Source organism: Perognathus longimembris, chromosome 20 (genome assembly GCF_023159225.1).
Source record: "Perognathus longimembris pacificus isolate PPM17 chromosome 20, ASM2315922v1, whole genome shotgun sequence".
Classification (NCBI taxonomy): domain Eukaryota; kingdom Metazoa; phylum Chordata; class Mammalia; order Rodentia; family Heteromyidae; genus Perognathus; species Perognathus longimembris.
The window spans coordinates 19,107,153-19,327,652 of record NC_063180.1 but is presented as its reverse complement, the minus strand read 5'-3'; the positions used below and the strand labels follow the sequence as shown (position 1 = coordinate 19,327,652).

General features: G+C 51.8%; 15 protein-coding genes and 1 pseudogene across 25 annotated transcripts in view; 6 read left to right on the top strand and 10 right to left on the bottom strand.

Moving 5' to 3' along the window:
• Positions 1–8,331: 8,331 nt before the first annotated feature.
• On the top strand, positions 8,332–28,944 carry Ltbp4 (latent transforming growth factor beta binding protein 4). Its single transcript, XM_048368658.1, has 30 exons — positions 8,332–8,598; positions 11,607–11,798; positions 11,951–12,198; positions 12,285–12,387; positions 13,329–13,397; positions 13,485–13,607; positions 13,824–13,988; positions 14,597–14,746; positions 14,827–15,000; positions 15,462–15,593; positions 15,704–15,829; positions 16,555–16,680; positions 17,028–17,270; positions 17,817–17,942; positions 18,029–18,148; positions 18,902–19,030; positions 19,287–19,412; positions 19,736–19,858; positions 20,134–20,265; positions 21,583–21,714; positions 21,796–21,921; positions 23,049–23,195; positions 24,053–24,319; positions 24,819–24,890; positions 25,167–25,295; positions 25,482–25,628; positions 26,177–26,329; positions 27,116–27,496; positions 27,895–28,047; positions 28,705–28,944. The coding sequence occupies exons 1-30, from the start codon at positions 8,358–8,360 to the stop codon at positions 28,857–28,859; spliced, it is 4,710 nt and encodes a 1,569-aa protein (XP_048224615.1). The 5' UTR covers positions 8,332–8,357; the 3' UTR covers positions 28,860–28,944.
• A 7,617-nt stretch (positions 28,945–36,561) lies between these two features.
• On the bottom strand, positions 36,562–54,313 carry Numbl (NUMB like endocytic adaptor protein). Of its 2 annotated transcripts, none has more exons than XM_048369131.1 (10): positions 54,144–54,313; positions 50,090–50,174; positions 48,566–48,705; positions 47,292–47,366; positions 47,117–47,191; positions 46,285–46,425; positions 41,287–41,476; positions 39,574–39,879; positions 38,896–39,021; positions 36,562–37,981 (listed from the first exon to the last, which is right to left on the bottom strand). In XM_048369131.1, the coding sequence occupies exons 1-10, from the start codon at positions 54,165–54,167 to the stop codon at positions 37,338–37,340; spliced, it is 1,806 nt and encodes a 601-aa protein (XP_048225088.1). In that variant the 5' UTR covers positions 54,168–54,313; the 3' UTR covers positions 36,562–37,337. The 2 variants fall into 2 exon arrangements, with proteins under 2 accessions (XP_048225088.1, XP_048225089.1); XM_048369132.1 differs by having other exon boundaries at positions 39,574–39,876.
• Positions 54,314–55,258: 945 nt separating this feature from the next.
• On the bottom strand, positions 55,259–71,460 carry Coq8b (coenzyme Q8B). 3 transcript variants are annotated; one of them, XM_048369134.1, is made up of 15 exons: positions 71,116–71,460; positions 69,072–69,176; positions 68,819–68,938; positions 68,597–68,663; positions 64,990–65,067; positions 63,905–64,027; positions 63,702–63,787; positions 61,983–62,123; positions 61,824–61,905; positions 61,172–61,265; positions 60,379–60,520; positions 60,160–60,267; positions 59,218–59,283; positions 56,646–56,732; positions 55,259–55,951 (listed from the first exon to the last, which is right to left on the bottom strand). In XM_048369134.1, the coding sequence occupies exons 2-15, from the start codon at positions 69,171–69,173 to the stop codon at positions 55,649–55,651; spliced, it is 1,599 nt and encodes a 532-aa protein (XP_048225091.1). In that variant the 5' UTR covers positions 69,174–69,176; positions 71,116–71,460; the 3' UTR covers positions 55,259–55,648. The 3 variants fall into 3 exon arrangements, with proteins under 3 accessions (XP_048225091.1, XP_048225090.1, XP_048225093.1); XM_048369133.1 differs by lacking the exon at positions 71,116–71,460 and adding an exon at positions 69,441–70,848; XM_048369136.1 differs by having other exon boundaries at positions 55,260–55,951; positions 71,194–71,460.
• Positions 71,461–71,590: 130 nt separating this feature from the next.
• Positions 71,591–88,035, top strand: Itpkc (inositol-trisphosphate 3-kinase C). The gene is made up of 7 exons (XM_048369130.1): positions 71,591–72,870; positions 78,917–79,016; positions 80,269–80,482; positions 81,464–81,668; positions 83,742–83,843; positions 84,896–84,967; positions 86,575–88,035. Exons 1-7 carry the CDS (start codon positions 71,725–71,727, stop codon positions 86,776–86,778), a joined length of 2,043 nt encoding a protein of 680 aa, XP_048225087.1. The 5' UTR covers positions 71,591–71,724; the 3' UTR covers positions 86,779–88,035.
• Positions 88,036–88,487: 452 nt separating this feature from the next.
• C20H19orf54 (chromosome 20 C19orf54 homolog) lies at positions 88,488–92,741 on the bottom strand. Its single transcript, XM_048329730.1, has 7 exons — positions 92,496–92,741; positions 91,659–92,122; positions 90,950–91,018; positions 90,708–90,832; positions 90,225–90,354; positions 90,046–90,116; positions 88,488–89,230 (listed from the first exon to the last, which is right to left on the bottom strand). Exons 2-7 carry the CDS (start codon positions 91,955–91,957, stop codon positions 88,908–88,910), a joined length of 1,017 nt encoding a protein of 338 aa, XP_048185687.1. The 5' UTR covers positions 91,958–92,122; positions 92,496–92,741; the 3' UTR covers positions 88,488–88,907.
• A 272-nt stretch (positions 92,742–93,013) lies between these two features.
• Positions 93,014–101,233, top strand: Snrpa (small nuclear ribonucleoprotein polypeptide A). Of its 3 annotated transcripts, none has more exons than XM_048329687.1 (7): positions 93,014–93,131; positions 93,625–93,719; positions 96,306–96,478; positions 97,853–98,032; positions 99,498–99,677; positions 100,027–100,115; positions 100,673–101,233. In XM_048329687.1, exons 2-7 carry the CDS (start codon positions 93,647–93,649, stop codon positions 100,830–100,832), a joined length of 855 nt encoding a protein of 284 aa, XP_048185644.1. In that variant the 5' UTR covers positions 93,014–93,131; positions 93,625–93,646; the 3' UTR covers positions 100,833–101,233. The 3 variants fall into 3 exon arrangements, with proteins under 3 accessions (XP_048185644.1, XP_048185645.1, XP_048185646.1); XM_048329688.1 differs by lacking the exon at positions 93,014–93,131 and adding an exon at positions 93,150–93,475; XM_048329689.1 differs by lacking the exon at positions 93,014–93,131 and adding an exon at positions 93,447–93,553.
• A 1,065-nt stretch (positions 101,234–102,298) lies between these two features.
• Positions 102,299–107,156, top strand: Mia (MIA SH3 domain containing). Its single transcript, XM_048330067.1, has 5 exons — positions 102,299–102,821; positions 104,337–104,848; positions 104,945–105,078; positions 105,772–105,882; positions 107,076–107,156. The coding sequence occupies exons 2-5, from the start codon at positions 104,722–104,724 to the stop codon at positions 107,097–107,099; spliced, it is 396 nt and encodes a 131-aa protein (XP_048186024.1). The 5' UTR covers positions 102,299–102,821; positions 104,337–104,721; the 3' UTR covers positions 107,100–107,156.
• Positions 107,157–108,225: 1,069 nt separating this feature from the next.
• On the top strand, positions 108,226–117,015 carry Rab4b (RAB4B, member RAS oncogene family). The gene is made up of 8 exons (XM_048330064.1): positions 108,226–108,393; positions 110,364–110,444; positions 110,675–110,789; positions 111,185–111,247; positions 111,336–111,490; positions 112,603–112,698; positions 112,778–112,908; positions 116,601–117,015. Exons 1-7 carry the CDS (start codon positions 108,378–108,380, stop codon positions 112,891–112,893), a joined length of 642 nt encoding a protein of 213 aa, XP_048186021.1. The 5' UTR covers positions 108,226–108,377; the 3' UTR covers positions 112,894–112,908; positions 116,601–117,015.
• Positions 117,016–118,290: 1,275 nt separating this feature from the next.
• Positions 118,291–126,142, top strand: Egln2 (egl-9 family hypoxia inducible factor 2). The gene is made up of 6 exons (XM_048330063.1): positions 118,291–118,401; positions 119,377–120,474; positions 124,147–124,266; positions 124,633–124,769; positions 124,919–124,986; positions 125,555–126,142. Exons 2-6 carry the CDS (start codon positions 119,611–119,613, stop codon positions 125,608–125,610), a joined length of 1,245 nt encoding a protein of 414 aa, XP_048186020.1. The 5' UTR covers positions 118,291–118,401; positions 119,377–119,610; the 3' UTR covers positions 125,611–126,142.
• An 82-nt stretch (positions 126,143–126,224) lies between these two features.
• Positions 126,225–146,077, bottom strand: LOC125338948 (cytochrome P450 2F2-like). The gene is given in 6 exon segments (XM_048329979.1): positions 126,225–126,250; positions 128,549–128,836; positions 128,839–128,862; positions 130,264–130,405; positions 144,870–145,057; positions 145,825–146,077. Coding segments are annotated over 6 exon segments (906 nt in total). The 5' UTR covers positions 146,063–146,077.
• LOC125339010 (cytochrome P450 2F1-like) lies at positions 131,229–133,178 on the bottom strand. Of its 2 annotated transcripts, none has more exons than XM_048330066.1 (3): positions 132,863–132,949; positions 131,566–131,755; positions 131,229–131,493 (listed from the first exon to the last, which is right to left on the bottom strand). In XM_048330066.1, the coding sequence occupies exons 2-3, from the start codon at positions 131,734–131,736 to the stop codon at positions 131,266–131,268; spliced, it is 399 nt and encodes a 132-aa protein (XP_048186023.1). In that variant the 5' UTR covers positions 131,737–131,755; positions 132,863–132,949; the 3' UTR covers positions 131,229–131,265. The 2 variants fall into 2 exon arrangements, with proteins under 2 accessions (XP_048186023.1, XP_048186022.1); XM_048330065.1 differs by lacking the exon at positions 132,863–132,949 and adding an exon at positions 133,026–133,178 and having other exon boundaries at positions 131,231–131,493.
• Positions 146,078–146,657: 580 nt separating the features above from the next.
• On the bottom strand, positions 146,658–164,577 carry LOC125338947 (annotated as a pseudogene).
• On the bottom strand, positions 148,456–164,192 carry LOC125339006 (cytochrome P450 2F2-like). 2 transcript variants are annotated; one of them, XM_048330062.1, is made up of 11 exons: positions 164,175–164,192; positions 163,128–163,317; positions 162,893–163,055; positions 162,251–162,400; positions 161,428–161,588; positions 160,372–160,551; positions 159,855–159,996; positions 158,961–159,148; positions 158,259–158,452; positions 153,797–153,799; positions 148,456–148,466 (listed from the first exon to the last, which is right to left on the bottom strand). In XM_048330062.1, exons 2-9 carry the CDS (start codon positions 163,296–163,298, stop codon positions 158,279–158,281), a joined length of 1,329 nt encoding a protein of 442 aa, XP_048186019.1. In that variant the 5' UTR covers positions 163,299–163,317; positions 164,175–164,192; the 3' UTR covers positions 148,456–148,466; positions 153,797–153,799; positions 158,259–158,278. The 2 variants fall into 2 exon arrangements, with proteins under 2 accessions (XP_048186019.1, XP_048186018.1); XM_048330061.1 differs by lacking the exons at positions 148,456–148,466; positions 153,797–153,799 and adding an exon at positions 156,634–157,112 and having other exon boundaries at positions 158,311–158,452.
• Positions 164,578–180,698: 16,121 nt separating the features above from the next.
• On the bottom strand, positions 180,699–189,808 carry LOC125338613 (cytochrome P450 2A4-like). Of its 3 annotated transcripts, none has more exons than XM_048329521.1 (9): positions 189,638–189,808; positions 188,814–188,976; positions 187,125–187,274; positions 186,476–186,636; positions 185,990–186,166; positions 183,888–184,029; positions 183,290–183,477; positions 182,322–182,463; positions 180,699–180,945 (listed from the first exon to the last, which is right to left on the bottom strand). In XM_048329521.1, the coding sequence occupies exons 1-9, from the start codon at positions 189,806–189,808 to the stop codon at positions 180,764–180,766; spliced, it is 1,476 nt and encodes a 491-aa protein (XP_048185478.1). In that variant the 3' UTR covers positions 180,699–180,763. The 3 variants fall into 3 exon arrangements, with proteins under 3 accessions (XP_048185478.1, XP_048185479.1, XP_048185480.1); XM_048329522.1 differs by having other exon boundaries at positions 183,888–184,026; XM_048329523.1 differs by lacking the exon at positions 188,814–188,976 and having other exon boundaries at positions 180,703–180,945; positions 189,628–189,808.
• Positions 189,809–194,012: 4,204 nt separating this feature from the next.
• LOC125338612 (cytochrome P450 2A5) lies at positions 194,013–206,416 on the bottom strand. 2 transcript variants are annotated; one of them, XM_048329520.1, is made up of 9 exons: positions 206,193–206,416; positions 205,474–205,636; positions 204,830–204,979; positions 204,105–204,265; positions 202,979–203,125; positions 201,222–201,363; positions 199,871–200,058; positions 198,938–199,079; positions 194,013–194,209 (listed from the first exon to the last, which is right to left on the bottom strand). In XM_048329520.1, the coding sequence occupies exons 1-9, from the start codon at positions 206,370–206,372 to the stop codon at positions 194,028–194,030; spliced, it is 1,455 nt and encodes a 484-aa protein (XP_048185477.1). In that variant the 5' UTR covers positions 206,373–206,416; the 3' UTR covers positions 194,013–194,027. The 2 variants fall into 2 exon arrangements, with proteins under 2 accessions (XP_048185477.1, XP_048185476.1); XM_048329519.1 differs by having other exon boundaries at positions 202,979–203,155; positions 206,193–206,415.
• A 12,008-nt stretch (positions 206,417–218,424) lies between these two features.
• LOC125339000 (cytochrome P450 2A5-like) overlaps positions 218,425–220,500 on the bottom strand; it is a 9,249-nt gene continuing 7,173 nt past the window's right edge. The window contains exons 7-9 of the mRNA XM_048330059.1: positions 220,482–220,500; positions 219,223–219,364; positions 218,425–218,606 (exon numbers count right to left, since the gene is read on the bottom strand). The exon at positions 220,482–220,500 is cut by the window's right edge and continues 169 nt beyond it. Coding sequence (XP_048186016.1) covers positions 218,425–218,606; positions 219,223–219,364; positions 220,482–220,500 — 343 coding nt within the window. The remainder of the gene's footprint in view (positions 218,607–219,222; positions 219,365–220,481) is intronic.

Genomic DNA, 220,500 nt, shown 5'->3' with positions numbered 1-220,500 from the left:
AATCATGTGAATGTTAGCAATTCTAGAGAGAGTTGGGGAGGCATGTCGAATGGCAGCATATCTAGAATACAGAGATGTTATATAATGTTCCCGGTTCTAAAACACCGACATTGCCCCATGCAGAGAACTTTTGTGAATCTGGCATCTTATGTTCCTAAAGTAATAGAAAAAGATGGAATGTTGTTAAATCTAGAACGCTGAAGGGTTGGTGGGGTTTTTTGTTTGTTTTGGGGGTTGTGGGGCTTGGACAGGGCCTGGGTACTGTCCCTGAGCTCCCCCCACTCCCCACTCAAGGCTAGCACCCTACCACTTTGAGCCACAGTACCACTCCAGTTTTCTGGTGGTTAATTGGCATTAAGAGTCTCACAGACTTTATGGCTTGGGCTGGCTTTGAACCACCATCCTCAGATCTCAGCCTCCTGACTAGCTGGGATTACAGGCATGAGGTACCGACACCTGGCTTTTATTGTTCTTTTTCTCCAAATAAAACTAGGGATAAGGGGCTGGGGATATGGCCTAGTGGCAAGAATGCCTGCCTCATATACATGAGGCCCTGGGTTCTATTCCCCAGCACCACATATACAGAAAATGGCCAGAAGTGGCGCTGTGGCTTAAGTGGCAGAGTGCTAGCCTTGAGCAAAAAGAAGCCAGGGACAGTGCTCAGGCCCAGAGTCCAAGCCCCAGGACTGGCAAAAACAAAACAAACAAAAAAAAAACTAGGGATAAAAGTCTGTGGGGGGAGAAGGAGAAGGAGAAGCTTCCGGAATGCCATAGGACTAGACCTCTGAGAGGTTCTGAAGGGTTAGGAATCAGGTTCCAGGGATAATAACATCGACAAGGTTCTGGAAGATAGGAAAAGACTGGGAGCTGATTACTTCAAATTCTGGGGAGGGGAGGAAGGGAGGCCAGTACCATCCCCGGAAGTTACAGTGGTGAGCCAGAGGCTGTTGCCTAGCAACGAGCATTGAAGATGCCCTGAATCCCAGGCAGAAGGGAGAAATTCCGGCAGCGCCCCCAGCAAATGCTCCAGCCACAGGGTAGGATGTGGGAAGGGGGATGGAAATGGGCAAGGGACCATGGTGGCGTGTAGGTCCATGTGAATGGGGATTTTGAGGCCACATAAAGGCAGAGGCAGAGCATATGCAGTGGGCATAACTGGGCACTCCAGCCTCAAGCTGGGTCAGTCCTTGAATGGCTGTGACGAGACAGTTTTGCCATTGCTACCTGCTCCAGGGGGAATGTGTGTCCATGAATGATGGTAGGCCCAGATTTCTAGGTGTTTGTATGAGATGGGGATTGCTGTGGGTGGTGATAACAGTGGAAGTGTAGCTGTATGAGTCAGCCCGTGTGTCTCACTGCAAGGGAGGGATGAAGGCTTCACCCTACACACCACCCGTTGGCAGGAGTAGGTATAAGGAACCCAGTGAGGCCCAATAGTTCTTAGTCGGAGGTGGGCTCTGCAGTTAGGACCAGGGGCCTAGTACCCTGGGTGGACCTAGCCCAGGTGTACTGAGGATGGCCTAATGCTATATAGAACTATGGAAACCTCAACAATTGGACCACTGGGAGTGAACCCAGAAGCTGAGCAAACAGGGAAAGAGTGGGGCCTAGGATCTTAAGGGGGACTGTAGCCCACTGCTCTGGAAGAAGGGTGGTCTGACCAGTCAGGAAAATGGATGTGGTCAGGGGGCAGGGGCTGAAGCCCTAGAGGCAGGGTCTTGGGGGGGAAGAAAAACAGGCTGTGTGAAGAGGGCAGAACTTTGTATTTACTCCTCACTCAAGTATGCACAAGAAAACTGACTGGGCTGGGAATGTGGCTTAGCAGTAGAGTGTTTGCCTAGCATGCGTGGAGCCCTGGATTCGATTCCTCAGCCACACATATATAGAAAATGGCCAGAAGTGGCGCTGTGGTTCAAGTGGTAGAGTGTTAGTCTTAAACAAAAAGAAGCCACGGACAGTGCTCAGGCCCTGAGTCCAAGCCAAGGACTGGCCAAAAAAAAAAAAGGAAGCTGACCCTGAGTTCAAGCCCCAGTTCCAACACTCATGCACATGCACATGCACACACAAACACACTATAATGAGCTGGGCACTGGTGGCTCATGCCTATAATCCTAACTACTCAGGAGGCTGCGATCTAAGGATTGCAGACTGAAAGGCTTTTTTTTTTTTTTTTTTCATGGTCATGGAGCTTGAACTCTGGGCCTGGGCTCTGTCCCTGAGCTCTTCAGCTCAAGGCTAGCACTCTACCACTTGAGCCACACTTCTGGTTTTCTGGTAGTTAATTGGAGATAAGAGTCACAGGGGCTGGGAATATGGCTTGGTGGTAGAGTGCTCGCCTCCTATACATGAAGCCCTGGGTTTGATTCCTCAGCACCACATATATAGAAAAAGCTGGAAGTGGTGCTGTGGCTCAAATGGTAGAGTGCTAGTCTTGAGCAAAAAGAAGCCAGGGACAGTGCTCAGGCCCTGAGTTCAAGCCCCCGGACTGGCAAAAAAAAAAAAAAGTCACAGACTTTCCTAACTGAGCTGGCTTTGAACCATGATCCTCAGTTCTCAGCCTCCTTGAGTAGCTAGGATTATAGGCCTGAGCCACCTGTGCCTGGCTTTAAAGTCTGTAAGCCTTGTCTCCAATTAACTACCCCAAAAGATTGGAAGTTGAGCTGTGGTTCCAGTTGTAGAATGCTAGCCTTGAGCAAGAAAGTTCAAGGACAGTGCCCAGGGCTGGACTTCAAGCCCCAGGACTAACATGAAGAGAAGATTCAGGCAGGGAATCTGGTACCAGCTAGGAGCGGGGTGGTGCTGGACGGGGCATAGCTGGAGCCCTCTGGGAACAGAATCTGTCAGTGAAGGAGACAAGGCTATACTCCCACCCAGGGCAAGCTCTTGCAGATGTTGATCCTGGAATAGAGGGATAGGGCCTTGTGAAGGGACAAATCTTTTTGGAAGGGTTAATGTGGCTGTGGGACCCTCAGAAGAAAAGACCTGAGCCTGACACAGGATTAGCATCCCATCCCCATATTTCTTTGTGGGAGGCAGGGATAGAGGGGGTGGGTATCTCTAGACCTGGACCAGGTTAGCTAGCCTTGAACTAGAAGCTCCTTCTACTTCAGCCTCTCCAAGTACTGGGAGTATAGGTGTGAGCCACCAAGATTTTCACTACCAAACCAGGTGTTTTGGTGAGTGAGAAGAATCAAGAGGCTAGTATCTGAGGATTGTAGGTCCAAGCCAGCCCTGGCAGAAAAGTTAATGAGACTCATCTCCAGGTAACCAGCAATATGCCCCAAGTTCAAGCTCCAATACTGGCACGCGCACACATACACACGCACCCCAAAAGGTTTTCATCTTTAGTACCCCTGGCATGAGAAATGGGCATTGTGGGGCTGTCACTTGTACACCTGCCAGAAATGTGAGGGAGGGATGTGGCCTGCCAGCAGAAATCTAATTTAGGGGACTCTGCGCCTCCCTGTGCAAAGCTCTGGGCTTTAAGCACCCCCTCATCCGGGACCTTTACTGTATAAGAGGGTTTAAGGACCAGGTGCCTGACTCCAGGATTGCTCCTAACGCCTTGAAAACTTCAGATTCGCCCCCCCCCCCCCACCGCCCCCGCCCCGCACCTGTCCGTTTGGCCCTGCCCCTGCCGTCACCTGATTGGCTCTGCGCAGAGCGCTGGCAAACGCCGGGAAATGATTGGCGGGAAGTTTGCAGCGCGCAGGCCGGGGCAGTGGAGAAAGTGAGTCGTCCCGGGGCGCCGGGGCGGAGGCAGGGGCGGGGCGGGGCTGGGGTCCCGCAGAGCTGGACAGACTGGACAGACCGCCCGCCGGGAGGGAGCCCGACACGATGTGGCAGCTGGGCCCCAGCAGCCGCCGTCCCCTCCTGATGCTGGCGTTGCTGATGCTTGCGGCCGCTGCCCACCCCAGCCCCGACCCCAGCCCTGACCCCAGCCCGGGCCCCAGCCCGGCCGCGGAGGTCGCGGAGGACCTGGGCCGCCCGGCCGGGTAAGCCTCCCTCTGCAGCCCCTTCCTCCTGGTGCACCCTCCACCCAGTAAGGCTGGTAGTCCGGGAGAAACCGGGACTTTCGGATTTAGGGGCATACACACACACCGCTTCAGAGAAAGGATGGAAAGAGGACAAGGCCCTGGGTTCCGTTAGGGGTCCCTATTGTGTAGGGGGTCAGAATCCTAGAAGTACTGAGATCGTAAGAGGAAAGAGCCCTTTCCCCTTCCCCAGTATGGTGAAGATAGATGGATAAGGTCCTGCGAATTCAGGGACTTGTTTTTTTTGGGGGGGTGGGGGGGGGGGAAGAAAGGGAAGGGAAGTATCCCCAGTTGATGTAGGAGAAGGAGCTTTGAATTCTATTAAGAATGATAGAGATGGGTAGGGACCCTGAGCGAGGGCGGAGTTCCCCAAATTTGGGGGAGTTCTCAAGGAAGAAAAGTGTTGGGCGCCTCGGGGGAAAGTTGAGATTTCTAGGGGCTCTGGATTCATTGAAAAGGACCTTCTGATTTTTCTAATAGATTAGGAAGACGTGGATTCTGGGGGTGCTGGCATGGGTATTTGAGGGGGAATCCTGGAAGGGAGGGGCTCTTCAGGTTTGGACATGCTCTAGGACTCTAAGATTGAATGAGTTACCATTTATTTCCTGGCGGGAGATGCAGAATGTCCTATAGATTTGGGGGTTATAGTCACCCCTCCTGTCCAGGGGTGACACGATCCAAAGAAACATTCTGCCCAGCACCCCACCCCCTTGCCCAGCGGCCCAACACTCCGTTACAAAGGCCCCGGGCTCCACTCCCGCCTCAGTCTCTGTGAATGCATTTAGTAACCCGAGCCGTGCTGGGGGGCGGAGCCGGGAAGGGGTTAACCCGGAGAAAAGGCAGGAGGGATCTTGACAGAATTGAGGGAGGGGGGTGTCGCAGAAGTCCCTGGGGGCGGGTAAGGCTCCTTCTCCTCTGGGCCCCACGTGTCTGGAACATGTCCAATAAGCTGATAACCCCTTTCTCAGCATCCTCCATTGTTCTGCTCTGGAGGTCTGGGCCCCAGTCCTAGTCCTTGGCTCCCCCCTTAGGCCTGGGGATAATGGACTTGTCGGGGGGGGGGGGGTGCTGGATTGCGATGTACTTGGCCACTAAGACTTTTCTGGGTGTAGAGATGTCTTCAGGAAGAAGTCCTTCCCCCTGTCTAGGCAGGAAGCTGAGACCCACAGATCAAGAGATGCTGGCCCCAGGATGCTCAACATGGCAGGCAGGCCCGGGGTCAGAACTCAGGCCTGGAGGCTGCCTATCCTGGACATCAGTAACCCCTTCCACACCTCAGCACCCTGCTGGACCTACAGTCCAAGGGGGCAGATACCAACGGTGCCCAGCTGCAGAGGCCTGAGGTTGTAGCACCACCTATCGACCAGGCCTCAGGGTGGCGGCTGAAACTCAATTTGGGGTGGAGGGTTTGAACAGGAGGGCGGAGTCCTAGATCCTAAACAGTTGGGGTTTGAGAATGTTCTTAGAAATCTTCATTAATTGTTTTTTAAAATAACAATTTAAAACATAACCTGTAACAAAGCCTTAACTGCCAAATCAACTTCATAAGACAACATAAAAAGTAAATTTGCAAGCCAGATGCCAGTGGCTCATGCCTGTAATCCTAGCTATGCAGGATGCTGAGATTGTGGGTTTGAAGCCAGCCTGGGCAGGAAAGTCTATGAGACTCTTATCTCCAGTGAACTACTCAGAAAAATCAGGAAGTGGCAGGGTGGCTCTAATGGTAGAGCACCAGCCTTGAGTAAAAAAAGCTCAGGGACAGCATCCAGGCCAGGCTTTAAGTTCGAGCTCCAGAACTAGGGGGGGGGGGGAGTAACTTTGCTTTGGCCTTTATTCTAATATGATCTAAGCCTCCTATGGCACTGATGGGGAAACTGAGGCATTCAGAGATTTTTTTTTAATTCAAGTTTGTCACATGCTTATTTCCAGACTCTTAAAGCCTTCTCTTGAGTTCTCCTCCTTCCCTGGCTTCCTTTGGAAGTTCTCAGTTTAGGGGGGGCCTATTCTTATCCCCTATTTATTTATTTATTTATTTAGGCCAGTCCTGGGCCTTGGACTCAGGGCCTGAGCACTGTCCCTGGCTTCTTCCTGCTCAAGGCTAGCACTCTGCCACCTGAGCCACAGCGCCCCTTCTGGTCGTTTTCCATATATGTGGTGCTGGGGAATCGAACTGAGAGCTTCATGTGTTGGAGGCAAGCACTCTTGCCACTAGGCCATATTCCCAGCCCGCCCTATTTTTTTTTTTTTTTTATAGCATTGCTTCTTGCCGCTGCTGCTTAGACCAGACATCTAGGAGAAGCCGTTGTACTCGAGGTGAGTTCTTCCTGGTGGGGTATGGGTAGGGATGAAAGAGTGAGGTGCTGGGGGCTCAATTCCCCAGCTTCCGTCTAGTGGGGGAATGAGATGCACTAGACAGGCTGGTCCTTCTTCACTTAGTCCCTGGCTGTCTCTGAAGCCTCCTGCAGGGCCCAAAGCTGCCCACCTGAAGAGTGCACAGGCCTCCGGCAGTGCCGCACCCCAACACCCCCATTGCCAAGCCCTAGCCCCAGCACAAGCAAGAAACAGGTGTCCCTCAACTGGCAGCCACTGACGTAAGTGTGTGGTCATCTCCCTGTCAGATATTTTGGGGATCCCCCCATTTTCCTCTCACTATCAGTCTGTATCAGTATTTCTATTTCCTTTTCCAGCCTAGCTGAGATTCTTCAGTGTCTGTTTCTGTCTCCCTGTTTCTCCGTCTGCGTTTGTTCTGTTTCTTTCCAAGTTGTCTGAAGAACACTGAGGCCTGTTCAACTACAAAAGAGCCAGGGAGTGGGGTGAGGTGGGGGGGATCCCTGCGCCGAGGAGAAGCCTTCTGGTGTGGGAGGCCCTTTCCTTGGAGGGGTGGGGTGTCAAGCCTAAGTGCCACCCAGCCCTTTCCCTACCCCTTCCCACTCAGGCTACAGGAGGCCAGAGCCTTGCTGAAGCGAAGGAAGCCCGGAAGGCCAGGGGGCCGGGCACTACTGAAAAAGAGGCCCCCACAGCGCGCCCCTGCAGGCCAGGCTCAGGGTAAGAACATCCGCTTTTCCTCTGCCTGGTGGGGGGGGGGGGTTCCGGGTCTGATAAACCCGTCTGGTTCCCACGGTCCAGCTGCCGCCTACAGGCCACCCTTCTGCATTGTAGCTCTCCCCCCCCCCCCCCCCCCCCGCCCAGGACTCCTCCACCTCTAGGAACCCCTGCCTCCAGTTGTGTGAGGTGAGCCCAGGACAGGACTAGATGCAGGCCAGAGGCTCTGACCCGTCGGGGTGGGGCCGGGAAGCCAGGCGTCCGGACTCTCACAGCAGAAAGGGGGGTGGGGAGGTGGCCCACTGGCCCAGCAGAGAACAAGGCTGAAACCAGCCCAGACAACAAAAGCGATTGTGCGGGTTGGTGCCTGCCCTCAACCAAATGCCCAGGATCGCGGGGGACCACCGGAGGCCAAAGGCACTTTTTTCCCCAGCTAGACCCTCCCCTGCCCTGGGTACCCTACCCTGCCCTGTCCTGGCTCTCTCTGGACTAGAACACCATCTAGACAAAACCATCCCCAAAAGTACCCCCATTCTGCTGTGTGGTCTTCAGCCCAGATGTGTCCCCCTTCCTACCTAAAGTCTTCCAGATGTGGGCCCAGCGCCAGATGTGAGGACCCCCGCCCACAACCTCAATCCATCCTTTCCCTGTATCCATTCTGACTTTCTCTAACCAGGTGTGTGTGGGGGGGGGGGTCCTTGGCTCGAGGCAGCTACATCTTCAAGTGTGCCCCCTTTCCAGCCTCCTCCCCCATCTAATCCCTCCCCCCAGATCCTTCAGGTGCCCTTGTGCCACGACCCTTCTTGCCCCCCAGGTGTCACCTGGCTGGTCAAATGTGGCCCAATAGCTACCTATCTCCATGATCAACTCCAGGCAGATCAGCCTTCTGCTGGCTTCCCAAGTGCGAGCCCCCCCCCCCTCACTACTTTTTATAAGAATATCCTCTTAAATGGATTTAACTCTATAGGGGAGGGGGAGTCCTTCCACCCCCACCTGTTCGCTTCCCGGATGAACTCCTGGCAGCTCCTTCCACTTGTTGGAGCGCGAGGTGGGGGTGCGGAGGGGGAGACCCCCCCTTCCCCTGCATGTCTAGCGCCCAGCCTTCGCGCCTCTGGCTAAGCGCCCAGCCCCACGCGCCCCTGCGCGGCCGCCGGGGAGGGAGTGGTGGGGAGGGGGGGGCCTGGGCGGGGGCGCGGCCGCCCTCCCCCGCGGGCGGGCAGGCGGGCGGGCGGGCGCGGCCGGGCCCCTCGGGCGGGCTGGGGCGGCGGAGCTGCTGCAGCCATGGCGGGCGGCGCGCGGCTGCTCTGGGTGTCACTCCTGGTGCTGCTCGGGCCCCAACCCGGGCAGGGCCGGCCCCGAGAGCGGCTCCGCGTGCGCTTCACCCCGGCCGTGTGCGGCCTGCGCTGCATCCATGGGCCCAGCGGCTCCCACTGCACCCCGATCTGCGCGCCCCGCAACGCCACCAGTGTGGACAGCGGCGCGCCCGGCGGGGCGGCCCCGGGGGGACCCGGCTTCCGCGCCTGTGAGTGCGGGGAGAGGGGCTGAGATGCTGCCGGAGGAGGGGGGTGCCTCTAGGGAGGAGACCCCAGGAGATGGGCGGGGGGCAGAGAGACAGAATCTTGCTGGGAGGGGTCCAGATTTCATGTGCATTAGCGCTGAGGGATGGGGAGAGTAAATGCTTAGGGTACTGAAGGCAAAAAGGGGTTCACGCTCCTAGTTTGGGGTGTGGGTCTTCAGGTCTGACTTTTGCAGTGTGAGGTCTCGGGGACCAGTGTTGTCCCACGTGAGGAGGCTGGGGCCGGCATTCGTGCCTTTGAGTCCAAAGTGGGAGCGTCAGAACTTTGGAAAGGGAATTAACTTGGAGTCTCTGTGTAATGGGTCCCCCGGGGAACCAAGGGAACACTTTTTTTTTAAGGGCTGTGTGGGGGCGGGGGCCTCCCACTTTCTGTGGCTTTGGCCGGGAGGGATTAAGAAAAGTTCGACCTGGGGGAGTGGGGTTCGGATGAGGAGAGCCAAGAGGGAGGGGGGTCCTAGAGAGAGGTGGGGGTGGGCAAGATGTCCCTGCAGGATTAGAGTTACTGGGGGTCCCACGTGCTTCAGAAATCCAGATAGGAGGCCTGGGGAAGGGGCGCCCCCTGGGGGGCGGAGGAGACTGGTAAAGAGTATGCACCAATCATGGGAAGCCTTGGAGGGGTGGGGGTTCAGGTGAAGTGGAAAAGACTGTGGCCACCTGTTGTTTCAGAGTGTGGAGGTGGGCAGACTATAGGGAGGGTCGAGTTCTCCCTGCCTCTCAACCCTCAGGTCTGCTGGAGAGGGGAGTGGGGGCCCCTGGCGCCGAGAACTGGCCCAGCCTGGCCTCTAGCCAGCCTAACCCGGCCCGGCGTGAGCTCATCTCCCGCCTGAGCCCCCGCCCGCTGCCACTCCCTCTCTCCTCCCCTTCCTCCCTCCTTCCTGCCTTCACTCCCTCCCGGCCCAGCCCCTACGTGCCCGTGCCAGGCGCCGTGCCCAGGCGGGTGCCAAGCCCCTGGAGGCACAAGGAGGGGCATGTGGAAGGAAGGCTGACCTCAACAGGACCCCGATGTCCTCATCTCATCTAACAGAACGCTCCAGCCTGGGTACCTTTCAGGGAACTGAGGCTGGCAGTCTGCAACCAGGCCCAAGATAAGGCAGAGAAGCACCTTCTGAAGCTAGGAAGTGCCTCTGGTGCTGGCTGGCTTCCCAGGATTTCTATCTGAGACCCTTCCCATCTTGGAATCTGGCTTCTCAGTGAGGCACGATTAGTGAAGCTTCTTAAAGGCCTTGCCACTCAAGGTCCCCTCACCACCACTACAATATTTAGAATCCAGATCTGCTTCTCCTCACCAGGAGACCCCAGAGTTTCTGCCTCTAGATCCAGAGCTCCCTCCACACCCCTGCTAAGAGTCTTGGAGAAGAACTCCTCCGGCCAAGTTCCCTCCCAGTCTTTTAAAGTAATCCCCCCAAACCGTGGCCCTCTCCGGAGAATGCTAGTATTGTCCCTGGACCACTTTTTCCATTTCCAGGAGAAATTTGAGACTTCAAGCTCTATGCAATGATAACTCCCCTCCCCAGTTGAGGAGCCCACAGAGGAGTCACATTTCCTTAGATTTTCAAGGGAATACCCCAATTCCATTAGAGATCCCTAATTCCTGCCTCTCCTAGTCCATCTGACTGTCCTGATCGGTGGATTTTCCCAAGACTCTAGACTCATGTCCCCCCTCCCCAGACAGCCATTTGCCAAATCAAAAGATTGGGGGGAGGGGTGGCACCTAATCTCTTGATTTAGAGAAGGAGTTTCCACAGTATCATAGGGTCCCAGGCCAGTGAAGGTTCTTAGGTGCTGGAAACTTCCACTTACCCATCCAAACTTGCTCTGATTGTCCTGGTTTCTAGGTAACTCTCCCCTAAAGGACTTGAAAGAGATCCTCAGTTTCTTGTGAGCTCGCCCTCTCCGTTCTAGAAAACTGTGAGCTGTCTTTGGACCCCAGAATACAGGGAATCTAGCCAGTTCCCTCCCAGGACTCCTGTCCCCTGACCCTTCTAAATTGAGGTGGCTGGTCCTGTGCTTTTCTTCTCTACAATTGGCGGCTCAAAATCCCGTTCTCTCTGGGCCGCCCTGGCTGTTGGCCCACTCTTTTTCCCCTCGGCACAGCTGTCTCCAGCTGTTTTCTGGGGAGGGAAAAAGGGAGGGGTGCCCTCAATAGACACATCCAATCCCTTTGGCTCTGTGGTCCCGGGGCTCCCCAAGGGTCGGGAATGCGGGGACACCGCCCTGCCCCCGCGGCACCCCTTCTCTTTTGTTTACCTCGCCGCACAGCTGGCAATGCCCCTCCCAGAGGTGGCCAGGGGCCTGGCGAGGGCGCGCAAAGGGGAGAGGAGGCGCGTTCCCGCCGTGTCCCGCCCGTGTGGCACTGGAAGGGGGGACTAGATGGCGACTGTGAGGGTGGGCAGGGCATAAAAGGCGGGCAAACCCGAGTGAGGACGAGGGGTAGACTGGACTGAAGGTAACAGGTTAGACGACAGGATGAGGCCGGGAGACTCGCTGTGAAAGGCTTTGAGGAAGGAGCACGGGCCAGTGGGCGGGGCTAAGACGGTGGGCAAGGCCCACGATCTATGGCCTGGCCGGGCGGGTGGGCGAGGGCTCACGATCAATGGGCGGGGCCGAGCAGGTGGGCGGGCTCACGATCCGGGGCGGGGCCGAGCAATGTGGGCGGGGCTGGAATGCCTGTTCTCGCAGAAGGCGGGTTTTGCTGTAATTCGGGAGAAAGCAGGTAGCCCAAAGGCAAGCCGGAAGGCGTGGTAAGCCCTCCTAAGTAGGTGATGCTGTATCATAACGGGCTGAGCCACAACGGGCTTTAGGGCTGATTGCCAGGCTGCAAAGGCAGGCGATTGCCTCGCTCTAGATACCTTGACGGCCTACTTGCAACGCTGGAGACTGACTTAGCATGGGGTGCGTGGGCCTGAGGGGAACCTGCCGTGCCACGCCCGTCCTCGATTCTTCTCCATCCACAGTCCTGTGTCCTTTGATCTGTCACAACGGCGGGGTGTGCGTGAAGCCTGACCGTTGTCTCTGTCCTCCGGACTTCGCTGGCAAGTTCTGCCAGTTGCATGCCTCAGGAGCCCGGCCCCCCGCCCCTGCCATGCCAGGCATCACCCGCTCCGTGTACACCATGCCCCTGGCCAACCACCGCGACGACGAGCACGGTGAGGAGCTCAGGGCCCGGTCTCTGCTATCTGACCCCCAACTTGGTGCCATCCTCCAGTACCTTTCCCCCCAGTTCTAGTACTCCTCACCCCCCCACCCCATAAGACCCCCTTTGTGGACATCCCTTTGCCAGCCCGGCCCTCTCTGCCAGGCGTGGCGTCCATGGTGAGCGTGCACGTGGAGCACCCGCAGGAGGCGTCGGTGGTCGTCCACCAGGTCGAGCGAGTGTCAGGCCCTTGGGAAGAGGCGGATCCCGAGGCCGTGGCCAGGGCGGAGGCGGCGGCCCGGGCAGAGGCAGCTGCGCCCTACACGGTGTTGGCCCAGAGCGCCCCCCGCGAGGATGGTTACTCCGACGCCTCGGGCTTCGGTTACTGCTTTCGGGAACTGCGCCGAGGCGAAGTGAGAATATGCCCGTGGCGAGGGGCCCGGAGAGGGCCACCGGGTGGGGACGCGCTCATCCAGCTCATCCCGCGCTTCCCCAACAGTGTGCATCACCGCTGCCCGGGCTCCGAACTCAGGACGTCTGCTGCCGAGGGGACGGCGTGGCCTGGGGTGTTCACGACTGTCAGCCATGCTCAGAGCACCTGGGTAAGCCTCAGGGTCGTCCTCCTTCCTCCCTCCCCCCTTCCCAGGTGCTGGGAGGCCCAGTAACTTTTCTTACTGGGCCCAAGGGTAAACCTCCTTCACAATTCTTGCTAGGCAAAAATTTTTACCATTTTTAGTCTATATCTACAATTTTCTTTTTCTTTTGGGTCAATTGTGGGGCTTGAACTCAGGGCCTGGGTGCTCTACCATTTGAACCACAGTGCCACTTCTGTTTTTTGAGTGGTTAATTGGAGAAAATTGGAGATAAAAATCTCACAGGAACTTTTCTGCTTGGGCTGGCTTTGAACTGTGATTCTCAGATCTCAGCCTCCTGAGTAGCTAAGATTACAGGTGGGAGCCACCAGCCCCTGGCTTCAGTTTTCTTTTTGTGACTGTATTAGGGCTTGAACTCAGGTCCTGAGTGCAATCCCTTAGCTTTTCCAATCAGTGCCAGCACCCTACCGCTTTGGGCTTTATGTCCACTTCTGGCTTTTTGGTGGTTGATTGGGTTTAAGAGTCTCACAGACCGGCTGGGAATATGGCTCAGTGGTAGAGTGCAGGCATAGCATGCTTGAGGCCCTGCGTTTGATTCCTCAGCACCACATAAACAATAACAACAAAAAGATACAAACATTAGAAGAAAAAAAAGTCTCACAGACTTTCCTGCCCAAAGTTGGCTTTGAACTGTGATCTTAAGATCTCAGCTTCCTGAGTAGCCCAGATGACCGAGAGGTGTGAGCCACTAGCCTTGGGTTCTACATAAGCCATTTTCTGACTTTGGGCACTGGGTTCCCAACTCGCTTTTGTACCTCGTTACCATTCATGAACTTCAAGGGCCGCCCAAGTGAGGGTTCACAGACCCCACACCTCTTAGGCCTTACCACCCCTTCTTTGTTCTGCACTCATTAATTTCCTCCCTGCCCACCCGTCTCTCCTCTTCGTAGGGAACAGAGTGGGTGGCTCGGATGGACCTTGCCCCACTGGCTTTGAGAGGGTTAATGGATCCTGTGTAGGTGAGGTGGAGCTTGGTTCTCGGGTGGGAGCTGGTGGTAGAAATCAAGTAGCCCATTCTACGTTGACTGTTTGCACTACTCACGCAGATGTGGACGAGTGTGCAACAGGAGGGCGCTGCCTGCACGGGGAATGTGCCAACACACGCGGCGGGTACACGTGCGTGTGTCCCGACGGCTTCCTGCTGGATTCATCCCGCAGCAGCTGCATCTGTGAGCTGCCCGGAGAGGGGCTGGGTCCCAAGTCGGCTCTGACCTCAGACCACATCCCAAACCACTCCTGGGTCTTTAACTGTTTTAAGACTTTTCCCCAAATTCCGCCCTCGACCCCACCAAACTTTCCCTGGGGTGATTCCCAAACCTCCCCAATCTCCCCATCCTACCCCACTCTCCACCCCGCCCTAAGCGAATGCTCTCCCCGTCCCCCAGCCCAGCACGTGATTTCAGAGGCCAAGGGGCCCTGCTTCCGCGTACTGAGAGATGGCGGCTGCTCCCTGCCCATTCTGCGCAACATCACCAAACAGATCTGTTGCTGTAGCCGTGTGGGCAAAGCCTGGGGTCGTGGCTGCCAGCTTTGCCCACCTTTCGGCTCCGGTAAGTGCCTCCATACTTGCCATTCGTCTGTTGCCAGGATCCACACTGGCCCAGTCCAAGGCTTAGACCACTCTCACTCCCAATGGCCCTCGCTTTGTCCACGCCCCTAATACTTTGAGACTGCTTGATTGGCTGGAGGCTTCACCTTCATCCTTAGCCACACCCACCCCTGGAACACTCCATCTTCCAGGTAGTCTGTCTCCAGAGCATTCTTCTTCCCAAGCTCCTGAGAGAGGCAACTTGGTCCTGGAGCTTTAGTTAGAGCCCCAATTCTGGAGACACCGCCTTCAGTTTAGGCATCCTGGCCCCAGGTAGAGCCCTCCCTAAGTAGCCCTACCACAGAACTGGGGGCTCTGGTCCCCCAACTCACCCCTTTAGCTCTCAAAGCAGATTCTATGCTTAGCCCCAGTTCCTGCCATCATCCCAAACGGGTAAAAACTTTTTTAGCTTTCTCTTTAGTTTCAAAGACTTTCAGGACACCACCCCATCCCAGCACCCAAGCAAAACTCCTGGCAGACTCTCAAGTGAAGCCCTGTCCCCCAGCCAAGGCCTGTCTGTCCACTCTTCTTCTCCACTTCCTTCCTCTTCCTCTCCTGTCTTGTTCCCAGAGGGTTTTCGCGAGATCTGCCCTGCTGGCCCTGGCTACCACTACTCAGCCTCTGACCTCAGATACAACACCAGACCCCTGGCTCAGGAACCACCTCGAGTTTCTCTCAGTCAGCCACGTGTCCCTCCAGCCACTATTCGGCCACCTACAGGTGAGCTGCCTCTGGGAAGGGGGGGGGGGGACAAATTATTTTCAAATTCAGCCCACTCCCTAATACCTTTTCTTTACCAGGCTTTCTGCCCACTCATCGCCCAGAACCTCGGCCTCAGCCTCAGCCTCGGCCTGAGTCCCGGCCTGAGTCCCGGCCCGAGTCCCGGCCTGAGTCCCGGCCTGAGTCCCGACCTGGCCCTGAGTTTCCTCTGCCCAGCATCCCTGCCTGGACTGGCCCTGAGATTCCTGAACCAGGTGAGGTAGAGAATGGAGGGTGTTGGTGGCAGGGTAGATTATGGAGGGAGGAAGATGCCAGGGAAGATCAAATACAGACAAGGAGCAGGTAGGAAGAGATAAGAATGTGTGGAGGCTTGCATGGTAGTTAGATTGGGTGCTGGCACTGGGACTGGGCTCAATTCTCCGTTAGTTGAAGGGGACCTTTAAGTCCTTTGAGACTGAATTTCTCTGGCTGTAAAATGAGGATGGTCATGAGCTTTCAATGAGATGCCTCCAAAGTATTCACCAGAGAGCCGTGGTGGGCAGATTCTGGCAGATCAAATGCAAGTATTTCAAGATAAAGAAGAATAAGATTCTCCTCTACGATTGGACTTGGGGAAGAAAGTTCCATAAAGGTGTTTTAGGTGGAGAACTGGAGGCAATTGAGATCAGAATGGGGGGAGCTTCGCTGACTAGACCCCCTCCCTTTCTTTCCTCAGGCCCTTCTTCTGGCGTGTGTCAGCGCAACCCTCAGGTGTGTGGCCCAGGCCGATGCATATCTCGGCCTGGTGGCCACACTTGCGCCTGCGACTCGGGTTTCCGGTTGAGCCCCCAGGGTACCCGCTGTGTAGGTGAGCTAGCTGGCCGGAGGAGATGGGCGGGGGCGGGGGTGCTGGGGGGAGGGTGCTGGGGATGCGGTGGGGCTCTGCCCATCACTTGGTGACCCTCCCCTTGCACTCAGACTTGGACGAATGTCGTCGGGTACCCCCTCCTTGTGCTCCGGGTCGCTGCGAGAACACACCGGGCAGCTTCCGCTGTGTGTGCGGCCCGGGTTTCCGAGCCAGCCCGCGGGCTACCGAGTGCCTGGGTGAGAAATTTATCAGCCAGGCTCCAGGCCCTACCATTGCCCGGCTTTGGCCCCAGCCCTCCTTCCCTTCCCCACTCTGGCCCTGCCCTAGTACTGCTCAGTCTCACTCTTGGCCAGCCCCAGCTCCTCCCTTAGATCAGCTCCCCGCCTCTTTTGGGCTCTACCTCTGCTCTGCTCCCTCTCCCCAATCTGGCCCTTCTTCTTCTGGCGGTTGGCCTCTACTGTTGCCTAGCTTTCTTCCAAACCAGGCCCTGGTTCCGCTCTTCGGTTGTCCCCTCCCCTTCCCCAGCTCTGACTAGCTCCGTCTCCAGGCCCCGCCTCCGTCCTGCAAACCGATCACGATGCCCCTGATCGTCACAGATCCCCATCTCAAACTGCCCCTTCATTCTCTATCCTTGTTCCTGCTTTCCCTTTCTTTTGCTCAAAGCCTCCCTTCTGCCCCTCCTCCCCAAGTTGCCCCCTCTCACGGTCTTCCTCTCGATCCTAGCCGGGACAGCCACCCTCCTCTGGCCTCCTGGCTCAATCCCTGTCTTTAGGCCTTCCCCCTCGTCGAGCCCCACCCAAGGCTCCGCCCCCAGCCTGGCTCCACCCATTGGGTTCACCCCGCCCACAGACACGCCCCACCCCGACCTCACGCACCTTGTCCGCGCCCACCCTGGCCGCGCCCCCTCTGCCTGCGCTGGGACTGTTTGCCCCACTTCCCAGCCACCCTGTTGTGCCCACAGACGTGGACGAGTGCCACCGCGTGCCGCCGCCGTGCAACCGGGGCCGCTGCGAGAACACACCCGGCAGCTTCCTGTGTGTGTGTCCCGCCGGGTACCAGGCTGCGCCTCATGGAGCCAGCTGCCAGGGTGAGAGGGGCCGAGGGAAGGGGGTAAAAGAGGAAGGGGAGCCTCTTGCCGGGATGAGGGTTGGAGAGTGGATAATGGGGAAAAGTGAGGCTGGCTTGATGAGAACTGCAGGCCAGGGAACCAGACCTAAGGTCCCTGAAGAGTGACCAGAGACAGAAGAGGCCAAGTAATGGGATACAGAGAGGCTGAATGCCAGGGTGGAGAATTAGAATGCCAGGGACGGCCAGGGAGCGGGTATGATGGAGGGTGGAAGCCAAGCTGATGGTCAGGAAAGCCAAGTGGAGCCTCAGGGAACAGAGGAGCAAGTGATCCCCTGCTCCACTTGCCCCCATCTCTCCACCCCACAGATGTGGATGAATGCACCCAGAGCCCGGGCCTCTGTGGCCGAGGGGTCTGTGAGAACCTGCCCGGCTCTTTCCGCTGTGTTTGCCCGGTTGGCTTCCGGGGCTCGACATGTGAAGAGGATGTGGATGAGTGTGCACAGGAGCCACCACCCTGCGGGCCCGGCCGCTGTGACAACACAGCTGGCTCCTTCCACTGTGCCTGCCCTGCTGGCTTCCGCTCCCGGGGACCAGGGGCTCCCTGCCAAGGTGAGGGTGCTGGGTCCTGCAGCATCCTTGGTTGCAGTGAGAGCCATATTGGAGGCGGGGGGTGTGCAGAGGGACCTAATTGAGGAGCACAAAGACCAAGGCCAGGGTCAGAGGGATGGGGTACTGAGAAGATGGGGAGGGTCTCACTAACAAAGAGGCAAAGGAAGGAGGAGATAGGGTAGGCCCAGAGGCTATTACATGGGCAAAGAATGGTTCATCTTCAGGCATGGGAGACTCAAGCTAGCTACTCAAGAGGCTGAAATAGGAAGCCAGCCCAGCCCAGACAGGAAAGTCCCTGAGACTTTTATTTCCAATTAACCAGCAAAAAGCCAAAACTGGAGGTGTAGTTCAAGTGGTAAAATGCTAGCATTGAGTGAAAAAGGCCCTGAGTTCAAGTTCTAGCACACACACACACACACACACACACACACACACACACGGTTTCATCTTCCTGGGAGGCTGACAAGGCTGGAAAGGTAGATGGAGCTGACAATGGGTGGGTGTCTAGATCCCTTTCACAGCTTGCTTGGTTCCTCTCTGCCCCAGATGTGGACGAATGTGCCCGTAGCCCTTCACCCTGTGCCTATGGGCGGTGTGAGAACACAGAAGGCAGTTTCCAGTGCATCTGCCCCACAGGCTTCCAACCTAACTCTGCTGGCTCGGAGTGCGAGGGTGAGGCCGGGGAGGGAGGGAGGAGTGTGGATGGGGGAGGGGTTGTCAGGTTGCTCCTTCAAGGCACCCTCTTCCCTGCTCCTCAGATGTGGATGAGTGCGAGAACCACCTGGCCTGCCCTGGGCAGGAGTGTGTGAACTCACCTGGCTCCTTCCAGTGCAGGGCCTGCCCTGCTGGCCATCATCTGCATCGTGGCAGATGCACTGGTAAGACCATGACCCCTGACCTGAGATCATGACCCCCCAGACTGACCACAAGCTTGACCTGACCCCTAACCTCCTCACCTGGACCTTAGTCCTTTTACCTGGACAACAACTCCTGAGACTCTTTACCTGACTAAGCCACAATCCCTGAACCTGTCCTTGAATCTGTCTATCCATCCATCCATCCAACTATCTATCTTTTTAAAAAAATTTTATTGACAAGGTGTTGTGCAAAGGGGGTTCAGTTACATAATAAGGCAGCATACATTTCTTGTGATATCTTATTATCTATCTATCTTGAATCAATCTTGAGTCTATTTATCTTGAGTATATATATATATCTTGCATCTATTGAATCTATCATCTATCTATCCTCTATCATCTATTCTCTTAAGTCTATCATCTATCTATCTTGAATCTATTTTGAATTTATCCATCTACCTACCTACCTGCCTATCTACCTCTATCTTTGTGCCTATATTGAGATGTATACTCGGGGCTTTGGTTTTGTCCCTTAGCTTTTTCTGCTCAAGGCTGGCACTCTACCACTTGAACCACACACACTCGCTTTTTGCTGGTTACTTAAAGATAAGAGTCTTCACAGACTGCTGGGCTGGGTTTGGACCATGATCCTCAGATCACAGCCTCCTGAGTAGTTAGGATTATAGGCCCGAACCCACTGGTGCCCAGCTGGTCCATGAATGTAAAGGTGACTCCTGACTCCCTGAAACTTGACTGTGACATTTGACCCCATAGATGTGGATGAGTGCAGTTCAGGAGCCCCCTGCGGTCTCCACGGCCATTGTACTAACACCGAAGGCTCCTTCCGCTGCAGTTGTGCACCGGGTTACCGGGCACCCTCAGGTCGACCTGGACCCTGTGCTGGTGAGCAGGGGGGGTGACCCCAGGCTTGAGTTAGGGCCAGGACTCTGGAATGAGCAAAGCCCATTGGAGAAGTGGAAACTGGGCAGAGAGGCAGTGAGAAGGACTGGCATTTAGGTGGAACTAGTGGGCAGGGCTACAGCTCTATGGGCGGAGCCACATGGTGCGGTGGGCGTGGCTACGTAATTGCATGTGTGTGGGTCTTTGTTGAGGGCGGGGCTTAGGTCAAGTGGGCGAGCCTCTCTCTGGCGTTCCCTAGACATAAACGAGTGTCTGGAGGGTGACTTCTGCTTCCCCCACGGCGAGTGCCTCAACACCGACGGCTCCTTCGCCTGCACCTGTGCCCCTGGTTACCGGCCCGGACCCCGCGGAGCGTCTTGCCTTGGTGGGTACCCCGGAAAGGTGGAAGAGGGCGGAACAGGGACTCTGTGTAATACTTTGGGGGTGTGAGGGGTGTCTTCTTGCAACACAGGAGGTGAGACGTCCGGGTGTGTCCGGGTGAAGAAGAGGGAGGATCCGGACTGGGGCAGTGGGAAGAGTCTGGGTCGCCCCAAAACAGGGGGGCGTGGCTTGCGGGCGGGAGGGGGCGGGGACGACGCAGGCAAGGCCGGGCTGGGACCCACCCCCCACGCCCGAGCTGTGGAGGGCTGAGGCTCAGGATGTCAGCGGAGGAAGGAGGTGAGCTGGGGTTGGGACGCTGCCCTGCAGATGTGGACGAGTGCAGCGAGGAGGACCTGTGCCAGAGCGGCGTTTGCACCAACACCGATGGCTCCTTCGAATGCATCTGCCCTCCGGGACACCGCACAGGCCCCGACCAGGCCTCCTGCCTGGGTGAGGGGGCCCCTGATCGGATCGCTCCTGCCCATGCCGGCCCACCCAGTACCCCCACCCCCCCGCCTGCGTCTCTGTGGGAGGGGCTTGCGAGTGGGCCTACAGCTCAGTGGGTGGGATCACAGATATGTGGGTGGAGCCATACCAAGGGGCGTGGCTTATGTCCGTGGGCTGGCCAGACGACGCTCTAACTAACCTTCTGTCTGTCCCTTCCAACACTCTGCTCCCGACCCTCCCCTGCCTCCCCCATCTGACCTCCATGCCTCCCTCGTCAGATATCGACGAGTGTCGCGAACAGGGCCCAGCCCTCTGCGGGTCCCAGCGCTGTGAGAACTCGCCCGGCTCTTACCGCTGCGTGCGGGACTGCGATCCTGGCTACCACACTGGCCCGGAGGGCACCTGTGATGGTGAGAGAAACCCACCGCTCCGGTCTGCTTCTTTGGTGACCAAAAGGGACACCCTGTCACGTGGTCCCAGAGAAAGGCACCGTCCCTTGAACTCCACCCTTCCCCTCCCCTCTGTATTCTTGCATTCTGTTATGGAGGCACAGGGTTGGGGAGGACATTACCAGGTACTTGGACAAGCCAAGAATCACCTAGCAGAGAAATAACCAAGGGAAGGCAGGAGACTGGGCGAGAGGATGGATAGGATGGTATGTGGGTTAACATTTTCTGGAATTTAGCAAACGAAATGCACGTGGACTGCCTTGAATTAGTGTTACTAGATCTCATGCACTAATTCCAAAAGAATTTATTAAGCTCCTAATATGTGCGAGATACTGGGACCACAAACAGAAAAAAAGTCAGGTGAAAATCTCTGTTATGGAACTAACGTTTGGGGCAGGGGAGATAAGCAATATGTAAATAAGTTCAGGGTTCATAATGAATATTATGGGGTCCATACTATAAGGTCTGGCATTGTTCTGTGTTCTGTATTCTCTCCCTTTCTCTTCTTTCTTTCTCTCTGTCTGCCTGTCTGTCTTTCTGTCTTTCTTTTTTTGGCCAGGTCTGGGGCTTGAACTCAAGGCCTCTCTGTGCTCAAGGCTAGCACTCTACCACTTGAGCCACAGCCCCACTTCCAGCTTTTGCTGTTTATGTGGTGCTGAGGAATCAAACCCAGGGCTTCATGCATGCTAGGCAAGCACTCTACCACTAAGCCTCATTCCAGCCTTGTCTTTTTCTTTTTCTTTTTCTAATGATGGTACTGGGCTTGAACTCAGGACCTGGGTATTGTTCTTTTTTTTTTCTTTTTTAAAATTTATTTATTGTCAAAGTTATGTACAGTTTCATATGTAAGTCAGTGAGCACATTTCTTATCAAACTTGTTGCCTCCTCCCTCATTTTTCTCTCTCTTACCCTCCTCCCCATTTCCCTCTCCCCCATGAGTTGTACAGTAGGATTACAACATATAGTTTGTCTGGGTATTGTTCTTTAGCTTTCTCCCTGGGTGGAAAAGGGGCAATAGGAGAGCTTCCATGAAATGAAAGAGGGAGCAATGCAGATTGCTGAAGGGAGGGTATACCTGTCAGAATAGCAAATGCAAAGACCCTGAGGTAGATCATGATTGAGCCCTTTTGAGAAATCACAGTGTTCTGGGCACTTGTTCATCTCTGAAAGTCCAGATTACTAGAATACTTCTCAGTTGTGGGAAGTGGAAGTGGCATTAGGAGCCCATAAATCCAGGCCCTGAGCTCAATCCCTCTTCTTTTCCTCTTTCTCTTGAAGATGTGGACGAATGCCAGGAATATGGCTCTGCGATTTGTGGAGCTCAGCGTTGTGAGAACACCCCTGGCTCCTACCGCTGTGTCCCAGCCTGTGACCCTGGCTATCAGCCTACGCCAGGCGGCGGCTGCCAGGGTGGGTATTTGTCATGCAGGGAGTAAGATGGGGGTGGGGGTGGAAGCCCCAGCAGCATCCTGACTTCTCTGGTGGTTGCAGATGTGGATGAATGCCGGAACCGGTCCTTCTGCGGTGCTCATGCCATGTGCCAGAACCTACCTGGCTCCTTCCAGTGCCTCTGTGACCAGGGATACGAGGGGGCGAGGGACGGGCGTCACTGCGTGGGTATGGGGCTCCTGGGGGTGGCTGGGGCCACAGGGCAGGGAACAGCTGGTTTGTCAGTGTGTGTGTGTGTGCTGTGTGCTGGTCCTAAAGCTTGAACTCAGGGCCTGGACACTGTCACTGAGCTTTTGCACTCAAGGCTGGCGCTCTACCACTTGAGTCACACCTCCACTTCTGGCTTTTTAATGCTTGGTTGGAGGTAAGAGTCTCACAGACTTTCCTGTCCAGGTTGGCTTTGAACTGTGATCCTCAGATCTCAGCCTCCTGAGTAGCTAGGATGACAGGTGTGAGCCACCTGGCTGTTTCTATATTCTTTATTATGCCTGCTTTCTTTCATGTCTGCTCATGAATCCATATAAGTTTTTGACAGGTCTATAATTAGACTGCAGGCCTTGGTACATGAACCCCTTGAATTCTTTAGTATTTATGCATATCATTAACAAAAATTCAGTATGTGGTGCAGATATTTTCATTCGAGGTCCAATTTATATACTACAAAGTGCATGGTTCTTTTTAGTGATACTGGGATTTGAACTCTAGGCCTTTGGTGTTTGCTAGGCAGATACTACTATTGTGCTACTATTTTTTACTGGCTATTGTGAGTGTGTATGTGTGTATTGGTCCTGGGGTTTGAACTCAGATCTGAGTGCTGTCCCTGAGCTCTTTTTGTTTGTTTGTTTTGTTTTTTGCCAGTCCTGGGACTTGAACTCAGGGCCTGAGCACTGACCCTGGCTTCTTTTTGCTCAAGGCTAGCACTCTACCACTTGAGCCATGGCATCACTTCTGGTGGTGCTGAGGAATCGAACCCAGGGCTTCATGTATATGAGACAAGCACTTTACCACTAGGCCATATTCCCAGCCCCCACCTGAGCTTTCTTTTTGCTCAAGGTTAGTGCTCTACCACTTGACCCACACTTCCATTTGCTGGTTAAGCGTACTGGAGGCCTGGCCCAAGTGTGAAGCACCTGCCTAGCAAGTATGGGGTGCTGAGTGTTCAATCAGTCTCAAGTATGCGGTCCTGCGTGTTCAATCTCAAGTATCAGGAGAAAAAATTTTTTCATTACAGGAGAAAGCTCAGATGTTCAGACTTTGGGGAATTATAGATGTGTGTTCCTATCTCCTGCTTACAGATGTGAACGAGTGTGAAACACTGCAGGGTGTGTGTGGAGCTGCCTTGTGTGAAAATGTCGAAGGCTCTTTCCTGTGTGTCTGCCCTAGCAGCCCTGAGGAGTTTGACCCCATGACTGGGCGCTGTGTCCCTCCCCGGACTTCTGCTGGTGAGAACCGTTTGTTTATTTGGTTAGCTGGTGGCGGCTGGCCCTGGAGGAAAGCGATGTGGCCTGACCAGCCCTGATATGGACAGCTGCCACCAGTGAAGTGCTGTTGTTTTCAACAGCAACAACAACAAAAAAAATTCAGATTGTGTGGGTTGCCAAGGGCATTAGAACTCTCTCAGGAGAGCTACATCCTGGCCCAGATTCTGCCAAATTCCTGCAAGAGGTGTTCACAGGGTATTTAATGTGTTCAGACTTTATTGTGGCCACTGGGGACTCAGTAATGTCCCCAATCTCTGTCCTTAAGGCCTCAAAATCCAACAGAAAGCTTGGCACGGTGGGTCACACTTGTAATCCCAACACTAGAGAAACTGAGGCAGGAAGATGGAAAGTGCCAGGCCATACTGGGCTCCGTAGTGAGGCCTTGTCTCAACCACAAAAGGGATGTAGAGCAATCATCTTAGCTAGTCAGGAGGCAGAGGTCTGAGAATCGAGTTCTCTAGCCAACTCAGACAAATCTAAGTGACTCGTATCCCCAGTTAACCAGCAAACAGCCGGGAGTGGAAGTGTGGCTTAAGTGGTAGATCACCAACCTTGAGGGAAATAACTAAGAGTGTGAGGTTTGGATTTCAAGCCCTAGTACACACACACACACACACACACACACACACACACACACACATACACACACACTGTATAAATTACAGGAGGCAAATGGCAGAAAGATCATGATAGATAAAGAAGTGTGAGGTATACTTGTACCAATTATGGCTGATGCCACAGTTTCCCCATCTATGACTTGGAGGGTTGTTCAACCCACAATGACCTTACTCCTTCCCCTCCCCATTTTTCCCTTCTAGGCACATTTCCAGGCTCACAGCCCCAGGCACCTGCCAGTCCCAGTCTACCAGCCAGGCCGCCCCCACCCTCTGCACCCCGCCGGCCCGGCCCACCTAGACAGGGTCCTGTGGGCAGCGAACGACGGGAGTGCTACTTTGACACGGCAGCCCCGGATGCCTGTGACAACATCCTGGCACGGAATGTGACGTGGCAGGAGTGCTGCTGTACCGTGGGCGAGGGCTGGGGCGGCGGATGCCGCATTCAGCAATGCCCGGGCACTGAGACAGGTGGGCCCAAGGGGAGGGTTTGGGTGGAACTAGAGGATCATGGGAATTGGGGAAGAGGTCACAGGTGGATGCGAGGCTGAGCTACCAGCACCAGGGGGGTGGGTGGACATGGAGTTGAGAGGTTGGCACTGGCAGGCATGAGCCTGAGGACTCGGACAAAAGCAAGCAGAAAAGCGAGGCTCTGCTGCTCACCATTATAATCCTAGCTACTCAGGAGGCTGAGTGAGATCTGAGGATCAAAGCTCAAAGCCAGCCCAGGCAGAAAAGTCTGTGAGACTCTTACCTTTAATGAACCAGCAAAAAAACAAAACAAAAAGAGCCAGAAGTTAAAGTGTGGCTCAAGAGGTAGATGGGAAAAAGCCAAGCAAGGTCCTGAGTTCAAGCCCCAGTCAGCACACACACACACACACACACACACACACACACACACACACACCAAGCAGAAGTAAGCCCAGGGCCCACGCCAGGGGTCTGGGCTTAGCCTTGTCTCTTTGTGTAGCTGAGTACCAGTCCCTGTGTCCCCACGGCCGTGGCTACCTGGCGTCCAGTGGAGACCCGAGCATTTGGCGAGGTGAGACCAGACTTCAGCCCCCACCTGCCCTCCATGCCCTGACCCGCCCTTGGCTCTGTCTCACCCTGTCTCTGTCTCTTCCTGTTTTATTCCTCTCTCTCTGGATTTCCTGATCTCTGGCTTCACTTTTTTTTTTAATTTTAATTTTATTTTTTGCCCCTGTCTCCTGAGACTCTCCATCCTCCCCCTTCATTCCAGTGGTCACACCCTCCCTTCACTCAGCCCACCTCCCCCCCTACCCTGGCCGGGCTCCATTTCTCTCCACCCTTCCTGCAGATGTGGACGAATGCCAGCTCTTCCGGGACCAGGTGTGCAAGAGTGGTGTGTGTGTGAACACCGCCCCAGGCTACTCGTGTTACTGCAGCAATGGTTACTACTACCATGCACAGCGGCTGGAGTGTGTTGGTGAGGGTCTCCATCCTACAGCCTCCCCCTAACCCTAATCCCCCCCTGCTGTGTCCAGTCACAGCGGGAAGGCCTTCTTAGCGTCTAGACTCCATCCATCACACTGTCAGGGGCCTAGGGGAGAGAACTGGGAAGAAGTGGAGGGCGGCCACTTAGCAACCCCTCCTCCATCGCTTCCTCCTGCAGACAATGACGAGTGCGCGGATGAGGAGCCGGCTTGTGAGGGCGGCCGCTGCGTCAACACGGTGGGCTCCTACCACTGCACCTGCGAGCCCCCGCTGGTGCTGGACGGCTCCCGGCGCCGCTGCGTGTCCAATGAGAGCCAGAGCCTCGGTAACCCCGCCCCGGCCCCGCCCTGACGACCACGCCCCACCCACCACCCCCACCTTTGCTCTGCCTTAAGCCCACATCCCGGCCACGCCTTCCCAGTGGACACGCCCCCAGGTGCCACGCCCACTCCATCTGAGGGTCTCCTTATTGAGCCGCCTGCTCCCCTGGTGGTTTTAGAGATTTCAGAGGCAATCTTCCACGCACTAGTTGTGTACACATGCACATTACATGTCCTCTCGTGGGCTCCGTTGTTTTGAGGCACCCCCCACCCCACATACACATCTAGTTGAGACTAGCATCAAATTCCTGATTCCTGATGAAATTCTTGATCTCACGGTGCTGGGATTACAGGTGTGTGCCCTTTTCTCATTTGCTGTTCCTTAACATCTTCACATCTCTGAGACTTCATTCAAACATTTCCCATAGCATATCCGGGCATGGTGGTGCATGCCCCTAAGCCTGGCACTCAGGGCTCCTGCAAGGGAGGGGACTCAGCCTTTGGGAGGACACAAATCCCAGTCCCTCCTGATGCATGCTGTCACTGCCCACAGATGACAACCTGGGAGTGTGTTGGCAGGAAGTGGGGCCTGACCTCGTGTGCAGTCGGCCGCGGCTGGACCGGCAGGCCACCTACACGGAGTGCTGCTGTCTGTATGGGGAGGCCTGGGGCATGGACTGTGCCCTCTGCCCTGCCCAGGACTCAGGTACGGCCCCTCCAGGTCTTCAGACTGCCCAGTACTGCAACCCCAGCTTCCCCCAACCTTGGCACCTTAACCCATGTCATAGTCTGGTTCCATATCTTGGTCCCCAAATAACATTTTAATTTTATTTTTTGGCAGTACTGGGTTTTGAACTCAGGTCATTGTCCTTACTAGGCAAGTGCTCTGCCACTGAGCCACACCCCCAGCCTTAAGTCACATTCCAAAGACTTCCTGTTGCAAGGAGAGAAATCCCAGGGCTGTTTCAGTGGATCCCCTACGCCAGCACCATAAACTCCCCGAGTCCCCTCTCCTGCCCTCTCAGCTCCTGAGCTCTTAGGCCTCAAATGCCAGTGGTCCAGACCCCACATCCTGGTCACCCTAATCCTCCAAGACCCAGTCCCCCAAAACCCCAGTCCTGAGTCCTCGGATGTCCCCTTCCCAGGAGCTCAGCACCCTGATTCTCCAGGACCTGGAGAACGCCCTGAGATACCCTGGCCAGGGCCCATAAAACATTCACATTTTGTTCATACTCCTTGGTTCTTAGCTGTGGTCCAAAGGACCTCTGAACCCCAAGGATCTGTTCTCTGACCCTCAATTGTAGCCTCAGAGACCTCTGCCCCCACCCTCCAGCCCCTCAGGCCCCTCCCATTGCAGGCTTCTCCCAAGCCCTTCCCCCATCCTCTCTGGTCTCTCTTCCCAGCAGGGCTGGGGTGCACCGGGTGGGGGTGGGGGTTACCCTGCAAGTAGCGGCACCCAAATGCCAACTGTGTGATGGCTTGCTCTTCACAGATGACTTTGAGGCCCTGTGCAATGTGCTTCGACCCCCTGCATACGGCCCCCCACGGCCAGGTGGCTTTGGACTCCCCTATGAGTATGGACCAGACATAGGCCCACCCTACCAGGGCCTCCCCTATGGGCCGGAGTTGTACCCGCCCCCTGTGCTGCCCTACGACCCCTACCCACCCCCGCCCGGGCCCTTTGCACGTCGCGAGGCCCCCTATGGAGCTCCCCCCTTTGACATGCCCGACTTTGAGGATGATGGTGGCCCTTATGGCGATTCTGAGGCGCCTGAGCCACCCGGGCGAGGCACCGGCTGGTCCTATCGGTCCCGGGACACACGTGGTTCCTTCCCAGAGCCTGAGGAGTCTTCGGAAGCAGGAGGCTATGCCGGTGAGTGATGGACTAGTTCAAGCCAGGCCGGACAGAGAGCAGAGAGGAAGGAGGACAGCAGGTCAGGGCTGCCTTGGGAGAACACAATCAGAAAGTTGGAGGCTTTTGGCTCACACCCATCCATAAACCTAGCTGCTCAGAAAGCTGAGATCTGAGGTCTGTGGTTCAAAGCCAGCCTGCAGGAAGGAAAGACCATGAATGAGTCTCTTAACTCCAATTAACCACCAAAAAGTTGGAAGTGGAGCTGTGGCTCGAGCAGCAGAGTGCCAGCCTTGAACACAAAACCTAAGGGGGCAGCACCAAGTATTTGAATTCAAGCCCCAGGACCAGCACTAACTAAATGAAGGAATGACTAAATTAAGACATAAAACAGAAGTGCCCGGTGCTTGTTCCCCCAGGCGCCCTGTCTGAGCGATATGAGGGGCTGGAGGCCGAGGACTGCGGGATTCTGGATGGCTGTGCCCATGGCCGCTGTGTGCGGGTCCCAGAGGGCTTCACTTGTGACTGCTTTGATGGCTACCGCCTGGACATAACGCGCATGGCTTGCCTGGGTAAGGAGCAGGGAAGGGCGAGGCCCGGCCAGAGAGGAAGGAAGCTGGGGCCAGAGGGTGGGAGGAGGTCAGGGACTCTGGGAAAACGGGGTGAGGCCAGTCTGGAGGTAGGGGCTTGGAGGAAGGGGGGAGGGGGATGTCCGGATGTGAGGAAGGCCGGGCTGGACCTCAGGGCCTGGACACCAGCCTGGTTTCTTAGGATGGTTTCTTAGTGCTGCCTTGGACAGTCACATGACAAAACGTCAGTCTTCCCCATCTGTAAACCAGGAATATTAACGATGCCTGCCAAGTCTAGATGGGTCAGGCCAAGTGGTTACCAAAACTATAAACAAAAGAGCTGGGGGAAGCTGGGCGCAGGCGGCTCATGCTAGAATCCTAGCTACTTAAGAGGCCGTGATCTGAGGATCGTGGTTCGAAGCCAGCCCGGGCAGGCAGGCAAGCCGACGAGACGCTCTTGTGGAGCTTGAGTCCCAGCCCCGGACCGCCATATGCAGAGGGTGGCGGGGAACAAAACCGGACCCTTGGCCGGTCGCGGGGCTGGGGCCACCGGCCTGGGCTCCGGGCGGGCGGCGCCCCCGGGTGGTGAGGGGCCCGCCAGGCAGGCCGCACTACCCCGGCCCCAGCGGCCCTTACGTAGCCTTCCCGCCCGCTCCGCAGACGTCAACGAGTGCGACGAGAGGGAGGCGGCCTCCCCGCTCTGCGTCAATGCGCGCTGCGTCAACACCGACGGCTCCTTCCGCTGCGTCTGCCGTCCGGGGTTCGCGCCCACGCACCAGCCGCACCACTGCGCGCCTGCGCGGCCCAGGGCCTGAGCGCACGCAGGCCGTCCTCCCGAATCCCCCCACCCAGTGCGCATGCGCAGCCCGGGGCCTGCGCGCGCACGCCCTATTCCTTCCCCCCCCCCCCCCCCCCCCCCCCCGTGCGCCTAGCCCAGGGCCTGAGCTCGCACCATTGACCACCCACCCAGTGCGCTTGCGCGCCCACAGGGCTTGCGGGCGCCTCACTTCCTGGCTGGCTGCCTGGGGCTTGAACATGCACCTACTGCGGGCTGGAATTCAGGATGCACAGATAATGTATGGACACCAGTCGGCTCCTGTCTTCCTGCCCTCCCACATCTCCCCCGACAAGGCCATCCCTTGGCCCCCTTTTATAAAATCTTCAATTAAAATCACCTATTTTGTACCTTTTGTTCCTGCTTGCCTTTATATTTTATTTTATTTTGCCAGTCCTGGGGCTTGAACTCAAGGCCTGGGCACTGTCTCTGTGGCTTTTGCTCAAGGCTAGCACTCTACAGCTTGAACCACAGAGTCACTTCTGGCTTTTTCTGTGTATGTGGTACTGGAATCAAACCCAGGGCTTCATGCATGGTAGGCAAGCACTCTACCACTAAGTCATATTCCCAGCCCTGCTTGCCTTTATTTCTCCTCCTGCTGCGCCTTTCCTCTCCCTCTTCTTCCTGCTTATCTTTCATCTCCCTTCCCTTCCTCCCTCATGCAAGCATGAGGTCCTGAGTTCAAGTTCTTAATACTGCTGGGGGCTGGTGGTTCACCCCTGTAATCCTTAGCCACTCAGGAGGCTAAGAGCTGAGGATCAAAGCCAGCCCAGGCAGGAAAGTCCCTGAGACTTTTATCTCCATTAACCACCAAAAAGCTAGAAGTGGAGGTGTGACTCAAGTGATAAGAGTGCCAGGCTTGAGGAAAAAAGGCCCTAGCTAGGAATGTGGCTTAGTGGTAGTGCCAAGCATGCATAAAGCACTGGCTCAAGTGGTAGAGTGCTAGCCTTGAGCAAAAGAAGCTCAGGGACAGAGCCCAGGCCTTGAGTTCAAGCCACAGGACTGGCAAAAAAAAAAATGCTGCTCAGGCCCTGAGTTCAAGTCCCAGGGCTGATGTGTGCATACATGTGCACAGCCCAATACTGTATTACCCAAGAAAGAGATAAAGAAATCCCAGGTCCCTGCCTTTGCAGAACTCCATGGTGTGTGTGTGTGTGTGTGTGTGTGTGTGTGTGTGTGTGTGTGTGTGTGTGTAAGGGGATTGAGGACACACATTGCCACCTGTGTCAATCTGTGCTGCTACGACACCCATAGAAGAAAAAGAACACAAACGTGGCGGGCAATTTCTAAATAATTCCACTCTTCCTGCGAGTTCCTGGGGGCATCTCACTCCCGGACCTCCTTCCCCATCACCTGGCTGTACAGATATCACAGAAACAAGGGACAGGCCGGGGTGGCACACGGGGTTGGAAAACTCTGAGGTCAGATTTCAGTCTCTGGGGTGGGGTGGGCAGCCAGCTGTCTGCTGAGATCCCTCACCTCCTGTGGGGCCTGGAAGTTGCACAGAGCATCTAAATTTCCTTCTGCCTCTGTCCTCTGCCTTAGGCCCCTGCCCTGGCCCTGGGCTTTTTGGCAGCACAGTCTAGGATCCACTAGTTCCCTTCTGGAATGTCCAAAGAGAAATAGTCCAGCGGGTCACTGAGCCAGCCCGCGGGATGAGCGTCGCAGCGGCCTCTGGTGGTCATCATGCGCTAGCGCAGACCAGGACAGGCTCGCCCTCTAGTGGCCAATAAGCGTATGGTCCTCACTGTCATCGCTGGGTGTTGGTGGCTCAGGCCTGTCATCCTAGCTAGTCAGGAAGCTGAGATTTGAGGATCCTGGTTCGAAGCCAGCCAGAGCAGGAAAGTCCTTGAGACTCTTTATCTTCAGTCAGCCAGTGAAAAAACCAGAAGTGGAAGTATGGCTCAAGTGATACAGCACCAGCCTTGGGTACAAAAGTTTACAGGCCCTTAGTTTAAGCCTCAGTACTGGCACATACATATATATTTTTAAATCCAGAATATTGTGGTTTGGTGTGGCTTGTCCCTGAAGATTTATTTGTTGGGCACTTGGGGATGGAAGAAGGAACAGATCCCAGCAGGAGGTGATTGGAACATGCAGACACCGCCCTTGGAGGACATTAATACAGTGCTAGTGGGATTGGATTATTTCTCCCAAGAGAGCAGTTAGAAAAGAGTGAGGCTGGCGCCTCCCTAGGCCCTGGCCTCTTGCCTGCCCATGGGATCTCTCCCTTTCCAGCAAGTTCCTGCCATAAGGTCCTCAAGGAGCCAAGCATGGGGCCAATGCCAGGCCCTGAACCTCTTAAACCATGACCTAAACAAGCCTTCCTTCTCCACATATGACCTCACGGGCTGAAGATGGAACTCAGTGCCTTGCTGTTTGTCGAGAGCTCCACCACTGTGTTACACAGCAGCCGCAGGCTGAGTACTTTGTTATAGCAGTGGGGAAAAGTCTGATTCTCCCCTCTTCTCCCTTCCTCTCCTTCCCTGGCCCTCCCCTCCTCGCCTTTCCTCTTCTTTCTTCCCACCGGGTCTCACAATGTAGCCCAAATTGGCCTAGAACTCTCCATCTTCCTGACTCAACTTTCCAAGTGCTGGGATTACAGGCATTCACCACCACACCAGACTTCAGTGTTCATGTCTCCGATTTTCTTTGGAAAATGATCTGGAGGAGGAGGCACAGGAAAGGACTAAAAGGAACCAGGAGGGAACTTCAGGAGATGCAAGTGGGTTCCACTGGTGACTACCCATCCAGTTCTTACACTCATCGTTCATGCCATTACTCATGTGTGGCTCTACTTTAATGAAGAAACAGTTATGAGCCGCATACCACGCACGCGTCATGCCTGCAATCCTAGCTACTCGGTTTGAAGCCAGCCCAGGCAGGAAAGTCTGTGAGATTCTTATCTCCAGGGGACAAGCAGGAAGTGGATCTGTGGCACAAGTGGAAAAGCATTAGCTTTGAGCACAAAAGCTCAGGGACAGTGCCTAAGCTCTGAGTTCAAGAGCCCAGGACTGCACAAAACAATAAATAATATTTGGTTTGGAAGGACCTGCTGGCCTCTCCCCAGGTCAGCAGAGCCTTCAAGGCAAATTGTAGACCAGAGACTGTGGGAGGCTACTGGGTCAGCCCAAGTACTTGTCTGGCGGCTTCTACGACAGGGTGGGGGCTGGGGTTCCCTATGGGGCTGGAGCCAAGTGTGGGGGGCACACTCCCATGACTCCCATATTCAGTGGTAAGGTCTGACTAGGGGAGAGGCACTTTACAGGCCCCTCCCTAAGGGCTCTGGGGGTGGTCTCTCTTTTGATTATTTCCTTGTCTTCTTTCTTCCTTCCCATTTTTCTCCTTCACAAGGAACAACAACAATTTTTAAAAGCCTCAAGATTACTTATATAAAGTGTCATTATAGTGTAGCTAACCGTAAGGATCCGAGTTCAAATTTTGAGTTTTCAATAAATCTTGAAGAAATACTAACGCTTCACCCCACCCTCCTTTGGTATTGTAATGTTTATTTTCAAATTCTCTTTTTCCTGGCGTGACTTTGTGTATAGAAGATTCAAGGGAAGATGTTCAGGGTTTGAATTTCTATCCTGAGTGTTGTGTCTCACTTTTCCTGGTTCTGCCTGGAAAGAATTTTGTCCTACAGGAAGGGAGGTGCAGGTGGAGATCCCAGGTTATCCTAGGGGATGGGTGGATGCCTGGGAATGAGGTCTGAGGGGAGATGGGGGGAGGGCAGGAGCTCAGAGAGGGAGCAGAAGAGGTTTACAGCTGGGCAGCAGAGGGGCAGGACTGTGGGAAGACCAGGAGTGGGACAGACCTGAGGATCGGGGGCTGTGGTGACAGTGAGTTTGAGCACTACTGAAAGTGGAAAACAGAATTACATATACAGCAGGCTAGAGTGACACATGCCTATAATCCTAGCATGGGGGAGGCTGAGATAGGAAGATCATGAGCTCCAAGACCAGCCTGAGAGGGCACAGTGATATCCTCCCTCTGAAAAAAACAAAGTGCAGCGAGGGAAAAGACAGAACTGATGGCTCCGTCAGCTATGGAGGAGGGGGAGAGAGAGAGAAAAGACTGCAGTGCAGGCCTGGAAATTGGCCCTGAGATGATGTAGCTTCAGGGACTGTAAATAAAAAAGATAGTTAGGAATTAAGCAATGGTGGTTCACAGCTGTAATCCTAGTTCCCTAGGAGGCTGTGACCTGGTTCGAGGCCAGCCTGGGCAGGAAAGTCCACAAGATGTTTATCTCCAATTAACCATCCAAAAGCCAGGAGTGGACCTGTGGCTCAAGGTGTAGTAGTGGAATTTGAACTCAAGGCTTCAGGCTAGCTAGACAGGCGCTCCACCATGGGGCCACACTCTAACCTTGGAGTGGAGCTGTGGCTCCAGGTGGGAGAGCTCTATCTTGGAGTGAAAAAGCTCAGGGAGAGCGCCCAGGCCCAGCGTTCAAGCCCCATGACCAACCAAAAAAAAAAAAAAAAAAGAAAGAAGAAGAAGAGGAGGAAGGAGGGAGGGAGGGAGGAAAGAAGGCGGGAAGGAAGGAAGGAAGAAAGGAAGGAAGGGGCTGGGAATATGGCCTAGTGGCAAGAGCGCTTGCCTCCTACACATGAAGCTCTCAGTTCGATTCCCCAGCACCACATATATGGAAAACAGCCAGAAGGGGTGCTGTGGCTCAGGTGGCAGAGTGCTAGCCTTGAGCAAAAAGAAGCCAGGGACAGTGCTCAGGCCCTGAGTCCAAGGCCCAGGACTGGCCAAAAAAAAAAAAAAAAAAAAAAAAAAAAAAGAAAGGAAGGAAGTAGGAGAGGCACAAATACAAATATTAAAAGTCTTCATAGTTTCTGAAGCTGGGCAAAGGGTGTGTGTAAAGTTTGCTTAAGACTTCGTATTGTATTGCAGCTTCTTCTTCTTTTTTTTTGGCCAGTCCTGAGGCTCGTCTAGACTCAGGGCCTGAGCACTGTCCCTGGCTTCTTTTTGCTCAAGGCTAGCACTCTGCCACTTGAGCCACAGCGCCACTTCTGGCCATTTTCTGTATATGTGGTGCTGGGGAATTGAACCCAGGGCCTCATGTATACGAGGCAAGCACTCTTGCCACTAGGCCATATCCCCAGCCCTGCAGCTTCTTCTATGTGGGCTTTTGCTCTGTGTGTGTGTGTGTGTGTGTGTGTGTGTGTATTTTACATAACTGGGTGAGCGAATTGTTTACACAGCCCTGTGTTTTCCCCTTCTTAAAATCTAACTAGTTCCTGAGTTAAAATGTCTCCGTGTAAACACGGTCTCTAATGTTTCTATTCTGTTTATTCAAAACGCCTCATCACCAGGCACTGAAGTGGCTAAATTTCCTCCCATGATAAATAATGTCCCAGCAGGCGCCCCTGGGAGTCCTGGGTTGGGGACCCGGGGGTGGCTTCCCGGGGGGTGGGGACCCGGGGGTGGCGTCCCAGGGCCAAAGGTGGGTAGGATGTGGCCGAGCCCGCAGTGAGAGTCACCTCAGGCAGAGAGAAGGTGGCAGTGGCACTGCCTGCCGCAGCCCGGCCTCGGCGTCCCTCTCTGCTCTCCCTCCGCGCTGTCCCCCCTTAGATCTTTCAGCTGCGTGACAGATGTCCAGCCCGCACGCCTGTCATCCCAGCCCCTCGGGGGGGAGGGGGGGAGGGACTGCGATCTGAGGATCACCTTTGAAGCCAGCCCCGAAGGGAAAGTCTACGAGCCTCTCACCTCCACCGAAGCAGCTAAAGCAACCCGGAAGCGGGGCTGTGGCCACGCGGGAGGGCGGCCGCCCGGAGGGAAGAACGAAGGGAGCCCCTCCCCGCAAACCGCAGGCCTGCCCCCCACACACGCAAAGGAGGCCACTGGGGACAAACTGCGGGAGTTGGGGAGGACTTCCTACGGTAGGGAGGGGCTGAACCAGGCCCTGAAGGGCAACTGTTTTTTTTTTTTTTTTGGCCAGTCCTGGGCCTTGGACTCAGGGCCTGAGCACTGTCCCTGGCTTCCCTTTTGCTCAAGGCTAGCACTCTGCCACTTGAGCCACAGCGCCACTTCTGGCCGTTTTCTGTATATGTGGTGCTGGGGAATCGAACACAGGGCCTCATGTATACGAGGCAAGCTCTCTCGCCACTAGGCCATATCCCCAGCTCCATGGGCAACTGTTTTTAAAATGGAGCTACCCCTATTCCCAGGCTGTTTTCTGCCTTCCTTGCCTCCCTATGGCAGGGCCCCAGGGGGACCCGCGGGCGCTGCGCGGCCGCCAGCAGGTGGCGCTGTGCCACCGCGCTTCTGCGTCGTGGACTGCGTGACCCCTGCCGGCGTGTGGCGCTGTCCCACCGTACTTCAGCGACTCAGACTACGTGATCGTGACCAGCAGGCGGCGCTGCGCCACCGCGCTTCCGCGTCCGGAACACGTGACCTCGCCAGCCTTCGCTCAGGCTGGTCTTCACCTCCCAGCCCCGGGGGACTGGTGCGCGCGTGTATGGCGCTGGGGCGGCAACAGGCTGGGCATCAGGGGCCCTGTACTGGGCGGAGCTTCCCGGAAATAACCGGAGGAAGCAGGAAGACAAGGCCAAGAAGGGAATTAGGGAGCACAGAGGCGCGGTCGAGCGGGTCGGGGGAGATGGCTTCGGAGGGGCCAGGGTTTCCGGTGCAGCCAGCAAGCGAGTGCGGGCTGCTTCATCCAAAATGACCTCCATGTGGGGGGCCGTGGGGCGGCCTTTGCTCCAGGGTTCCTGCGCTGACTGGGAGCATGGGGGCGGGGGTCATGGGGAACCCAAGAGCCACCTCCCTACAGGAGCTCGCAGGAGATGGCCCCCTTCCCCACCCGCTCCTGCAGGAGCTGGGCCCAGGGGAGGAGCGGCTCTGCTATCTAGGCCAGCAGAGGCCTGGCCTGGCCCGGACTCTGTCCCGATGGCCTGGCCGCGCCCAGTCTGTCTCTTCTGCTCCACTCAGGGCTGGGGTGAACAGAGGGAAGACACGAAGGCCGCCTCCTCCGTGCCCGGCCCGCTGCAGGCATACGCCCTCCCGCCTCACAGACCTCCGCCTAAGATGGGCCAGGCTGGGGCTGGCAGAGGCTCTAGGGCTCAAGGAGGGGAGGGGGTGCCTGTGACCCAGCCTCAAGCGTCAAAGAGTGGTTCAGCTGAGACAGGAAGGGGCGGGGACTTTGCAAGATGGCTGAACTCAGAGCTGGCCATGCTGGGAGAGGCTTGGAGAAGGGCCAGCGGTGCTCACTGCTGGAAGAGCCCTCTGCTTCCTCCCCAGAGCAGAGGACCTCCATAGAGGAGCGGGTCACGGAACCACGATCCTCATATTTCAGCCTCCTGAGTAGGATTACAGGCATGAGGATTACAGGAACTTGTGGCCACATCAGGCAGAGTGTGGGTGGCCTGAGGTGTGGAACTGGCAGCTGTGGCCAGGGGCATTTGTTAGTCTGGCCCCAGCTACCAGGAAGCTAATTGTTCCAAAAGTTGAACGGATCAGAGGTGTTTTAGAACCCGCCCTTCTTTTCTTCATTCCAAGTCGGCTAATAATAGAAGTGGGATGATTATTGCTGGCTCCCTGCAGTTTCCCACAAGGCAGGAGCTGAGCCCAGCATGACTCACAGGTAGGGCTCTGGGAGACCCTGCTCCTCCCACCTGTCTTCTGTGACTCAGGAAAGGTGTCCCCTCCACATGCCCTGCCGGGGTCCCCAGGGCCACCATTATAGTCTTCCTTTATTGGCTGTCCTTGTATAGTACAAATCTGCAAGTTTAGATACAAAAAAAAAATCTGGAAATAAAAGATAAAAGAAAGATAAAAGAAAAGTACCCGCCAGGCACCCCATCCCCTTGTTCTGGGACCCTCCCCTCCCCAGCGGGCACCCACATGAGGTAACTGAGCAGCTCCTCTCCCCCCTCCCCACCTCCTGGGCCAATCCAGCTCCTGCCCCATGAGACCTGGGTCCCCCAGATGATAAGGGCCCCGAGTGGTGGGGGAAGGCAGTGGGGTGGGCACAGCATTGGCAGTGAACGCAGCGTGGGCAGAGGGGAGCCCTTAGCTTGTGCTGTGTTTGGGGGGGAAGGAGATAACTAGACTTGGGGTGGGCCCCTAGGTGGGTACCCGTTCCTCTATCGTGCCCAACACTGGCAAGTTGGAAGGGCGACAAGAGAAACTGGGAAATGTAGCTTGAACAGAAGGTATCCAGGGTGTGGGGTGAGGATGGGGGCCTGCGGTCATCCCCGGGGCTGGGGCAGGGCGCTGCCAGCTTCAGTCCAGCAGTGAAATGGTTCCCTTAGCCAGGCTGAGTCTGTCCCTGAATTCCATCCTGTTGCAACCTGGGCAGCATGATACTGGTTCTGTAGTGGTTTGTGAGGGGTGATGGAGAGAAGGGCTTAGAGGGGGGCGCTGAGGGGTGCAGTCCTAGGGGAGTGAGGTTGTCTCCACTCCTGGGCATGGCACACCTGGAGCGATGGGGTGGGCAGGGCAGCTGGGGCTACAGTTCAATCTCGAAGGTCTTCTGCAGGTCTCCAGAAAAGGGATTGGGGGGCCTCTCGGTGGAAGGTTTGCCTTCTAATGCTGCCCACTGGGCCTCGAAGGGGTCCAACTCTGGGGCTGGGGCAGGGGCTGGCTCTGGGGGCCAGGGGGCTCCATTGGGGCGTGGCCGGGCCTGGCCCCCAGGTGCACTGGGGGCAGCAGAAGGTGGGAAGGCCCCAGCTTTGCCAAGCAAGGTGGCAGGCTGAGGCTGGAGCTGGGCAGCTGAGCAGAAAGCATTAGCCACCATCTGTGAGGGGGTAATGCCCACCACGGGCACCCGGGGCATGGGGGGATACCCCAGGCCTGGGTAGGCGGGCACAAATGGGGGAGGCTGCATGTGGGGGGGTGGCAGGAACACAGCCACATGGGCGGGTGTGGTGTCAAAGGGCCCCACAGGGGCAGGGAAGGGCTGTAGGGCAGGGGGCACGGTGGGCACTGGGGGCACTGAGGCAGCTTGTTGCTGTTGCTGCTGCTGCTGCTGCTGGGCTTTCGCCACCTGAGACACTTCCTCCAGCCATCGTTCGGCCTCTGAAGGTGTCCGTTTGTGTCCAGGCTGGAAGGTAGCTGCAGGGGGCACAGAAGGCTCACCCCATGCAGATGATCCTGGGGAGAGCAGAGAAGGCAGATGAAAGGGCACCGGCAACCCCAAGCTGGCAGTGTGCATAGCTGGGCATCAGGGTGCAGGCTCTGGCGCCTCATCGCCTCTGATTCTAGTATTTGGGGAGCAGGACTGCTGGGCGCCAGTGGCTCATGCCTGTAATCCTAGCTACCCAGGAGGCTTGGGAACTGAGGATCGAGGTTCAAAGCCAGCCCAGGCAGAAAAGTCCCTGTGAGACTCTTATCTCCAATGAACCACTCAAAAACGGGAAGTGGCACTGGCTCAAGTGGTAGAGTGCTAGCCTTGAGCACAAAAAGGCTCAGGGACAGTGCCCAGGCCCCACAACTGACAAAAAAACAAAACAAACCCCCCAAAAAACAAGACCCTAGGACTGCAGGGATCTGTCTGCAGCTGGATTCTTCTTACAGTGCGTAAGCACCATCATGTAGATGGCTGGGTTTCCTAACATGCACAACTTCACAAAAGACCTCTTGGACTATGGTTCTAGATAGGCTCAGGTCTCTGAAGTCATGGTTATTAGCAAGCAGAGGTCTAAGATGACCCTGCAGCGTGAGCGTGACCCATACTCCCACTTGGATTCCCAACGCTGTAAGCTGATCCCAGTCTTAGATGTTCCCACCATCCCAAGATGAACCCATGACTCTATGATCATCCCATGGTTCTAGGTGATCTCATGACTCTAATATGATCCACACTTCTAAGATAGTCCATGCTTCCAACATGATCTCCTGGCTCTGGATAATTCTACGGCTCTAAGATGATCCCCTGGCTCTAAGATGATCAATGGCTCCAACTCTAAGCCACCCAAGATTCCTAGGTTGTCCAAGGAGGCCATGAGTGGGGGAGGGGCTGCAGGAGGGGCCTGGAGGGGGTGTGCCCAGTGGGAGGGCCACCTTACCTGCCGTGGCAGCAGATGGTGGTCCCGATGTGGGGGCAGCAGCACTGGCAAAAGAAGAGCTGATCTGTGTGCACAGAGCATTGATGCTGTCACTGTCGCTGGCACCCGGAGGCTCCATCTCAGGCACTGGGGAGAAGGGAAGGGCAGAGATCAGCCAACAGGCCCTCTGAGACCTGGGCTCTTTTCCCTCCCAAGGGCATCTGTGCTGCTTTTCTTCTTTTCCTTGCAGATTTATTTCCTAGAGCACTTTGCTAATCAATCATGACATATGTCACCCAGCTCTTTCTCTTGAACACAGCAGACATTGCTAATTGATCATGACCTTTCTGCCATCCCTTACCCCTAGCAGACATGACTAATCAATCATGATTTGTGCTTATCCCTCTTTCCCCTTCTCTCCTCCTTCCTTCTAGAGGGTCTCACTATGCAACCCAGGTTGTTCTCAAACTCATGATCCTCCTGCTTCAGCCTCCTGAGTGATGGGATTACAGGCTCCACTCCCAGCTCTTGCTACCCTTCCTCCAATTCCTTATGTTGGGCAGACGTTATCTACTGATCATGATATGTTTCACCCATCTAGCCTTTGCTCCTGACAGACAGTGCTCATCAATCACAGAGTGTGACTCACCTTTCCTCTTCCCTTGCCCACATCAGGGCTCCCCCTGTGCCCAGGCTCACCTGTGCCCTTCACCTGGAAGTCCGTCCGGCGCTGCAGAGTGGATGGCAGCTCGTTCAGCCGGAGGCTCAGCTGCCGTTTGAACGGCGAGTTCTTCTGGCTGAGCGCTGGAAACCCTCGAAAGGAGCCTTGGCGGACCAGCTGCTCCAGTGGGGCATGGCGCCGGGGGATGGCGGCCGCCGTGGTGCCTGCAGCCACTGGGGTGCCAGCCTCTCCTTTCTCACCAGGGGATGTGGTCGCTGGGGTCGGGGACACATGTCCAGGCTGGGCGGGGCCAGGAGCCACAGCAGGGGCAGCCACTGCCTCTGCTAAAGACATGAGAGACGGTCAGGTGACTTCTCACTTTCGCACCTCAGACCCCCACCTAAGCCTCCCAATCTCAGCCTCCTGCTGGCTGAGATGACAGGTGGCAGGTGTGCACTACTGTGCCCGGCTACTGGTTGAGAAAAGGGTATCCTGTGTACGCTAGGCTGACCTCACACCACCATCCTCCCAATCTCAGCCTCCCAAGTAGCTAGGGTTACAGGTGTGTCAGTGGGGCCCAGCTTCCTCTCTCGTTTTCCATCATCCTTCCCACTGCAAGCACACCCCCGCTCTTCCTCCACTGTATACCTGGCTTGGCACAGCTATGTCCTGATAGCTTTCTAGATGGTTGCGAAGCCTCAGCCTGGACTCTTGCATCCTGAGCCTGCCCTCTGACTGCTGGGAAAGCCAGTTCTCCACACTCAGGCTTAAGAAGCAAGGGAAAGGTGTCTCACATCTGTAACCCCAGCTACCCTAGAAGCTGAGATTTGAGGAACCAGGCTGAGATCTGAGGATCTTGGTTCAAAACCAGTCTGGGCAGAAAAGTCCATGAGACCACCAGCAAACCAGAAGTGGCCCCATGGCTCAAAATGGTAGAGCACTAGCCTTGAGCTGAGTAGCTCAGGGACACCGCCCAGACCCATGACTGACCAAAAAAAAAAAAGGAAAAGAAAAAAGCAGGAAGGACCTACTCCCCCGCCAGCCCACTTACAGACCAGCACCTGGAGGGGCCTGCACCCTGAGCTCCAGGGAGACCCCAGAGAGATGTCTCCCACCTTCCAGAAAGAGGTGGCAAAGGAGCTCTCAGAGATGTGGCCCAGGGCCAGCCGGAAGCAGGCCCCCCTCTGCCTCCACAGCCCTGTGTGGCCACAGGAAGTCCCTTGTCTCTGGACTCCTTCCCCAACTAGAAACCCAGCCGTGCCAATCCGCAGGGCCTCTGAGAAGTTCCACTGCAAACCCAGTGAGTGGGCCAGCAGGAGCTCTGTGGTGCTGGTGGCTCATGCCTGTCATCCTAGCTACTCAGGAGGCCGAGATCTGAGGATAATGGTTCAAAGCCAGCCCCGGGGCAGAAAAACTCTGTGAGACTCATTTCTAATGAACCATCACAAAGCTGAGAGCAGAGTTGTGGCTCAAGTGGTAGAGTGCTAGCCTTGAGTAAGCAAAAGCTCAGGGACAACGCCCAGGCCCTGAGTTCAAGTCCTAGGACACACACACACACACATACACACACACACACACACACACACACACACACACACACACACACACACCTTTTCTAGCTACTCATGAGGCTGAGATCTGAGGATCTTAGTATGAAGCCAGCCAGGCAGGCAAACTGGAGACTCTATGGCTGTACACAAGTGGGGTCCCCTCTCCAATGGCACCTCCTCCCCTCTCCGGGCAGCACCCACCTTTTTTCTTGTCTGAGGCCTCGCGCTCAGCAGGCCGCCCGCCACCCGACAGGCGGAAGGAGCCCTCGCGGGCAAAGCTGGTGCGGCTGGCGTCAAAGGCAGCTGTCACTCCGCACTCCTTCTCCCTCCGCTGCTTCCGCTCCAGGCAGGCTGCAAACGCGCAGCCCACAGCATGGCTCAGCCGCTCTCCCTGTGCGTGCACAAGGGGGTCTGTCAGTTGGCGATGGCAGGGCCCAGACCCAGCTCTGGGTGTAGGGGCTTCCAAAGGGGCCCCTGCACCCATCGGGCCTGGGTGTTCATCACCAGTACCGTATGCCTGATGTTGCTCAGTTAGGGAGATGACCCAGCATGTGCAAAGGCCCTGGGTTCATCCCCAGCATGGTTATGGTCATGTGTATCACTGTCTCAGCTACTCTGGAGGCAAGGGAAGGCCTATGCCTTGAGTCCAGGAATGCACGACCAGCCTGGGCAGAAAAATCAAGATCCTGGCTCAAAATCAAAACCCAACTAATTGAACAACAAAATCTCCACCATAAATCAAGTCGCAGCTGGAATGAGACACGCCAGGCACAAATTCTAGAAGAAGCCAGACAAGTGGCTCACACCTGTAATTCTAGCTACTCGAGAGGCTGAGATCTGAGGATCAAAGCTTCAGGCTAGCCCAGGCAGGAAAGTCTGTGAGACTCCAATTAACCACCAAAAAGCTGGAAGTGGAGCTGTGGCTCAAGTGGTAGAGTGCTAGCCTTGAGTAAAAAAAATAAAAAGGAAAAAAGAAAATCAAGCTCAGGGATAGAGCTCAGGCCCTGATTTCAAGCCCCAGAACCAGCACACACACACACACACACACACACACACACACACACACACACACACACCTTGCCCCAAAGTGATTTAAAGATTTAACAAAATATTAGAACTCTCAATTGTACTCTTGATGAAATGAGCCAACCCTAAAATTCATCTGGAATTCCAAAGAAATCCAGAATAGCCAAAACAACTCTGAAAGAAAAAAAGAGCAGAAGCATCATCATATTTGCTGATTCAAAACTTAAGTACGCAGTGACGCTAATCAAAACAGCATGGCGCTGGCTCAGGGTCCTAGTCACAGAGCCGCGGGCAGAGCCAAGAGCACAGGAATCCGCTCACCGCCCCCGCTGTCCCCAACACAGGGGTCCCCATGGCTCCTCTGCATGCTCAGATAGCTGGACTTCCCCCTCATGCCCCACACGCGGAACATAACCCAAAGCCCAGCACGGCGACACACACCTGGAACCCCAGCACTCTGGAAGCTGAGGCAGGAGGATTTCGAGTTCAAGGCCAACCTGGACTATATTGAAAGTTCCAGCCCAGCCTGGGACACATATTGAAATCTTATCTTAAAAAAAAATAATAAAGTCAGGCTAGGGTGGGTCAGACCTATAATCCTAGCTATTCAGGAGGCTGAGATCTGAGGATTGTGGTTCAAAGCCAGCCCAGGCAGGAGAGTCTGTGGGATTCTTATCGCCAACTAACCAGCAAAAAGCTAGAACTGGAAGTATGGCTCAAGTGGTAGAGCTCAGCCATGATAAGGAAGGAAGGAAAGAAGGAAGGAAGAAAGGAAGGGCTAAGCAAGAGACTGAAGCGCTGAATTTGGGCTGGGGATATATGGCTTAGTGGCAAGAGTACTTGCCTTGAAGCCCTGGGTTCGATTCCCCAACACCACATATACAGAAAACGGCCAGAAGTGGCACTGTGGCTCAAGTTGCAGAGTGCTAGCCTTGAACAAAAAGAAGCCTGGCCAAAAAAATAAAAATAAAAAGTGAAGCTCGGGCTGGGGATATGGCCCAGTGGCAAGAGTGCCTGCCTCATATACATGAGGCCCTGGGTTCGATTCCCCAGCACCACATATACAGAAAAATGGCCAGAAGTGGCACTGTGGCTCAAGTGGCAGAGTGCTAGCCTTGAGCAAAAAGAAGCCAGGGACAGTGCTCAGGCCCTGAGTCCAAGCCCCAGGACTGGCAAAAAAAAAAAAAAAGTGAAGCTCTGAATTCAAGCCCCAGCACAAACAAAACTAGACTAACTAAACACAGGTATTCAAGCAAATATACCTCCCTAACAGCATTGTTCACAGTAAACCCACAGATCAAAATAACCCAAATAGGGGCTGGGGATATAGCCTAGTGGCAAGAGTGCCTGCCTCGGATACACGAGGCCCTGGGTTCGATTCCCCAGCACCACATATATAGAAAACGGCCAGAAGCGGCGCTGTGGCTCAAGTGGCAGAGTGCTAGCCTTGAGCGGGAAGAAGCCAGGGACAGTGCTCAGGCCCTGAGTCCAAGGCCCAGGACTGGCCAAAAAAAAAACAAAACCAAATAACTACCAGTGGAAGAACAGATAAATAAAATTCATAAATTAACGAATTCACACACTTGAATATTACTTGGCTATACAAAAGGAGTGCAGCTCTGACACCTTAGGCTAGGAAACATCATGGCCAGTAAAGCAAGGCAGACACATGGTTCTGTCGAGTGCAGTCCCCGCAATAGGCAGATCCATGAAGACGGCAGAGTAGCTGCTGGCCAGGGCTTGGGAGTGGGGAGGGGACAAGGCAGGCAGCTTCCTGGGTGTGGGTGCCTCCCTTAGGGTGATGGGAATGTCTCACAATCACAGTGATGTCATTTTGAACATACCAAATGTCACTTCATTACACATATTTCTTTCTCTCTTTTTCGTTGTGTGTGTGTGTGCTGGTCTTGGATCTTGAACTCAGGGCCTGGTCACTGCCCCTGAGCTTCTTTGGCTTAAGGCTAGCACTCTACCACTTGAGCCACAGCGCCACTTCTGGCTTTTTCTGTGTATGTGGTGCTGAGTAATCAAACCCAGGGCTTCATGTATGCTAGGCAAGCACTCTACCCCTAAGCCACATTCCCAGCCCAAAATTATATAGTTTTTAAAAAAGAGTCTTCTGGCTGGACACTGGTGGCTTACACCTGTCATCCTAGCTACTCAGGAGGCTAAAATCTAAGAATCGCAGTTCAAAGCCATCCTGGGCAAGTAAGTCTGTAAGATTCTTTTTTTTTTTGGTCAGTCCTGGGGCTTAGACTCAGGGCCTGAGCACTGTCCCTGACTTCTTTTTGCTCAAGGCTAGCACTCTGCCACTTGAGCCACAGTGCCACTTCTGGCCATTTTCTGTATATGTGGTGCTGGGGAATTGAACCCAGGGCTTCATGTATATGAAGCAAGCACTCTTGCCACTAGGCCATATCCCCAGCCCGTCTGTGAGATTCTTATCTCCAGTGAACCACCAAAAAATTGGAAGTGGCGCTGTGGCTTAAGGTGGTAGAGCGCTAGCCTTGAGCAAAAAAGAGCTCAGGGACAACACCCAGGCCCAGAGCTCAAGCCCAATATCTGACAAAAAAAACAAAAGTCTTCGTTTGTCATTTCCTTCTGTTGTGGTGGTACCGGGGTTTGAATTCAGGAGCTCGACACTTCCTGGGCAGGCACTCCACTACCTTGGCCAGCCTGGGACTCATGGTCCTTCCATCTCAGCCTCCCAAGCGCTGGGATTACAGGCATGCATCACCCACAACACCAGCTAAAATGACAACTTTTATGTAAAATTCCCCCTAAAATGAAGAAGGTTACATCTGAGGAGTCCTAGGAATCCCACGGATATTTTAAACCTGAAGCTCAGATTTGGGGAAGCAATTATCCACGACCACTCTCCTCCCCAGCCTTCATTCCCTCATAGTTTGGTTTGCTTCTTTTCTCTTCCCTGAATACTTCCATCCACCGAGTCACTCAAGGCCTTGAGAGACCTTGCTGGGTGGGATGATGATGAGCGCTCCCACCGTGACCCACCATGACCCCTGAGGAGCCCCCTTGCCCCAGAGGGGCTCATGACACTGCGCCCACACAGCCAAGTGGCTGGACACCAAGTCCACACCCCCAGCCTTGTGCCAGTCGATCTTCCAGAAATAGCCACAACAAATTGCTGGCCCACATTGCTCTTCTAGAACGTTCCACTCCCCCACCCCAAGGTGGAGTCTCTGTCCTCTCCTGGAACAAACACAGTACCACGGAAGCCATGCAGGGTGATGGGCCAATTCAAATTTGCAAGACAGCTTTCTCTTGGCCCTCCGCACCTTCTTCTCTTTTTCCAGGGAGTGGGGGAGCTACTGGAGTTTGAACTTGGTACCTCTGCGTGCTAGGCAGGTGTGCTATCACTTGAGCCACATCCCCGGCCCCTTTTGCTTTCACTATTTTTCAGATCCGGTCTAGTGCTTTTGCTCAGTCACCCTTGAGCTGTAATCCTCCTATCTCCGGAGGAGCTGGGATTATAGACATGCACCGCCACACTTAGCACTTTCTTCCTTGAGCCTTCCCTTTGGAGCCTAAGTTCTCTAGAAGCTTCCACATAGGGAAGATTCTCCAGGGAGGGCCTGCCACCACAGGAAAACATCTGGTCAGTCTCTTGACGCCATCATCCTAGAGGCTAGGATATCTTGGAGCCAGACTGTGCAGCTGGTGTTCTCCATATCCCTGCTGTGCACAAGCCATGAGGGCTAAGACATGAGTGCAATTTCAAGCTACAAGACCTAAGGGTGCTTTGTGACCCAGCAATAGCAAACTGGCTCCATCCTTGGGTACTTTGCTGTGCTCAGCAATGAGCAGATGTGCTGGGCGCCAGGATTCCTGCATCTCCTTGCCAGCCCTTGCTGACGCCATTTACAAGAGTCTCAATCAATACAAATGTGCTTTCCACTCTGTTTCCCGTTCCTCAAATTATGTGTGTTGAGTGAGAAGACTGGGAGGCTCAGAGCTATTAGGATTGGGTTTTCTCTCTCTCTCTGACACAAGGTCCTGCTACAATAGCCCTGGCTAGCCTCAAACCCAGGATCCTCCTGCCTCAACTTCCTGAGTGCTGAGATTACAGGTGTGCAGTCCCAAGCCCGGCATGGACTGGGAGATTGGGAAATAAGAATGACAGGGGATGGGAAATACTGGAGTGACACTCACGGAGTCCTTGAGCGCCAGGAAGCAATGGCAGATCCAGCGGCGAGTGGTGCCATCCCGGCAGATGTAGGAGAACGCTTTGTCCAGGTTGCGGTCAGGAGCGCAGAAGGAGACTTTCTCTATGGTCTGATCCACTAGCAGGTCCTAGAAGGAAGCCGGTGAGTGCTATGAACCTCTCTCCTGAGTGCTGGGGGTGATTACAGGCCTGTACTCTCATGATCGCCTGACTGCAGTCAGTGTTTCAAACAGCTTTCACATACTTTCTTTTTATTGGGCAGATCTATGATAAACCTCATTCTTTTTTTTTGCCTGTCCTGGGGCTTGAACTCAGGGCCTGGGCACTGTCCCTGGCTTCTTTTGCTCAAGGCTAGCACTCTGCCACTTGAACCACAGTGCCACTTCCTGCTTTTTCTGTATATGTGGTACTGAGGACTTGAATCCAGGGCTTCATGCATGCTAGGCAAGCACTCTACCACTAGACCACATTCTCAACCCCCCCCCCTTTTTTTTAAAGAGGCCACTGAAGCCCAGAAGGGGTGAATCTCCTGGCCAGGGCCCCCCAGCACCCCCGGCTAGTGAGGGGGTGGCTGGGACCAGTGCTGAGGCGGCTGCTCCAGTTCCTGCTCTCACCCACTCGATACCAGCTCACAAATAACTGCAGCCCTCATTTCTGAATTAGGACTGTGCAGCGAGCCCCAGCCTTTATAGGAACACATGGCACAGTCGACAAGAGCCCTGTGGGAGAGAAGGGTCTGGAAGGTCCCGGGGGGGGGCATGGCCAGGTATCCTTGGCCTGATTGGAGCAGGGGGTAGGAGGGGGAGGCAGGCTTCCTACCTTGGTCTTGTCATCCACTACTCGGAGACCATCAGCAGACACCCACAGGACTGACTTGATAGACTTCCGGCCCATCTGGGGGAGGGGGCAGGGGGGAGGGGACAGAGAGTCCTGGTCAGGGCCACCTGTGCCAGGCTGGCCTCGCCTCCTCCCTGGCTCCAGCCCCCTCACTCACTGCTTTCAGCTTCTTCACTGCATCTTCACACACATGCATTCCCCGGGACTCCTCCACCTCCACGTGGCCCAGGTACTTGAGTGGAGACAGGGGCAGAGAGACAGGAAACAGTAAGCCCCTGGGAGGGCGATCAACCCTCCCTGGGCTCACTAACCAGCTGCTGTGCACTCGGCAACATGCCAGGCCCACCACAGACAGGAATGCGTTCATTCTGCACCCCCTCCACGCAGGACAAGGCATGCAGTGCATTTCCCAACTCAGATGTGCAGCTGAGGAAACACAGGTGTGGATTGCAGTGGTCCTTTGTGTTGCTCTGTCCCAGGGCCTTAACTGCTGTTTAACTGTTGTCCTGGATTTGCATCCCTGTGCCTGAGTGGACTGGCTTGAAGGCCACACCAAGCTGCTCTGCCTCCCTCACAGGGAGAAAGAGCTGGGGGCCAGTCCCTCCTAGCGCCCCCTCCCAAGGACTGATGAGAGGTGGAATGGATCTTGGCTGCCCAGAGCTATAATTCATCCGCATATCCTTCACTGGCTTCCTTCCTTTCCTCCCTTCCCTTACACTCAGGGTCTGCTCTGGGGAAGGGAAAATCAGAGAAAGGAGCTTGTGGGTGCCCGCCCCCTCCCAGGCAGGAAGGGGCTGAGCTCCACAGCCAGGCTCTGAATCCTGCGGCCTTCCCTGGGGGAAAGCACAACAAAGTACAGAGTTCTCGCTGTCCTGAAAGCAGAACCGCCTTAACAGTAGAGGGTTTTGCGAGCGCAGTGTGACCTTCCAGTGGGGCTCTTGTGAATCCCCAGGGAATTGGGTGACCTACCCCTCCAACACCAAGCAGGACATCATCCGGGTCATATTTTCCTGGTACTAATGAACTTGTCCTGGGTTTTACGTTAACTTCAGTCAATTCCATAGCTTTTTGAGAACAGAAAACCTCCTGCTCACAGCACCATGCCTGGTATGGAGACTGGCAAGCACCCAGCAGGTGGCTCCGCCCACTGCGGCATGCCCCGCCCACCTCCCTATTCTCTACCACCACTGCCTGCCCCACCTATCAGGGCCCTCTCACGGCCTCGCGCCCCGCCCACCACTTTATGCCACATCCACCACTGCACACCCTATCACATCATGCCACTCCCATGGCTGCATGCCCCTCCCACCACCAACCCTTCCCACTCCACCACGCCCCTCCCACTGCTGCTTATTCCCAATGGCATCAGTCCCCTCCCGCCGCCACGTGTCCCGCCCATCATGCTCCTCCCCTCCGGCCCCGCCCACTCACCCTGACAGGGAAGCTGCACGTGCCCTTGCGCACCGCGTCTTCGTCCGCCTGCCACTGGTGCGGACGCGATGCCTCGGGCACGTAGGCTGGTTTTCTCCGCCTCAGGCTCTGCCTTAACTTGTTCATGGTGCCCACCCCGTCTAGTGACACACAGGTGGAAGTCAGATGAGATGGAAGTGGGGTTGCATGGTCCCAGGGTCACATGGTGAGAGGAAATGGAACCCGCAGCTCCAGGCAAGGGACACAGGAAGGCTGAGGAGCTGGAGGGGCTCAGAAACGAGGGGCTAAGGAGTAGGGAAGTCTGGGGAAGGGATGGGGGTCATGGTTCATGGATTTATGGGTTTGGAGGCTGGGGATGTGAGTACAAGAAGCATGAAGATCCAAAGTATGGGAAGTCAGACACTGGAGGACACCAGGATCAGAGGGCATCTAGAGGTCAGGGGTTATAAAATCAGGGGCTTTAGGAGTATGAGGGCTGAAGGTACAGTGATGAAAAGGCCCAGGAGTTGGGAATGGAATGGGTCAGGGGTAAGGGATTCTGGTGTGGGATTCAGGGGGCTCAGAAGGGCTGTGCTTGTGATGTCAGACGTATGACATGTGTATATATGTGTGACTTTGTACCAGTACTAGGGCTTGAATTTAGAGCCTTGAGCTCTCTCTTGGCTTCTTCTCTCATAGGTGGTGCTCTACTACTTGAATCATGCTCCTAGTCTTCCTTTTTCTAGTTAGAGATAAGAATCTTGCAAAGTTTTCTGCGAGATGGCTTTAAACTAAGATCCTTAGATCTCAGCCTCCTGAGTAGTTAGGATTATAGGTGTGAGACACTGGTGCCCAGGTTTTTTGTTTTTGTTTTTGACAGCGTCTCATATGTAGCCCAGGCTGGCCTGGAATTTACCATCCTCTTGCTTCTGCCTTCTGAGCGCTGGGTTACAAGTGTATGTCACCACATCTAGCTTGTGCATTCTTTTTTTTTTTTTTTTTTTGGCCAGGCCTGGGCCTTGGACTCAGGGCCTGAGCACTGTCCCTGGCTTCTTCCCGCTCAAGGCTAGCACTCTGCCACTTGAGCCACAGCGCCGCTTCTGGCCGTTTTCTGTATATGTGGTGCTGGGGAATTGAACCTAGGGCCTCGTGTATCCGAGGCAGGCACTTTTGCCACTAGGCCATATCCCCAGCCCCGTAGCTTGTGCATTCTTGAGTGTGTATCTTACGAGTGCCTGTGGTTCCTCTGTGAGTCTGGGAAATGTGTGTACAGTCCATCCATGTGAACCCACATGCCTGTTTAGTGATATGAATGAATAGTTGCTTAGCACAACTTCAAGTATGCCTGTCACTGCATTAGTAAGTGTGCATGGATCTGTATGTGTGTAAACCTGTGGCTGTGTAAAGAGTATGTGAATCTGCAATGGTGTGTTTCTGTAACCAACCATTGAGATTGTGAGGACTTTGGTGTGTGTTTGTGAACTCAAGGCCTTTGATGGCCCATGTACCTATCCAGCCTCTGTTGGACCCCAACAGGTCACTCACCTGACTCCGTCCTGAAGGTCTCAGGAGGCCCCGGGGCCCCACAAGGGGCTGGGGGCAAGTGCTGTTCAGGCCTCCTGGGTCCGCCCTGCCCAAAGGAGAGAGGAAAAAGTGAGAAGTTTGTTTGGGATGGGGTTAAGTTCCCCTACCTCATCTCCTTTGGACTTTAGCCAAACCCCTCCATCTCAGGCTCCCTGGTGAGAACCCTGGTTGTCATAGCAACCATTGCCAGGGAGAACAGCCACCTGGTTCTACAGGCCTAGAAACTGGTAGGTGTATTGGAGTAGGGGGGTCATTGTTGGGGATGTGCTGGCCTCAGGAGGCCCTCAGTACCCAAGGGATGATGTGCCTTTGTCATTACACACATGCAAGGATACAGGCTAACATACATTTACACGTATGAAGCCAACTCAGGACTACACTGCACACTGAGTCAACTCTGCATGCTTATTTACACATGGATACCATCACAGGCACACTCACTTCAGGTCACACTTGAGAGCCACAAGAAGCAGTCATGGCTCTATTAGGGGCATTTGCAGAGATTGTCCCAACCTCACTAGACTGGTCACACAAGCAATTGGTCTTTGTTCACTCCCATTTTCTCAGCCACACACACAGAGCAGGGCCCAAGCATAGCCACAAGGACGACACATGTCCAACCACACCCAGCGACAGTTGTGTTTCCTCAGGCACCCGCCCAGGAAACCCATGTCCCAGGCCGCCAGATAGACTTCTATCCAATCAGAGTTTACCCATCCAGTTATCCACTAGGAATGAGACACCCAATGACATGATCACAGCTGTACACACTTGTCCCACATGGCGCCATGGCTGCACAGTAACATCTGGATGCACCAAAAGACAGACACATTTGGTCTTGTGAAACCCACACAGACACATAGCTATCCAACCCAACCCTGAAAGTCACACACACCAGTACTTTTTTATGTCGGCCATAGACTTGAACTCAGGACCTGGGTTCTGTCCCTAAGCTTTTCTGCTCAAGGCTAGCATTCTACCACTTGAGCCACACTGCCACTTCCAGTTTGGAGGTGGTTGATTGGAGATAAGAGTCTAATGGATGGGGATGGGGATGGGAATGTGGCTTAGTGATAGAGTGCTTGCCTAGCATCCATGAAGCCCTGGGTTTGACTCCTTAGCACCACATAGGCAGAAAAAGCCAGAAGAGGCCCTGTGTCTCGTGGCAGAGTGCTAGCCTTGAGCACAAAGAAGCCAGGGACAGTGCTCAGGCCCTGAGTTCAAGCCCCAGCACTGGCAAAAACAAAAACAAAGGGTCTAATTGACTTCCTGCCGGGGCTGGTTTACAACTGCAATCCTCAGATCACAGCCCCCACCCCCACCCGTTAGGATTACAGGCCTGAGCCACCGGCACATCTTTTTATGCATCAGAAAAACCTAATTCTAAGTGTTCATGTTTGGTCTCACTATCATCACATGACAGTCACTCTTACATGACACTTCTCTCTACACATCAACCACGTGCTGTACCAGTGGCCACAGCCTGTCATTACACAGACAGGCAGCTACATGAAAGACACAGCAGGCAACCACCCAAACACAAATATCCCCAAGAACAGCCACTCTTGCACAATCATGCACATTCCAGAAAGGGTCCTGTGTGTGTGTGCACAAAACGGCACCAGTGTCCATGTTACCCAGACTCCTGCCATGGTCAGTGTGCCATATACTGCTGTCCTAGGTCACCCCCTTATACAGAAACACAGTCTCCTCAGGTAATGTATAAGATTGTGTCATTACAGCCTCACATGGAAAGGTGGAAAGTCACAGCCCCACCTATACACTTAATAGGGCCATTAGCATACAGCTCAATTGCCCACATCACAAGCACATAGTTGGGTGTGGGTACAGAAGAAACCAGGTAGAGCCAGGCACTGGTGGCTCACCCCTGTAATCCTTGCTACTCAAGAGGCTGAGATCTGAGCATCATGGTTTCAAAGCCAGCCCAGGCAGGAAAGTCCATGAGACTCTTATCTCCAATTAACCACCAGAAAACCAGAAGTAGCCTTGTAGCTCAAAGGGGTAGAGCAAGTGCCTTTAGCAAATGAGCTCAGGGACAGCTTCCAGGCCCAGAGTTCAACCCCTATAACAGAGAAGAAAGAAGGAGAAGGAGAAACAAGACAGGCTATGCGTGGCATTTGTAACTTGCTTTACACGGTCCTAGACAGAGCTATCTGCAGTGTCATGGGCCAGTCATTGCCTTGCCAAATCACAGAGATTCAAACTCAGGTAATCCAGCACGTGTATGATCATGTACACACACACACACACACACACACACACACACAGAGCCACATTTTCCAGACACTCATATTCTCACAGACAAGGACATACACACAAGCACATACAGTCAGTCAGGATCACAGGCACCAATATTACACCAGGACATAGCAGGTTATGTACCCTAAACATATACCCCAAGTCTCTGAGCCAGCTCACAAACAACATCAGTGCTTGAGCCATACATGATTACGCGAATACATTACCCAAATCACACATAGGAGACTGTAAGTACACATGCAGCTAGAAGCAGAGCCATTTACACACACACAGCCTCCGTCACACACAGCACTATCACACACACAGTCCGAGCCACACAGGCACAATGTGACTTCGGCTATGATGGCAGCCACACACCCAGCCTTGTACAGACAAGAGTGTCACATATACACAAAGACAACATTTTCAAGTCACTGGGAGAGTCACATATGAACAAGAACTCACAGACACAACTCCACTGAACACAATCACCCACATAGTTACAGACGTGTGCAAAGGCCATGTGTGTGATACATCTGCTGTTGCACACCAAGGCACACAGAACACAGGGCCACAAGATATAACCACACAACCACAACCAGGCTCCCACCCAAATACAGTCTCAAAAGTAGAGGGTTCTGTACAGGGAGCAGCTGTCATTTGTAAATGCTGGGGTCACACACAAACACCCCCTGACACTACCACAACACACAGACACACTACACAGGATTCCTCACAGTCACCAGCTCTAGTATACACACATACACAAACGTAGGGTCAGGCTCCTAGCCACCTCCCCATCCCTGTGTCCCCCCTCCCCTTCAGGTACCACACACAAAGCTGCTGGCCACTGGAGCAGATACAGACAGCTCTGTATGGGGTCTCTGGGGAGCCACCCCCAGCCCAGACTGTATCCTGGAGCCCTGGGGGCCAGGTCTGGGAGGAGGGGGGCGGCTGTGTACCATCTGTGGGTGGGGCCTCTCTTGGACAGCTGGGCAGCCCTAGGGACAAAGAGGGTGGCCTAGGAGACCTGTGCCCTGAGACCCTTGACCAAGAGTGGGGGTGGGGTTGTCTGAAATCTTGTGTTTGACTCCAGCAGGGATGAAATGAGGTGGCGTTCCAGGCAGGGGGAGGCATTTTGTTTTGAGGAGGGGATGTGCCTGGGACCCGCCCAAGGACTGGGGCCGGGTGGGAAGACTGTTCTGGATGCCTCTTCTAAGGCCTGTGGGCTGACTGCTTTGAATCTGACGTCTCCCCCCCACCCCAAATCCTTGGCTTGGTGGTGAAGTAGTACCCAGGTCCCCCACCCCAAGACCTTGTCCTCGAGGTTTGTGCTCAAAGACTCCCCCCTCAGGCTAGGAAGGATGGGGATTGCCTGGAATCGTTTCAGGGGCCTTGGTTTGATGGGGGGGGGGGGAGGGGGGAGGAGAAGAGGAGCTGTGTCCCAGACCCTATCACCAAAACCTTGCATAGGGAGTTGTCCCTAGAATGTCTGTACCCCTGTCCTCGATCATGGAGTCTCCTGTGTCCAAGATCCCCATTTCCAGGGTCTTGGCTCGTGTCGAGCCGACTCCCCCCACCCATCTCCCTGTCTTTGGCTGGGGGGGGGAGCCTATTCCCGGACCCCCACCCAGGACCCCACTCTCCAGTGCTGGCATCTCCCCTCCATCCGGGCGCCGCGGCCTCCTCCCACCCTCCGCCACATCAGCAGCGACGCCGCCCCCGACCCGGACCCCCTCCCTCCCGCCCTTCTCACGCTGGCCGCCGCGCTGCGGGACATCCAGGGCCCGGGCGCCCCCGCCTCCCGCGGCCCCGGCTGGGCCCGGCTTCCCGAGTGGCTGCGGCTGCTGTGGCGGCGGCGGCTCGGTGTGACGCGGGCCGGGCCCGGGGCCGGAGGCTGGTGCGGGATGCACGCGCGCGAGCCAGCTCGGCTCCCCGGAGGGTTCCGCTGCGGGGGCGGGGGAGCGTCCCACCCTCCTCGGCGCCCCGCCCCTCCCGCCTCGGCGCGCCGCCCCCCCCACGCCCATTGGCCCGCCGCCGGCTGCACACGCAAAGAGTCCCACCCGCCTCCGCAAACCCCGCCCCGTATGCAAATAAGAGCCCCGCCCCTCCTGGCGGCCACCGCCCCGCCCCCTGGCCTGGTGGGGCTCGGCGGGCCGGGGAGCCCGGTGGGGCTCTTCCCCCACCCCTTGGCCCCCTCCAGGGCTGCTCAGGCGTGGGGTCCCCCTCGCCTCCCGTCACCCCTGACCTCAGATTCCCCCCGACAGCGCCGCGTCCAGAAGAGCCGCTCTGGGAGGCGCCGCGCCGCCGCCTGTCCTCAAATCTTCCCGTCACCCCGGGCTCTCCCAGCCCGGCGGGGGCGGGCAGGAGCGGTGACGAGGCGCTTTTTGCCCCGAAGCGGGGGACGGACCCCGGCGTCCGGGAGGGCGGGGAGGCCCGGGACGGCGAGCGGTCCAGTGGCGCCCCCACTCCCACCTCCGTCCTGCGGGCTTGGCAGAGCAGCTGGCCGGGGCACGCGGGCCCATTGGCACCGGCGAGGCTGCGGGCGCGAGGGACCCGGGCTGGGAGGCTGTGTGTGGGGTGACGGAGGGCGCTCCTCAGCTGCCACGGCCCCTCGAGCAGGTGGTCAGCACGGGGGGGGCGGGGGGAGGAGGCAACAGATGGCCCAGGCAGGGCTGGGGCTTTTAGACTAGGGGGCTGGGGCGGGGGCTGACCATCTGCACCTGGAGGCCTCCCGCGGGCTCCTCCCCTTCAGTGTGGAGAAAGAGAGCCGGGGGAAGGGAGGGGAGGGGCGCTTTTATTCGGAGGGAAGGTGCAGTCCCCCAGCCCACCCCATCCCCCCATACACAAGCTGCTGCCCGGCGAGAGGGCAGCTGGAGTCTGGGTGACTAAGGTGAGGGGTGCCTCCGCCAACCCCCACCTTCCCCTTCCACACCGGATGGTGAGAGCGCTGCCGGCATGCAGGGGACCCAGGGCTCCCTCAGATAGTGGCAGAAATCCATTAACCGGCTCCCAGGATTAGAGTTCCCGGATGCCAATTTTGGAGTGGGAGGAGCTAATTTGGGTGCTCTCTAGCCCCCAAGGTTCCTGAGCTCCAGGGCCAAGAGGGTATGTGTTTGGGGGGGGGGGGGGAGGGCTGTTTGACCAGGACGGGGGGTGGGGGTGAGAAAGGAAGAGCCGTGGGAGGGGGTGATCCCACTGTGGTGCTGTTCCCCAGCATGGAGGCAGGCTGTCATGGATCCAAAGGGAGGTCTCTTGTGGTCAGGAGGCTGGGGGCAGTGGCTGTGCCTGGTGCCTGGCCCAGTAGCAGTGGTAGATGTCATGGAAGAGGTCCCGGCAGGCAACATGGGCTTGGAGGCGGGAGCAGGCCAGGAAGGCCCCTGCCAGCTTGCGGTGGAGGGCGTAGGTCTCCTCCGGTGGTGGGCGCAGCCGGTGCTGCAGGAGCACAGGGATGAGCCCCTGGATCCGGCGTGCAGTGTCACCTGCCCCAAAATTATAGGGGCCTGGGGCAGCAAAGGGCTCTCCCAGGATCATCACTGCCTCCACGTGGGCATCGGAGAATGCCTAGGGGTGGGGACAGATGTGTACAGAGGGACATGAAAGCCCCACACTTACGGGGAGAGCCTTCAACAATCTGGAGTCTCCAGTAGGAACACAAGCCCCCAACTCCCCCAAGAGCTCACCCCAAGTATACAGCAGGGGGTCCCTACTCAAAAAACAAAAAAAACCCAAATAACCCTGGCTTCCTCTGAGAATTTCTTACAAGGAGTCCTCCACTCCTGACCTCCAGAACCAATCCCTGCACCCTGCTTGGAAAGGTAAGTAGTGGTAATTTTCCAAGGAGTGTGTGTGTGTGTGTGCGCGCACACACCCACAGTTCTTAGGGCTCTAACTCAGGGTGTGAGTGCTATTCTTGAGCTTTTTCTGCTGTGCTTTACCACTTGAGCCACACCCTCACTTCTGGCTTTTTGTGGTTAATTGGAGGTAAGAGTTTTAGATTTTCCTGGCTGTGCTGGCTTTGAACACCATCCTCAGCTCTCAGCCTCCTAAGAAGCTAGGATTACAGGTGTGTGGTACCAGTGGCGGGCCCAGTGGTTCTTGAGTAGCCAGATGGCTGTCCTCCATGCCTCCCCAGGCCCACTCCCCCAGGGTAGAAATACACCTTCCATATTCCCTAGTAGACAGACAGCTCCCAACTGCTGCTCCCCAATAGACCCCAGTGTCCCCACCCACCCCCTATTCCCCAGTGTCTCCCAACCTTGGTTTCAAAGCCTGTGAGGAATTTTAGGTCTCGGGATTTCTGCAGGACACGGTCCCTGTCTCCATCGGCTGCAGCCTTCACCACCTGGATAGATGGGTGTTGGGGAGTCAAAGACCAGTGAAGGTGCCAAGGAAGTTTCTAGATCAAAGGAAACACCTGGGCCCTGGCACCATTTGTAACGCAGTATGGGGGAGGCAGAGGCAGAAGAGAATTCCAGACCAATCTGGAAGAGTGGGACTGCCGTTCACAGGAGTCTGGCACGTGTATGGGTCCATACACAATCTAACAAGAACATGGCACAGGGGCCCCAGCTGGGTTCCGCTGCCTAGGGCACAGGGCCCTGGCACTCAGGATGCCCTGGGCACACTTGGCTTTATCAAAGTAGCAGATGTGGAGCTGAGTCCCTCTTCAGCCCAGAGGAGAGGAGGGAGGCTGGCTCAGGGGGAGGGGGGGCAGGCGAGACACCCACATTGCCTGTGAGTCTCTGCTTTCCCGTGGAGAAGCCTAGATTGTGAGGTTTCTGGTCCTGGGGTGGTTGTGGACACACTTGGCATAGGCTTATGTGCAAGGAAGCACCATGGACAGCCTGATCTGCTCCTCTTATTATGGGATGTGAAGAAACGGGCTCCGTGTAGCCCTGGGTCCCCACTGTGTGGTCCTTTGAGGGGTGGGAGAGTGCAGGATGAATCTGGCATTCTATTCCATCTCAGCACTCCTCCCCCCACACCCAAACCTGTGTCTGTCTGGCCATCTGTTAGGCCTTGGTCCCTGGGGCCCATGTGACTGGGCATTTTTTAAACTGGAAAAGACTAAAGAGTCCTGGGGGTTGTTGATGGGTGGCCCTGACTTTGTGTGTGTGGCCTGCAGAGGAGACCCAAGAGACTGTTTTAGGCCAGGAGGGGGGTGTGGCAGGGAAGGAAAGCTATCCTCACCAATTTCCAGCTCATCAGCTCTCATGGACTGGCCACTAGGCATCCCAGTGCCACCAGCAGGCCCCGTGCCCTCCTCCATAGCCTCCAGGCTCCAGACCCCCGTTTTAGAGGCCACTGGGCTATTCAGAGGGAGTTTCTTTTCTTCTTCTCAACCCTTCTTCCTCCCCCCCCCCCAAAAAAATAAACAACAACAACAAACTGTACTGAGGATTGAGTTCAGAGCACCACACTTAAGCACTTTCTAAGCAGGAACTCTACCAGTTCAGCCACATGACCAGCCTTTTTTTTTTTTTTTTTGCTTCAGTTATTGTTCAGATAAGGTCTCTGGCTATTGTCTAGGGATGGCCTTAAATCCCATTTTCCAACCTCAGCCTCTGGCATAGCTGGGATTACAGGCTTGGGTCTCCACACCAGGCCAGGACTATATCTTTCCAGATCAAATCCTGTGTGTAGCTTCCCAGAACTCCAGATGAAGGGCTGGGAATATGGCCTAGTAGCAAGAGTGCTTGCCTTGTATACATGAGGCCCTGGGTTCGATTCCTCAGGACCACATATACAGAAAATGGCCAGAAGTGGCACTGTGGCTCAAGTGGCAGAGTGCTAGCCTTGAGCAAAAAAGAAGCCAGGGACCAGTGCTCAGGCCCTGAGTTCACGGCCTAGGACTGGCCAAAAAAAAAGTGTTTTGGCTCTGTGGGCAGCTGCTTGTCCAGTGAAAACATGGGTCTTCCCTGCTAGCCATGGTAGGATCAACACTGGCTACACTGGGGGGGAGGGGGTGTGTGGGAGGCTCAGCATCTTATGTCTTACTTCAGACTAGAATATCACAGTATCACCAGCATCCATGCATGCAGAAAAGTCTGGAAGCTCTGCTCTCCTATCCCTTTGACCTTTGCACCTGTTGTTTGCTCGGATCCCCTTCTAGCCTCCTCCTGATTGGTCTGCTGCATCCATCCCAGCTCCTCCAGGAAGCCTTCCAGCACTCCCTGGGGCAGGGCAGGCTCCTTTGGACTTTGCAGTTTCCTTTCATCTCCCAAACCCCAGCTTTGATCTCTCTGACCCCCTTCTCTGATCTCTGTCTGTGAGCCCCACTATGGACCAGCTCTGTGAAGGGAGGCTTGAGTGGGCCCTGGGTCACTGGTGTGTCCTCAGTAGCCTCAGTGTCAGCTAGATGATGAGAAGACTCAGGACCAATGTCCAATGTCTTGATACTCACCAGACTGTTTTCTGGGGCCTCTGGGACCAACTGACCCTGACTGGGGAGAGGGACAGGAGATGTAAGGGAGGAAGTAAGTGCTTCCTGAGGCCAGAGCAACCCGTGGGCACAGGCTGGACAAAGGCGCTGGACAGGGTGGCCATCAAAGGCCCTCTGTTAGAAGGGGACGCGACGAGGGCTGGGATGGGGGCTCTGCACCCAGACTCCCTAAGTGCGCCTCCCAGGCCTGCAGGGATGTGGGGCAGCCCCTCTCCCAGCCCTGGAGCCTTGTCTGTAAACGACCCCAGCCTCACAGCAGTACTCTTACATGCATAGTATTTATGAGCTGCTTTTAATATTGCTATCATATCTCCTTTCTCAGTTCCAGCTACTGTATTTCTCCTCTTACCCCCTGCTTTAGAGGCCCGAGGCCAGCAGAACTCACCTCAATGTAATGGTCTGTGAACTCCGTCCCAAATTCCCGGCTTGCACCAAAGTCCACCAGTGTCACCTGGGAACAAGGCTGAATGTTAAGAAGAATGTGGGGGGCCTGCTCACCCTCCTCCACTGTCTACCAGGGCAGTGGGAACCCAGCCCTCCCTCCTCATTCCTTAGCCTCACTCTAGCCTCAATCTCTCCCTGGCTACGCCCCCCCAGGGGCTCCCAACCTCCAGTTTCCACACTGCCCAGTCACCCCAGTATGGCAGCTGAAGGGGTCTGGCTTCCATTTTCTTAGTCCTACTTACTTACTTTCATTCATTCATTCATTCATTCACTCACTCATTCATTGAAATGAGGTCTGGCTATGTATGTAGCTCAGGCTGGCCTTGAACTCACTATGTAGTTGAGACTGGCCTCAAACTCATGATCCTTCTGCCCCAGACTCTGGAGTGTTGGGATTACTGATGTACACCACTATATCCAGCCCTATTCTCTTTTATTATCTGTTTTAGGCCCAGAAAAATCCAGAGAACAAGATATATAGAAAAGTAAGTGAACACAAATCCTACCACCCAGCTGGAAATACAAAATACTATCGAAACACGTAGAATCTCAAGCACAGCCTCTAGGGTCTCACAGCCTCCTGTATGCTCCCCCATCTCAGCGCTGGCTCGAGTTTCTGTATCCGGGTACCAAGCAGATCATTATCAAAGTAATGATAATGGAAATGATATGATGTCACTTCTGGCCAAAACACTTAGGCAAGGGGTCACCCTCTCCAACTTCTTCTCCAACTAGGAAGAAGTATGGGTCCAAGTCACTGCAGGAAGGGCCAGCCAGCCTGACGTTGTGGGTAGTAAGGCACTCCTGTCCTGAGCTACTGAATTACTGGGGACTATTTGTTAGAGCAGCAACTGTACCCTAACCCCCATAACAAGGAACTGACCTTGTGGCTGGAGGCGTCATAGAGGAAATTGGCCCAGTTGGGGTCTGTCTGCATGAATCTGAACTCAAACAGCTCCCGCAGACACAGCCTCAGGAGCTGGAAACAAATCTGGGGTAGGGAGAAGCCGTTTCAGTGCTGTGCCCCCGCAGAGCCCTCTGGCTTGGTGGGGGGAGCCTGGGCCCAGCTTGGCCCTCCTGGTTGTTCCACAGGGTACTGTACCTGGTTCCGGATGTCCTGGCTCAGGCCCTGGCACTGGTCCAGAGGGACGCCTCCGGCCAGTTCCATGGCCAGCACCCGGCGGGTGCATAGCTCCTTCACCACGGCTGGTACCCGGAAGAAGGGGTCATCTGACAACAGCTGCCTGGGGCGGGAGGAAGCAGGAGTGGGACATCACGCGTTAGACCCGAGGCTGGGTCTGAGTTGGCCTTCTCTTCTGACAAGCCCCTCAGGAGGTCCTCTCTCCCTGAGGGATGGCTGACATTGAACCAGTGCTTACGGCACTGCCCACTGTGCTTTGCCCTCCAACTCAGTGTTGCTGGAGAACTAGCTACCACTTCCTACCAGAAGGATTATATATAGGTGTGAGCCACCCACTGGCACCTGGCTTATTTTTTAATTAATTTATTCTTTTGGTTATCCTGGGGATTGAATTCAGGCAGAGTATCTGCTAGGCAGATACTCTACTACTTGAGCCACATCTCCAGTTTCTTCTAGTTTTACTTTTTCTTGTTTCGGTTACTTGGAATCATCCAGTCTGAAAAACATTACAGGGACAACTCCAGAAAGAGATAATTGGGAAGTTTTAAATCTGAGGAGGGTGATAAAATCCTAATTTTGTCACGCCCGTGAAGAGGATGTAGAGTGTAAATGCTACCTGTATGTTAGTCACTCTAGCTAGCTCAGCTTTCAATCTAACTCTGTCTTACAGTATTCCACTACCAGAGTCTGGAGGGGCCACCTAGGTGGGGGGGATACCCCCTATGTCCCCTGGGCCTGTGGGAAGTCAGCTCACCGGAAGTTCTGGGCACAAGCTGCCTCCCGCCGGTAGTCACACTCCCAGGCCAGCTCCTGCTGCATGCTCTGCAGGCTCTGTTCAGCAAACAAGCCTGGGGGTGGCATCCAGGTCAGCGGAGATGGCGGCAGCCTGTCCCCGTGCCCCAGCCTTTGAACGCCACCCTCCCCACACACAGCCCAGTCTAACTCTCTCTCACACCTGTGTTGCCACTGTCCTTGTCTGTCATATGCACCCCGCATCCCAGTTGTCACCGGCACGCAACGTGACTTCCACCCTGCCTCCAGTTCACACACTCATCTTGCTTCTGGGCTTGTCTGTCTGGCCCTGCACTGGCTCCCGTAAGGCATGCCTGCTCCAGCTTCTTCAGGCGTGCATCTCTCCTCCCCCCCAACCACCATTCTGCTTGCTCAGCTGTGTGGCACCTGCATTTCCTCCCTCCGTATTGCGCATACTCAGTGACTGTTTCTGCGTGCTGTCTCATGACCTCTTCCCACTCTGACCAGCGTGTGTCCCGTGTAATGCATGTGCACAAGCATACACACAGGCACACCTAGCTCTCTCCACTGCCCCCCCCCCCAGCCCTGCCCCAAGAGCCCCATTTCCTCTCCTCAGGCACTCCTCCCTGGTGGGGGCAGAGTGGGTGCCTCACCCTCGGGCAGGGCCGTGCTCATCTTCAGCACAGCCAGCAGGTTCTGCACGTCACTCTGGATGCTCTGGGCAACGCCGGGGTACTGCGGGGTAGGGGAGGCTGCTAAGAGTCACAGCTCTGGGACAGCAGGGTGCCCACTCCCCCACCCTTACCACTCACCTGAATCTTCACAGCCACCTCCGTCCCGTCCCTCAGCATGCCCTGGTGCACCTGCCCGATTGAGGCGGCGGCAAAGGGCACCTCCTCCAAGGAGGCCACCTTGGTCTGCCAGTTCCTGCCCAGCTCCTCTTCCAGAACTCTCTGGGGGGAGGAGGGGAGTGGTCACAACAATCTCCATCATGGTAAGGGCCTGTTGAGTTCCTTTCCCATTAGTAACCCTGAGCTAAGCTCTTGACTGCTACCCTACTTCACAGATTGGGAAACTGAGCCTCAGGAAATAGGTACCTTGCCAAGGGGACCAGGGCAGGCACAGGCAGATGGGGAGCCAGACCCAAATCTGTATTTCTTCCTTGCCTGTGCAAGGCTTGTGGAGACTGCTTGATAACTATGTGTTTTTTGGGTGGTGGTGGTGGTGGTATCAGTACTAGGGTTTGAACGCAGGGCCTGTGAGCTGTCCCTTTTTTTGCTAATAGCTAGTGCTCTACCACTTGAGCTATACCCCTAGCGCGCGCGCACGCGTGTGTGTGTGTGTGTGTGTGTGTGTGTGTGAGAGAGAGAGAGAAAAAGAGAAAGAGAGAGAGAGAGAGAGAATGCTGGTTCTGGGACTGTCGTTGAGCTTCTTTTAGCTCAAAGCCAGTGTTCTACCATTTCAGCCACAGCTCCATTTCTGGGTTTTTGGTAGTTTAATAGAGATAAGAGTCTCAAAAAGTGCTGGGAAAGTGGCTTAGTGGTAGAGTGCTTGCCTAGCATGCATGAAGCCCTGGGTTCGATTCCTCAGCACCACATACACAGAAAAAGCCAGAAGGGGTGCTATGGCTCAAGTGGTAGAGTGCTAGCCTTTAGCAAAAGGAAACCAAGGACAGTGCTTAGTCCCTGCATCTAAGCCCTAGGACTGGCCAAAAAAAAGAGAGTCTCAAAGACTTTCTTGCCTGGGCTGGCTTCAAACAGCAATTTTCAGATCTCAGCCTCCTGAGTAGCTAGGATTACAGACATGAGCAACTAACACTCAGCTGTATTTTATTTTTTGAGATAGGTCTCCCTTAGTTTGCCTTAGTTTCCCTTAGTTGGCCTAGATTTCACAATCCTTCCGCTGTCCATTCACGTAGGGTGGCAGGGGCAGTTCTAGATTCCCCGTTATAAATTATCTACTGCCAGGGGCTGGTGGCTCACGCCTGCAATCCTAGCTTCTCAGGAGGCTGAGATCTGAGGATCAGTTCCAGGCCAGCCCAGGCAGAAAAGTCCCTGTGAGGCACTTATCTCCAACGAACCACTCAAAAACTGGAAATGGCATTGTGGCTCAAGAGGTAGAGTGCTAGCCTTGAGCACAAAGAGGCTTAGGGACAGCACCCATGCCTTGAGTTCAAGCCCCACAACCACCACCAACAAATTATATACTGATTTTCTTTACCCTAGGACATAGGCATGGCTACCATTCTCTCCATTTCTCAGATGAGGAGACTGGGGCCCAGAGAGGTCCAGGTAGGTGTGTGGGACAGAGGCATGGACCGGCAGGGGAACCGTGGCTCTTGTGTTTTGCTGCCTGGCCAGAGCACTGAGTGACATCCGCATCTAAGCAAAGCACCCAGCATCATCCCCTCATTTAGCCACAGTGATGCCATGGGGGAGGGGTGATTCCCATTTTACAGCTGGGGAAACTGAGGCTGCCAATCAGGCAATGAAATGGGAAGGTGTCATCAGGTAGGTGTGGAGGAGACTCACCAGCATCTGCCAGCGGGGCATGAAGTCGGCGCTCTGGCGGACCCGCTCGAAGATGCGTTGTAGCTGGGGGCTGATGAGACTGTTGTCTTAGGAGACAGTGGGGCAGGGGAAGGTGAGGAAGTAGGCGAGGTGGGGGCCCCATGGGAGGATCTGAAGCCAGGGTTCATTGGTGGGTAAGATCAAGGGTCAAGGATCATGCATACCCTGGATGCTGAGCATTTGGCCAACCTTGAGGGCGGCCCCCCGAACCGTACACAAGGTCTGCACAATCCGCTCCACATTGGCCTCGGACAGGAACGGGCTGGAGCTGGGCCTAGAGCCACCCTCTACGGGGAGAAACTCACCGTTAGCATTACACCCAGGATGGCTCAAACCACAAGGGCAATCCCAGTGCTGGCACAGGCGGGGATGTGTGTGTGCTGGCACATACCCTCTGGGAAGTTCCCAGAAAGCACATGCCTCATATCTATGCAATTCTCCTCCCCAGTGTGTAGCGAAGAGAACGTGTGACTGTGTGTCCTCTGACTGATATGCAGATATGACCACAGCAGCAGTGCTGTACCCCAGACTGTTAGGTTTTTAAAGTAGCTAGCCGGTAAAGGAGAAAACCACATGGTATTCAGGCAGGAGAGAGTTTATTACCACACTGCTGGCCTGTGGCAAGATGATCCTTGCCTGGAGAGATGGGGCGACCCCCCACCCAGCCCTGCCTTATCTAGGGCAGGGGCAAGGGGTGTGGCCAGGTGGATTAGGATTTGACCTCAGGGAAAGGGGAGGTAACTGCCTCCAGGTCTGTTGGTTACCTAGGTAACTGGGTGGAGACTTAATGAGGTGGGGGGTATCTACATGGAGCTTTCCAGGGATGGACCTTACACAGACAACAACCCAGAAGACTGGACATGTGATTGACTCCTTCCTCCCTTCTTTTCTCTTTCTCCCTCTCTTGTGTATGTCTATGTGTGTACTAATAGTAGGGCTTGAACTCAGGGCCTGGGCACTGTCCCTTAACTTTTTCAAAGCTGGTGCTCTACCACTTGAGCCACCGCTTCTCTTCTGGCGTGCACCATCAGGCACAGCTTTAGATGCTGTTTAGATGATGTTTAATGGCTGTCCTGACAGTGGCTTAGCTCTGGTTCAGACAGCTAAGAGATGGCTTATCTCTTAAATAATTATCATCACACTCATCTTCCAGATGAGGAAACTAGGGTTCAGAGAGATGATGTCACAGACCTCAAGGCACACAACCAGGCCAGTATCTGAAAGAACAAGGGTGATGTAGCGCACTCACCTGATTGAAGGCTTCCTCCAGGCAGGGATTTCTTAGCCACCTCAGCCAGTGCTCCCAGCCCCAAGCCCACAGCCAGTCCTGGGGAGCAAGAGAGAGGCCTGGTAGTTTGGGACCTGCTCTCTCTCTCACCCCTCCCTTCCCCAACTCTGCAAGATGGCCTCATAGCCCTTTGTCTCCATCTCAAGCTCTAGCTTGCTTGAGTTTCCTTCAAGGCGATTCTGCTTCCTTCCTCCTCCACCCCAGGACCTTATCTCCCTCCCAGCACTTCAGCTCTCTGGCTACCCCTTATGGTCATCTGAGGAGCTTCTGTAAATCTTATGCCCAGCTGGGCATGGTAGCCAACACCTGTAATCCCAGCTACTCAGGAGGCAAGAGTTCAGGAGGATCAGATTTCGAGGCTAGCCAAAGCAAAATGTTATCAAGACCACACCTCAGCAGATAAATTGGTGTGGTGATTCATGCAGCATTATGGGAGGTTGTGGGTTGATTGTGGTCCAGACTGGCCCCAGGAAAAAGTTTAGAACTTATCTAAAATTTAATTTTTTTTTAAAAAAAATGGGCAGGAGGAATGGTTCAAGTGGCAGAGTGCTTGCATAGCAAGTGCAAGGTCCTGTATTTACACCCTACGACTGCCGAAAGAAAAATACTGTTGCCTAGCTGTACCGCCCAAGAGGCTGTTTAGATGGGTGTGAGAGAAGAGTTAAGGTGGGCTCCTGTTTTGGGGTCCAGACCTCTTCTTCTTTATGCTCGTCTCTCCTTTTCTTTCTTTTGGTGGTAATGGAGATTGAATGCAGGGCCTCACAGTTGCTAGGCAGGCACTGTACCATTTGAGCCATGCACCAGTCTGTTTTTTTGCTGTTTGCTTTGAAGATGAAGTCTCGAAGATTTTTCTGCCTGGGCCTGGATTTGAACTGTGATCCTCTGGATCTCAGCCATTTAACTAGATGGGATTACAGGTATGAAACACTAGTGTCTGACTGTGAATCCTGATCTTTAAAATGACCCACGGAGCTGGGTGTGGTGGTACATACCAGTAATCCCAGCTATTTAGGAAGCAAAGATAAGGGGATCAATGTTCAAGGTGAAAGCCAATTCAAGAAAAGTTAGTGATTCCTTAGCTCAAGAACACAGCTACTTGAGAGGTGGAAGTAAAAGGATTGTGGCCCAAGCCTGACACAAAGTAAGCATGAAACCCTAGCTGAAAAAAACAAGGAAAAAGAAAAGGACTACAAGTGTGTTTCAAGCGGCAGAACATAAGAGACTCTTGAGTTCAATCCCCAGTGCCATCAAAAAAATAAATCCTAAACTGGGCACCAGTGGGCACCTGTAATCTTAGCTACTCAGGAGACTGAGATCTGAGGATGATGGTTCAAATCCAGCCTGGGCAGGAAAGTCTATGAGACTCTTATCTCCAATAAACCACCAGAAAAACAGCTCAAAGTGGTAGAGCACTAGTCTTGAGCAAAGAAAGCTCAGGGACAGTGCCCAAGCCCTGAGTTCAAACCTCATGACTGACAAAACAACAACAACAAACCTGTCTGATGTTGGTGTTTCTTTTTTTTTTTTTTTTGCCAGTCCTTTTGGTATATTTTAAATTTTTTTTTTTTTTTTTTTTTTTGGCCAGTCCTGGGGCTTGGACTCAGGGCCTGAGCACTGTCCCTGGCTTCTTTTTGCTCAAGGCTAGCACTCTGCCACTTGAGCCACAGCGCCACTTCTGGCCATTTTCTGTATATGTGGTGCTGGGGAATTGAACCAGGGCCTCATGTATACGAGGCAAGCACTCTTGCCACTAGGCCATATCCCCAGCCCCTTGCCAGTCCTTTTGGACTCACTGTCCCTGGCTACCTTTTTGCTCAAGGCTAGTACTCTGCCACTTGAGCCACAGCACCATTTCTGGCTTTTTCTCTTTATGTGATGCTGAGGAATTGAACCCAGGGCTTCATGCATGCAAGGCAAGCACTCTACTACTAAGCCACATTCCCTGCCCCTGGTGTTTCTTATATATAAAATTTCATGATATAATATTTTCCCTCACTCTACAGGTGTACTCATACCCTTCCCCCCACTGCTTTTCTTTTTTCTTTTTTTTTCCTGGGTGTTATTTTTTTTATTGTCAACGTAATGTACAGAGGGGTTACAGTTTCATACATAAGGCAGTGAATATATTTCTTATCAAACTTGTTACCTCTTCCCTCACTTTTCTACCACCTTCCTCCCTCCCCAATTCCCTCCCCCACCAGTTGTACAGTTGGTTTGCAGCATTTTTGTCTTGATTGTGGGGCTTGACGTCAGGGCCCAGGCACTGTCCTTGAGCACTTTTTGAAGGCTAGAACTCTACCACTTTAAGCTACTACTCCACTTCTGGTTTTCTGGTGGTTAATTGAAGATAGGTTCTCCTGGACTTTCCCACCTGGGCTGTCTTTGAACCCTGAGCTTCAATGCTCAGCCTCCTGAGTATTAGGATTATAGATACCAGTGCCTGTCTTGAATTCCTGTCTTTTAGTTAGGACTGGTTGAGATAAGAACTTAGAGAAACCAACAATCATTTCTTTTTTTGTATAGATACTGGAGCCTTGACCTCCTTAGGCTTTTTTTGTAAGGACTAGTAGTCTACCACTTGAACCTTGCCTCTACTTCCAACTTTTTTGCTGGTTAATTAGAGATAAGAGTCTCTTGGGGGCTGGGGATATGGCCTAGTGGCAAGAGTGCTTGCCTTGTATACATGAGGCCCTGGGTTCGATTCCCCAGCACCACATATACAGAAAACGGCCAGAAGTGGCGCTGTGGCTCAAGTGGCAGAGTGCTAGCCTTGAGCAAAAAGAAGCCAGGGACAGTGCTCAGGCCCTGAGTTCAAGGCCCAGGACTGGCCAAAAAAAAAAAAAAAAAAAAAAAAAGTCTTGGTTTTTCTACCAGGGCTGGGTTTGAACTGAGATCCTGAGATCTTGACCTCCTGAGCTTCCAAAATTATTAGCCTGAACCACTGGCTCCTGCCAATGAAAAACTGTATTACAAGTGGCACATGGAAGAATGAAGATAAAATACATCATAATTCTACTACAGTAAATGGGCAGTTAAGAATAATGTTAGCAAGATGCCAGTGTCTCACATCTGTAATGCTAGCCACTCAGGAGGCTGAAATCTGAGGATTGGGGTTGAAAGTCAGCCAGTCACTGCTTTTCTTTTTGAGATAGGGTCTCACTTTATAATCAGAGTTGGCCTCTCAAGTGCTGGGATTACAGCTGTGTATCACTCTGGCTTTCTTTCTTTTGGCTGTAACCCTATACATTATTGCTCACGGGTCTGAACAATTCTGCTGCATGATCCTAGTCCATGACCTCACATATGCTAGCCTTGATTTCCTCATGTACAGACTGCAAAGAAACCCTCATCAATCTGCACGGGGGAGAACACTGTGTGGAGGTTTAGACAACTCAGGCTTTCAGTAAAGGCTGTCATTGGTGCATTCCCATTTCTTTTGGCTTCTCAGCATTTGCCTTTGTCACTCTTTCTGTCTCTCCCTGGTCTCTGATTCATCCCTTCTCTTGCTTCATCCCAATGCTGCCTCCTCTGATTTGAATCACAGGTCAATTTCCCCAAAGTCACCTACCCCCAAAGCTGGCCAGGCGGCTGATGCGGGAGGCAGGCACCTTGCGTTCCCGAGAGCGATCACTCAGCTGGGAAATGGGAGCAGGTCTGAGGACAGGAAGGTGGGCCCAGTACCCAGAGATCCAACCAACCTGCCGCTAGCCCTCTCCTTCTTCAACACTGGGTCCCAGCAGTCTTCATGGAGAGTTGGCTGGGTCAGGGAAGGCGGTGGGGGGAACGATACCTGGGGCCGGGGTGTCTTCTTGGGACAGGCCTCCCGTGCCCTGCGAATATCCTCTTCACTCAGGCCTCTGCCAGGCCCATCCTGATGCAGCTTTTGGGCCCAAGACCCCCAACACGGTCCCTATGAGAGACACGGACTTTGGCAAAAGAGCAGAGGTCACAAGGTCTGCTGCGTGGTTCTTTTGGACCCTTTCTTACCCCTTGAAGGCTTCCCTCCATCTCTTCCCCTAGGGGCCCCCTCCCCAGCCTCTTACCCACCGGTGGGGCCTAGGCCCCAGGGCTGCATACGGAAGCCCAACAGTCCAGCCCAGCTGTTTACAGGTCCCCCGCAGTATGTCCCCTACTTCGGGCCACATTGCCTAAGGAGAAAAGGATTATTCAGATAGGAACTCTAGGACTGGGCCCCCACAGACTCCAGTGCCCAACATCCACCAAAGGCCTCCTTCATAGCTAATGGATTTCCCATCCCCCACCCCCTTGTTGTCAGACATCCACAGACCCTCTAGGGATACTTCTCTACTTCCTTGAGACCCCCGCCCTCCCTTGTCGCTAGGTACCCAACATTCTTCCAGGACTCCTCCTCCCCCCGCCCCCATACACTCCCCCTGTTGCTAAGCACCCACAGCTCTCAGGCGCTGGGTCCAAAAACGTGTGGGGCCTGCCATGCTTCCGGGAACACGTGTAGCCCCGCCCTCTCTGGCCAGCTAGCCAATGGTGGGGAGGCAGCCTGTTGACGGGCACGTTGCGCACGCCACTGGGTGAAAGGGGCGGGACAGGAGGCGGGGCCGTGACGCTGGACGGAGGTTTGGGTGGAGTTTCACAGCCAGCCTGGATTGCCAGGGCACTGTGGGGAGCACACTTGTACCCCTTCATGCCCTCCTGCTAATTTCAGAGTGCCCGGTACGCGGCGGACCTTTGCACCCACACTGTCTTTCTGGAAATCTTCTTTACACATGTCACAACCCTCAGCATCTTGCCAAGCTCCCTTATTCTGATGCCTAGCAGGTTCTCTCGCTTCTGAATTCAATTCTTTCAAGTAAACATTCCCTTTGCACGTGGAACACCTCTCTCTTTTGCACAAACACCCACATCTTGGCACCTAGCCTCCTTCTTCGTGCAGATAAATCCCCTGCCTTGCTGCCCAGCTGTCTTCAACTCACCCTCCACTCTGTGTACATAAACCCCTTCACTTGCACACTGAGCCTCTGTTCCCTTACACACCCTGCTTTCTCTGCTCCCCACCCACCTTCGGGATGGCGTGAGTGGGAGACCTCAGTTTCCTGTAGGCCTGACATTTCCCCGAACAGTCTCAGCCAAGATTCCCAGTGCTGACTCAGGAATCTTGGCATCCCAGAAACATCGGCTCACAGCCTAGCTCTGTGTGTGTGTGTGTGTGTATGTGTGTAAAAGTGCTGTGGGCTTACTCTTCTCACCATCTGGAATAGAAACAGCTGTTTTCTATTCCAGGGAGGAATGTAGATATGTTCCTCACATCACCCAGCAGTCCCTCCACCCTGGCCAGGAATCAGGCCTCTTGGTCTCTATCCCAATGCTGTGTGACCTCGGAAGGGTCCTGATCCCTCTGAACCTCAGCTCCCAACCCATATGGTACCAGGTAGGCCTCTGTCTGTGATTTCTCACTGGTCTATTAAAATATGACTCATTCTAAAGCCTAGGACCTATGACAGGTGTCTCTCTGCCCAGGAAGTCAATTTCAAGACTGAAAGAACCTAACAGTCTCCCTCCAAAGGTGAGGACGTGACTTAAGAGTTGGAGGCATCTTACTTTTGGGGCAGTGTATAAAACGTATATATGATAACACCCTGCAGATCTGATACTGCCAGTACCAAGCCTGGCACCAAATGTTTCACATACAGAACATAGCAACTAGCCCCAGGGCTACAAAGGCTAGAGGCTGGCAGGCCCTTACACCTCAAGTGTCCTTATTTGTACAATGAGACCATGACAGCCCTTACTGGTCAGTACTAGTGGCCACAGTTAAATAGTATTAGGGCCTGGTACAAACGACTGCTCTAGATACGCCTGCCTGCCTGCTTGCCTTGGGATCGAACCCAAAACCTTGTGCATGCAGTCTGTCTATATATATATATATATAAAAATTTATTTATTTATTATTTTCTGTTGGGAGACGGGGATTCAAACTCGGTCCCGGACGCTCTGCTCATTGGCTACGGTGCTACCAACTGAGCCACGCCTCCTACCCCCCCCCCCTTCTTTTTGAGATAGTGTCTCAAACAAAACAAAACAAAACAAAAAACCCTGGTATCCCGGGCTTGCCTTCTCTTAGCCTTCCAGTTCTGGGGGATGGGATTACAGTGATACCCTCTGCACGCAGCCGCACATGAGATTTCTTACGGAAATTCAGTGGAGCATAAAGCATTCGCTCAAGCAAACACGGCTGGGGAAGTGACAGAGACGGGTTTCGACCCCAGGCCTGTGCGATTCCCCAAATCTTTTGAAAAATCTGTTTTGCATCGGCATGGAGAATGGGCTGCGCGGCTGGACTCGTCCTAAGAGGCTGAACCGGTCACTCGAGGCCGTTCGGGAGGCAGGGATTGAAGGCCCCGAAGGTGGGGCCGGGAAGAGGTCGCACCAGCGCCTCCGGAACTACACCTCCACGCTGCGAGGCCCAGCCAGGGACAACATCCGGCGCGCGGAAGCCACGCCCCCGACGCAGATGGAAGGAACACGCGCGTCATTTCCTGTGGGCGGGGCCTAGGGGCTTTCCCTGGGAGGTGGAGTATCGGTTAACCCCTGTGTGGCTGGGCGGGCTGGAGCTCCACGGGCCGGAACCCCGTAAGTCGGGGCTCCCCTGCCACACCCCTCACAGGATTTAAAGCCGGGAGAAAGGAAGGGCCGCCCGAAGCCCGAACTGAGAGAGCGGGCATGAGGCGCTGCCCGTGCCGCGGGAGCCTGAGCGAGGCGGAGGCCGGGGCGCTGCCGGCGGCCACGGCCCGCATGGGCCTGGAGACGCCTCGAGGTGGGCGGCGGCGGCAGCCGGGACAGCAACGGCCTGGGCCGGGTGCTGGGGGCCCGATGGGACGGCCGGAGGGGGGCGGGCCTCCAGCCTGGAGAGAGGGACTCCACTTGCACCCCGAGCCTGAAAGGACCGGCCTGGGACCGGCGGTGAGGACAGACGTTCCACAGACAGAATCCTGGACCGACGGACAAGCCGATGAGCCCGAAGCAGCTGGCTTGGGAAGAGGAGAGACGGAGCAGCTCAGCTCAAGCCCAGAACCAGATATGTCCGGCGTCCAGACACATCGAAAAAGAAGCCACCACAGGCCAGAGCTAGAGATGGCCGGTTCCTGGACGGAGATTGCGACAGATGGCGTTTGGACTGGTCCACACAGATCCGACCTCCAGGCTCAGCCAGACTTTGCCAGTCTCTGCATCCAGCCAAAGGTTGATGAGCCCTGGGCAGAGCTGGAAATACTGGGTTGGCAGACTGAACCAGAGCGGATCAGACCTTGGGCTGATAATCTCCGGACTCACCCAGATGGAGCCTGCCTCTCAACAAAACCAAGTGCTGATGGCTTGGGGAATGAATTGAACACCCATAGCTCCAAGACACCCCAGGATACTGAAGGCTCCTGGACAGACTCTCATACTGATGACTCCCCCAAACACACGAACACTCAGACAGCCTGGAAAGACCCTGGAACTGATGGTTTCCCAACACAAAATATAAGTGGCCCCCAGAGACTGCCTGGCACGGATGGTCGCCAGTGTACAGCCCTCAGAACAAACTGTCTTTTAGGAGAGCCCAGTGGAAATGGTCCATTAGAAGAACCAGAAACCGAGGAGTTGGTGACTCATCCGCATTCTCACCTGGAGTGCAGCTCCCTGTGCTCTGTGCCTCGCCTCATCATAACCCCTGAAACTCCTGAGCCTGATGCCCAACCAGTGGGACCCTCCTCCCGGATTGAGGGGGGCAGCGGTGGCTTCTCCTCTGCTTCATCTTTTGATGAGTCTGAGGATGATCTGGTGGCTGGGAGTGGAGGTACCAGCGATCCCGAGGATCCCTCTGGGGTGAGTGGGACTTAGCCTCTGAGCTACTTTCCTTCTCCCTCCTTGCTTGGGAAGGTATTCTAGGCACTTCCCCCATCCATTGACCTCCTTTGACAGCCAAGTTGTCAGAAAGTTCTCCTGACATCCTCTGCATTCTCTCCTTCCTCCTTCCCCCACTTTCTCCAGTTCTGGGGTCTATAATGAATCTAGTTCACAGAATGATTTGTTTAAAATTTATTTTTGTGCCAGTACTGGGGCTTGAATTCTCAGTGTCTGGGTGCAGTCCCTTAGCTGTTTCCACTGAAGGCTGCTGTGCTACCACTTGAGCCACATCTTTGTTTTTTGGTGGTTAATTGGAGATAAGAATTTCACAGAATTTTCTGTCTAGGTTGGCTTTGAATCTTGATCCTCAGGTCTCAGTCTCAGTCTCCTGAGTAGCTAGGATTCCAGGTGCGGAGCCACAGCACCCAGCTCACTGACTGATTTTTATGGTGCCTAGGGACTACCCCCCCCCCCCTGCAAATTGAACCATTGTTGTGTGTTTGGGTGTATGTGATTCACATAATTTTGCAGCCAGGGTCTGTTGCTTGAGTTGAATCATCTGGACAGGTCTTTGGCCTCTAAATATGAAGAACACATTAGGGAGGCAGAAATAGTGCCCTTTCTTGCCTGGGTGTTTTAGTCTGGCTTCTGCCTTAAGTGGTCATGACCTTTCTTCATACCTTTGCCCATTTTTCTGTGGAATACAATGCCACACACAGAAAGTGGTGACAACCCAAAATGCTTAGCTTAGCCAGGGACCCACCTGATCCTCCTGTTGTCCCCAGCTCCCCCAAGGGACCCCGCAAACTCTTGTTTACATCTTCCACCCTGGTCCGTAGCCTGGGTGTGGCTCTTCCCAGGTGAATCAGAAGGGCTTGCTGGACAGGTTTGGGGAGAGAGGGAAGGTTGGAGCTGCTGCAGGTGTGAAGCCTCACGTGGGTCTGAGAGTGCAGTTCATAGTCCATCTGTCTGCCAGCTAGCCTCTGAGTCCTCCCACTGTGCTGGCGCCCCTGGCTGGAGTCTGTCCTCAGCCCAGCTCAGCCCCCCTTAGAGATGTGTTCATAGACAGACCTACCTGGACATGCCAGTGCCCGCGCGCTAGGCTGAGCCCTCGGGTGCTTTCTATCATCACTCTTCTTGTCTACTCATCTCTTTGGCATCTAGGCCCAGCTGAGCTGGAAGTGGGTGACTGATAATAAGAATGACAGTGGGGCTGGAGGCATGGCTACCTTGATTGGGCTCAACCCCCCTGGTCTGCCAAACAGTAATAACAATGACAGATAGTGATAATAACCACGACAGAGTTCTCAATGACTCGTACTGCTAGCTTCTCTGCTCTGGTTATTTTTTTTTTTTTGGCCAGTCCTGAGGCTTGGACTCAAGGCCTGAGCACTGTCCCTGGCTTCTTTTTGCTCAAGGCTAGCACTCTACCACTTGAGCCACAGTGCCACTTCTGGCCATTTTCTATATATGTGGTGCTGGGGAATCGAACCCAGGGCTTCATGTATACAAGGCAAGCATTCTTGCCGCTAGGCCATATTCCCAGCCCCCTCTGCTCTGGTTAATGTACTCTTCACAGTGGTCCTATAATGTTGTCACTGTGATTAAGATGTAGATCCTATTTTAATACAATTATTTATTTTATTTCATTTTTTTACACATGTCTCCCTATGTATCCTGGGCTGGACTTGAACTTTTGGCCCTCTTACCCTTCTTGGGATCATCAGGCAATATTCTTTTTTTTTTTTTTTTTTTCCAGTCCTGGGCATTGAACTCAGGGCCTGAGCACTCCCCCCTGGCTTCTTTTTGCTCAAGGCTAGCATTCTGCCACTTGAGCCACAGTGCCACTTCTGGCCATTTTCTATATGTATGGTGCTGAGGAATCGAACCCAGGGCCTCGTGTATAAAAGGCAAGCACTCGGGCTGGGGACATAGCCTAGTGGCAAGAGTGCCTGCCTCGGATACACGAGGTCCTAGGTTCGATTCCCCAGCACCACATATACAGAAAATGGCCAGAAGCGGCGCTGTGGCTCAAGTGGCAGAGTGCTAGCCTTGAGCGGGAAGAAGCCAGGGACAGTGCTTAGGCCCTGAGTCCAAGGCCCAGGACTGGCAAAAAAAAAAAAAAGGCAAGCACTCTTGCCATTAGGCCATATTCCCAGCCCCCATCAGGCAATATTGTAAGTGCTTTATATGTGTTACCTCTGAATTCATACAGCAGCCCAGTGGGGAGATGGGGACGGTTATCTCCATCTAACAGATAAGGAAACTGAGGCACAGAAAGGTGATGTCAGGGTTCTCAGTTCTGTTTAAGTTTCACGCCTGTCATTTTTTTTTTTTTTTTTTGGGCCAGTCCTGGGGCTTGGACTCAGGGCCTGAGCACTGTCCCTGGCTTCTTTTTGCTCAAGGCTAGCACTCTGCCACTGAAGCCACAGCGCCACTTCTGGCCGTTTTCTGTATATGTGGTGCTGGGGAATTGAACCCAGGGCCTCATGTATATGAGGCAAGCACTCTTTTGCCACTAGGCCATATCCGCAGCCCACACCTGTCATTTTAACTCCTGCAAGTATGCAGATCCATCCTTCACGTGTCCTCCTCCCAGGCCTCCTGGTCTCCAGCTTGTCCTCCTCTTGTTGAAGCCGCCTCTGTGGCTCCCCTGGTCTCCACACTTCATCTGGTGTCATGTCTTCCTGAGAGCTGACGGTGCTCAGCGCTGCTGTTTTTCTCAGACCTCTTCCCAGTGTCCTCCATCCCTCCCCTGACCCGCCCCTCTGCTGTAACTAACCCGAGGACGCAGTGTCCAAGAACATTCTGCCACTTCCCCTCCTCCCTTCCAGCCATTCATTGCTCAAGCGCTTCCCACTGACCACATGCTTTTCCCTTGCTTCCTTCTCCCATCATTTGGAAATTCCAACTGACCTTGAAACACCTAGCCAGCTCCCTCCCTCCCTTCCTTTTTCCTTTCTTCCCTTCCTTCCTCTCTTCCTTTCCTCCCCACCATTCTGTTCTAATCAGACACTAGTCAGTCTCTGAGCTCCCACTGTGTGTCTGGCTTGCTGCTGGCTTTGCTGAGAGGGAGGGTACAGCAGAACTGTTCTCTCAGGCTGATGGGAAGGGGGAGACACAGCGGATCTCCAGACCTTGGCAGTTCAGTGTAGGCAGGACTGGCTGGCAGAAATCCAGAAAGGTGTGGGAGCCTAGAAGATAGGATTGACCATTGAGAGCTAGCAGTAAAAGCTTCCTGGATGAGGGGGCTTGGGAGCGGACACTATTCTGAAAGTATCTCAGAAATATCCAATTAGCCCTTGTTGGACCTAGGATAAAAGAGAGAGGGCTGGGGACTCTTATGGCAGAGTAGGTTAGAGGGCCTAGATTCTATCTAGAGCTTTGGCGGGGTGGGGAGGGGGAGAAAGGAAGAAAGGAGAGGAAAAGGGGGGAAGAAGAAGGAGAGGGGGAAGGGGAGGAACAGAAGAAGAAGGAAGGAGAGGAGATGTTAACTTTGTTGATCATAAGAAAAGATGACCTGGAACTGATGTGGTGCACACCTGTAATCCCAACCTTTGGAAGGCTGAGGCGGTAGGCACTCAAGGCCAGCCAAGGCTACAGAGCTAGACAGTCTTGGTGAACCTCCTTTCTTCCAAGCACTGTTTCCAGATCACCTACTATGTCTATAGGCCATGTGGCATGGGCCTCTTCCTGCCTTTGTGGGCTCATGGGTCAGACCCCAGTCAGAATGCCAGCACTGTGCTGAGTGGCATTAGGCGAGTGACTTCACTTCTCTGAGCCAGCTTCCTCCTGGGTGACAAGGCCAGCCCAGCTGTCTTCCCAGGGTTGTATTTTTAGGAGTAAATAGGGCATGGCACTCTGGTGTATTTGTCATTGCGCCTGGAATGTTCCAGGTGCTTAGTAAACAGGAACCTTGATTAATCATCAGGGAACAGCCTCTTCTGTCCAGCTCCAGTCCCTGCTTAGCCTCCTGCCCTGTCTGCTAGGCAGCTGGCTGGTAGCTGAGATCTCTGGTGGGAGAGAGTTCACCCTTGACCCTGGGGGTGGGGGCCTTGGAGGGAGAGTAGGAGGAAGAGGACACAGCTTCCTCCAGAGAAGACCCACCTCCCAAGACCTGCTCAGGCGACGGGTCAGATGACTGTGTGCCTATGAGACAGACAGACAAAAGACTGACTGACATGCCTGCCTGCCTGAATCAGGCCCTGGCGCTTGGTTGAGGCAACCCAGGATGATACAACTAAATCTTGTGGCAGGCTGGCTTCCGTCCTTCCTACTTTCCTTCCTTTTTCTCTTTCTTTCCTTTATTTCATTAGGGATCACATGTCAAATGGCTTTTTGCCTGCCTAGCCTGTGCTCCATCACACGCCATTGGTCCTCTCTCTCTCTCTCTCTCTCTCTCTCTCTCTCTCTCTCTCTCTCTCTCTCTCTCTCGTCCTGGGGGTTGAACTCAGGGCCTGGGCACTGTCCCTGGCTTCTTTTTGCTCAAGGCTAGCACTCTCCCTTTAGAGCCACAGTGCCTCTTCGGGCCTTTTCTGTTTATGTGGTGCTCAGGAATCGAATCCAGGGCTTCATGCATGCTAGGCAAGCACTCTACTAAGTCACATTCCCAGCCCCTTCCCCTTTTTTCTTAATTTTTATGCTGGTCCTGGGACTTGAACTCAGAGCCTAGATTCTGTCCCTGAGTCTTTTATCTCAAGGTTAGCACTCTTCCATTTGAGCCACAGCTCCATTTCTGTTTTTTGTTTTTGTTTTTTTCTTTTTCTGGTTAATTGGTAATATGAGTCTCACAGACTTTCCTTCCTGGGCTGGCTTCAAACTACAGTCATCAGGTCTCAGCTTCCTGAGTAGCCAGGATTACAGGCATGAGCCACTAGCACCTGGCCTTCTCTCTGCTTTTTCATAATTCCTTCTTCCCCTTGTAGCCTCTCTATACCTATCAAGATTTTCTGTAGTAACAGGCAGCCTCAAATCTGCCCAATTTAGAACAACAAAGGATTCTCTTTTGATGGAGGGAGATCCCATCTCTCTTTTTACCTCCCCACCCCTCACCACTTATCAGGGAACACAAACATGGAGAGACATAAACTTGCTTAAACACTTCTCTCCAAAAGCCACACTTATGCTCACATTTCACTGGTGAAAGCAAAGCAGTAACCTCAGTTCAGGAGGGCAAGGCTGGGAGCCGCCTGTAATCCCTGTAGGTACTCGGTAGGCTAAGATCTGGAGGATCACAGTTCAGATCTGCCTGGGCAAGGGAAGTTTGCTAGTCCAAGTTTGCTAGTTTCCAAGTCCAAATTAACTAGGGGCTGGTGGCTCACACCTGTAATCCTAGCTACCCAGGAGGCCGAGATCTGAGGATCTCAGTTCAAAAGCTAGCTTAGGCAGGAAAGTCCATGAAGCTCTTCTCTCCAGTGAATCACCAGAAAACCAGAAGTGGTGCTTTGGCTCAAAGTGGAAGAGCTCTAGCCCTGAGCGTAAATGCTCAGAGACAGCACCCAGGCCTTGAGTTCAAGCCTCATGACTGACCAAAAGAAAAGAGGGCAGAGATATTTTGGGAAGAGGGAAGAAGCATTTGGTGAACAGCACTTAGGACCGTCACAGTCTCTGTTCCTCTCTGTCATCCCATGATATCCTCTGTCTCTGTCTGCTATCCATCTATTTATGCTCCTGCCATTTGTTTCAGATCTGGGGTAGAGATACAGCTTTGGTGTTCAGGGAGGGTGAGTATTTTAGGACAGGGTTGAGATAAGGACCTTTATGCTTGTTATTGCAATAATATCTTGTACTTGCTCCTAAGAAAAGTACAGAACCAAGAATGGAAGCAGCAATACTTTGCCTATGTTTGCCCACACCATCAGAGCTCTCATGATGGCTAACCTCCATGGGGTTTCCCTCCCCCAGCAAGCTTGGGAACAGAGGTCACAGGAAGGGGCTCTGGTCCCAGCAAGACCCAGGTCCTCCTTGGCTTCTAGCCCTTCCCCTTGCTAGTCTCTGCTCTCATCCAGCCTCCTCTGCCCCACAGAACAAACCCTGGAAGAAGCTGAAGACGGTGCTGAAGTATTCGCCCTTTGTGGTGTCCTTCCGTAAACACTACCCTTGGGTCCAGCTCTCAGGACACGCTGGTGAGAACTGGGAGGAGGGAGTTAGAGGGTGAGCAGAAGCCTGGACTCCCTCAATTTACTTTCCCTGCCTATAAAATGGCATTGGTGAGGTAACAGTCCCATTTCTTGGAGCTCTTCTGAGGAACACTCAGGCCTGGGCCTGGACATTATTTGTTTTGTTTTGTTTTGTTTTTGCCAGTCCTGGAGTTTGAACTCAGGACCTGGGTGCTCTCCCTGAGCTGCTTTTGCTCAAGGCTAGCACTCTTCCACTTAAGCCACAGTGCCACTTCCAGCTTGTCCTGTGTATGTGGTGCTGAGGAATCGAACCCAAGGCTTCATGCATGCTAGGCAAGCACTCTGCCACTAAGCCACATTCCCAGCCCCATGGGCCTGGGTATTTTTGAATTCAGAACCTCCCACTTGCAAGGCAGGTGCTCTGCCACTTGTACACACCTCCAGTCTTTTGCTTTAGTTTAGAGACAATCTCACTAAATTTTGCTTTTCCTGGTTGGTTTCAAACTAAACCACCCATGATCTTCCTATCTCTGCCTTCTGAGTAGCTGCAATTACAGTTGTAACACTCACCTTATAGCCTTGAACTGGACATTCTTATGTCAGGATGCAGGTTTTTTTTGTTGTTGTTGTTGTTTGTTTGTGCCAGTACAAGGGCTTGAACTCAGGGCCTGGGCACTGTTTCACTCAAGGATAGTGCTCTAATTTTTTTCCTGGAGATGAGTCCCCTAGACTTTTCTGCCTGGGTTGGCTTTGAACTGTACTCCTCAGGCCTCAGCCTCCTGTGTAGCTAGGATAACAGGTGTGAGCCACCTGAACCCAAATCATTCTGCTATTTATTCAGGAGTGGTCCTGAGAAGGCTACTTTTCCTTTTTGTTTTTGTTTTGTTTTGTTTTGGCCAGTCCTGGGGTTTGGACTCAGGGCCAGAGCACTGTCCCTGGCTTCTTTTTTGCTCAAGGCTAGCACTCTGCCACTTGAGCCACAGCGCCACTTCCGGCCGTTTTCTGTATATGTGGTGCTGGGGAATCGAACCCAGGGATTAATGTATACAAGGCAAGCACTCTTGCCTCTAGGCCATATCCCCAGCCCCTACTTTTCCTCTTTGAACCTCAGTTTCTCCCTTCGTTGCCATGATTATCCAAAATGTTTGAGGACTGCTGCACTGATGGAATCAGGCAGGGTGTTGCTTGCAGCAAGATGAGGGTGGGACCTCTCCAAACCAGTTTCTTCTGACCCACTCCTTGGACCTACTGCCCTTAGGGAACTTCCAGGCGGGAGAGGATGGTCGGATTTTGAAACGCTTCTGTCAGTGTGAGCAGCGCAGCCTGGAACAGCTGATGAGTGACCCCCTGCAGCCCTTTGTGCCGGCCTATTATGGGATGGTGCATCGGGATGGCCAGACCTTCAATCAGATGGAGGATCTCCTGGCAGACTTTGAAGGCCCCTCCATCATGGACTGCAAGATGGGCAGCAGGTAGGGCCCTGGCAGCCCTAGATGGGATGGAAGGTGTGTATAGGGGTGAGGTGGTGTGACAGTCCCTTTGTTCCATCTCCCCCCAGTACTTGGTATTGTCTTACTACTTAAATCCCTCTGATGGTCATGCAGAGGGATTCCATTGTGGTCTTGATTGCTATTGGTGTGTGTGTGTGTGTGTGTGTGTGTGTGTGTGTGTGTGTGTGTGTATCTTCCTCCATCTGGGGCTTGAAATCAGCCTGGCACTGTCCTTGAACCTCTCTGTACTCAAGGCTAGTGCTTTACCACTTGAACCACAGCGCCATTTCCAACTTTTTCTTAGTACTTTATTGGAGATAAGAGTCTCACAGACTTCCTGCCCAGGCTGACTTTGAACTGTGATCCTCAGATCTCAGGCTCCTGAATAGCTAGGGTGACAGGTGTAAGCCACAGCTTTAGGTGCAGGTAATGGGGTTTGAACTCTGAGCCTGGGTGATATTCCTGAACTTTTTCACCTAAGGCAAGCATTCTCCCACTTAGCCACATCTCCACTTCTGGCTCTTTGGTAGTTTATTAGAGATTAAGAGTCTCACAAAGTTTCCTGCCTGGTGGGGTTTCAAACTCTGACCCTCAGTTCTCAGCTTCCTGAATAGCTATGATGACAGGTATGAGCCACTGGTGCCTGGCTTTATTTGCATATTCTTTTTTTTTGCCAGTCCTGGGCCTTGGACTCAGGGCCTGAGCACTGTCCCTGGCTTCTTTTTGCTCAAGGCTAGCACTCTGCCACTTGAGCCACAGCGCCACTTCTGGTCGTTTTCTGTATATGTGGTGCTGGGGAATCGAACCCAAGGCCTCATGTATACGAGGCAAGCTCTCTTGCCACTAGGCCATATCCCCAGCCCTATTTGCATATTCTTGTAACCCAGTGTAGCTTGACCTGTGTCTTTAGGTGAGTAAGTATGAACCCTCCTGATTTCCTTTGTCTCGTCCTTGTGTGCTCAGAACCTACCTGGAAGAAGAGCTGGCGAAGGCCCGGGAGCGGCCCCGGCCCCGGAAGGACATGTATGAGAAGATGGTGGCTGTGGACCCTGGAGCCCCCACCCCGGAGGAGCATGCGCAGGGTGCCGTCACCAAGCCCCGCTACATGCAGTGGAGGGAAACGGTGAGCTCCAGCTCTACGCTGGGCTTCCGGATTGAGGGCATCAAGGTGAGAGCCTGCCACTGACTGCAGAGCCAGACCTGGGGCTGTGCTTCCTATGGCGTAGGGGAGGCTGGGACACTGGGAAGATGAAGCAGGAAGTGAGAAGCAGGCCTCAGAGGATGGAGAGGCCAGGTCTGAGGAAGGCTCTACTTCTCTCTTACCCCTGTAGTCTTCAGGGCCCAAGCTTTGTTTATCTGTCTGCCTAACGGTCTCAGCTCACTCTCTTCTTTTGTTGGTGTGTATGCTGGTCTTAGGGCTTGAACTCAGGACCTGGCACTGTCCCTGAACCTTTTTGTGTTTGAGGCTAGTGTTCTACCACTTGAGCCACAGTGCGACTTCTGACCTTTTCTGAGTAGTTTAGTGGACAGTCTCACAGATTTTTCCTGCCTGGCCTGGCCCCACAGTGCCCCACAGACTTACGGTCTTCTCCTCTCCCTCCCCATGGCCATGGTCAAGTCCAACCCCTCCTTTTCTCCTGCTCTAACCTCCTTGGGCTCTGGGGACTTGGCCTCATATCCTCTTGTCTATGGTCTGTGGCCTCTAACCTCTAGGAAGTTCCTTTCCCCTATGAAGAGTTATATTTTTTCTTTGTTTTTTGAAATAGCTGCTTCAAAATGTAATTTGAATAGTCAAGAAACCAAAATAAACCAGGTATGATGGTTCATGGCTTGTAATCCCAGCACTTGGGAAGCTGAGGCCAGGAGGACTGATTTCAAGACCAGCCTGGAGTATATGAGTTCCAGATTACATAGTCAGACCCTGTCTAAACAAAATGGAGGGCTGTGACTGTAGCTCAGTGAAGAGGGCTTTCCTAGTATCTATCTGCAAGATCCTGGGTGCCACTGGGGAGAAATCAATCAATCAGTCAATAAAGCAAGCGAGGCAGTAGTGGCTCACAGCTATAATCTTTGGTACAGAGGAGGCTGAGATCTGAGTATCATGGTTCAAAGCCAGCTATGCAAGAAAAATCCAAGAGACTCATCTCCAATTAACCACAAAAAATTGTAAGTGGAGCTGTGGCTCAAGTTACAGAAAGCTAGCCTTGAGCAACAGAGCTCAGGGACAGTGTCCAGGCCTTCAGCACAAGCCCCAATATTGGCACCAAAAAGAAAAAAGAAAAGAGGAAGGAATAAAAAGGAAAGAAGTAAGAAATGCACAGAAGCTAGGCACCATGCCCCATGCCCTGTGCCCTTCACAGCCAAGTCTCCTCCAGGCCTCACAGCAGCTTTAGGAAGAAGATCCAAATACATCTCCGTTTTTCACACGGGGCACCTGAAGCTGAGGCAGGTGAAGTGACTTCACACTGGCCAGTGAGAGATTGTCATAGTCACAATCAAAAGGTAGATCTCTAGCCCCTAAAAGCCTGGATAGCTAAACCAGCCCAATCAAAGTCAGGCTGAGAGCTGAGTGTGGTGGGTCACACCTCTAATCCCCGCTGCTTGGGAAGCAGAGATGCCATGCAAATACTTCACAAGTTCTCAGTAAAGGGCTGAGCATGGTGGAGTGCATCTAACATCCCAGCTATGCAGGAGGCCTAAATAAAAGAATCACAGTGGGGCTGGGGATATAGCCTAGCGGCAAGAGTGCCTGCCTCGGATACACGAGGCCCTAGGTTCGATTCCCCAGCACCACATATACAGAAAACGGCCAGAAGCGGCGCTGTGGCTCAAGTGGCAGAGTGCTAGCCTTGAGCGGGAAGAAGCCAGGGACAGTGCTCAGGCCCTGAGTCCAAGGCCCAGGACTGGCCAAAAAAAAAAAAAAAAAAGAATCACAGTACAGACCAGCTGGGTATATATGCAGGATGTTATTTGAAAAACACCTGAAGCCCAAAGGCCTAGACCTATGGCTGAAGGAGTCTAGAGCCTGCCTAACAAGCACAAGGCCTTGTGTTCAAACTCTAGTACACCTTCCCCCAAAAGTTAAGACTTGGAAAGAACACTTTGATCTGGAGCTGGGTTGAGTTGGGCCATGCAGGTGGACTTGTTTGCCCTGAAGAGCAGGGCAGGCATCTTGGAGGCTGGTGGGTGTTCTGGGGTGAGGATGGGGGGCATGATGACACCTCTTCATCCTGTTTTGCAGAAAGCTGATGGCCACTGCAACACGAACTTCAAGAAGACGCAGGCACTCGAGCAGGTGACAAAGGTGTTGGAGGACTTTGTGGACAGGGACCGTGGGATTCTGGTGAGTGGGATGTCCTTGTCTCTAAATGCAGCCACTGAAGACAGCCACCATTTATTGTTGCGTCCAGCGTCAAGTCATTTATTTATTTTTTCAAATTTTTGTTATCAAACTTATGTACAGAGAGGTTACAGTTTCATACGTTAGGCATTGGATAAGCTTCAAGTCATTTAGCACTGGGCCTGGGCTGTCCCCAGCCTGCTTTGCTCCGAGCTCATGGTCAGCTGGTGGCTCGGCCCAGCCTGGCTTGGCTGTCTGCCCGCTGGCTCATTGTCTTAGCTCAAAAGGACCATCTGTCTGTCCTGAGCAGACCATCCCAGGCTGCTTCTTACCTTGGGAGCAACAAGCTAAGAGAGCGAATAGACCAGGCCAGCCTTCCTGGTACCCAGGACTGGAATGGCCACATTGTGTTGGGCAGAGCAGGTCATGGCACATGACTAGGCCTAAACAAAAGGAAGGGGAAGACCAGGCACCGGTGGCTCATTCCTGCCATCCTACCTACTCAGGAGACTAAGATCTAAGGATTGTGGTTCAAAGCCAGCCAGGGCAAGAAAGTCCATGAGACTCTTGTCTCCAAATAATCACTAAAAAACTGGAAGTGAAGATGTGGCTCAAAAGTGGTAGAGCACTAACCTTGAGCAAAAAAGAACTCAGGGACAGTGCCCAGGCCAAGTTCAAGCCCCACAACCAAGCAAAAAAAGAAAAGAAAAACAGATCTAATCCTACATGCAGGGGCCTGTGTAACATGCTTCACTCTTGTCTATACCACCCCAACAAGTCCCACTCCCCCTATTCCCCATCCTGACTGCAGTCTGCCCAGTTTGGGGGGCACAAAAACATTGAGGGGAGGGGGGAGGGGGGGACAGTAGAGACCAGGTCTGTGAAACAAAAAACTTCTTGTCAAAGGGTATTTCCCAAAGGTTTGGGTCAGCGACCTTACATTATGTAACTAAAACCAAACAAAATTAAAAAAAAAAAGTTGAGGGCAGGCCTTTAGATGGCTGACAAAGGTCTCACCAAGTCTCTAACCAAGACACCTACCCTTTCCCACTCAGAGAAAGTATGTGGCCCGCCTCGAAGAACTTCGGGAAGCTCTGGAGACTTCCCCCTTCTTCAGAACCCATGAGGTAGGAACCCCTGAACACCATGGGTGGACATGAGGGGGGTGGGCCAGGCGGCATGCGGGGAGCCTGGCGACAGCTGGCTCACACCTGTCGTCATCCTAGCTACTCGGGAGGCTGTTTGAAGCCAGCTTGAGCAGGAAAGTTCACGAAACTTTTATCTCCAGTCAACCACTGGAAAACTGGAAGTGGCGCTGTGGCTAACCTTGAGTGAAAGAGCTCAGGGACAGCTCCCAGTTCAAGCCCCATGACTGACAATAAAAATAAGAGAGGCCTCCACAGGTTGGTGTCCTGCCAAACTGTGAGACTCTGGGCATACAGGACATGGACAGGAACAAACACCTTTCTCTCAGGGCTGCTGAGTTATGGCAGAGCCACTGGAGACTGATTTGGGGGGCATACAAAGCATTTACATTCCTAGCTGACAAGTTTGTAACAATTCTTTTTCCTCATTTTGTGCCAATACTCAGGCTTAAACCCAGGGCCCTATCCTCCTGCTCCACTTTTTGGCTTATGACTGGTACTCTACCACTTGAGCCACACCTCCAGTCTGGCATTTTGCTGGTTAAGTGGAGGTAGAATCTCATGGAGCTTTCTGCCCAGGCTAACTTTGAACCTCAATCCTGTGGATTCAACTTCCTCAGCAGTGAGGAGACAGTCAATATTTATAGTTACTGTGCCATGTCTTTTTTATTTGGTGACAGAGGCCCTTCTCCTGTCACTCCCATTCCCAGACCATCTCTCTTGGGAAACATACTTCTGAGAGGGGCTGGGAAGTTATGAAGAGGTGGCCTTGCTCCTGGAGAGCAAGGGTCCTTCATCTGCCTCTTAGCTTCTTTATTGATGTCCAGATCTCCCCAGAGATCCAGAGAGCATCGACCTGGGAGTCAGATAGACCTGGGTTCAAATCCCAGCTCTGCTCCCTCCCTAGCCTCCTGAGCCTGGCAGCCATTCCAGGCAGCCTCAGAGTCTACACCTGGAGGACAGGTGACAGTGCACCTGCCACATGAGCATGGTGAGGATGAGGAATTCGTGAGGGCCCACCCCACAGCAAACCATCAGTGGGTGCCAGCTGTCACTATCATGTTTCTTTTTAAACAAACGTCACCTTTGTCATCCTTGTCCTGGCGGCCTCGGCTCGGGCTTTAAGTGGAAATCACAAAGGGAAGGCCTGGGGGTTCCCTCTCATATCCTCTGTGCCTGTGTTTGGTTTTGCCTGTTTGGTGACGGCAACTTTTTTTTTCTTCTGGTACTGGGATTTAAACCCAGCCTTGCCCTTGCTAGGCAGGCATTCTAATGCTTGAGCCACAGATCTGCTTCTGGCTTTTTGCTAGTTCATTGGAGATAAGAGTCTCACAGACTTTCTGTCTGAGCTGGCTTTGAACCGCCATCCTCCAATTTCAGTTTCCTGAGTTGCTTGGGTGACAGGCAGGAGCCACTGGCGTCCTGCCGTACCCTCGCTTTGTATAGAAGGAACAGAGAGGTTAAACTATTGAACCCAGGCCAGCTGGGTCCAAGGATCATGCTATCTACCAGCCCCGCTCTCCTGCCAGCCAGGGCATAAACTCTGGCTTGTGCCCACCCTTCCTTTACTGTCTGTCTCTCCCCTGCAGGTGGTGGGCAGCTCCCTCCTCTTTGTGCATGACCACACTGGCCTGGCCAAGGTGTGGATGATCGACTTTGGCAAGACAGTGGCCCTGCCTGACCGCCAGACACTCAGCCACAGGCTACCCTGGGCTGAGGGCAACCGAGAGGATGGCTATCTCTGGGGCCTGGACAACCTGATTGACCTCCTTCAGGGACTGGTCCAGAGTTGACCCACCCAGCAGCGGCCATGCTTATTCATGGGATGGCACTGCTCTGGCTTGGAGAGCCCCAAGATTCTGTGGGAGTCTGAGCCAGTGGCACATGACCTGCGTGGAAGGTCTGAAGGACCCCGGAATACCAGGCAACAGCTGGCTCTGTCGTGACCTTGGGAAAATGACTAGGTCCCTTGACCCCGGGGGGGAAGGCCTCTTCCTAGGTTAGGGGCTGAGCTGTGACCACCCCCATCAGCCCCTCCCGGCAACCAGACCAGGCAGCATTTAGAAACATGTGGCTGGGAGTGACAACCCAATCTCTGGAGGCTGTCCAAGTGCTGAGTGACAGGGCGGGATACTGCAGGACACTGCAGGACACCTGCTGACACTGCCCAGGACTGGGGTTCCTGGGTGGGGCACAGCCACTGTCTGCAGCCTAGCTCTGTGGGATCCTTCCTTTTTCTCTGAGGACTCCCCTGATGTGCCACATACCCAAACCACAGCCACTGCTCATCAGCACTGTGACCAGCACAACCTCATTCCTTGGTGCACCAGATCCAGCCTCTGGACCTCCTCCTCTTCCTGCTGGCCCCCAACCCTGGAGCTTTGGGGGTCCTTCCTCTTAGCACACTGGGACTGCAGGAAGGGGGTTTCTGAGGCCAGGGTAACAGGCTTTTTCCTTGGGCAGCAGTGTTCCCTTGCTCAGGAAGGCCCCCCGCAGTTAAAGGCAAGGTAGCCTAGAAGTACAGGGGGGCGGGGGGGCGAGATGGGAGGGCTGGCTGCTGGCCATGATCTTGGGCGTGCAGTCCAAGGTCTAGACCAAAGATTCCAGAACCCAGGATGTGGCAGATGTGTCCTCTGTCCCACAGCCATGGCATACGTGACTTTTGCTTCCTGGCCAAAGGGAGAACAGACTGCCACTGACCTGTTTGTTCCCCAAGCTGAGGCCCTGGGCTGCAGGGCTGAGAAGATGGCCCCCTCCTTTTCTACTGACCAACTTTCTACGTATTTATAAGCCGGGTAGTTGTCAGATGATGGGGTGTTGGGGCAAATGGCTTCACTGCACCTTCACCCCCAGCATCCCAATAAACCAGGACAAAGTCAATGTTTTTTTCCTTGGTATCTCGGGTGTGTGGGTCCACATTTGTGCTCTGTGTTTTAGTGTTGGGGTGAGGCACCTGGGACAGAAGCAGGCTCAGGGCTCACTCAGCCCACATCTACTTTATTTTTTTAACCAGCCTGGAACTCTGCATTAAAAGAAATTTATTGCCTTTATTTTTTAAAATTATGATTATCAGGGCTGGGAATATGGCCTAGTGGTAGAGTGCACACCTAGCATGCATGAAGCCTTGCATTCAATTCCTCAGCACCACATATACAGAAAAAGCCAGAAGTAGCACTGTGGCTCAAGTGGCAGAGTGCTAGTCTTGAGCAAAAGAATCCAGGGACTGTGCTCAGGCCCTGAGTTCAAGCCCCAGGACTGGGGGGGGGGGGGGGGAAATATCAGCTGGGTGCTGGTAACTCATGCCTGTAAGCTTAGCTTACTGAAGAGGCTGAGATCTGAGGATCATGGTTCAAAGCTAACCCAGGGAAGGAAAGAGTGAGACTCTTATTCCTACTTAATCATAAAAAAGATAGAAGTGCAGGTGTGGCTCATGTGGTAGAGCACCAGCCTTGAGCAGAAAAGCTAAGGCATAGCACATGGGCCCTAAGTTCAAGCCCCAGTAGTGAGGCAAAAAACAAACAAAAAACACCAGTAACTTAACACAGGGCCTGTAGAAAGGCCAGGGTGGCCGGTGGCACAAAGGGTGAGAAGGACCAGGAGAACTCAGTGGGAAGCATTCCATGCAGGCTTCTGAGCAGGCTGGGGTTAGGGCCCAGGCAGGAAGTGCCTGCAGATGTCCAGCTTAGAAGATACCCCCAAGAGGCACGTTGTGTCTCCCTGGAGAGGGGGATCAGTGCTCAACTCCAGAAGGGATGGGCTTGAGACAAGATATTGGGGAGACCTGGGAAAGGTCTCTGAGCAGTAGGTGGTGAGAGACCCATGCTAAACCCACAGCTGTCACATGAGAAGCTGGGACGCTTGTCCAGGGGTGACAGAGATAAGGTGTGATCAGTTGCTGCAGCCACAGCTAGTGGCTTGACTTCTATGGTCTGAGGAGCAGGGCCTGGCCACAGAGGCCTGCACGTACCCCACCAGTGGGCACCACATACACCCGTCCATCGGTGGCCCTTGCAGGTGAAAAGTCTGTCAGCTGCAGATTGCTGTCCCGGACTTGGTCATAGTCCCATAGCTGGTAGTGCCAACTCTTGCCTTGTTTGGAGAGAAGGAAGACGGTGCCTGGAGTGCCTTCCTCTGGCAAGGATGGTGGCTGGCAGGCTGCACCAGGCACAGGATGGAAAAGGCCTGGCATCTCAGGGTCCTCCATGTAGCCAGGGCTCAGTGTACCCTGCACACCCAACAAGACGCCTGGAGGAGAGGAGCAGAGGGGCTGGGTATGGCTCATGCCCGAAGCCAGCTGGTGAAGTCCATGAGACTCCAGTGAACCACCTGAAAACTAGAAGTGGAGCTGTGGCTCAACACTAGAGCACTAGCATTGAACAGAAAAGCTCAAGGACAGGGCCAAGGCCCTGATTCAAGCTCCAGTACCAGCACACAAAAAAAGATGTTCAGCTGCCTGACTGGCTTAGTGGGGGTTTAATGGGCATACATCTGGGCTCGGGCTGAGGCTGGGGCCCAGGCCATCTGATTTGACACTCCAAAGCTTCAGGCACCTGAGGATCTGCCTCCTGTGGTCCAGAGGCAGTGGGAGGGGGTAACATTGGAACAAGCAAACCCCGTCACCTCCAGCTATCCAAGAAGAAGATGTTCAGGAAGAGCCCTCAAGGCCACAAAACCTCCATGGAGAGGCTGAGCAGAGTCTCTGTCCCAGCCTCCTGACATGTACAAACATGGCCTCTTCCAGGTAGGGGGGAATGAAGGTGCCAGTGCTGCTAATGCTTCCTGAGATGGGTCATTTGCTAAGCACTGGTCACATGCTCTACTGCCACCTTCCATTTCCTGATGCTATGCTCATTTGTGGAAATCCCAAACAGTGGAGCCCAGAGGTGCCCACTGCTTGCCCCATCTCATGCGTGGGGACATGGGTGACCCAGCTCTATCGCACCCCAAGTGCACGGCCTGGCAGTAGAGGCATCAAGGCAGGGTTCAAGAATGTGAGGAAGGTTAATGGGGGTTGGGGAGATGCAGAGAATGGGGTACAGGGACAAAGGAGGAGCTCTCACCTGCACACACTGCCCAGTGGGCCTTGTGGCCCTTCCTCAGACATGGCTCATGATTGAAATCCTCATCGTAGCTGATGTGGGTGTTAAGGATAGAATTGGGATGTGGCCTGAGGACCCAGCCTTGGCTCCCCTCCCCCAAGTGCCCCACCCACCCAGCTGCCTCCCAGGCCCTGGGATACGGGATGAGCATGGGCTGTCCAGTGATGAGGTGCTGCAGGACCCGAGTCCGGTTGGAACCACCCAGGCCACCACAGATCAGCTCAGCCTGGCAGCTCAGCATCTCTTCTGCCAGCCTGCCCATGTCAGCCACTGCAGGTGAGAGCAGAGAGAGAGGGGGAAAAGGCTCACTACATGCCTAGCACCATGCCAAGGGCTTGCACAGGATTCACATTTCCAACCTTCACGCACCCACCCCACTTGGGGACAGATGCAGAAAGGAAAGCATGAAAAGCCAACCAGTGGGCAGGGCTGGGCTTGGAACTCAGGCAATCCAGCTCCCCTATTCAACTTGGTGGCCATTCTGGCTGACTAGGATGGGGGAACAGGCCTGGAGAATGGAGTGAGTAGCCTTTCCCCCAGGAGCACCCCAATCTGCCTCTCCAGCTCCTCATAGGGAAGACCAAGGGGAGCACTGGCTGGAAGTCCTTCCCCACCCAACTCACCAGAGAACATCTCTCCCTGGGCCGTGTAGCCTCTCTCCATGGCCACCTGCGTGAGTCTCTCCAGGGGGATGCCACCGGGAGGTGACACAAGAGTGCCTGCCATCCACAAGGCCACCAACCCGCACCTGAGAGAAACAGCCCCAGCTCCTCAAGCCTTTTGTCCTTATCGGACTCCTGTGTACCATAAGGTAGAGATAGGAATGGGTCTGCTCCCTTCTCCTCCCTCTACCCAGGGCACATACTGAGGGCCTTCTTGGATGAGGGATGGTAGGTCAGCACAGAAGAGAATCCACTGCAAGTCACTCCGGAACCTGAAAAAAAAATGCCTGGATTCATAAACTTACAGCACAAAGCACAGTAGCCCATGCCAGTAATTCCTCGCTGCTCAAGAGAGTTCAGGAGATAGGAGGATTAAGGTTAAAGGATACAGGGGCAAAAGAGTGAGACCCTATCTGGAAAACAAACTAAAAGCAAAAGCTAGAGGGCATGGTGCAAGTAGTATACTGAAGCTCTTTTAATTCCTTGTACCATCTAAATAAATTCTCAAATTCTCCTAAATTCTCCAGCCACATTGTGTGTGTGGGCATGTGGGGTGTGTGCCAGTCCTGTGGACTCTGGCCAAGCTGTCTTCTCTCATCACATATCTCTGGCATGACCCGCTTGGCAGCAGGGCTCCTATTTTCCCAGAAACCCTCACTGACTCCCCCAGCTTGGATTAGACACCTTCCTCTGGATTCTATCACCACAGTCTTGGCTACTATGGAGATAAGTGGTGGGCCCAAAGTGCGACTGCCTTTTCTACTGGACCAGACACTGGCACATCATGGCTGAAAGGTCTTAGTAGAGGACTGATTGATTACAAATAAACTCTTGAAAGATGACAAGTGATCTTGGGGACAAGGTCATGGTCACCCGAGTGAGCCCAAGTGGGGTGAGGTGTGGAGACCCTACCGGTCCTTGTGCAGCTTAAGGAGCCTCTTCACATCTTCTCTGCCCTTGGCAACAGGGCAGGACTTCTCCAAGACCTCTTTCAGGAGCCGGCTCTTCTCTAAGCCATAGACATGAGGGGGCCCAGCCCCAATGGCAGTTGGTGGAGGAGGCAGTGGAGGTGGTGGAGGGATGGGGGCCTGGAGAACACAGGGAGGGAGTGCCAAAGAGAAGTCCAAGGGACTTGTGGATAGAGGAGGCTGAAGGATGGGGGCTTTTGGAGGTCCTAGGGGCTCTAGGGGAAGAGGGCATTGAGAAGTCATTTTGGGGTCTTCAGGAGGCAATGGTGGGAGAAGGCAGGATTCTCTGAAAGTGTTGGTCTCAGGGATGTAGATTTCAAAAGCTTTAGCACATCCAGATGTGGTGGCAATCTCCTGTAATCCCAGCACTTGGGGAGATGGGAGGATTGTGTGTTACATAAGAAGACCCTGTCACAAACAAACAAACAAACAAAAAAGGATGTTAGAGCTTAGTTGCAGACTGCAGACCAGTTGTTTGAAAAGAACCAGGATGAGAACCTGAAACCATGAGACATGGACTGGGATTGACTCAAGGGATAAGAGGCCTGAGTGCGGTCCTTAAATCTGGAATATTTGCGCTAGGAGACTGGGGTGAACTGAGTTATATCTATTGAAAGGGAAATTTTTAAGTTATCTCTGTCTCTGGACCTGGATTCGATTTCGTAATGTGAAGGGCCAGATCGGTAAAACTCGGGTGCCTACATCCTGGAAACCTGAGGAAGTTAAACTCTATCCCCAAAGCCACAAATCCCAGACCCAAGTTCAGAACCAGGGAGCTGACCTTTGAGCCAGAGGTCAAAAGGTCAAAAGGTCACCAGGCAGAGAAAATAGCCTAGCAGTCAGAGGAGGTCCCGGAATCAGCAAGAGGAAAAGTCTTGAAAATTGGAGAAAGGTGAGATCTGAGGCCGCGAGATCGCCAGACTAGAGGATGAAGTTTAGGAAGTATAAGGTGCCGCCCTCCCGTGCAAAATGGCAGCTCCGGCGCCCCGTCTTTGCCATGTCACGTGGACGACCGCGCAGCGGGGGCCCGCCCCTTTATCGTGCACGTGATCCAAGCCAGGCGACGTCAGGAAAGAGGTGTTGCTTCCGAAAGACGACTTCCGGAAGATCACAGCGCGAGTGGATTGGCTAGGAACCCGTGACCTCCGCTGATTGGTTCCGTAGAGCAGGGCGCGAGGGAGTGCGGAACGCTCGCAGGGGGTGGGATTTTTCCCACTGAGGCGGGAACCCAAGCGTCCTTTTGGTTGGCAAGTTGCGAGCCGAGGGGCTGAGACTTACTCTGATTGGTCCATCTTCCGAATCTCCGTGCGAGGATTGGCTTTGTAAGAAAGCAGAGGCGGGGCAAAGGGAAGAAGCTTTGTGGTCCGGTCTGAGGGAACGTAGTTGAAGCTATTTGCCGGAGCTGCGGCCTTTGTTGGTAAGTTATCTCGACTACAAAACAGCCATCGGTCACTGGGAGGGTAAGCGGAGTATTTGGCGCTGGGCCCGTTCGTACGTTGTCCGGGGATTTTTTTTTTTTTTCCGGCGTTGTAGGAGTTCAGGTGTGTTTAAGTAGTCGCGCTTTCTTTAACTGGCTCTTACATCCGGGGTTTTTTCTCCCGCACCGCCCTTTTGCCGCGTGAGCCAATGGGTATCACCGGTTGGAACGCTCCGCCTATTAGGTCGCGTGGAGCGTCTTGGGAGTTGTAGTAAACTTTTGGAGGTTGCCCTGAGCACGCTTCTTGGAGGAGCTGGAGTCCCACGCACGCTTTGTTGCCCAAGGTGTGCCCTTAAGTCCCGCAACTCGAGAGCCTGCCTGACTTTCTCCATCCCTGACTTATCCATCCCTGAGCAGACAGGGTAAGGCATCTGAGTCAAAGGATTTGGAAAAACTCAGGCTAAAGTCACTTTTTAATTTTTTTGTTTTAAAGCTCTACCTTAGTATCTCACAGCATGGCAGTTCCTGAGACCCGTCCCAACCACACAATTTATATCAACAACCTCAACGAGAAGATCAAGAAAGATGGTAAGTTCTCGGTGTAGTCTGGATTGTGGATTACCCTGCATGAACTGATGTCTTTCCATTTCCATCATTCACCCTTGCTGTCTCCTCCCACCAAACCATTAAAAAAGCAAAAAAGAGAGAGAAAATCTAGCTCCATTGGCCTTTGTACATAACCCCTCCTCCATCTCCAGCCTGATGCTCTGCCCTTGAACCTGATTGTCTTTGGTAATTCATTTAGGTACTAATTTATAAGGATCTCTCTTCCAAAAAGCTTTACTGGATTTCTCCCACTCCACCCCCCCCAACTCCACATCATTCTACAAGTCATCAGGCTGTCTCCTCACTGACCTCTGACCTCTTGGAGAGCAGAAACAGGTTGTTTGGATTTTAGGGGTGTTCTCAGTGTTTAAATCATCTTTGCCTCCACTCTAAAGTTGAGATTGATTACAAGTTTATGCCACCATGTCTGCCTGGCTGTAAATGCTGAATTTATGTAATCCTCCCAGTAATTCTGCAAGAGACTGGTGTTTTAGTTTTCTCCCCATTTCTTTGTTAGAGTTCTAGGATTTGAGCTCAGCTTTGATCTTGTTGGGCTGGTGCTATATCATTTGAGCCACACCTTCAGCTCTACTTTTTACTGGTTATTTTGGAGATGGAGGCTCACAGACTTTTCTGCCTGGGCTGGACTCAAACTGCAGCCATCCAAATTTTAGTCTCTTGAGCAGCTAGGGTTACAGGAATGAGCTACCAGTGCCTGGTTATTGGTATGAAAATCTAGTTAAGAACAACTTATTCTTGGAAGTGGAGGTTGACTCAAAACAGTAGATGTGCAGCCTTGAGTGGAAAAAGCCAAGCAAAAGCATGAGGCCCTGAGTTCAAGCCCCAGTACTGGCACACAAAATGAAATAAAAGCTTATTCTTGAGTTGGGAATAGTGGTACATTCTGTAGTCCAAGCATTTGGAGGCAGAAAGGTCGGAAGTTTAAGGGTGGCCAGTGTCACATAGCTAGGTCTTATTTCCAAACAAAGCAAGAACAATACAAAAAGAACTCGGCTCCTGTCTGGGATGTAACTAACCGATAAGACACACAACCTGACTTTGTTCCTCAGCACCAAAAAGAAACTCCAGGTACCTCAGTTCTTGTAGTCAACGAAACTCTTACAGGTTTTAGTCATACCCAGCCGACAACGAAGGGGAAAAAGTGCCAACTTTTTTTTTTTTTTTTGGCCATTCCTGGGCCTTGAACTCAGGGCCTGAGCACTGTCCCTGGCTTCCTTTTGCTCAAGGCTAGCACTCTACCACTTGAGCCACAGCACCGCTTCTGGCTTTTCTGTTTATGTGGTGCTGAGGAATCGAACCCAGGGCTTCATGCATGCTAGGCCAGCACTCTACTGCTAGGCCACATTCCTAGCCCAAATGTCAACTCTTACTGCCATCTCTAGATAGTTGGTCAAAAGACCGGGCATAGATAGCATTACACCTCTGTATCCTGGCTCTTCAGAAGCTGGAGCAGCTGAGTTCAGAGGCAAGCCTGAGCAGCATGAAAATCTTAAAAAAAAAAAAAAAAAGAGTAGAAAATTGTCAAAAGAACCATAGGAGCTTGGTGGAATTAATTTAGTTCATTACCAGGCACTGGTAATTTCTTTGTATCATCCTAGCTACTGAGGAGACTGAGAGCTCAGAATCGGGATTCAAAGTCAGCTCAGGGAGAAAAGTCCAGAGGTTTCATATTTCCAATGAACTAGCAAAAAGTCAGAAGTAGAAGTTTTGCTTAAGTGGTAGAGTGTTAGCCTTGAGTGAAAAAGCTCAGGGATAGCCCTTGTATCAATGCACATGGGTGTGTGCACACACACAGATACAAACAGACACACGGTAGAAGATGTCAGGAGGAAGAAAATTACATGAGGGTAAGGAAAAGAGGGCCATGGGGAACAAATGGACCTTGAGGTTAGAGAAGGCCTCCTGGGGGTGGTGGCATTTCTGCAGAGACAGACCTAAGTGACTAGGAGTCAGTCCTGTGAACACTTTATTTTTTATTTTTTGCCAGTCCTGGGGCTTGAACTCAGGGCCTGAGCACTGTCCCTGGCTTCTTTTTGCTCAAGGCTAGCACTCTACCACTTGCGCCACAGGGCCCCTTCTGGCTTTTTCTATATACATAGTGCTGAGGAATCGAACCCAGGGCTTCATGTATATGAGTCAAGCACTATCACTAGGCTATAATCCCAGCCCTCGTGTGAACACTTCTGGAAAGATGTTTCAGGGGGAGGGACAGGACAGAGGTAAGGCAGGATTATTGGGACAGGGCTTGAGACAGGCTTTGGGGCCTCTGTGTGGTTGGCGATAGTGCAGAACACTAGAGTTTTGTTTATCAGTTGCTCTCCATGTGATGTGCCAGGTGCTGTTTTGAGCTTCCCACGATGCACTCTGGCTCTTAGCAGGAACCCAATGGTCTCCAACATGCTTGTCCTCCACTTGCAGCCTTGAGAGATGACTGACATGGGACATTCTGGGTGCTTTGTCCCCTGGTTGGTGGGATTTGAATCCTAGAGTATGGAACACGGGCATTTGGTCACAGTGTGATCTTCTCTTCCTTTTCCCTGCCTGCAGAGCTGAAAAAGTCCCTGTATGCCATCTTCTCCCAGTTTGGCCAGATTCTGGATATCCTGGTGTCACGGAGCCTGAAGATGAGGGGCCAGGCTTTTGTCATCTTCAAGGAAGTCAGCAGTGCCACCAATGCCCTGCGCTCCATGCAGGGCTTCCCCTTCTATGACAAGCCCATGGTAAGGAGAGAGCAAGAGAGAGAGAATTTTGTCAGAAAGTCCTTTCAACTCCGTATCAAAACATAACCACTCGGGCTGGGAATATAGCCTAGTGGTAGAGTGCTTGCCTTGCATACATAAAGCCCTGGGTTCAATTCCTCAGTACCACATATACAGAAAAAGCTAGAGGTGGCGCTGAGGCTCAAGTGGTAGAGTGCTAGCCTTGAGCAAAAAGAAGCTAGGCACAGTGCTCAGGCCCTGAGTTTAAGCTCCAGGACTTGGGGGAAAAATCATAACTACCCCTGCCTACTTCTTTGTTGTTGGTTATGGGGCTTGAACTTAGGGCCTGGGCGCTGTCCCCGAGCTTCTTTTGCTCAAGACTAGCACTCTACCACTTTGAGCCACCATGCCTCTTTTTGTGGTTCATTGGCAGTAACAGTCTCACAGAGGGCTGGGAATGTGGCTTAGTGGTAGAATGAGTGCCTAGCATGCGTGAAGCTCTGGGTTTGAGTCCTCAGTACCACATAAACAGAAAAGGCCGTAAGTGGTGCTGTGGCTCAAGTGGTAGAGTGCTAGCCTTGAGCAAAAGAAGATCAAGGACAGTGCCCAGGCCCTGAGTTCAATCCCCAGGACTGGCAAAAAAAGAAAGAAAGAATTTATCATGGACTTTCCTGCCCAGATTGGCTTCCATCCTCAATCTGCAGATCTGAGCCTCTTGAGTAGCTAATATTCCAAGTATGAGCCACTAGCACTGGTTTCCCGCCTGCTGCTTGCTTCAGAGCTGATGGCGGTTGCTCTTTGTATGGCTATTTCTGTGCTGGAAGGCTCTGTCTCCATCCAGATGGCCTAGTGGTTGCCCTCCACTTCCCTTTGTACCTGTACAAATGTCACTTCCATGAGATCTTACCTGGCCACTCTATCTGCAAATGTCACTGTTAACACTTTGGAAGTCTGTTTCCAGCCTTCCTGTGCCGAGTGCGCTCCGTTGGGCAGGGCTTCTTTGTGCTCATATGGCTGTCCTCCAGGCCTGGGGGGGTGGGGGGGGCCAGTCTCAGGTAGATTGTCCTTTGCAGGGCTGAGTGGCTGGGTTTTACCCTGAACCACTGAACTCTGTCCTATGTGACCGGAAACTCCCCTGCATGTAGCTCAGTAGTTGAGCAGTTCCATCTGTCCCCTAAAAATCCCAGTATTCTCAGTTTGTATCAGGTACAGCTCGTCTCAGCACTTATGCTCAACCCTCCTCTCTCCCAATGGGAAACATCCTCATTTTTGGCATGAGGAAGGTTGTAGCCAAGATGTTTCTATAACATTTCTCTCCAAATTCCTGGTGAGGTCTGATTTTTCATCCCAGGTGGTTTGGCTCCAAACCCCACACTTTCCCTTCTGTTTTGGTAGCGAATCCAATATGCCAAGACGGACTCGGATATCATTGCCAAGATGAAGGGCACCTTTGTGGAGCGGGACCGCAAGCGGGAGAAGAGGAAGCCCAAAAGCCAGGAGACCCCATCTGCCAAGAAGGCTGTGCAGGGTGGGGCAGCTGCCCCTGTGGTGGGAGCTGTCCAGGGCCCTGTCCCGGTAAGCTTCCAAGCCTCCACCAGCCACAGGATGGGGCTGGGTGGTGGGATGTTGCCCTTGGGATTCAGACCCCTTCCTGTTTTTATATGCCAGTCCTGGGACTTGAACTTGGGTTTGAGCACTGTCTCTGAGTTTTTTTTGTGTTTTTTTTTTTTGCTCAAGGCTAGCACCTTACCACTTCTTTCCAGCCCTAGGGCTTGAACTTCTGGGCCTGGGTGCTGTCGTTGCACCTCTACCCATTGAGTCACAGCGCCACTTGAGGCTTTTTCTAAGTAGTTTATTGTAGATAAGAGTATCATAGACTTTTCTGCCTGGATTGGCTTTGATCCTTGGATCCTCAGATTTCAGCCTCCTGAGTAGTTTAGGGGTATGAGCCACTAGTGCCTGGCCTGTATGTATCTTTTAAGTCATTGTCTATGTAGAAAATTAAAATTGGCTAATTAGCCGTTAGGCTTTATAAGTGGGCTTAGCTTAGTGCGTAAATGGTGCTGGACATAAGGTTAATGTGGAAAACATAGTTGCAGGCTGGGAATATGACCTAGTGGCAAGAGTGCTTGCCTCCTATACATGAAGCCCTAGGTTCGATTCCTCAGCACCACATATATAGAAAACGGCCAGAAGTGGCACTGTAGCTCAAGTGGCAAAGTGCTAGCCTTGAGCAAAAAGTATCCAGGGACAGTGCTCAGGCCCTGAGTCCAAGGCCCAGGACTGGCAAAAAAGAAAGAAAGAGAGAGAGAAAGAAAAAAAGAAAAACATAGTTGTTTCCACATGCTATTAAAATAACATGTAGAAGTAAGCCAACAAAATGTTGGGATCACAGTTCAGAGCCAGCCCAGGCAGGAAAGTCTATGAGAGTATCTCTAACGAACCAGCAAAAAGATGGGCTGTAGACTTAGGTGGTAGAGTACCAGTGAAGCACCCAAGCCAGCCTGGAGAGCAGGAGGCCCCTGAGTTCAAACCCTGGATCGCCAAATAAACAAGAAAAGATGTGCCAGTAGGGCAGACAGACAGAAGAGTCTTGAAAGATCCACATGTATCAATCCCTTTTTTTTTTTTTTGGCTAGTCCTGGGCCTTGGACTCAGGGCCCGAGCACTGTCCCTGGATACTTTTTGCTCAAGGCTAGCACTTTGCCACTTGAGCCACAGTGCCACTTCTGGCCGTTTTCTATATATGTGGTGCTGAGGAATCGAACCTAGGGCTTCATGTATAGGAGGCAAGCACTCTTGCCACTAGGTCATATCCCCAGCTCCTTTTTTGATGTTTTTAAGACACGTACTGGCTGTGTAGCCCAGATTAGCCTTCACCTCGAGCCTCTTGCCCCAGCCCCAGGTGCTGAGATTACAGGCATGCACTGGCCAGATGTGGGGGCTTTCTCTTTTTGTCTCTCACCTGGGAGCACTGGCTCACCTTCCCTTGGCTCCCTTGCCCCCCTCAATGTTTCAGCCTTGTCCTCTTCCTCCGCAGGGCATGGGCATGCCGCCGATGACTCAGGCACCACGCCTCATGCACCACATGCCAGGACAACCACCGTACATGCCGCCCCCTGGCATGATCCCACCACCAGGCCTCGCGCCGGGCCAGATCCCACCAGGAGCCATGCCCCCACAGCAGCTCATGCCAGGGCAGATGCCACCTGCCCAGCCTGTAAGTGTTCCGTGCCGCCCCAGTCCTCAAAAGCAGAATAGGCACACACAAGGGGTGTGGTGGGTGGTCTGGGCAGCCCTCCTGGTACTGGAGCGGGGATCCCACAGAATAGGGCAGGTAGGGGTATGGAGGGGAAAGGCAGCCTGGTCAGAGATGTCACCTGTTTGGGGGTCTGAAGGCCAGGATCTAGGTTCATAGCTGTGATCTGCCGAGTGCCAGTGTGTGCAGCCGGCCTTGTACTCTGGAGGCGTGGGGTGCGGGTAGAAGGGCAGGAGGGCATGCAGGGGCAACCACACTCCCCCTGGCTTGCGGCTCTGGCCCTCACACTGGTCCCCTCCCTCCCCTGCAGCTTTCTGAGAACCCGCCCAATCATATTCTGTTCCTCACCAACCTGCCAGAGGAGACCAATGAACTCATGCTGTCCATGCTCTTCAACCAGTAAGTGCAGCCATGAAGGGAGATGACACAAGTGGGCCTTGGGCTGTGCCCTTGGCCCCTGAGCCAGCTCAAGCCTGGCAGCCGGGACTGCTGGGGCTATGGGAGAAGCCATCTGTGGAGATGGGGTCACACTGGCCCTGGTTTGGCCTCTGAGGATGGGATCAGTGAATTCCAGGCTCTTGTGTGTATATGCCTTTCCCAGGGCTTGAATTCAAGGCCTAGGCACTGTCCCTGAGATTTTTCACTCAAGGTTGGAACCCTACCACTTGAACCACAGCTCCACTTGTGCTTTCTTGTTGTTTCATTGGAGATAGGAGTCACATGGACTTTCCTGCCCGGGCTGGCTTTGAACTGGGGTCCTCACATCCTCTTGAGTGTCTAGGATGACAGGCATGAACACTGATGCTTGCCAGTTGTTTTAGCACTGTCCACAGTTTGGTCCCAGGAATCTGGCTGTTGTGAGAACCTGCCCTGCCCTCTGTAGGATGTTTAGCATGTGCTCACCAAGTGCAGACATAAGGGGCGGAGTCCTGAGAGCTGCTGCTCCCTCCTCACAGGTTCCCTGGCTTCAAGGAGGTACGCCTGGTCCCTGGGCGGCACGACATCGCCTTCGTGGAGTTTGACAACGAGGTACAGGCAGGGGCGGCTCGCGATGCCCTGCAAGGCTTCAAGATCACCCAGAACAATGCCATGAAGATCTCCTTTGCCAAGAAGTAGCACCCTTCCCTTGCCCCGGAGTACCCCCATCCCCATCCTGGGGCCATCCCTGTCCCCCTTGGCTCAGTCCCTGAAGGTAAGTCCCCCTTGGGGGCCTTCTCAGAGCCCTGTGTGAGTGCGTGGTCGCCACACAGCATTGTACCCAGAGTCTGTCCCCAGACATTGCACCTGGCGCTGTTAGGCTGGAATTAAAGTGGTTGTTGTTTTTTTGTTTTTTTTTTTTTTTTTGAGGTTTGGCTTTTCACAACCGTTTGTCTGTCCCATTATTATTATTATTATTATTTTGCTTTCTGTGGTTCCTTCCTTTCCCTTCATATCAACACACCCCAGGCTTTCAGATGTCATGGAACTTTTGGGAAAACACAGCGGTATAGTAACATTACACAAACTTGTTACATTGACTTCGGGGCAATTTTTGTTATTGTTGTTGGTCATGGGGCTTGAACTCTAGGTTTGGCTCTGTCCCTGAGCTGTTTTGTTCAAGGCTATTGCTCTACTACTTTGAGCCACAGTTTCACTTCTGACTTTTCTGGGGGTTCATTGGAGATAAGAGACTCACAGACTTTTCCTGCCCAGGTTGGCTTTGAACCTTGATCCTCAGATCTCAGCCTCCTGAGTAGCTAGGATTACAGAAGTGAAATACCAGTGCCCAGCCTGGGGCTATTTTCTAAGTTAAGCAGATTGTAGACTGCACAAAGATGCACCTGTTAAGAGTACCACATTTTACCTGGATGCTACTTCCTGCTCCCCCTCTCCGCTCTCTGTTAAAGAGGAACATGCAGTCTTTCTCCCTGCACGACGTCAAGGTCAGGAAAGAACGGAGTTGCTGTCATCACTCAGTTTTGCATCCTCAGTGCAAGTGGGCAAGGGGAAGTGTCTCATCCACCACAGAGGAACAGTGGACCTCACAGGCCTGGTACTTGTGACGTGTTGTTTTCTGTGGTCAGCTGATCCTGATTTTCAGTCTGGGAACCCCCCCAGTTACCCCGAGGGCAATCCATGTCCTGATGGTATTTTGATTTTGTCCTGTTGATACCAGGACAGTGCTTGTGCACACACCCACAGCATAGCGTGTGCTTCCTGTCTCCTGTGGTGGGGATCGGGAGTGCTCTAGGCCAATGGTGACTGCTAATAATGGCAAAAATGGCTGACTTGGCAATCCAGAGGTGGGGGGGGGGTGGTCATCAACGCATGCATCTGAAACAAGTTCACAGGTGAGAGAGATGTGTTCAAATCCACTACTTCCTGTTTCTGACCATGGCACATGACTGGACTCCAGGCCTTGAGTTTCTCAGCTTGACAGAAAAAAACTAAGGGCAGCATTGCAGAGAGGTCTGTGAAGGCCAGAGCTGAGGTACTCCTTGGGCTGAACCCCCCAAAAGAGACCCAGAGCAGCCAGGCTATTGGAACGGCCTGGAAGCAGTGCAGAGGGCCTGGGGGTGAGAGACCTGGGTAGGGGAGGATTGTGAAGAAGAGAATGGTGTCTCTCACAGCACTACTGGAATGCCTGCGGTACGGAGGGGAAATAAATGTTCCATGGGCCTTGTGGGGGGGTGGGGGCCCTGGATGGAGCGGATGTGGCCACATCAAATAACCTTCACCCTGTGTTACGCTTGTGAACTTCCCTGCTGGACACTGGCCTGCACATGAAGACTGGGGGGGCCCCCCCCTTTTCTGTATGGTGTACCTCTGAATCCCTTGATGCATGCCTGAAGGCACAGATATTACCAAATCTGCACAAGGTCTTTGCCAGTTGTGATTTCAAATTTGTTTAATGCAGTCTTGATCTAGGATATTTTGATGTTATTTTGCAGCAATGGCTAAGTAAAATTGAGGTTTGGGAAATTAATTTCAACAGTTGTGGGCCACAGCCAATAATAGTATGTTTTAATCTTTTTTGGGGGAGGAGCAGGGTCTGGACTCATGCATGTGACGCACGTACTTCCCTACCAACCTTTCCTGATTATTTCACACACTTGTATACCCAAGGTGGGTTTACTGTTTGCCCCATACAAGGTTTTTAGGTTTTTTTGTTGTTGGTTGTGGGGTTTGAACTCTTGGCCTGGGTGCTGTCCCTGAGCTCTTTCACTCAAGACTAGTGCTCTACCATTTGAGCCGCAGCATCACTTCTAGTTTTCTGGTGGTTAATTGGAGATAAGAGTCTCATGGACTTTCTTGCCCAAGCTGGCTTTGAACTGCAAGTCTCAGATCTCAGCCTCCTAAGTAGCTAGGATTACAGGTGTGAGCCACCAGCACCTGGCCCACACAAGTTTTTCGTTCCCTGATGAGTCTCCAAGGGCAAGATTAGGAACTAACAGAATGTACGTAATCACATATTTATTGAACGAATATAAAAAAGTTACTCTAATTGCTTGCTGGTCCTGTGGCTTGAACTCAAAGTCCCTTGTTTTTGCTCAAGGCTGGCATTCTACTACTTCAGTCACAGCTCCCCTTCTGGCTTTCTGGTAATTAATCAGAGATAATAGTCTCATAGGCTTTCTTGCTCAGGCTGGCTTTGAACCTTGTTCCTCAGATCTCAGTCTTCTGAGTAGGTTTACAGGTGTGAGCCACCAGTGCACAGCTCTTATTTTTTTTTGCCAGTCCTGGGGCTTGAACTCGGCCTGAGCACTGTCCCTGCCCCTTCTTTTTGCTCAAGGCTAGCAGTCTAGCTCTTAAGCCACAGCGACACTTCTGGCTTTTTCTGTTTATGTGGTGCTAGGGAATCAAACCCAGGGCTTCATGCATGCTAGGCAAGCACTCTACCACTAAGCCATATTCCCAGCCCCCCGCTCCTTTTTATTTTTCAGCAGGGATCTCAATGTTTCCCTGCCTCCCAGTGTCTCAGTCTCCCAAGTAGCTGGAATTACACATGTACACCATAGTCTGATTTTCTTTTTAGTCAGTTTAGTTTTCTTGTGGTATTGTGGATTGAACTCTGGGCCTCTACCCTTTTGAGCCATTTGCCCTAGTCCAGTATTTTTATATATACATCACCATTTCCCTGTGAAATGGGATTATAATTGTCCCTCCTGAGGGGATGCAAACCATCTATAAAATTGACACCAGTGGCTCACTCCTGTAATCCTACCTACTTGGGACGCTGAAATCTGAGGATCGCAGTTCAAAGCTAGCTGGAGCGGCAAAGTCTATGAGATTCTGTCTCCTATTCACCACCAAGAAAGTTGGAAGTGGGAGAGCACAGAGGCTCAGGGACATTGCCCAGTTCCGCAACCAATACGTAAGTAAATAAAGCATCTAAAATAGAAATAAAATCTTGGGAGAGACTAGAAATTTGCTTTTATAACCTCCATTTTATAGCTAGGAGGGGTGCTTTGAGAGGAGGACAGCCTAACCCTGGTTATCTGATCAGGAGTTGGCTAGTGAGGCGTATAAGGGGAGACACTGCCTGAGGCCCAGAATAAGGGGCTCACTCTGTACCTGAGCTCTTGGGCTGGTCCAGGTAATCAAAGGATGCCTTGTTTTGCCTCTTCCCCTACCCCACAGGAAATTCCAAGGTGGATTTCCACAGTTGCTGCTCTAGTTCTGTCCCTGGGGATGGTGGGAGAGAGCAAGGTACCAGAATCCAGATAATCTTAGCTAACTCAAAAGATGATGGAATTGAATATCCTGGCCTCAGATTGTTAAGGGGGAGGGAGGATAACTATCACATAGAGTGGCCTGGTTTGCTTTGGGGCCCGTCTGGCGGCATTTTCTTGGGCCAGTTGCTTTTGCCCTGGCTGGCTGGTAGTCTCTGGATGGTGTGTGTGGTGGGGGAACTTTGGTTTAGGGCGGAGACAAGGCTGAGAACACAGGTTTCCTTGTGCCTCAGGAGGGGAGGAGAGGGAGGGCAAGAGGAAGGAGACCCCACTTGCTTGCTTGCTCACAGTCCATGATGACGGTGTCTCCAGTGTTTCTCGTCATCGTCTTGCTCTGTGGTTTCCCAGGACCTGGAGGGGCAAGCCGCCCCATGCCCAAGCTGGCTGAACGGAAACTCTGTGCTGATGAGGAATGCAGCCGTAAGAGGGGGGGTTGGGACAACTACTGGGAGCTGGGGGATTGGGATGCTGGATTGTGTAGAAGGTGTTGTCATTTCCCTTCTATTCCTTTCCCAGACCCCATTTCTATGGCGGTGGCCCTTCAGGACTACGTGGCTCCTGACTGCCGATTCCTGACCATACACAGGGGCCAAGTGGTGTATGTCTTCTCCAAGCTGAAAGGCCGTGGTCGCCTCTTCTGGGGAGGCAGTGTGAGTCTTGTGAGAGAGAGAAAGATAAGAGGGAAGGATATGGGGCTAGGGTTGGAGCAAAACCTAGTTTTCACCTGAAGGGAAAACCAAAAGTAGGAGAGGATGGTTTGTGACATTGTCTTTTTGTCAGTCATACAGATTAAACTCAGGGCCTGGGCATTGTCCCTGAATAGTTGGGATTACAGGTGTGAGCCACCAGCAGCCATCTAGTTATTTTTACTCTGCTTAGTAACTGCTATCACTCAGTGCCAAGTCTTTTTCTCTTTACTTTTTTCCCCTTGAGACGGTCTTGATATCTAGCCAGCCAGGCATTGAACTCACTGTACACACCCTTGGCTGATGCAAAACTTGGGATCCTCCTGTCTCAACCTCCCAAGTGCTGGGGTTACATGCACCTACCACTGTGCCTGCTACCAGGTTCTTGTCTAAATATCAAAGATGGAACAGGGAATTATAACCTTTTGTAATGAAGGAAGACAATAACAAAACCATTTAAAAAGTAGTGAATATTTGCTCCTGTCTTCCTACAGAATGATTGGGAGTGCTCGGTGAGGGCTTCTGTGCAGGTGACATTTAAATGGAAAGATGGAAGTAGGCAGGTGTGAGGAGATCAGGAAGAGGAGAACACAGAGGCTTTTAGCTGGGATGAGAATGCCATCGTCCCAGACCAGGCTTTCAACAACTCTTCTTCAGGTCCAGGGAGAATACTATGGAGATCTGGCTGCTCGTCTGGGCTATTTCCCCAGTAGTATTGTCCGAGAGGACCAGACGCTGAAACCTGGCAAAGTTGATGTGAAGACCGATGTGAGTTTCCTGGAGCTGGCAGGGTTCTGGTGGGAAGACCCTTAGGAATACAATGGGCAAAAATGCACTCCGGCTGCTTTGCGGTTTGAGCTGGGAAAAATTGTGTGTGTGTGTATGTGTGCTGGGGTTTGAACTCAGGGCCTCCTTGGCTTTATTGTTCAAAATTGGCATTGTACAGCTTGAGCCACACCTCCACTTGTGGCTTTTTGCTGGTTAATTGGAGATAAGAGTCTCAGATTTGTCTTTCATAGCTGGCATTGAATTAGGATCTTCAAATCTCAGCCTTCTGAGTAGCTAGGATTACAGATGTGAGCCAGGGCCTGGCCAAATTTCCTTTTTTTCCCATCAGTCATGAGGCTTGAACTCTGGGCCTAGGCGCTGTCCCTGAGCTTTTCAGCTCAAGGCTAGCACTCTCCCATTTGGGCCATAGAGCCACTTCCAGTTTTCTGGTGGTTAATTGGAGATAAGAGTCTCACGGACTTTCCTGCCTGGTCTAACTTCCAACTGCCATTTTCAGATCTCAGCCTCATATCTTAGTAGCTAAGATTACAGGCATGAGGCACACTGGTGCCCAGCCTGTGTTGTTGTTAGTGATGTTGATTGTGGGCCTTGGTGCTGCCCCTGAACTCTTTTGCTCAAAGCTAGTGCTCTACCACTTTTAGCCTCAAAGCCACTTCCAGGTTTCTGGTGGTTAATTGGAGATAAGAGTCTCACAGACTGTTTTGTCCAGGCTGGCTTTGAATCGTCATCCTCAGATCTCAGCCTCCTTAGTAGCTAGGATTACAGGTGTGAGCCACCTGTTTTTCTTTCTTTTCCTTCCTTCCTTCCTTCCTTCCTTCCTTCCTTCCTTCCTTCCTTCCTTCCTTCCTTCCTTCCTTTCTTCCTTCCTTCCTTTCTCTCTCCCTCTTTCTTTCTGTTTTTTTTTTTTCTTTCTTTCCAAACAATCTTCTCTGTAGCTTAGGCTGGCCTTAAACTCTTCGTCCTCCTTCCTGAGTTGCAGGAAGTTGAGCACCACTGTGTCAGGCCCTTATCTACTTGGGAGGAGCAAAGGTTAGAAGACTCTAGGCCAATTTGCATAGATCTTGTGTGACCAAGTCTTGCTCCTGTGCCAACAGGTTTTTGCTAAAACCGCTAGATCCATTGTGGCGTAACTGCTCATTTTCTTTCCAACATTTTGCCTTTCTCTTTTTCAGAAATGGGATTTCTACTGCCAGTGAACTCAGGCTACTGCTGTCCCTGCTGTGCTTTAAACAAAATACATCAGCCCAGTGCAACTGCCTCTCTGTGGTTTTTGGGGTGGGTTAGGGATGTTACAAAGGAAATGTTTCACAGGATCCTGAATCTAACCAATCATGTTCCTGAAAGTGGTGATGTCACAGTTGCTAGGTTAACTTTCATTAGTGAACGCTAGGTGCTCCAAGCTGGGTAACCGACTAGGGCTCCTAAACTTGGTTTGGGGACAAGAAAGAGCAAGGGAGAAGCTGCATCTTAAATTGAATATAAATTGCGGATGCAACTTGGGCTGGTCTTGAACTCTGAGGAGGTGACGCACCTGTGGGACGTTATTTTGTTCGGTTTATTTTTTTTTTCCTTTGAGGTGTGAGAGATCCAAACCCAAGGGCTTGTGCATGCTAGATAAGGGTGGGGAGGTGGGGTGGGTGGGGGGTGTGTGTGCGCGTCCACGCGCACGCTTGTATTCAGGGCCTGGGCCACCGTCCCTTAGCTTTTTTTGCTCAAGGCCAGCACTGTACACCTGAGCCACAGTTTTCTGGTGATTAATTGGAGATGAGTCTTATGGACTTCCATGCATGGGGTGCTGGCTTTGAACCTCGATCCTCAGATCCCAGCCTCCTGAGTAGCAAGGATTACAGACGTGAGCCACCAGGCCTGGCTCTAGCTGAGGTTTCCTTTGAGAATATGTTGAAAGGTTGATGAGGGGGAATTGAGCACCTGTCCTCCCAGTTTCTTTCCTGTCTTTGGGATAAGAAATCGCCCCACCAGCTGAAGAATCTTTTCTGTCAATCGTGTCCCTGTCCCTTCACATTCGTATCCCCGCCCCCGTGTCCGCTGCTATCCAATCAGGAGTCTTAACTGGTCCCCCTGACTCCTGACCAAATCCGATCCTCCGCTGGACAAGCCATCTCTGTCCCGCCCGTTCCCGCTTGTCCCACCAATCGTTGTCTTGGCTCCACCCCTTTCGGCTAGCCCCTCTCCCGCTACCAATAAATGTCTCTTGTCCCGCCCCCTGTTAGCTGAGTCAGCCAATCGCTGCTTTGGAAAGCGTGGCCTGGTATCCCACAGCATTTGCGGGTCGCAGCGGAGCGGTGTGTGTTGGGGAGGTGAGGGGGGGGGGGCGGGTGGAGGCGGAAGTGGTGGCGCCGGGTCCGGGAGTAGGAAGGAGCCGGGGTTGCAGCCGGAGTGGAGCGGCTGCCTGCCGAGGAGCCAGGCGCGGCCGCGGCGCCATATTTGCGGCCCTCAGCGGCCGCGACCGAGTCATGGCTGAGACCTACGGTGAGGATGGAGGGTTAAAGCTGGAGGAAATTCGGGGTCCAGACCCACAGAGGATGCGGCCTGTTTTGAGTGGGGCGGGGCTTTCAGCGCCGGGGGGCGGGGTCTATCGCTATGGGGGCAGGGCCTGGGCGGGAGCTGGGAGGGGTTTCCTGGGTCGAGGGCTGGCCATAGCCCGGGGTGGGCGGAGCCTATGGAGGGTCTGGGATGGGATTTGAGGGATGGGGTCCGAGTGTGTTCACTATAAGCCAGGAGGGGAAGAAGAGCACCCCTCACGGAAGGGGCGGAGCCTGGACGAGAGGGGCGGGACATTCACTAGAATGGCAGGGGTCGCGCTTCCGGGTCTAGCTCTGTGCCCTGGGGCTGATCTGGAATGAACTGGGCACCTAGGTTGTCTCTGAATTAATGTGGTGACCGGTGAGACTTAAGCTGGAGAACAGGCTCCTGGGTGAGCGTGGGGGGAGTCTGAGGACAGGAAGAAGAAAAAAAGTGTGAATATACAATCAGATGGGTGGAGGGGTTCAGGAGTCACCGATTCATTCAACAAGTACAGAAAAAGCAGAGGGATTAAATACAAAGACCCCATGTTCTGGGAATATAACTTGGAGGCTAGGTAGGTGCAAGAGTGGGGAATCTTTTAATCTGCCAAAGGCCATTTGGATATTTATGACGTCATTCAAGCGCCATGCAAGGTTGATCAGCTGGGCACCAGTTGCTCAGGAGGCTGAGATCTGAAGATGCCAGTTAGAAACCAGTGCGGGCCGGAAAGTCCTTGAGATTCCTGTCTCCAATTCACCACCACCAAGAAAAACCAAAAACCAGCCAGAAGTGGAACTATGTCTCAAGAGGTAGAGAGGTAGCCTTGAACAAAACGACTAAGAGATAGTGCCCAAGCGTCCCCAGTTTCCTAAGTTTAAGCCCCAGTAGCCTCATAAAATAAATGAACAAAAAGAATTAAAACTTTATAGAAGGCTAGGGCATGGCTCAAGCAAGTAGAGAGCCTGCCTGGCAGTTAGGAGGCCTTGGGTTCAATCCCTGGCTCCATTAAAAAAAAAAAAAAAGACAGAGGCTAGATTGTCACCCTTGATTAAATGTCATCCTTTAGGGCCTTTAGCAGTAGTCAAGCACAGGTGGCATGCCTACATTACCAGCTGTTCATGAGGTAGAGGCAGGAGGGTCTTGCATTGCTAAGATATTGGGCATGGCTTTGAAATTCAGCTCTTCCTGTGTGACCTTATGCAAGTCAGTTAATCTCTCTGGCCTCATTTTTCTCATCTGGAAAATGGGAATCATAATTTTATTTTTTAGTGGAAGTACTGAGGCTTCAACGCAGGGCCTGGTCACTGTCCCTTAGTTTTTTCACTCAAGGATGTCACTCCACCACTTGAGCCACAGCTCTACTTTAAAGCTTTTTGCTGGTTAATTGGAGATAAGCATCTCACGGATTTTCCTGCCCCAGGCTGGCTTCAAACCTCCATCCTCAGATCTCAGCCTCCTGAGTAGCTTGGATTACAGGTATGAGCCACCATGGCTGGGCTCCTAACTCTTCTTCTTTTTTCTTTCTTTTCTTTTCTTTTTTTTTTTTTTTGCCATTTCTGGCTTTTTTCTGTTTATGTGGTATTGAGGAATTGAACTCAGGCCTTCATGCATGCTAGGCAAGCGCTTTACCACTAAGTCATATTCCCAGCTCCCCACTCCTAACTCTTTTTTTTTTTTTTTTTTTTTTTTGCCAGTCCTGGGCCTTGGACTCAGAGCCTGAGTACTGTCCCTGGCTTCTTTTTGCTCAAGGCTAGCACTCTGCCACTTGAGCCACAGCGCCACTTCTGGCTGTTTTCTGTATATGTGGTACTGGGGAATCGAACCTAGGGCTTCATGTATTCGAGGCAAGCACTCTTGCCACTAGGCCATATCCCCAGCCCTACTCCTAACTCTTGTTTCCCTTTATTTCCTTGATTCTGACCCCATCCACATAGACTTCCTCTTCAAATTCCTGGTGATCGGCAGTGCGGGAACTGGAAAGTCATGTCTGCTTCATCAGTTTATTGAGAACAAGTGTGAGTTTTGGGCAGTGGTATGGGAGCATTGAGCTGTGGATATGGGCAGCTGGTGGAATGGGTTGGGCTGGCCATGGTTATACAGTAGCTTGCCTTTGTCTATCTTTTTTTGCTAGGTCTTCAGTGACACCCCCTCCCCCCCCCTCCACACACACAATGAGAATGGGTCTGTGGAGGTTGGAGCTCCTCTTGAGCCTCTGCACTGCTTTCTGTCTCTCTCCCACTCCCAGTCAAACAGGACTCCAACCACACTATCGGCGTGGAGTTTGGATCCCGGGTAGTCAGCGTGGGTGGGAAGACGGTGAAGCTACAGATCTGGGACACTGCTGGCCAGGAGCGGTTTCGGTAGGTGGCCTGGGTTCCCAAGGAGGGAAGGAGGGAGATTGAGGTGTACAGAGTCACAGGTGACACCACAGTAGACCCAGGCAGCCATGGAATAGTAGGAGAGAGAGAAACAGAGATGGTTGCTCTCAGATTAAAAGTAGTGGGGTAGAGTGGTACATGCCTATAGGACAGACACAGAGAAACAAAGCACGAGACTCACAGACAGACTCGATTTCTCTGAGGCAGAGAAGAGAAATTTGTATCTCAACGAGATCGAAGCTAGAATTTTTTTTTGAGGGGTTGAGTGGGCAATAAGGTGGAGGGGGGCCTCCAAACCACCAGTCTCTCTCTGCAGAGGGGGGCAGTCCCGGGCAGACCCCAGCTTTGGGGGTGACTGGGTCCCCCTGGCCCCACAGGTCGGTGACGCGGAGTTATTACCGAGGGGCAGCTGGAGCCCTGCTGGTGTATGACATCACGAGGTGGGTGCAGAGGGTGGGTGGTGTGGGCCAGCTGGGCACCAGTGACCCCTCTCCCATGCTGCCTTCCTCCTCTGTTTCTTCTCCACAGCCGGGAGACATACAACTCTCTGGCTGCCTGGCTGACAGACGCCCGAACGCTGGCCAGCCCCAATATTGTGGTCATCCTCTGTGGCAACAAGAAGGACCTGGACCCCGAGCGTGAGGTCACCTTCCTGGAGGCCTCCCGCTTTGCCCAGGAGAATGGTGAGACCTGAGCTGGGGACTGGCCAGTGGGGGGCAGAGAGATTGAACTGTGCATGGCACCTGTCTACTTAGCTCTCGTTGGCTGTGCCCTGAATGTGGGGATCCAGGGACTAGGTTCAAATGTCATTGTGGAGCTCTGTGGCCACGTGGGTGTTGAGTACCCTCAGCTGGGAAGTGGGGATCCCCATGTTGCCCTGGTTAAAGAGCACCTCTAGCAGTGAATGCTACATGGGGTTAGCTTTTTAGAAGTTTCCATTACCCTAGGGAAACAGCCCTGGGGGCATTGCAAACTCAAGATGGCCCTAGGAGCTGGGTGATGGTGGCTCAAGCCTGTAATCCTAGCTACTCAGGAAGCTGAGATCTGTGGATCCTGGTTTGAAGCCAGCCCAGGTAGGAAAGTCCATGAGACTTATCTCTAACCAGCAAAAAGCCAGAAATTAATCCTGCTGTGGTTCAAGGGGTTTTTTGTTTTCTCTTGAGTGGAAAAAAAAAAAAAAAGCTAGGCTCCCCACTCCATATCTTGTAACCTCTAGGTTTAGAGATTTTGCCACTACAAAACTTGACTGGTGGAATTTTTCCCCCCGGACCTGGGGCTTGAACTCAGGGCGTGGGCACTGTTCCTGGCTTCTTTTTGCCCAAGACTAACACTCTACCACTTGAGCCACGGCACCACTTCTGGCTTTTTCTATATGTGTGGTGCAGAGGAATTGAACCCAGGGCTTCATGTATTCGAGGCAAGCATTCTACCACTACTAGGCCATATTCCCAGCCCTGTGACTGGTGGATTTGAGGCTGTGCTAAGTGGTGCTGGGAACTCTGTGGTGAAGCCAGTCCCAAGTCTAGCTCTCATGGGGCTCTCAGTACAATGGATTGGGGTGAGACACCCCATTGGTAGACAGTAAGTGTAAGAGCCAGAGAGGACAGAACAGTGACAGGGAAGGCTGTGGGAGCCCCAGGAGTCCTGTGACTCAGGCTGCCATGCTTGCTGAGCCAGGATGGAAGAGCTAGGTGGGTGCCAGGGAGGTGGGGTGAGGGCAAAGAGTGGATGGGAGATTTGGGGAACCAGCGAGAAGGGGAGAAGAGACAGAGACTGATGGTGGCCTTGTCTCCAGAACTCATGTTCCTTGAGACCAGTGCTCTCACAGGCGAGAACGTGGAGGAGGCGTTCCTGAAGTGTGCCCGAACCATCCTCAACAAGATTGACTCAGGTGAGCCCCGTGGCGGGACAGTGGAAAGCAGGGCTGGAAGGACTCCAAGGGGACAGTGCTGACCTCCCCCATTCCGCAGGTGAGCTGGACCCCGAAAGGATGGGCTCTGGCATTCAGTATGGTGATGCGTCCCTCCGTCAGCTGCGGCAACCTCGGAGTGCCCAGGCCGTGGCCCCTCAGCCCTGTGGCTGCTGAGACCTGCAGAGTCAGGTGGGACACTGGGGGTGTGGTGGGGAGGGGAGGTGGGGAGGGAGTGCAGAGCAGACATGGAGACACAGAAAATGTGCTGCAAGAGAAAAAGATCTGAGGATCATGGTTCGAAGCCAGCCCAGGCAGAACAGTCCCTGAAAGACTCCTGGTTGTTTGTTTTTAATGGTTCCTGAGGCTTGAACTCAGGGCCGCAGAACTCTCCTTGAGCTTCTTTTGCTCTACTACTCTACCATTTGAGCCACAGCACCACTTGGCCTTTCCTGTTTATGTCATACTGAGGAATTGAACTCAGGGCTTCATGAATGCTAGGCAAGCGCTGTACCACTAGCCACCTTCCTACCCCTGTCTATGAGACTTTTTTTTTTTTTTTTTTTTTTTGCCAGGGGCTTGGACTCAGGGCCTGAGCACTGTCCCTGGCTTCTTTTTGCTCAAGGCTAGCACTCTGCCACTTGAGCCACATTGCCACTTCTGGCCATTTTCTGTATATGTGGTGCTGGGGAATTGAACCCAGGGCTTCATGTATACAAGGCGAGCACTCTTGCCACTAGGCCATATCCCCAGCCCCCCCTTCTGACTATTTCTATATATGTAGTGCTGAGGAATGGAACCCAGGGCTTCATGTATACGAGGCGAGCACTCTAACACTAGGCCATATTCCCAGCCCTTCTGTGAGACTCTTTTATCTCCAATTAACCATTCAAAAACTGGAAGTGGCACTGTGGCTCAAAGTGGTAGAGTGCTATCCTTGAGCAAAAGAGCCCAGGGACAGTGCCCAGATCCCGAGTTCAAGGCCCCTCCCCCCCCCCAAAAAAAAAAGAAAAAAGGAAAAAGAAAAAGTGGCCCGGCCTGGAGCTGAACAAGCCATGTTCCCAACCACAGGGTACCCACATGCTTGCCCCACCCCTAGGCCTCTGCCAGCCTTGACCAGTTCATTCATTCAAGGGTCACACCTCACACCTACTGTGTGCCAAGGCCTGTGTCAGAGCTCTAGGGAGACCATAGCCAGGAAAACAGACCAAAAAAATTGTCCCTTGGCTTGACAGTCTCTTGGGAGGAGACAGGGCATAAACAAACATACACATGATTAGGGTGAGAAGCACTATGGAACAAATAACAAGCCTGCTGGGGAGGTGGACATGGGCGGGTGGGGAGAGTATGTTTTGATAATTTCTGAGACAAGCTCTGGCTTGTCTGAGGCAGCCCAGGCTGGCCTGAACTCATTCTGTAGCCCAGCTGGCCTCTAACTCAGCCTCCTGAGTACTAGGATTATAGGCATGTGTCACCATGCACTTTTTTTTTTTTGTGTGTGTGCTAGTACTGAGGCTTGAACTCAGAGCCTTGTGTTGGTCAGCTGGTTCTTTACCACTTGAGCTATGCCTCCAGCCCAGCTTTTTGCTGGTTATTTTTGGAGAGGGTCTAGGAGGAGTTTTCTTCCCGGGTTGGCCTTGAACTATGTATGCTCTTCCAGATTTCAGCCTCTGGAGTAGCTGGAATTAGAGGTATGAGCCACTGGCTTGTAGCTTCATCATGTTTTATTGTTTTCTACCAATGTTTGTCCTTTTAAAGAAATTTTTATTTATTCACTTATTTATTTTGGTTGTGGGGTTTGAACTCAGGGTCTGTGTGCTGTTCCTGAGTGCCTTTTGCTCAAGGCTAGCGCTTTACCACTTGGAGCCACAGTGCCACTTCCAGTTTCCTGGTGGTTAATTAGAGATAAGAGTCTCACAGACTTCTCTGCCCCAGCTAGGTTCGAACTGTGATCCTCAGATCTCAGCCTCCTGAGTAGCTAGGATTACAGGTGAGCCACCAGCACCTGGTTCTCATTTTTATTTAAAAACTTTATTATCTTTTTTATTTTTAACTGAGACTAAGTTCATGTAACATGACCTTGATCTCACTTCCCCCTTTCCCTTCCTCCTACCCTCCCTCCTTCGCCTTCCCTCTTTTTCATCCTTCTTTCCCGGTACTAGAGATTGAACTCAGGATCTTGTAAAGTGAACAGTTCAATGCCATTTAGTATGTTCACTACTTTGTTCAGTCATTTTCTCTAAGTTCTAAAGTGTGTGTGTGTGTGTGCGCACGCACGCGCATACTATTTCTGAGGCTGGAACTCAGGGCATCATGTTTATGCTTTTTGTTTTTGTTATTGATTGTTTTGATCAAGGGTAGTATTCTACCACTTGAGCCACAGCTCCACTTCCAGATTTTTTTTTTTTTTTGGCCAGTCCTGGGCCTTGAACTCAGGGCCTGAGCACTGTCCCTGGCTTCTTCCCGCTCAAGGCTAGCACTCTGCCACTTGAGCCACAGCGCCGCTTCTGGCCGTTTTCTGTATATGTGGTGCTGGGGAATCGAACCTAGGGCCTTGTGTATTCGAGGCAGGCACTCTTGCCACTAGGCTATATCCCCAGCCCCACTTCCAGATTTTTGACAGTTAATTAGAGGTAAGACTGTAACTCATTTTGTTGCCTAGGCTGGCTTTGAACAGTGATCCTTAGATCTCTGCCTCTGGAGTAGCTGGGATTACTGGCATGAATCACCAAGTAGTCCAGCTAATATTTTTGACACCCTGAAGGAAAACTGCATGTCCATGACACTCATTCCCCACCCTCCTACATCTGTCAACCAGCAATCTGCTTTGTATTTCTATCCACCAATATTCTTTTTTTTTTTTTGCCAGTCCTGTGCCTTGGACTCAGGGCCTGAGCACTGTCCCTGGCTTCTCTTTGCTCAAGGCTAGCACTCTGCCACTTGAGCCACAGTGCCACTTCTGGCCATTTTCTGTATATGTGGTGCTGGGGAATCGAACCCAGGGCTTCATGTATATGAGGCAAGCTCTCTTGCCACTAGGCCATATCCCCAGCCCCCTTTGTTTGTATTTGTGTGTACAGGTAATCATTCTTGAACTCAGAGCCTTGAGTTTTTGCTCATGGCTCAGGTTCTACCATATGAGCCATGTCTCTACTTCTGGCTTTTTACTGGTTAATTGAGCCTGGGTTGGCTTTGAACCTCAGTCCTCAGATCTTAGCCTCTTGAGAAACTAGGATCATAGGTATGAGCCACCAGTGCCTGGCTTCTAATATTTTTATTTCATATGATGCACTCTGTTCTTTTTGCCAGTTCTGGGGCTTGAACTTAGGGCCTGGTGTTGTTCCTGAGCTTCTTTTTCTCAAGGTTAGCACTCTACCACTTGAGCCACCATGCCACTTATGGCTTTTTCTGAATTGTTTCTTGGAGATGAGAGTGTCACGGACTTTTCTGCCCATCATCCCATGCAATACTCCACATTGGATCAGTTAGAAAGGTAGCGTAAGATACTGATGCCCAGGAAATACCCCAGAGATTCTGAAGTAATTTCAAGAGTTCTAGAAGCTTCCAGATAATACTTTACACAGTAAAAAGCAGGAACCACTAATTAATGTGTCTGTCTAGTTTGGAAAATGCTGGGATGAAGCCTAAAATCAGGCTAGGTCCTGGACATGGAAGGACATAGATGTAAAAGTGAGATTGTGGTCTTTATACCCTTTACAGATGCAGACAGCTCACTGGACTAAAATTCCCTGCAGAGGGGAACAAACAGTTCAGAGACTTTGGGAGAAAGCAAAGTATAATCAGGAAGATACCCAGAGATGAGACAGAGATACCAGCTAGTCAGGCCTGAGATCCCTTAAGGTCACCAACCTCTTCTCTTCCAGCTCATCTGTTCTCCAAGCCCTGCCCTTCCGGCTGGGACCCAGACCCAGGCCCCAGGAGGCCACGTCCCAACCTGCTCCAGTCCCAGAAAAGCTGCCCTGCCACTTTGTCCTCCTTCCCTGGCCTGGTGGGGCCTGGCTATGGGGCAAGACTGAGCCACGGTGGAAGGGAGAACCCATTCCTGCTGCTGCTTCTTCTGTCTTGGCTAACCTCTGTCCTCCACTCCTTCTCCCCCCACTCTCCCCCCCCAGCCAGAACCCAAGAGCTTCCAAAGCTTGAGACCAGGGCCTAACTTTGGCCCCAACTTCCTGCCTGGCCCTGCTGTTGCGAGTACTGAATACATGTTATTTATTATCTGGAGGCCTGCCCCCATCTCAATCCTGCCCCATCCACCATAAAGCATTGTTTACACCGGTGTCTTGGCCTCTGTGATTTCTGGGTGTTGGCTGGGTGTTGGGTAGATGGAAGCAGTGTCTGATGGAAGACTCATTGGTTTTGATGTTTAGAGGTCCTTTGTCTGGGTTGGACATAGTGTGGGGGTAACAGGGGTCATTGTGGAAGGAGTTTGTCATTGGGTGCTGTATAGCCCCGACTCCTGGAATTCAGAAATCCTGCCTCAGCCTCCTTGAGTACTGGGATGACAGATATGGCACCCCACACCTAGTTCACACTGGTGACAGTGGGTATGACACTGCGTTTATGACCTGTATGTGTGTCTGGTAGGTGACAGTACCCCAGGAATGTGTAGTACTGAACATGAATGCCCTTTCCTGGTGATAAAATTAGTGAAGCTAGTGGTTTGTGGGCATCTAAGCCAAGGATGGACCTTGAGCTCAGGGTGGCCGCCACCACCTTCAAACAGGGGCCTGGTGAGGACATTGCTGGCTGCTCTCCCAGCCGCGTAGGCCCTGCTGGGTGTTGGCAGAGGACGCAGGGCAGTCAAAATGACCTTATCTGCACAGTCCTACCCTGTGGGACGCCACAGATGCCCTCAGAAGCAGCTAGCCGGGCAAATGTCTCCTGCATTGCTTGCTTTCCGCGGTGTTTTTCTTCTGGCTGCAGCTGTGTTCTCTGGGGGGGTCACGCAAACATATGCTCATCCTTTCCTTTTTCTTTTTTGTCGGTGGTGGGGCTTGAACCCTGGGCCTGGGTCTGTCCCTGAACTCTTGAGCTCAAGGCTGGTGCTCTACCACTGGAGCCGCAGCGCCACTTCCTGCTCCTCGTTTCCTCGTGAGCTTTTCCTTCAGGACATCCCGTACTTCCTCCATTGCAAAAGTGCTTGTGTAAATTACCAACGTGCAATTTCCATGCATTTTCCAGCGAACTGCGCGGCCATTTCTCAGCATCCCCCTGTGAGGGCTGGGAGGCGGAGCGTCTATGCAAATGAACCCACTCGTCTGGCGCTTTTCAGACGGGCTGCTTCGGGATCTTTCCATGTAAATGATCTCATTTGCATCTTCTTACAGGACCGCCCCTTCTCAACGGCGTTCTGACGCCCCCGTCTGGAAGGGGGCGGGGCATAAGATGCAAATGAGCCACGCGCGGGCGACGGTCCCATTTCTCCAAAGGGATGTTCTGGGGTTGCCCCGCCCCGTGCGGCTTTGCGCATGCGTACTGCATATCCCGAAGGGAGAGGCGGTGAGGAGAGGCCAAGGTCACGTGCCCGCCGGACGCGGCGCGGACGGGGAGGAGTTGGGGCGAGGGCGGAGCGTCGCGGGTGGTGGTGGGGGCGGGGTATGGCGCTCCGCGAAGCGCTGGGCGGTTGGCACAAACGGCGTATTCGGGGCCGGAGGAAAAAGCTCGGTGAGGAGGCGGCGGAGAAGGGAAGGAGGGAAGCGGGGGAAGAGGAAAAAGTAGCTGGAGTCGGGGCACCACGGCGCGCCGGGCGTGCGGTGTGCGCGCGCGCGCGCGCGGTGGTGGGGGCGCGCGGGCCCTGCGGCCCGCGGAGGGCGGGTGGGGGAGGGGAGGCGCGCGCAGCGGCCGCACGTTGGGCCCCGGCCCGGCGGGCGTGGGGGGCGGCAGGGGGGTCTCGCGTGCCCGGTGGTGGGGGGAAGGCCGGGGTGGGGAGCCCGGGGCCTCCTCGGGGTCCCCCGAGCGCGCGGACCCCCCTCTGCTGCCGTAGGCCCCTCCTCCCCGGCTCCCTTCCGTGTGTCCGTCCTCTCTGGACCTCCCTTCCGTCTGGGTGTGAGTCCGTCCCTCCTCCCGCGGGCTTCCTCCGGCAGGGCGCAGGTCGACCCCCACCGCCCGGGCCTGTCTGTCCGTGTCAGGCCCTGCCCTCCCGGCTTCCCTCCGGGGTTTTTGTTTTTGTTTTCCTCTCTGCCCCCCCTCCCCACCGCGATCTCTTTGTCTCTTAACTCTCCAGTTTCCTCTGTCTGCCTGCTCCTCTCCACCTAGGACGACTTCTCCTGGATTCCCTCATTTCCTCTTTCTGTAGACCCCCTCCATTTCTTCTTCTGGAGCCCCCCTCCCGGACAGATCCCGCCTCCTGCCCACCCCTCCAACCACTCCTTTTCTGCCCCAGATCCCTCCTCCGTGAGTTCTGGATCTTATTCCCCGCCTCCCTTCTCTCTTTGAGCCATCCCTTACTGTCCTGTCACAGGTGCGGGGGGGGGGGGGTCCCCCTCCCCCCAGTTCTCAGGCTCTGCTCCTCCACTTGGGCTCAGGTACCCGGGGTTTGAAATCACTTTTGTCCGAGTCATCTCTCTTCCGTATCTATACCATCCCCAAACTTCTTGCCCATATCTCATCTCATGTCCCTTTTTCTCTCTCTCCCTCCAGCTACCCCAGCCGGTCCCTTCTCACATCCTTAGGGACACCAGTGGACTTGGGGACCAGCAAGCATACCCAGGGTACAAAAAGGAGCCCCTGCTGCCGGCCCTGCCTCACCCTGCCCCACGCCAGGCCCAGCAGCCCCCGGCTGCAGCCAGTAGAGGAGGAGGAGGAGGTGGAGGAGGGTGGCATCATGGGCCGGGGCCGTGCCCTCCATGCCCGGGGGATGAAGACACTGCAGCCATGGACAGCCGGTGCCAGCCACAGTCCCTGAGTCAGGCTCTCCCTCAGTTGCCAGGGTCTGTGTCAGAGCCCTTGGAGCCTAGCCGAGGCAGGATGGGGGTGGAAAGTTACCTGCCCTGTACTCTGCTACCCTCCTACCACCATCCTGGAGCAGCCAGTGAGGTCTCCGCTGGGAATGGGACCCCCAGAGCCACAGCCACCGTTACCACTGCCAGTCCCCTGCGGGAAGGCTTCAGTAGTCAGGATGGCGGCGAGCTGTGGCCACTGCAGAGTGAAGGTGCCGCGGCCCTGGTCACCAAGGAGTGCCAGCGACTGGCTGCCCAGGGTGCTCGTCCGGAGGCCCCTAAACGGAAGTGGGCTGAGGATGGTGGGGATGCCTCCTCACCCGCCAAGAGGCCCTGGGCCAGGCAAGAGGACCAGGAGGCAAAGGAAGAGGGTGATGTGGGCTGTGGCGCTGGCCCCAGCACTACCAGCAGCAGCACTGGTAACGGCAGCGGCGAGGCGAGTGCCAGGCTGAGGGAAGAGACCCTGCCCTGTGCTCCTGAGCGTCTGGCCCTGGACTATATTGTGCCTTGCATGCGGTACTATGGTATCTGCGTCAAGGACAACTTCTTGGGGGCAGCACTGGGCGGCCGGGTACTGGCTGAGGTGGAGGCACTGAAGTGGGGCGGGCGCCTGCGTGACGGGCAGCTGGTGAGTCAGCGTGCCATCCCACCGCGCAGCATTCGTGGGGACCAGATTGTCTGGGTGGAAGGCCATGAGCCAGGCTGCCGGAGCATCGGTGCCCTTATGGCCCACGTGGACGCTGTAATCCGTCACTGTGCTGGGCGGCTGGGCAACTACGTCATCAATGGGCGCACCAAGGTAAGACTGGGTGGGAGGTATTTACGGAAGGGCCATGGAGCGCTTTGATTTGTTAGTGGTCCTGGCATGAGTGGATTGGAGGCAGGCTTCTAGAGTTGTTTTATTTAGTCAGTTTCAGGGGGACTGTGGGATCTCTGGCCTCCGTCTGGGCCACGCTTGATGCACCTGTAAGCCTGAGGTTTAGCCTGGGGCACCGTGTTCTTGACCTTGCAGGAATCCTTTGTCGATCCTGATTAGAGCTGGTGACATGCACAGCCTCACACCTGTGCACAGGCTGTGGCTGGTTCTTGGCCCATAGTATCTGCATCCAGCTCCTGGAGAGGAGGATAGTCTGTAGGCAAATGTTTCTTTTTTCCTGGCCTCTCTTCCTCTGATCTGTTCTGTCTGCTGGCCTGGCTCATCCATCCTACCTCTCAGGAAACCTAGAAGGTCCAGGAGAAGGGAGGTAATGGTGAACAGGGAGAATGAGGACAGTGCTCCCAGCTACTTTATGCCCTGTGGGCCAACTGTGGCATTTGCCTCCAGGACAGCCTCTAGGGGTGACATTGTGTGTGTGCATGCTGGTTCAAGCAGAGCTGTCCTAGACTGTTACTTATTTCTTGTCTTTTCCTGTCTGTCTCCCCCCTTCCCACCTTTGTCTTAGTCCCCTCCCCCCCTTTTTTTTTTTTGCCAGTCCTGGGTCTTGAACTCAGGGCCTGAGCACTCTCTCTGAGCTTCTTTTTGCTCAAGGCTAGTGCTCTACCACTTGAGCCATAGCACTACTTCCAGCTTTTTCTGTTTATGTGGTACTGACAAATCGAACCCAGGGCTTCATGCATACTAGGCAAGTACTCTACCACTAAGCCACATTCCCAGTCCTAAGTTTTTGGCTCTTTTTTTTTTTTTTTTGTCTTTTCTTTTTTGGTACTGGGGATCAAACCCAGTATGTTGCACTTGTTAGGCAAGCGCTTTGTCCACTGAGCTACATCTCAGCCCCTTTTTTTTGTAGAATAATAAGTTTTAATCTCTATGTAGGTGGGGCCTTATTAGGAAAAGTGCTCATTGAGTTGGACTTTATGGACAGTTGTCAAAGCTTCATGGGCCTCTAGCTCCCATCCAGGGGCCATAGCCAGGTGCTGGTGGCTCTCGCCTGTAATCCTGGCTATTCACAAGGCAGAAATCTGAGGACCACAGTTCAAAGCTAGCTGGGAAAGTTTGTGAGACTTTTATCTCCATTTAACTACCCAAAAAGCCGGCAGTGGAGCTGGGGCTCCAGCAGTGGAGTGCTAACCTATGCCTGTGAGTGCCCTGGCCTCCAGCCCAAGGCTTGGGGTTGCTGGACAGGTGTGCGGGGCAGGAGTATCCACTTCTCAGCCCAGTGATGCTGGGCTGATGGTACTGGCTGTGCATGGCAGGTGTGTTCTGGTGTTTCCTACCCTGTCGCTCAAGTCCCATCTTGGATTCTGCCTCTGTGGCTTTCCTCTCAGGCTGGAGCCAGCTCAGAGACCAGCCTCCCCACCCCCAGTCAAGCCTGTGTCCTCCCCACCCCAGCTGGAACTCATCCTCCTCCTCCCTGCCTCCCTCCCTCCCTCCCTCCCGTTACTTGATAGCTGGAAAGCCAGCACCCACCCCTTCCCAGGGCATGGTTCCTGTGCCTGCGAAGGCAGTATGGTTCTCCTGGCTCAGCAGCTGTGCCCCTGTGTCAGCCTCCTCCCCCTCTCCCCCAGGAGGAAGTGGAGAAACCAGAACTGCTGAGTGCCCAGGGTGGGAGGCTCTGAGCCTTCCTCGCCCACCACAGAATTAGACAGCTGGGTAAAGTCCGCAGTGTGCGTGTGTGTGTGTGTGTGTGTGTGTGTGTGTGTGTGTGTGTGTGTGGTGTGTGTGGGGGCGGGGGGCTCTTGGCACTTGTCCCTAGTAGTGTAACTCTTCGTGTCTTTGCTCATCCCACCTGCCCACTCTGAGCAGTTGCCTTGCTGTGGCTCAGGCTGTGGCTCAGGCTGTCGCGTGAGGGTGGGGTGCTGTCAGCTGGCAGAAAGCACACCAGGCACTGGGCAGAGGAGCTTGACCCCAGGGGCTTCCTTGAGGCTAGTCTAATGTTGAGAGCTGTGGAGTGAGTACTTAAGGTTGCACTTAAGGTGACCTGAGTGGCAAGAAGGACGGGGCAGGGGTCGCTGGCAGGGTGCAGGCCTGGAGTGGGGATGAAGTAGATGTCACCACTGACCACAGGGAAAGCCATAGCATGTGAGGTCAGGGACCTTGGGGATATAGTGTAGGGACAGATTGTGGGCGGGAGAGTCCAGTACTGCCCTCTGCCTGCCTTCCATCTGCAGGTTCAGCAGCTCTGATTGGCTCCCCAGTCGGGGGCCTTGCCCATCTCTCATCAGTGACTGACTGACTGTAACGGCCAGGCTGAGGCCATATTCTTCCCATCCAGTGAGGGCTGCTCAGGACCACTCTTGTCTGCAGGGAGCTGAGCTGTGCATGTCAGGCTGTCCCTGATCCCGGTGGTCATGTCCAGGGCTTGCTTTCCCTGGGGGCTTCTCCCTGTACTCTGGGGCTGGCCGAGCAGGCTGGGCTCTCCACTGCCTCAGGTGGTGGGTTAGGTTCCCACAGCTAGGCCCCAGGGTGAACCCTTTCCTTCACACCCCAGCCTCCTTCCTCTTAACTCCTGGGTGACCTAGGTCAGAAGAGTGCAAAGGACTCTAGCCAGATGGGTGCACGCAGCAGCCTACACTGGGAGTCTAGACTATTCCGTGTGTGGTGATCTGGAACTTTCTCTGTGCCCTCAGGGCTGAATGCTCCTGCTGAAACAAGATGCTCAGATGTCACTTTACAGCTGGGGTAGTTGAGGCTGGTTGAGGTGAGATGCCTAGCATCATGCAGCTTGAGGATCTGATCCCTGTGCTGCTGATGTGTATGAAACAGATGTATATAGATGTGTATTTAGCCAGGTTCTTGTAGTCAAGGGCACAGGTTCTACACATTGCAGCACCTTAGAACTTACCTGGGGATCCTTTAAAAAGAAAATCCAGCTGGGCACCTGTGGCTCATACCTGTAACCCTAGCTACTCAGGAGGCTGAAATCTGAGGATCGAGGTTCAAAGCCAGCCTGGGTAGGAGACTTATCTCCAGTGAACCACCAGAAAACTGGAAATGGCTCTGTGGTTCAAGTGGTAGAATGTTAGCCTTGAGGTCAGGGGCAGTGCCCAGGCTCAGAGTTCAAGCCCCATGACTGACATTCACACAAAAAAAATATCCAGGCCCCACCTTACATCAAGCTTGGCAGCCTATGAGGTGAAGTTGGCCTCCTCATTTCAAAGCTTCCTGGAAGTGGAGAGTCTACTCCACAGTCAGGGGCGGGGGTGGGGGGCAGCTGAGGGTTCTGAGGCCAGGTGCCTGCCTATCTGGAAACATTGAAGTTGGGTTTTGCTTCAACAAGATGTTTGAGGTAGGGTTAGGAAAAAAAAAATCAAACCACCATTTACTCATTGAGCCCTTCTGGGTCCTGGGTGGCTGTTAAGGCCCAGAAGTTTCTGATGAACCTGGGGGTAGAGTCTTGGCTGGAATTGGACTTTGAAAAAGTGTGTTGGGACTGGAGCCCTTGTGGCTTGCGATGAGGAAGGGATCTGGGAAGAGGAGGGGTGGGAAGGGTCCCTGCCCGGCCTCAGCATTCCACTTCACTGTCTCCACCAGGCTATGGTGGCTTGTTACCCAGGTAACGGGCTGGGGTACGTGAGACACGTTGACAATCCCCACGGCGACGGGCGCTGTGTCACCTGCATCTATTACCTGAATCAGAACTGGGATGTCAAGGTAGGAGGGGGCAGCGGGCGTCCCCCATTCAGCCCTGGACCCGGCCCACACGGGCAGTGCAGACTCTTCCTGGGGATTGGCACCTCCTTTCCAGACCACTGTGGGGGGGACCTCCCCGCTTTCCGGGAATGGTGCTGCCAGCCCAGCCCCACCCGGCCCCGTGTACATACTCCCCCTTTTCCTGTCTTTAGTAGCTTCCTGCCAATCGCCATGATGGGGACTCGGCTGTCATTCATGCTAAGAGCCCCGACCGGGGCTGTGGGGGGCGGGGCGCGGGAGGCACTCCCCCTAGTGGCTGCGCAGGCGCAGTGCACGGCGGAGGCCCTGGGCGGGCCCAGCTAGCCGCGGCCTCTGGCCTGCCTGCAGGTGCACGGTGGCCTGCTGCAGATCTTCCCCGAAGGCCGGCCCGTGGTAGCTAACATCGAGCCGCTCTTTGACCGGTTGCTCATTTTTTGGTCTGATCGACGGAACCCCCACGAGGTGAAGCCAGCCTATGCCACCAGGTATGACCTGTGTTTCTGGGAGCGCGCACGTTTTCTCAGAACCCCGGAGAGGAGGGTAGGCTGCGATGCTGAGCCAAGGTCTGGGGGACCGTGAGTGCCCTTGTGTGGTTGGGAATACGGAACACTGCACCTATGATTTCTGTTCACAGGTACGCCATCACTGTCTGGTATTTTGATGCCAAGGAGCGGGCAGCAGCCAAAGACAAGTATCAGCTAGGTACCTGCTTCCCCAACCCCCTTTGCATCCTCCAGCTCCCCGAATTCCCTGTACCAGTACCCTGCTGGCCTGTGTGTATGTGTGTACCCAGGGTTTTGCACGGTGTACAGAAGTACTGTACCACTTGAGCTATATACCCTATCTCATCCCTTTCTCAGTCTCCCCCTCCCCTATGGTACTGGGGTTTGAATACCAGGCCTCCAACTTGGGAGGCAGGCATTCTATCACTTAGGGTCTCTTGCCCAGGGCTGGCCTTGGACTTTAGTTCTCCTATCTGTGGGATTATAGACATGAGCCACCCCGTGCATGACTTACATGTTGAAATGGAGGTCTTTTTGCTTGAGCTGGCCTATAGTTGCAGTCCTCCTGCTCTTTGCCTCCTGAGTAACTGGTATTACAGGCAAGCAGCACTCTGCACAGACTCATCAGCCCCTTGTAGGTGTTCTTTTTCATTTCTCCCTAGCCCAGTTTCCTATCATCCCCATCACCAGCTCCATTTCTTTTCCATTGGCCTCTTTGCCCTTTTGCTAGTGACTCATGGTCTCCTGTCCCCTCTTCTCGCCCTCAGCATCGGGACAGAAAGGTGTTCAAGTACCTGTATCACAGCCGGCCACCCCTACTTAGTGCTCAGCCCGAGCACTGCATGGATGGACAGCTCGCCCGCCCAACTTCAGGAGAGCTTTGGGCCTGGCGGCAGCCCACCCACCTCAGTGCCCTTCTACTCCCCTGCCACCGCTGCTGCTTCTGGCTTGCCTCTGTCCTTCCTGGTGTGGAGGACTGCATGGCTGAGGACCAAGGAGGAGGAGCTAGCGCTGCCCCAGGTGGGGGCGGGGGCAGTGTTGTGGTGTATCATTAGTGAGGCCGAGGGCCTGTGTGTGCTGCCTGATCTGGCCATCTCTCCATTGGGTGTGGAGAGGCAGGACACGCAATTTGGGGTTGAGGTGAGTCACAGCCTCTTGCTGGTGAGGGCTTGTGGAGGGGAACATCTCCAGTCTCCCCACTCCCCCAGCCTGGAATGTGAAGTGACTCCCCAACCTCCCTTCCATGGCACCATTCAGCCTGGGCTGCCACCTGCATAGGCAGGGTGACAGTACCAGCAGGAGCATGGGTTTGAAAGTCCTGCCAGCCAAGAAATAAAGTTTACCTCAGAAATGCACGTATGACTCCCTCCATGAGTACAGGACTATTGACGAAGGGGCAGGAGGTTTGAAGGCCAGGGGGGCTGGGCAGGCGGAGCCCTACCTCAGTGGGCTGCCAGCCTGAGCTGGAAGTACAATGCGGGTGAGGTGAATGTGGTCAGTGCTCCCACGGAGCCCACAGAAGCACTGCAGGATGGCTGGAAGGAAGAGGAAGATCTCCGAGCACCTGGGCACATCTGTCTTCGGTGAATATGTGTGCATGGTGAGAATCCCTGCACCCCAGGGCTGCCCCCACCTAGGGCAGGGCATGAGGGCCTCATCTGGGACTTACCAGGTTAGAGGAGTTGAAGAAATGATCTGAGTGGGATCCTGGTGGGCAGGTAGATACAAGAGGGGGAGGAGGGGAAGCAGGTCCTGTGCTCAGTGAGTGTGCCATCTAAAGTTTAGTTTTGCATTGCTAGGCATTACTTTTGTGGCAAGCACAGCACTACTGAACACCATCCTCAGATTGTATAGCCCAGACTGACCTCAAATTCACATCTCCTGTCATAGCCTCCAGAGCTGGGATTATAGGTGAGGGCTACCACTCCTGGCCTAAGACCTCTCTCCCAAATCCAGGCCCTTGTGTGAGCTGGATAAGTGTACTGCTGTGCTGCATCCCTCAAACCCCACAGCCTGGGGCTTGAATTCAGGGCCTTGGTGCTGTCCCTGAGCTCTTCTACTCAAGGCTAGTCCCCTGTAACTGGAGTCACAGCTTCACTTCCAGTTTTTCTAGTGATTAATTGGAGATAAGAGTCTCATGGACTTTCTTGCCTGGACTGGCTTTGAACCGTGATTCTCAGATCTCAGCCTCTTCAGTAGCTAGGATTACAGGTATGAGCCTGGCTTCTTTTTGCTCAAGGCTAACACTGTACCACTTGAGCCACAGTGGCCCCATGACTTTTGAAGAGGCCATGGAAGATGTTTTCTCAGTTTCTGGGATTGCTGGTTCTTGGTGCTGGAGCTCTGGGCCCCAACTGGGCACAGAACCCTCAAAGCCTATGCACACCTTGAGCAGGAGGTGGGCATTGAGGGCATGGGGTACCGTGCTAGATCTTTTGCAGCCCAGAGTCTTTGTAGGGGTGTAAAAGAATAGTGTAGGGGCATAGGGCAGGCCTGGACCCTCTGGGGAGGGGGAGTGCAGACTCCAGATCCCAACCTAACCCCAAATCCCGCCTGTCACCAGCATGCAGATCTGCTAGCTCTGGGCACTTGGCCTGGTGAGAAGCCCACCTTCTAGGTTGTGACTCATTCTGGGCCCCTCCCACAGCACAGTGGCATCCACTGAAAAGTTTTCATTTTTTAAAATTTATTTATTTGCCAGTCCTGGGCCTTGGACTCGGGCCTGAGCACTCTCCCTGTCTTCTTTTTGCTCAAGGCTAGGTCAAGGCTTAGCACTCTGCCACTTGAGCCACAGTGCTACTTCTGGCCATTTTCTATACATGTGGTGCTGGGGAATCGAACCCAGGACTTCATGTATACGAGGCAAGCACTCTTGCCACGAGGCCATATTCCCAGCCCCACTGAAAAGTTTTGAAAGATGCAGTGGTGCAGACAGGAGCCAGGGGAGGGAGGGGGTTCACACATCTGGGAGATGATAGATGTAGGGCGTTGTTCAGGATCATGAGCCAAAAGTTGCTTGGGGGGAAGCAACTGAGACGTGTGTGAGTCCGTGTGTGTGTGTGTGTGTGTGTGTGTGTGTGTGTGTGTGTGTCTGTTCTGAGTCTTGAACTCAGTGCCCTGTCCATGAGGTTTTTTTTTTTTTTTGGTGGTGGTTGGGCTTGAACTCTGGGCCTGGGCACTGCCCCTGAGCTCTTCAGCTCAAGGCTAGCGCTCTACCACTTTAGTCACAGTGCCACTTCCGGTTTTCTGAAGGTTAATTGGTGCCGTCTCATGGAATTTCCTGCCCAGGCTGACTTTGAATCATGATCCTCAGATCTTATCCTCCGGAGTAGCTAGGATTATAGATGTGAGCCACCAGTGCCTGGCCCTGAAATGTTTTGATCAGATTGGTGCTTACCATTTGAACCACACTTCCACTAATGACTTTTTGGTGTTTCATTGGAGATAAGACTCTCATGGACTTGCTACCTGGGCTGGCTTTAAACCCTGATCCTCAGGTTTCAGCCTCCCAAGTATTTAGGATTATAGGCTCATGCCTTTAATGAATTTGTTTTCCTAATGAGTCAGTCTGACCAGTGACAGGCAACACCGATGTCATTTTTTCTGTTCTGTCTTTAATTTAGTTAAGAGAGGTTAGAATCTATTAGATAATTTGATTGGAAATGATATAGAAATTCCAAGAAAAGTATTGTTCAGGACCAGGGCACAAGAGATGCATTTCCATCCCCTAGTTTCTCTCTGAACCCAGTGGATAAAGGTACAGGATGGACATAGGATGGTGGGAACAGAATGTGACAACCAGCCAGGAACCGGGTGGAGGAGGAGGACAGAACATTCCCTAGACAAACACCCCGCCACCCAGCTCACAGGCCAGGCTTCCAGGTGTGGGGGTGTCAGCGGGGGGAGCACCCGCAACTTGAAAGGCCTGGGCACATTGCCCAGCCCAGAGCTGAGTGGGGTCAAGTCGATGTCCTCGGGCGCCCCCAGCGGCTGCAAGGTGAAGCGCTGCAGGATGGTGGTGAAGTAGAGGAAGAGTTCCATTCTGGCAGAGGCTCCCCCAGGCACAGCCTGCGCCCTGTGGGTGTGGGGGAGGGGAGGGCCAGAGGAGTTAATGAGAGGTAAGGGGGTAAGGGACTGCACCTTGCCCCCTAAACTCTCAGAAAACTCAGAGATAAGGAGATGCTTGACATCAAATGTAAAGTCAAAGCATCAGTGTCCCAGGGTCAAATTTTTTTTTTGGGTGGGGGGGTTGCCAGTACCCGGGCTTGAACTGAGAGCCTGGGCACTGTCCCTGAGCTGCTTTTTGCTCAAGGGTAGCACTCTACCACTTGAGCCACAGCTCCACCTCTGGTTTTTTATGTGTATGTGGTGCTGAGGAACTGAACCCAGGGCTTCATGCATGTTAGGCAAGCACTCTACCGCTAAGCCACATTCCTAGGCCACAGGTTCAAATCTTGACAGTGTCAGAGCTAATTTTTGTGTCTGGGAAAACCATAATTTCAGAGCATTGGGTGTATGTTTGTGTGTGTGTGTGTGTGTATGTGTGTGTGTGTGTGTGTGTGTGTGTGTGCTGGGACTAGTGCTTGAACTCAGCTCCTGGGAGCAGTCACTTGGCTTTTTTACTCAAGGCTGCCTCTCTACTACTTGAGCCATAGCTCTTCCAGGTTTTTTCACTGGTTAATTGGAGCTAACAGTCTCGGGGACTTTGCTGTCCTACCTGACTTCAAACTGTGATCCTTTAGATCTAAGCCTCTGAAATAGCTAGGATTACAAGTGTGAGCCACCAGGGCCTGACTTATTATCTGTGTTTTGATGGGTGTGGGAGTTGAGGATCAGAGAAGGGAAGCAACAAATCCAAGATCACACAGACAGGACAGAGGTGAGGTGCACACCCTCTGGGCAATCAACTGTGAGCCCAGCTTGTAGCCAGTTCCCTGGTAATCCCTCTCAGGCAGTGTCTGGCACACACTAGTCAATGTGGTCATTGAGTATTTTTCTCCTCCCTACAGAGGAAATGGTAACTTTTCCTGCTAAAGGCAGGATTGAGACAAGCTGGAAGTACACCTGTGCCACCTAGTGGCATGGATTTTAAGGTACTTTAGAATCGGGAGAGAGTGACTGCATTCAAGGGTGAGCGTGGGGTGGGATAGAGAAGCGAGTGAAATTATAGAGTAAAATTATAACTAGTGCTGAGCTGTAGTTACTCAGGAGGCTGAGATCTGACAATCGTGTTTCAATGCCAGCACGTGCAGGAGAGTCCATGAAATGCTTATCCCCAAATAACCAGCAAAAAGCTGGAAGCTGAGCTGTGGCTCAAGTGGTAGAGTGCCAGATTTGAGGGAAAAATAAGTTAGAACACAAGGCCTTGAGTTCAAACCACAGTTACTGGCACACACACACCACCACCAGCAGCAACAGCATCAGCAACAAAACCAAGAGAAACCCTAAGGCTTAAAAGACTGACTCATATGCTCACCAGCTGAGAAAGGCATGAAGGCTGGACTCTTCTTGAAGGACTGGTTGGCATCTAGAAAATGCTCAGGATTGAATTCATGGGGTGTCTTGAACTGGCTGGGGTCGTAGTGCACAGTGTTAAGGAGGGTGATGACGTCGGTGCCCTGTGTGGATGGGGAGGGGTTAGTGTTAGCAAGCTGACATTTCCACTTTACAGGCCTGGAGTTCCTGGGGACTTGGAAAGGGGGTGAGGGTAGGACACTGGACTCCATCTGGGCTTCCCAGTGATGCTGGTGTGTGTAGTAGTGTCTGAGGAAGGAATGGGGTCCCCTCCCTTTGCTTTGTGCAACCAGATGTTCCATTCCTGGGAAGGGGAGAAATCTCAGGATAGGGTTCTGGGCCCCAGGGCTCCTAAGATTAAGTCCCAAACCCTGGGGATTGAAGAGATGAGTCCCAGGAAGGAGGTACCTCTCGTAGGAAAGGGGTGTGGGGCTAGGAACAGGCTCCAGTGCACTCTGGCGTGAAATGGGGTCCTGGGTAAGGGCTGACGTTGTAGATTTAAGGTGTGCATTGCTAGGGCTTGGGGTACACTGTTGCTAATGTTTAGGGCATTGGTGGCCCATCTCTGGTTGTACAAGTGGGAAGTTGTGGGTGTTTGCTGTAAGGGGACCCAGCCTCTTTCTAGGAAGCCATCCTCACCCTCCAGCCTGGTCGAGGTGGCTTCTTTGAGGTCCCACTGGGCCTTGGGCTCTCCTTACCCCACTTCTGGACACCCTGACTTTTCTTTAAGGACCACATGTCCTCTGGGTGCTGATGGCTCAAACCTGCCATCCTAGCTATGCAGGAGGCCCAGATCTGAGGATCATGACTCAAAGCCAGCCTGAGTAGGAAAGTCTGTGTGACTCTTCTGTTCAATGAACCACCAAAAAACCCAGAAGCGGAGTTGTGGCTCAAGTGGTAGAGTGCCAGCCTGAAGCACAGACGCAGGAGTTGGATGGCAATGGGGATGGGGATGAGGTGCCATTCAAGGTCCTGGGGTGACTGGGGGTCTGGAAAGCTTGGGGAATGGAGGAGAGGGAGGAAGCTTACCATTGCCCTTAGTGAAGTTGAAAAACACTGGGTAATCTCCACGGCCACTGAACTCCTCCCCCTGGTCCACCAGCGCCTCCTTCACCGTGTGGTACCCGCTGAGCACCGCCACACGCCTGGGGCCCAGGTACATGGTGTACACGGAGCCATACTCCTTGCTCAGCTGAGGATGGAAGGAGGAGGTCACAGGGGCTCTTTCCCCCCCTTCCCTATCCCCCAAGGGCTCGCCCTGCACCTTGGTGAGCGAGGTCAGCAAATCTCGGGAGGGTAGCTGCAGCAGGTTCCCCAGAACCGGGAGAGGCCTGGGGCCCGGGGGCAGCCTGCCCTTGCTCCGAAAGCCAAGGGACAGGAGCAGGTAGACCCTGGCCAGCAGCAGGAGCAGCACCACGGTGCCCACACCATCCATGCCCGGGCAGCTGCTGGGTCTGCAAAACACCGGGAGATGAGAGCAGGGCCCTCTCTGTCCTCTCTCCTTCTGGAGTCTTCCAGCCTTGGGTTCTGACAGTGGGGGCAGGCGGAGGGAGAAAGGAGGTTGAAGCAGAGATAGGGATAGGCCAGAGGAGAGGAAAGAAGAGGAGGAGAGGAGCAGAGCGAAGGGGGAGGAGTGTGGGCACACAATAGAGGATGAGATGTTACAAATACAGAGAGACAGAGATGAGGATGAGAACCATGGAGCTGCCCTGAGACACTGATATTTCTATTCTTAGATGAATGTCCGAATCTATCTATCTTCTATTAATCATCTATTCTATTTCATCTATCAATCTGTCTATAAAGATACAGACTATAGGTCCAGTGAGTAGACAAATCAAAGCACAGAGATTGAGCCACATCGAGAGAGAGAGAGAGAGAGAGAGAGAGAGAGAGAGAGAGAGAGAGAGAGAGAGAGATTCAGAAAGACAGGCTGACATAGACTAGAGAAAGAGGCAGAGACAGCTAGAGAAAGACAAAGGAGACCTGGGCACTGTGAGTCAATCCTGTCATTCTAGCTACTCAGGAGGCTGAAATCTGAGGATCGCGGTTCAAAGCCAGCCTGAGCAGGAGAGTTCGAGAGATTCCTAACTCCAATTAACCACCAGAAGACTGGAAGTGGCGCTGTGGCTCTAGTGGTAGAGAGCTAGCCTTGAGCTTAAGAGCTCAGGGACAGCGCCCAGGCTCAGCATTCAAGCTCCAAAACAAAACAGAAGAGATGGAGGTGAGGAGAGATAGCAGTACAATGATTTAAAACAACCACAATCCCAGGCTTGTCTCAAAAATCAACACAAACAGAAAAAAACAACAACAAAACTCCCAGAGAGATACTGCAAGAGACAAAGAGGAGACAGAGACAGACAGACAGACAGATAGACAGACAGACAGACAGACAGACACACACACACACACAGACTTAGAGGAGCCACAAAGGCAGAACATATACCCAGAGACACTTTGATTCCCCAAAACCTCACGGGTAGGCTTGGGGAGAGGGAGATATGGAACCCACAGCCTCAGCTTTGGGGAGTCACCCCTCCTCCTCCCTGCCCCTCCCTTACCTGCTGTGCACAACTGAGGTAACTGGGAGATCTGAGGGGTGGTGACTTGTTGGTAGCTTTTATCTGCACCCCTCCTTTGCCCTACCCCATCCTCGCCCCTCCCCACCATGCCCTGGGCCAGCAGTCATGGGGGTGGGGGCCCCAGCCTGGAACCCTCCTTCACCTGGGGCCCCCTAGCCAGCAGGCTGAGCTGGGCTCTCCCAGCTGTGGTCAGTGATAGATATTTGTCCCAATCAGGGCAGAGGCTTCTGCTCTAGGCTGGGTTCTGGGAGAGGGGTGTGGTTGTGGGGTTGTGGGGTGTGACTGCAGAAGGAGGCCAGCCTGACAGGAGCAGATCCAGGGCTGCAATGAGTTCACGGGACAATTTTCTTTTTCAGTTATGGGGCTTGAATTCAGGGCCTGGGCACTGTCCCTGAGCTCTTCTGCTTATGAATAGTTCTCTACAACTTTGAGCCATAGCTCCACTGCTCGTTTTCTGATGGTTCATTGGAGATAAGAGTCTCATAGACTTTCCTGCCCAGGCTTACTTTGAACCACAGTCCTCAGATTTCAGCCTCCTGAGTAGCTAGGATGACAGGCTTGAGGCACCAATACCTGGCTCTTTTGGCCTTTTGTTTACTTTGGTTTTTATTTCTCTAGGTTCAAGGCCAATTCTGCAATTTACTAGTCAGTGATCTTGGGGAAGCTATTTCCTTCCCTGGATTTCTTGTGTCTAGGAGGCTGAGCTTCCATAGCTCTCTTTCTCTCTTTCCTCCCACAAGTGTGTGTGTGTCCTTGGGATTGATCTCAGGGCCTAGGCTGTGTTCCTTAGCTTTATTTTAGCTCAAGGCTGGAGCTCTACCATTTGAGCCACAGCTCCATTTCCTTCATAGCTAGTCTTTGTTTCTCCAGCTCCTAGGGCTTGCTTGTCTCTGAGATGCTTTGCGAATTCACTTGGCTTCTGTCTATGGCAGGGGTGGGGTGGGGAGGGTGCAAGTCGGGTCTCAGCTGTGGGTTCTATTTGGTTCTCTACCTCTTCCTCTGGTTCTTGAGCCTTTGGCATTCTTTCTCCTTCACTCTGTTTCCCTCCCATCCATCTCCTGATAAATCTGTGCTTATGCCTTTTAGGTCTGTTTTGTGAAAGACAGTGCACAGTCTTACCAGAAATCACCTGTATGAAACTAGTAATCACCTTACTGTCAACCACCTGACTGTGGTGAGCAAAGGACCCCAGACTCCGAGTCACCTCCTCATCTGCTGAGGTTACCCCCTGAACCGCCCAGGTCACACTTCCCCTGGACAGTGAGAGGTTCCCAGGCTCTGTGATCGCTTCTGCATGTGCTGTGGTCATACCTACCGCCTTTCCCTTTATAATCCCTCTCACCCATCATCTTCTCTCTTTTACCTTCTCTCTCCACATGCCTCTGCCTCATGCAGTCCAACAGTTTGCTCTCCTTCACAATGAACCTTTTCTGCCTGAACCATGTGGTAGTCTCCATTCGATGAACCTTATATCTAGTGCCGAAATCCGGGAGGGGATAGTGTCAGGAACCGCTGGATCCTCTCTTCTTTCTCTGAGGGTCAATCTGCCTCCTGACTGCCCCTCCTTGACCAAACTGCTGAAAGCCAGAGGAACCCCACCTGGGACTTTTTGCCTTTACCACTGCTTGTTGAGTATTCACCACACTGTCTCCTCTCTCTATGTGTGGTGAATGACTTTTATCTACAGGCTCTATGTTCATCTGCTGTCTTTTTCTTTTTTGTAGTTCGTGGGGCTTGAACTCTGGGCCTGGACACTGTATCTGAGCTCTTCAGCTCAAGGTTAGCACTCTACCACCTGTGGCACAGAACTACTTTGGTTTTCTGGTGGTTAATTGAAGATAGGTCTCATGGACTTTGCTGCCCGGGCTGGCTTTGAACCACGATCCTCAGATCCCAGCTTCCTGAGTAGCTAGGATGACAGGTGTGAGCCACCGGCGCCCTGCATCTGCTGTCTTTATTGATGGCCCACGTCAAAGGCTTCTGTTCCTCCTTGGCTGGTTACTTCCTGCTTTGGGGATGCCTGAATTGGAAATCTGATTCTCACTCTAAAAGAGACTTGGGGTGACAGGGACACCTTCCATCCATAACCTCTTTACACTCACCAGACACCTCCCCTCTGTGTCCTCCAGACTCCTCCCTCTAAATCCTCTGAGATTCAGCTCTCCCCCTGCACCCCCCTCCCATTTCCTCACCAGACTTCCTCCTCATGTTTCTTATTCCAGTGGGGTCCCTTCAATCTCTCCCAGCCAGGAATGGCTCCTTCACTCTTTAGATAGTTTTCTACTCAAGCCAAAATGCCTGATGGGCTAGAAACTCAGGCTTAATGGCCTAATCTTTTGGTTTGTGCCCCTGAGATTGCAAGGCAGGCTGGGTCCTGGGGTTCCCCCCTTCCCACGCCCAAGTTCCCTCTCCAAGGTTAGCCATTCTGGGCTTGACACCAGATCTAAAACCAAAAGAAACTTATCTGCTTAGAAATTTGGCCTCTGTGTCAATTGACAATTGCAAATTTAAAAACTTAATTGCTTAGAAATTTGATCATAGCACCAATTCGATAACTATGATCACTGACCTGAATACAATGCTTTTGACTCCACAATATTGCAAGATTTGGACAATTTCTTCCAAGGCAAAGGTAAAAATGGTCAGAGTTTCCATACATTTGGGTTTTCCTTTGTTCTCTTTGCTTGTCATTTTCACTGTCTTCCCTTGAGAGCACCCACATTCTGCTGGAGAGTGCCCCGTCCTTCCTGCTTGTCTGTCTGATCATCTGCTTTCTTGCTTACTACCCAAAGTTCCACCAAGTTTTCTTACCATTGTGACTTGTCCAGAACTTCACCATCTGGCCAGGTGGTTGGTTAAGGGTCTAGCCTCACATGACCACACCTTCCACCAACCATACTCCTCCACCCACCCAGGAAGTAGTCCATGATCGATTTATATGCTAATGTGCCTTGCTGGCAAAGTTTCCACCTCTCTTTCCCAGGCCCTGGAAACTGAGGCCCGCCCATCTAATGTGCTTTGCTAGCAAAGATGTGTAAACATACTTTGTCTGTTCTTAGCTATCTAGATGTTGGTTATCTGTAAGAAATTCTGATTGTTGTTCACTTAAAATTTTGTGTTTTGAGGTTTGCATTGTATTTTGTTTGATGTTGCCTGTTTTTTTTTTTCCTGGCATTGACTATGTGGTTCTACCACACAATGGGCAAAAATGTCTTTTGCCAACGGAATACCAGAAAATTTATGGCTGATTTTCATTTTCTTTTAAAACTAAGCACACTTTAAAAATTCTGTGCATAAGTGTATGAGTGTAGATGGGAACATGTTCAAAACAACCTCATTTTAATACATAAAATCTTTCATCATTGTGTAAAAAAAAGTATTTTCTACAAAACTAACATGCTTTGCCTTAAATTTTTTTTTTTTTTTTTTTTTTTTGCCAGTCCTAGGTGGTGAACTCAGGGCCTGAGCACTGTCCCTGGCTTCTTTTTGCTCAAGGCTAGCACTCTGCCACTTGAGCCACAGCGCCACTTCTGGCCATTTTCTGTATATGTGGTGCTGAGGAATCGAACCCAGGGCCTCATGTATACGAGGCAAGCACTCTTGCCACTAGGCCATATTCCCAGCCCCTTGCCTTAAATATTGATGTTCTTGGTACTGATATTTCCTGAAATTAGTTTCTTTTTGGCTTCAATTGTAACCACTTAACTGGCTCCTCAGGCCAAAAGGAAAAAAAATAGGCAGATTTAAACTTAAAGAAGATGATCAGATTTCAGTGTTATCAAATATTTCAAAGGATTATTATATTGTATTAAAGAGGAATTTTAGTTTAAAAGTTTTCTAAAAGGTTATTTTAAATGCAAACTAAAGCAAACGGAGTGTAAAAAGGGGGGGGGGAAGTTACTAAAGAAAGACTTTGGAAAGGGAATTAAAAATGGCTCCCTTTGGAAAGAAAAGAATTTGGGTAGTAAGAATTTCTTCACATCATGGACTTTTAAGTGAGCACCTTTTAACTGCAATGGCATTTTTCCGGGTCTAATGTCTGCTTCCCAAGTGTGTAAGCTGCCCTGGATACTGGTTAACAATGGTTTCAATCTTAAGTATGACCCTAAAGTGCTAAATTCAGTTAGTCAGTTGCTGTTCCAAATTGAGTTTTGTCATTGTAGATTTTGTCCTGTGCAGCATTTGGTCAGATCCATAGAGGAATAAATAACTCTTGCAAGTATTTTTTTTTTTTCCGGCCAGTCCTGGGCCTTGGACTCAGGGCCTGAGCACTGTCCCTGGCTTCTTTTTGCTCAAGGCTAGCACTCTGCCACTTGAGCCACAGCACCACTTCTGGCCGTTTTCTGTATATGTGGTGCTGGGGAATCAAACCCAGGGCCTCATGTATACGAGGCAAGCTCTCTTGCCACTAGGCCATACCCCCAGCCCCCTCTTGCAAGTATTTATTGGTCAAGTCTTAACGAGTTCCAGGTAAGTCCTGAAAGGTTCTAGGCGAGGAGAGAGCCCACGGAGAGAAGTGGAGGTGATTGAAAGAGAGTTTGTTAGGGTACACTCCCGTATGCTGCGTTGCAGACCCTCTAGTTGGGATTAGAGAGTTTGAGCCTGGGCCTGGCTCAGGTAGGGTTTATATGACAGGGGAAAAAGGCAGTTTGGTCAGTGGTGGAAGTTAGCACATGGCTTGTTCTGCAAGTCTGAGTGGTTTCAGTTAGTCTCAGGGCTCGTGCTTCTAGGAACAGCTGATGCAGATGGTGTTTCCTGATAGGAAAGTGGTTTATTCCTGGCACCTGTAAGCCTTCCAGTGGCCTGGCATCTGGTGGTTTATTCTTTTTTTTTGGCCAGTCCTGGGCCTTGGACTCAGGGCCTGAGCACTGTCCCTGGCTTCTTCCCGCTCAAGGCTAGCACTCTGCCACTTGAGCCACAGCGCCGCTTCTGGCCGTTTTCTGTATATGTTGTGCTGGGGAATCGAACCTAGGGCCTCGTGTATCCGAGGCAGGCACTCTTGCCACTAGGCTATATCCCCAGCCCCTGGTGGTTTATTCTTGACACCTGTGAGCCCTCCAGTGACCTGACAAGTCCCACTTAAAAATTATTTCTATTCTGCCAGACACTGGTGACTCATGCCTTTAATCCTAGCTACTCAGAAGGCTGAGATCTGAGGATTCTGGTTCAAAGCCAGCCAGGGCAGGAAAATCTATGAGACTGTTATCTCCAATTAACCACCAAAAAACCAGAAGAAGTGCTGTGGCTCAAGTGGTAGAGCACTAGCTTTGAGCTGAAGAGCTCAGGGACAGCGCCTAGGCCCAGAGTTCAAGCCCCATGAATAACAAAAATTATTTCTATTGATCTCCTTGTTGCTTCATTTGGGAGTAAAAGGGGAGGAAGGCTCATTTTATCTGAGGACTGTGGTTTGAAGCCAGCTGGAGCAGCAAAATCCCTGTTTGACTCTTATCTCCAATTAACCAGCAGAATGCTGGAAGTGGTAGAGCACTAACCTTGAGCAAAAGAGCTCAGGGACAGCACTCAGGCCCAAGCCCCATGACTGACAAAAGAGATCCCAACCAGGAACACCTAGACTCCTGGGACAAAGCTAGTCCTGGTGATGAGGGATCATGGAGAGCAGTGAAAGGGAATGGTGTCACATTCTAAATGGAGTCACTTTGTGCTTGCCCTTTCAAAATTAACCAGAGCTGGGAGATCAATATAAAATAGTTAATAAACATGCCTATCTAATGTTCATACCTTTCTTCTAAATGGACAGGAACTTACAGTGTGTCTTAGACTCAAGACAGTTTGCCTGTGTGCCCTCCCCCCCCACCCCCCCATCCCCCCGTCTCCCATGTCTATAATTGAGACATCTCCTAAGGCCTTCTACCTGGCCCTCAACCACTCCAATCCAGCCCCAGCTTCTGACCATGTCCTCCTCTACCCAGTCGCCAGTTGTTAATCAGTCAAAAGTAGCGAGGGACGTTTTCCACCAACTCCAAGACTGCCTGGAACACAGGAGATAGGAACTAGCTAAGTCATCCATTTTTTTTCCACCCAGAATGAGTGGCTGCCCTTCCTTCTGCCGTTTGTGTGCCCTCTCATAAGATTTCTTTTAGATTTCATCCAAAGACCCACACATGTGCTCACCACCTAGGAACCTCTGCACCTTGCCAACAAGAAGTCGCCAGAAAGAATTGGCACATAGGCACCCCTTTATAACTATCTAAAGGCTGGAATGTTAGGTCTGCCCAGGAGAACAGCTTCCTCCTCCCTTCCTCTTCATGAAAGACAGCTCATAGCCTTACCAGAAATCACCTGTCAACCACATGACTGTGAATGAGCAAGTGACCCCAGAGTCTGAGGTCCCAATGAGGGCACCTCCTGAACTGCCCCAGTCATGCCCCCTTCAGACAGTGAGAGGTTCTCCAGGCGCTGAGATCACTTCCACATCCGCTGTGGTCACGTGGACTGCCTTTCCCTATATAATCCCGCTCACCCACAAGCCGCTCCCTCTTCTCTCTCCACATGTCTCCCAGTGCAGGCCAGCAGTGTGCTCTCCTTCCAGATAAGCACTTCTGCCTAAACCGTGAGGCAGTCTCCTTTCGCAGAACCTTACAGTGCTCTCTCTCCCTCCCTCCCCACCTTCCCCCTCCCTTTGCCCTCCCCTTCCCTTCTCTTGCCTTCCTTCCCTGTTTTCCTCCCTCCCCATTTCCTCCCATCTTTTCTTCCCTTTTTTCTTTCTTCCCCATTTTAATTTTTCCCCCTCCCTCTCTTCCTTCCTCTCCCTTCCTCCCTACTTCCCTTCCTTCCTTTCTCCCTCTCTTTCCATTCTAGACAGCCTGCAAAGATTCATTGTGTAAATCAAAAGCCCACCATTTGCTCCTGTGTTCAGGGATGGCAGACCATGCTATGACCTTGTTTGTTATGAAAGGTGACACGTGACACTAATGGCTCCTCTCCTGTGTCCTTGTCCTGCCCAGGCAGTGAAAGCAGCCAGTACTAGAACCTAAACCCCCATTGAAAATCTGGAAGTATTGGGACTTATTTACTCTCCTGTATTATGACACACCCAGGGCACGAGAGATTGGGTTACTTTGCCACTGATGCCCCTGGTGTGCCTGCAGAACTGGAAAGCTCTGGAAAGAGCCAAGCTCATGGGGCTCAGGCCTGAGGCTGTCAGTCAGAGCCTCTGACACGATTTTTCTTTCCCGCAAGGTGGCAGTAATGAATATCACAGTAGCAGTGGAAGTGATGCACTGAAGGACTGTAGAAAAACCAAGGCAAGCTCTGTGTTCAAATTCTCCCTCTGAGTCAGTGAACCAGGAAGCTTCCATCTACTCCACAGGAGTCTCTTTCTTTCTATTGCCATGGGGTGGAAATTACACACCAATGGAATTGTATAGGTTGCAGTATTGTCTCAGGAGTTGAAATTACATCCTCACTCAAATCTTTTTTTTTTCAGCTTTACTTTTTGTGTGTGTGTGAGAAAGCAGGTGCACTTTATTTACAGTGATCAGTTGGTGATGCACAAACCTTTGGGCTTTTTGTGGCCTTGTGGGGACACGTGGACAGATGCCCATCCCCTCTGCTGGGCGAACACGTCCTCTGCCTCCTACTTGGTGTGAGCATCTTCCACCTATCTGCTCTGCGACCTTTGGCTGAGGGCATCTCTGTCCCTAAGACCTGCCAAAGGATCTCCCTACCTCTGTTGGAGGCTCCATGTTGGTCCTGGTTGTGGGGCAGGGGTTGCGGGTGACACTTACCTGACTGCAGAGTGACAAGGGTGGGAAATTGATGGGGAATACCCAGGCAAAGGCTGGGTACCCAGACCCAACCTGTCTGTGACCTTAGGAGGTGGGGCCCCCCTAGACTTCTTCAGAGGGTGGGCAGTTCTTCCCTGAGTGTTTTGGGCCCCAGGTGCAGTGCCCACATTGGGCCTGGCCTCTCCGTTCTCCCCTGGCCCCTCTCCATCCATTCCCTCCGGGAATGCTTCTTGAGGGAGGAAAAGCAGAGGGAGCTGTGCCTGGGGCAGGGCCCCCACTCACCCTTTGGATTTCTGTAAACTCCCCTTGCTTCCCCTTCTCCCAGGAAGATGTTCTGAGGGGGAGTTGGGGAGGTCCATGGCAAAAAGACTTGGTGTAAAGCAAGGGGGGCTTTGCACAAAGGAGGACCCAGGGAAGTCTGGATGTGGGGAGAGACAACCCTCTCACCCACCTTAGTCATGAATGGCATTTCAGGCAGCATGAGGGGTGAAGCAACCACCACGGAGGCCACCGAGGTGTGGCTGGCCCATGGAGGGCGTGGGTCTCGGGTCACAGGGGTTCCAGCCAGTGGCTGAGGAAAGGGAAAAGCTGGAAGACCACCCTCCCCTACCACCATGGAGTCACCAGAGACGGGGCTCCAGATGCCCAGTGCCATGTTGGAGCTAGCTTCAAAGGTGCCCGGTGCCCAGCCTGGCTGGTTGCAGAGATGCCCGGAGGGAACTGGGAGCAGTGTCATCCCCGGACCTAGCTCCCACCATCTTGGGAAGTGATATGGTGTGTGTGTGTGTGTGTGTGTGTGTGTGTGTGCGCGCGCGCACTTGTGCGCACTTGGGGGTCAGAGGTGGTGGCTGCCCCCCACGGGCCCCTGCCTCTACTGGGATAGGCCCCAAGCTGGAGTTGGCAGCTCCTTGATGGAGTGGAGCAGAGAGCTCAGCTGCTTTCCTTTTGCTTTTAAATGTCAGTCCCAGGACTTGAATTCAGGACCTTGTGCTTTGGCTTAGATTTATTTATTTTTGTTCTGCTCTTGGCTGGCACTTTACCCACAGAGACATGCCTGTACCTCTAGCTTTTTGCTGGTTCATTGGAGATAAACAGTCTTTCAGATTTGTCTGCCCGGACTGGTTTTACACCAGAATCCTCACATCTCAGCCCCCCTGAGTAACTAGGAGTATAGGCTCCTGGCTAGGAGTTTTCATGAACTCTATACTGCAGGTAACATTATTAGACACACACACACCCTTGCCCCCCCTTGTACTTCTTATTTCATGTTACAATATCTATTGCTAGTCAGGTGCTGGTGGCTCAGGCACTAGATACCTCTGTAGCTCTGTGTGTGTGTGCGTGTGTGTGTGTGTGTGTGTGTGTGTGTGTTCTAGTCTTTGGGCTTGAACATAAGGTCTGGGTGTTGTCTTTGACCTTCTTCACTGAAGGCTGGTGCTCTACCACTTGAGTCACTCTCTTACTTCTGGCTTTTTTTGGTGTTTCACTGGAGATAAGAGTCTTAACGCGTTTCCTACCCAGTCTGGCTGCAAACCCTCATCCTCAGATCCCAGCTTCCTGAGTATCTAGAATTACAGGCATGAGCCACCAGTGCCACTAGTTGTTTTTTTTCTTAATGACAGCCATACTGACCACTGATGGGCAATATCAGTGTCATTTAATTCAGCAAAGACAGGTCATAATTTAGTATAAAGATAACTTGTAGCTGGGTGCCGATGTCTCACCCCTGTTAATTCAGCTACTCAGGAAGCTGAGATCTGAGGATTGGGGTTCAAAGCCAGCCCTGGCAAAAAAAAGTTCCTCATGAGATTCTTTTTTTTTTTTTTTGCCAGTCCTGGGGCTTGGACTCAGGGCCTGAGCACTGTCCCTGGCTTCTTTTTGCTCAAGGCTAGCACTCTGCCACTTGAGCCACAGCGCCACTTCTGGCCATTTTCTGTATATGTGGTGCTGGGGAATCGAACCCAGGGCCTCATGTATATGAGGCAGGCACTCTTGCCACTAGGCCATATTCCCAGCCCCCCCATGAGATTCTTATCTTCAATTAACCACTCAAAACCCGCAAATGGTGTATGGCCCATGTGGTAGAGCGCTAGCCTTGAGCAAGAGTTCACAGACAGCGCCAGGCCCTGAGTTCAAGACCCACGACTGGAGAAAAAAAAAAGATAACTTGTTTGGAAATGATACAGAAATTTCAGGAGAGAGCAAGTCACAGAATGCATCCTGCAGGTCCTGTGCACAGGAGATGTACTTCTATCCCCTAGTGTTTCTCTCTGAACTCACAGTGGATAAAGGTATGGGATGGATTTAAGATGACAGGGGAAGGGAACGTGAATCCCAGACAGGAACAGACTGGGAACAGACAGTGGAGGAGAAGGGCAGAACATTCCCTAGACAAACACCCGCCACCCAGCTCACAGGCTCACAACTTGAAAGGCCTGGGCACTTTGCCCAGCCCTGAGCTGAGCGGGGGTCAGGTCGATGTCCTCGGGTGCCCCCAGCGGCTGCAAGGTGAAGCGCTGCAGGATGGCGGTGAAGTAGAGGAAGAGTTCCATTCTGGCCAGAGGCTCCCCCAGGCACAGCCTGCGCCTTGCAGGGTGGGGAAGGGAGGGGCAGAGGAGTTAACAGGAGGTAAGGGGGTGAGGGACTGCACCTCACCCCTAAATTCTCAAGGAAAAACCTGAGGTAGGAAGATCTGGGAAAAATGGAGCAAATGCAAATTCAAAGCACAGATGTCCCAGGTTCAAACCTTTACAGTGTTAGAGCTAATTTTTCTGTTCTTCAGCAAGCCATAATTTCTGGGCATTGAGTGTGTGTGTGTGGTGTGTGTGTGTGTGTGTGTGTGTGTGTGTGTGCATCCATGTGTGCGCTGTGACTAGTGCTTGAACTCAGCTTCTGGGAGCAGTCACTTAGCTTTTTTGCCCAAGGCTGGGTCTCTACTACTGGAGCCATAGCTCTTCTACTTTTTTTTTTTTTTTTGCCACTTCTGGGGCTTGAACTTAGGGCCTGGGCACTATCCCTGAGCTTCTTTTGCTCCAGGCTAGCACTCTACCACTTAAGCCACAGTGCTACTTCTGGCTATTTCTGTTTATGTGGTACTGAGGAATCGAACCCAGGGCTTCCTACATGCTAGGCAAGCACTCTACCACTAAGCCACATTCTTAGCCCTCTTCTGGCTTTTTTTTTCTGCTGGTTAATTACAGCTAAGGGTCTGGTGGGTTTTTCTATCCTAGCTGGCCTTGAACTGTGAACCTCTAGATCTTAGACTCCTAAGAAGCTAGGATTAGTAAGTAGGGAATATAGACTAGTGGTAAAGTGCTTGCCTCGTATATATGAAGCCCTGGGTTCAATTACTCAGCACCACATGTATAGAAAAAGCTGAAGTGGTGCTGTGGCTCTAGTGGTAGAGTGGTAGCCTTGAGCAAAAAGAAGCCAGGGACAGTGCTCAGGCCCTGAGTTCAAGCCCCAGGACTGGCAAAAAAAAAAAAAAAAAGCTAGGATTGCAAGTCTGAGCCACTAGGGCCTGACTCAGTATCTGCATTTTGATGGGTGTGGGAGTTGAGGATCAGAGAAGGGAAGCAACAAATCCAAGATCACACAGACAGGACAGAGAGGACAGAGGTGGGGTGCACACCCTCTGGGCAAGCAGCTGTGATCCCAGCTCTTAACCACCTTCCTCATAATTCCTCTCAGGCAGCGTCTGGCACACACTAGTCAGTATGCCATTTATTATTTTTCTCCTTTCTATAGAGATTGAGCCAAAATAAAGAACCAAATCTGGAAGTACACCTGTGCCACCTAGTGGCATAGATTTGAAGGTACTTTAGAATTGGGAGAGAGTGACTGTGCATTCAAGGGTGAGCGTGGGGTGGGAATGGGGTCTTCACGCTCCTGCCTCGTGTAAGCAGGTATTCAACTCCTGGGAAGGGGAGAAGTCTCAGGATAGGACTCTGGGCCCCAGGGATTTTAGGATTAAGTCTCAAACCCTGGGGATTGGAGAGATGAGGAGCCCCAGGAAGGAGGTGCCTGTGGGTGTGGGGTTAAGGACAGGCCCTAGTGCACTCTGGTGAGAAATGGGGTTCTGGGTAGGGGCTGATGTTGTAGACTTAAGGCTTTCACGTGTGCGTTGCTAGGGCTTGGGATACATTGTTGCTAAGGCCTTAGGGCATTGGTGTCCAGGCCTAGGGTGCCCATGGCCAGTTGTAAAAGTGAGAAGTCCGTGGGCCAAAGGCCTAGCCCACCCTGGGTATCAGGAAGCCCTGGAATTCTGTGTCCTTGATGACGCAGTGCGGCAGGTACATGGGGATGACGTTGGCGAAGCGCTGCACCTCCTGGATCACAGCGTCAGGGTAGGGCATGGCCCTGCGGTCCTCCAGCGTGGGCTGCCGTGAGCGACCCACCACCTTGTGGATCTCTTTCTGCACGCGGGCTGGAGGTAGAAGGGGGAGGCGGGCGGGGCACGAGGTGTGTGCAAGGTGCACAGAGGGGCCCCTGCTGGTGTGTGTGTGTGCAAGGATGAGCTAGTGCGTGCAAAAAGCAGTTTGGAGCCCGGGTGCTGGAGGGTTGGTCTGTGAGGGCGGGACTTCTGGCTGCTGCTGGGGTTTGGGGTGGGGCTTCCAGCACTGGGCAGGTTGGTGGATGGCTACGGCGGATGGAGGGTGTGTGCTTGGAGGGGCAGGAAAGGAACTTGGGGATCCATCCAGAGGCTGGGCCTAGGGAGGTGGGGGATTGCAGAGAGGTCTTTGTTGGAGGGGGGGGCAAGACAATGGAGGGGGTTTGTGTCTTGGGCCTTGGGAGGCGTGGGTAGGGAGAGAGACTGGTCAGCGACTGGGGCGTGGCTACGGATGGGACTTGAGCGATATGGTCAGAGGGCGTGGCTAGAGCTCTGGGTGGGTGTGGTCTGGGCACGGCTCTAGTGAAGCGTGGGGGCGTGGCTATGGGTGGGACCCAAGATATGGTCAGAGGGCGTGGTTAGAGGTGGGGCTTGAGCTCTGGGTGGGCGTGGCTCTAGTGAAGCGTGTCTTTGGGCAGAGCTGTTCGAAGACCTGGGAGAGGGGCTCAAAGGTGGGACCCATGCACCCAGGGCAGGATCTGGATCCTGAGTAGGAGGTGTGGACTCTGCAGGTTTGGCTGGGCCGCCTCAGCCATTAGCGCTTTGTGGGTAGGACTCAGGGCCAGCTGGCAGGGGGGCAGTACCTTGAATTTTGGGGTATTTCATTAGAATGAGGAAGGCATGGCGCAGCGTGGTGCCCACCGTCTCGGTGCCACCGAAAAGCAGGTTATGCGTGGTCATCAGCAGGGTGTCCATGTGGAAGTGGGTGAGCGGGTCCTTCTTCTCCTGCATAGGTTGACACACGTGGTGGCACCCCGGCCAGAGCCAGGGGATTCCATTCCCAAACCTGCGCCGCTGCTGCCGGGTGCCAGGTTGGCCCATTCCCCGGTTCCCGTCCCAGGAAGATAGTGGGGGCCGGCTTGGGAAGGTGCAAGGGCCAGGGAGGGGAAATCCCAGCCTCAGGTCCAGGATGAACTGAGCCACTGACAAGGTCTTTGGGAGCTGTTAATTGGCGCTGTCTCAGCATAGCCAGGTATGCCAGCTCCTCCAGGAGAAAAGTGTTCAGCCCCTGCCCAGTCTGGGGTTCCTGGAGGTTTGAGGCCAGGGAAGCAAGAGAGTTTCAAGCTAGACTCCAGGTGGGGTTTCCAGGCGGAGGATCTCATAAACTTTTTTTGTCTGGGCTGGCTTTAAACTGGATTTCTCAGATCTCAACCTTCTGAGTAGCTAGGATTACAGGCTCGAATGAGGTAACATCGCTAGGGATTTTGGGGGGAATGGATGAAGTTAACGGAAGAGGACTTGGGTACATCAAGTGCTTTAAGCCCCCAGCACACCTACGTGGTCGGGGGTGGGGAGAGCCTTAGAGGAGATGGCATGGCAGGGCGGGAGTGTGGCCAGACTGGGTCAGTGCAGGTCTTACTTTAGAGGGGCATGGCTGGGCTGGACCAATAGAAATCGCTTCATCTGGAGGGCGTGGTCACATCAGGCGTGGCCAGGCTGGGTCCTCGGTTGGTCCCTTCTCTGATAATGGAGGGCAGATCACGGAACAGATGATGTTGGACACGGAGCGGCTCAGCAGGAACACGTGGTCGAAGGGGTCACCTGTGGCCTGGAGAAGTCAAGGGGGTGGGGGTTGGATCACATGTCCAGCTCTGGAAGACAACCTGTGCAGCCCCAGCCCCTGTACCCCATGCATCCCTGGAGGAGCCTCGTGTCACCTTCCATCCGTTTAACATGGATCTGGGGGAGGAAAAGCCTGGTAGGCAAGGTACCGGGCCCAGACTGCGTTTTCGTCTCCTCGCATCGCTAAAGACATGCTTTATAATTAGTATATTTGTATTTGTAATATATTTTCCCGGAGATAAGGGCATTGTAGAGAATAAAGTGCATGACTATGTGACTGACACAAAAATAACTACTTCCTCACCAGTGGGGAAATGGCAGCTGTTAAAAAGCCCAGGATTGCTGCAGGGGGAAAAATCTGCAAGAGAGCTGTATGAGCAACTTAGAAAGAAATCTATTAGTGATGAAGAGAAAGACCCAGAGTCCAATAAGCCTCCCATGCCCCTAGCTTTAAGAGCTAGAAAACCAATCTTAAATCCCCAAATTTGAACTTGATATTTGGGTCCTACAATCCCATCCACAAAAGAGAAACTGTTAATTCCCACCACAGGGGGACCTTTCTATGAGGCATATATGATAGGAAGTAGGATTTGGAAGGCCCCCTCAGGAGCAGCAGCAGTTAATGGGAAAAGGCTGTTGACTACACTTAACCTGGAAAGATTTTGGACAGGATATTATGACCATGAGGGAAAAAGGGAAGTTAGGATTAATGGCAAAACAGTGAGATGCACAAATCTTTCTATTTGGGAGAGAATAAGGTGGTTTGGAAAGCCATGGTGCACAAATGACTTAACATAAAAAGGAAAAATGGGTAAACAGTTACAATAGTGCTTAAAGAAGGAAGTGTGTGCAGGAGAAAATATCCACAAAAAAGGTGTACTTATGCCTATTTTGAACCTGACAGTAAAGTGAAAGGATAATGGATTTTAAAGCACAATTACAAAAAGAAGCCCTTTGAGATTTTACAATTATTAACCATGCTAAATATTTGGTTAATTTACTTGGCATTTGGTAGGATAAGTAAAAAGTAATGCAGAAACTGCAAGCTTTAAGGTAAAGAGATGTCTCACACCTCTGATCAATGCTTTAGTGTGGTTAGAAACCCAATTGTCTAGTCAGACAGGATATGTTAACATAACTATAGACAGCTGAGCAATATGCAAACAATTGGTTAGAGTTTACTGAAAAAAAAAAAGACCTTGGAGATACATGTAAAAGATACTTGCTTTAGAAAAATAAGTGCTTTTATGTAACCATTTTCCTGCTCAAAAATAGTATAAATAAAGAGCTATTTGGGCCAGAGACTAACTCATCACTTTTGACTCCGCGTCTCTCATTCCTGCGCCTACTCCACACTCCTTCTTGGTCTCCTGTTGGCTGCTGAAGCTGGTCTTCAGCACAACCCCAGCTAGGACTGCCACCCTGGAGAGGCAACCACTGACCCAGTACATATCTTGCAGTTCCCACATGGTCAGCCAGCATGTAAGCTGCATACCAGACCCGGAAAGTGTTTGGCAATGCACTGGGCATCGTAAAAACCACAGCAGTCTGCAAATCTCACTACAACAGAATGCGCTGTGCCTGCCACCATACAGCCCTTTGGAAATGATCAGACTTCACAGAACACAGCAATCTCACAGGTGCTGCCTGACAGCCACACACCCTTACCCACAGACAGGAACACAACACTTGTAACCTCCAACCGCCAAACAGACCACACACCACAAAAGCAGAGGAACCCATCTCAACAGAGCCATGGAGACCCATTTGTCCCAGCCTAGTTAGCAACTAAGGAGACTTAGTTGGAAGCCTGATTTGGGTTCTCCTTAGTACTGAGGTTCCTGAGCCCAATTGAATCCCTTTCCCTGACACTCAAGTCTTCTCTGCTGTCAAGTGGATTTCATGGCATTGCCCTCCCTCTTCACGAGGCTGTTAGAAGACATCAGTGATCGTGGTGGGAACTCCTGGGTAAGATCTGACCCATTAGGAGACTGTGGAATAATGACCTCTAGCCCCCAACCTCCCAAAAGCTCGATGTCCCCTTCCCCACAACCCGAGAATAGAATGTCTTGCTTTTCATAGTAAAAGGGACTTTGCAGATGTGATAAAGAATGCGGAGCACCAGGTGCTGGTGGCTCATCCTGAAATCTTGGTCATAAGCGGACCCCCCTCTAGGGGTGCCATCCTCACAATGAACCAAATGAGGACCCTCCACAAGTTCTGCATTCACAACAGGGCCTGCTAAGAAGGATGGATGTGGATTGAGGGTGCAGACTGCACTCACGGACCCCCTCCCCATCCTGACCTTCTGTGTTCTGCAGAGAATCAACAGGAAGCTGCCTTCCTCCAGGACCTGCTCCTCAATGCTTCTCTTTCCCATCCCAAAGTTGAGTAGACTCTGGACAGAGAACCTTCTCAGGGCTTCCACGGTTCTTCATTGGAGAAAGCGATGCCTGGGGAGAGGAGGAGTGGACAACTTTGCCCTTGAGACCCCTTTTCCTGGTGTTTCCTGGTGTTTGCTGGGTCTCTTTCTAGGAAGCCACCCCTGGTCCTCCAGCCTGGTGAGGTAGTTTGCTTTGAGTTTCCACTGGGTCTTGGGCTCTCCTTACCCCACTTCTGAACACCCTGATGCTTTCTTTCTTTAAGGACCTCATGATTTCTGGTTGCTGATGGCTCACACCTGTCATCCTGGCTACTCAGGAGGCTCAGATCTGAGGATCATGACTCAAAGCCAGCCTGGGCAACAAAGTCTGTGAGACTCTTACATCCAGTGAACCACAAAAATAAACGTTAGAAGTGGAGCTAGGGCTCAAGGGTTAGAACACCAGTCTTGAGACAACAAAGCTGAGGAACAGCACTCAAGCCTTGAGTTTAAGCCCTAGTATTGCCCCCTCCCCCAATGATTGATTGCCTCACTGTCTGGTGATGGGGGCAAGGTCTTATATTGGTTGCTACTCTGTCCTTGGTTTTGCCCGGTGTGAAAATTACTGGTGTTACTCATTGTTCAGTACACAAATAAGAGAGATAAGCAAGGAAAACAAACCTGGGGTCATTGGGAGCCCATCCCAGAACAAGCCTGGATGCTGGGCCTTTGCAGACCATCTTGCAAGTTCTCTTTTTCTTCCTAAATATGCTTACCCCTGGCCTTCTACTGGCTTAATATTTTCATCTTTCAGATTTCATTTGGAGGAGAAAGCTTATTTCTACTTCATGAAGCATTTGGTGCTTTATCCCTGGCTGTTTCCAGCACTTATTTATTTGGCCTGTCCTGGGGTTTAAATTCATGGCTCAGGCATTCTCCCCAAGCTAGCGCTCTATCATTTGAACCACAGTGCCATTGTGGCCTTTTTTGAGTAGTTTATTGGAGATGAAACTTTTATAGACTTTCCTGCCTGGGATGGCTTTGAACCGCGATCCTCAGATCTCAGCCTCTTGAGTAGCTAGGATGACAGGTGTGAGTCACCGTGCACTTCTTTTGGACACCGCTAACTCCCAGGCTGATCTGTGTCTCTGACCTTGCTGGGCAGTCTCATGATGACTTGCGTTTTCCACTGGACTGTGAACGACTAGGTAATTACTGGGCTATCACAGTCTCATGCTGATTGGCATTTCCCACTGGACCATGAACCACAGGATAACATCTTGGGTTTGTTTTTAACTTTTTATGTACTGGGGCTGGCACTCAGGACCTGGGTGCTGTCTTTGAGTTGCCACTCTACCACTTAAGTCACAGCTCTACTTCTGGTTTTTTGATGGTTCATTGGAGATAAGGGTCTTGCAGGTTTTCCTGCAAGGCTGGCTTTGAACTGTGATCTTCCAGATCTCAACCTCCTGAGTAGCTAGGATTACAAGCATGAGTCAATGGCGCCTGGCGAAGGCTTTTCAATGACAGGAGATGTTTGAATCACTTAATAGTTCATACCACATCGTTTCCTTTGAATAACAGATGTATGATATTAAAAGTTTCAGAAGCACAAGCCTTGATTTGATTTTTTGGTGATTTGGTGGTTTTTTTTTTAAAAATTTTTTTTTTTTTTTTGCTAGTCCTGGGCTTGAACTCAGGGCCTGAGTGCTGTCCCTGGCTTCTGGCTTCCTTTTTTGCTCAAGGCTAGCACTCCTCCACTTGAGCTACAGTGCCACTTCCAGCTTTTTCTATATATGTGATGCTGAGGAATTGAACCCAGGGCTTCATGTATATGAGGCTTGCACTTTACCACTAAGCCATATTCTCAGCCCTGCCCTGGTGATTTCTAAGCCTATGGGGGAGTGGGCAGAGGAAGGGTTACCAGGTGATTGCAACGAAGATGAGCTTGGGTTGAGATGGCCATGAAAGTGGTGAGGTCAAGAAGAGAGAAGACAAGGAGAGTGATGATAACTTGGTCTTGAGGCTGGTGGTGGGGATGGAGTTGGACAGAACAAGGACTTGGAGTTTGGACTTGAGTTTGAACTTGAGTTGGTTTGGCCATGGTAGTGGGATTAAGGTTGAAAATGGAGACTGGGGTTTGGCAATTTAGGTCAGTGGTTGGGATCAAAGATGTGGCTGGCCTGGGATGGAGAAATGACTAGAGAATTCAATCTGACTAATGAGATTAAGGTGGGGCTGATAACAGAATTTAAAAAGTGGGGGTGGGGGGCTAGGAATGTAGCTTAGTGGTAGAGTGCTTGCCTAGCATGCAGGAATCCCTGGGTTTGATTCCTCGGTACCACATACACAGAAAAAGCCAGAAGTGATGCCATGGCTCAAGTGATAGAACACTAGCCTTGAGCAAAAGAAGAGCAGGGACAGTGCCTAGACCATGAGTACAAGAAAAAAAAAAACAAAAAAAAACAACCCAAACACAAATAAATAAATAAAAGAAGAAGAAATGGATCCTGGGTACTGTTGCTTATGCCTATCATCTTAGCTATTCAGGGGGCTCAGCTCTGAGGATCATGGATCAAAGCCAGCTTGGGCTGGAAAGTCTGTGAGATTCTATTGTCCAATGAATCCACAAAGAGCCAAAAGTAGAGCTTGGCTCAAGTGGTAGAGTACCAGCCTGAAGCACAGACGCAGGAGTTGGATGGCAATGGGGATGGGGATGGAGGTGCCATTCAAGGTCCTGGGGTGACTGGGGGTCTGGAAAGCTTGGGGAATGGAGGAGAGGGAGGAAGCTTACCATTGCCCTTAGTGAAGTTGAAAAACACTGGGTAATCTCCACGGCCACTGAACTCCTCCCCCTGGTCCACCAGCGCCTCCTTCACCGTGTGGTACCCGCTGAGCACCGCCACACGCCTGGGGCCCAGGTACACGGTGTACATGGGGTCGTACTCTTTGATCAGCTGAGGATGGAAGGAGGAGGTCACAGGGGCTCTTTCCCCCCCTTCCCTATCCCCCAAGGGCTCGCCCTGCACCTTGGTGAGCGAGGTCAGCAAATCTCGGGAGGGTAGCTGCAGCAGGTTCCCCAGAACTGGGAGAGGCCTGGGGCCTGGGTGCAGCCTGCCCTTGCTCCGAAAGCTGAGGGACAGGAGCAGGTAGACCCTGGCCAGCAGCAGGAGCAGCACCATGATGCCCACACTATCCATGCCCAGGCAGCTGCTGGGTCTGCAAAGCACCGGGAGATGAGAGCAGGGCCCTCTCTGTCCTCTCTCCTTCTGGAGTCTTCCTTCCTCAGGTTCTGGCAATGGGGGTGGGAGGAGGGAGAAAGGAGGTAGAGAGAAGCAGAGACAGGGTTCTCCCTGTCTACCAGAGGAGAGGAGAGAAGAGGAGCAGAGGAGCAGAGCAAAGGGGAGGAGGAATGTGGGCATACAATAGAGGATGAGATGTTACAAATACAGAGAGACAGGGATGAGGATGAGAGACCCAGACAGAGCTACCTGGAGACATATCTCTATTTTTAGATCTATCTATCTACCTACTTACCTATCTATCTATCCGTTTATCTATCTATCTATCTGTTTATCTATCTACTTATTATCTATCATCTATCATATCTATCTATTATCTATCTATCCCTCTACCAACTCTAGGCACAGAGATGAGACAAATCAATACACAAAGATTGAGCCAGATGGAGAGAGAGAGAAAAAAAATCTCAGAAAGAGAGGCTGGCATAGACTAAAGAAAGAGCCAGAATCAGAGCTAGAGAAAGACAAAAGAGATGGAGATGAGGAGACAGAAAAGTGCAATTACTTAAAAAAACAACAAACAGGGCTGGGAATATGGCCTAATGGCAAGAGCGCTTGCCTCCTACACATGAAGCTCTGGGTTCAATTCCCCAGCACCACATATATGGAAAACGGCCAGAAGGGGAGCTGTGGCTCAGGTGGCAGAGTGCTAGCCTTGAGTGTGTAGAGGCCAGGGATGGTGCTCAGGCCCTGAGTCCAAGGCCCAGGACTGCCCCCCCCAAAAAACAAACAAACAAACAAAAAAACAACAAACAACCCCGGATGGATCTAGGCTTTCTCTCAACAATAACAAAAAGAACCCCCCCAAACAACAACATAAAGCAGAGATACGGTGTGTGTGTGTGTGTGAGAGAGAGAGAGAGAGAGAGAGGAAAAAAGGAAAGGAAAGGAAGGAAGGAAGGAAGGAAGGAAGAAAGAAAGAAAGAAAGAAAGAAAGAAAGAAAGTATAAAAAAAAGAGCCACAAAGAACACACACTGAGGGCTGGGAATATAGAGTAGTGGTAAAATGCTCGCCTCCGTATACATGAAGCCCTGAGTTTGATTCTTCAGCACCACATATATAGAAAAAGCCAGAAGTGGCGCTGTGGCTCAAGTGGTAGAGTGCTAGCCTTGAGCAAAAAGAAGCCAGGGACAGTGCTCAGGCCCTGAGTTGAAGCCCCAGGACTGGCAAAAAACAAAACAAGAAGAACACACACTGAGAGACACCTTGATTCCTCAAAACCTCACAGGTAGGCTTGGGGACACAGGTAGGCTTGGGGAGAGGGAGATATGGAACCCACAGCCTCAGCTTTGGGGAGTCACCCCTCCTCCTCCCTACCCCTCCCTTACCTGCTGTGCACAACTGAGGTAACTGTGGGAGATCTGAGGGGTGGTGACTTGTTGGTAGCTTTTATCTGCACCCCTCCTTTGCCCTACCCCATCCCGGCCCCTCCCCACCATGCCCTGGGCCAGCAGTCATAGGGGTGGAGGCCTCAGCCTGGAACCCTCCTTCACCTGGGGCCCCCTAGCCAGCAGGCTGAGCTGGGCTCTCCCAGCTGTGGTCAGTGATAGATATTTGTCCCAATCAGGGCAGAGGCTTCTGCTCTAGGCTGGGTTCTGGGAGAGAGGTGTGGTTGTGGGGTTGTGGGGTGTGACTGCAGAAGGGGGCCAGCCTGACAGGAGCAGATCCCAGGTTGCACTGAATTCCTTTGGCTTTTTTTTTTTTGTCATGGCCTTGAACTCAGGGCTTGGGTGCTGTCCCTGAGTTCTTTTTCCTCAAGGCTAGCAAGCTCCCATTTTGAGCCAGGGCACTATTTCCATTTTTCTGGTGATACATTAGAGATAAGAGCCTCACACAGACTTTCCTGCCCAGGTTGGCTTGGAACCACAGTTCTCAGATGTCAGCTTCCTGAGTAGCTAGGATGACAGGCGTGAGCCACCTGCACCTGGCTCCTTTGGCATTTTGGACGCTTTGGTTTTTCTTTCTCTGAGTTAAAGGCCAATTCAACATCTCACTGGTCAGGGACTTTGGGAAGCCATTTCCTTCCCTGGGATTTTCTTGTGTTTAAGGGGCTGAATTTCCATAGCTCTCTTCTCCTTCTCCTTCATCTTCTCTTCTTCTTCTACATACATGAATACATTTATACATACATTCATACATGTATATTTACACAAACACACACGCACATGATGGGGATTGAACTCAGGGTTTAGGCTGTGCTCCTTAGCTTTATTTTTGTTTAAGGATGGTGCTCTACCCCTTGAACCATGACTCCATAACTAGTCTTTGTTTCTTCATCTCTTAGGGCATAGGGTGTGAATTTCAGGTTCTCCCTCTCTTCTTCTTTGTCTTGCATCCTTGGCTTGTTTCTGTCTCTATCTTTTTTTCCCATCCAACTCTTGATAAATCTGTGCTTATGCTCTCTCTCTTTCCTCCCTGTCTTTCTCTCCCCTCTACCTTCCCTCCCTCCTTTTGCCCTCCTCTTCTCCTCCCTTCCATTCCCTTCCCTTGCCTCCCTTGCTCTTCCCTGTTTTTCTCCCTCCCTTCCTTCTTTTCTTTATCCTCTCTCCCTTTTCTTCCTCCCTCCCTCTCTTCCTTCCTCCCTCCCTCTCCCCCTTCCTTCCTTCCTTCTTTCCTTTTCTTCCATTTTTCTCCTCCCTCCATCTCTCCTTCTCTCTCTCTCAGACAGTCTGCAAAGATTTATGACACTTTCTGCCTTGATCTTTCCTTCCTTCCTTCCTTCCTTCCTTCCTTCCTTCCTTCCTTCCTTCCTTCCTTCCTTTCCTCTTCCCCCCATTCTTGAACAGCCTGCATTCTGGACTCTTTCTGCCCTGCGTTGAACACTGTGTACATCAAGGTTCTCCATTTGTTCCAGTGTTCAGACCACGCTATGACCTTGTTTGTTATGAAATGTGACACATGACCCTAATGGTTCCTGTCTCCTCTCCTGTCCCCTTGTTCTGCCCAGGCAGTGAAAGCAGCCAGTACTGGAACCTAAACCCCCATTGAAAATCTGGAAGTATTGGGACTTGTTTACTCTCCTGTATTATGACACACCCAGGGCACGAGAGATTGGGTTACTTTGCCACTGATGCCCCTGGTGTGCCTGCAGAACTGGAAAGCTCTGGAAAGAGCCAAGCTCATGGGGCTCAGGCCTGAGGCTGTCAGTCAGAGCCTCTGACACAGTTTTCTTTCCTGCAAGGTGACAGTAATGAATGTCACAGTAGCACTGGAAGTGATGCACTGAAGTACTATAGAAAAACCAAGGCAAGCTCTGTGTTCAAATCCTCTCTCTGAGTCAGTGAACCAGGAAGCTTCCATCCACTCCACAGGAATCTCTTCCTCTCTACTGCCACAGGGTGGAAACTACACACCAACTTCATTGTGTGGATTGCAGAATTACCTCAGAAATTGAATCACATCCTCATCCAAATCTCCTTTTGATTTTTTAATATTTCATACTTAAATGTCAGTACCAGAACTTGAGTTCAGGACCTTGTACTTTGGCTTGGGTGTATTTTTTTATGTTTCTTTTGCTCAGGGCTGGAACTCTGCCAATTGAGCCATACCTCTACTTCTAGCTTTTTACTGGAGATAAAGAGCCTTTCAGATTTGTCTGCCTGGACTGGCTTCAAACCATGATCCTCAGATCTCAGTCCCCTGAGTAGCTAGGAGTATAGGATCCTGGCTAGATGTTTCTTGAACTCTATACTGCAAGTAACATTATTAGACATCTCTCTCTCTCTCTCTCTCTCTCTCTCTCTCTCTCTCTCTCTCTCTTTCTCTTTTCCCCCTCTTTTTGCATGTTACAATATCTTTTGCTAGCCAGGTGTTGGTGGCTCAGGCATGTGGTACCTCTGTTGCTACTACGTGTGTGTGTGTGTGTGTGTGTGTGTGTGTGTGTGTGTATGTATACCAATCTCGGGTCAGGGCCTGGGTGTTGTCCCTGACCTTTTTCACTCAAGGCTGGTGCTCTACCACTTGAGCCACACCTTACTTCTGGCTTTTTGGTGGTTCACTGGAGATAAAGAGTCTCACAGACTTTCCGAATCAGCCTAGCTTCAGACCCCAATCATTAGATCTAAGCCTCTTGTGTAGGTAGGATTGCAGACATGAGCTACCAGTGCCCAGTTCTTTATTTTCTTAGTGATAGCCATTCTGACCATTGATAGGCAATACCAGTGTCTTTTAACTCAGCCAGGACAGGTTAGAATCTATTAGATAATGTGATTGGAAATGATACAGAAATTTCAGGAAAAGGCAAGTCACAGAATGCATTGTGCAGGTCCAGGGCACAGGAGATGCATTTCCATGCCCTAGAGTTTCTCTCTGAACATTTCAAGTGGATAAAGGTACAGACGGACTAGGATGACAGGGGAACAGAATGTGACAACCAGCCAGGAACCAGGTGGAGAAGTACAGAACATTCTCTAGACAGACACCCGCCACCCAGCTCACAGGCCAGGCTTCTAGTAGTGGGGTGTCAGCGGGGGAGCACCCGCAACTTGAAAGGCCTGGGTACATTGCCCAGTCCAGAGCTGAGCGGGGTCAGGTCAATGTCCTCGGGTGCCCCCAGCGGCTGCAAGGTGAAGCGCTGCAGGATGGCGGTGAAGTAGAGGAAGAGTTCCATTCTGGCCAGAGGCTCCCCCAGGCACAGCCTGCGCCCTGCGGGGTGGGGAGGGGAGGGCCAAAGGAGTTAAGGAGAGTTAAGGGGATGAGGAACTGCACCTTGCCCCCTAAACTCTCAGAGAAAACCCTGAGGAGAAAATGGAGTAAATGAAAATTCAAAGCACAGTTGTCCCAGGTTTAAATCTTGACAGTGTCCGAGGTAATTTTTCTGCTCTTAGGCAAGACATAATTTCTGGGCATTTGTGTGTGCATGTGGGTATGAGTGTGCACACCTGTGTGCACGCGTGTGTGTGTGTGTGTGCTGGGACTAGGGCTTGAACTAGCTACTGGGAGCAGTCACTTGGCTTTTTCTCCCAAGGCTGGCTCTCTACTACTTGAGCCACAGCTCTTCTAGCATTTTTGCTGGTTAATTACAGTTAAGAGTCTGGTGGACTTTCCTATCCTGGCTTCAAATTGTGTTCCTCTAGATCTAAGCCCCCCAAGTGGGTAAGATTACAAGTGTGAACCACTAGGGCCTGACTTATTATCTGAATTTTTATGGGTGTGGGAGTTGAGGATCAGGGAAAGGAAGCAACAAATCCAAGACCACAAAGGCAGGACAGAGTTGGGGTGCACACCCTCTGGGCGACCAGCTAAGAGCCCAGCTCCTAGCTACTTCCTTTGTAATCCCTCTCAGGCAGTGTCTGGCATGAGAGAATATAGTTGTTTATTATTTTTCTCCTTGTTACAGAGTAAATGGGGCTTTTCCACCTAAAGGCAGGATTGAGCCGAAACAAAGCACCAAAGTTGGAAGCACTTCATCTATGCCTTTTAGTGGCAGAGATTTTGAGTTACTTTAGGGTTGGGAGAGCGAGTGACTATCTGTGCATTAAAGGATGAGCATGGGGTGAGATGGAGAAGTAAGGAAGTTCATGGAGTGAACTTAGAACGAGGGCTGAGCTAGTGCTGGTGACACCACCTGTAATCCTAGCTACTCATGAGGCTGAGACCTGAGGATTGTGTTTCAATGTCAGCCAGAGCAGGAAAGTCCATGAAATTGTTACCTCCAATTAACCAGCAAAAATCTGGAAGTGGAGCTGTGGCTCAAGTGGAAGAGTGTTAGCTTTGGGGGGGGGGGGGAGGAACAACCAAGTGAGAACACAAGGCCCTAAGTTTAAACTCCAGTTACACATACATTCACACAACAACAACCAAGAAAAACCCTAAGGCTTAAAAGACTGACTCATATGCTCACCAGCTGAGAAGGGCATGAAGGCTGGACTCTTCTTGAAGGACTGGTTGGCATCTAGAAAATGCTCAGGATTGAATTCATGGGGTGTCTTGAACTGGCTGGGGTCGTAGTGCACAGTGTTAAGGAGGGTGATGACGTCGGTGCCCTGTGTGGATGGGGAGGGGTTAGTGTTAGCAAGCTGACATTTCCACTTTACAGGCCTGGAGTTCCTGGGGACTTGGAAAGGGGGTGAGGGTAGGACACTGGACTCCATCTGGGCTTCCCAGTGATGCTGGTGTGTGTAGTGGTGTCTGAGGAAGGAATGGGGTCCCCTCCCTTTGCTTTGTGCAACCAGATGTTCCATTCCTGGGAAGGGGAGAAGTCTCAGGATAGGACTCTGGGACCCAGGGATCCTAGGATTCAGTCCTAACCCCTTAGGATTAGAAAGATGTATCCTAGGAAGGAGGTCTTGTGACAGGAAAGGGGAATGGGACTAAGGGCAGGACCCCCAGCATTCTGGTGTGAGATGGGGTCCTGGGGAAGGGCTGAAGTTGTAGACTTAAGGATGTTAGAGGTGCTTTGCTCAGGCTGGGAATGCTTCTTTGGTGTCCAGGCCTAGAGTACCCCTGGCCAGTTTTAAAAGTGAGAAGTCGTGGGCCAGAGGCCTAGCCCACCCTGGGTATCAGGAAGCCCTGGAATTCTGTGTCCTTGATGACGCGATGCGGCAAGTTCATGGGGATGACGTCGGCGAAGCGCTGCACCTCGTGGATCACAGCGTCAGTGTAGGGCATGGCCGCGCGGTCCTCCAGCGTGGGCTGCCGCGAGCGCCCCACCACCTTGTCGATCTCTTCCTGCACGCGGGCTGGAGGTAGAAGAGGGGAGGCGGGCGGGGCACGAGGTGTGTGCAAGGTGCACAGAGGGGCCCCTGCTTGGGTGTGTGTGTGCAAGGATGAGCTAGTGCGAGCAAAAAGCAGGTTGGAGCCCGGGTGCTGGAGGGTTGGTCTGTGAGGGCGGGACTTCTGGCTGCTGCTGGGGTTCGGGGCGGGGCTTCCAGCACTGGGCGGGTTGGTGGATGGCTACGGCGGATGGAGGGTGTGTGTGCGCGTGCGCGCATAGTGTGCGGTACGAAAGAAAATTGGGGTTCCTTCCAGGGGCTGGGCGTAGGGAGGTAGGGGCCGCACCAGGGCTTTGTAGGTGTGGCAAGGCAATGAGGGAGGAGTTGAGTCTTGGACGGGCTCAGAAGTGTGAGTAGGGGGTTGAGCAGGAGAGAAAGTTAGGGGCGTGGCCACGGGCGTGACTTGAGAGATATGGTCAGAGGGCATGGCTAGAGGCGAGGGTTGAGGGATGACTAGGAGCATTAGGGGCGTGGCTTGCATGAGGCTTGGGGGCGTGTCTTTGGGCAGGGCTGTTCGAAGACCTGGGATAGGGGCTCAAAGGTGGGACCCATGCACCCAGGGCAGGATCTGGATCCTGAGTAGGAGGTGTGGACTCTGCAGGTTTGGCTGGGCCGTCTCAGCCATTAGTGCTTTGTGGGTAGGACTCAGGGCCAGCTGGCAGGGGGGCAGTACCTTGAATTTTGGGGTATTTCATTAGAATGAGGAAGGCATGGCGCAGCGTGGTGCCCACCGTCTCGGTGCCACCGAAAAGCAGGTTATGCGTGGTCATCAGCAGGGTGTCCATGTGGAAGTGGGTGAGCGGGTCCTTCTTCTCCTGCATAGGTCGACACACGTGGTGGCACCCCGGCCAGAGCCAGGGGATTCCATTCCCAAACCTGCGCCGCTGCTGCCGGGTGCCAGGTTGGCCCATTCCCCGGTTCCCGTCCCAGGAAGATAGTGGGGGGCGGCTTGGGAAGGTGCAAGGGCCAGGGAGGGGAAATCCCAGCCTCAGGTCCAGGATGAACTGAGCCACTGACAAGGTCTTTGGGAGCTGTTAATTGGCGCTGTCTCAGCATAGCCAGGTATGCCAGCTCCTCCAGGAGAAAAGTGTTCAGCCCCTGCCCAGTCTGGGGTTCCTGGAGGTTTGAGGCCAGGGAAGCAAGAGAGTTTCAAGCTAGACTCCAGGTGGGGTTTCCAGCCCCAGGGTTACCTGGGCCATCTTGGTGAGGAAACAATCGATGAAGTCCCGGGGATTGTCGGGGTCTAGGGAAGCCTGGTGTTCACGGATGCTGCGAGCGATCAGCTCTTTCATACCCCTGAAGTTCTGGAACATTCGTCGGTGCGACCCCACAGGCAGCCAGTCCAGCAGACCCGGGAAGATGTTGTATAGCTGGGTTCCGGGAAGAGGAGGAAGGGCTTGGAGGGGCAGGCGGGGTATATTTCTTTTCTTTCTTGTGCTTGCTTGTCCTGGGGCTTGAACTTAGGTTCTGGTCCCTGGCCCTGGGCTTTTTTGGTCAAGGCTGGCTTTCTGCCACTTGAACCAAACTTCTAATTTTTCTATTTGCGTGGTTAATGGGAAATAAGAACTCATTATTATTATTATTATTTTTTTGTCTGGGCTGGCTTCAAACTGGATGTCTCAGATCTCAACCTGTTGAGTAGCTAGAATTACAAGTGCGAGTGAGCCAGCAGTGCTAGGCTAGGATTTGGAGGAGACGGAGTAAGGGCAGGGGCAGGAGACCTCAAGCGCTTTAATCATCCAGGACACCTATAAGGTCTGGAGGGGCCAGAGCTTTAGAGGCGGTGTGCATGGCAGGGCGGGAATGTCTCCAGACTGGGCCAAGTAAGGTTTCTTCTGCGGAGGGGCACGGCCAGAAAAGAACAGGGGGATTCAGACTGGCCAGAGTGGGCGTGGCCATGTCTGAATGGGCGTGGACAGCATGTGTCAGTGGAAAGCCTTTCTCCAGAGGGGTGTGGCCAGAAGGGGCGTGGCCATGTAAGTGTAGGCGCGACTAGACTGGGTCAGTGGAGGTCCCTTCTCTGGAGGCATGGCTAAAATCGGGGTGTGGCCATACACTAATAGTCATGGCTAGAATGGGTCAGTGGAAATCCCCTCTTCTGAGGGGCCTGGCCAGGTAGAGCGTGGTTACCGGGTCCTTGGCAGTCCCTTCTCTGCTGGCTATTTCTAATTTGTGTTTAAATTGCAGGAACACCTCCCTTTCCACCGAACCCCCAGCCCAGCTCTCTCCCATCTCACTCTGCTGACCTCGCCCCAGGGGCTGCTCATGATCTGAAAGTTGTCGTTGATGAAGCGGATAATGGAGAGCAGACGCTCGTCGCTGTAGTCGAAGCGGTGCCCAAAGATCACAGAACAGATGATGTTGGACACGGAGCGGCTCAGCACGAACACTGGGTCGAAGGGCTCACCTGTGTCATGGAGAAGTCAAGGGTGGAGGGAGGATTGGATCAGATGTCCAGCTCTGGAAGACACTCCGCACAGCCCACGCCCCTCCACCCCATGCAACCCCAGCTAGGACTGCCACACTGGAGATGCAACCACTAACCCAGTTCTTATCTTACAGTTCCCACGTGGCCACCCAGCATGCAAGCTGCACACCATTCCGGGAAAGTGTTTGGCAATGCACTGGGCATCGTAAAAACCACAGCATTCTGCTTATCTCAACAAGACTACACCAACTGTGAGGCTCTTACCTCCAATTAATCACAGAAAAAGCCAAAAGTGGCTCTGTGGCTCAAAGTGGTAGAACAAAAGAGCTCAGGGACGGCACCCAGGCTCTGAGTTCAAGCCCCATGACCAGCAAAAAAAGAAAAAGAAGAATGGAAAGAACAACAAAAAAGAAAACAACAACACTTTTTTTAAAAAGAAAAAAGAAAAAGAAAATAACGGGGAGAGCCAGGTGCATGCCTGAAATCATGGTCATAAGTGGGCCCACCTCTAGGGGCGCCATCCTCACAATGAACCAAGTGAGGACCCTCCACAAGTTCTGCATTCACAACAGCGCCTACCAAGAAGGATGGATGTGTTTTGAGGGTGCAGACTGCACTCACGGATCCCTCCCCACCCCGACCTTCTGTGTTCTGCAGAGACTCCAACAGGAAGCTGCCTTCCTCCAGGATCCGCTCCTCAATGCTTCTCTTTCCCATCCCAAAGTTGCGTAGAATCTGAACAGAGAACCTTCTCAGGGCCTTCCACCGTTCTCCATTGGAGAAAGCGATGCCTGGGGAGAGGAGGAGTGGTTACCTCCATGGACAACATCGTCCTTGAGACCCCTTTTCCTGGTGTTTGCTGAGTCTCTTTCTAGGAAGCCATCCTGACCCTCCAGCCTGGTTGAGGTGGCTTTCTTTGAGTTTCCACTGGGCCTTGGGCTCTCCTTACCCCACTTCTGGACAACCTGACATTTTTCTTTAAGGACCACATGACTGCTGGGTGCTGATGGCTCACACCTGCCATCCTAGCTACACAGGAGGCCCAGATCTGAGGATCATGACTCAAAGCCAGCCTGAGTAGGAAAGTCTGTGCGACTCTTATGTTCAATGAACCACCAAAAAATGCAGGAGCGGAGCTGTGGCTCAAGTGGTAGAGCGCCAGCCTGAAGCACAGACACAGGAGTTGGATGGCAATGGGGATGGGGATGGAGGTGGCGTTCAAGGTCCTGGGGTGACTGGGGGTCTGGAAAGCTTGGGGAATGGAGGAGAGGGAGGAAGCTTACCATTGCCCTTAGTGAAGTTGAAAAACACTGGGTAATCTCCACGGCCACTGAACTCCTCCCCCTGGTCCACCAGCGCCTCCTTCACCGTGTGGTACCCGCTGAGCACCACAACGCGCCTGGGACCCAGGTACACGGTGTACATGGAGCCATACTCCTTGCTCAGCTGAGGATGGAAGGAGAAGGTCACAAGGGCTCTTTCCCCCCCTTCCCTATCCCCCAAGGGCTCGCCCTGCACCTTGGTGAGCGAGGTCAGCAAATCTCGGGAGGGTAGCTGCAGCAGGTTCCCCAGAACCGGGAGAGGCCTGGGGCCCGGGGGCAGCCTGCCCTTGCTCCGAAAGCTGAGGGACAGGAGCAGGTAGACCCCGGCCAGCAGCAGGAGCAGCACCGCGGTGCTCACGCCGTCCATGCCCAGGTAGCTGCTGGGTTTGCAAAGCACAGGAGATGAGAACAGGGCCCTCTCTGTCCTCTCTCCTTCTGGAGTCTTCCTGTGTTGGGTTCTGGCAGTGGGAGCAGGTGAAGGGAGAAAGGAGGTAGAAAAAAGCAGTGTGGCAGAGAGGAAGGGAGAGGAATAGAGTAGAAGGGATGGAGTGGTGGGGAGAGGAGGGCAGGGTAGTAGAAACGCAGAGACAGAGATGAAAATGATAGAAACTGAGGCAAAGAGATACCAAGAGACAAATATCTATGTATTCTTTGATAGATGCCTGCTTATCTATCTCCTATGGATCTATCTTCTATCTATCTATCTATCTATCTATCTATCTATCTATCTATCTATCTATCTCCAAAGATACTGACTCCATACCAAGACTTAAAAAGAGATAAAGCTACACAGACACGGCGAATCAAAACACAGTGATTGAGCCAGATGGAGAGGGCAAAAAAAATGTCAGAAAGAGAGGCTGACATAGAATGGAGAAAGAGGCAGAATCAGACCGAGAACTAGAGAAAGACAGAAGAGATGAAGATGAGGAGATAGAGAGGTGCAATAATTTAAATCAACAAATACAACTAAGAAGGAAGCAGGCTTTGTCTCAATAACAACAAAACAGAAGGAAAAATAATACCTAGAGAGATACTGCCAGGTAGGAAGAGAAAAGTGGGAGGGGGAAGAAAGGAGAGAGATAAAGACTTAGAAGAAAAAGAGCCACAGAGACAGAATACAGACCCAGAGACACCTTGATTCCCCAAAACATCACCTGTAGGTTTGGGGAGAGGGAGATATGGAACCCACAGCCTCAGCTTTGAGGAGTCACCCCTCCTTCTCTGTACCCACCCTCCTTACCTGCTGTGCACAGCTGAGGTAACTTTGGGAGATCTGGGGGGTGGTGACGTCTCAGGTTGTTTTTATCTGCACCCCTCCTTTGCCCTACCCCGTCCCCGCCCCTCCCCACCATGCCCTGGGCCAGCAGTCATGGGGGTGGAGGCCCCAGCCTGGAACCCTCCTTCACCTGGGGCCTCCTAGCCAGCAGGCTGAGCTGGGCTCTCCTAGCCGTGGTCAGTGCTAGATGTTTGTCCCAATCAGGGCAGAGGCTTCTGCTCTAGGCTGGGTTCTGGGAGAGGGGTGTGGTTATGGGGTTGTGGGGTGTGACTGCAAAAGGGGGCCGGCCTGGACAGGAGCAGATCCCAGGCTGCACTGAATTCCTTTGGCCTTTGGGACACTTCGGTTTTCATTTCTCTGGGTTTAAGGCCAATTATGCAACTTACTGGTCAGAGACCTTTGGGAAGCCGTTTCCTGTCCGTTTCTCATGTCTCAGGGGCTGAGTTTCCATAGCTCTTCTCCTCCTTCTCCTTCTTCTTCATATCTGTATTCATATATCCATATTCATATACATATGTACACATTATATATTAATATATTCAAAATACACATATCGATACATATGTTCATATATATTCGTGTGTGTGTGTGCGTGTGTGTGTCCTTGGGATTCAGCTCAGGGTCTAGGCTGTGTTTCTTAGCTTTAGTTTTGGTCAAGGCTGGCGCTCTAGTACTTGAGCCACAGCTCTATGTCCTTCACAGCTCCTCTTTGGTTCTCTGTCTCTTAGGGCTTGCTTGTCTCTGAGATTCTATGGGTTCTCACTTGGTTTCTGTGGCGAGTGAGGAAGGACTCAGCTTGGGTTCTAGTTGCTTCACAGTTCTTCCTCTGTGTCTCAGAGTCTTTTGCTTGCTTTCTCCTTCTCATTGTCTCTCTCCCATCCTATCTCCTGATAAACCTTTGTTTAACTGCTCTCTCTTTCCTCCTCCTCCTCCTCTCTCCCTCCTTCCCTTTCTCCCTCTGTGTGGGTCTGTTTCTGTCTCCTTGTTACACTTCCATGAGTGACTGCAGAGCAGTGAGATTGAAGAAAAGCAAAGGAGAGAGTCAGGGTCGTTGGAAAGGAGAAAAGACCCCAGCCTCCTGTGAGCTGCCCCTGCCCCCCACGTCCATATTAAGTTCTCTTCCTATCCCTGTTCCTGGGTTCTAGTGTTGGAAGCAGTTCGTTTTGATCCATTACCCAGCTGGCATCCTAATCAGAGGGCAGAGTGTCAAAAGCAGAGTTTGGCAGAGGTTTCTTGAGGTCAAGAGTCTGGGGGTGCGGATGGAAGTGGGGGCACCCCACCCCCAGGCTGCAGCACTGGATTTGTGCACTGTTCCTCTGGGGGCCCTGGGGGAAGGTGACACCCCAGGTGTCAGGCACCTGAGAGCTGGGGGCGGGCCCCACGGTGTGGATTCTGTCCTGCAAGTCTGGTTTGGGCAGGGCTGGGAGAGGGGGATTATGGGATTACAGATCTCAGCTTTCCCAGGGCCTCGCTGCCTCCTCTGGAGGAAGGGTGCAGCCTGGACCCCTTCCAGCCCCTGCAGCAGTTTTCCCTGACTTGGAGCTGGATTAAGACTCATCCAAGGGGCCCCTCCCTCAGGGGACCCCCCCCACGGGGAATTCAGAAGGGGCTTTGAGTACTTGTCAGGGTCTGATGGGCTGCAGCTGGAACTGGGGGCCCCAAGGAGGGTCCGGCTGTCTTTCTCCACATGGTACCTCATTCCCGTCGGGGTCAGCATGCGGCCTCGGTGCCAGAATCCATTCCACCATCACCCTAGTGACCCCCAGACATGGCTCCCCTCCCTCACTACATGTCCTCAGAGTGGAAGAAAGGCAATGCCTGTGACAGCCATGGCAGTGAGGGGTGAGAGGAGACACAGACTCAGACAGGACCCAGGGCAGCCTCCCCCCACTGCCACAACCGCACACACTTCTTCCTGTCCAGAACCACAAAACCCTCCCCGCCCCCTCCCCTCCCCTCCCATGCCTGCTCAGTCCCTTTCCTCCTCTGCCCTCCCCTCCCCCTCTTCCCTTCTCTCCCTCCCCTTCCTCAGTCCTTCCTTCCTCCCTTCCTCTGTTCTTCCCTCCTCAAATCTCTCTCTCTCTCTCAAGTTAGGTGTCCACTTTCTGCGCCATCCAGCTCATCTTAAAACTCCACAGAGCTATCTGTGTCTTTGTTGTGGGGCTAGGAAAGCCAGAATGACCTTGGTAATCACACGTGGGTAACATGTAGCTGTGCTGGAGACGTGAGATGTCTAGAATTTTTGGATTGGAGTCTGGCAACACTGAAATGTAAATTGGGAGGACTTTTGTCCTATTGAATACTATTAGTGCTGACTCTGTGTGTGTGTGTGTGTGTGTGTGTGTGTGTGTGTGTGGCCTTTGTCCTCAAGGTTAGCACTCTAGCACTTGAACCACAGCTCCACTTCCAGCTTTTTGCTGGTTAATTGGAGATAAGAATTCATCTAATGGATTTTCCTGCCCAGGCTGGTTTGAAACTTCAATCCCCAGAAGTCAGCCTCCTGAGTGAGTAGCTGGGATTAAGAGTGGGAGCAATGGGGCTGGGGATATAGCCTAGCGGCAAGAGTGCCTGCCTCGGATACACGAGGCCCTAGGTTCGATTCCCCAGCACCACATATACAGAAAACGGCCAGAGGGGCTGGGGATATAGCCTAGTGGCAAGAGTGCCTGCCTCGGATACACGAGGCCCTAGGTTCGATTCCCCAGCACCACATATACAGAAAACGGCCAGAAGCGGCGCTGTGGCTCAAGTGGCGGAGTGCTAGCCTTGAGCGGGAAGAAGCCAGGGACAGTGCTCAGGCCCTGGGTCCAAGGCCCAGGACTGGCCAAAAAAAAAAAAAAAAAAAAAAAAAAAAGAAAACGGCCAGAAGCGGCGCTGTGGCTCAAGTGGCAGAGTGCTAGCCTTGAGCGGGAAGAAGCCAGGGACAGTGCTCAGGCCCTGAGTCCAAGGCCCAGGACTGGCAAAAAAAAAAAAAAAAAAAAAAAAAAAGAGTGGGAGCAGTGGCATCTAACAAGGCAATCTTCTGATGAGTTTGGTGTTAGATCTTGAAAAGAGTGTGGTAGTTGGAGGAAGTGGTTCTTTCTCCTGGCTGTAGGAATTTAATTCTGGAGGCTTTATTTGTATTCTCCATTGAGTTTGCCCTTCTGTGTTTGCTGTACTGCTTGTCCAAGATTTACAAAACACCTCCTTCTTTTGAGAGCTGGAAATGTGTGCATTGCATATTCCAAACCTCTGTGTGAATAGAAGGAGCAGGAAGCAGGAAGAGCCAACCAGGGCCTCATGGGAATGTCATGGTTGAGATCTGTAGCCTTTGTTTTTCTCTTGTTGGGGACTGAGCCCAAAGCCTCATGAGAACAGGGTAAGCACTCAAGCTCTTCGTGCCCTGCCCACTCTGTGACCTGCTAGCTGAATATTTGTTCTGGAAGCTCTGAGCACCTTCACTTGGGCTCTAATTTATAAGCCGTCATGGAGCAATTATTTAGCCTCCACTTTTTGAACAGTTGGTGTACTCTCAGAAAGGGGGCATTTGAAGGTGATGGGGCTGGAGGTGGCAAAGAGGGCTCTCTCTCTGTCTTTCTCTCTCTGTCTTTCTCTCTCTCTCTGTGTCTCTGTCTCTGTCTCTCTCGTCTGGAAGAGCTGGGATTTAGTGGCTCGAGCAGTAGAGCACTTGCCTACTAAGTCCTAGGTTCAAACCCCAGGAATGCCAAACAGAACCTGGGCTTGTTCTTCATGGATATGTAGACACTTCAATACCCACGGTGTCAGTAAGGAGAAAATGTGGTCCTCCAAGGCCCTCATTATAGGAATACACTGTGTAGTCCTCGTTGGCATCTGATGACTCTGTGTTACTAACCTCTCACTGGGGGGCTTGGACTAGGCACCACCAGTCTACTGTGCACTTCTAGTCTCCTGTGAGTGATTCTAGAGCCTTTGGGGATGGAGGGGTGGTCAGTATAACTGTCTGTTTTTTCTTAGTGGGATGATGATGATGATGATGATGGTGATGGTGATTATCATGACAATAGTAATGGTGATAGTGATAATATTAATAATGACCACAATGGTTAAATACATCCCTAAGGATCAATTCCGTGGTCTTGTCCATTCAAGCACGCACTCTACCTCTAAGCTCACCTCTACCCTTGGTGTTCCCATTATGGGTTGCACAGGTTCCTCTTGGGTTCTCCATTGATAGGACACAGAAGGCAGAAGTCTATGTGTATCCACAGCTTTAGCCACGCAGAACAAGGTTTGGAGGACGTGGCCATTGAAAACTCCCCCAGGATCAGAGGGCTTTCGATGTACAGCTATTATACCTGGGGGACACTGGGCCCTTTAAAAAGAAAACTGAATGTTAAGTTGGGGAAGGCAGTACACACCTGTAATCCCAGCAGAAGCAGAAGGAGGGTTAGCTCCAGGCCAACACGACCCTGTCTCAAAACACCTCCACCATGATGATAACCACAAAACCCCAACAAACAACTGGAAAGTTGTTTATCCCAAAGCACCAGAAGGGAATCACTTGATCCTTTGGACTCCTGGTGCGCCCCACCAAGCCCTCCTCATTGTCTTTGGCTGGGAGACCCTGGCAAGCCTTGCTTCAGAAAGGTGAGCTAGGTCCTGTATTCTATACTTGTGTTTACTGTAGGTGTGAGGTTTGTTTGCAGTGCTTTGTGAAGCCTGGGAAGAGGACTTGGGAGGGACCCCAGCCACTCCTGCCGGCCCATGGGGCTGGGATAACGAGCTGAGCCTATGAGAGGGTAAATGCCAAGTATGGAAGTGGGGTGTCTGACCCAGCTTACTCCCCTTACTCTCCTCCTCCTCCTCCTCCTCCTCCTCCTCCTCCTCCTTCTCCTTTCTTCTTTCCTCTCCTTGCTAAGGATCAGTCCCACATGGTAAACACACACTTTTCCACTGAGCTGCTCCCACAACTTTCGTGCTTTCGTTCCGCAATCAAAAGCCATGGAATTTGAGGCAGAGATCTGAGGATTGAGGCTCAAAGCCAGCCCTGGTAGGAAAGTCAGTGAGATTCTTTTTTCTTTTCTCCCCCCCCCCCCCATTTCTGGGGCTTGAACTCAGGGCCTGAGAACTCTCCCTGGCTTCTTTTTGCTCAAGGCTAGCACTCTACCACTTGAGCTACAGCGCCACTTCTGGCTTTTTCTATATATGTGGTGCTGAGGAATTGAACCCAGGGCTTCATGTATACGAGGCAAGCACTCTACCACTAGGTCATATTTATAGCCCACGTGAGATTCTTATCTACAGTGAACCACCAAGAAAGTCAGAAGTGGTGCTGTGACTCAAGTGGTAGTGTGCTAGACTTGAGCCTCAAAGCTCAGGGACAGTTCCAAGGCCCTGAGTTCAAGGCCCAGGATGGGCATACACACAGACAAAAAGAAAAGCCATGAATACCTTGCCCTCCTTGTGACCTGCTGACTGCTGCTTTGTAACATGCTGATGCAGGCCTCTGTTGTTGTTCATGGTCCTGCTGGAATCTGACCTTTATTCTGAGCCCAGAACTCCTTAACGCCTTATGTAAACCAAATTATAGCCAGTCTCCCTTCTGACACACCTTGGAAACTCTCTCTTTCCTTTGCATGGTGAGAATTGCAGGCCACTCTGTAAATAAGAAGATGATCTCTAAAACGTGCACTGGATGGATGGCCTTGGTGCTCTGTTTTTTAATTCTTTTTCATTGTTGTTTATGGTGATAGTAGGATTTGAACTTAGGGGTCTTGGCACTTTCTAGGTCAGTACTCTACCACTTGAGCCATGCCCTCATCCTTTTTTTACTTTTCATTTGTTTTTCAGACTGGGCTTCTAATGTTGGTGTTTTTTTTTTTTTTTAAATTTCAGGGTAGATCTTAGACCATGATCCTTCTGTAAGCTGGGCTTACAGGTGTGCACTACCAAACACAGATTTGTGTTGCCACAATATCTTTTCCTCCACGCCCACTGAAGTTGCTATCTATCCCTTGGGTTACTATTCATTTCCAAAGTGCTAAATCTGAAGATTAACTTTTAGGCTGCACAGAGCCTCAGCAGCATTGAAATTTGTGTAACTTCATCCTCCTCTTGTGTGAAAAAATTTTTTTTAATGTAAAATAGATGCATCAATGATGCTCACTAGACACTAAGTGGGAAATGAGCTATACAACTTGTGGGTGGGGATGGGAGGAAAAAACTGGGAGAGAGCAAGATAAGCGGTGACATTGTCCAAAAAGACATGTACCTATGCTGGGTGCCTGTGGCTCACACCTGTAATCCCAGCTTCTCAGGAGGCTGAGATTTGAGGATTGCAGTTCGAAACTAAGGAGGTCAGGAAAGTCTGTGAGACTCTTATCTCCAATTAACCACCAAAAAACCTTAAAGTATCTCTGTGGCTCAAAGTAGTAGAGCACTAGTTGTGAGCAAAAAGAGACTCAGGGACCAGTGACAGGTGCCGGGTTTAGCTCTACCTCCATCCACATGGAGGTCCTGGGCCTCTCTGCCTCTTCCGTGTGGTCCTCTATCGCCCTCAACGCATCCCCTGGCCAGTAGGGATTGACTGCGGGAGCGAAGGCCACGTGCAGCCTCGGTCAGCGTGTGGTCGTGGGACGCCCTGCCCCCTTCCCCATACTCCTCAAGGAAGACACAGGCGCATGGGGTCCTGGAGAACCCTCAAGGGGTGTTCTGGTTTTAATAAGGGAGGGGCTTGTAACAGTCTTATACCAGTAATGACACCTGAAGGAGAGGGATTGGTGATGTCACGGAACTTCCTGCAGAGGCGGAGACCTCTTGGCTCCGCCTCTGGCTCAACCAGCGCCATCCTGACACACACGCTAGCCACTGAGAGGTGGGGGCTGGCCTGGCTTCTCTTCTGGTTGAAGCCGGAAGAAGGTGGGATGGGCTAGAGCCAGCCGTCCCCTCTTAAAGGTTTAGCCACCCCCTACAGACAGAGCCCTGAGTTCAAGCCCCATGACTAACAAAGAGAAAAGAAATGTACTTATTACCTGAGCTATTTAACTGTAACACCTCTGTACATCACCTTCATAGTAACAATAACAAGTTTTAAATACAAAAAATGTAAAATAGTTGTTGTTTCTCATTGAGAAAAGTTCTTGCTATGGAAATGGAACTCTTCTTACTCCTGCCACAGCCCCCTCAGTGCGGGGATTGCAGGGACGCACTATCTGTTAGGGTTTTGGTCTCAGGATGGTATGCTGAGAATTGAATGAGTTGAGAAGTATTCTTGTAACCTAAAGATGGCCAGTAAAATTGTATGGCTGGCACCTGCGATCCTAGCTACTCAGGAGGCTGAGATCTCAGTTACAAGCCAGCTTGGGCAGGAAAGTCAGTGCAATTCTCATCTCCAACGAACAAGCAAAACGCCAGAAGTGGAGCGGTGGCTCAAGTGGTAGAGCACTAGCTTTGAGCAAAAGAGCTCAGGGACAGTGCCCAGGCCCTGAGTCCAAGCCCCCAGGACCAGCACCCACCCATCCACAAAGTTACTGAGAGCAGCTTGCAGTTAAAAATCTCTTCTGCATACCAGGAAAGATAGAACATTGATATGGTCAACTTCCACATAAAAGTTCCTGAGAACAGATTGTTCCTTGGTGATTAGAATAACAAAGTGAGTCAATTGAGTGACAAAAATTATGAACATCTTGAATGGGTTTAGTTTCCTTGAAGCAAGATGTTCCCAGCTCAATAATTATTTTTTTTAATTGTGCAATGAGGATTATTGCAATCCCAGATCATTTCTTAATACTTTCTTCTCCTCCTCCTCCTCCTCCTCCTTTTATTCAACTTACTGAGTAGCTGAGATTATAGAAATAAATCATAGCTGCCTGACTTCCTTTTTTTTTTTTTTTTTTGGTCAGTTATGGGGCTTGAACTCAGTGCCTAGGCACTGTCCCTGAGCTAGTCTGCTGAAGGCTAGTGCTCTACCACCTGAGCTACAGCACCACTTTGGATTTTCTGATGCTTCATTGGAGATAAGAGTCTCACAGGGAGTTTTCTTTCTGCCCAGACTGGTCTCAAACTGCGATCCTCAGATCTCAGTCTCCTGAGTAACTAGGATTACAGGGATGAGCCACTGGTGCATGGCTTCCTTTCCTTTTTCCTTTCTTCGTTTTCTCTCCTTCCTTCCCTTTTTCTTTTTCTTTTTTCTTTGCCTGCCATGGGCTTGAACTCAAGGCATGGACCTTGTCCCCAAGCTCTTTTGCTCAAATCTTTGAACCACAGTGCCATTTCCCTTTCCTTCCTTCCCTATTTTCTTTCTTTCCTTCTTTTCTTCCCTTTATTATTTCTTTTCTTTTTGCTCAAGGCTACCACTCTACCACTTGAGCCACAGTGCCATTTCCAGCTTTTTCTGTTTATGTGGTGCTGAGGAATAGAATCCAGGGCTTCATGCATGCTAAAAAGCACTCTACCAATAAGCCACATTCCATACCTCTTCATGTTGTCTTTGGACTGTAATCCTCAGACCTCAGCCTCTTGAGTAGCTAGGATTATAGAAGTGAGCCACCAGCACACAGTTTGCTCCCTCCCTCCCTCCCTCTCTCTCTCCTTCCCTTCCTTCCTTCCTTCCTTCCTTCCTTCCTTCCTTCCTTCCTTCCTTCCTTCCTTCCTTCCTTCCTTCCTTCCTTCCTCACCTCATTACCCCCCCTCCTATCTTCCTTTCCCTATACTTCCCATTCTGGACAGTCGGCATAGCCTACATACATTCATGCCTCTTTCTGCCCTGAGTTGAACACTGTGTATGTCTAAGGTTCCCTGTTTGCTCCTGTGTTCAGGGATGGCAGACCATGCTATGACCTTGTTTGTTATGAAAGGTGACACGTGACACTAATGGCTCCTCTCCTGTGTCCTTGTCCTGCCTAGGCAGTGAAAGCAGCCAGTACTAGAACCTAAACCCCCATTGAAAATCTGGAAGTATTTGAGACTTGTTTACTCTCCTATATTATGACACACCCAGGGCACGAGAGATTGGGTTACTTTGCCACTGATGGCCCTGGTGTGCCTGCAGAACTGGAAAGCTCTGGAAAGAGCCAAGCTCTTGGGGCTCAGGCCTGAGGCTGTCAGAGCCTCTGACACTAATTTTTTCTCTCCTTCAAGGTGACAATGATTGTTGCAATAGCAGTGGAAGTGATGCACTGAAGGACTGTAGAAAAACCAAGGCAAGCTCTGTGTTCAAATTCTTTGTCTGAAGCTGGGGCTGGTGGCTCATGCCTGTAATCCTATCTACTCAGGAAGCTGAGGTCTGAGGATTGTGGTTCAAAGCCAGTGCAGGGCAGGAAAATCCATGAGACTCTTATCCCAAATAAACCACCATAAAACTGGAAGTGGCACTAGGGCTCAAAGTGGTAGAGCGTTAGCCTCTAGCAAAGCACTTCAGAGCTAGCACCCAAGCCCTGAGTTCAAGCCCCATGATGGACCCCAAAAGAAAAATCCTTTTCTAAGTCAATGAACCAGGAAACTTCAGTCTAACCCTGTAGGAATCTTTCCTTTATATTGCCACAGGGTGAAAATTAGGCATGAACTTAATTGTGTGGGTTGCAATATTATATCAGAAGTTAAAATTACATCCTTACCCAAGTTTTCTTTGGCATGGCCCCTAAGCTCTTTCATTCAAGCTGGCACCCTGACACTTTGAGAAGCTCCACTTCTGTTGGAGATAAGAGTCTCAAGAACTACTTTCCTGCCTGGGTTGGCTTCCAGCCATGATCTTCATATCCCAGCCCCCTGAGCAGCTTGGATTATAGGTGTGATTAGTAAATGATTTTCTTTACTTAGTGAATAATAAACCAAATACTGTTAGCTGACACCACATCACCATGGTGAGTCTGTCACGCACATGCCAGCTTTAGCAGAGCTAGGTAACAGAGAATGAATATTTCTCAATGTAGATGAGTCAGTGGGGAGGAGCCTCTGTCACCTTCTTGGATCTTTTACATAACAGCAGTGACCCAAGAGGCCCTTGCAGAGATCAGAGCAGAAAACACCTCCTTCTCAGCCGCTCAGGAACATTCTCCACTCAGTCAGAAAGTAAGGCTCAATAAACTTAACATTGCCCAAACCAGAAAAATACAAATACCTTTTCTGAACATATCAGAATTAAAGTAGACCTCCATAACAAAATAAATTTAAAATAAAAAAAAATCCAACTAGATGCCAGTGGCTCACGCCTGTCACCCTAGCTACTCAGGAGGCTGAGGTGTGAGGATCACGGTTCAAAGCCAGCCCAAGCAGGAAAATCTGTGAGACTTTTATTTTCAATAACTCAAACGCACACACAAAATGCTGGAAGTGGAGCTGTGGCTCAAGTAATAGAGCACTAGCCTTGAGCACAAAAGCTCAGGGATAGCAAAGCCCTGAGTTCAAGCCCTAGAACAGACATCAGAAATGCAATAAATAAACTCTTTGTAAACTTCATCAGACATTGTGACCCTCCTAGAAAAAACAAACATGGGGACAGATGGGACAGAATTGATAGGAGAGAAATAAAGTACCATGTACCTCTGTAGCTATTGGGAGTGTGTGTGTGTGTGTGTGTGTGTGTGTGTGTGTGTGTGTGTGTGTGTGTACTCAGGACCTGGATGCTGTCCCTGAGTTTTCTGGCTCAAGGTTGGCACTCTACTACTTGAGCCACAGCTCCACTTCCAGCCTTTTGGTGGCTCATTGGAGCTAAGTGTCTCACAGACATTACTGCCCTGGATGGCTTTGAAGCTCAGTTCTCAGACCAGATTCTTCTGAGTAGCTAGGATTACAGGGGTGAGCCACTGGATACCTACATGCAATGTCTTTGAAAGTCTTACAACTTTAGAAGCACAACCTTCAACCCAGCTTCAGAAAGGGCGATCCATTTGTCTGTATTTCGGTCTGTGAATTTCCAACTGCGTGAGAGTTAGTGGCATTTAGTAAACCATTCTGCACTTCGTGACTAATAAGCCAAATTGTCTTATCTCTGAAAATATGAGGACAATAAATTTGTCCTGTTCTTATCCTATTTGGCAGATGTGACTAATCTTGGCTCTCTACTGGCAGTCTCAGAGCCCTTTCCCAACATGTCCTACATACAGATGACTGATTCTTTTCATGGATTAAAAAAAAATATTATTTTTGTGCGTCATGGGGCTTGAACTCAAGGCCTAGGTCCTTGAGCTCTTTTGCTCAAGATTAGTGCTCTACCATTTGAGCCACAGCACCACTTCTGATTTCCTGGGGGTTCACTGGACATAAGAGTCTCACGGACTTTCCTGCCCAGGCTGGCTTTTGTTTTGTTTTGTTTTGTTTGCCAGTCCTGGGGCTTGAACTCAGAGCCTGAGCACTGTCCTTGGCTTCTTTTTGCTCAAGGCTAGCATTCTACCACTTGAGCCACAGCACCACTTCTGGCCTTTTTTTTTTTTTTTATACATGTGATGCTGAGGAATTGAAGCCAGGGCTTCATGTGTACGAGGCAAGCACTCTTGCCACTAGGCCATATTCCCAGCCCTGCAGGCTGGCTTTGAACCATAATCCTCAGATCTCAGCCTCCCGAATAGCTAGGATGACAGGCCTGAGTCACCAGCACCCAGCTTTTTTTTTTTTTTGGCCAGTCCTGGGCCTTGGACTCAGGGCCTGAGCACTGTCCCTGGCTTCTTCCCGCTCAAGGCTAGCACTCTACCACTTGAGCCACAGCGCCGCTTCTGGCCGTTTTCTGTATATGTGGTGCTAGGGAATTGAACCTAGGGCCTCGTGTATCCGAGGCAGGCACTCTTGCCACTAGGCTATATCCCCAGCCCAGCACCCAGCTTTGTGGTTTTATTTCAAGTGAATGTTCCTTCCTAGACTTTTTTGAGCTCAGTCTTAGAGAAAAAAGGAAGGGGCTTGTGAAAGGGGTGTAGGGCATTCTAATATTCAATCTGTCCACTATGGATAGCACATTGGCTTCTGGAAGAGAGCATCTCCCCTCAAAGGAGTGGCCACCCTTCAGTAATACAGCTTGGTGCTCTGGGCAGTGTGATTCTGCTGGGTAGGAACTAAGATCACCCTTCGCCAGTACCCTCTGGGGGCCTTATGGCAAGAGGACCTGCTAAGATGCCTGCCATCCTAGCCACTCAGGAGGCTGAGATCTGTGGATCACAGTTCAAATCCTTCCAGAGCAGGAAAGTCCATGAGACTTTTATCTACAATGAACCACCAGAAAACTGGAAGTCGAGCTGTGGCTCAAGTGGTAGAGTGCTAACTGGCCTTTTAACACCAAGGGCATGGCACAGTACTGGCATTAAAAAAAAAAAGTGATTGAATCAACAAGCTAGACTAATGAAGAAAACAGGAAATCTGTACATAAAGAATCCGAAATAAGTGTGGGGTGCTAGTGCCTTCCTAACTGAAAGGGAAAGTATAATGGAATACCATTAGCAAATTATATGCCACAAATCAAAATGAAGAAATGAAAGGAGCATATAAAGAAAATAAAATATAAAAAGCAAAAGAATATGGCCTAGTGGCAAGAGTGCCAAGAGAACATCCCAGAAGATCCTTTAAAAGCATGAGAAGTGGCTGGGAATATGGCCTAGTGGTAGAGTGCTTGCCCTGTATATATGAAGCCCTGGGTTCAATTCCTCAGCACCACATATATAGAAAAAGCCAGAAGTGGCGCTGTGGCTCAAGTGGCAGAGTGCTAGCTTTGAGCAAAAAGAAGCCAGAGACAGTGCTCAGGCCCTGAGTTCAAGCCCCAGAACTGGCAAAAAACAAAACAAAACAAAATGCAAAAGATAAATGAAAGGAAAAAAAGGCTCCTAAAATACCCCAAATAAACCAAACTCAGAAATGGAAAATCTGAACTGAATGATCAAAAGAAAGTGAACCAAAATTACAAAAAAAAAAAAAAAAAAAAGCTCCTAACAAAGTCAAAGCCAGGTTCATGCCAGTGTAAATGTTACCAAATATCTCAAGAATTAACATTCATCCTTCTCAAGCTCTTCCAAGAAAGAAAGAAAATTTGAGAACAGTTGCTAATCAGTCTTCATCAGAGCAACCTTGATACGTACATCAGAGAAAGACATCTCAGATGAAATATAAATTATAGGTCATCCAAGATGATATCACATTTGACACATTTGACACACAGACATATGCCACTGAGTAACTGTTTCCACACCCAGCTCCCCGAGGAACTACTACCAACATGCCCTGGGCAAAGTCGTGCTGTCGCCAACGCACAGGCCTATCGCTGTGGTCAGGATGGAACCGTGGATCACAGGTGCTGAGGTCCCAAACCTGTCCCACCCTCCTCAAATGCAGCCCCAGGGCTCCCAGGGGTGCAGATGAGTTCATCCTGGCCTGGGGCTGGGGGGAAGGGAGGTGGGGAGGCCCTGCTCCAGGTCCACGTGGTCTGGATGGTGTGTGTGGGGGAGGGGGGGCACCAAGGCTCCTCCATTGAGCAATTCCCTAGTGGCCCCCTGGAGTTCTCAGGGGACAGACTCCCACGATCTGGATACACCGAGGAGCTCCCCAGGGGCTTGTGACGTCCCTGCAGGCTTTGGAGGGTGTGTGTGTATGGAGGTGTGTGTCTCTGTATGACTGGCCTTCTAGGACTGCACCATAAGCCACAGTTCTCAAGTGGCTGGCGACAGCACTTCAGGTCCCCAGGACAAGCAACAGGCCTTTATGGATGGCACCAAGGACATGGCAGGCCCTGGGCTGGGTGCGAAGGTGTGGGAGGGCACCCAGACCCGTCCCCCTCCCCCGGCCCACAGGGCCCTGTGCAGGGACTAGAACTCACAGGTCTAACCCAGCCTCAGCTCCATTAGGGAGGTGGCGGGGGCTGTTCACCTGCATACTTCAATAGAGGGAGAGAGTTTTTGGGGATGGGGGGGAAGGAACCTCAGAGGAGAAGCTGTAGGTTTTAGTGGAAGGTATAGAGGTCCAGAAGTCTCTACTGGAGGGTGTGTTCCAAGTTCCAAAATCATTTGCCTTTGCAGAAAAACTAAGATGAGCAGACGAAGACCCAGCCACTGAGGGGATAAATACAGTCATGCAGTTACCGCTCGCCGTGTCGGGGTTTGCTTCTTGTGGCTTCACTGTGTTGTGAGATTTTATTTATATATATATACATATGAAGCGGTGCTGGGGCTCAAGTGGTAGAGCACTAGCCTTGAGCACAAAGAGGCTCAGGGACAGCGCCCAGGCCCCAAGGTCAAGCTCCAGGACCAGCAAATATAGATAAATACAAAGTAATATATCCAATTCTGTATTGTGGAGATTTCACAGAATTTTGCAGTATAGATATATAGATAGATACCTAGATAGAGATTTATATAATATTTATGATTTTAATTATTTTTGCCTAAAAAATTTAAAAGAATATAAAAATGTTAAAGTTAATAAGAGAGTTAGAAAAGTTTATAGGAGAGTAGGAAGGGTTTATAAAGCCTTAAAATATATAAATGATAAAATAAATATAACACTGCTACTTTTTAGATTCTCATCTATTGTGGGGGTCTCTGGAATGTAACTCTCATAATAGGTGAGGGATTTCTGTATGTACATATGTATGTAGGCATTTTTGTATATGTATATATAATGTATGTGTATATGTAACTAATATATATAAATCACATAGTTATATATATTATATAACAATGTGTATTATGTTTCATATTATATTATATATTATCATATATCACACATGCTATATATAATATATTAGATAACTTATACTATTTTGTTATATATACTATTATGGATTATATTATATGCTATTATACCATATATACTATTATATAAATATAAAGTATAAAATAGATCCTATGATATGTGATATATTCTATGTTATAGCATAATATATTGTATTATATGTAACATTATATTACATATATTATTATAAATTATATCATATATAAATGACATACAGTATATATTATTCTATATAATATTGCATATGTATAGTATATTGCATATACTATGCCATAGTATATAATATAGTATATAATATGTAGTAATGTATTAATATATGCTTGGGATATCTACCTATTGATTGGTCAATTTATCTATATCTCCCAGGAGGGCTAATGAAAATTCTGATTATTATTTTATATTATATGCTTGCTTTGATCACTGTCCTGTTCTGTTTTGAAAGTGTGTGTGTGTGTGTGTGTGTGTGTATGTGTGTGTGTTCTGGTACTTGGCTTTGAACTCAAGGCCTCAGCTCTTGTTTGGCTCTTTCCCTCAAGGTTGGTGCTCTACCACTGACACCACACTTCCATCTCTGGCTTTTTCTTCATTTAAAAAAAAGTTTTATTGAGATATAATTCACATACCATACAATTCACCCACTTAATATGTATGATTCAATGATTTTTATATTCACATGGTTGTGGATCCAATGCCCAACTCTATAATACTTTTTTCATTATCGCTAAAATACTGGCTTTTTGCTTGTTCATTAGAGTTTCATGGACTTTTCTGCCTGGGCTGACTTTGAACTGTGAGTCTCAGATCTCAGCTTCCTCAGTAGCTAGGATGACAGGTGTGAGCCACCACTTACATTCAGCTAGTCATAACTTTCTAAGCCTCAGCTTTGTTCTTTTCCCCTCTCCTCCCCTCCCCTCCCCTCCCCTCCTCTCCTCTCTTCATTGTCTGGTCAAGGCATGAACTCAAGGCCTGGGCACCGTCCCTGAACCTCTATGGCTGAAGGCTAGTGCTCTACCACTTGAGCCACTGCACCACTTCTGATTCTTCTGAGTAGCTTACTGGAGATGAGAGTTTCATGGACTTTCCTGCCTGGGATGGCTTTGAACTGTGATCCTCAGATCTTAGCCTCCCAAGGAGGTAAGATGACAGGCGTGAACCACCAGCACCTGGCAGCTTTGTTTCTTATAAAGCAGGCTGGAGCACTTTTCCTGGGTTGCAAACACTCAAGTGGGGGAATCATGAGATATCTTTAGCAAAAAGCTGACTTGCACAATGAAAAACATCTACTGTTATTAGTAGTAGCATCTATTATTACTATTATCTATCATTGCTGTTATTATCTATTGTTATTACTATATTCTGCCTCAGTAGAGTACATTATCCCTCTTCTGTTTCTTTGCAAGGTGAGTATGTTTTCTTTTTTTTTTTTTTTGGCCAGTCCTGGGGTTTGGACTCAGGGCCTGAGCCCTGTCCCTGGCTTCTTTTTGTTCAAGGCTAGCACTCTGCCACTTGAGCCACAGCGCCACTTCTGGCCATTTTCTGTATATGTGGTGCTGGGGAATCGAACCCAGGGCCTCATGTATATGAGGCAGGCACTCTTGCTACTAGGCCATATCCCCAGCCCCTATGTTTTCTTTTTAGTCTTTATTCTTTTAAAAATTATCTTTAAGTAGTTGTACGAAGGAGTTGCTGTTTGACAAAGCAGTTTATGAATAAAATATATCTAGATCAATGTCCCCCCTTTCAGCGTTCTCACCTATACATCCCCTCCCTACCCCTCTCCCCACTCTCTTTCTTCTTTCTCCCTATCCTATGCTTATGGTCCACTTCCTGCCCCTCCATTTCCCCCCAGCCTCACCCACTCTTCCTTCCCTGGCCCAGCCTTGGGGGGCTCAGAGAGGCAGAAAACTCAAGGTGTATTTTGGTAGGATTCTGGTAAAGCCGAGGGAATCAGGGGACACTTTGATGTCCTGGGGAGCCTTTGGGGACTTGAAGCGGAAGTTCTGCAAGATGGTGGTGAAGAGGAGAAAGAGCTCCATTTTAGCCAGGCCCTCTCCCAAGCAGTACCGCTTCCCTGCAGAGTAGAAGAGGGAGGAAACACAGGGTGAAGCCAGCTCCCTGGGGACCAGCTTCGATAGGGAGCCTCAGGCTGGGTTCCGTAAGGGAGAGGGGGGCTCCAAAACAAAGTGCAACATTCTCTCTGAGCCCAGAGTCCCTCATATAAGAGACGGGCTAGAGCAATGGGAAATCTTGATGTCTGTACCCCCAACTACTCTCAAATAAGAAAATAAGACAGCTGTACTGTCATGTCCTTCCTTCCTTCTTTTTTTTTGTTTTAGTTTTGTCAGTCGTAGGGCTTGAACGCTGGGCCTAGGCACTGTCCCCGAGCTCTTCAGCTCATGGCCAGAACTCTGCCACTTGAGCTACAACTCCATTTCTGGTTTTCTGGTGGTTAGTTGGAGATAACAGTCTCATGGACTTTCTTGCCTGGGCTGGCTTTGAACTGTGATCCTCAGATCTCAGCCTCTTGAGTAGCTAGGATTGCAGGTATGACCCACTGGAACCTGGCATTCCTTCCTTTCTTTTCCCTTCTTCCTTCCTTTCTTTTTCATTTCTTCCTTCCCTTTTTCCTTTCTCCCCTCTTTTTTCTCTTCCTTCCTTCCTTCTTTCCCCCTTCCCTTTTGTCTTTCTTTATCTTTCCCTACTTTCCTTCCTTCCTTCCTTCCTCCTTCCCTCCCTCCCTCCTTTTCCCCCCTCCTTTCTTTCTCTCTCTTTTTTCAGTGTTTCTTTCCTTCCCTCCCTCCTTCCCTCCCCTTCCTTATTTCCTTCCTTCCCTCCCTCTCTCCCTTTCTCCCTCCCTCCCTCCCTTCCTCCATTCCTTCCTTTCTGTCAGTCTATCATTCTTTCTTTCTGTCTTTTCTCTTGTGCCAGTCCTGGGTCTTGAACTCAGAACCTGGGCACTTTTCCTTAGCTTTTTCTGCTCAAGGCTAGCACTCTACCACTTGAGCCATCTCTCTACTTCTGGCTCTTCAGTGATTCATTCAAGATAAGAGTCTTACAGACTCTCCTCCTCCAACTGGCTTTGAACCATCATCCTTAGACCTCAGCCTCCTGAGGAACTAGGATGACAGGTGTGAGGCACTGGCACCCGGATCTCCTCTCCTTCCTAAAAGTTGGGAGAACTGGTTGTGTCTTTGGAAAGATTAACGACTAACTCTGACCTTTGATTCCCACTTCCCCCCATCTCTGAAAGAGATTTGCACATTACTTTTGGCTTGGGTGTAGATGCTTGGTCCTTTACAGTTATTTGTGATTCTCCTGGTTGGCTGCAAGAGGACCTTCCAAGCTGGAGAAAGGCTCTAATGAATCTGTGGCTCAGAGAGGGGCTGGGGCGCACAGATGTGCCCTTTGCTGTGAGCCATGGCCCAGTGGCCAATGCTGGTCACTCACCGATGGAAAAGGGGACAAAAGCGTCACTCTTCTTAAACTGTCCCTTGTCATCCAGGAAGTGTTGAGGATTGAAATCTCCAGGGTTGGGGAAGAACTTGGGGTCATTCAGCACAGAGCCCAGCATGGGGAACACTTCAGTACCCTAAAAAGGAGAGGAGGAGGAGAAGGAGGAGGAGAAGGAGGAAGAGGAGGAGGAGGGGAGATTTGATTAGGAAGATCAAGCCATCAGTGTGTTCAAGGCTGACTCATCTTTACTAGAGATGGTGGGAGGGTGGGAAGTTGCAGAGACCCAGGTGAAGAGAAAAAGAAGCAGTGGAGCTGGGGGTCCACGAGGGAGGGAATTTAGGGGAGCAGCACCACTATGCAGCATGGGAAATATTACATTTGGGTCTCTTGAAGCAGAAAGTCTGGGACCTAGCTGGTGCATACTCGTGTGTGTGTGTGTGTGTGTGTGTGTGTGTATGTGTGTGTATATGTGTGTGTATTTGCACCTGAGCTGGTCCTGGGGCTTGAACTCAAGGCCTGGGTGCTGTCCCTGAGCTTTTTCACTCAAGGCTAGTGCTCTACCATTTGAACCACAGCCCCATTTCCAGTTTTCTGGTGGTTTATTGGAGATAAGAGCCTCATGGACTTTCCTTCCTGGGCTGGCTTTGAATCATGATCCTCAGATTTCAGTGTCCTGAGTAGCTAGGACAACAGACATGAGCACCAGTGCCTAGCCACAGCTGGTATCTTTCAAGGCAGGAATTTTTTTGAGGGGGGGCTGGAGGCCGGGGGTGTCACCTCTGTGGAGACAGAGAGTTGGGCACCAATGGTCAAATCCTCTTGAGGCATTTGGGGGTGGGGAGAAGACAGCAGGATGTTGGGGAGTCTGAGAGGGACAGCTGGGGTAACGTGTTGCAGTCAGCAATTGTTGGGTGAGGGTTGGAAAGCTGTTCTGGCATCTCGGGGAGTAAGGAGGGGTGCACCTTAGGGAGGAAGAAGCCCCGAAATCGGGTGTCCTTGGTGACCCTGCGAGGAATGCCCATGGGGGCAAAGTTGGCGAATCTCTGGATTTCGTAGATCACCGCCTCCGTGTAGGGCATCTTGTGGCGGTCCTCGAACTGGGGCTGCCGGTTCCTTCCGATCACCAGGTCAATCTCCTCATGGACCTTGGCTGAGGTGGTGGGGGGAGGTGTGCGTGTTTACGAATGCAAGGATGAGAGTCCAAAGAGCACTCTATCACTTGCGCCATGGTGCCACTTCTGGGTTTTTGGCTGGTGTTCATTAGAGATAAGAGTCTCACAGGCTTTCCTACCTGGGCTGACATTGAACCACAATCCTCAGATCTCAGCCTCCCAAGTAAGGTGGGATTACAGATGGGAGCCACGGGAACCTGGCTTCATACTTAATTTTTAACCTATATCTGTGATTGACCAAGAGGCCCTGGAAACTTGTGCCGTTTTAACAACAAAATCCCCATGCAAGGGCATGTCTGAGGATCAACACTTGTGGGCATGCGTGGATGTCAGAGGCGTTTCCAGGGCTTGTGGAGGGGCCCCTGCTTCCTGTGCCCTCCAGCCTTACCCTCCACCTCTGGATGTTTCAGAAGCAGCAGGAAGCCATAACGGAGTGTGGAGCTGGTGGTTTCTGAGCCTGCAAAGAAGAGACTCAGGGCTGACATCACGAGGTTCTTCATGCAGAACTCTGTGTTGGGGTTTTTCTTCTTCTCCTGCAGGGAGAAAAGCCTTTGGCTTGAATCTGTCTGCTATCACCATCTTGGGTTCATTCTGATGGCGTGTCCGTGTGCACTGGGGCTTGGACTCAGGGCCTGGCCACTGTCCCTGATTTTCTTTCTTGCTCGGTACTAGTGTTTTACCGCTTGAGCCACAGCTCCACTTTTGGCTTTTTTTGGTGGTTCACTGGAGATCGGAGTCTCATGGACTTTCCTGTCCAGACTGGCTTGAACCATGATCCTTAGAAAGACAAACTCTAGATCTGCCAGACTTTTCCCATTGCCCTGGCTGCCCCCAAATGCTTTTCTGCCAAGCTCAAACTATCTGTCCTTTGACTTTCAGCTTGGTGGTTATTCTTTTTTGTTGTTGTTGTTTGTTTGTTTTTGTGCCAGTTCTGGGGCTGGGCATTGACCCCATGCTTTGCTCAAAGGTTAGTGCTCTCCCACTTAAGCCACAGCTCCACTTCTATTTTGCTTTGTTTTGCTTTTGGTTAATTGGAGATAAGAGTCTTACAAACTTTCCTGCCTGGGCTGGCTTTGAACCGCAACCCTCTGATCTCAGCCTCCTGAGTAGTTGGAATTACAGGCGTGAATCACTGGTGCCTGGCTGTTGTTACTCTTTGAATGGTAGGAGTATTTTAGAAAGCAAGGGAGAGAGGCCCTGTGGAGAAGAAGGGCAGATATGTCACTGTGAGGGTGTCACAGAGACTTAGGGACACATTTTCTGAGACAGAACTTTAAATGATAGCATCTGACTCCTGTAAGTACTTTGAAAGTTTTCCAAATCCTTTAGCCTCCAAATTTCATAAATCCTTATCTTTTTTTTCCCCCCAGAAGGGAGACTGACATACAATTAGGGTGGGACCTCTCGTGTCAGGCCACCTGTAAAGCCAGGCCACTTGTCCCCCCAGGTATATTTGATATGTACGAAGTATTAGACAGGGTGGAGCCTAAAAGGCTTAGAACAGTAGAGCTGAGAGGAGCTAGGGTGCAGGCCTTCGTTCATGTGTGCTTAGGGAAGTCACCATTTGAGTCTCTGGGATGTACATTCTTCCTCTGTAAAACTGGGGTCAAAGCTAAAATGAGGCCAGGCACTGTGGCTCACGTCTGTTGTCCAACCTATTCAGGAAGCTGAGATCTAGAGGATCTCGGTTCAAAGCCAGCCTAGGAAAGAAATTACCAAGAGTAAATTTCTTATCTCTCTGAGTCAAGTGCCAGTGGCTCACGCCTGTCATCCTAGCTATGCAGGAGGCTGAGATCTGAGGATTGTGATTTGAAGGCAGCCTAGCCAGGAAAATCCGTTTGACTCTTATCTCTAATCACCGAAAAAGGCTGTAGCTCAAGTGGTAGAGTGCTAACCTAGAACAAAAGCAGCTCAGTGACAGAATCCAGGCCCAGAGTTCAAGGCCCAGGACCAGGAAAAAAAAAAAAGCTGGAAGTGGAGCTGTGGCTCAAGTGGTAGAATACTAGCTCTGAGTAGAAAAATTGGAGAGTGCCCAGGCCCTGAGTTCAAGCCTCAGTACTGGCATACATACAGGCGCGCGCACACACACACACACACATACACAGTAGATGAAACTGTAATGTGTGTGTGTGTGTGTGTTTGTGTGTGTGTATATACTGGACTCTTAGTTGTTTTATTCAAGGCTGGAGCTCTACCATTTGAGCCACAGCTCTACTTCTGGCTTTTTGGTGGTTCATTGGAGATAAGAATCTCCCAGGCTTTCCTGTCCAGGCTGGTTTCCAACCACGATTCTCAGATCTCAGCCTCCTGAGTGGCTAGGATGACAGGCATGAGCCATTGGTGCCTGTTTAATTATGAGGGGGACTGTGAGATGATTATAATAGGGCTCCATTTGATTGTGCCTCTCTCCTCCATACTCCCCAGCCTGATTTCCTTCTTCCTAGCTTAGTAGTTCTTCACCCCCCTTGGGGGAGGGGCTGCTGCACGCACCTCCAGCATGTGGATGAGGAAGGAGTCGATGAAGTCTCGAGGGGAGTTGGGATCCAGGGTGCGTTGGTTCTGCTCCACCTTCTTGGTGATGAATTCCTCCAGCCCCTGAATGCTTTTAGAGATCTTTCTCTGTGGTCCTGGAAAGTATTTCATGATGGAATAGAACATATCATAGATCTGGAGGGTGGGAAGAAGGGGGGATACGAAAGAAAGACAATTAAAGTGGGCACTGGGGGCTCATGCCTGGCATCCCAGCTACTCAGGGGGCTGAGATCTGAGGGCTCATGGTTCAAAGCCAACCCAGGGCAGGAAAGTCCGTGAGACTTTTATCTCCAGTGAATCACCAAAAAGCCAGAAGTGGCACTGTGATTCAAGAGCAGTAGCCTTGAGTTCAAAAGCTCAAGGACTGTGCTTAGGCCCTGAGTTCAGGCCATTAGACAGACATGGTGGGGGCTGGGGGGAGTAGGAAGAGTGGGCATTGGTCACCTGGCCCATAGGTGAAGCTGCAAATGCGTTGATCGTCATCATCATCTTCAGCAGCGACCGTAACTCTTCGTCCTCATAGTCGAAGCGGTCCCCGAACACCACGGAGCTGATGACATTGGAGACAGTTTGGCTCAGGTAGAAGGTGGGGTCAATGAAGGCACCTGGTGGGTGAGCAGGGTTAAGGGGAGAGGAGGACTTGGCCAAGAGTCAACTTGAAGCCAGGAGGGCACAGTGGCTCACGCCTGTCATCCTAGCTACTCAGGAGGCTGAGATCTGAGGATCTTGATTCAAAGCCAGTGTGAGCAGGAAAGTCCATGAGACCCTTATCTTCAATAGACCACCAGAAAACCAGAAATGGAGCTGTGGCTCACAGTGATAGAGCACTAGCTTTGAGTGAAAGAGCTTAGGGACAGCACCCAAGCCTTGAGTTCAAGCCCCAGGACTGACAAAAGAAATGAAAAAAGAGTCACCTTGGTGGGCTGCATCAGTCGAGCATCTGAGGACACAGCAGCCTCGAACCAGTGAACTCCTGCCCCAGAGTTCCAGGCCTTGCAGCACAGACCAGTGCAAGCCCTAACCCATCACCCCTGCGTGTCCGGTATGTGGAGTCCGTTTTAAGCCCAACAAGACCGGGTCCTCCCTTGCTCACCATTGGTACCCCTCAGCCTCTTGATGAGGAAGCTCGCCTCTTCCTGGATGCGCTCCTCGATGCCGCGCTTGCCCACGCCGAAGTCCCGCAGCGTGGTGATGGCGAAGCGCCGCATCTGCTTGGCACGCTCCCCATTGCTCAGCGCCAGGCCTGAGGAGGGAGGATGTCAGAGGGACCTGGGGGGACACCCACACCCCGGATGAGGGGAACTGGGAGGAGGGGGGCAAAGAGGGCAAGAGGGAGAGAGAGAGGAAGAGGAGGAGGAGGAGGAAGAAGAAGAAAAAGGGAGGGAAGGGAAGGAGAGTGGAAAGAAAGGAGAGAAGAAGGGAAGGGAAGGGGAGATAAAAGAGGAGAGAGGAGAGGAGGGGAAGGGAAGGATACGGAGGGGCAAAGAGAAGAGCTCAAAGATCAAAAAAATTTAGAACCCATCTCAGACACACACAGGAAAAGTGCCTGTGTAGACAATGTCAAACAGAAGGAGAGGCAGAAAGGCAAGATCGGAGGCTAGGCGCCAGTGGCTCATGCCTGTCATCCTAGATACTCAGGAGGCTGAGAATGAGGATCATGGTTCAAAGCCAGTTGGGACAGGAAAGTCTGAGAGACTCTTATCTCCAATGAACTCACTAAAAGCTGGAGTGAAGCTATGGATCAAGTGTTAGAGTGCCGTTCCTGAGCAAAAAACCAAAAATGAAAGTCTTAAGGGACAGTACCCAGGCCCTGAGTTCAAGCACCAGTACCAGTACCAGCACACACACACACACACACACACACGAGAGAGAGAGAGAGAGAGAGAGAGAGAGAGAGAGAGAGAGAGAGAGAGAGAGAGAGAGAGAGAGAGAGAGAGGTGAATAGAAGCAGAGAAAGAGAAAGATTGAGAGATACTGCAGTGCTGGGAGGGAAGGGAAAAGGGAAAGAAGGAAGGGACTGAGATTGTGGAGACTTGGCATGGGTAAAAAGTTTGTGACATTTTCCATACTGAGTTGGCAAGAAAGATAAATCAGGGAAAAGGACCCGGAGAAGGTCTGGAAAGAGGAGAGGTTATTTCTAGGAGATTGTAACGAGGGAACATTCGAGATGATTTTGCATGAGATTTGGGAGGAGAAAAGGGAAGGGAGAGGGGGCCAAGGAAATGGGGGGAAATAGAGAATCTGGGCAATATCAACACACAAAAACATGAGGAAAAGGGGGAAAAAGCTAGATTCCAACAAGGGGCTCTCAAGAAGTTATTTTTTCTTCTTGTTGTTGTTTTTAGATTTTTTGTGCTGGGTCCACTCTAACTCAAGGCCTGGATCCTATCCCACTCAAGGCTCTACCACTTGAGCCACAGCTCCATGTCTGTCTTTTTTTTTGCTGGTTTGTTGTACATAAGAATCTTGAATTTGGCTGGCTTTTGAACCATGATCCTCAAATCTCAGCCTCCCAAGTAGCTCTGATTACAGGTGGGATCTACCAGAGCTGGCTTGGCTTCTCAAGGGTTTCTAAGAAAGAAAAGACACCTAGTGTGAGGGGAAGAAACAGAGGTCGAGGGAGGCAGGGAGAAAATGGGTCCCACAAGGTCAGGGACCATGGCTTGGGACGGAGAGGGATGCAGAGAAGCAGGCGGTGAGTCTTAGAGGGGATCTGAGAGGGAAAGATGGAGGAATGACACCATCAGCAGGCCCAGCTCCCTACCAGTGACGGCTCCCTCACCATAGTCGTCGAAGAGCGTGTTGAAGGTGGCCTGCTGGCCTCGCCCACTGAACTCCTCGGCCTGGTCGACCAGGGCCTCCTTCACAGTGTGATACCCACACAGCACCACGATCCGGCGGAGCCCCAGGTGGACCAAGAACACGGGGCCATAGTGCTCGCTCATCTGAAGGGGAGGATGAGGAGAGTGGGGACTGCCTTGGCTCATCGCTATGTCCCCCCCAGAAGTCAGTCATGCTGGTACTGGACCTTGAACTCAGAGCCTCATGTTCTTGCTTGGCTGGCTTTCTTTCTTTCTCTCCCTCCCTCCCTTCACGTCTTCTTTTTTCTCATGGATGGGTCTGAGACTGGGACTGAAACTGGGTACCTGATGCTTTTGCTCATTGGCTAGCGCCCTACCAATGGAGCCATGCCTCCAAACCCATCTTGCTTGTCTTTTTTCCCCCCTCAAGGCTGACGCTCTACCACTTGAGCTACAGCTCCACTTCCGGCCTCCTTGGTGGTTCACTGGAGATAAAGAGTTCCATAGGCCTTCCTGCCTGGGCTGGCTTTGAACTGCGATCCTCAGCTCTCAGCCTCCAGAGTAGCTAGGATGACAGGGGTGAGCTCAATAGAGCAGTGCCCCCTGGCCCAGTATGATTTTGATCATCAGGGCATTGAAGATCCAAAAATCTGGTTGTTTCTAGCTTGGGCTTGTCTACTGAATCTGCCAATCTCTGGCTAACCCTCTGGTTTACCCTGCCAATATTCTGTCTCGCGTTAGCTAGGTGAAACTGAGGCAAATTCTATACCCACCAGGGGCCACCCATCTCCCTGCTAGGCTGTACCTTCATAAGGGCATTGTACATGTCTCCTGCATCCAGCTGGAGGTAATTCCCAATGAGGGGCAGTGGGATGGGGCCAGGAGGCATCTTCCTCCAGAACTTCTGATTCCAGACAGACATCAGCATCAGGGCGCTCAGGACGGCCAGGGCCAGGAGCATGACTGAGGCCAGCATGGTGGCGGTGGAGGTGAATGGCTGTGATGGCCGAGACCGTGTGTGTTGATGCTTTTGGAGACAGAAGGGGTGGCCTTTGCCCCTATTTATTTAATTGTGTCACTTTGTCACTCAGTCTCATCCTCCCACCCCCCAGTATATTGCATCACCCACAGCCAGGAAGGACAGTGCACCCACAGCTGGGCAGACTCACCAGTCCCAGAGCTTCAGGCTGAATACAGAGCCAGTGGAGAGGAAATTGTCAGAGCTGCGTGGCTGATGGCTGAGACTAAATTCGGAACCCCAGGTTGAAAACAGGCCTCACAGACATGGATTTAGGAGATTCACAGTAGAACTGAAATCTTTAGATTTGTTGGGGTGAGGACAGGATGTGCATATTGGGAATCTCTCTGTGAGAGAGACAGGATTAAGTCAGGAAGGGGGCTGGGAATGTGGCTTAGTGGTAGATAGAGTGCTTGCCTAGCATGCATGATGCCCTGGGTTTGATTCCTCACTGTTGGGCTGTCTCTATCTCCCGAGTAACCCCTTTTGCCCTCAAGCATGAGCTGCCTGACCTGCAGGCAGCAAGGCTGGAGTGAGGGTTACGTGAAAGCCTCAGAACCTGTGTGTGAATGCGAAGAGCCCTTCCTCCCCCTTGTCTTACTAAGAACAAAAGCGCGAGACACGTGGACTTCTTCGGGGAAAGCTCCTTGGATTTCCGTTTAATAGGGGGAAGTGCAAATACACTTATACCAGCAGTGACGGTGGGAAGGGGAGGGACTTGGAGCGCCTAGCTAGGCACTAGTGATTGGCTAATGATCTGTACATCATGGTGATGTCACGGAACTTCCCACAGAGGCAGAGACCTCTTGGCTCCATCTCTGGGTCAGCCAGCACCATCACAACACACTTGCTCTCCACCGAGAGGCAGGGGCTGGTTTGGCATCTCTTCCGGCATAACCCAGAAGGAGGTGAGACGGGCTAGCTGCTGGCCCAGCAGCTAGCCACCCCAGGTCTTAAAGGCATAGCCATCCCCTACACCTCACTACCACATACACAGAAAAAGCTGGAGGTGAAGCTGTGGCTCAAGTGGTAGAGTACTAGCAAAAGAAGCTCAGGGACGGTGCAAGCCCCAGGACTGGCAAAGAAAGAAGAGAGAGAGAGAGAGAGAGAGAGAGAGAGAGAGAGAGAGAGAGAGAGAGAGAGAGAGAGAGAGAGAGAGAGAGAGAGAGAGAGAGAGAGAAATAAAGGAGTCATGAAAGGCCAGGCATTGGTGGTACACGCCAGTAGTCCTAGCAATTTAGGAGACTGAGATCTGAGGATCACAGTTTAAAGCCAGCCGTGGCTGACTCTTGATTCTTATCTTTCATAAACTACCAAAGAGTAGGAAGTGGAGCTGTGGTGAAAGTGGTAGAGCACTAGCCTTGAGAAAACAAAAACCAGAAAGAAAAGAATAAAAGGCTTGGACACTACACCGTCCCTGAGTTCAAGCCCAGGACTGGCATTGAAAAAAAGTCAGGGAGGGAGATGCTAAGATTACAGATTATAGCTGTGATTGTATACAAGATCTCTAATTGAAATTGCTTCTTCTCCCTCTTCTTCCTCTTCTCCTCCCTCTCTTACTCTTCCCTTTTCCCTCCCCCTCCCCCTCCCCCTCCCCTCCCCCTCCCCCTCCTCTTCTTTGAAGAAACCAGCAGGGGGAGAAGCAACAGTGTCTGCCATCTTTCTTGGATGAGTGGAGAGGGCCGAAGTGCAGAGAACAAAACAGATTTAGGGAAGAGCTGAGAGCGGTGGTCAGCTACTTGTCCACTGTGGGCTGGCCCCAGACCTGGGCCTTTGCTTTGTTCCTCTTTTTCTTGAATAGTAGGAGAAGATTGGAGAAGTCATTTCTCATTGATTCTTAGGCCATGGATTGTTTAAGAACAATTTTCTCTCTGTGTGTCTCTGTCTTGCTCTCTCTTACTAAATCTTGGTTTTCTTTTCTTGCCTTCTTTTATTTTTGGTTGGTTTTTTTGGTCTTTTATAGTTTGTTTATTTCTCCAGAGCTGAGGACCGAACTTGGGGCCGTGCGCTCGCAGGCACTCTTCTGCTGAGCCAAATCCCCAGCCCCTTGTTTGTTTGTTTTTGCCAGTGTTGGGGCTTGGACTCAGGGCCTGAGCACTGTCCCTGGCTTCTCTTTGCTCAAGGCTAGCACTCTATCACGTGAGCCACAGCACCACTTCTGGCTTTTTCTGTTTATGTGGTACGGAGGAATCAAACCCAGGGCTTCATGCATGCAAGGCAAGCACTCTACCACTAAGCCATATTCCCAGCCCTCTTTTACTAAACCTTATTAACTTGCTGCATAAATTATATAGATGGAATATTCATGAAACCCGATTTTGTGTCATCTATGCTATATTCAATCTATCTGCCCAAAGGATGGTATATTTGAAGAGCCAGACTAAAGCCATTTTGAAGTCTGGCTCCACTTTACCACGCGAACCTGAGATAAGCAGGCCCTGTGAGCAAACCCAGGACAAGCTTATTAGGGCCCAGCCGGTCAAGAACTCTAACCGCTGGGAATGCTTAACTCTAACCACCCCCAGAATGCCTTGAGCCCTGTGTCTCGAGCCCTGAGCCAATCATATTTGTACCGGTGTCCTAATCTTGCTTCCTTGAACACCTGATTGCTGTAACTTTGTTTTTTGTCTTGCTTGAACACCTGATGGCTGTAATTTTGTTTTTTGCCTTTATAAGCCCTGTGCAATCGCAGCTCAGGGCTTCCTCCTAACTTCCGTGGTGTCGGTGGGTAGGACAAGGCCTGAGTTGCAGCTTGCTTGAATAAAGCCTTGCCTTGCTTTTGCATTTCGGAACGTCTGAGTCTCGGTGGCCTTCTTGGTGGTCTTCTTGCGACTTGGCATAACAATATTCAAATGTGAGAAAGTGTCAACAATCCTGTTACATAGACCATAAAGTTAAACATTAAGATAGAAGCTGCATGTCAGTGGCTCGCGCCTATCATCCTAGCTACTCAGGAGGCTGAGATCTGATGATCATGGTTCAAATCCAGCACAGGCAAGATTAACTACCAAAAAAACCCTCCCAAAACCAGAAGTGGCACTGTGGCTTGCGTGGTAGAGCAACAGCTTTGAGCACAAAAGCTCAGAGACAGTACCCAGGTCTTGAGTTCAAGCCCCAGGACTGGCATGCACGTACACACACACACACACACACACACACACACACACACACACACACAGTGGAACTCAAATGTTGTCTGACTCTCTACCACCTCCATCCCCAAGATGATAGTTTTGAGAAATGCTAAGGTATAGGAAGTAAGGCTGGGCAGTTCTGCGATGGGCCTGCAGGGGGAGCAGGGGAGTCATGGCTGGTGCTTAGTTACAGCCAGGATGCTACAGGGCATTTCCTTCAGGAATTTCCCTTCTGTCCACTCTGGGCCAGCGCCTGTGAGATGGAGAGGCCGGCAGTGAACTTCTCCCACTCCTGGCCATGACAGGTGACACTGCGGGACATCGGGGATGCCACTCTCACCCCGAACTTCCTCTCCTGGTGTTAAAGCTTCTGGTGATTTAATTACTTCTTTCAAAGCTTTTGTGGTTTCTCTTGGCTTTCTTTCCTCCACCCTCCTCTGTCATGAGTCTTGAACTCAGAGCCTGGACTCTTGCTTGTCCTTCAGCTTTCTTGCTCAAGGTTAGCACTCTTGGGCCCCACCTCCACTCCCAGCTTTTTGTTGGTTCATTGGAGGGAAGAGTCTGCTGGGCTTTTCCTGCCCAGGCTGGCTTTGAGCTGGGATCCTCAGAGCTCAGCCTCGTGAGTAGCCAGGATGACAACCTATGGAGCAGCAGCCCTCAGCAAGGACTTCCTAAGCCTTAGCATGCCGCTCATCTGCAGAGGATTCCAGAGCAGCACATAAGCCTTTTGCTCAGGCTGTGTGAGCAGAGCTCATCCGACACCTGATGTAAACGACACAAAATTCCTTCAATAAATAAGAACTGATTTATTTTTATTACCGCTCACGACGTAAACATTCCCTTTCTGACATTCCAGCTTGGAAGTGTCCAACTTCAGCAAGGTCAGCAATCTGGCCTGTTTCCCCTTCCCATCTGATCTATCAGCCTCTCCCTTCCCCCTTCATTTTTGCTCTTGCCCCCCACCCCTCCCAGTGGCCCAGGCCCCTCCCTCCCCCTCTGCCCCCCATCCCCTCCTCTCCCCCTCCCCTGGCAGAGCCTTGGGCTCAGCGAGGCTGGAAGCTTATAGTATAGGTTGGTGGGATTGTGGCAAAGCCCACATGTTTGGGGGACACGTCGATGTCTTGGGCCGGCTGCGTGGACTTGAAATGGAAGTTCTGCATGATGGTGGTAAGGAAAAGAAAGAGCTCCATTCTAGCCAGGCCTTCTCCAAAACAGTATCGCTTTCCTGCAGAGGAGAGGAGGCAGGCAGGGGTGAAGCCAACTCTCTCTGTGAGCTAACCCCCAAATCCCAAGTCCCCAGCTGAGTCCTCTAAGGGTGGGGCAGGGAAAGCTGTAAAATTCTAGCCTCTCTAAGCTTGGGTTTCCCTAGGTGACTGAGCATTATTCTTTAGTTTTTCCTCTCAAGGCTGGCTCCACTTACAGTATATTTTTTGATCAATCATGGAGCTTGAACTGAAGGCCTGACTGCTGTCCCTAAGATTTTTCACTCAAGGCTAGTCCTGCCCTGGCTGGCTTCCAATCACCATCCTCACTTCTGAGCCTCCTGAGTAGCTAGGATGGCAGCTTGAGCCACAGGATGTGGGGGATTTATGCTGCCCTTCCCCCAGCCCTGGGGCAGTGTGGCAGGGAGCCCCTCCCACCTGGCATTTCCAGGTCCCAATCTGCAAACGGGGCGCCGGGATTGAGAATTTCTGGGCTGCCGATACAGGGGCCCGGCAGCTGTGGGTGGCGCCTAACGCAGGAGCGTCCAGGGGCGCAGAGCATTGCGCGCCCCCTCCACCCCCAAAGCGCGCGGCGGCGGGCGGAAACTGCTTTATGCTGGCTCCCTCCCCCTGCCTCTGAGGTCTGGGAAGGCTGAATGATCTGCTTTAAAGGAAACAAAAAGGTTGTTGGTTTTTTTTTGGTCAACGTTCGCTAGTCGGAGATTCGTTAACTCTGAGTTTGTGGGCTAAATCCTAGGCTTGGTTAACAGATAAAAGAGATTCCAAATTTTCCCGCCACTGCCGCGGATGGGCCGGGAATCAAGAGATGGGCAGACCTCGGGTGACTGCAGCTGGGCGGGGCTAGCGCCTGTGTCTGTGAAAACCCCACCCCCCACTGCGCTCCCCTGCGCGGTTTTTCTCTCTCTTAAACTCGCAGCAGCTACAGGCTGAGTGAGAGAACAACAACAACAACAAAAGCCTCAGATTTAAAAAGGCGAACAACAGTTTTGATACAGCAATAAGTAATTTGGTTGGATTTCCTATAATTACCAGTTCAAAAATACCAAAAACTGGAGGAGTTTTTCTGGATGGATGGAAAGTTTGCTCATCTGGTGTGATTTGAAAAAAAAAAAAAATTGTCAGGTTGGGAGTCACAGATTTGTCTTGGGATTGGGTGACTAGGAGAGGTTTCCTTTCTGTTTTTTTTTTTTATCAACCACATGGTTCTATTATGGGCAAATTAATAGCATTTGCCACTGGAATTCCAGAAAACTTAAATGGCCAATCAAAAAAGCAATTTTAAGAGCACTCAAGGTTCATATATGTGTCTGTGTGTCTGTATGTCTGTCTGGTAAAATTTAAAAGCAGAACAAAATAGGTTTTCAGCCCAATGTTTGGGTGCAAGCAAATATGTCTAAGAAAAACTCCAAAAGGTTCAAATAATACAGCATGTGGTATAAGTACAATGATATAAAACCAGTGGGTTTTTTTTTATATTCAGTGTGTTAAAAGTCAAGTGTACATCTAGTCCTGACAATTCTTTGGCATAAATTAAGATTTTACCTTCCCATTTTTCTCTCCTGTGTTCTCATAAACTCTCAAGATCAAGAAATTGGAATCGTTTCATACAAATGTGACTATTAACCTAAATTTTCCTAACCCAAAATCAAACATTTTGCTTCCTAGGATGCAGGTCCAATGCGTGTACTAGCTGTCTGTTCCCAAGCTGCCTGGTTTCACTACTAACAATTCCTTGGTCTCTTTCTCTCTCTTGCATTGGAAACTGCTTAAACGATTTATGAGCCTTGTGAGGATTTAAATAGTCCTATCCTAACAGTTACTCGGAACCTGCTAATTTGGGATGAAAGACGCAGCCACTGCTAAAACTGAAAATTCCACACTGCTTTAACCCTTTGCCCCCGGTTGTCATTTATCTGTGTTCTCTTTCACTTGCCAGTAAGATTAAATGGCGTGATTCAGATTGATGGCACATAGATCTCATGTTCTCTAAGTGTTACAGCAAAACCTTAACAAGAAGTTTTTGGTCAGCTCTCAACAAGTTACAAATGGATTATCTCTGTTGTTTTCCTTGTTGCTCAATTGGAGATAAAAAGGGCTGGTATGACTAAGACTCCCTGGATACAGTTCAAAGCCAGCCCGGGCAAAAGAAAAATCTCTCTAAAACTCCACCTCCCAGTTAACCAGCAAAGAGCCAGATTGAGAGCTTGACTCAAGAGAACCAGCAAAATGTTGAAAGCGGCACCGTGGCTCAAGTGCTAGAGCACTAGCCTCAAACAGAAGTGCTCAGGGACAGTGCTCAGGCCCCAAGTTCAAAACCCATAAATGCAGATGGGAGCATGCCATCCCAGCAACAAGCGCTGGAAGTCCTGGGACTTAGCCAGTCCAGGAGATGGAAATGTGGAGTGGAGGGAGAGGAGAATGGTGTCATATCCTAAATGGAGCTGCCTTGTCTCGCCCTTTTCAAAATGGATCAGAGCCGGGAAATCAAGAGAGGTAATACTTGTCCATTTTCCTTTTTCTCTGCCAGTTGTATATATACTTTTATTTATTTATTTATTTATTGCCTCTGACTGGCTATGCCAAACAGGTTTTCTATCACTAAACACTTCTTTCAGCCATTCCTCCTTACCTGCTCACTTTACAATTGGGTTTATGCTCCAAATGGAACTTTTCTGGCTTATGCCCAGGATATATTTTATGTCATTCATGCCAACCAGCTCTGAGAACTTGTCAATACTTTGCCTGACCTTTTCAAAAGCTTCTTTTAACAGAATAAAATCTCTTGCTGAGATCACCACCTGGGAATTTGCCATTCACAGCCGTCACCCTAACACAGACTTGAACCCTGGAGGCCCCAGCCCTGGAAACTTCTGGGTATGCCCAAGATGCAGGAGTTAGCCAGAGGAGACCATGACACCCTCTGGCCCTAGTGACCATTCTCGTGGTAATGATGGGAACTTTTGCCAGCCACACTGGATGGTGCCAGGCTGACCAGGGGCCCCTTGATTATGTCACCCCCTTTCAGCAGGAAGTAGCTACAGATAAAAAGACCTTCGCCCATATCCCCAACCCAGCCTGGTGCCCACCGGTGTCATAATTTTAAAAAACAAAAGAGTAGGAGTAGCCCCCAGGATTAATTAAGGGTAGTTATGCTTATATTAAATATCTTAAAATTTTTTTAAAAAAATCATCCCAAATCAGTGTGGGATGGAGCACTGTATGTGACTTTCCAGATTGGAAAACTAAACCCAGAGCACTTTCTCTGGAGAAATGTCTTGTTGCTGTCTCTAGGAAAACGAGGACCATACTGGATTTCTTCTGTTCTTTCAAGAGAATATAGAAGGCCTGCCTGCACACAAGGGCGATAGCGGTAGGAGACAACCTGTCTGCTTTCTAGATTCTTTCTTGAGCATCTCATGGCGCAATGTTTTGCCGTGGCAATACTGCCCACAGAGTCACACAAAAACTAAAGAAATTTTACACTGTGTTTCTTCCTTTCCTCTCCCCCTGCTGCTAGACTTGGGGAGTCCCGTTGGAAAGGAAATCAGAGCTGAGGGTTCTGACACCTTATCTTGATATTTGTGATAATGTTTACAAAATAGGAGCTGAGGGTTTTGACACTCAACCCCAATGTTTCATGATAGAAATGTTTTGAAAAAAGTAAGCGCAAAGGTTTAGCACCTTTGCTTCAATGTTTACAAAAGAAGGAATGTTTTACTAACTACATGTGCTTAAGTTACCAGCTACTGTGAACTACCAGAGATGCCAGAGCTTCAGCCTGCTTCTACCTCACCGCCAAAAGAGGGATGATGTCTGCACTTGGTGCAGAAACAGACTAAAGACTCCAACGTTTTTGGACTTGGACTGCCTTATGCCTACATATGTGCTATATGTTTACAGCATCCCCTGCTAATTTAAAAACAAAAACAAAACAAAAACAAAAAAAGTGCAGATGTTGGGGCTTTACGCTGCCCTTCCTCCAGCCCTGGGGCAGTGTGGGAGGGAGCCCCTCCCACCTTCTGGCCTTAACCAGAAGAGAAGCAAGCAGTCCCCGCCTCTCAGCTCGGCCCCTGTCTAATGGCGGAGGCCTGGCCCTTGGGGGATTGTAATCTCCGCCCATAGAGGAAGTTTGTGACATCACCGTGACAGACACGGTCTTTAGCCTATGACTGACCCTTTGGCCAGTCCCCCTCCTTTCCCGCCATTACCGTTATATAACCCCTCCCCCCCAATTAAATCCTGTGAGACTCATGAACCATCGAATACATCTCCCCATGCATCTCTCTCTGCTGCCGTTTCTGGGGGGGGAGGGGAAAGGGGGGTCTCGGCAACCTTTCCTCGGCTTAGCGCAATTCACAAGAACACGCTTTGCCTTCTGCGGGCGGGAGGCTAAAGCCGAATGTTCTTTCATAGTTTGGAATTTGGGCATCTCCTCTGGAGAAGTGGGGAGAGGGGTCACGAACCCCAACACAGACAATGTGGTTACCTCACTCTGTTCTTGATTTTCCTCATTTCTGGATGAGCTTTGATGATCCCTTTTGTGTTGCCTGGCACCCAATAGGATGTTTGGGAATTACCATGGGTTGCAGGTAGGGGATCACAGACTAGATCCAACGGACCTTCCAAGCTAGAGAAAGGCACTAATGATTTTGTGGGTCAGAGAGGGGCTGGCACACACAGCTGTCCCTTTGCTTTGAGCCATGGCCTGGTGGCCAATGCTGGTCACTCACCGATGGAAAAGGGGACAAAAGCGTCACTCTTCTTAAACTGTCCCTTGTCATCCAGGAAGTGGTGAGGGTTGAAATCTCGGGGGTTAGAGAAGAACTTGGGGTCTCTAAGCACAGAGCCCAGCATGGGGAACACTTCGGTACCCTGAGAAGAAGAGGAGGAAGGGAGAGTGAGAAAGGCAGATGGAAGATGAATGTGATGAAAGTCCCCTGGGACGGGGTAGGAGGGGCCAGGGAATGGAGTCATGGGAGTGGAGGGTGGAGTATTTTTTGGTGGTTAACTGCAGATAAAAGTCTCATGGTAATGGCACTGTGGGTGAAAGTGGTAGAGTGCTAGCCTTGAACAAAAAACTCAAGGACAGTGACCAGGCCCTGAGATCAAGCCCCACAACAACAACAACAAAAACATGGACTCTCCTGCCCTGGCTGACTTTCAGTCTGGATCCTCAGATCTCAGCCTCCAGAATGCCTATGAGGACAGGCCTGAGTTGCCAGTGCTGGGATTTCCCTCTCTTGATTTAAGAAGATTCAAGTCAAGGCTTGGATCTCCTGAGCCATGGAAGATGGGGAGCAGGGGGTTCAGAGGGAGCAAGAATACAGAATTTTCTGAGTAGGAAAGAAGAAGGGACATGGGGGCTAAGGAAGCCTTTGATTAAGATGGGAAGACAGGGGCTGGGAGTATAGCCTAGTGGCAAGAATGCTTGCCTAGTATACATGAAGCCCTGGGTTCGATTCCCCAGCACCACATATTTAGAAAACGGTCAGAAGTGGTGCTGTGGCTCAAGTGGCAGAGTGCCAGCCTTGAGCAAAAAGAAGCCAGGGACAGTGCTCAGGCCCTGAGTTCAAGACCCAGGACTGGAAAAAAATAACAGATGGGAAGACAGGGGGTAAGGTGTGCAAGGGAGTTGAGGTGCTGGGGTCCCAGGCAAGGGGCACCTTGGGCAGAAGGAACTCCCGGAACTTGGTGTCCTTTGTGACCCTGCGGGCCAGCCCCATGGGAATCATGTCTCCAAATCTCTGGATCTCGTGAATCACAGCCTCTGTGTAGGGCATCTTTGCTCGGTCCTCAAACTTGGGCTGCCGGTTTTTGCCAATGACCCGATCAATCTCTTCATGGACTTTGGCTGGGAGTGGGAGAGAAAGGGGAAATGTGTTTAGGTATTTGAAGTCTTTCAATCAGGGATGAGAATGAAAAGAAGAAGAAGAAGAAGAAGAAGAAGAAGAAGAAGAAGAAGAAGAAGAAGAAGAAGAAGAAGAAGTAGAAGTAGTAGAAGGAGAAAAGAGCTTGGCACTGGTGGCTAACACCTGTCATACTAGCTATTCAGGAGGCTGCGATCTAAGGATCAGGGTTCAAAGCCAGCCTGAACAGGAAAGTCCATGAGATTCTTATCTCCACTGAACCACCAGAAAAGTGGATGTGTACTGTGGATCAAGTGGTAGATTGCTAGCCTTGAACAAAAAAGCTCATGGACAGCACCAAGGCCCTGAGTTCAAGCCCCACAACCAACAAAAAAAATAAAGAGAAAGAAAGAAAGAGGGAAAAGAAGGAAGGAAGGGGGAAAAGAAGGAAGGAAGGAAGGAAGGAAGGAAGGAAGGAAGGAAGGAAGGAAGGAAGATGGGGAAGAGGGATGGAGAGAGGGAGGGAGAGAGAGGGGAAGAGAAAGAAAACTGTATGCAGGTCTTGGAACAATGAATAACAGGCATACAGCTCATCATTCATTCACAACAGCTGTTGGCTATTAGCTCATTGTTCCATCAGTATCAAGAGAGGAATCTTAGGGCTGTAACTTAGAGAAGGAGGCAGTTGGGTCCTTTGTGGTTTAGATCAGCAATTTACCAATCAGTTCAGCTAACACCAATAATTTTTTTGTCAGTTGTGGGGCTTGAACTCCAGGCCTGGGAGCTGTCCCTGACTCTTTTGCTCCAGGCTAGCACTCTACCACTTTATGGCACAGCACCACTTCTGGTTTTCTGGTAGTTCATTGCAGATAAGAGTCTCACGGACTTTCCTGCCTGGGCTGGCTTTGAATCGCAATCCTCAGATCTCAGCCTCCTGGGTAGCTAGGATGACAGGTGTGAGCCACCAGAACCTAGCTACCAATATTTTCATAGCTAAGATGTTAGTAGCCAAGTCCACAAGCTACTTTCTCCCATCTTGATTGTAACAGGGCTTATATGAAGGTCCAGGTAGTTAGGAAAAATGAGAACATGACAGCTAACTTAGGGGAACTTTTAGGGCCTGCCCCCCTCCCCTCACTTCTCTGTCCCCAACCCCGCTTGGCCTTACCCTCCACATCTGGGTGTTTCATGAGCAGCAGGAAGCCATAACGCAAGGTGGTGCTGACGGTCTCTGTGCCCGCAAAGAAGAGGTTCAGGGTGGTGAGCACCAGGTTCTTCATGTAGAATTCTGTATTGGGGTTCTTCTTCTCCTGCAGGGAGAAAGGCCTTCAAGTCTACCCCACTTCTCACTCCCTTGAAGGATCTTCTGGAATGTTCTTTTGGCATCTACCTCTGTGAGGTCCAGGTGGAAAATCAATCTGCCAGGCTCTCCATCCTGTTTCCAGAATTTTGCCCGGGATATTGACTGTGGCCAAAAACACACCTCTCATCGTTATCTTGCTGACCATCTTATTTATTGACTGACTGATTGATTAATTGATTGATTGTTGGTCTTGTGGCTTGAACTCAGGGTCTTGGTGCTGCCTATGAGCTCTTTTGTTCAAGGTTAGTCCTCTACCACTTTGAGCCACAGCTCCACTTCTGGTTTTTGTTTACTTGATTGGAGATAAGAGTCTCACAGACTTTCCTGCCCAGGCTGGCTTCGAACCATGACCCTCAGATCTCACCCTTTGAATAGCCAGGATTCCAGGCGTGAGCCACCAGCATCCAGATTTTTTATTTATTTTTTTCTTTATAAGGTCAAAGACTGAGACTTTACCTTGGTACCTGATTCTTTCGCTCATGACTGGCACTCTACCAATGGAGCCAGGCCCCCACCCCTCCCGGCCATCTGATTTGTGTGTGTGTGTGTGTGTGTGTGTGTGTGTGTGTAAGCACATGTGTGCATATGCAAGTACTAGGGCTTGAACTCTAGACCACTCATTCTCATTCGGTGTAGTAGCTTAAAGCACTAGTGTCAGAGACAGACCAGGAGTAATCTAGAAACACAGTTTCCATGCTGTGTGAGCCCAGGCAGATCACCAACACTCTTTGGGCTGTGATTCCTCATTGTTATCCTAATATAACCTATTTTAACAGCTATGATGAGTCGAGCACCAGTGGCTCATGCCTGTAACCCTAACCAATCAGGAGGCTGAAATCAAAGGATTTGCTGTTTGAAGCTAGCCTGGACAGGAAAGTCTGTGAGACTCTTCTCTCCAATGAACAAGCAAAAATTACCAGGAAATGGGGCTGTGGCTCAAGTGGGAGAGGACTAGCTTTGGGCAAAAGAAGCTTGGGAATAGCCCTTGAGTTCAAGCCCCAGGACTGGTGTGCAGGTGCGTGCAGTTGTGCGCGTGCACACACACACATACACACACGGCTCTGACGGGCACTAAATAAAGCTGGGCACGGGTGGCTCACACCTGTAATCCTAGCTACTCAGGAGACTGTGCTCTGAGGATCACGGTTTGAAGCCAGCCCAGACAGAAATGTCTCCATGAGACACTTATCTCCAATGAACCTCTCAAAAGCCAGGAGTAGTGCTGTGGCTCGCATGGTAGAGTGCTGCCCATGAGCACAAAGAGGTTCAGAGACAGCGCCCAGGCCCTGAGTTCAAGCTCCAAAAGCAACAGAAAAAAAATGCCTATCATAGGCATTGGGGTAGAGTTGGATAAGGGTTCTGTAGAAGAACACCCATATTCATTATGATTGACACTGAGGATTATTTATGTAATATAACATTATGATCCACATTAAAGAAGGATTATTTATATAATTGACATAGCTCTGGGTTTTCCATCCTAGCCCCATCTGGGCTATGTATGACATTGCATGGCATTGAACTACCTTCCCCCACCCCCTCCCCCGGGCTGCTGCACACACCTCCAGCATGCGGATGAGGAAGGAGTCGATGAAGTCTCGCGGGGAGTTGGGGTCCAGGGTGCGCTGGTTCTGTTCCACCTTCTTGGTGATGAAATCCTCCAGCCCCTGCAGCTCCTTAAAGGCTTGTTGCTGTGGTCCTGGCAGGTGCTTCATGATGGAGTAGAACATCTCATAGAGCTGGGGTGGGGTTGGGGGTTTGTGTAGAGAGAAAATGGGAAAAAGACAGACATTCACCTGACATCTTAGCACACACCTGTAATCCTAGCTACTCTGGAGATGGAGAGTGGAGGTAGGTCTCAAGTTTGAGGCAACTGTGCCTAGCATAAATGGGTGAATAAATAAATAACGATAGATAGCTCAAGGACAGAGTGCTTGGCTAATATGCTCAAGGTCTTGGCTTCAAACTCCAGCAGAACACAGGGCAAAATCACACCCCTCCGTCAATTGTCAGTGCACTCCCAGAGGCCATAGGGCCCCCATCTGCCATCCTCCTGCCTCCAAGGTACCTCAAAACCAGCCCACCATGTGTACACCTGAAGAGCTGTGCCAGGACCCAGAGTCAGTGACCAATACGCAGGTCTCCGAGGACAGGTGGACACGTGCTCGGCTCCTGGGCTGCAGGTGGCAGCAAACCAACTTCATGGGCTGACAGGTGCGCACTGCCTGAAGCTGGGCCAGTGACTGTGCTGCCTCTCCCAGGCGCTCCACCATGTGAGCCACAGCTCCAAGTCATAGCTTTTCACTGGGTAATTGGAGTCTCACAGACTTTCCTGCCTAGGATGGTTTCAACATCTATCAGATCTCAGTCTCCTGAACAGCTGGGATTACAGGCATGAGTCAATGGCCTTCACGTTTGTTCTGTCTGTGGTGCGGCCTGGGTGCTGTTCCTGAGCTCTTTTGCTCTAGGCTGGTGCTTTACCGCTTTGAGCCACAGTGCCACATCCAGGTTTTTCTTGTCCATTGGGGATGAGTCTCACAGAAATTCCTGCGCAAGATGGTTTCAAACCTTGATCCTCAGATCTCAGCCTTGCAAGCAGCTAAGATAAGAGGTGTCACCCAACAGAGCCTGGCTATTTTGAAGTTATTTCTATGACCTACACTCGGGGCAGGGGCACGGTGTGGGTACCTGCCCGGTGGAGGTGGCTGTGAACTGGAAGCTGCCCAGCATCATTCGCAGGAGAGACAGGAACTCCTTGTCCTCATAGTCGAAGCGGTCCCCAAAGACAATGGAGCTGATGACATTGGAGACGGTTCTGCTCAGGTAGAAGGTGGGGTCAATGAAGGTGCCTGCAGGATGGAGAGTGAGGGGTTTATTGAGATGCCTGTAGGGGTGAAGGGGATAAAGGATGGGGGAGTCTGCAGGACTGGAGGGTGGCTGCCTACAGGGGCGAAGGGTGGGGAATCTATAAAGACACCTGCAGGGGTGGATGTGTCTATGAAGGCATCTGCAGAGGTAGAGGGTGGGGGCTGTATGGAGATTCCTGTAGGGGTGGAGGGTGAGAGGTCTGCAGGGGTGCAAGGTGGAGGGTCTGCAGGAGTAGAGGGTAAAGCGTCTGCAGGGGTGGAGTGTGAGAGATCTGCAGGGGTGGAGTGTGAGAGGTCTACAGGGGTGGAAAGCAGGGTAGGCTGGGGAGCCCAGGAAAGATCTATCTTGGAAAAGAACCAAACTTAATGATCTTATGCCACTCTGAGTATTTGGGCAAGATTGGGGGGTGGAGTGGCTGAGCCAAAATTTCTAGAACAAGAGGGAATGACAGGGGGGACACATTTCATCTATCATCCATGCAGGCTCCCACAGAGTGCCCAGTGTGGTCCTGCTCCATTCCACTCCCTTATCCCACCGGCACCCACCGCGTGTGTCCCGCAGCGCCTGGATGAGGAAGCCGGCCTCCTCCTGGATGCGCTCCTCAATGCCACGCTTGCCCACGCCAAAGTCCCGCAGCGTGGTGATGGAGAAGCGCCTCAGCTGCTTGGCACGCTCCCCATTGCTGAAGGCCACGCCTGGGGAGGGGTGAGGGAGAGGATCGGAACCCATGACCCCCAAAGTGTGTGGGGGCCAGGACCCACAGAGCACCTTGGGGACGCTGGGTAAGCTGGAAGCCTGGAGGCCCGGCTGTGCAGAGAGCAAGACAAGGGAGAGGAGCTCTATGGGCAGAAGAGCGAGCGAGGGAGCCAGGAAGAAACCCCAGACTCAGGGACAGAGATCTACAGATCATGGGGAAAGAAACAGGGAAGGGGAGACAGCCCCCCTCCCTCAGAGAGAGAGAGGGAGTAAGGAGAGAGGAAGAGAGAGGGGAGAGGCAGAAAGGCGGGAGATGACTTTTGAAATGGATGGAAAGGGGGAGAGTGACTGCTTTCTGTCCACAGAGAACTGGAAGCAAGAGGGAAAGACACTGGGAAGGTCTGAGGCAAGCCAGAAGCTTGAAAGATCCAGAGGAAACAGGCTGGGGAAACAGAGACTACTCAGCCCTCCACTCCATGGCCCCTAGGCTCACCGTAGCCTTTGAAGAGCCAGTCGAAGGTGGCCTGCTCCCCACGCCCGCTGAACTCATCGGCCTGATCCACCAGTGCTTCCTTCACCGCATCCTGGCCACACAGCACCACGACCCGGCGAGGGCCCAGGTGAACCGTGAACACAGGGCCGAAGCGATCACTCAGCTGGGAAAGGGCGGATGGGAAAAATCTGAGCAACAAGCTTGCAGGTACTGGGGTGCATTGGCTTTTTCCCCAAACTCTGGAAAGTCAACAAACTGAAGTTTTGCACATGTGGTCTTTTCCTGCTAAGAAAAAAAACCCCATACATTTATTTTTATCTTTTGGTGCCTGTCCTGGGGCTCGAACTTGGCACCTGGGCTCAGTGCCTGAGCGCCACTGCTCAAGGCTAGCACTCTACCACTTTGGCGCCACAGCGCCACTTATAGTTTTCCAGTGGCTCATCATGGGAGATAAGAGTCTCATGGGCTTTCCTGACCCGGCTGGCTTTGAACCACAATCCTCAGATGTGAATCTGCTGAGTAGCTAGAATTATAGGAGGGAGCCATGGTAACCGGATAGAAATTGGCTTCCAAAGATTCCCACTACTCCCTCTCCCCAAGGGAAAAAAAATCCCTATTCAATACTCTGGCTCATGCAGTCGGTGGTCAGCGCCTCTGCCCTGTGGATATGGGGGCGTCTGTCCCCCCACCCCAACCCTCCGCCTCCCAGCCCGCCGCACCTTCATGAGAGAATCGTACATCTGCTCCGTGTTGAGCTGCAGATAGTTTCCAAGGAAAGGCAATGGCGTGGGGCCTGGAGGCAGCTTTCCCGACAGCTTCCTCTGCCGCCAGACAGACATCAACACCAGGACAGTCAGACAGGCCAGTACGGCCACCAGCAGCATGCCTGAGGCCAGCATGGTGGCAACCAGGGTGCCAGTCAGATGGTGGTGGCTGAGCTGGTGTCTTGGCTGCCTTTATACTCTGTGGGAGTGAAGGCTGGCCTTTGGCCTGGGTTGCATAACTGTCTCGTTTTCTTTGCACACGACCTCCTCCCCCCAATCTCCTATTGTGCATCCCACCTACTTTGAGACACACCCAGTAAGCCAGGGAGGGGAGGATCTCAGAGATTAACGGGGAACAGGCTGGGTGTGTGGCACTTGAGGAGGAAGTACCCCAAGACTGTGGATCCATTACCTCCAAATCTTGGGTAGAGTTCCTTGAGCTTTAGATAGAGGGTCTCCAAGACCTCACACAGCACAGGTGAATTTTGTTTTTAGGGTCTCAGGAGAGGTTTGGGTTTCAGGCAAATGATGGATTGGTGATAGGTGGTTACAGGTTTGAGAATGTTCTAGTGAAGTGAGATTTGGTGGGGTCAAGGGTGATGGCTTGGAGGGACAGGGGCTAAGAACGATCCTGAACTGTGAGTATGGAGGAAGAAAGCCCAGCCGGAATCGAGAATGAGCACCTGAGCCCAGGTGTGGACCTGCTGTGATTGCAGCTCTGTGTTGTCTCTTGAGACCCCGAGTGGAAGGTCATGATGGGCGTCACGGAGCAAGGACCCCCCCTCCCCCCACTGCCTGTGATCCACACCTGAGTCACATTTCAGCAGGACAGCACACAGCCCTGAAGGCAAAATTCTGGGGTCACAATGGGCAGAGGGACAGGCTAGTTCCAGGACGTAATAACCACCAATGTGGCAGAAAACCCTAGGTACCAAGGGGTCCGATTTGCAAGGAGCCCCCACTGGATTTCCCACCCCCTAGGCAAGTGCAGTCCATTTATTAGATCGCTTCTATTACTGTGGTTATTTATGACTGCCCCCTATTTTACACATAGGTTTCTTTTGCACAGAGCCCAGAGATTATGTCTGGAATGCAAACATGACACTCTTTTGTCAGTTGTGGGGCCTGAGATAAGAGTCTCACTGATTTTCCTATCCTTGCTGGCTTTGAACCAAAATTCTCAGATCTCAGCCTCTTGAATCACTAGGATTATAGGCGTAAGATACCAGCTCCAGGCCTGTTTTCCTTTCCCTTTTTATTTTCTTTTTCCTGTGTCAGTCCTGGGGCTTGAACTCAGGGTCTGGGATATGTCACAGACCCTGGTAGAGGTCCCGGGTAGGCTCTGTGCACACTTGGTTGTCACAGAAGACGTTGTCCACCTCTTTCTGGAAATCAGATGGGTGGGTGAGGCTGGCACCCCAGGCCTGGCCTGTCACTTGCAGTTTTCTTCCTATCCTTCTAGGGTGCTGGACTCTGAGTCCTGTGTGGAGAGAATAAAGGACAAGAACAAAGCCTGGTGGTAGAAAAGTTGTTTGTTGATTTGGGAGGGGGAAGAGGTGGGGAAAAGGATTAGCAAAGGCTTGGCAGACATTAATATCCCGGATTGGGGTTACTAGCCTACACCTGGGCTGGCCCCTGGCCTGGGCCTCTCTTCTCCCCTCTGGGTGTTTTGTTTATTTGTATTTATGTTTTTCTTGGAGTCATTTGTAGAATTTTGTGCTTCATGAGGGATGCATCAGGAAACGGCTTGAGAGTGGAGATGGGCTTCCATGATCCCCTCCTGGAAGGGTCTGGATGAGGTCAGATAGGAGAGGGACATAAGGACAAAGAGGTCACGTGTGTTTGCTCTTCCTGATGTTTTCTGGAACATGGAACCAGGATCAGTGTCAGGAGTCATGTGGAGAAACACATGCCAGACATGGTGACTCAGGACAAAAGGAGCAAGGGAGGGTGAACATAGGAAAATCTCTCTCCTGACCCCCCTGGTTGTACTCTCAATTTCCCTGAGGTTAAGAGCAAGGATGAAGCACGGATTTTAGAATGCTCTTTTGTGTGTGTCTGTGTGTATGTGTGCTGGTTGTGTGATTTGAACTTGGGTCCTGGGTGTTCTCCCTGATGTTCTGTGTTCAACACTCGTGTGCTACCATGAAAGCCACAGCCCTAATTTTAGTTGGTTCATTGGCGATTAAGGGTCTCATAGACTTTCCTGCCCTGACTGACTTTGAACCCTGATCCTCAGATCTCACGCTCTAGCTAGGATTACAGGCCGGAGCACCCGTGCCTGGCTAGAATCTTCTTCGTTCTTCATTGTCACGGGCTCTTGAAGAGATGATTTTAGTCTCTGAGCTTTATGGAGCTAAGGAGACCAGCTATCATGTCTTCAGCTGTTTTGATGAGGTGTATATGAGTTGACACATATTTAATAAAAAGCATTAGAGAAAAGCCAGGTGCTGGTGGCTCACGCCTGTCATCTTAACTACTCAGGAAGCTGAGGTTGAGGATCGAGGTTCCAAGCCACCCTGGGCAGGAAAGTCCATGAAACTCTTCTCCCCAGTGAACCACCCAAAAGCTGTGGAAGTGTAGCTGTGGCTTGAGTGGTGGAGTGCAGGCCTCAGGGGAAAACGCTCAGGGAACTGTTGCCAGGCCCTGAGTTCAAGCCCCAGTACCCTCACACAGACAAAAAAAGCATATATTGAAGCTCCTTTGAACAATCGACATTTTTTAGGTCTGTCCTGGAGAAATGGCCCCTTTCCTTGAGTCTCTCCTGGGGCACCGCAGTCCCCTCCAGCACCTGTCACCTGGGCAACTGGCCTCTCTGGAGGTGGTAGGGGGGTCACCGGTGTCTGGCCACTGCCCCATCCTCTGAAGTCACCTGGGCATGGGGGGCAGCCACGCCCTCCGGCCTTCCCTGTTATGATCCCTCTCCTCCTGCCTACCCTGGTGTGATCTCCTATGATCCCTCTCCTCCCACCTTCTAGGGTCTGATCTCTCTCCTCCTGACATCGGCTCCCTCGCTCCGCCCCACTCCCTGTTGTGGGCCCCAAGCTTGGCCTCTCCCTCTCTCCATGCATCCTCTTCCTCGGAGCCCCGGGGGCACTCCTTTTGCCCTTCGGCCACCCTGCCTTTGGTGGGGTGACCTGGAGGAGGAGGAGTGGGTAAGGAGTCACGGCATCCCCGGGCTCTTCTTTCCCAGGGTCCATCCACCTCCTGCCACCCCCAATGGAGGAAGGAAACGCCCTCGCCGGAACCCGGCCTTGAGCACTGCTGGCCCTGCAGCTGCTCCAGTGTTTCCTGTCTGCAACTGGTGAGAGATTCCAGTCCACCGGCTTTCGGGCTCTGTGTCCAGGTTACCCCCCAAATCCACTGTGGTCCCTAGCGATTGCTCCTAACCCCACCTTAGCAGACCGATCTGCTCCCCATGTCTCCGTTGACTCCGCCTCCCACGTCCTCATTGGCTCCGCCCCCACATCCTGATAGGCCCCGCCCCTACCTCCTCACTGACTCCCCCACGGCCTCACCAACTCCCCTCCTATGTCCTCACAGACTCCGCCCCCCACCTTACCGACTCCACCCCCCACATCCTCACTGTCTCTGCCCCCTCATCATCATAAACCACGCTCCTATTCTTCACAGACTCCCTATGTCCTCACATCTAGTGTTCCCAAGTTCTCTCATACCCCGCCCTTACCTCCTCACTGGCTCTGCCCCCACCCTCCCCCGACCTCCTCCCTTCAACTCTTGTTTCTCCCTGCAGTCCAGTCTCTTCCGGCTCCCCCATGCCACCGACCCCCATGGATGTCCTGGACGCTCACGGACTCTGTAAAGCCAAACTGGCTCCTCTTTTATTGAGGTCGAGTCTGGACAAAGCATAGGCCAGAGACAGACGGTGTCAAGGGCCCCCAAAAGGGACTTCTGATGACCCTCTTCCCAGGAATGTATGCTGGTTTTTGCCGATGCAATGTCGTAGATGGCTGGAGGATCCCTATGTTTAGGGCTTCCTTTGCTCTCCTGCTTGCCCTTCTCTCTGCCAGCCCTGCCCAACTTTCCCTCTCCCCCTGGCACAGGAGCAGCCTGTCTCTGCCCAATCACCTGTTCCTGAACGTGAAGAACCTGGTCCCTTCAGGGACATCGAGGACTTGGCTCCTCCTCTCTAAACCTTCAAAGCCTTCTGCATCTTCTCCTCCCCCTTCTTCTCCTTTTTCCTCTCTTCCCAGGGCTCCCACCCCCTCCCGTGCTCCCTTATGTGCACTGCCGGCCTTGCCAGGGGTAGAGGGAACTGTTTGTGGGTTGCTCCCTTTTCAATGACCAATCTTTCCCAGATTGAGAACCAACTGGACCGGGATCATCTTCCCAAGACCCTAATAATTATACCACAGAGTTAAAATACCTCTCTCTGGCCTATGACCTCACTTGGCCTGACCTCTGTGCCATCCTGCCCTCTGTCCTTACCTTTGAGGAAAAGGAGAAGGTTCAGGCTTCAAGCCCAGGCCCAGGCCGATGGAACCCACGGCCTAGAAAGACCTTCTCCACAGAGGCAACGGTTGTGCCTTCGGAAGAGCCCATTTGGGGTTACGAAAATCATACTCCCGGGCTGGGAATTTGGCCTAGTGGTAGAGTGCTTGCCTCATATATATGAAGCCCTGGGTTCAATTCCCCAGCACCACATATATAAAAAATGGCCAGAAGTGGCGCTGTGATTCAAGTGGCAGTGTGCTGTCCTTGAGCAAAATAAAGCCAGGGACAGTGCTCAGGCCCTGAGTCCAAGGCCCAGAACTGGCAAAAAAAAAAAAAAAAAATCATGCTCCCGGAAGGGTTAACAGAAATAGGATGGTAACCTGCCTGGTGGCTGGCCTCCAGAAGACAGCCCACCTGTGGTCAACTAGGGTAAATTCAGGGAGGTTATCCAGAGACCCACTAAAAACACAGCCAAATCCTTGATCGCCTCCCAGACTCAAGAGAAGGTAAAGTGGCCCATATACCCATTTTATTTCCCAGTCAGCTGCTGATAATGGCCCTCAACATCCCCCCTCCACCACCCAACGAGATTTGGTGAGCTTGGCCTTTAAGGGTTTCCACAACCGAGAGGATTGGGAAAAAGCCAATAAGGCTGCCCATGATAGGAAAAATTACCCGTCCTGGCTGCTGCCCTCAGGGGTCCTCAAAGAAGAAACACCCACCACATGCCGTTGGGACCATGCTTTAAGCATTGCAAGGAAGGCCACTGGGCAAGAGCTTGCCCTCCACCACCTCCACCATCTGTACCCTGCCCCAGGAGTGGCCAACCAGGATGCTGGAGAGTCACTGTCCCCTCTCATACCCCACCCACACAGAGAGGACCCCAACTCACCTGATACCCCACTTGACAGAAGACTGACAGTCCCCAGGGCTGCTGGCTCCCACAATCATCACAATGGAGGAGCCCAGGGTATCTCTTCAGAATGCAGGTAAACTTGTATCCTTTCTTTTGGATACAGGAGCCAATAATTCGGTGTCACCTGAATATTCCAACCCATCTTTTCCCTCCCAGATCTCAGGAGTAGGTGTAGATGGCCTTCCTACTTGCCCCACAACTACAGGACGGGTCCCATGCAGAATAGAAAATTTACCCTTTTCACATTCCTTTCTAATGGTACCCCGTTGTTCCACACCCCTTCTAGGGAGGGACCCACTCCCTAAATTCCAAGTCTCCTCTCAGTCCATATTCCAAGAAAGCCAACAAAGATTCTGCTTTTGTCCTTTGATGAATCTCTGCTCATCTCCCCCCTCCCCGCAGATCTTGTTAATCCTCTCCTGGGCATTTCTACACTGACTGTTGCTTGACACCATACTCCTGTTCCTCATTAAACTTAAGGATCCTACCCATTTCCCCAACACCATGAATACCTCCATTTTTTTTGACATAGGCAAGTTTTAAATCATCCTCTGCCTTCTTAAACAGCAACTTCTCAGACCTACTAACTTCCCCTTCAACACTCCTATCTAACTGGTGATTAAACAGAACAGAACCTATGGCTTGGTACAGGGTCTGCACATTATCAATGCTGCAATGTTTCCTGTCCATCCAGGAGTGTCTAACCCAGATTCTCTCCTTGCACAGCGACCTGCTGGTACCACCCAATTCTCAGTGCTGAATCTGGAAGACACTTTTTTTTTTTTTTTTTTTGCCAGTCTTGGGGCTTGAACTCAGGGCGTGAGCACTGTCTCTGGCTTCTTTTTACTAAAGGCTAGCACTCTACCACTTGAGCCACAGCACCACTTCTGGCGCATATATTTATATATATATATATATATATATATATATATATATATGGCACACACACACACACATATATATATATATATATATATATATATATATATATATATATATATATACGCTGAGGAATCGAACCTAGGGCTTTATGTATTCGAGGCAAGCACTCTTGCCACTAGGGTATATTCCCAGCGTGAAAGACACTTTCTTTACAATCCCCTCACACTCCCACACTTAGGGTCTCTTTGCTTTTACCTGGGTGGACCCAGACACCTCCAGAGCACAACAGCTCCTCCTTCTGGAGGAGCTCCTTCTTCTGGAGGTCAGTCCTCCTTCTGGGGTTTCAGGACAGACCCATTGTTTGAACAGGCATTAGCAAAGGATCTCCTTTGTCTTCAAGTGTCCCCTAGCATCACCTTCAGCATGTGGATGTGCTCTTGCTTTGCAGTCCTTCCTTTGAGCTGGCTTGCCAACATGCGGCTGACCTCCTTAATTTCCTACTGGTCAAAGGATATAGAGTCTCCAAGGCCTAGATAACAAAACCAGAGGTAACATATCTGTGTCTGTCGATAACTGCCACCGAGAGAAATACTCTTGATTGAAAGGCCTATTGACTCTCTCTGAGTCTCGCAGACCAGGGAGGACTTTTGGTCTTTCCTGGTACTTCTGGGCTTTCTTCATACTTGGATACCTGGCTTTGCTACCTTGGCTCTGCTTCAGGTTTGTTAGTGTTCATTGGAGATAAAGAGTCTCACGGGAGGGGAGTGGGGGTCCAGGGAGACATTTGCCTGGGATGGCTTTGAACCCTGACCCTCAGATCTCAGCCTTCTAAGTAGATAGGATTACAGGCATGAGCCACTGGCACTGGGCCTGGCCCATCTTATTTATTTAATGAGAGTGTATAGGTCCTAAGGCTTGAACTCAGAGCCTGGGCACTGTCCCTGAGCTTCTCCCCCAAGCCTGATGCTCTATTCGAGCTATACTCCCACTTCCAGCATTTTGGTGGTTAATTAGATGAGAGTCTTGGATTTTTCTGCCCAGTCTGGCTTTTAACTGTGATCCTCAGATCTCAGCGTCCCCCTTCCCCCAGTAGAAAGGGCCACAGGCATGAGCAGTGGTACCCTGCTACATTCTGTGTTCTTAGCTACCACTCCTGATCACCCAGCCTCACTTGTACTTGTTTTGCTTTATGAAACACCAGAAAATGGCCCAGAGTTTTTTTTTTTGAGTAAAAACATTAAAAGGGGAGCTGAGAATATGGCCAAGTGGTAGAGTACTCACATAGCATGCATGAAGCCCTGGATTCGATTCCTCAGCACCACATATATAGAAAAAGCCAGAAGTGGTGCCTTGGCTCAAGTGCTAGCCTTGAGCAAAAAGAAGCCAGGGACAGTGCTCAGGCCCTGAGTTCAAGCCCCAGGACTGGCAAAAAAAAGAACATTAAAGGGGGAAGGGGATCCTAAATACCTCTATTACTTTCCTAAACTCATGTGAACGTAGGGAAGAAAAAGTAGGCAGACACTGGGTTGGGAGAAGGGGACTTCATTTTTTAATGTAATTTTGTTGATAATAAGTATAAGGTGTTGTACAGGTGTCATAAGTCAGGCAATGAGTACATTTGTTGTTTTGGATAATGTCACCCCTTCTTTGCTTTCCCTCAGTTTCCTCTTTCTATCCCTACCCACAGATTGCATCATTCGTTTTCCACATAGTTTCTACTGAATAACATAAAACCAATGCTTGGCTTTACTTTTTTACTTTTTTCCATGTCGTTCTGTGGGTGATGGGGGAATTTTTGTAAACATGAAAGTGAAGATTCCAGAATGTTAGAAAAGATCTTAGGGGTTGGAGGTTTCACTCCGTGGAAGAGCCCTTGCCTGACAAGTGCAGAGCCCTGAGGATGGTCCTCAGCGCTGCAAAAAAAAATGAAGATGTCTCTTAAGGCTGGGCATCAGTGGCTCATGCCTGAGATCCAAACTACTGAGGAGGCTGGGATCTGAGGATCACAGTTCAAAGCCGGCCTAGGCAAGAAAGTGCATTTTGATCCTTATCTCCTTAAAGCCAGAAGTGGAGCTGTATCTCAAGTGGTAGAGCATCAGCCTTGAGCACCCAAACTCAAGGATAGCTCCCCAACCTTGAGTTCAAGCCTGAGATCCAATGTGCACACACGTGCGCGCGCGCACACACACACACACACACACTCACACATCTCTTAAGAGCTAAGAGATTTGGCATTGCACCTAATGTTTATAATCTCTGTATTCCTAACAAAGATCCAGTTGATCAGGTAGTCCCAGGCCAGGCCAGGCCAGGCCAGAGAAGAGAAATGTGAGCCTGGGGATTAATAGGTTGAGGCCAGAATACTGAAAATATTTGTGTTTCTGAGAGTTTGGGTGGGGTGTTCCTTTTTGAGCATTTGGAGCTGGAGGCGGAGTTGGTGAAATGTCACTAAGGAGAAAGCCAAAGAAGAGAAGCAAGTCAGGGTTTTTTTTTTTTTTTTTTGGCCAGTCCTTGGGCTTGACTCAGGGCCTGAACGCTGTCCCTGGCTTCTTCTTGCTCAAGGTTAGCACTCTGCCACTTGAGCCACAGCGCCACTTCTGGCCATTTTCTGTATATGTGGTGCTGGGGAATCGAACCCAGGGCCTCATGTATACGAGGCAAGCACTCTTGCCACTAGGCAATATCCCCAGCCCCAAGTCAGGGTTTTTTCCCTTCTGTCTGATTGTTTGGATAACTAAAACATGTAGCTACCAGAATGTTCCCTGTCCAGAAATGGTAGGTGCTAGAGTAGAAAAAAAGAGAAAGAACTTTGTTTTTGCTGGTCATGGTGCTTGCTCAGGGCCTACGATCTATCCCTGAACTCTTTTGGTCAAGGCTAGCACTCTGCCACTTTGAACCACAGCACTACTTGGGGTTTTCTGGTGGTTTATTGGCTAGTCTCAGGAACTTCTCTGCCTGGGCTGGCTTTGAACCATGATTCTCAGATCTCAGCTTCCTGAGTAGATGGGATTACAAGCATAGGCCACCAGCACCTGGCTGGTAGTGGCCTTTCAACCTCGGTTTTCTTGAAGGTCCTGAACCTCAAGGGGTCTCTTGGGGGTTTTCTTGTGAGTCCAGACCTTTCTGCACTAATAAACATAATACAGAAAGGCTTGTCTCTACTTCTTTTTTTATTCCTCCCCTTCCTTGTTTTCTTCCTTTTCCTGTCTCAAATTCAAGGTGTTAGCATAACTTACCTGAGTGTTCTCACGGTGCACCACACATTCGCTTACATTTAAGTCTTGAGTTTGGTGTTGACTTTATTGGGGGAAAGGGGAGAAGGAAGATGGAAATACTGGCCAGTATGATGAGGGACTACATTTTGGTAATATCAGTGCCAGAAAACAATAGGAAAATAAAGAGACAAAGATGGAGGAGAAAACAGTACCAGAGTGTGGTGCAGGCAGACTTCAAGGTGAGAAGGGCATGGAGTATGTGCTAACTACAAGCTTTTTCCAAAATCTTGGATAGGGCATACATTTTTTACGTTTTTTCTCCTGACTAGACCATCCAGCTGAGTGCTTGCAGATGACCATGCCTGACCTGAGGCCCCAGGAAAGAAGGGAGACTGTCCACTGTTAGTGTGATAGTGAGAAATGTAGGAGGAGAGGGGGAGGAGAAGAAGGGAGGAAAAAGAGGAAGGAGATTACATGGGTCTCATGCAATAATTGGGGGTGGAAGCCTTGGGGGCCTCTAGCACAGAAGGGAGTAGAGAAGCGCATTTCCTGGGGCCCTGAAATGTTTCAGGGGGTGTCTCATACAGGAATTGATCTAGTTTATCTCCCGAGTGCCTGGCCACCTGTTGAAATACCCTGGAGCCTGGGTTCTTGTCTCCTATAGATGTTGCTGGGGCCTCGAAAATGTGGAGGCGATGACTCCCCCAGGAGAGACGACGCAGACTCAGAGTACAACCAAAAGAAAGTCTTTGTTGATAGCCACGACTACACTGGATGGTCAGGTGCCCAAAAAGTGCAGCACCCAGTCTGATATCATGCCCCCCTTATGCCAGTTTGGGCCTTGAACTCTGGGCCTGAGCTCTATCCCTGAGCTGCTCTTTGCTCAAGGCTACAACTCTACCACTTGAGCCAGAGTGCCACCTCCAGGTTTTTCTGTTTATGTGGTAGTGGGGAACCGAGCCAGGCCTTCCAACATGCTAGGCACGCACTCTACCACTAAGCCATATTCCCACACCTTATGGCCTCTTTTAAAGCAGAAAGCCCACTTCCCTTCTTTGCACAGGGGTGGAAAGTCCCTAAAGATCCTTCCCTGCAGGTGAAGTTACAGAAACTAAAACAATATTGGAAGCAGGCATGAGCGAGCTGTAAGCAATCATAAGCAGGGCAACATGACAGCTTCTAGAGTATCTTTGTAACCACTACTATGATCATTCCTATAACTCATTACTATGATCATTACCACAACCTGGTACTATAGTTGTTACCTAGAAACCAGAAGAAACAATGGCTACATAAATCTTTGAGTGTCAAACTATAAGGAAACAGTCTCATGGGGCAGAGGAGGGGGGAAGCCCTTTAAGGTGGAGTCACAAAAAATCAATATGGAGCTATGGAAGCTAAGGGTAAAGTGTAGGATGGTGAAGTTTGACAAGCCTTATTACACTATAAAGTTAAAATTAAAATAGAAGCTGGGTGTCAGTAACTCCTACCTATAGTGCTATTGAGGAGGCTGGGATCTGAAGATCATGGTTCAGAGTGAGCCTGGGAAACATTAACTACCAAAAGAATAAAAGTCAGAAATAGGACTGTCAATCAAGTGGTAGAGACCTAGCCTTGAGCCCCAAAAGCTCAGAGAGAGTGGTCAGGCCCTGAATTCAAACTCCAGGACTATATTACACACACACACACACACACACACACACACACACACACACACACACACACACACACAGAGCAGGACTCAAACTCAGTGGCTGACGCTCATTGGCTGACGCTCTATCCCCTAAGCCACATCTCCATCCTGAGATAATGGTGTTGAGAAATGCTAAGCAAGTGAGTGGTTTCAGTCCATGCTGTGCAATTCCGCGATGTGCCTGCATGGGGAGCAGGGGAGTCATGGCTGGCTCTCAGCACAGTTCCAGCCATTTTGCCACAAGGCATTTCCTTCAGGAATTTCCCTTCTGTCCACTCTGGGCCAGTGCCTGTGAGATGGAGAGGCTGGCAGTGAGCTTCTCCCTCTCCTGGCCATGGGAGGTGACACTGTGGGACATCGGGGATGCCACTCTTACCCTGAAAGTCCTCTCCTGGTGTTAAAGTGTCTGGTGATTTAATTACTTCTTTCAAAGCTTTCAGAGTTTCTCTTGGTGTTTTCCTCTCTCTCTCACAAGGCTTGAATTCAAAGCCTGCTATCACTCTACCACTTGAGCCCCACCTCCACTCCCAACTTTTTGTTGGTTCATTGGAGGGAAGAGTCTGCTGGGCTTTTCCTACCCAGGCTGGCTTTGAACAGGGATCCTCAGCTCTCAGCCTCATGAGTAGCTGGGATGACAGGGCTATGGAGTAGCAGCCCTCAGCAAGGCCTTCCTAAGCCTTAGCATGCCTCTCATCTGCAGAAGATTCCCAGCCGCACACAAACCCTTTGCTCAGGTCGTGTGCGCAGAGATCATCAGACACCTGATATAAATGTGACACACAAAATTCGTTCAATAAATATGAACTGATTTATTTTTATTACCACTCACGAGGTAAAAAATGCCCCCTCTGGCATTCCAGATTGGAAGCGCCCATCTTCAGCAAGGTCAGCAGTCTGGCCTGTTTGCCCTTCCCATCTGACAATCGCCCCCTCCCTTCTTCCCACCCCTCCTAGTGGCCCAGGGCCCTCCCTCCCCCTCTGCCTCCCCATCCTCTCCTCTCCTCCTCCCCCAGCACAGCCCTAGGCTCAGTGAGGCTGGAAGCTTATAGTATAGGTTGGTGGGATTGTGGTGAGCCCCACAATTTCGGGGGACACGTCGATGTCTTGGGCAGGCTGCGTGGACTTGAAATGGAAGTTCTGCATGATGGTGGTAAGGAAAAGAAAGAGCTCCATTCTAGCCAGGCCTTCTCCAAAACAGTACCGCTTTCCTGTAGAGGAGAGCAGGCAGGCAGGGGTGAAGCCAACTCTCTCTGTGAGCTAACCCCCAAATCCCAAGTCCCCAGCTGAGTCCTCTAAAGGTAGGCAGGGAAGCTGAAAATTCTAACCTCCTCTCTGAGCCTGGGTTTCCCTAGTCCATGAGGGGACTGGGCATTATCCTTTGGTTTTTCCCCTCAAGGCTGACTCCACTTAAAGTATATTTTTTTGATCAATCATGAAGCTTGAACTGAAGGCCTGACTGCTGTCCCTAAGATTTTTCACTCAAGGCTAGTCCTGCCCTGGCTGGCTTTCAATCAACATCCTCAGATCTGAGCCTCCTGAGTAGCTAGGATGGCAGCGTGAGCCACAGACAATATGGCTACCTCACTCTGTTCTTGATTTTCCTCATTTGTGAATGAGCTTTGATAATCCCTTTTCTTTTTCCTGGCACCCAACAGGATGTTTGGGAATTAGCATGGGTTGCAGGTAGGGGATCACAGACTAGATCCAATGGACCTTCCAAGCTGGCGAAAGGCACTAATGATTTTGTGGGTTGGAGAGGGGCTGGCACACACAGCTGTCCCTTTGCGGTGAGCCGTGGCCCGGTGGCCACTGCTGGTCACTCACCAAGGGAAAAGGCGACAAAAGCATCATTCTTCTTAAACTGTCCCTTGTCATCCAGGAAGTGGTGAGGGTTAAAATCTCGGGGGTTAGAGAAGAACTTGGGGTCTTTAAGCACAGTGCCCAGCATGGGGAATACTTCGGTACCCTGAGAAGAAGAGGAGGAAGGGAAAGTGAGAAAGGCAGATGGAAGATGAATGTGCTGAAAGTCCCCTGGGACAAGGTGTGTGTGGGGGGGCTGGGATTGGAGTCATGGGGGTGGAGGAGGGAGGGAGAGGCTTCAGGGACCATGAGGTTAAGGTCTCTGTGAGTGAGTAGAAGTTCCTCCTGTTACCAGGGGCTTGGTGGACACAGGTTTGAGGCTTCCAGAAGCCAGAGTTTTGGAGATCTACATCTCCTGTCTTTCTAGGTGGATGGTTGGGGGGCAAGGGGACTTGGCAGGTACATGTGCCAGAGCTATGACATTCCGGGCCTTCTGGAATGATCTATTGATGACTGGAGATTCCTGTTCTTAAGCAAGAGGTCTGGGTAAATAAGATTTAACCCTGCTCTTGTGTGTGTGTTTCAGTCCTAGGCCTTGAACTCAGAGCCAAGGCATTGTCTCTAAGTTTTTATTTTTTATTTTTCTGGTCAAGGCTAGCACTCTGCCTCTTTGAGCCCACAGCTCCACTTCCAGGAGTTTGTGTGTTTCACTGTAGATAAGAGTCTTATGGTGGTGGTACTGTGGCTGGTAGAATGCTAGCCTTGAACAAAAAAACCTCAAGAACATTGACCAGTGAGATCAAGCCCCAGGCCGAAAAAATTTAAGTCTCATAGACGTTTCTGCTGGGGCTGACTTTAAATGTCGATCCTCAGATCTCAGCCTCCTGAATGCCTATTTGGGAGGATTTAAGTCAAGGCCTGGATTTTTTTTTTTTTTTTTGCCATTTCTGGGCCTTGGACTCAGGGCCTGAGCACTGTCCCTGGCTTCCTTTTGCTGAAGGCTAGCACTCTGCCATTTGAGCCACAGCGCCACTTCTGGCTGTTTTCTATATATGTGGTACTGGGGAATCGAACCCAGGACTTCATGTATATGGGGTAAGCACTCTTGCCAATAGGCCATATTCCCAGCCCCAAGGCCTGGATCTTCTGAGCCAGGGAAGATGGGGAGGAGGGGTGTTGCAGGGAGCCAGGATACAGAGTTGTCTGAGTAGGAAAGCAGAAGGGACATGGGAGGTGAGGAAGCCTTCGATTAAGAAGGGAAGACAGGGTGTCGATAGTAGCACCTTGGGCAGAAGGAACTCC

Bases quoted from the DNA above. Each gene is read 5' to 3' on its own strand.
- Ltbp4 (XM_048368658.1), top strand. From the start codon at position 8,358: ATGGCGGGCGGCGCGCGGCTGCTCTGGGTGTCACTCCTGGTGCTGCTC. The intron at 11,799-11,950 runs GTGAGGAGCTCA...CCTCTCTGCCAG, and splicing joins CCACCGCGACGACGAGCACG to GCGTGGCGTCCATGGTGAGC. The intron at 19,413-19,735 runs GTGGGTACCCCG...GCTGCCCTGCAG, and splicing joins CCGCGGAGCGTCTTGCCTTG to ATGTGGACGAGTGCAGCGAG.
- Numbl (XM_048369131.1), bottom strand. From the start codon at position 54,167: ATGTCCCGCAGCGCGGCGGCCAGC. The intron at 47,192-47,291 runs GTGAGTGAGGGG...CCCCTCCCCCAG, and splicing joins CAGTGAAGAAGCTGAAAGCA to ATGGGCCGGAAGTCTATCAA. The intron at 39,022-39,573 runs GTGAGCCTGGGC...CCTTCTCCCCAG, and splicing joins CTTCCAGGTGAAGGGCACAG to TGCCTGAGATGGAGCCTCCG.
- Coq8b (XM_048369133.1), bottom strand. From the start codon at position 69,482: ATGGCAGGCCCCACACGTTTTTGGACCCAGCGCCTGAGAGCT. The intron at 65,068-68,596 runs GTAGGTGACTTT...CTTGCTCCCCAG, and splicing joins CCGCCTGGCCAGCTTTGGGG to GACTGGCTGTGGGCTTGGGG. The intron at 60,268-60,378 runs GTACAGTACCCT...TCCCTACCCCAG, and splicing joins GCCAGGACATCCGGAACCAG to ATTTGTTTCCAGCTCCTGAG.
- Itpkc (XM_048369130.1), top strand. From the start codon at position 71,725: ATGAGGCGCTGCCCGTGCCGCGGGAGCCTGAGCGAGGCGGAGGCCGGG. The intron at 79,017-80,268 runs GTGAGAACTGGG...TACTGCCCTTAG, and splicing joins CCAGCTCTCAGGACACGCTG to GGAACTTCCAGGCGGGAGAG. The intron at 81,669-83,741 runs GTGAGAGCCTGC...CCTGTTTTGCAG, and splicing joins TCCGGATTGAGGGCATCAAG to AAAGCTGATGGCCACTGCAA.
- C20H19orf54 (XM_048329730.1), bottom strand. From the start codon at position 91,957: ATGACTTCTCAATGCCCTCTTCCCCTAGAGCCCCTAGGACCTCCAAAA. The intron at 91,019-91,658 runs GTAGGGTCTCCA...TTTTTTTTTCAG, and splicing joins CTTAAGCTGCACAAGGACCG to GTTCCGGAGTGACTTGCAGT. The intron at 89,231-90,045 runs GTGAGAGCTCCT...CCTCTCCTCCAG, and splicing joins CCACTGGGCAGTGTGTGCAG to GCGTCTTGTTGGGTGTGCAG.
- Snrpa (XM_048329687.1), top strand. From the start codon at position 93,647: ATGGCAGTTCCTGAGACCCGTCCCAACCACACAATTTATATCAACAAC. The intron at 96,479-97,852 runs GTAAGGAGAGAG...CTGTTTTGGTAG, and splicing joins CCTTCTATGACAAGCCCATG to CGAATCCAATATGCCAAGAC. The intron at 98,033-99,497 runs GTAAGCTTCCAA...CTTCCTCCGCAG, and splicing joins CTGTCCAGGGCCCTGTCCCG to GGCATGGGCATGCCGCCGAT.
- Mia (XM_048330067.1), top strand. From the start codon at position 104,722: ATGATGACGGTGTCTCCAGTGTTTCTCGTCATCGTCTTGCTCTGTGGT. The intron at 104,849-104,944 runs GTAAGAGGGGGG...TTCCTTTCCCAG, and splicing joins TGCTGATGAGGAATGCAGCC to ACCCCATTTCTATGGCGGTG. The intron at 105,883-107,075 runs GTGAGTTTCCTG...TCTCTTTTTCAG, and splicing joins AAGTTGATGTGAAGACCGAT to AAATGGGATTTCTACTGCCA.
- Rab4b (XM_048330064.1), top strand. The intron at 110,790-111,184 runs GTAGGTGGCCTG...CTGGCCCCACAG, and splicing joins GCTGGCCAGGAGCGGTTTCG to GTCGGTGACGCGGAGTTATT. The intron at 111,491-112,602 runs GTGAGACCTGAG...CCTTGTCTCCAG, and splicing joins CCGCTTTGCCCAGGAGAATG to AACTCATGTTCCTTGAGACC.
- Egln2 (XM_048330063.1), top strand. From the start codon at position 119,611: ATGGACAGCCGGTGCCAGCCACAGTCCCTGAGTCAGGCTCTCCCTCAG. The intron at 120,475-124,146 runs GTAAGACTGGGT...TGTCTCCACCAG, and splicing joins TCATCAATGGGCGCACCAAG to GCTATGGTGGCTTGTTACCC. The intron at 124,770-124,918 runs GTATGACCTGTG...TTCTGTTCACAG, and splicing joins AAGCCAGCCTATGCCACCAG to GTACGCCATCACTGTCTGGT.
- LOC125339010 (XM_048330065.1), bottom strand. From the start codon at position 131,736: ATGGATGGTGTGGGCACCGTGGTGCTGCTCCTGCTGCTGGCCAGGGTC. The intron at 131,494-131,565 runs GTGCAGGGCGAG...TTCCATCCTCAG, and splicing joins TGCTGACCTCGCTCACCAAG to CTGAGCAAGGAGTATGGCTC.
- LOC125339006 (XM_048330061.1), bottom strand. From the start codon at position 163,298: ATGGACGGCGTGAGCACCGCGGTGCTGCTCCTGCTGCTGGCCGGGGTC. The intron at 163,056-163,127 runs GTGCAGGGCGAG...TTCCATCCTCAG, and splicing joins TGCTGACCTCGCTCACCAAG to CTGAGCAAGGAGTATGGCTC. The intron at 162,401-162,892 runs GTAAGCTTCCTC...TCCTCTCCCCAG, and splicing joins CAACTTCACTAAGGGCAATG to GCATCGCTTTCTCCAATGGA.
- LOC125338613 (XM_048329521.1), bottom strand. From the start codon at position 189,808: ATGCTGGCCTCAGTCATGCTCCTGGCCCTGGCCGTCCTGAGCGCCCTG. The intron at 188,977-189,637 runs GTACAGCCTAGC...CCTCCCCTTCAG, and splicing joins TGTACAATGCCCTTATGAAG to ATGAGCGAGCACTATGGCCC. The intron at 184,030-185,989 runs GTGCGTGCAGCA...TCCCTGCAGGAG, and splicing joins TCCTCATCCACATGCTGGAG to AAGAAGAAAAACCCCAACAC.
- LOC125338612 (XM_048329519.1), bottom strand. From the start codon at position 206,372: ATGCTGGCCTCAGGCATGCTGCTGGTGGCCGTACTGGCCTGTCTGACT. The intron at 203,156-204,104 runs GTACCCACACCG...ACCCCACCCCAG, and splicing joins CAGCCACCTCCACCGGGCAG to CTCTATGAGATGTTCTACTC. The intron at 201,364-202,978 runs GTGTGTGCAGCA...TTCTCCCTGCAG, and splicing joins TCCTCATCCGCATGCTGGAG to GAGAAGAAGAACCCCAATAC.